Raw genomic sequence first — 288,358 nt, forward strand, 5'->3', positions numbered from 1 at the left:
ATCAGGCCGTGGCCCATCCCTCAGCCCTGTCCCTGCCTGTCCCACCCCATCTCCTCCTCCACAGGGCCAGAGGCCTTCCTTCTGCTTGGGAAGCGTGTCTTATCTCTGTCCTATCAGGGCAGCCAGCAGCTTTGGTACAGCAAAGCTAAGGTCTCATGCCGAGCAAAGATCCTGAGTCCCCTTCTCAGAGTGACCAGATGGGAGTCCCTGGAGAGGACACAGAGACACTTTAGAATTTCCACCCTTAAGGCATGGAACCGTGGCCCGTGAGGACCAGGCAAAAGTCAGGCTGCAGCGTACAGTTCCCTCGCTAGGACTTTCCTCTGCTACAGTGACTACCTGTGGGAATACATCACAGCCATCCTTACAGCAAGTGCTCCTCCTGATTTTCCCACTGAGATGTGACCAGTGGACCAGATCTTCGTCTACTTGTAGGTAGATAATCAATCGATGCCTTGAGACCCACTGCAGGCAGGGACTGTGCTGTGCTCGTCCTGGTCTCTCCCCTGCATTCTGCATACAATAGGTGCTCTATCATGCATCTACAGTGCACTGGGCTCCGTGTCAATGTACTTTACAGGAATTACCTCATTTCATCCTTTTGATGATCCCATCTTGCCTTGTGATTACATTTTATGGTAAGAAAAATCTTCCATAGGAAGAAAACCACATACTCTTTGTTCTGCTTGAGGCCATCCTGAATTTTATAAACTGTTTGTAGCAAATTTTGTAAACTGTTCTTTATCTGGGGATGTGGATACATAGAATTCAAATTGAGCACAGGATGCGAATGAGGAAGTGGGGAACTATTTTTCCATTATGTTCTTAAAATAGATGGGACACCGGCCAGGGTGCTCTGTCTCAGCCCGTCCCCTCGAGCACTGACAGTAAAAGGAGGCAAAGCCTCGGCTCCTCTGGGTTTTCAACTGCTCGGTGCTGTCTTAACGTAGAGAAATTTCCTGTGATTTTCACATGAAAAGGTCTTTAGAGCTTTAGTCGGCATAACAACCAACTTGACGAAATGTGTGTGCTATTTAAAAATTGGCAAATCGAAGACACAGAATGCTTTTAAAAGACACTGCCAAAAATATGTCAAGCATCTTCTCACAGCAGTAACAGAGATCTGAAACATCTGTGCTCAATTTCCGCTGTGGAGGACTGCGGCTGAGTGATTGATAGGGACGGTGCTTTGCTCATCGATGCAGTGATTCTTCAAGGGGAGAGCTGCATGAGCTAACTGGCATGGGAAACCGTGGAGGGGCATAGTGACTCCATACTCAAAACGCGCCCCCAGATGTACGGATGTGTGCCAACTGTCGCAGGCTGCCGAGGAACCAGCCCAGAGCTAAGGTCACCTGTGCAGTGCCAATGGCGAACAGCAGTGAAATCCAAACAGCGCAGAAGCCTCTGGCTCTGTTCTATAGGTTGTAGATGCTTAATCAATGACCATGAGCAAGGACCATGGGAAATGTGATTAACTGGCAGATGGGAGAAAAAAAGAATTCCTTCCCCAAATGGGACAATAAGCTGACCTGGCATCGTGAGTGAGTGACCTCCTCATCTTCAAGTCCTGATGTTACCTGTGGTTCTTCTGTAGGAAAACAGCGTGTCACGGGCCTCTGGGCCCACAACAAGTGGATGGAGCTACTCCAGCCTCCTCAGCTCTCCCAGAAAACAGGAGAGCTAAAGTGTGCTAAACACCAATACGCCTTCATAGTGTCTGTTCGTCTGGCGTACGCGCGTCCTGGAGGAAGTGGCATGGCAGGCAGCTCCCTAAGTTGTGGTCCTAACAAAATTTATTATAATAAAACCGAGAGTTCAATATGATGCCAAAAGGCAAATGCCTTCCTCTGTCGCCTGCTTGTATTTTCATTGCCTGATTGTTTTCCTATCATTTTTTAAAACATTCTTTTTTCTTGACATATAATTTACACATAAGATGCACAAATTTTGTGTGTGCACCAAACATGCAAGTACATGTACATGCAGAAATTCTACAGGTTTTGATAAATGTGTACATGCACATAACATAGGGTAACCGGCTCATACCAGTTTTAAAACTGAATATCCCACATCTTGGGAAGCCCCTTAATCCCAGGTAAATTGAGACAATTGGTCACCCTACATAACGACCACTTCACTGAAGATATGGGGCAACTCCATCACCCTCAAGATTTCCTCGTGCTCCTTTGCAGTCAATTACCACAGCTTAGTTTTTTCTGTTCTGGAAATTCATGTAAGTGGAGTCATTCAATATGTACAGTTTTATGTCTGGCTTCTTTCACTCAACATAATGTTTTTGAGATTCATTCACATTGTCGCCTGTGTTTGGGGTTTGTTTTATTGCTGAGTAGTACTGCAGCTGTAAGTACAAGGTAAACGTTTATTCATTACACCTGTTAATGGACATTGGGTTGTTTTCAGCTTTGGGCTATTCTGAATCAAGCTTCCAAACATTCTTGTACATGTATTTTTGTGAGCAAGTTCTCATTTCTCTTGGGTAAATACCTAGGAGTTGAATGACTGGATCATATGGGAGGTTATGCTTCTCAGAAATGCCCAGACGGCACTCTAAGCGGCACAATTTTACACTCCCACCAGCAATGTATGAGAGCTCCGATTGCTCCACGTCCACACCATCATTTGGGCTTGCCGCTCTTTCTAATTGTACACATTCTAATGGAGGTGAAATGGTATCTTATTGTGGTTTTATTTTGCATATTCCTGGTGATGAAGATGTTAAGCACCTCTTCGTGTACCTTTTGGCCATTCGTGTATCTCATACGAGGTGTCTGTTCAAGCCTTTAAGTCTTTTTCCCATGATCTAAAGGACTTGTTTATTTTTTCTTATTGGTTTGTAGGAAGTCTATATGTTCTGGATACAGGTGTTTTGTTACATCTGTGTGTTGTGGATGTTTCCTCCCAGTCTGTGGCTTGTGTTTGTATTTTCATAATGGAGATTTTAAGTGAGGAGAATTTTTTAATTTTGATGAAGTTCATCAAAATAGCATTTTATGATTCATACTTTTTGTATACTATCTAAAAAATTCCTGCCTACTCTAAGGTCTCGAAGATATTCTCTTACATTTTCTTCTAGAAATTTTATAGTTTTTAGCTTTTAAGTTTAAGTCTAAAATCTATTGTGACTTAGTTATTGTACATGGTGTGAGGTAAGGGTCAAGGCTAATTTTTTTTCCATACAGTTATCCAGTTGTTTCAGCTCCATTTATTAAAAAGGCTGTCTTGTCCCCATTGAATTATCTTGTCAAAAATCAGTTGACCACTGTGGCAGCCTGAATCCCTGAACTCTTTTTTTCCCTCTCTGTTCTTTACATTGGGTAATTTTATTGGCCATTCCTCACATTCACTTATCCTTTCTTCTACATTATCCAATCTGTTGTGAATGATATTCAATGTAATTTTCAGTTCTACAATTTCCTTTTGGTTCATTTTTAGAATTCCCAAATTTCTACCACAATGTCCTCTCTCTGCATCTGTTATACAACTTGTTATACAACTCGTCATACAACTCGTCTGCTAATTTCAACATCTCAGTCATGTATAAATTCGTTCCAATTGGCTGTTTTTCCTCTTGACTACGAGTCTCATATTGTGGATTCTTCTTGTCTGGTAATTCTTTGTCTGTCCTGGACATGGTGGGCAACACTTTGCTGAAGCCCTGGATTCTGTTGTCTTCTTTTAGAGAGTGGTGAACTTGGTTCTAGCAGGTGGTTAATGTACTTCAATCCTGCATATCACCTTGGTATTACTGAGACTTGGTTCTGGGCTTTGACATGGGGTGTCTATTTTAATTTTTCTGTCTATAGGTCCTAGTCCTGGAGTGTGGTCTTGCTATTAAGACACAGTCCTTCTGGGATTTCAATGAAAGGCTTAAGGTGTTTACCAAGTCTCCCTAAGTTGGTAGGACTTGACTTCTTAACTTTATCTCCCCAGCACTAGTCAGCCATTCAACTCTTTCAGGCTTGCAGCTGTTGCTTTCTGCTGGGTTTCCTGGAGTCTCAACCCATACATGCATAGTTAAGGACTCAGTCATAAATTCTGGATAAGTTAGTATGCAAATCTTGACGCTCGACCTGTATAAGTCCCCCTTTTCTGGGATTTCTCTGCTGAATTTCCAGCTGCACTTCTAGCCCCAGACACAGACATCTAACTCCTCAGTCCAATAAGTCTCGAGCCCTGCTGCCAGTGCACCTTGAAGACTAGGGTAAGTCCTTGAGGAAAGCAGATGTCACCTTGTTTACTTCCCTCTCTTCAAAGGTTGTGTCCACTCTAGTTTCTATCTGCACTGGATTGCTCCCCAGTCCCTTCAAGTGGCTATTTTATGTACTTCATTTGAGGCTTATAATTGCGGTTGGCAGGAGGGTTAGTTTGTTATAAGCTTCATCTACACTGCTAGAGGATGTTTTTAAACTAATTGAATTCATAGTTAATAAATCCCACGCTGGGGAAAAATCAATTCCATTGCAAATCAATAAGTGTAGGTAGCATCTCTTCCAAAGTATGAAGAAAACTGGTTTTCGTATCCTATTTTACGTAGCACTGTATAAAAGGGCTCTTCATTCAGTCAAGCCACAAACATTTTTCTAAGCACCCATGGGCCCATAACTCTGAACAAGGCTCTCTAGAGGATGAAAAGGCAATCTTAGTCTTAGGTCTCAGGAAGTTACCCTGAGAGAGCCACTCAAAGTTCCCTAAGGGGGTGGCTGAGGAAGTGGCACTGTGCACAGGAGAATAGCCATCCTCAGCAACTCTGCCCAAAGACACACACGGCATGTCATCACGCCAAGCACGACATCCTCCTGCCCAGGCACCTTGCTTTCGTAAAATTTCTCCCACTAGGCAGCACTCACTGAGGGTAAAATTTCATGAGAATAACACTTGAAGCAAATAATTTTTATAAACTTCACCATTTTAACTATCACTGGTCACAAATGAACAGTGAGACATTTCACACCTACTGAGACCCTCCAGACCAGCTGCAATAGCCACTATGGAGCCACTCTGAAGTTCTGAGTGTGCAACATGATAGAACTGTATTTTGGAAGATTATTCTGGCTTCTTAGGCAGAATGAATCAAATGGAGACTGAATAGAATGGGGGTTCAGATGAACTTCAACGCATCGTCCTCTAAAATCACACTCAACATTCATGTTCATACGGCCTCCCCCTCTCCTCCATAAGACAAATCCAGCTTACATCAGATTCTTAAAGGAATTCACAATACCCCAAAATTTAAGAATTCCTAATAATGGAAACAATCAGTAAATATTTTTAATCAGCCCCTACAAATATTTGTGTATGTATTTACATATACATGATACTCATAATCTATCATCATTAGTTAATATACCATGGCACAATATCCACTTAGAATGAGGTTTCTCATTAATGATAGAAAATATAAATTCATGTTTCAAATAGTTTTGATGATTACTAATTTTTATCATTATGTCTCACAGGCTTATATGGAGGCCAATGAAGAGCTCCTACCTGGAATAAGAAACGTGTCTCTCATTTTCTGGTTTGTGATATTGGGGGATTATCTTTTTTGGGAATCTCTTATATCTTTTGATGCCATTTGCCTCAGTCCATTTTCTGTTGCTGTAACTGAATATCTGAGAATGGGCGATTTATAAAGAAAAGAAATTAATTTCTTACAGTTCTGGAGGCTGGGGAGGCCAAGGTTGAGGGGCCACATCTGGCAGGGACATTCTTCCTGGTGGGGAACTCTCTGCAGTCTCAAGAGAGCACAGGGCGTCACATGATGAGGGGCAAGGGAGTGTCAACTCAGACCTCTCTCCCTCTTCTTATAAAGTCCCCAGTCTCATCATGGGGGCCCCTCCCTGATGACCTTATCTAATTCTAATTACCTCCCAAAGTCCCCACCTTTTAATACATGCACAGTTAAAGACTCAGTCATAAATTCTGAATAAGTTAGTATGCAAATCTTGACGCTCAGTCCTTTATGGGTCCCCCTTTTCTGAGATTGCCCCACTGAATCTCCTGCTACACGTTTTGAGGGGACATTCAAACCATAACATCATTTGTCTACTCTTTGAGTTTTAGTTTAAACTAGGCTATGTAATCCATAAATCCATTTAAACTGGTTCATGGAAATATGTCGAAATATGCTGATAATGATTTAATGAGAGAGATTGCCACTGCCAGCCCCTGGAAGTATCTCATGTGTCATTTTGACATGACATGGGACCACCCAAAGTGAGCTTATGTATCAAAAAATAACATTTAATTTCTTATTTTTAGCTTAAAAATATATATTCATAGAAGTTCTAGTACTGTCTTTCTGTGTCCTCATAGATGGTCTCATGCACCCCACCCTTGAGATCCCAAGTCCAGGAGATGATTTACTGCTAGTAACCTAGGGATGAGGGGATAAGGTGAACCAGGTACAGCCTGGTGTGGCGGAAGCAAACTGCAAAAAAGATAGAAACGTCAATGGAGATGAAGAAAAAGATAAATTTGGGCATCTGATCAGATTTAAGGGAGAAATAAGTCCAAGATGATTCCAGATGCTGATGCTCTGGGAGAGAAGAGGTATTTAGGATGGCAAAATTGAGTTGGGGAGGGAATTGATCCAATTTTCTGTTTTGGACATGTTGCATATGAGCTACTGAAAGAAGTCACTAAAAATGGCCAGAGGGCAAAGGAAACAAACCAGGAGCCTCCCAAGCATCATATAGATCCTGACCTCAGCCAGCACCCCAATTCTGGGCCTGGTTTTGGCTTCAAGTTCTACACATGAGAGGCTCTCTTCCATTGACCTTCAAGCCAGCCTTGTGAGGGGCTGTAATTCTCCGTCTTTCTCCAGCTGTAATGCAGGTGAGATCTCTCCTCTGTTATTGGTAGAGCAAGGCTGGCATGCCAGTGAAGGAGATTTGAAGGAGGTCCACATGGCTGACTCTCTCAGTGGACCCAGAGTCACCCTTGTGGCCCACATGACAGCTCAGATGGCCTTCTACCTGAGAAGCTCTGAGTCCTTATGCAAACTGGACACCCCCTGCACGGATGCTCATTAACTTCTTTCCCCAGCCAGCTCACAGGGCTTGCCCAGTGAACTCCTGAACAAAAGGGCCACTGTGCCAGGGACGGAAACTCCCCGTGGGTCCCACTGGGTGGAGCCCCTCACCAAGTGTGCCCTGGCTACCTCCACTTTCTCATGAACCTTCCTGAGGGTGGTATCTGTGTTTTTGTGAAGGGCCTTGGTGCCAGTCTTGGAGAAGAACAAATTGATTCTCTGGCCCTGGACAGAAGGTCTGCATTGCATGCTCTCTATTTCCTGCAATAACCCCTAGTGTGTAATATAATCATCTGGAATAGGAAGGGGGCTACATGGGAGGGGATTAGGTAGCATAGGTGGAGGGATACAGTCTTCTAGGTGGAAACTGGCTCATGGACTGTCATGCAGGAAGGCTGAGGGTCCCAGGAGGGGGAAAGCGGCTGCTTCTCTGTGAACATGATAGATGGGGTCTTGTAGGTTTTTCTCTCCCTCTAGGGGGCACCCCAAGCACAGAGGAAACCCACCATGCTGCCTAACCTCCCTGGCCACCTTCCCTCATGCCCAGGCAGGAACTGCTGTCCACATTCATTCCAGACACTGGCCTTGGAGGGCAGGAGCTAGAGAGACCATTTATTGATGGCCTGTGTCAGGCCCTGTAATGGCTCCTTACTGGACTGCCCCCACCCTGACAGGGTAGGTGTCATGGTCCGAATGTTGATGTCCCCCCAAAATGCATATATTGAAGCCTAACCCCCAATGCAATACTACCAAGAGGTGGGGCCAGTAAGAGGTGATTAGGTCACGAGAGCAGAGCCCTCATAAATGGAATTAGTGTCTTTACAAAAGAGCCTTTGGGGAGCCTGCCTGCCCCTTCTCCCATGGGAGGACACTTAGAAGGCGTCATCTGTGAGGAACAGGCCCTCACCAGACACTGAATATGCTGGAATCTTGACATTGGTCTTCCCAGCCGCCAAGACTGTGAGAAATAAATTTCTTTTGTTTTGTAAATTACCAGACCTAAGATTTTTAACTGTTACAGCAGCCCAGAGAAAACTGATTCAAAATGAGAACCAGCCCTGTCTGAGAGCACATGGCCAGAGGACAAGGACGCAGGAGGACTGTGGCCAAGGAGGTCATGACAGCACAGGACCAGCTGAGGACCAGCAAGATCGTGTCTGAGATTCCTGAAAGGTGGCTCTTCCCCGGAAGTGGGCGGGCAGCAGAATGTCCCCGCTGTCTGGGAACACTGTCCAGAGGCTGGAACTACTCAGACACACCTCCAGCCAGCCCCGGAGGCAGTGAGTCCCCTGTCTCTGGACAACAACCCAAGGGGGTGGATGGGGAGGGTGCAGGAGGGGGGACACTGGGCTTGTCCACGAGTTCAGCTGTGACGGCACATTCGACCCCAGTGAAGTGTAAAGCCGAGGACGACAGGTCAGCTCTGGCCCTCTGACCCTCAGCAGATGGTTATGGAAGAATGTGAGCGTTAGCACAGAAAGTGGCTCGAAGTGCTGATGACGAACAGGGAGGACAGACAGACAGGGCAGGCCTCGGGGCGTAGGGGAGACTTCCTCCAGGAAGGAGACCTCGGAACCAGGTCGCGGCTTTGGACAGGAGCTCCAGGCATCTCAAGCGGGGACTCCAGCACGCCCCGACGGGCACCAGCCTCGGCGAGGACAGGCGTCACTGCGGTGCACGTGGGCTGGGGACACGGCGGGCAGCCGCCGTCAAGGCCGGGGCAGGGCGAGGGATGACGGCTCCAGGTTTCCTCCAGCGAGGACTGCGCCACTGCAGGAGTCTGGGGTCCCGGGTGGAGTGACTGCGGCGTGGGGTCCCGTCAGCGCTACTCCTGGGTGCCTGCAATGCGTCAGGAGCGGCACGGGCAGTGGCAGTGCGGTAATGACAAGACCATGACAAAGACAGGCCCGCCCTGCCAACCCACCTGAGTCCGCTCAGGCGTCCCGAGCCCTGTCCCTGGCCCGCGTCCCCGCGCCCCCACCCCGTCCCTGCCCTCAGCTATACCGGATCTCCGCCCCCAGCGTCCCCCCGTCCCCGCGTCCCCGCGCCCCCCATCCCCGTCCCTGCCCTCAGTTGTGCCGGATCTCCGCCCCCAGCGTCCCCCTGTCCCTGCGTCCCCCCGTCCCCGCGTCCCCGCGCCCCCCACCCCGGTCCCTGCCCTCAGCTGTGCCGGATCTCCGCCCCCGGCGTCCCCCCGTCCCCTCGTCCCCGCGTCCCCGCGCCCCACATCCCCGTCCCTGCCCTCAGCTGTACCGGATCTCCGCCCCCGGCGTCCCCCCGTCCCCTCGTCCCCGCGTCCCCGCGTCCCCGCGCCCCCCATCCCCGTCCCTGCCCTCAGTTGTGCCGGATCTCCGTCCCCCGCGTCCCCCCGTCCCTGCGTCCCCCCGTCCCCGCGTCCCCGCGCCCCACATCCCCGTCCCTGCCCTCAGCTGTACCGGATCTCCGCCCCCAGCGTCCCCCCGTCCCCGCGTCCCCGCGTCCCCGCGCCCCCCACCCCGGTCCCTGCCCTCAGCTGTACCGGATCTCCGCCCCCGGCGTCCCCCCGTCCCCTCGTCCCCGCGTCCCCGCGCCCCACATCCCCGTCCCTGCCCTCAGCTGTACCGGATCTCCGCCCCCCGCGTCCCCCCGTCCCTGCGTCCCCCCGTCCCCGCGTCCCCGTGCCCCACATCCCCGTCTCTGCCCTCAGCTGTGCCGGATCTCCGCCCCCGGCGTCCCCGGCGTCCCCGCGGTCCCCGCGTCCCCGCGTCTTCAGCCCCGCGCCCGCTGACGCCATGACGCCGCGGCGGAGGGAGGGGCGGAGCGGGGCCGGGGCCGGAGCCGGGCGCAGGGACGGGACCCGCGCGGCAGCTGCGGGCGACGCGGCCGAGGGACATGGGCACCCAGGGCTCGGGGCGCAAGCGGCTCCCCACCCGGGAGCGGCTGACGGCGGAGGACGACGCGCTGAACCAGATCGCGCGCGAGGTGAGCGCCGGGGCGCACGGGTGGCCCGTTATGCGGGGCGGGGCGGGCGCGGTGGCCGCAGCAGCTGTCAGGCGTCCGTCCGGCCGTCTGTCCCGCCGCGCGTCCGGCCTCCGGCGGGGCAGGCCAGGCAGGGCGCGGACAGGGGCGCGTGTCCCGGGCACCCGTGCTCCGGCCCGGGGACAGGCCGGCGGCGCTGCACGCCCTCCACCCCAGCCCAGCCCCCTCGGCGAGAGCAGTCGGGGGCGTGCGAGCCGCACCAGGTGGCCTGGCCCGGTTGGGGGCGGGCGCCCCGCGTTGTTGTGCCGCATGGTGGGAGGAGGGTTAGGCCAGTGGACGGTTTTCGGAGGCCACATGGCCCTGCCAAAATGGCCCGGGTCCTGTGGGTGGCTGTGGTCGTCGATTGTCACTCAAGATGCAGCTTGGGGATGAACTTGGAGGTCCCTGTGAATCCTGTTTCTGGCTGAGCCTGGAAACGGGTCCGAGCACACGGAAAGGTTTTCATCAAAGTTTCCTGGGCAGAGTTTATTCTAAGCGAGATCACGTTTGGTAATGAACTTTCCATGTGCAAATTAAAGGCGCACTGGAGTGCATATCTGTACAAATGCCTTCTTTTCTCCCACGAGGATGCGACCTTAAGGCTAAACAATATACCTGAGGTAGGAAAAGAAAAGGTGTACAGCAGGTTGGGAGCAGCAGCTTTGGGGCAGGGGAGCCGATTGGTTGGGGCCCAGGGTGGACAAAGGAAGCTTACGGTTCATGGTGCACCCTTCGAATTGCACCAGGTGCGTGTGTGAACCAGAGTGTCTGCACAGGTGCAGGTGCACTGCAGCCTCCGTGCAGGTTTGCTTCTGTGCTGGAGCACGGTGCAGAGTTGTCCTACGCATCATTATTCTCACACGGAAAAGCTGTCAAGCAGTTTAGGCTGTGGGGTCTGGAAGCACCGTCAGATGTTTATTGAGGTCTACTCTAGCAGTTCTTAGGAGTTTGTAGTTATAAACACCTGATTTTTCTTTTATGAACATGTGGCAGCCTATCAGTATTTGCTGAGTATTGAATGACTGAAGGTTTTGTTTTTCTCTGTGTGACATGGAGAAGGGCTTTCCAGGCAAACTCCTATTCATCCCTTGAAGCCCGGCGAAGATGCCACGTCCTCCGAGACCTTCCCGTGCTTGGCTCTCTCACGTCACCCCAGGCATGAGTCTCCCTGTCTCCACTCGGCTCCCTCACTCCTGCCCTGCACCTGGTGTGGTAGTCAGGCTGTCACATCTTTTTTTGTTCACCTGTAGAAGGTGACACCCAGGCAAGCAATGTCTCGCTCACTTTTGTATCCCAAGAGCTCAACACAGAGCCAGGCATGTAGTACGAGGGTACTTCAAAAAGTTTATGAAAAGATTAGCCTTATATTGTAATTCTATTTTTCCACGAACATGCTTGTTAGTGTCTGTTGCATTAATTAATAAACAAAAAAAGCACAAGGCACTGAAAGGACCTTTGGCTAAATATAGACGTTTGCTAACTGTAATTGCTTGCATATAATTCCCCCTGTGAAGACAGTCATTTATGTATAGATTAGACCTTAACAGCAAACAAGTGTCCTCTGGGAGGGCCAGGAGGGAATTGTAGGCCTTGTCTTGGCCTGGGTGGTTACGGGACAAAGGAATGAGAAAAATGAGAGTCCCCAAAGTCCGCCTCTTATCTGCTGGTTTTTATAAAAATAGATTGATTGAAAGGAAGGCAGGGAATGTTTCCAGCTTGACAGCCCTGAGGTCCTGCCGCCCGTCCGAGGAGACGCAGGTGGCAGTTATAAAGATAGACTGGGAGTGAGACCTGGGTCTTGACACCACAGCTCCTCACCAGCTGTGCCGTCCGAGGAAAGCGAGCTCCCCCTCCTCCAAGCCCCTGTTGGCTCATCTCTAAAATGGGGGAAAGAAATCCCAAGGATGAACGAAAGTGGGCACTCAGAAAATATGAGCGCTCCCCACCCAGCCCCCGAATAAAAACCAACCACAGATGCGGTTGTGACAAGTACTGAGCACATACATCGGTAAGACTGGAGGGAGCAGGTGCGACATTTTATGTTTTACTACAGATTAAATTCTAATTACCAACTGTGAAAATTAAAATCACTATTCAAATGGCAAATATCTATTCATTGAGTTCTTAAGCATTCTTATGAAAATTAACACAATTGTCCTATGCTCGTGCATCCCTATTTACTCATTGATTCAACTGTACATGTCATGGTATTCAAATCGCTGTCCTGGGGGACTGGGGAGTCGGGGGAGGAAACTGGCAAGGATCCTCAGGTCAGGATCGTCAGGTCAGAAAGGGGTGGAGACTCGTAGATCAGTTATATTCAGAGAAGACAGGAAGTGATCTGATATAAAAAGCACGTGGATACAGTGCCCTGGAGGTCTGGAAATGAGAGAGAATTACAGCTAGCCAATTGGATCAGAAGTGACTTCCCAGAGGAAATGGCATTTGGAGTTGATGAAGGATGTATCTATCATCCAGGCTGCTCTGGCCACCAGGACAGAAACCCTGACCTGACAGACCGGGTGGCCTCAGCCTCAGTCTCACTTGCTAACTGGCCTCAGCTTTCCCAGGCCGCTCTCGGGAGCCCACACCCTGTCTCTTCTGTCTCCCTGGCCTGTCCTGTACCAAGCCTTGTGACCAGGATGGCTGACTCACAAGGACCCTGTGGCACGGGGGCTGGGTCTACCCTGTGGCCACTCAGGCCCATCCTGAAGCCCCTGGGGAGATGTAGGGGCCTGAATGGAAACTGCGATCCCTTAAGAAAGTAGCACAGAGCAGGGTGGACTTGGGTCAGGCATCCGAAAGTGTGCATTCTCGAGGATAAGTGGGGAATTCGAGGCTGAGGTCATCGGGAGGCCTGAGTCACAGGGCAGGGAGGGGGCCCAGTTGTGCGGGAGCTGGAGCTGGCCTCGGCTCCCCTGCAGAGGGCTCGTGCTTCCTGGGGCAGGGGCAGGAAGCAGCCCAGTGAAACCTTTGAAGCGATGAGTTTCTATTTTTGCAGTTACGTTAGGGCTTAAACTCCAGGCAAGTGTGTAGTAGGTAGACTGTCCCTTTAAAATACTGTAGATGCATAAGTGCAAGTCGGTTGTTCCTCCCTGTCCTGTCGAGGTGGCATTCGGACAAGACGTTGTCCAGAGGAGGTCCATTCAGTACTTGGAGGAGCTCACGTCACTGGAAGCAGCGGTCGAGCTTCTCACATCTGGGGAGAGGTGCTTCCAGAGCAGATAGATTCTTCTCTCCCACCACATTTAACTTTCTGCTGGTGAGTTTGGCAGCATCTCGCATTTCTCACTCAGCACTTTGCCACTGAGTAAAATGATCATTGCTCTTGCAACACCCACGGCAATTCAAAGTGTCCCTCCCCAGTAAAGAACGCCCTTCCCGAATCAAAGGAAGTAGCTTGTGCAGGCTGCCTTGGTAGCTAGCCCGTGGATCCTTTCGAGGTGGCAGAGAGTGTGTCATTCCAGCTGTGGCTGCATGAGTGTCCCCTTCCTCCCTCAGCAGGACAGAGTCCCCTGCCCACAGCTGTTCCCATAGCCTCATTTCCAAGGTGATCCAGCTGTGACCTGCATCCTCTGGGCATAGGGTCCTATGGTGGGTGCATCTGTGCCCGCAGCTCCTTCTCCTCCTGTCAGTGTTGGCTGTTCAGGGTTCACCCACCCCTTTCACTACAGAAGTGCCCGTGGCCATGCGGAAGTTATTTTGTGGACACCCTCAGGGAAGCCCCCAGAGCAGCTTGCAGCCAGTGACTGACGAATGCGAGGACATGAAATGTCGCCCCCCCCCCGCCCCCTGGTCTCAAGGTGGAGCCGCTCTGTGGCACATCCCTGCTCCAGAGCTCGCCACTGAGGGATCAGGCTGAGGGGAGACTCCAGCCAGGACCACCCTCCCCGAGCCCCTTCCCGTGTCCCACCTCCCTCACTCCAGGTCCATGCTCTGCCCTGCTTCTGGGGAACCTGACCTGAGCCCCCATCCATAATTTTGGTAGTCATGTAAACACAGGACATTTTCATCCCGAATCCCTCTTTCATTTGCTCTTCCCCCACCCCCATCCTTCCCAAATAGCCCACCTAGATCAGCTGTGCTGAGGCCCCGTCTGTCTCTCTTCTCACTGCCACTCGAGGGCCAGGCCAGGAATGGGTGCTTTTCAGAACAGCCTGGCAATCGGGTTCAGCGGAACCTTCCTTCACCGTCCTCCAGCACAAAACTGACCTGGCTGCTCTGGGACCAAGCAGTCCAGCAGGGAGCTCAGCTGCATGACGCGCTCGCCTGCTCTCTCGATGCAGTCCCCTGCCCTCCAGTGAGAGGATGCTGGGGCAGCATTTACCCGGACACGATCAAGGGGTGACACTTGTTGCTGCAGACTATGTCACTCTATTTCAGCTGTCACCTTCATGCCTTTTCTCTCTATGAATTTACTTTTCTGAGCATGGTCAGTGGATAAAAACCAACTGGACACTGACTGGATGGTGTCGTCCAGGGCCACCAGAGGTTTGCAATCGGGGTTGTGTCATGCCCCTCCTTCCAAAGGAGGTGGTGGGGGGTGGTGGTGAAGGTGTTAGATGCCTGGCAGAACCCAGGACCTCCCAGCGTGAATAGCTGTCCCACCTCACATTCCAACACAGCCACCACGGATGGGTGAGGGCCCTTTCTTGGCGGATCCGCCTAAGACAGACACATCCTGGCGGTCATCTACGAGGCATTAGGAATGTGACAAGACAGGCGTTCCAGACAGATTTTTATCACAAATTCTGAGCTGTTGGGGGAGCACAAACACTGTGCCTCTGAGCTTGGGCTCTGGATGTGATTTCAAAAAGATGCTTCTGGGTGGAGAAGGGATTCAAAATCTCAGCTGCGGACAGTCCTGCTGTCTCTGCTGGCCTGCAGGCCCCAGCCCACAGCCATTTCCATCAGAGAGCCAGCCACCTCCTTTCTGCCTTTCCTGGGTGAATCTGTATGACCCATTAGGGTTGGGATTTGTGGATGAAGGCAGTGAAGAAGCTGCGCTCATGATGGACAGCAGGGGACCTGGAGTCTAGCCATGCTGTCACCTGTGTGCCTGTTGGGTGTGGGACAGGAAAGGAGAGGGGTGGGAACGGAGGTTGCTTCTAAGGCCTACAGTGTGTCGGGTACTCTTGGAAGCTTCACTCCCACAATCATAGTAAATCCTATTGGAAGAGTTTTCAGTTTCTCTGTTTGACATGAAGAAAACAGGCTCAGGGATGCTAAGGGACTTGCCTGAGGTCATCCGGTTACCAAGAGGTTCTGGTTCATTGCCCAGCCTGTTTTCTAGATCAATTTCTTATTCTAGGTGGTGTCCTGTGGCCAAGCCAACTCTTTCCCATCCATGGGACTGTTGTCCCCAGCTGACGCCTGAGCCGTCGGGCATAACGTTTCACGAGCAAGTCCTGTATTTGCTGCCTTACGCTGTCTCTCATCTTTTTTTCCCATTCTTTAATCTTTAAAAAATTAAATTAGTCTTTATTTTATCAAAGAAATAACATATGTTTTTAGCCTTGCCCCATATTCTCAGGCCATTTTCCACACAGCAGCAGGTGGTCCTTTTAAAATACGTCAGATCATGTCACTTCTCTGATTAAAACTCTCCAATGGCTTCTCATGTCACTCAGTAAAAGCCAAGTCCTTAAATGGCCTTCAAGACCCTAAGTGAGCTAGTAATTATCTCCATGTCTATAAATAATATGCATGTATACTGTATACTGTGTATATCAATTTTACATGTGATCAGTTGGCTTCCTGGATTGAAGGGTGAGGCCTTGTTATCTGTGGGCCTGGCCCAGGCCCTCTCCCCACTTTTCTTTCTCCTTGTTGTTGCATTATGGTTTGGGGTTAAATAAATATTTACTGGCAGAATGACAGACTAGTTAAGAGTATGGGTGTTAGAGTCAACTTTCCTGGGTTCGAACCCTGATTCTGTCCCTTATTCCACAACCTACAGCAAGTTACTTAACCACTTTGTGCCTCAGTTTCCCCATAAGTAAGATTTTTAAGAGTACATTTCTCAAAAGGTGGTTATGAGGGTAAATGAGATACTTCATGAGAAGACCTCAGAACAGTGACTGGCACATAGTAAATACACAGTAATGCCAGTGATGATGATGATGGTGCAGGCTATGGAAATAGTGCTGATTGCAGAGTCAAGTAGTGTACTACAGCACTTCCCTCCTTACACAACTTTATACTTTCTGGAGTTAATTTTCCTTTTCCTTTTTTATTTATTTTTTTTCAGTTGCTCATCTCTATTATATCTAAGTCTTCACAATCTTTTCAACAGAACCCCTCACAATACTATTTTCTGTATGATTAATCAAATCAGATAATCAGATAACCAATTCCATTTTATCCTCCCCCCAAACCTGGAAATCTGCTCCTGAGAGACCTCTGTCTTCTACGTCCAGCTGCTCTGGATGCTCTGGGGTGTGCTGCAGCCATCATTGCCTTCGTCACCATCCTGAGGATTCTTTTGGCCACTTTTTCTTTTTTGTTTTTGTTTTTTTTTTTTTTTTGGTTGGATCTCTGTTTTCTGGATTATATATTGTCTACTTTCTTGAATCACTATCTCATTTTGCTGGAACACATCCTTCAGTAGCTTTCTGAGCAAGAATGCCTTTTCTAGGTATTTGCATGTCTGAAAATGTCTTTATTCTTCTCTCGCATTTGATTGATAGTTTGGTTATATGTAGAGTTCTAGGTTAAAAGTAATTTTCCAAAGAATGACAAAGATTTCTATGTATTCTTTGAAATGACTTCCGCATGTAATTGAAAAAAATCATTGTGCAGAAAATGAAAATAGTATGCTGTCCTTTGTGTGAGGAAGGCTGTAATTTACCTATATTTGCATAAAAAACTGGTGCAGCACACAGTAAAAGGATGCGGGGGAGCAGGTGGGAACAGACTTGTCAAGGGTACTTTTCATACTCTTTTGATGTCCATGTATCCATGTGACTGGATTACCTGTTCAATAAAATAAACTAATAAATATCAAAAAAGTAAGATTAGAAACAATTTTCTACCACAATTTTAAGGCATTTTTCCCATTTTATTCTAGCTTTCAGGATTGTTTTTTGTTTGTTTTGTTTTGTTTTGTTTCTGGAGAACTGATGGCCGCTGGTACCAACTCCAGGGGTGTTTTGAGAATTCTGATGCTGTGTATATTTTCAGTGTCTTGTATATCTGTTTATATTCTGTAGATGCTTTTGAGATCTTCTCTTTACCCTTTGTATTCTTTTTTTGTTTGTTTTAATTGAGCATTCATTGAGTTTATTCAATCTGGAAACTTATATCCTAAAGTCCTGGGATATTTTCTTGAATTTTTTCCCCCTCCTCATCATTTTCTGCTTTATGTTATAGGAACTCCTGTTGTTTGGGACAAAAGACACAGGTGTATTTCGTTTTCACTCTTATTTTCTGTTTTTTGTCTTCTGGTGATAATTTATGGAAGATTGCTCAACTTTATCTTCCTTTCTACTGAGTTTACCTGTGCTGTATTTAACCTCTAGGGTTTTTTTGGTGTTGGTTCTTTGTTCCTTTTTTATAGCATTCTTTCTTGATTCACTAATGAAGGACCTTTCCTCATCACTCTGAAGAAATTCACTTGGGGGTTTTTTTGTTTGTTTTTTCCTAAAATTTTCTCTTGTTCTCTGCATTTTATTTGTTTCTTTTTCTTTCTTTCTGTCCTTTGTCTGTGTTGGCCTCTGTCTTTGCTCTTGGAGTCTTTCCCAAATGTGTGGTGATCCCTGGCTGTCCATTCATATTTGAGCATGAGGCACTAAAAAATTGTGAGAATGATTTGAGCAAAGGCCAGGAGGGGAGATGTCACAGGACATGAGCAGGGCACACCAGCACAGTGGGGCAGCTGAAGCACTGGGATGAGATGGTGGTTCTTCAGGGCAGGGCACATGTCTTTGACTTGAACCCACGTCCCCATCTTCAAGGCCAGTGCCCTTGACCACCATGGCACTGCTGGGAGGAAATGTGGCTGAGTGATGACAAGCCACACTTCTCTAATTCAAAATCTATAGTATAGATAGAGTTTTGTATTTGATTAAAGGAGTGGTAGGGATTGAGAAACAAAGTTGAAAATTAATCTTAGACTTATACCAGGGAAGAACAGTTAACCTCTAGTGTCTATACAGCCTAAACAAGAGAACCAGTCATTATGGTATTCTTTTAATGAGAGTGAAATAAAATGTCAAATTAAGTGAGCAAACACAGTTATGAGAAATAAGATTTTCATAGCTTCTGGCATTGAGAGTAATTCACTTATTTGCTTGGAAAATTCTCTAAGATCTGAGGTATACTCTCCATAAAACAAATATAAAATACCTGGAGAGTTTAGGTAGGCAGAATGTGATATGGCCCTGGCAATGGGTAGCCCTTGGACCAGCAAGTACATACAGCTGGGTCTGTCCAGTGCCTGCCCTGGCATATCATGTCATACTGGGTCCACCTCCTGGCTTTGGGGAGTGACTGAAAAATCAGAGTGGCCATGACCATATCTGAACATAAAGACCTCAGTGGTCCTAAAGTTATTCATTACACTAGTAACCCTGACCATGTCAGTTTATCCATTTTGCCACTCTTATCCTTAATTTCTTTCATTTTTGTTTTTTGCCTTCTTTTCTGACGTCCCTTGAGGATCTGGAAGATGTGGGGCTTTCCAGCTTGACGCTCATAGAGATGGGATTTGCATGGCTGGACAGCTAGCACAACTCCACCCGGGATGCTGGATACCCCAGGATACCGCACTTAATGACCTCAGGCCTGTTTTTAAACCCCCCGGAGCAGTGCTGTCTAGAGAATGTCCCGTGATGATGGAAACACTCTGCATCTGTGTGGTGTGTTATGGCAGCCGTTAGCCCACTGTAGCTATTGCACACTTGAAATGTGGTTAGTGCAGCTGAAGAACTACATTTTAAATTTTATGTAATTTTAATTAATTTAAATTTAAACAGCTACATAGGGCTACTGGCTACTGTATTACACAGCGCAGCTCAAGAGCTATGATTTATTCCTTGTGGAAGTGTTTATTGAGTCCTATGGGGCTATACATCATTTGTGATCAGGCGTAATAGAGGAGTGACATGGTGATGCAGGTGGACAAGGCTGACCCACTGCAGGCCAGACCCATGGCAGGGCTGCAGCTTGAGTTCGGCCCAGGGAAAATGTACAGGTTGGTGGGAAGATCATGGCCAGCCTTCTTACGTTTTGTGACCATAGGCAAGTCAAGGTGTCCAGGTCTCCTTTTCTGTGTCTGTAAAGGAGGAATGACATCAGCCAGGGGGTATAGCCATGAGGCAACACTGTGAGCTGCAGGACCTGCTGCCTGCTGCCTGGTAGTGCTAACTGAGTGGTGGTGGTTTGCTACCTTCAGGTGGCCGTGCTCATCTCTACAAGAAGGCAGCAGCACAGCTGGACTGGTCAGGATGTACCCCAGGGCTGAGATAAGGGAGGTTGGCGGGGAGGGATGTGAGAAAAACACAGGAAAGACAATCTCCCATGCATAGGAGGGATACAGAGTCTCCAGGGACTGGTTGGTTAAGTGACCTCAGAATAAAAGCACTAGTGGCTGTCGCTTTAAATGCATGTGCGTCTTTAGTGTCTGTGTGTCTTTAGTGTTGGCATCTGTCCGTGGACTTCTTGTAAGCTCCGATCACATGTACCATTCCTCGCTTTGAGACAGAAGGACCCTCTGTGTTCAATATCATTTTTGTTTCTTGGTCTTGAGCTTAAGAATCAGCTGTAAGATGCTGTCAGACTTTTCCAGCTGCTTCACTCTTGGGCAGCCTGGCTTCGGTGCCCAGGGCTGGGGTCAGCTTCCTGGAGATAATGGGCCACTTCGCCCGGCCCTGTTCTGCACTGTTTATCTTTGGGCTTATCTGACCTCTTAGAAGCTACTAAATTACCTGCCTATTTTTAACCAGTGCCTAGAGCCAGCTCCACAGGAGTTGAGATGAGGTGATGGCCACATGGTCTTCCAGCTCTTCGTTTCAGTTTTCTGAAGTTTTTTCTCTCACTTTTGTTTTATGTTAGGGTCTGTCCACCTGGGCACTGTTGATATTTTGGGCCAGACCGTTCTCTGCTGTGGGGGGAATTCCTGTACATTGTAGATATTTAGCATCATCCCTGGCGTCTGCCAAGTAGATGCCAGGAGCTCCCCCCTCCACAGTGGTGACAACCAAACATGTTTCCTGACATTGTCCCATGCCCCTGGGTAGCAAAACATTCCATCATTGTTTTAGGCATTCCAGACCACCCTGCTGGGACTGCACCCTGAGCTCTGAACCGCTCGCCCCAGCTACAGAAACCTGGACCTCTGTCCAGCTCTGTCAGCAGGTATGACTGTTCTCCAGGAGGGGCAGGAAGCACTAGCTGACCAAACCACGTTCTCCTCGGCGTTTCCTCCATTCAGACCCCCTGGAGACAAGCATGGAGGGGCCCATGTACCCTGGAAGCTGCGGTGGAGCAGTTTCAGGAGTCAGCTGCAGACTCAGGAAACTGAGACATCAGCTGCAAAGCCGAGCACCCTCTGCTGTGTTCCAGAGCATGCTTGAGCTGGTGGAGGGGCTGCTGTAACAAGATGCCACAGACTGGCGGCTTTAGTACAGACATTTCTTTCTCATGGTTCTGAAGGCTAAGTCTGAGATGCCGGTGCCTTCCATGAGCACCCTTTGTCTGTATCCTCCACTCCCTTGAAATCCAAGTGTGGCTGTGGAGGGGAGACAGGGAAGACCCCTCACTTTGGTCTCACCCCTGAGGGCGGGGTTGGAGACCCATTAATTCTCTACCCCCAGGGAGTTTCCCAGATGAGAAGGGGGACCAGATGTTGGACAACAAAAAGATCAGTGACCACTACATTTCCATAGGATTAAAATTGTCCCCATATCTCCCACAAAGGCACGTAGCTAAACTGCTTAAAATAGATCGCTCGATCATTGCCTTGTGCCCGATCCCCTGCTGCGTAGCCTGGGTCTTTGCAGCCTTCAGCGTGACACTTTCCTTACACCGCTGGATTGTTCTCCAGAAAGCACCGTGCAGCCTCCTCTCTCCATTCTTCCTGTCCTCAGCGAGAGAACTCTGAAAGTCAAAGTTCCCTGTCCAAAGACTCCCCTTCCTCGCCCTGGCCCACTGTCCCCCTGGCCCAAAGGCTTGTGAGTCATCCCTCAGGCTGCTGGGATGGGACGGAAGGGACTATTGGCCATCTTAATGTTCTGGCATGGTCACCTCGCTGGTTTATAGCTCTTGCTTCTCTCTTTATGTACAATTTGCAAAGGGAAACACACACATACAATATCCCTCTCATTTATTGATAATTCAGCTTTAGTATTCTTTTTGGTTTAATTAATAGCATTCCTTTTAATTTAAAGTTTAATAAATCTTTTTTACTTAGATTTTTGTTTCTGTGAATAATGTCACCATTTTACTTCACTTTCTTTCCTGAATGTATTTTCCAATTTTCCAGTACAGAACACAATAGTTAATAGATTATGCTGAGTATTGTGTAGAGGAAGGACTGCCTTACAGTTCAACAGGTTATACTATCCAATAGCTTACTTTTTAAATATGATTTTTTAATATAGCAAAGTATATATAACAGGTTAAAATCATAACATATTATATACGTTGTATATATACAGTTTTGTATCTGCTTTTTAAAATTTTGAATTATCTCCAATAAGGATGCGCCTGACCTTAAGAGGACTCCACAGGCATCACTTTAGGTGGCTGTGATGCTTCTCCCCTTAGACCCTTGCAGGGTCCAGTGGCGAGTGATTCTTTTCTTCAGTAAACATGTAAGTGGAGCCCAGCTCTGCTACTGACCGTGTGTGTGACACATGTCCTGAACCAGCCCGACGCTGCAGTTTCCGCGTCTGTAGAATGAAGACACCACATTGCAGAGGGCTGGGAAGGTGCCGCATGCCGGTTCCAGGTCTGTGCCTTCTCAGCAGGTGCCAGGTTCCCCCAAACACCTGGCCGTGCTCCCCCCGCCCTGAGGCCTCACAAGATGCCACCGCCTTTAGGAAGCTTCATTGCCAGCTGTCTCCCACCCAGGCCTGGGACATGCCTCCTTCCCACACGTCCCCCACTCTTCTTGGTCACACACATCATCGGGGTGTCATTGCATCTCTTCTCCCTCCGTCACACCATGTGCTCTCTGGGGCTGCACCAGCCCTATTGCTGGTAGCCCCCAGTTCCTGGCACACGGGGGTCACTCAGGAACCACCCGTTGGATGAAGGAAGGTCATGCGCAGGAATTCCTGTGCAGTTTGCTGGTCATTAATATCTTGTTTTAAACTACCCCCGTCAAAGTGCACGCAGGAATCATAGGGAGGGGATTTCAATGATAACCCATTCTAAATCCTGACAAGCTCATCTGTTATCAGAATGGATCAGAAGGTAGAATTGTTCTGTCCTCAGACTGACAACCTCATCAGATTCACCAGCAGGAGGCCAGCATACCCAGAAGCCACAGTTGTCCCCAGAAGCCACACTGAAGTCCACGGCAAGACCAGACCTGCAGTCGTCGTGTTTTGGGTTTCTCTTGGTGTGAAAACTTTTCCCTGCTCCCGTGACTAGAGACCTTTCCCACACCCATGAGAGAGCACAGCACAGAGGTCAGGCCCTGCAGTCAGGAGACCTGGGGCACAGGCCCGGTGTCACTGCGTGCGTCCTGGCTCCCTCAGACAAGCGACAGGCATCTCTGAGCTTCTGCGTCCCTACTCATGTAAAGTAGAGGTGGTGATGGGCGGTGGGTGGCTGTGAGGAGAGTGTGAGGTGACGGAAGCACAGGCTCAGTACAAGCCACCCTCAGGCATGTGCACCAGCGGGAGAAGCTCCTCACACATGCCCTCTGGAACTGCAGGGGATCACCCTGGCCACAGACCACATGTGCTTCAGGCTCCGTGTTTCACTCTGACTCCAGGATCCAAGATCCAGGCTCCAGGCTTCATGCTTCAGGCTCCAGGTTTTAGGTTCCAGGCTCCAGGTTCCAGGCTCCAGGCTGTAGGTGCCAGACTCCTACCCTGGGGGAGGTGACAGTCCTCCTCAGCTTTGCCACCTCATCTATAAGGTGGGATAACATTGACTGCCTGCAGCTCAGAGTTCACAAGAGCTCCAAATGAGAAAACATTTGAGATAATGCCCATAAAGCCCAAAGGACTTTGCAAATGTAAGATGCTGGGGATACTATTGTCAGAAAGGTTTAAAATCAATTCCCAAACACCCAGATGTTTCAGGCTCTTTGTGGCTGCACTGAACACGGTGTGCTTGCTGGCCCCGACGGTGGGCGCCTCTCTTTGCACAGTGCACTCTTCAGTTACCTTCTTCTGCAGTTGGAGGAGGAGCCAGGTGCAAGCCTAAGTGTGTCCATCAGGAAAGGCCTAGAAGTGCAGGGGAGGTGCAGGAGCCATGGCCCAGAAGTTGTCCACTCACAGTCTTCTCTGGCCTTCGAAGTGCATTCAGGTCCATGTAGAGGTGGGGAAGAAATGGACTGAGTCACCGTTGCCATGACAAACACAGATGCCCAGGAGCCCAGGCTTGCCAGGGAGGGTCCTCAGAAGGCCAGCCTGGGGTCTTCCCCAACCTTCTCTTTATACCTCGGCTTTGCCTGTGGTCTGACCTGGGTGCAGTCTGCATGACATAGGAAGGAAGTACGTGCTGTAAGACCCCATCTCATGCATGAGAGCAGCGTCTGTTCTTTGCCTATAGCAGGGTCTTATCACCTACAAAAAGGCATTACTGTGTCAAGCCTTTTCTCAAGGTCAAAGGAAGGCCCCACTCTTTTTTTGTTTTTTATTTTTGACTTTGTAGACGATGGCATCTGTTTGCTCTGGAGCCTTCTCTTGCATCTTGCAGATGTCAGTCGTACAGCAAACCTGCAAAACCATCTGTCCCTCGTGGGGTGGTGTCTGGTCATCTGTCATCTAGATGGTTCTCCTCCCTTAGACATGGAAGTTCACAGAACTTCCCTGAAATAGAGCTTCCCTGTTAAGTTACCCAGACCAACTTTGAGGAAACAAAGCACATTGGGCTGGAATTGAGGGAGTTTGATTGTACCTCAGATGAGTGATTCTGAAAACGTGGCCTCCAGACACAGTATCAGCACCACGTGGAACTTGCTAGGGATGCTGGTTCTTGGGCCCCACCTCACTACTGTCTCAGAGCCTCTGGGGGTGGGCCCGGCCATCTGTGTTCTACCAAGCCCACCAGATGATTCTGGTGCACACTCAAGTCTGAGAAGCTCTGCCTTAGATAAACTGACGCCACTAGTGGAAGAATGGCATTTACCCATGGTTTTTTCCTGCTCAAATGACTGATGAGTGAATCATTTGTTTTGGTCATAACATCCACATTAGTGTAACCTTCAGGCTGGGTGAAGTGGCCTGTGGAGGACCCGCCCTTCCCACCGCCTCCCCGCCTCCTCCCGGGATAAGAGCCTGGCCATGGCCCCCGGCCCTGGGAGTCAGCCTCTGGGCACACGGCAGACACTGGGTTTCTAGGGTTTGATGGTGAATGAATGAATAAATGAACAAATGAATGAATGAATAATGGACTTAGCCCTATTTCACAGTAACACTTGAAAGCTCAGATTCTTTTTAAACTAGAACAAGATTTCCAAAGGTCTTCAGTGGTCACTTATGTGTAAATGAATATTTACATTAACCTGTGGCTAGCAGGGTTGAAGTTGGCACGGTGTTGATTCTCCGACATGTGCATTTTGATTCCACCTCACTTTGGCTGGGATAGATTGTGACCTTAACCGCCTTTCTCTGCTGGCTTTTTTTGTGATGTCTGCACTTGGAAAAAATCTTCTGAATGATCCTAGCGATGGGCTTTGGTTTATTGGGTGCCGTGGGGGCGACTGGGCTGCACCGCACATTGCAGAGCAATCAGATTATGCTCCCTAAAAAGACATTTACTGTGTACAGGAAAGCTCCCTACAGCTGGTGACGCACGCCCAGGGCCTGAAGTCACTTGGACCATATTCGTAGAACATTCTCCGGTGAGGCTTCCTGGTTGGGATGGAGGATTTGGACCAGACGAATTTAGGTGTATTAATATACCCTGCAGGTGCCATAAATAGCTGTCTTTGCCTGACCTTAACCTCACATAAGCGCTGCGCTTCAAAAAAGCCCCGTGCATCCAGGGACATTCAGATGGAAGCTGAAGAATAGGGTGATGGAGATGTGTATTATGAAACTGGAAAGAAGCTACGACAGCGTCCATATCTGTTCTCAGCGGTTTTTTCCAACTCTGCAGATTGCCCCAGTGTTTCCACTACAGTCTCCTCTTGTTCCAGGACCGGTTCCAGGATCCCACGCTGCATTTTGCCCTCACATCGTCTTTGTCTCCTCCAATCCATGACAGTCTCTCCGTCTTCCCTTGTGTTTCATGTCCTGGTGCGTTTGAGGAGTAGTGGTCAAGTATTTCGTAGAATATTCCTCACTTTGGATTTGTCGGCTTGTGCTGAGGTTGTGGGTCAAGGGGATGGATTCTGTGGAGGGGACGCTTTTCCTCACACGTGATACGAGCACAACTCGTTGCTGGGGATGTTGACCTGATCACTTGGCCAAGGTGGTGTCTGCTGGGCCTCTCCACTGTAAAGTCACTGTTTTCCCTCTTCCGCTCTGTTCACAGGAAGCAGGTCACTAAGTCCAGCCCAGACTCAGGAAGGGGACTTAGGCTGCACGTCCTGGAGACAATAGTATCAAGAATGTGTGGTCCTGAGGTCATAATGAGTAAATTTGGGGCAAGATGCGTGGAGCCTGTGCAGATGTCCTGTGCAGCCCTACAGTGTTCATCAGTGGATATGTCATCCTTTTTTAGTGTGAATATCACAAGTGGGTTGTTTGGTGTAACCAGTGAATTGAGAGCAGGGATTGGGAAGCCTTCGTGTTGCCGAGGCCCCTGACGTGGGCACTTTTTGGCCCATCCCTGTGGCTTTGGCCTTACTGATGTGTTGACTTCTTCACTTCTAATGGTCCTGTTTGTCAAGGGTCCTGGCAGTTACAGCTTTATTGTAAATCCACCTGCTACTTATTGTCACGTTTCCCTTTTCCTGGTTTGATTTGTTTCACTGAGTTCTCCTTTCTCTAATGTCAATATATGAAGCCCTTCGTGTCAGTCAGGATGGGCTTGGTCACAATGCGATGACAAACACAACTGTTTCCCTCCTGCACACACTGACGTCGCGATCCGTGGGGGCCTCTGCTCGGTGTGGCCTCTCAGTCCCTGCCTGATGCAACTTTGTCCTGCAGGGCTTCTGCTATCAGCACAGGCCCACTTGCTGCTCTTAACACTTGTGCCCAGACATGGCACATTTTTTCCCAGCACGGATGGTGGGAGGGTGCCAGGCGGGCTCCTCTCACTCACAGGAGGGCCTTTGTGCAAAGCAGAAAAAGTGAGGAGAAGCATCTTCCCACAGGCAGGGCTGGGAAAGGAGAGGGTGTCCTTCCCTCAGACTAGGGGATCAGGGGCTGGGTGACACCCGTGTCCCCGCAGCTGGGTGCTGCCCAGCCCGGCACAGTGGCCCTGGTTCTGAGCACACCCTGCTTCTGCCACGAGGTGAGGCCAGCTGGACTTCCTTCCTCTGAGTCCCACAGCTGGCTTTTCATGAGTGTCCTGTTCTCCCAGGTCCTGGCAGCAGGCCGTGGGACAGCTTGGTCTTCTTTATGCCTGCATGGGTATTTTCACAAGAAGGTGGGGCTGCTGGCAAGACTGCGTTTCAAAATGTTCTTGAAGTAGGCGCCACACCTGCCTGTTAACTTTTCCAGGATCTGGGGAAAGAACTTGCTCATCTTTTGATGTTCTGAAATAATGAACATAGCTTCAGACGATGGCAGTGTCTAAATCTAAAACAGAGACAGTGTGTAAGTGCACCGTTCTTTTTGTTCTGCTTTCTTTATTTGGGATCTAATATTTCGCTCATTTTGTTCATGTGCTAAAGTTGTGTCTCAGTGACTCGATGCTCCTCAGCCAGCTGGGGATCGAGGCATGCCTGGGTCAAGCGTGGCACTTGTATTTTAAGAATGCAGGAGACTAGAAATAACCACGGCTCCCAACCGTGTTTTCCCAGCAACTGTTGATTCTTTCCTGACACCCTAATGCTGCTCTTTCCCTATTTTCGGGATTGTTCTTTTCTGAAATTATGTGGCAGCACATCAAAGATGGGTTGTTGTACAAGTGTCCAGAGGCATCGTCGTAATCAGGTGTGACAGATGCCTTCAGTCCAGATCCTTGTTCTATGAACTTGGGCAAGTCACGTAACCTCAACTTTTCCTTGCCTCTCTTGCCTTCCTGGGATGAGCAACTGAAACTGTTTTTCTAGAAACTATCCCTCACCAGTCCCCAGCCCAGCCCATGCAGTCTAGACCTGGGAAGGAAACTGGAGCCTGAATCACCGTGTGGAGAGGGTCCCCGTCAAAGCAGGAAGTGATGACAGGGAGGGAGGAAAAAGCACTGAAATCAAGTGGCTTAATACGTTTTTACCTCATTTCCTCAAGGTCCCAAAAGACTCACCTCTTTTCAGGATTTCTTTCTCTCTTTCATTTCTGGGTGTGCTACTGCAGTGACAAGTGTCAGTCCCCTTATTCTTGCTGCCTTGATGGAAGTCTCAGCTAGACATGACTGACAGCGAAGAGGAGCTGAGAGGTGGGTGCATTCTGCAAATCTTCAACAAGAATTTGCATGTTTGTTTCATCTAGCTCTCTTTTTACACTAACAACAAACTATTTGAAAAAGAAATAAAAAAAACTATCCCATTTACAATTGCTACAAAAAACAAAATAAAATACTTAGGAATAAATTTAATCAAGGGGGTGAAAGATCTGTATGCTGAAAACATCAATAAAACATTGATGAAAGAAATTGAAGAAGACACAAATAAATGGAAAGATAACCCATGGTCGTGAATTGGAAGAATTAATATTGTTAAAATGTCCATACTACCCAAAGCAATCTACAGATTCAGTGCAATCCCTATCAAAATTCCACTGACATTTTTCTCAGAAATAGAAAAAAAAAATCCTAAAATTTGTACTGAACCACAAAAGACTCCAAAAAGCCAAGAGAGTCTTGAGCAAAAAGAACAAAACAGGAGATGTCATTCTACCTGATGTCAAAATCTACTACAATGCTATAGTAATCAAAACAGCATGGCACTGGCACAAAAACAGACACATAGGCCAATGGAACAGAAGAGAGAGCCCAGAAATAAGTCCACACATTTACAGTTGATTGACTTTCAACACAGATGCCAAGAACACACAATGGGGAAAGGACAGTTTCTTCAATAAATGGCGTTGGGAAAACTGGATATCCCCATGCAGAAGAATGAAACTAGACCCTCATCTCATGCCATATAGAAAAATCAACTCAAAATAGATTGAATACTTAAGTGTAAGCCCAGAGACTCTAAAACCACTAGAAGAAAGCATAGGAGAAAGCTCTGTGACATTGGTCTAGACAATGATTTTTTTTGGATATGACCACAAAAGCATGGACAACAAAAGCAAAAATAGACAAATGGGTTTACATCAACTAAAAAGCTTGTGCACAGCAAAGGAAACAGTCAACAGAGTAAAGAGACAACCCACAGAATGGCAGAAAATATTTGCAAACTATACATCCAATAAGAAATTAATATGTCAGTAGGAGGGTACTTCAAAAAATTCATGGAAAGATTCATATTCTCTTTCAATTCTATTTTTCCACAAACTTTTTGAAGTACCCTCATATATAAGGAACTCAAACAACTCAATAGTAAGAAAATACATTATCTGATTTTAAAAATGGGCAAAGGATCTGAATAGATATTTTTCAAAAGACATACAAATGGCCAACAGGTATACAAAAAAACTGCTCAACATCACTAATCATCAGGGAAATGCAAATTAAAACCACAATGAGATATTACCTCACCCTTGTTAGAATAGCTATTATCAAATAGGCAATAGATAAAAAGTGTTGGAGAGAATGTAGAGAAAAAGGAAGCCTGGTACACTGTTGGTGGGAAAGTAGATTAGTACAGCCATTATGGAAAACACTATGGAGGTTCCTCAGAAAAGTTAAAATAGAACCGCCATATGATCCAGCAAGCCCATTTCTGGGCATATTCCCAAAGGATATGAAATCAGTACATTGAAGAGATGTCTGCACTCCCATGTTTATTGCAGCATTATCACATTAGCCAAGATATGGAATCAACCTAAGTGTCCATCCACAGATGAATGTGGCATATATACACAATGCAATATATTCAGCTTTAAAAAAAGAATAAAATCCTGTCACCTGTGGCAACGTGAATGAACCTGGAGGACGTCATGCTGAGCAAAATAAGCCAGGCCCAGAAAGACGAATACCGCGTGCTCTCACGTGGAATGTAAAAACTTTGAACTCATAGAAGCAGAGAATAGAATGATGGTTACTGGAGATCAGGGGATGGGGGCATTGGGGACATGTTGGTCAAAGGATACAAAACTTTAGTTAGACAAGAGGACTAAGCTCAAGAGATCTATTGTAGGTCATGGTGACTACAGTCAATAACAACGTACTGTAAACCTGAAAGTCGCTGCGAGTAGATTTTACATGTTCTCACCTAAGTATGTGAAGTAATGCATGTGTTAATGACCTTGAGTTAGCCATTCCATAACGTGTATATATCAAAACATTTTGTATACTACAAATATATTACAATTTTTATTTGCCAATTGAAAACAAATAAATTCTTCCAGAGAAAATTGAAAGCAGGGTCTTGAAGAGTTATTTGTACACCAGTGTTCAAGGCATCGTTACTCCACTAGCCAAGAGGTGAAACAACCTAAATGCTCATCAGTGGATGACTGGATAAACAAAATGTGATACATACATACAATATTATTTGGCCTTAAAAAAGAGGGAAATTCTGGCACAGGCTACAACACAGATGAATCTTGAGGACATTCACTAAGTGAATTAAGCCAGTCACAAAAGGACAAATACCGTATGACTCCACTCACCTGAGGTCCCTAGAGGAGTCACATTCACAGAGACAGAGAGAAGAAAGGTGGGTGCCAGGGGCTGGGAAAAGGGGAGCTACGTTTAATGGGGACAGAGCTTCGGTTTGGGAAGACGAGAAAGTCCTAGAGATGGATGACAGTGACGGTTGTACCACAGTGTGAATGCGTTTAATGTACTGAACTGTACACTTCAAAATGGTTAAAATGGTCAGTTTTATGTTATGTATATTTTGCCATGTATATTTTTTGTTTTTTTTTTAAAGGGGACCTTAACCCTTGACTTGGTGTTGTCAGCACCACGCTCACCTCCTGAGCTAACCGGCCATCCCTATATGGGATCCGAACCCGTGGCCTTGGTGTTATCAGCACCACGCTCACCCAGGTGAGCCACGGGCCGGCCCCTTGCCACGGTTTTTTAAGAGGTGGGGGGGAAAGTGAGAAGCTGAGGTCTGGTGAACTTAGGGAAGCTGGGCAGCGGGGTGTGGCTGCTGGATGGGAGGTGGGGATGAGAACGTTGGGGCCAGAAAAAAATTTTAAAAGAGAGATTGGGGAGTCACGCTGTGAAGGGGTTTAGCTGTATAGCAGATCAAGGGCCATGCATGAGAAAATGTGAAGGAAAGACAGCAGTTGTTTTTGGCTACTTCTCCACTGTAAATTTGGAGGCTGCAAGAAATCCAGTGAACTCTTGATACAGTATAACTTTGAGGCAGGACTAAAAGTACTTCCAGGGAGTGGTGCTACAAAGCAGACCATACAGAACAGACCGTGTAAAACAGATATCTTTGGAGTGATGGAAATGTCCTAAAATTAGATTATGGTGATGTCTGCACTGCTCAGTAAAGTTACTAAACATTTTTGATTTATACACTTCAAGTGGATGAGTTTTATGGTATGCAAGTTATATTTCAGTAAAAGAGGTCACGCACGCACACACAGACACATGACCTACTTCTCTTTAATCCGTGCTTGTCCCTTACACAGAGGCACCTGCCCCCTGCCATTGTCCCCACTTCATCATGAAAGGAATGACTAAGTGTGGGGCTGTGGTCATGTGGAGGTGCAGCGTCTGTTCAGGTCCCTTCACAATTTTAGAACTGGAGAGCATTTTAATCTAGCCATGGTGACCTCATCAGGGACGGCTCCCTGAGCGGCCCAGTGTGTCTCTGCTGTCATGATGGGCATCGCCGCAATTGGGGGACATTGGAACGACCCCAGCAGATGATGGTCCAGCCGGCTTCCAGCCACAGCCATTCACTGTTGGGATGGGCAGCCCTCGAGGAGACATGGAGGGTGGCCTCATCTCCCCACACCCCGCCTGTCACTCAGGACCATCCAACTACTCACATTTCCCCAAGGCCAAGTCTTCTGCCAAAGAAGCAACAGCTGACGTTGTGCAAGCGCCAGTCAGAAGAAAGGAACTCAGCGGCGGGGGTCTGCACCCGGGGCTGGGCCTTTAGACGCCGTCTGTCCAGAAATAACTCTGAGCTAGGCTTTCTGTCTTAGGGTCGTTCATCACCTCTTCCTCTCGGTTTTGTCACTTGGCCCATGGCTGCCAGGAGGGTGTGCTGGACGTGGTGGCATTTGTTAGCGGGGCCCATTCTCAGGATAGGCGTGGCAGAGGCTGCCCCTCCATGTGGATGGCAGAGACACAGGGTCCGCTTGCACTGGATAGAGAGCAGCTGTCACCGCCGGGGTTTGACCCTAAAAAAGTGGCACATTAAAGCGTCACTCAGCTGTCTGCTCAGATCAAAGAGGGACGGTTGCTAAGTGCTTTCCTAGATTAATGACATTAGATAAAAGTCATTATAACTTAGAGCTGGAAGGAGTCTTAGAGTTTATTTGTCTCTACCCCTTTGTTTGAAAAATGAGATTCAGAGGGGCTTATGCCTTGCCTAAGCTTATACGACTGCTCGGTGTCAGGATTCAGACGAGCTCCCGAGAGCAAGCCAGAGCAGGGCTGACTTCATTCCAGCCGGGACCCAGCCCTCCTGTCCCCTTTCTTACTCTATTCAAATATTCCAGTGAGTAAGTTCTTACAATTTTGTTGCTCTTTAACTTCAACAAGCCCCATCTGTTCTTTGGGGGAGATGATTTACCCATTCATAATAAAAGCAACCTGACAATTTTAGGCAATTGATAGGTGACTGTGACTCACAGTGGAAGTAAAATCTTAATCTAGAATGAAATCAGTTGAGATAAAACTGTTTTGGCCCAAATAGTGGATTGTGGTTATCCACGTGATTCTAATGCTTTTAGGTATTCAGTTGGTTTTCAGTGTTGACAAGTAAACTTTTTAAATGTTAAGGGTATCTGGCACATAGAAAGCATTATAAAATGTTAGTCATTATTTCACAAGATGAGTCACTAATTTGAAAAGCAGCTCTGAGTGGCTTTGACATACGGCCCCTTGCCCGGTGCTCCTCAGCTTTGGAGGCTGGAGCTTTGCCTTCAGAGACGGCTTCCTAGGTCTGGTGGCTGCCTGGGCCTGGGCATCCAAACGACTGAAAAACGTATCTGAATGCACAGATCTCCTTAGTCAGCAGATAGAAACTTAGGGCATGACAATCAAAAATAATTTTTAAAATCACAATTGTATAACAAGAGGCTATAGATATTTTAGTTTGTTTTTCATTTAAGAAGTTTCAAGGCAAGCCTCACTTCTTCAGCGACACTCACCTTTTAATAGAGAGGATTTTAAGTTTAAAAGAAAGATTAATGTTTACAATTTTTCTAAGAAACCGAATTCGTGGTGGCAACATAGATGATCCTAAAATTTCGCATTGTCGAGTACTAAGTGACATTCTTGTTGGTTTGCAAGTTAGTGCAATTCTGTCATCTTTGGAATGAGTCAGGAAGTACACAGGGTTGACTGAGTAAATCTACTAAGTAAACTAAAACTGATTTGCTTGCTTGCTTTGTGATTGGATATAGAGAGGACACCTTAACTCCGGAACACGATATAACCAAAAACAGTCTGTGTGTTCACTGTAGAAAACAACACAACAGGTGTTGATTGGAACTTAATCATACGAACAAAAGGAAAAAGATCCAATGATGGAACCCCCAATTGAAATAATAAAAGACAAAACGTGTCTTTCTTCCCTATTATGTCGCTAATGAAAAAGACTAGGTTGTTTGACAAGAAAAGCTTCGGCCCAGAAGTCCAGTGAAAAAGCAGGGGCAGGACAGTATACTGCACTACATCCCTGTGAAGGAAAGTAAGGAAAAAGGGAGAAAAGCGTGCATTTTGAAGATTACACACACCACCTCCTTTGATAGGCAGCGTGAGGACACCCGCAGTTGCAGGACTCACTGCCGTCCCAGGCCAGGGAGGACAGAGGCGGGTGGATCTCCATGCTGCTCCTGTCCCTTCCTTCCTGCTGGACTTTCAGAAGGGATCTGGTGGTCACCTCTTTGCCTCCTCTTGTTGCAGACAGGAGATCCTGGCCCAGTGGGGTTAACTGGTTCAAGTTCACGTTGAAGAAAACTTCCACTTGCCCATAACATAAATCAAAATAGCTACTTTCTATGTCTTTTCCTGGGTACTTTTTTTGCATTAAGGTGATAGCCCTTTATCTATGAGATAATGTTCAAGCTGCGGTGGCTGGTCACCCTCACCCCTTCATGCACAGTGTTACGACACCCGTGTCTTCCCTGTTGGATTCCAGGGCAGAAGTCGCTCATCCTTCACCCGGGAATGCTTCCTGTGGATTTCTTATACGCCCACTTAAAGTTTGGACAAACATTGTTGGGCAGTGTTGTATCTTACAAGGAAACTTTTGATGTCAGTGTTTACTATTTTCTATGCATCCAGCTTCAACCTTAACCGTTGTGGACCCAGGAGCATGCCTGTCCTTTATCCTGTAACTGGCAGGAGGAGGAATGTAAAGCAGGTTGCAATATCTTGTGTTGATTGATTTGCTGTAGGTTAAAAGAAAACCCACTCACTTGCACACAGGAAAGCTTATTGGTATTAAACTGTGGGGTAAATGTCTAACTGTGGAAAAATATAGTGGGCACAGGAATTGCCCTCAGGTCAGGTGTGATGACAGTTTTATGGGATTTGTAGATAGCCTTTTGTAGATAGCCTTGCTGAAGTGATTGTTAATGGTCCCTAATTTGGATCATTCCTAACCCTTAGGTTGTTGGTTCTGATGTTAAATACAAGGGTGACCCACGCAGAGCCACTCGGGAGGGAGAACCCTGTGTCGTGCTCTGCAAAGCCAGACTCCCAGGTGCTGACCGTCGGGTTGGACCCTTTTTATGGTCCCCCCAGCCCACCCCAGGCCTTTTTTTCCCTGGGAAAAAGCAGAGTCAGCCTCTCAGGAGAACAGGCCGGGGTCAGCGCGGCAGGGAGTGTGGGCATGAGCATCGCGGCCCCTGCCCTGTGAGCGCTGGGGAGCAGTTCCTGGTTTTGTTCATTGCACTCCAGGCAAGCTCAGGTCATTTACCAGTAAACCCAGTACATCCTCCAGACCAGACCAAACCAACAGGGGACAAGACGGCGCTTGACCAGGAAGACACAGGGAAGCGCAGGACACCACTGCCACTGGCGAGTGTAGACGCTGGTGGGGAGGCTGGACGGGGCAGGTGGGAAGACGAAGTCCCTGTCCTGCGCCAGGGCCGCGGTGACGCCCTGGGCAGCACCATCCACAGCCAACGACGAGGGGCGGCCGCTTGGCATCCAGAGAGCACAAGAGCCTCGGAATGGCCGGTGCTTCTGGAAGCAAGTCTGGGGTGGGTGGAGGGCTTCCCCTGTGACAAAACAGAGGGTGGCAGGTGGGGTGGGGAACTGAGGGGGGATAGGTCCAGGTTCCAGAATTCCTCAAACCACGTCCCTTGTGAGGTCCCAAGGCTGGTGTAGGACTGTGCCCCAGTGGGTCTGTAGCTCCTGGCCTCACACACAAGTGACAAGGGCGTTGGACAGCTACCCACGGGAACATTTGCACAGACACTCTTAGAAGAACCAAGCCATGAATGTGCAAACACTTCCCGTAAAGAGGGGAAAGGCCGTCATAATTCCACAGGATGGACAGTGGTCTGAAAGAAAGCCAGAGGCTGGAACCCTCGCCCCTGCTACTGCCTCTTGTGAAAATGTGAAGTGTTAGCCCAGACTGGCTCCAATGCCAGGCAGCCCTGTGCCCCGGAGCCTGGCTTGTCCTCTTTCCGACAGCTTCCTGGGGTTGGGCCACTGCAGCTGGTGCCTCATCGGGGCTATGAACCGAAAGGGAAGGAAGTCTGGGGCCATATGACAGGACCTAGGGAGACCCTGGACAGAGCCCCTGAGGTAGCCCGGCTGATCACGGGGCTCTCTGATTATTCTCACTCTGCCTCAGGGGCTCAGCTGTCCCCAGCTGTCACTGATTCTGGGGACATGATGGTCTGGCTGCACAGTGGAGATAGGACTGTGTGTCCAGTCGTCCCCACTGTCACGTGTCCTCTAGCTCCCCTCCTCCTGAGAGCACAAGCTCTCTGACGCTCGAGGGTGGTGAAAGCTCTGGTTACCCAAAGTCCTTCAGCTGGCTGCGCTGCCTCCACAGCAACCTCTCTCCTTCCCGATCTGAGTAAATCTGGGACTCGACTGTCACTCTCTGGTCCTTATGCCCTGGGCCTTGCTCTGGACCCCTGGTCCACCTGCCATTCCTGCCCAGGGGAAATCGCTCTGTGTGCATCTCTGTCCTCATCCATGGGACAATCTTTGTCCTCACCGTGGATGGAATTTTTACTGACAGCTGACATCCGTTACAGAGCTAAGCAAGTTCAGAAAGTACATTCCAAGAAGAAGGTTGTGTTCCAGGCACAGCCCAGGAGTGGGCACATATTCACTGTGCTGTGCCCGGGACAGTTCCAGAAAGAAAGATGGCAACATTTAAGTCCACCACCAGTAGTCACATGGCCCAGCTGCATGGCAAAGGCTCTCCTGACCCAGGTACCTTTCCGCCCCCAGAATAGGAGTTGCCAAGATTCCTTTAGGCAAAATGCAAAATCTGGCTGAAGACTTAGCTGTTGTGTGCCAAGGGTGACATGTGATGGCATGCGTGTATTAGTTTGCTATGGCTGCTGTAACAAATTGCCACAAACTGGGTGACTTAAAATATCAGAAACTCATTGTCTCACAATTCCGGAGGCCAAAAGTCCAAAGTCAAGGCATCGGCAGGGCTGGTTCCTTCTGGAGGCTATGAGGGAGGATCTGTCCCAGGCCTCTCTCCAGCTTTTGGTGCTGCTGGCAGCCCAGGTGATTGCTGGCCTTCCTTGGCTTGTAGATGCATGCCTCCAGTCTCTGCCTCTGTCTTCACATGGTCTTCTCCCCGTGCATCTGTGTCTCAGTGTCCAAATTTCTCTTTTCTTATAAGGAAGTCATCGAATGAGGGCCCTCCCTAATCTAGTATGACTTCATCTTAACTAGGTTACATCTGCAAAGTGTCCAGTTCTAAAGGGTGTTCTTCAGGTGATGTGTGGGGTGATGTGTGCCATGTGCTCTTAACCCCTTGGATAAGATAAGGAAAACTATTTTTTTCAGGTCCAACTACTGAATGTATTTTTTTCCTTTTTCTTAGGATTTAAAGATGTATAACAATATATCATAAACTGACCTGAAATACTTGTTTGTTCTGCAGCAAAATCCATTAATAATACCTATAACCAGGACAGTTTTATGCTCCCATTCTTTATCTGGCTATTTATAGGGAAACCTATTTTCTCTGAATTAAAATGCATTGGTTAACATTAAAAACTGGAACTGGTTTAACTAAATGATTAGAATTTTTTATTTTAAAAAATGATTGACAAAGGTTATGAGCATTCTATGGGATGACGAGGGAAGGAGGTTGCCATAGTCTGAATGTTTGTGTTCCCCCAAAATTTATATGTTGAAGAGGTGACAGTATTAGGAGGTGGGGTCTTTTGGGAGGTGATTAGGTCATAAGGGCTTTTGCCCCCATGGGATTAGTGCCCTTATAAAATAGGCCCGAGGGAACTCATTTTCCCCCTCCCAACATGTGAGGACACAGTGAGAAGGCACAGCCAGGAAGCAGGCCCTCACCAGGCACCAAATCTGCCAGCACCTTGATCTTGGACTTCCCAGCCTCCAGAACTGTGAGAAATAAATTTCTGTTGTTTATAAGCTACCCAGTCTGTGGTATTTCATCCTAGCAGCCTGAATGGACTAAGACAGAGGTATACAGAATGACTTCCAGGCTTCCGATGAGGGTGCTTGGGAAAGGATGGTATAATGTCACAGTATCATTTGTAAAGACGGGGGTGACTACTGTGTTGGTGGGGTGGGGTGGGGAACAGGGATGAGTTAAATTCCACCCTGGAAGTGTTGCATTTGAAGAAGCTGAGGGCTGCCCAAATGGAAAGATCTAGCAAACGTTGAGACATGTTGGACTGGGGGGCCGGGGACATCTGCAATCAGGGTGGTCAAAGGCACATGGTTCCATGAGATCTTCTAAGGGAATTGGGAGAGCAGAGCACTGAAGATGGAGCCCTGGGGACCTCAGACAAGGAAAGGGCAATCAGAAGAAGAGTCGCCCTCAGAAGGGCTGGGAAGGAGGGGGGTGGGGGCAGAGGAGAATCAGCAGCGTTCATGCTACAGAGAGACCCAAAGAGATACAAGCAGAAGAATGTCACTTGCACCTTGCAGTAGGGAGGTCCCTGGTGGCCTCAGCCAGAACAGTTTCAGTGAAGTCAGGGAGGTAGAAGGACCACAGAGGACTGGGTCACAGTTGGACTTGCAGTGGGGTTGGGAGGGGAGGGGGCCCAAGTTACAGGGGTTGGGATCCCTTTAATGTGGTTCCACTTGTCACGTGCCTGCCATTTGGCCTGCCCAAGGCTTTTGCTGGTTACTGTTATTCAGTTCTTGATTCTACTGTGGATTGGACTGAGGTCCATGCTCAAATGACAGTGGTCTGGAGATGTGGCAGTGTGTTCAAATGCTGGAATGCCACCTTTGGAAGAAACTATTTATGTCGTGTGTAAGGTAGCAGCTCCAGGGGGCAGGGTTTCATTCTACATAAAGAGAACTTCCCAGAAAGGAATGCGCTCAAAGACTGAATAGACTTCCTTTTGAAGTACAAGGGTCTGGTCTCTGAAAGCGTGTTTTTGCTGCCTTGTTTGAACTCCTCTGTTTCAATTTTTCAATTTTGAGTGAATCATCTTTTACAATCATTCTAAATGTACTTTTGTACTTTTTCTATCCAATAGCTGTGTAGTATTCTATCTATATTCCCCACAACTTCATTTACTTAAGTCCCTGTCTTTCTCCGTTATAAATAATATCAGGATGAACCTCCACGCTTAATCGTTTTTGTATCCATCTTTGTTGCTAGAAGTGAAATTGCTGGGTTCAAAGGACTGACCACTCGTTAAGACTTTGGAGCTGCTGATCTGCATGCCTCCTTAATTTAGTTCTCCATTACATTGAGGACTGTAGTAACAGCCAAGAACTTCCATTCATAAAATTGAGTGTAGGGCTTTCCCGGGAAGCTAGTAAATGACTCTAGGCGTGTCATCAGACCATGGCCCTGTGCTGACTCAAGAATTTTTAAGTTTTTCTCTTAAAGAATACTTACACTCTTAATTACTCATGAATCATTTAAAGAAGCTTCTTACTGTTAAATAATGCGGCATTTCTTACTGTGGAATAAACCATTTACTTATGCTTTTTTAAATTAGTGAAATTAAAAGTCTAAAGGTTTCATGTAAATGTTAAGATAAAATACAATAGTGATTCAGTTTAAAAAAGGAGAAAAAATGCTAATTTTCGTATTTACTGGAGTGAATTGTTCTCCTGATGTTTTTATATTACATGTTAAAATAATTTAAATTTATGAGCCTGTGATTTTGAACAAAACATATTGAATTGAAGTAATCTGTAATCTACAAAACACTGGGATCCCAATTTTTCTCATAGGTTTTAGAGAGCCAGGGTTGGAATCCACTCTCACCTAAGACTGAGTTGGTTTCCAGAGCTACCAGTAAGCCAAAACATCTTAATGTGAAGACTCATCTCTTATCAGCACAATATTTAAAATTAGAGTTTTGTTCTAAGTAAATCATTTCGTACTATGTAATAGCTGAAAAGTACTACAAAAATGAAACAAAGATATACTCTTTATAAATGTATTAATATGAAAACTAAATACTGTGTAAAAGTGACATTGTGTGTATGTTGGTGGGGGAGTTTAAATTTGTTCGGCATGGCTGAGTTGGTTCACACAGAAAACAGAAAAGCCCCTGAAGTCTGGGTGTATGGTGCTGCTTTTCTGCAGCAAGAACAGACATTCTTTACTGTTCTGGAGAACCCCGAACTGCAGTCAACAGCAGGGTCCTCTGGCACGGTTCTTCCTTGCTGGCTTGAATTGGAGGAACATCTCTGAAGTCTTTGAATAGTAAATGCTGAGAGTTTCCATGGCAACATCCATCTTGCTTCAGTGATTCCTTAACCATGGGGTGTCCTTGGTTCAAAGCACCCAGGAGCCTGCAGCCTTCCCAGGAAGCGTCCCCGGGTCCTGGCCACAAGCACAGGCACTGGTGTGTACGACCCCACCCCAGCCTCACCACCAACTAGCCACGTGACCTTGGGCAGGCTATTCCACCTTTTTGCGCATCCATGTCCTTACTTGGAAAATGGCTCTAATTCATAGGCTTGTTGAAAGATTAAACAAGAGAGTCCACACAGAGCTCTCACCATGGTGCCTGGCACATGGCAAGCTCCAGAATCAGGCTCCTTTCCCCTAAATCGAGCACGTTTATTGTCTGTAAACAAGCAAACACATTGACAAATCCTGTGTTGCCAGGCAAGCATTGTGGAGTAGTGACTATTGCATTTAGATTTCTTTTAAAATTAGCAGCAGTCCCTGCTGATTGATATTTTATTCTTCTTGCCCCTCTGCCCAGGCACAGGGATTTTGCTCTGTTCCTGGAGACAGGGGAGGCCCTGGGGGTGCAGACCAGGTAAGCGATGCAAACCTGGATCGTGCTGCAGAGGCTGCACTGGGGGAAGAGGAGATGTCTTCCTGACACTATAAATTGGAGCACGTTTTCCTTCATTCATTGGACATCATCTGTTGTGCGGTTTCCACGGTATCCATTTCGGATGCTGAGATGGAATGACCTTGCCGGTGCCCAGGGGAAACCGTGTTTCCGGCACAGGACTGGCCGGGTGCCCCCAGCGTCCCTGACAGCACTCTGCCCTGGTTCCCTCAGCCTCTGTCCCTCGTTCCTAGTCTCCCCTACTTGCCTGTCAAGCTGTGTGCACCCTTGGGTGATGTTTTTTGCTCTGTAAGCTTTCTCCTTTGTCAGATTTACTGGACGTTCTTCATACAGTTTCAGCCACTCTCGGAGCTTTAACAATCACCCCTGCACTTCTCCATGTCCTGCCCTACGCCCTCATTTGAATGCCACCTGACAATTCGACAGTCCCCCTTAACCCCCACAACGAAGCGTCCTCATCTCCCAGCCAGCCCGCTGCCCCTCCTGTGTTTCTGTCGCCTCCACCTTGGAGCTGCCTGGACCAGACCCCCCTCCCCAACCCGTTTGTCTCCCTCCCTCTGTGGAATCGTGGGCACGTTTTGGCTGAGGTTCCTCACCTCACAGGGTTACTGCATAGCACGTATTTTTTAATTCTCTTTTTTTAAGGAAAGAAGTTAAGCATGCCCCTTGTGTCAAACATTCTGTAAAACCTTTTAATGGCCACGGAAGAAGGCTTTGATGGCGCCCCAGTCTGTCTTAATTTGCATATTGCTGGACACTTAGGTTGTTTACAGGTTTTCGTGTTTGCTTGCTGTTGTGAATAACATTGCAATGAACATCTTTAAGAGTAAATTTTTTTACTTCAATTATTTCCTTAAATTAGAATATTAGAAGTGCAATTATAAATTTAAAAAGTATAAACATGTTTCAGGAGCCTGACACTTGTTTCCAAATTGCTTTCCTGAAAGGTTGTATCACTTTACACTTGCATCTGTGTTGTCTGTACCTGTCTTTTTCATCACAGGATTAACTACTGTGATTATTCTTAGCCTTTGTTAATTCACTATCTGAAAACTGGTAGCTAATTGATTCTTAGTTATCTGAAGTTCTTTTCCAGATTGTCAAAACATGTCTTGGAGTGTTAGTACTTGTTTTCTTGTTAGTTTGTAGATTGCTTGTTAACCCCTTTCATAGTTGTTGCAAATATTTTTTTGTCCGTTTAGATTAGGAGCTAAACTGCTGCTTTGCATTGCTTTGCCCCCCACAGATTTGTCACCCCACTTCCCCTGGGTGATGGAGATGCAAAGGATTACTCAAAGCCTATCTCTACTGAGCAGTGAGAGGCCCCAAAGTGGTTAACTTCCCCGGGAACGCTCAAGCGAGAGGCAACCCTTGCATTTGGGAAATTAACACCGAATTGGGGTTCTCTTCCTGCATTTATTTTCCAGACTGGGAAGTTACAGGAAGAGAACAAAGGTGGGGTTATAGTTTAACAATATAGGCTGGTAACTTTCAGTGAAACAAGCCAGATGACAGTCCAGTAAGGCAATTAAGTGGTCCTATCAACAAAAGCTGGATCTTAGCAAACATTCCCTTCTTACAGCAATTTCTCAGTATCTTTACGTAACAATCAGTAACTAGTCTGTCCTTGAGCCAGCAACCTGCTGTGCCACAATTCTTATCTTACACCAGAGACGACGTATAGCCTGAGGAAAATTCCCTGTCCTTGCAATGTCAATATTTGAAAATGCAAGGCTTTGGAAAACCAGGCCCTGTGAAGTACATATGCTTTACAGTATATCCCACACTGAACAAAGATGTTCAGCTCATTGCCTTAAAGAAATATGTCTAACCAGGTACTTGGTAGCCCTAAATTAGATTTTTCTGCTGGGCTTTCTCTTACAAGATGTTGAACAGATGAATGAGAGCTGAAAGCTGGAGTTAAGTAGAACTGAAATGATGACTCCGCCTTGGGTAAATGCTTAAACACACTCCTCTCTAAAAATAACACTCTTTCGCTAAACATACCCTGGCTGTTCCATTACGTTGTTCCCTAGGAAACTTGCTGACAGCAGAGGCCTAACAGCTTCCTTCGTGTCCACCCACGTGTGAGACGTGTTCGCTGGACATCAAGCACTGCACATCTTGCGTGGAGAATTAGCTTGTGTCACCTTCTGGCAGAAGATCAGCACAGTCTTTGGACAAATTTTAATATTAGACACCAAATCGTTTCATGAAAACTAGCTGGGAGGAGTAGGTTTTCCTGTGTTCTTGGACATTTGACAAATGGTTATAATTTTAATAAGGAAAAAATAATGCATACTTGAAGGGTGAATTGTCAATTGGACTACTCACAGAGAGAAGTCTGAAATGTCCAAAATACAGCTGTGCGCTGTTGTTACAACACAGCTGGTGGGCAGAAAGCAGTATTGTTGGGATGGAAGTCACTCTGCATCAGGAAGCCTGCACCTGGCACTTCGGTGCTCCTGCTTGGCCATGTGGCCTTGGACAGTTCACTTGCCAAGACTGGGATGACATTGTCCTGCTGGGGAGCAGTAGCCCAGACCAGATCACATTTGGAGGTTTCTTCCAGATTTTAAGAAAGAGGGGAAACGTTTGTCCAGAGGAAGCCAGGGGTGGCTTGGGAAGACGTCAGAGCCACAGAGAGTCCCACACAACCGAGCTGCAGGTCCAGCTTCACCATCTTGAATCCATGTCACCTTGAGTGCCTCAGTTTCCACGGTGGTGCCCTGGAAATAATAATACCAACTTTTCAGGGCTGCTGAGGCTTCCACGAGAGGAAACATAAAGTGCCCATCACGACACCAGCACAGGCAGCATCCAGAGGATGTGTGAGGAGGGCTCTGTCACAGTATCCTGCAAACGGCGATTCTGCGTGCCTGGGTTTGGCTTCTGGCCCCACTGCCCACTAGCCATGGGACCATGGCCAGCTGCTTGCCCTTGGTGTCCCCATTTTAAGTTGGAGAGTGTGATCATTCCCCTTGCTAGGGCTGTTGTGAGAAACAACAGATTGAAGCACGTCGGGCATCTTGATAAAGTCTGGAGCAGTGTTAGCTTTGGGTCATTACCCTCATCCGCAGTTTCTTCTCCTCCTCCTCAAAGAGAAAGATTTTCTCTGAGAATCCAGTGGAGGTCACAGGACAGCCCCACGCCCTCACCTTTGAAGATTCTGTTCCACACCTCTTGTTTTATCTCAAGAGACCTGTAGTATCTCCTGGGAGATCCAGGCTGTTGCATCCAAAGAGTCTAGGGATTTGGAACCAGGGAACCCCCTCAGGTGCATAAGGCAGTTGTTGCTGGTAACCCCCGTGGTTCCCTGTTCAAGTGATGAGCCACAGACTTGTGTCGGCTTGCACTGTGACCATGGGCCTGTGTGACTATGCACACATCCCAGGAATGGCCGTAGGTGTTTATAAGCTGCCACAGCAGTGCAGATCTGAGAGCCAGAGGCTTTTCACATCATTTCAGGCTCTGAAACACTTCTCATCAACTTATGAAAACAAATCTGGGCACATCCCATGATCCCACAGAAGCTAATTTGTTTTTCACACGAGAAACCCAGCAAGGCACAGCATAGATTCTCTCTTGCTGGGTTACGGTCCTGTTGGGCACTTTTAAGCTGGACACTTAAATCAGAGATGAACCCATTACAATGATAAATCTTATGTTATTTGAGCCTTTTATGTTCTAGCAACGACTAAAGAGAACTGTGGTAGGAAGAGTTGGGGGCACTGGGCTGAGGAAGACAGGTCAGTTGGGGAGGGGGCACGAAGCCAGGGCAGAGCGGACCGAGGCCTTTGGTGAGGCTCAGGGCTTTCCCCGAGCAGTGGGCAGGCTCTGTGTCTGTGTCCCTTCTAGAGAAGCTGGCCAGGGCATGGCCCAACACTGGCTTTCGGGTCTCTTCAGTACTGACTTTACATGTCCATGTGTGTGTCTACATGTGCACGTGCCTACGTGTATGTGTACGTCTTCTTTTATGAGTACTAGACACCCTCTCTAAGTAAATCACATTTAAGTGATGTAACTGACCAGTCTGGCAACATTTTTCTTAGTGCTTTTTCTCTGTTCACCAGGTTGAGTTTCTTTTCCTTACTTTGGTTTTTGCCTCTTTTACTAAATTATATTACTTAATACAATATCGCTTCTCAAATTCAGGATTTTTTTTATTGGTTATGAATATTCATGGGGTACAAAGCTGATTGTCACCACTTGTGCCTAAGTTGTGATGGCCAGATCCATACTGGCAGCATGCCCATTACCACAAATTGTGATTATACCCTGTATCCCACACTCAGTTCTCCCCTCCCTCCCCACCCCCTTTCCCGCACTCCTGTGTATCCCTAGGTCTGCTCTCTCCCTCTGCAGGTCCAATGCACCACTGTGCTCTTTCTTTCCTTCCTTCTTTCTCTCTTAGCTCCCACTTATGAGTGAGCACATGTGGTATTTATCCCTCTGTGCTTTGCTTATTTCACTCAACAACATTATTTTCTCCAAGCTGATCCATGTTGTTGTGAATGGGAGAATTTCATTCTTTTTTATGGCAGAGTAGTATTCCATTGTGTTTATATATACCACATTTTCCTTATTCGATCATCCATCGATGGACATTTATGATGGTTCCATACCTTGGCTATTGTGAACAGAGCTGCGATAAACATGGGAGTGCAGGTACCCTTTTGACATGATGATTTCCATTCCTCTGGGTATATACCCAGAAGTGGGATTGCTGGATCGTATGGAAGATCTATCTATAGTTGTTTGAGAAACCTCCATAGTGATTGTACTAATTTACAGTCCCACCAACAGTGCAGGAGTGTTCCCTTCTCTCCACACCCTCACCAGCATTTGTTATTCTCTGTCTTTTTGATTATAGCCAGTCTAACTGGGGTGAGGTGATATCTCAATGTGGTTTTTTTGTTTGTTTGTTTGTTTGTTTGTTTGTTTGGTGACCGGTAAGGGGATCGCAACCCTTGGCTTGGTGTCACTCGCACTGCGCTCAGCCAGTGAGCGCACTGGCCATCCCTATGTAGGATCCGAACCCACGGCCTCGGCACTCCCAGCGCCGCTGCGCTCCCAGCACGGCACTCTCCTGAGTAAGCCACGATGTCGGCCCTCAATGTGGTTTTAATTTGCATTTTCCTGATGACTGGTGATGTTGAGCATTTTTTCATGTACCTGTTGACCATTTGTATGTATTCTTTTAAGAAATGTCTATTAGTTCCTTTGCCCATTTTTTAATTGGGTTATTTGGATTTTTTACTGTGTAGTTTCTTGAGTTCCTTGTATGTTACAGATATTAATCCCTTGTCCGATGCATAGTAAGCAAAAATTTTCTCCCACTCTGTAGGTTGTTGTTTCACTCTGTTGATTGCTTTTTAGTTTTATACAGTCCCATTTGTTTATTTTTTTCTTTTGCTGCTTGTGTTTTCAAGCTCATGTTCATAAATTCTATGCCTAGACCTAGTAAATAGCAAATAATTTTTTTTCAGTGGACAATTACTTAAGCAGAAGTAGTTTAATGTAGCATTTTTCTCTGAAAAAAATGCTTTTTAAAAAAATATCTAGATCCTTTAAAATATGTAATGTCATCCTTGGGCCTGTACCAAGTACTTGTATCCAGCAGAACCAAAAAAAAACTAACTTCCACTTGATTCAACAAAATATTAGAGAGGAATTCCTCACACATTTCAAATTAGCAGACTCCAAATGGGATTGTACTGTGATTATCAGTGGTTTCTCCTAACATGTCTGTTGTTAGGCTGATCAGATTATCCTCTTCATTCTAAAATTCACACTGTGATGCTTGAATTGCCTACATTTCAATGGTAGTTTTTGGTATTTGAGTAAGAAACACTTTTTAAAATAGGTATCCTTATAAAGACCTTTTAAGTGTAATCTTTGCCTCAGATCAGACAGTTTGGTTCGTATCTGTAATTGGGAGCCGTTAAAATACAGCCCAGCAGCTTCTGTTTGTCTTCACATCCACATTTGTGCTGATCTTTCGGATCTTACCTTAAGCTATTTTTAACTAAAGCATAACTATCCATGAGTTGAAATTATCTTTTTACCCTTAAAATGAGCCTATTCCAGGAGCTTACCCCTTCTGCACTGCAGCTTCGGTCAGCAAGCACCCAGGCTGGCCGTCCCCATCTTGGATTTCATCCCCCAAATCTGTTCATTGCCACAACTAGTGAGCTCGGCCTTTGAAAAATCTTCTAGACCCGTTCCCTCCTGCCCTGCCCTGCCTCGGGTCTCCGCACTGCTGCTTGGAGCACAGCAGAACCTCCCTGCCCACTTCCTCCCTCCAGCTCCTCCTCAGGGTCTCTAGAATTCTCTGACCTACCATCACTTCAGAGAGTAAGGATCAGTGCCCCCAATTTCTTGTTTTGTTACTGACTTTTTAAAAAAATAATAGACAACATATAGCTCTATAAGGACAATATACGTCTCTTAAGGTAGAGGTGGGAAATGTGGTTCTTATGCAAGAGTGTGGTGTAATCCTTCCCGACTACACCAATTTGTCATGCAGTGGCTGTGGCCTGGAATCCTCACAGCGCCAATTGTCCAGCTCTCTTAATCCTGTTTGTGACGCCAATTGTAAAGCTAGGTGACCACGCTAGTTGTTGGGCTCTTTTACCTACTGGTAATCCTGCATTGACTGGGCCGATTGTAAAGCTAGGGTTGGGTCTAGAGCTTCCAAGCCCCACAAGCCCATTCACAGACTGGGTCACAAACCCTTCACACACCAGGCTACATCACCAGACCCCCACACACCAGGCCAGGTCACCAGACCCCTCACACGCAGGTCTATGAGCTAGGTAACCGGCCAAAAGGTCCTTGGAGCCATAGGTTGGAAAGCATGGCTGTGCGGAGTGGATGCCCGAGGCCGACGCCCGCCTGCCTACTTTGCTAAAACTCTCTCTCTTTCCTCTCTCTTTCCCTCTCTCTCTCTCTCTCTCCTCTCTCTTTCCCTCTCTCTCTCTCAGAATACAAGAATAGCAACAAAACGAAAAAGAAACATTTGTGCACATGCGCACTAACTCCACACACACACACACACACTCACACTAACACTCACACTCACACACACAATTTGCTTACAAAGGATGCTGAACCACACCCAACTGGACCCGAGGTGAGGACCCTGACCAAACTATTCTATTTTCACAACAAAGAGGGTTAGTTTTGTGTTTAATGAGAATTTAATATATGAAAAATAAAAAATCGAGTATAAATAAAAGGTTAAAAATTCTTAAGTATTTGTTAAAGTACTTGTTTAAAACGGAAAGCAGAGAATTTTCTACACCCCACCAACACAAATTTTATCTTGTCCTTTAAAAAGTGTTGAACTGTGTGTTTTAAATTGGAGTCCTTCTGGTTAGTCTAAGGGAATATCTACTTTATCATATATTGAAATAAGCTCTTATGAGTATCTAAAAGTGGATTATATACATTTTTAAATATTTCCCTTAGATTGAAGCTCTAAACATAGTCTCTCAATTTGAGTCATCTTGTGTTTTCGACCGTTGTCATAGATAAGCCACACAATATCTACTTTTAGTGTCTTTAATAAAGAGTTGCAGTTTTTCAATTCTTCTTGAAGATGTGAAAGTTTTTATACGGTGGAAGTGTTCAAACCCTTTAGATTAAGGGTAGACTTACCAATGCATTGTATATTCATTCACTTGATGAGACAATAAAGGAGATCTTGTCTCTATATTAAATAAAACTGTGACATAGATAGATTAGTTTGTAAACTAAGTTCCTCAGCTGAGGGTTGGCCCTTCTTTTATTACAAACACTATTGAATTTGTATACATTGTTTTAGTGAAAAAGCGGGGGCGGGGGGGCATTTATTCTCCAAAGCTTTAGGTCACCACCAGGAGGCATAACAGCCTTTCGTGTCACTGGTCTAGAAGACCAGGGGACGAGTGTGGGAGAGCCCGTTGGCGGGATGCCCGGGCCCCTCAGGAAGAGCTGGGCAGGTATCAAGGAGAGTTTGGTCTTTAGCCCATTCTCAAGGTGAAGTCTTTCGAAGGTTTCACAAAGAGGGCTCAGGGCTGGAGTTTCACCTCCCCCGCCCACTCCCCTGTACTAACTTCTTGCCTCAGAAGGCACGAGTTCGTGTTTTCTGGCGTGGTGTGGGGAGATTTCTGCTTAATGACATGGCACTTATCACAATTATCATCAGTTATTTGTGCGACTCCCTCTGAAAGGCACGGTTGCCCCTGGTTCTTTGCTGTGTCCATAGTAAGTGTCATATCTGACGGGTGGTGGCCCTGGGTCTGCTGACTGAATGAATGAGACTACTTTGGCAGCAGTATGGCGGCGGCGGGGGTGGGGGGATCTTTGGGATTAGTCTCATCATCCTGGGGAGACAAGCCGAGGCCTGTATGAGACAGTAGCCGTGGGAGTGCACTGAAGTGGTAGCAAGAGAGGAAGCTGACTTGGTGGTGAATTGAGAGTGGGAAGTGAGGGGGAAGAGGTTACCTTGAGAATAGTGCCAACAGCTGGCACCTGTGGGCATCCACTGATAGTAAGGCTCTGTGCCACGCAGAGAGTGTTGTCTATGAGAATTTTCCACAAGTACCATCTCGTTTAATCCTTACAGCAACCAGCCCTATGAAATTCTTCCTATGATTGTCATAAGGCACAGAACTGTTCAGAAAAGCCTTCCTAGAACGCATGGTTGGTGGTGCCTCCATAGGACAGGAAATGCAGGGGCAAGAGGGATGACAGGAGTTCTGTTTTGGAAAAGCCATGTTTGAGATGCCTTTGGGACATCCAGGTCGAAGTGTCCAGCTGGCAAGGGCTGATGCTTGGAGAAGTCGGGATTAGACATAAAGATCTGGCCTATATCTCATCGACATCTAGGTCATGGTCAAAGAGGTGGGGCTGCTAGAGCCCAGGCAGTAAGAGGCGTCACAGGAAGGAGCTCTGCAGACCTCAGGTGGGTGGGAGCAAAGAGGTAAGTGCAGTCATGTGTTTTCTTTCTTTCTTTGCTGTGGCGTTCAGAAATAGGTATAATCTGAAAAATAAAGTGCAAAGTTACTAAATAATCACTTTGCAGGAGTGGTCATCAGTACCAGTTAAATGAGAGCCGTATAGAAAACCACGAATTTGCATTTCGTGTATGTGTGTATTTTGCTTTCAAAACGTTAAAAAAAAGAAAAAAACTCTGGTATCAATGATCAATCATGTGATTTTTTAAAAGCAAAAAGCACAGATTAAGGAAGACAAGAGAACTGTATTTGACACGAACAACCCAGAAGAATTCTTAACCTCAAGTTTCCAAATCCCCCGAGGGATTTCTAGAGATCCCTGAAGTTGGGTAGGAAAAAAAAAGAGTAGCATGACCCTCAATTATGATGGTAGGTGTGACCTCGGCACCAATAGAAATCACAGATATTTTTAGGTCACTTTGCAGTTGTGGCAGCTAGCTAGGGAGATCGTTTGCATGCATCACTCCATCAGTATCATCGCAGACATTAGCTCTGGTCACTTAGTGCATTAACAAGGAAGTGCACGTGTGTGCTGGTTAGTGAGCCTTTGTCTCTCCCTCCAAACCCTCCCTTCCGTGAGGGGCCAGAGCTCTGCGCCCCGGGCTCTGCTAGGGGACACTAGGGGGCGCCCGTGAGGCGGGGGAGGAGCCGCTCCTGCTGCTTCCTGTTTCTGGGAGCGTCGCCCAGCAACGCCTTCACCCTGGCAGCGGCTGCGGGTTCCGTTTCTGGTGGTTTTCACGCTCCCAGGACCACCCTCGTCAAGTCCTGTCTGAGCCTGCGTTCTGGGTCCCCCTCCAGCTTTGGGGGCGCACTCGCCCGGTCCTGTGCTCCCCAGCGCTGGCTGCCCCTGGAGTGACTGCCCCTTGCCCCTTTGTCCTTTTTAGCCACCCCCTCCTGATTAGCAGCCCTGGTATTAATCACTTCCATTGAAACAACTGCTGTAATGTCTTTTTTTCCTGCCTGGACTCCGATTGATACACTATGCCAGGATGTGAAAAGAAATTTTGATAATCTGAAGCATCGGTTTCCTTTGTAACCCCATGTTTTGTGCATTTAACAGCACTGTTCTGAGCGTGGCCCACAGGCCTCTGCAGCCTGCCTGGGGACCCATTACACAGAGAGCAGAGGGGCACCGAAGGGGTGGCCAGCCTAGTGAATTGCAGTTTCCTGGGCCAGGTTTAAAAGCCACTAGGAACACAAAACATAAAGGGTTTTTTTCCCCATTCTTTCTTTTCATGAAATGTTAGGGAGGAAAACAAGCATTATGTTCATTTCCCCCTTTTAAAAGTAGTACATGGCTCATCGAAAAAACGCCAGAAAATAGAAGGATTTAAAAAAAGTTATCTGTATTCTCATTACGACGGAAAGACAGCCATGGCTACGTTTTGGCGCATCTTCTCAGGGTCTTAGTTGTTGTCTGCGAGTGCGAGCACTGAACGTCCTCATAAGTGTTTCGCATCCTATTACACACTGTGGCAAACACCATTTTTAGAGCTGGACAGAATGCCGTAAAGTAGGAAGTCGACCAGACCACTTTCTTAAAATGTAGAACTTTTTACATAAATTGTTTTTATTTGTGGTCAAATACCTATAACTTAAAATTGACCATTTTGACCACTCTCAGGGGTACAGTTGTTAGTATTCAGTGCACTGTTGTGCAGCCATCCCCACCTTCCATCTCCAGAACTTTTTCATCTTCCAAAACTGATATTCTGTACATATTAAACACCAGCTCCCCAGTCACCCTGCCCCAACCCCTAGCCAACCCCCATCAACTTTCTGTCTCTATGAATTTAATTAACATACATTTTTACCACCATGCTTTGCTTTCCCCGTAAAAGTTCATGGTAAATGCATGTACTTAAAGCAAGCAGGATTGCATGATGCCTGCTGCCTTCTTTCCTCCTCTTTCGTTAAACAAGCGACTGTCAACACAGAATGCCGTCTTGCCCGTCCTGACAGTTATTTTTCTGGTGATACCTGAAAATTCACATAGGGTCATGGTGACTCCATATCCATGAATTTCAAATGTAGAGAGCTCATGGTAGGGAGATGATTTTAAGACAGAAATGTGCCTTAGTTGCATTATCTGAAGATTTCTCTCCACACAGATTTTCTAATTTGTGTGGCTGGTTTCATGTAAAGTCTGTCGGAGCCCACACCGTCTAGCTTCAGTTTTCTGGGAAAAATTCCACACTGGCTTTCATCTTCCTCCTTTTGTGATATTGCATAGAAAAAAAGAGTAAATTGTTCTTTTTAAAAAACATTACTATTTTAAAATCATGGTAAAACACAGGTAACATACAATCTACTGTCTTAACCGTTTGTTAGCGTGCAGCTCGGTGGCATTAAGCACATGCATGTTATTGCACAACCCTCACCTCCATCTACCTCCAGAACTTTTTCATTTGCAGAACCAAAGCTCTGCCCTCATTAAACACAAACTCCACATTCCCTCTCCCTCCCACCCCCTGGCAAGCATCATTCTACTCTCTCTCTATGAATTTGACTACTCTAGGTACCCCTTACAATTAGAATAATACAGTATATGTCCTTTTGTGACTGGTTTATTTCACTCAGCCTAATGTCCTCCAGGTTTATCCATGCTGTAGCATGTGACAGGATTTCCTATCTTTTTAGGTCTAAATAAGATTCCATTGTATGTACATACCACATTTTGTTTATCTGTTCATCTGTCAGTGGACATCTAGGTTGCTTCCACCCATGAAAGTGTAACTTAGTTTTTGCTTTTAATGTGGATTATTTGAAATTTTAATGTGGGTCCTTTTCCATCATTACATTATCTAGTATTACTAAGCCAACATGGAACCTCTAGCACTGCTTACCTGTGGCTACTGGGAGCCGCCCCTGAACTTGGACCACCCCTTGCAGCCGTGTCCATCTCTCCCTCCTTCCCGCTTTCTCACTGCCTGTGCCCCTTCAACTTCTCCCAGAGACGAAGATGCTAAAAGTTAGAGATGGACCTACGATATTTCATTCTAAATGGACATGTATCTTAAATAATCACAGAATATTAGAACTGCAAGGTTTGAACATTTTTATCTTTTTAATACTCTGAGTTAGTTGCGTCAGCGTGGGCAGATAATTTCCCCTTTTTCTAAAGCCTGTATGTTAGGAGAGACCCTTCACCCAAAAGAAGAAGTTCGTGAGCTTCTGTTGCCTAATACCGTTCTCTGGAGACACAGTCATAGCTCCTTATCTGTCTCATGAAGTTTAGTGGGTGCCTTACAAAAAATGACCATTGCCAAGTTCAGGTCTCCTGTTCTAGAAAAGTAATATGGTTACTCCTACTAAAGTCGCATGACTTAGAATTCCAGTTAATGTTGAGGTTCTGTGTGATTTACGAGCTTGTGTATTTCCCTGCACCAGGGTATATATAGAAGGCTGGGAGTTCTGAGCAGCACAGGAGGTGGAGGCCACACTGGGGTGTGGCAGGAAGGCGGGTAGGGAGGGGCAGCTTTGTCTGGGACAAATGTGAACTGCCACATCCCCTTGTAAATTGTGACTGGGTACATTAGAATTTTTTTTTTAATTTATATTGTTATTTTTTACATTCTAAGATGTTGTTACGGAGCAGTGTGGGGAGGGGGATAAGGGAAGGGGGAAGGAAATAGGGTGGGAGAAGGAGGAAGGAGGGGGGGCATGGTTGAGGCCCATGGCACCCCCCTCATTCCTGCAGAGAAGACCAGGGGGCTTCCAGTGGTAGGTCAGTGGTCGTCCCTGGGCTGGTTGCAGATGTCGGGGGGTGTGGCTGAAGCCCGCGGTCCCCCACCACCCTGGCTCAGGAGCCCGGGGCACTATCTGACTACCCGCATTAGCTTGGTGGTCATTTCTGGGCTGGTTGTGGATGTCAAGGAGCATGGCTCAGGCCCCTTGGCCGTCCCACCTCCCCGGCTTGGGAACCCAGGGGTCCTCCAGTCCTTCTAGGTTTTACAGGTGTTCTTTGGTGATGTGAGATCTTTACTAGTTAATATCAAACTTTGTCTCTGGTGTGTGGGTATTTTGTTTTTTCTTTCAGTTCTGTGTTGGATTGTTTGTTGTTCCCACCATTTAAACTCTGCACTGGAACTAATTTGTTTTCCTTTGCTTACTTCTAAAATGGGGGAACTTCCTGTGGGGACCAGAACTTGAGCCCTGTAGTTGAGCTAAATTGCTGCTTTGCTGCTGATTCTCTGGGGAAGGCTTTATGTGTAGCTCAGGTTTTAATGGTTGACCTTGTATGTACTTCCAGGTCTTGTGAGGTCCGGTGCACCTGGGTTGTGTGGAAACGCTGGTCTGGGCCTGAGTCTTTCCAGCAAACTGCACCCCCTGCAGTTCTATATTCCTGACCAGTCTCCACTGAGTGGTCCTGTGCTGATTAGAGGGCAGGTCAGCTGTCCATGCTGTGCCCCAGTGTTCCTCTGGTGGGCCTGTCTCCCCCACCACCCATGCTGCAAACACTTCCCATGGGACAGGCCATGTACCAGTCCCTTGTAATGACTCACCAGCCTCTGAGTGGCTCTTTTCAGTTGTGTGGCCCTTCACTCCTATGTGGGTCCACGGGAACCCTGTTAGTGGTCTTGCTGGCCTGAGGGCCACTAAGGCCTTTCTTTCCCCTGCCACCTCTGAGCAACCCCACACAAAGGGCACAGCAGTGGCTTTTGCCAGCTCTTACTCCATGTGCTCCCCAGGGCCAGCCTTGAAGTGGCCAGGGCTTGAAACTGTGGGAGTGGTCCTTTCTTTTTCTCATTATGGCTTCTCCCACCTTCATGCACTCCGTAGGTCTCTCCTCCTCTTCTCCTGAGCTCTAGTGGCCCCAGCTTGGCTGTCATTGCTTTTTAATAGCTGTAAATTAGCTGATTTGTACGAGAGAGTAACACTGTTCCATCTATTCCACTATCTTGACCGGAAGGGGTACATTAGATTTAAATGCTCCTTGAACTATGAGGGTACTTCAAAAAGTTCATGGAAAGATTCATATTACCTTTTAATTCTATTCTTTCATGAACTTTTCAAAGTAACCTCCTACTTTGTAGCTTGCATCATATAGACCAAACATCTTCACTACACTTATATTTAGCATTGTATTTATTTAAATAATGATTGTGAATAACAATCATTTAATCCTTATCAGCCCTGTGAACTAGATGCCATTATTACTCCCATTTTACAGATAAGGAAACTGAGATACAGAGAGAGGACTTGTAACTTGCCCAGAGCTGAAGATCCCCAGAAGGCAGTATTGGCTCTAGAATCTTCAGTGTCTCTCCCTGCAGAAAACAATTGCATTCTAACACCAACGATAATAACTTTTCACTGACTTGAGTATTCTATCTTCTCCAAGTTGCTTTGCCTATTTATCTTTTACTGGTCCAAATTAGAGTCTAACCTTTTGGCAAGAGTGTCTTGTAGTGAGACTTGTAATTTGTTTCCTTTCAGGTGCCTTGTCAGATGTCTTACAACACCACTCTCTGTTTACCTCGAAGGCAATTTTAAATGCTGTTTAATTCTGACAAGCCTCAAGTCCTGTTCTGTATCATTACAGTGCAAGCACTAACTCACAAAGCTGCCCTGTCCTTATTATTTCCCTGATTGTGGACTATCCAATTTTAGAAAAAAGGGATGGAGCAAGGCCCCTGGAAAGTCGTAATGATGACGGGAGCGCTGATCCTTAGACGGACAAAGAGATCAGCAATGACACCCCTGAAGGGGAGAGAGAAATTTTGTAAAACTGCTTGCAGATTATGTATATGTCAGCTCCAAACAGTTATTCTAAAACTGACAGTTCAGTAAAATAGTTGGTAATAATATAAAAAAAAATCCAAAGCATCCCTGTATCCTACCATAATGATTTTTAAAATAATGGATAAAAGGAAGGTCCCATTCAAAGTAATATATAGGAATAGAGAAATATGTGAGGCCTGTATGAAGAAAACTCTAATTTACTGAAGTACATATTAGATTGAAAAGTGGAGAGAGAGACGCTTGGTTTCTGAATGAGAAGACTCAGTGTTGAAAAGATGTTAATCCATCCCCAGATAAATTATAAATACTCTTATAACGCAACTCGAATAAAATCCCAGTTTAAGAGGGACTGGTATAAGGCTTAACAAGTAGACTGTAAAGTTAATCTGGAAGAATAAATGGTGAGACCAAACAGGAAATTTTTTTTAAAGAATAATGAAGGAGATTTTCAATTTTTTGTGTGTGTAGGCTACGGGTTCTTTGTTCAAACAAAATCTTACCTTTCCTGTTCACATACTTTCTGTGGGTCTTTTACTGCTTCCTCAATGAAGTTCAAGTTCCTTAACCTGAATATTATTAAAAGAACATTCTAACAATATCTAAGGGTATCTGAAAAGCAATAGAACTCCCACGGCTCTGCTACTTAAAATAGAGCAGCCCTTTCATTGATTCTGTGTTTCCTTCCAGTCTTTGTATGCATAAGCTTTTTACATAGTTGTATTCGTAACATACTTGCCTAAGAACCAAGAACACCTAAAGCTTGGCTTTGGGAATAGCAGTAAGGCCATGGCAAAATTCTGGGCTGGAGGCAGGCAGCTGCCTGATGGGCAGAAGCACCCTGTGTGCTCCAGAAAAGCTGATGAAGCTTTACATCCAGGCCAAGCTAAGTGACACTCGACTCCAACCACAACTTCTCTAACCTGTATGTAAATTGCCGTTCCAGAGTCCCTTGTCTTGCAGGACAAATCATCCATGCTCTGTAAAATGATGGACAGAATGAGCTGCATGTTGTCCATCGGGACACCTGTTCATGTCAGACTCGGCTCCCACTGTTATCTGCGTCCTCTGGGCAGTCCTGTCTGGTGGCTGCGTCTGTCCCCACTTTACACTAGAAGGTGGAAGAGGTCACGGGACTTGCTCGGAACTACAATCTAGTAAGCGGCAGAGCAGGGTTTCAGACCAGATTGCCTCCCAAACCTCTGCTTTGGAGGTGTGAGGGCTTGTGCGCAAGGCACTTGCATTCCGTGTAGGGTGCAGCGTTGCCTCCTCTCTGGTCAGCCTTCACTCTTCCATCCGGCCTTGCCAGAGGTGCCAGCAGTGAATCCCAGTTCTTTGACCCTGTCACTTGTGATATTCTTTCTTCCACCCACTTCCATGATCACACCCTGGCCTTGTCGTGCCTGCACCACCTCTGAGATCTCAGCTTCCTGCTCTGTGGCCCCACCTCCTGTCTCTTGGTGTTCCTGGTGCTGACATTCTTGCTGCTCCTGACCACCAGCCCTGATTTTGAGTTCTTCCTTGGTGAAGAAAGAGGGCAGCTGGTATTAGATGATCTGTTCACATATTTCCATCTTGACCATCATTTCTGTGCACATGCTGCTGTGGACTCGTCTGTGTCAGTGGACAAGTCAATGTGGTTCCACCCTGTTGGTGCCTTGGATGCAGGTACAAGTCCCTCTAGAACAGGGGTTCCCAACTGGGGGCCATTTGGCTATGTCTGCAAACACTTCTGGTTGTCACACTGGGGTGGAGAGAGTTACTGGCATCTGGTGGGTGGAGGCCAGGGATGCCGCTGACCATCTCGTGACACACAGGACAGCCACACAACAAAGAATTACTTGACCTGAAATGTCAGGAGTGCCAGGGTTGAGGAGTCCTGCTCTATGTTTGTACTAGAGTTTCCCCGTAAAGTCTAATACCACATTTAAGACGGACGCCACCACTGAAGTGGAGGAAAGGGTAAGGGGCTTCAATATAATCCGAGTAACTAAAATCAAACCCACTGGTCAGGAGAAGCAGTTGGAAGCCTCCGGTGGGGTTAGGGGATCACGCCCTTGCTGTGATGTGAAGGCAGCTGCCCCAGCAAGAGAGCAAGGTGCAGGGTAGAAAGGTGACGTGGTCAGGAGTGGCTATTTGATCTCCAGTTATTCCAGAATTTCCACTCCTGTGCCAAACATGTCTCTCCAGACTGCTGTTCTTTGCTGCTCCTTAAACTCCCCTTGAAGTTCATCTAAAATCTTCATTTCTCAAAGGTGAGGCTTTCATATTATATGTTAAATCTTCTCTAAAATACCCAGTCCATAGGAATTGATGCTGAAGAAGTTGCTCATAATCTGGCGCTTTGCTGTGGTCTGACTGTTGATGGCTTTGTTTGACTGTTTCTGGGGCTGGACTGCAAAGGGAAAACCCTTTGTATTGGACTGTGGGCATGTGTTTTCAGTATTATGCTGAAGTGTGTTTTAGTCTTTATATTCCTTCAGGGAAATTCATTTTCTTGGAAAGATTATTTTAGGGATACTGTTTTCAGAATTTCTCTGCCTTAGGTTGGAAGGTTACTCACTTTTCCTGATGTTTTTGTCTGTTCTTAAGTCAGGTAATCTGCAAGTCAAGCTGTTTGGCAGCAGGGCCTGACTTGTAAACACTGAATCCATCTCAAATATCCTTAAATTTCCCTATTTGCTATGGATACTGTTTAAACTCAGTTTAAAAATTCCTATGTCTCCAAACACTTCCTTTCTGTGAATGACATTTGTCAATCACTTTTGTAGCCTGATTGATTTTTGGATTTTTCAGCTAGTAGGATAAAGATTTATTTCATGGCTCTGATTATCGGGAACATTCCCTTTTCTAGGATGTTAAATTCATAGGCAGGATTATTGAGGCAAAGCCAAATACATGGGTGAGTATCTGAAAAATATATATATATAAATATATATTTTTTTTTAATTGCCATTTTCTATTCCCAACTATATATTGAATTATTTGATTTATTTCCTATCAGTGGGGCATTCTGTTACCTAGTGAATACAGTTGTTAAGAGTAAAGCTTAATTTTCCCATGTCACTATTCTGATTAATAGCATTTATAATGGACTATTCTGAGAGCATATATAGATTTTTTTTCTTTACATTAGAGTTGACTTGGGACTTTTTGGAGTTTGCTCCTACATGACTGTGGAAAACATGATGGATTTTAGTTGTCCTGTTTTAAATATTTGTAGAAAATAGTTGATATTGTAGTGTGTGTTGATGAAAAAAAGAATTGGTTGTCCTAAGAGATGCTCTATTGAAGGTGTTTGCGGCCACTTCCTTGGTGACCACATACAGAGGGTGTTTCCCCAACCAATCTGGTCTGGCCTTAAGGATCACCAGCGATGAGGAATGGATACATTTAGGATCGCTGTGGACTTACTACTGGACACTTTTGGAGATGAACTTAATTCCAGAGCAAAATAAATGATAAATTATTAAGTGTGGATCAGATTTTACCCCAAGGCAACATTATTGGGTTTGACGGAGCTCCGTGGAAGGGCTCTGTGCTCAGATTCTGGACACAGTGCCACTGGGCCGGTCAGATCCCACTCTGTGGCAGGTCCTCCCATTTCTGTCCCTCCTGCTCCTCATCCTCCCTCGACTCTCCTGTCCACTGTCCCTGCACTTCTTGTCACCTGCCCTCTCCTGGACACTTTGGTTCTTTCATCTCCATGTAGCTCAGAATCAGGTCAAATCCTGACTCAGTACAGGGTGCCAGTGCCTGGCGACTCCCCTCTCTCAGCACCCCCATCGCCTACTCGTCAGCCCCCCTCAGGCTTCCCACACACACACTCCATCTCTTCCCACTCTCCTTTCAGCCTCCTAACAGGCTCAAGTCTCTTCCCTCTTTAAAAACCAACAAAGTAAACAAATATCCCCCACCCAAAACCCTCCCCTTGGTCCTGCCTTCCTCCCAGGCTGCAATCTGCCATTTTTTATACATATGCAAATCATCGAAAATGTTTGATTGTAGAATTTTATCAATAGAATGCAATAACCATTGTTTTTCTTGTTGCAGTTTAAAGACTTTCCCCTGGCTTCCAGGAGATGCCTCTGTTTTCTGTTTCTCTCACTGCCCCTTCTCTGTGTTGGCTTGTTTCTTACACACCTCTTATCCACCAAATGCAGAGACCCACGATTCCCTCCTGCAATCTCTTTTATGTAATATTCATGCTACCAGTTTTTATCATTACCTTTAACTAATCAATACTTCTGTGCTAAAGTGCCTGTTGGACACCTCCACAGAGGTTTTCTGCCACCACTTCAAATTCAGTTCAACCAAAAATCGAACTTCTCACCTTACAAAATCTAAAGGGATTTTAAAAAAAAAAAAGAAAGAAAAAAGAAAACCTATTAGGTGAATAAGAAGTATTGTGAATTGCTGGATGACAAGTAGTTATGCAAAAAAAAAAAAAAAAAAAAATCCTAAAGACATGTCATTTTTTATTTTTATTTTTGCCAGCTGGCCAGTACAGGGATCTGAACCCTTGACCTTGGTGTTATAACTCTGCACTGTAAGCAATGCAGGCAACCAGCCAGCCCTAGACATGTCATTTTTTAAAGAGATTTTCTATTGCCAATTGCTACAAAAATATAAAACCAACTAAAGATCAATGAGAGTTAAAAATAACCTATCGAAGTCCTTCATTTTATTAGGAGAACCACCCATCCGTTCGTCTCCCCACCCATCATTTATGCAGTGCCTACCATGTTCCAAGCAGTGACAATATGCTCCCATTCCAGAAGAGCCCACTCATGGTCTCCTTCTCCCCGAGGGAGAGGGTTGGAGGAGATTAAGTTAGTACCCAAGTCACAGAGCAGCTGTGGGAATGAAGAGTGCTACTGTGTGTGAAGCCCAGCCAGGTGCTGTCGCGCTCTTGTTCCCGGTGCTTCTGTCCCCTGGAGGCAGTCAGGACCCTGGCCTGCAGGCCAAGTTCATTTTGGGCTTGAGCTGGACTGGCTGACCATGGGGTACTACTTTCTTTGCAGACAGCAGGCAGGGTCTGGGTCTCCTATTTGATGCTCCTACCAATGCCCCTGGTCTTAACGGGGGGATCCAGCCACCGACCTGGGTATGGGCATCGCTTTCCCAGTGCCCCCAGAGGGGGAGGTGAGATTACTGGTCCAGGCTGAGCTCGGGAAGACAGCTAAGGACACTCACTGAGCCTGTCTGATGAATGCCTGTTTCCAGTGAGGACCCCTGGGTGGCTGGGAGGGAGGCAGCATGGTGGGTCTTTCCATCATGATATGCTGAGGGCTCAGACTTTTGGTGGGGACTTGGGGTGAAAACCTGGCTTCACTCTCCTCACGTGCATCTGTGGACAAGCCGTGTGCATGTAACCTTTGTGAGCCTCAGTGTATGTATACAAGGCTTTGTGAATTGAAAGGTGCTGTGCAAATCCTGGGTGATCATTTCATGAACCACATTTATAATATAAAGTGTTTTTAGGTATCAGTCAGAAGGATCCAAATAAAATAATAACCTAAATGAAAGCTCATTGTTTGTACAAGCAATTTAGAGATGTTTATTCTGCTGTAATCAATATGACTGGTGATTCATGCTCATCAAAAACAGATGTTAGGGCTGGGATTTAGAAAAAACTTTTCATGCTAGTTATGTGACTAGTGCGGAGACTCACCCTGCCCTCCCCCGTCTGCCCTCTGCTTTGTGCTGTCACCCCTGTAAGGGTTTGTCTCTGTAGTCCTTGCACTTAGCACCAAACCACAGCGGAGGCAAAGCTAGTGAACCTAGCAACAAACCAATGACATGGAAACAAAGTAAACCATGTTTGGGTGTGGCCCCAGACTGTTTAAATGTCCTGGCATTTGCTGGTTAGCTATGATTCTGATGTTCCTAGACCAAAATTAGACCATTCTATTTACCTTTTGTTCTTTTCTCAGGAGTTCCTTATACTTCTGAGAACTGGTTTGTAGATTTCGGACATTTAATTTGCACTGAAAGGGTACAGAGGAAATAAATTATATCACAAACATTGTAACTTTTAAGAATGCCCGAGTCAGACCTTTCACAAAATCTAAAGTACCTTCTCAGTGCAGAGCTTCTGGGCTTAAATAATGTCCTCGCAGGTCAATTCTGTGTGTTTGCAGGTCACTCACTGGCTGGCAGATTGGAAAGGGCCAGAAGTTCAGAGTCAACTTGTTAGAAGTGGATGTTCATTGGTCGTTTTTACCAAAAGGAGAAAATGGAACCCTGCATCATTGACCTCACAGCTCTTTATGTAAAGACCCCGGGCCCCACACTGGCATGGTCCAGATGGACAATAACCCTCTCAGGGGCACAGCAGTGGCCACCCTCTTCCTGAGGACTCCCCCTCCCCCAATGCCACTCAGACCTTTCAAAGGGGCCCTCGGGTTTCTTCCACTAACCTTCCTGAGGATGGGAACCTGGGGTTTTTAGTCCGATTTTTTTCATACTCAGGTGGTTTTAGTTTTCTTTTCTTCAAGGTAAAGGATTTTATATTACTCTGCCAAGCTGCCTTGAGCCTTTAGAGCTATGAGTGTTGTAATGAAAATTTTGAGTACCTCCACCTTCCCATTCTACAAAATGTCACTCTTCATAGCCACACCCCTTACCTTGACTTCTGAGCCGGCTTTCCCAGCGTCAAGTTTGTAGGTTCCAGTCACCCATTCTCCACTCTCACAATTGACTTTGCTGTTAGTTTAAGAAGGCTGGGAGTGGGGTCTGCATTAGAAGGGGAAGCGTTATTTGTACCAAAATTAACAGAGGACAACTGTGACTCTACACTTTATTCCTGGGGCCCTCAGGTCTAAATAATAACACTAAGAAGGACATATTAAGTGAAAGAAAGAAAGTGAGTGGAGATGCCGGGTACCGTTCAAGCTTTATTAAAGGAAGAAAATCTGCAGGGCTGTGGTCAAAGTAGCAGGCAGCCCAGGGCTGCGCTGAAAAGGGGACAGCCCCAGGTGTGGGGGTGGTAGAGCTTATATAGTGCACCAAGGGCTGGCTGATACCATCAAGGAGGGGCATTATGCTAATGTGGATCGGGGTGGAGAACTGTGTCCTTGTGGAAGCAAAAGGGGTTTCTGTTTAAGTCAGGAGGCTTCTTGTAAGGGGAAAGGGGGAGGGGAGGGGAGGGGGTGGGCGGTGCCATTTTGTACTTGGGCTTGTCTAAAGTGGCCCTGGTTATGTTGCAGATCTATTATTAAGCATTCAACCTACAGTATAGACTTTGATATTTGCCCTAGAGCTGGGAATGGTTCTGAGATGGGCCACCTCACAGGTCTGGCTGGGCTGAGACATGAGTCAGAATGCAGCATCCTGCCATCTAGAAGGGTGTTAGGATGGTGGTTTCCTTTAATATACTCTCACTTAGAGGAATCAGCAATCTCTTGTGCATTTATTATTTTATTGCTAGTAGTGTTAGTTTGTTTCTGAGACTAAGAATCATAAGCTAGTTGCTTCTTACTCCATGAAAGTGTCCTGGCATGGTCCACCTCCCTGTCACCTATATTTTGTACAGCAACCCCCTCCCACAGTTTTTGTGAGCAGGGGTTCTCTAACCTGGGCTGCCCACAGTGTCTCTGGCTGGCTCATCCCAGTTCTCAGCCATTTTAACCTGTGGTCCAGCTTCCTACTTGCTGTGGAAGAGAAGGTGGCCTGGGTACCTTGAGTAGGGGCAACTACCATGGGAACTCTATCAGGCAGCAGAGGGCAAAAGAGGGGACTCAGGAGGCAGCAAGGCGGGTGTTGGTTTGATTTTTACTAGACTTCCTGCATGTCAGGCACTGGGCTAGCAGGGCAGCTCACCCCAACTGTGGTCAGCAGGCTCCATGTGGTAGGGCCTTTGGTCCTCATGTTTAGAGTGGGCGCTGTCATTATCACTGGCATGTTTTAGATGAGAGGAGATACAGAGGCTAAGTTTCATGCTCAAGATCCTATGTGAGTGGTGGAACCAGGAACTGAACCAAGTGGTTTAATTCCAGACCCCTTTTTCTTAACCCCTTCCCTATGTGGTTCCCCCAGAGGCCAACTAGCAATTCACTGGCCACCTTGGGGTTGAAAAAATGTTCCCTGTACCAGTTACAGGTGTCTTCAGGCATTGCCTTGGGAACAGGCAGAGCAAACGAAGCCTGTCCCAGCACCCTGCTCAGGAAGATGTGGTCACAGGGTTTGGGGTGGTGAGTAGCTGTAGAATCTAGATCAGAATATTCAAACTGATGTCTCAAAAGAAGGCTATTTTATTAACTGGCTATCAATCTCACCTGTGAAGTTGTTGCTACTAGTAAAATTATAATTGCTTTCCGTGATAAATTCCATCAATCCTATAGTTGCTTATGTAGAACAGTTTTAAAACATTTTCTCCAATTTATTGAACTTTATAGAATCAGGAATTGTTATACCAACATTTTTTAAAAGTGTTGTAGTGAGAACACAGCTGTTCAAGGGTAGGCATTTCATTCTCTTTGAAAGTTGTTTTGCGAGCCTTAGATCCTACCCATCAAAGCCTGGCGCTGGTGGGCTTCTCCACAGCAGCCCTTTGCCCAGCCTTTTCCTTCGCCCCTGTCCCTCCCAAATCAGGTCCTCCTGCCCCTCAGAACCCACCTGCCCCGCTGCCTGCCCACCCACAAATCCTTCCCTGGAGCCCGTCCCCTGGAGCCCGGTGCGACAGCGGAAAGGTGAGCGTACCCGAGTGGTGCGCTGACAAGTGACCTAGAGCTCGGTCAGAGTAGCAGAGAGAGGAATTGGGGGGCTGCAAATCTAAATGTGAATGTGTCGTCTCTCAGGACGCTTTCTGGAGCCGCCTTTGCAGAAAACCAGGCCAGGCGATTCTGCCGGAGATTCCCGTTTTGAAGGGGGGAGGTGGCCTTTCTGACAAGGGCCTGCGAAAACGCGTCCCCAGGGCATGGTCCGAAGGCGGGCCGCTTCGATGCAGTGTCCGACGAGGGGGCGCAGCAGGCAGCGGCCTTGGCCAGGACAGGCTGACCTGGTTAAAATCCGCGTCGTTTCCTTCCCGTCGCTTCTGCCCCCAGCCTGGCGAGGTCAGGAGCCGTTCTGTGCTTTGCCCGCAGGACTTTGGTTTTTTTTTTTTTGTCCTTTTTGTGACCGGTAAGGGGATCGCAACCCTTGGCCTGGTGTCGCCCACACCGCGCTCAGCCAGTGAGCGCACCGGCCATCCCTATATAGGACCCGAACCCGTGGCGGGAGCGCCGCTGCTCACCCAAGCGCTGCACTCTCCCGAGTGCGCCACGGGCCGCCCCAGGACTTTGGTTTTAAATGACGAGGGGCGCGTGCTCCGGGCCGCAGGAGGCGTGAGCGGGGCGTCCGGTCTGCGCGCAGCTCCGCGTCCGGAGGCCGGCGCCATCTCGGGGTGATGCGTCAGCGGGGCACCCCGGCAGGTGCTGCCAGGGTCGGGGGACGCTGGCCTGAGCCGGGAGGACACGGCGGGGACAGGGACGCAGCCGTCGCCCCGCCCCGGCTCCTCCCCCACGTGGCCCCGCCCCGCGGAGACCCCTGTTCCCCCCCCCCTTCCCCGGTGCCTCCGCAGCCCGAGCGCTCCTCCCGCCGCGCGGCGCGGGGTCCTCCCCGGAGCGCCCGCTTCCCGCAGCCTCGCGGCTCGCCCTGCTCCGCCTGCCGCGGGCCCCCAGGAGGGCGGCCGGGGCGGGGCGGGGGCGGGGCCGGCCGGCAGCTAGCGTCCCCGCCGCTTTTCCGGTGGCGGAGGGGCGCGCACGGGGCGGGACTCCGCGGACGGCGCGCGCAGGCGGCCCCGCCCCGCCCCCGCCAGCCCCAGCCCCGCCCCGCCCGCTCCACCTGCGTCCCGCCCCTGCGGCCGCGCCCAGCTCGGGAAGCGCGGGCCGCGCCGCTGAGCGAGAGGCGCCTCGGGCTGCGGGGGCGCCGGGTGCTCTTGGTGGCCAGTGGCTGCGTGTCGGCGGACCGTCGCCCCGCCGCCCGGGCATGTGGCTGCGCTGAGAGCCGGCCGCGCAGGGTCTGTCCCCGCCGCCTGAGAGGTCGGCTGTGCAGCCGGGCAGGATGACCAGCCCCACGGCCACGCAGAGCAAGGACATAGACTGTCTGAGTCCAGAAGCCCAGAAGCTGGTAAGAGGAAACGGCGCTTTCAGAACTTTTTCTGACCGCGAACGGCCCTGTGGAGTTGGGTTCCTGACTGTTCCCAGATCAAGGGCCGCCGGCACCTTCCGCCGCAGGCTGCACCTGAGGAGCCGCGGGTGGGCTCCGCCGGGCCGGGACCCCGTACGGGCGGGAGCAGGCTCTGCCCTGTTCGGTTAGTGGCTGGGCATGCGGTGTCCCCACTGCGTGGAGGGCACCTCTTACTGTGTGACGCCCCTGACGAGCACGTCTAACAGGAAGGCGGCCTCTCCCTCCGCCTGGGGTGATGGTCTCTTGACAGGCTCTGCCCAGCCGGTTGGCTTCGGCCGTGGATCCAGCGAGGCCTGAGATCTGCGCCTGGTCTAGAGTTTCACACGAAGCTGCCGGTTTGGTATTTTACAAGACACAGCCCCTAGGAACAGGTGGTGCCCGGAGCCCATGCCCTCACCTTGAGCCTGGGGTGGGTTGAAGCACTTATCCTGCTGTGGGCCTTAGGGCCACCGCTCTCGACGACCCTAGACCCCGAATGCATTTTGGCGGAGCCTCCCATCCCCAGCGCCTTCCTGGTCTGGATAGGATCCTCTGTCTGATTTCACCCTTATCTAGCTCAGTAGTGGGTCAATGGATGTCGGGGTAACTTGTCATTAAAATTGGGCTGTTGATCAAGAATGGGAATATATAAAAGTAAAAGGTGCACGTTGGAAAAGAAACATATTATGTAGTTAGTACTGCAGAGAGGGAGACCCTAGATTTCCACTTTATCAGGTCTTTGTGGAACCTTGATAAAAGTGTGAGCCCAAAACAATCACTCCTTCACCAGGTAGGAATTAATCATGTACTGACGTGTTTGTGGAAGATTCAGATGAATAGACTGCCCTGACCTTGGGAGGCTTACTAGGAAATGCCAGAGAGGTATAGAAATAGATTCTGATGAATACACATTTGAAAGTTAAGTTCCTTGCTGAGGACTGTCAGGTGGATTTTTTTTTTTTTTTTTTTTATGTACGTTTTAGTGTGCATTTTCTATGACCTCGCAGACTTTTGGAGATGGTTCCTACCCCTTAACCAAATTTGTTTTGAGGGGCAGGGAGACCCTCGAATCACCATCAGCGAAGGGTTCTTGAAAGAAGGAAGGATGGGAATGCTGCTGAGAAATGCTGGAGTTCCGAGAAGCAGCCTGGGCAAACCATAGATGGCAAGAACAGGGTGGACATTAAGAACCAACTGCTGGGCTGAGAGTCCCTGGAGAAGGGAAGAGTAAACATGAGATCAGGAAGTGGGGAAGGGAGGGACAGAGTGATCGGAGGAGTCCACAGCAGCAACACCTGCAGTGTGCTAAGGCACGGCTGTAATGTCTGTTCCTGGACACGGGGAGCCTCCGGGTCGGATCTGGGCTAACACGCCTACTTCATGGGGATGGCGGGAGGAAGAGAAGGACAGTGTGGAACTGGGTCGATGGAGTCGGTGCTGGATTGGCCCAGGCCCACCATCCCTCGCCCCCATTCCAGAATCCAGTAAGCTCTGAGAACCAAAATGTTTTGTTTTGATAAGTTTGTGGCAACTTAAGTTTGTCAGACCTACCCTAACCAGTGGGGCCTATTTTTAGTCTTTATTTCTCCCTCTTATTGAGAATATTCATACATTTCTCTTCAACCTTGTTAATGTATTTGTTAAAGGGCTGTTACAGGATATATAGTGTGTGCATCTTATTATCCTTCTAAAACCCAAAAATGTTGAATTCTGAAACACATTTGGCCCCAGGGGTTTCCAGTAGAAATTGTGAACCCATTGGAGCCTTTTTGAGTAAACAGCAGCAAAACTTTCCTAGAGTGGGACTTGGAGAACAGAAGTAAAACATGGTCCCTTTCTGTGAGGTTAGTGGTCCAGCTGGAAAGGAAATGTGTTCAGTGATGGGAATAGGGGATGGCTATTGGGGGGTGCTTTAGAAGGGGACTCACTCAACGGTGGTTGCCCTGGGTGATAGGTTGGGTATATCAGCTGGAGACTAGTAGTGGGTGTTTCAAACTGGTTTGTACCGGTTTATGCTCTGTATGAAGTGTCCCTGGGTCCTGGGAACAGGGATCTCCAGTGGAGAAGATGCTCTGGGCGTTGCATGGGTGTGAGAGGAGAGCTGGGTTGGTAGGCAGAAGCAGATTTGGCCAGCTCCACCTCATCTAGCAAAGACAAAAGCAGGATCTGAGCAGGAATCTGGGCTTCTTACACAAGTCAGCGCTGGCTCTGGAGCTATAGGAGAGGATCAGCTGCGAACAGTGTAGAAACTACATTTTTTTTAACTTTTGTAACTTCCCCATGTTTGCGACAGGTTGTGTCACCTCTGGTCTCTTTCCATGTAGTGATCAGATCTCAGCCATTATAAGTGACCAGTCCCATCCCAAGGGGAGGCTGTCAGGGTAGAACATGGACACACAGTCTCCCAAGTCCCATCTCATTGTCGGTATCTGTGCCAACATCCCCAGCCTCGGAGAGTGGGGGCATTGATTAATGTGGGGGGGCGAGGTCAGCGTAAAGGTAGCTGGCCCGGCTATAGGCTATAGCTTAGTCTGAGATGGTGAGCACAGGTATCGTATGGTTTGTTTCAAATACGTCATTTCCCCAAGCAGTTAGTATGTAAAATTAGTAAGTTAGGTCTTTTCTAATAGAATTAAGAGTGTTCTGCTGGGGCAAAGATGGAGACTAAATTTCCCTTTTTCTGTAAGAGTTAGTTTCTGTTCAGCCTGAACTAATATCACATAGCGGAAGCCTCCTTAGCAAATTTCAAAAAAGCCTGCAGTCGCAACTGCCTCTTAAACTGAGCACAGGAAATCAAGTTATTTATAGTTACAAAACTGTTTTTCAGCAAAGTTGATTGGAGTGTTACCTGATTAGAGTGAAGTTCTTATCCAGTCCATACAGAATTGTGAGACTGAATGTTGGTGCAGTGTGTTTGCTCCTCAAAAGGCAATGTTCAGGAAGAATTTCTTATCCCTGAAAAATCAGGGTATGTGACTCAACAAAGGAATTGTTTATGACTGGTTACTCATATGCCAGTGTTTCCAAAATATCTGTTCATATTTAAAAGATTAATCTTGGAGCCCCAGCGGCCATAATGTTCAGATTACTAACCGGTTATTCAGTCAGTAAGCCTGTTACATCTTCCTGCATGTTAGACATGGGCTGGCAAGAAGAGGAATTTTTATTACCTTACTGTTTTTACTGGAGGCCACTCAACTTTTAGTTTGTTTTTTAAATAAAGAAGCTCATTTTCATGGAATGGATTTACTAGAACTTTCATTGTTCAGACTGTCCAGGTAAAAATAAGTAAATTAGCTTCTTTCTCCCAAATTAAGCAAAGCATTTTTTTGCCTGCATCCAAGATTTAATAATTCAAAATTGCCATGTGTTTAATTGTAAACCATTACTGCAATCCGCCTCCTCCAGGCCAAATTTCAAAATAATAAACCAAAAAAAAAAAAAAAAAACCAACAACAAAAACAGAAAATCACCCAGCAACACAAATGTGTGTTCTGAGACTTATTCATCCATTTGGGGAGGGTCAGTATCTGAAGCAGTTTCTCCTTGGCACTGTAACTTGACAACTTTAAAATCAGAGAAGCAGTTTTCCTTTAAATCTAAAGTGCAACTGCTTTGTAGTAGAGAAGTAATTTATCTTAAGTTACCATAATGAAGATTTACTTCTAATTTTAACCAAAACGTTTTATTTATATGTTTGTGTGGTGGAGATTATCAAAGCAACACCTTTTTTTTTTTTTTTGGCGGCTGACCAGTATGGGGATCCGAACCTGTGACCTTTGTGTTAAAAGGCTTTGCTCTAACTGAGCTAACTGGCCAGCCAAATTTTTTTTTTTTAAGATTAAAATATTTTTAATGTTTCTACAAGACATGTACTTTGAATAGTATCATTTTATAATGCCTTAATTTCTACATTTGATCTATAGTATTGATATTACACTGTTGTAATATATCTCATACTGTTGTTCAAATGGAGAATTTCCATCTGGTGAGAATAAAAGGAGTGAAGCAAAGTATAATTTTAGATGTTCATTCATTTAGGTATTTTGCACTGTTTTGCTCTCAAAATATTACTAGTTAAGGGCTAGGAGAACCATCTGACATAAGAAATAGCAACACATATGATTAAACATAGATTATTCTTTTTTTGTTTTGTTTTGGGGGTTTTTTTTATCTTTCTTTTTGTATTTATTTGTTCATTTTATTTATTTGTTTATTAATTTATTGGGGGTTTTTTAGGCTACCACTTATGACTGAGGATATGTAATATTTCTTTTTCTGTGCCTGGCCTATTTCACTTAACATAATTTTCCCTAAGTTCATCCATGTTGCTGCAAATGGCAGGATTTCATTCTTGTGTATGGCAGAGTGGTATTACATTGTGTAAATATACCACATTTTCCTTATGCAGTCATCTAAAGATGGACATTTAGGTTGATTCCAAGTGTTGGCTATTGTAAATAGAGCTGCAATAAACATAGGAGTGCAGGTATCCTTTTGATGTCAGTTCCTTTGGGTATATACCCATTTCTTTGGCCAGCAGTGGAATTGCTGAATTATATGGCCGTTCTATCTGTAGTTGTTTGAGGAACCTCCATACAGTTTTCCATAATGGCTGTACCAATTTACAGTCCCACCAGCAGTGTAAGAGGGTTCTCCTTTCTCAACATCCCTGCCAGCATTTGTTATTCTGTCTTTTTGACAGTCATTCTAACTGGTGTGAGATAACTAAATGTGGTTTTGATATGCATTTCTCTGATGCTGAGTGATGTTGAGCATTTTTTCATTGTATTGTGGTTTTGATATGCATTTCTTCTGATGCCGAGTGATGTTGAGCATTTTTTCATTGTATTTTTTCATTGTTGGCTATTTGTATATATTCCTTTGAGAAATGCCTATTCAGCTCCTTTGCCCATTTAGCAACACCATTTCTGATCTGAGTGTCTTTTTTTTTTTTTTTTGTCTGTGGCAAGTGGATGTGTAATTTTCCTAGGGAAAGATAAATAAGCAGTGGGCTTTTGGTTTAGTCTGAGAATATCCACCTTCCTCCTCTGAAAGTTCCCGGTGGCACTCTTTCCTGCTGCACTGCTAGATGTGTGCTGTTAAGCGTAATCTGAACTGAGTTTCAAGTGCTAGATCAGTAGCTGTCATAGCAGACTGTGCAAGTAGTAAAGGTAGCTAACGTTTACCAAACCCCTGCTGAGTCAGCCTGTTAAGTGTTTTATGTAGACATCTTCCCTAACTCTTGCCATGACCTCGTGGGGAAGAGGATAGTTTTACTACCTCCATTTTACAGATAAAGAGGAAACTGAGGCTTAAAAGGTCAGGAGACTTCCAAGCCCCATAGCTAGCAGGCAGTGGAGCCAGTTCAGACCCAGGCCTGCTGAGTTGGACCTGCTGCTGCTAACTGCCTCCACTGTATACAGTGCTTCAGGCAAGGTCTGGCAGGCAGTAAACGTGCAGCTAGTAGCTACTGGTGCTGCTGCTGCTGCTGCTGTTGTTATCAGCTGCTCTTTGCAGCCCTGGGGTTTTTCAACTCCAATATCAGTGCTGAAGGATTCCCCACCCCCCCCCCCCCATTAAGGCAGCCTCCTAGGTCACGAGTCCTTGCTCCTGAATGCATGTGGTGAAGACTTCATCTTATCAAACTTTTCTTTCCTATAGCTGGGCCACTGTGTTTGAAGGCTTTTTTTTCTGTGTATATCGTGTAGCTCCTCCCTGACCCCCATCCAAATAGACAAGTTTATTGAGGATAGAACTGATGGCTTCTGTTTCTTTTATAGCTGGTTTCAGGAGTATCAATTGAGTATAGGAAAGGTTCTCAAAAGCTGCCTAAGGTGAGAAAAACCTGGTACTGCTGGAGTTTTCAGCCTTATTCTGAGAGAGAACAATTTAAATGTTTTGTGAAACCTTTAAAGTGTAGGGTTTGTAGGATGATCTTTAGTGGAGCTGGCAGAGGTGAAGGGAGTGCAGCCCAGAACCTGCCACCTGGAGAGGAGGTAGCACAGGTGAGGCCAAGCTGCTCTCACCTGGCAACCCCCACGTCGTTATTAGTGGTGGTCGTGGCTCTTGTTTGTATTTCCAGCATGTTGAGGCTATTGAAGGAAATACAAAGATTCACTCATCTTAGAAAAAAATTAATTTGTTAACAGCAAGAGTAGAAATTCATTTGCATGGATGATACTGTGCAGCATTTTTATTCTTCAGCACCAATATGGGTAGCTGCTAAGCCCAAGACTGTGTTGTGAAGTTTGAAGGTAAATGTATTAGTCATTGCACTCAATAAAATAACATCAGTCATTTTGTTCCTGATTAATATGTTTATTATTTTAGCATGTGAAGTACTTTAAAGAAGTTTATTATTCTGAAAACAAAGTCAGGAGGTTTCCAGTAGTGAAATGGGGAAAGAGAGCCTGAAGACAATCTCAGTGTACAAATAATTCACCTCTGGTATAGAGACAGAATCTCAGAGAACAAGGAAGCGCTTAGAGATTACGTAGCCTAGTTCTCCCGCCCCTCCTTCCATAATGAGGACTGACGTTCAAAAGTTAAGTAATTTATCTACACTCAGTTATCTGGTAAGCGGAAGAGCCCAAACTGGTGACTAGGTCTTGAGATTCTTTTCTGGACACTTTCCATCTGCAGGAACTCGGATTCCTACTGAGAACACAGCCACAGCCTAGAGACTGTCGGCTCCCAGCACTTCTTGGGTTTGTCCTCTAGTCCTCCAAGCATGGAGGACAGTGTGCCACCTCCTTGGGTCTGTGGACCCAGCCAGGAGCCGCCTTGCAAAGTAAAGGCTTCTTTGAAGGCTGCTGTTTTACTGTAAAATTTCATGATAGTTTTACATTCTCCCCCATTATTCATCTGAAATCATTTTGATGGAAACTTAGTGTTTTAAATAACCAGTTAAGCTTTAGTCTTTAAGTTTATGTCCTCTAAATCTCAAATGGATTTGATGAACATGTGCCCTGTTTATCCTGTGGTCTAAGCACTAGTACCCAGACCTGTGCTCTGAGCTGTGCTCGGGCTGGTTAGTGAATGTGGCCATGCCATCTGTGTGTGCAGAGAGGGAGACAGGACCCTATTCTGCTCAACACTTTTAGAGCTAGGGTTCTCAACCCTGTCAGGCCCAATGACACTTTTTTAAAACAAGTTTTTAACGTCTTTATTGCTAACCTGAAATGGAGCTCATAGGTGATAAAATCTACCGACAAACAAAATTTCAAGTCAGTGTAGTGTTTTACCTATAACATTAAAAAAAAAGAAGTTAATTATAAAAACATATACGAATTTCAATATAGAAATGTGCAAGCCCAGGTATACCAGAAGAAGAGTGCAGTAGTCAGACTGGAGCAACACAGCTGCATCACAGCCGCAGGTGCAGCCTGATACAGGCTTGTTGTATTGAGAAGGCCCTTGTGTTGCTGTCGGTGATTTGACATTCAGAATAGTGACTAACCGTTGGAAAGGTTCTGAACCAAAGCCAAGTATAATCCTCCCTCAGTTTCCATGTGATTGCATTCCTGGAACATTCAATGTATAGTTGGACTGTGTGAGACATATTTTGAGTTTACATGTAACTTGGAATCGGTTTGTAGATCCAAACATTACACAGCGGTCTTGCTATTTGCCTGAGTGGCCAATGGGAAAGTTCTTCACAGTGCAGGCCTGTCTGAATACAGGAGGATTGGTGTACCCGGTCTGTCCTCCTAAATGCCATTAGCTCTCCCCTGTAATCATTGTGACATCCCTCCAACATGTCCACTGTCATTGGCTCTCCTGCCATTGACAACTGTGATCACAAAGTGTCCTCCACTCTGTGGCTGTCATTACCACAGTCATGGCCATAAAAAGAGGCTACCTTGCGGTTATTGGAGGAACTTACCTGGATTGCCTAAATACTGGTTTTGGAAAGACAAGCTTTTCTTTTGAGACTGATAAAAATGCACGCCACAGCCCACGGATGCAGGGGCAGTGGGCACAGGGACAGAGGTGAGCCTCGGCCACTGTTTCGGAGCTGCTGACCTTGTCCTCCCCCTTTCCCGTTCACGTCTGTGCAGGAGGATGCGTCACCCATTCCACTCGGTTCCTTTGAATAGAAAACTATTTTTAGATTCTGCGGCATGTGAGGAGTGGGGGTGTCACACAGAAAACAAAAGTCGGTGGCCGTTGCCACTTCCTGTAGCAGAAGCAACTCAGGAGAGGGATTCTGTGTTTCAGCCTCAGCTGCACGACCACCATCCACTCCAGATGGAAACTGCAGCACTTGTAAGTCACGTTGACATGGCCTGTGTGCGTTCTCCAGCGAAGCCAAGATCTCAAAGCTGCGGCACTCAGAGCCTGAGTCCTTCTTTGTTTGGGGAGGAATCACACATGGACTGAGGCCCCTTGCTTGTTTCCAAACAAAACTGGTTCTTTGTCTGCACTTTAGGCTTCAGCTGCATAATATTCCTGTTACATTCACATGAGTGAACTTTAAATACATCCTTAAAACTTTTCCAAAAATGTTATAAACTGTAGTTGTAATGTGTCATGGGACCTGGAAAAAAATGCTGCTGGTTTTTCAATTCTGCTTGATTCTAAAACCTGGAGGCTAAAATGAATGTGCATAATTAACATGAAAACTTCCTCTATTTGTGGAATGCTTTACAGCTGAAAAAATTGCTTCTCTCTCTGAACAGCCCCATGGGGCATCATTTCATCTGAAGAAAGAGCCTGGGGACTTGGCAGAGTCCCTGGGGCCTTGCATCTGTGCTCCATGGCCCAGTCCTCTCTCCATTGGCCCATGCGGTGTTCCTACTGTGTGTACCAGGCCCTTTGCAAACAAGTGTTCTAGAATGTCAGCATCCCACCACCAGGAGCACTGCAATAACTGATTTGCACATCAGTAACATTCAGTAAGTCTCCACTGGGCTCTGCAGGGCAGAGGTGGGAGCAGCCTCCAGACCCCAGGCCTTTCTCTGCCTGGGTAGAGGAAGTAACATTAGAGCATCTCAGTCACATTTCTCAAGAACTGCCCCAGAGTTGTGGCTCATAAATCCCTTCCAGCGTCTCTGTAGAATCCTGGACCCCCTGGGTGTCACTGTGGAGTTTAAAGGTAGAATAAGAACTTTTTCTGTGACTGCAGGGTAAGAGGTCATAGGACATAGAATTCCACACTAGGCCTGAATCCCAGGAAAACTTCAGAGCTCAGAGAATTTGTGAGCAGACCCAAGATTCCCTGAAATAGCATGGGACTTTGAGGAAAGCTACCGAGTGTGCCTCCTGCAGTACTCCATCCTTCCCAAGCGGTCAGGCCTCTGCTTCCCCAGAGTTTACCAGGTTACTCTTCTCTGAAGAGCAGGCACTCTGTGGGCACCTCCAGGTGGGAGCCACAAGAAGAGTACAAATGCCAGGAGAGCTTTTAGAGCCCCAGACATCATTGGAATTGGGGTTCGGAGTGTTGGGGTACTGCCACCCTCGGCAGTAGTTCTTCCTGCTGCTGCTTACGAATGCTCCACCACAGGCAGGAGGACAGGGGTGGGAGCCGTTTGTGGCCGGGCCAGGAGGCCAGGCCTCGGGGAGGGCTCCGTTCCGCTGCCCCTCTCCGGGGCTTTCTTCTCCTGTCCTGGTAAATAACTTCTCTTTCTAGTTCTCTGTCGCCCCAAACCCCAGGCTGAGCGGGGCTGCCCCTGAGTTCCCCAGCCCTGAAGAAGGAGCAGCTGTTCTGTTTGGATGAGTGCTTTATTGCAGTCTGGAATCTCTGGTGCTCTGAGCCAGAGGCCCGTCGGGGGCACTAGAAGAACAGGCATGGGTTGGACTTTTTATCTCACTGCCTTCCACATCCTGCCCCATAGAATCCACTTCTGCCCTGTGGATCCCTCGAGAACAAGAGCCATCTCTGCATAGCAAGGGACCTAACACTAAAGTAACTTCTAATGCCACCCTTATCTGTGACCCAGGACAGTGACTTCCACACACATCTCTCTGAAGCTTTCTCCAGCCTGGTTACAGAGACATCACACATGGGTCTGTGCAGCCCAGAGAAGGCATTTCAGTGGGAAGTGTCACTGTGGTGTTCTGTCCCCCTAGGTGGCCTGTGGGTTTGTCTGGTGGGGCGCCTGTAGAGGTACCCCCGTCGCCTCAGACTCCACAGCAGGCTTCAGGGCCAGCATCAAGGATGGTGGCTGGGAGACCCTGGCTGTCTTCTTAGCCACTGATTTAGGAGGCCCTGGAGTCAGACTTGTGTGTCCTTGTGTATCTCTCATCACCATAGTATCAGCTCGGTACCACAGTGTTGTTATATTTGTATATGGTAAAACAGGATGTAAGAGTGGAACTCTGGAGTCAAAGTTATTATAATGAGGCAGCTTTGGTGATAAATGGAATGTTTTCTTCCAAACCATCCGCACCCTCAAAGAGTGTCTTGCTTTAAAGCCCAGTGCCCATAAACTCTGTTTATGGGATCCCAGGCTAGGGCCAGGCCCTGTCCCCTATAAGGAAAGATGGAACTCTGGCATCCAGACCAACAGTTGTGGGAATTTCTGTGAAGCCAGGGGGCCTGGATCTCATCAGTGGAGTCTGGATCTCTTCAGCGGAGCTGGGCCTTGGCACCTCCTGCCTCTGCCCTGCCCTGAGCCTGGGAGAGGAGCAGGACGGGACAACACTGCATGGGTTTCTAGCAAAAACCAACAGAAGCAGAGCCACAGCCGTCTTCCAGCAGCAGCAAGTGCGTCTTCTTTCCCTTCCTTTTTGTCTTTTTAAATGTTTGCTATTTATTATGAAAAATGTGAGACCTACCGAGACATGCTTGGACTACCAGAAAGCAGAGGTCCCCACACATGGGCGAGCGACAGCACCGCTGGAGGGCTGGCGGAAGCCCAGGGCTGGCCTACCCGGAGGTTCTGACTCAGCAGGGCTGGGCGGGGTTCAAGAGTCTGCATTCCAGCACATTCCCAGGTGAGACCGGGCTCTGCTGGGGGTGACATTTTGAGAGCCACTGGTTTGAGGAGGCCCATGTCCACCACCCAGCCTTAATTATCGTCAGGTTACAGCCATTTGTACCCTCCCTCTCCCCACCAGGTTATTTTAAGACAAATCAGAGAGAGATAATTTCCTCCTTGAGTATTTTAGTATGTATCTCAGGAAAGATAGTATCAAGCAGAGGAGTGGGGATTTGGGATCCAGAACACCACCTTTTCCAGAACCCCTCAAGTGGGGTGCCTGGACTGAGGGGGAGAGACAGAGGCTCTCTCCAGCACCTTTCCATTTTGGCTTCTGTAGGAAGGGGAGAGGGCAGACCCCAGGACCCCAGAGGGGGCCATGCCAAGAAGCTGCTGGGATCCAAGCTGTTACTGTACAGAGTGGAGTGCTCGGAGATCACAGAGGGAACGCTGATCTGATTCACTCATGAGGATGCAGCAACTGGGCGCTAAAGAATATTTAAACTGACAGGTCATTTGGGAGTATCCTCAGTCTGGTTTTCTATACTTTTTTTTTTGAAGCCCTGTGCAATTTATACTTTGTATCCAAAATTGCTTTAATCCGCCTATTTTTCTCCATCCCTTCCATCCTGCCAGCTTCACTTGGTCATTGTCATCTCCCTTGAGGCCGGGAGCTTGGATGGGGCCAACATGGGGGCATCCCGGACTCCTAAACCCACCAGGACCCTTGAGGTTTGCAGGCATCAGGAAGAGGACCATGGGGGGAGGAGGGGCGTTTGGTTTGGGGAAACTTCCTGAGTGCCACCAGCCTGTGAGTGGTGGCAGGGGTGGGGAGTTTTTTGTCAAGTTTCCTCTGGCTTCTGGGACCACACAGGCTGTCCATGGGACCCTTGGGCTCCGGACTGTCCCCCCGGTGTCCTCTCACCTCACCACTGGCCTTGCAGCCTTAGCCTCACTCAGAGCTTGGTCCTTTGCATGCAGTTCTGCAGCCCAGCCATTCGTGTCCTGTCCTCAGAAACAGCCTCTTAACTCACTTCCTTGGTTTCCTGTTGCCCTCTGCACCCCATACCTGCTCCCCACACTTCAGCCAGAGCAGTGTTTCTAAAGCAAAAGTCCCATCCTGCTGTGTTCATTCTTAAAACCCTTGAGAGGTTCCAAATTCCTTCAAGACAAGGTTCCAGACATGAGGCTGAGAGCGGGGGTCTGCCCCCCAGGCCTCTCACCACATGCCCCTCACTGCCACATCCTGGCCCTGGCTCTCTGCTCTTTGCTCTCCAGGGCTGGGCTCAGGGCCTGTGACTGCAGGCGCCTTCCCCAACCCCAGGACGGGGCTAAGTCCTCCTCCGGAGCAGACCTCTGGCTCTCTTTCCTCAGCCACCGTTGCACCCGCAACTTATACATCGTCACCCATTGTTCTGTCTGTGTCCCTGGAGACTGGGGACCCAGACTGCATTTTGAAAATCCTTCCTGGCAGCCTCAGATGGTGATGCTGCATGAGTTAGTGTGGTCCCTGCTGGTGATGGTCAGTAAGCCCTCACTGGTCCCTTACAAGCTAAGTACAGAAAGTGAAAGGAAGCGTTCGGAAACTCTTAGAGCAACCTGACATGGCTGTGAGCTCAAGGTGTGAGTTTGCAATTTACAAAAGTATCAGTTCCTGAAAGATTTGTCCTGCACCATCAAATCACCTGCCTGAGGCCCCCCAATCTCCGAGAACTCCTGCCTGGACAGCCAGTAATGTGATCACTAGATACTACGGGAAATGAATTCATGATTGTGCATTGCCAGAGTGGACCACAACTCTTTCGTACTTTTTGTTCATTTGATGACTTGATCCTATCAAGCGTTTCTCCTCGTGACTTCACAGTGATCATGTTAGTGATCATTCTGTGTCCTGCCTGTCAGGCTGTTCTGCTATTCTTAGCCCTGTCTCTGCTTTGGGATGAATTGTGTTGTTGAAACTATGGTTTCCCTTTCAGGCAATTCAAGCTAGTGTCGAGTTATACATACTGCTAATCCACGTATTGGTTTGTGCTCATGAAGATGGTCATGCATAGGTTTTGTACCTAAACTAATGTTGGCTCAGATATCCATCGGTTTTTAGAGTCCAAGAAGGAAGTGATTGTTACCGCTTCCTGTATTACAAGCACTTCGTCTTCCGCATATGAGTCATATGAGAGTCTTAAGAGATGTAGGTGCTTTAGAAGGTGGGGATTGCAAGAATTGAAATTGTATTGAATTACAAATCTATCTTCTTTTGAAATTCTAATCTCAGGTGAAAATCTCACATTAATCTGTCTTCGAAGTTGGCTGGCTTGTGTCCTTATTCTTTACCATGGTTCCTCCACGTGGTTTCTTTATCAGCCCAAACTCATGTACCTCAAAGCAAAGTTATTGGTTTTCAGTCTTTTAATATCATTATCCTCAAGGACAGGGCAGACATGTTAGGCTGAAGGTGGACCATGTGAGAACCTTTTCCTTGGTGCAGGGCAGGCCCCCAAGAGTAACTGGAGTCCCATGGGACATTATTTTGGAGGCCAGTCTGGTGGGTAGGCCACCTGAGGGGACCTCCAGATGGCAGGATTCCAGTTGCATGCTCAGGTAGATGATCTCTTCAAGGATCTGTGGCCCAGTTCCAAGCAGAGCTAAACTGGAGTAGGATGGGGGCTGGACAAGCAGGCTGGGAAGGGGGTGGGCTGCAGGTGCCCGGGACTTCCCTCAGCTCAGAGACACTCTCTCTGTGAGGGCAGGAGTCATCTCAGACATCACCTCCTTCTACAAGGGACTTCAGAAAGGTTGTAGAAAAATAGACTTAAAAGATAGTATAAATCTGCCCACAAACTCTTTGAAGTGCCCTCATATTAGTTATCTGGTGGCACATAGCAAAAGTCCACAAACATAGCGGTTTAGAATAACACACATTTATGATATCATGGTGTCTGTGTTCACGAGTCTGGGCAAAGCCTAGCTGGGTCCTCTGCTCAGGTCTCACCAAGTTACAGTCAAGGTATCCACCAGACTGGGGTCTTTCTGGAGCTCAGAGTCCTCTTCTGAGCTCACATGTTGTTGGCAGAATTCAGTTCCCTGTGGATTTAGGACTGAGGTCCCATGTTCCTGCTGGCTGTCAGCTGGGGGCTGTTTTCAGCTCTCTGAGGCTACGTGTCCTCTCACACACAGCAGCTTGCTTTCTCCAGGACAAGAGACTCTAACTTGTAGAGTCAAGAGAGCCTCTTTTAAAGGGCTTACCTAAGTAGGGCAGGCCCACCCAGTATAATCTGTTTTTTTATTAACTCAAAGGTAGCAGATGAGAGATCTTAATTATTTGTGCAACTTCTCTTTGCCATATAATGTAATGTAATCACAGGAGTGACATCCATTATATTCACAGTTCCACCCACACAGAGGAGAGGGTTATACAGGGCTTGTACACCAGGGGACCATCCTAGAATTCTGCCAACCACATTCCCTTTCTCCCTCTGTGGTGGCCCTTCCTTCTTCCAGCCCTTCTTTGCTACATTTTCATTCTTCTGCTCCCCTTTTCCCCCCATAACCTCCCTTCTCTTTTCCCAATCCCCCCTCTCTGCTCCTCCCCTGAGCTGATGGGTTAAGGCTGCTGTGAAAACTCTTGCCTGGTCTAACTAAGAGACCGAGCCAGCTGCACAGAGCCCCAAGGCTCCCCCAGGAAGGGCTGGGAAGGTGACTGCACCTGGTGTGAACTGGTCTGCTCATCCGTGGGACTGTAGGAGCTGAGTATGGCTGGATGTCAAAGTCAAAGGAGCCTTACCTCCCTTACCCCTCCAGCTTTGCCAGATCTTTTTATAGACCTGAGAGGCCCTTCCCACAGTGTAACATGGTCTTGGAAATTGAAAATGGCAAAGAAGTATCGAAATTCTGGTGCAGTTGTGATTTTTGACACCCCCTGATTTGAAAGACATGGGGTTGGTTTGATGAAGGAGCCTCATGAATGAACCAAGTTATAGAATGCATTCCTTATGGGGACACAAGCCAACCTCAAAGACAGATCAACTATGGCAATTTTCACCGTTGGTTAGAATTTAGAAGGCAGATAAAGTTGTAATACAAGTATGGGTGGCGGAGGGCACTGAGGAGGGTGCCCTTGGGGACCACACCGGCTTTCCAGACAGCTTTAGTCTTAAGATTATCTAGGAAACAGTGAGACGTCTGAAAATTGTGTTTATGGAACTGTTGGAAGAATTACAGGTGTATTCCCAAAACTTCTGTGGAAAGCAGGTGGGATTTACTTAACACCAGAAAACCTGAGCTCTGAAACACTTGTGCCCTTTCCCTTATTGGGCTGTTGTATCACATGAACTGATGAATAAACATTAGATTTGTACAACGTGAAACAGTGTTCAAATGCCAGGTTCGACAGCGTTGGTTGGCCCTAGGCAAGCATTTTAAATGCTCTCAAGTAGAATATGGCAAAACAGTGACAAGTTGGAAGAGTTAACAGAGGCAGATTTTTCCTGTAACAGAAGGAAGGACTCTAACAGCTGAAACCATTCTGCTCTGATCTTTGTGGTCTTGAGAAAAGATGCACTCCCCAGCCCTGCAGGGCTGAAGGGGAAGCTGAGGGCAGCAGGGTGTGCTGAGAAGTCCTGGAGAATGGGGTCAGAGTCCCAGCTCCACGCCAGCCAGCCCTGTGACGTTGGAAGGGTCTGGCAGCCTCTCCAGGCCTCTACTTCCTGCTCTGTAAAGGGAGGGGTTGAACTGGGGACTCTGCTCTGTGTGTCTTTCATTGCTCCGGAGGGAGAGTGCCCAGCCCTGCCACTTTTAGGCTGTGTGACCTTGGGCAAGTTACTTGCCCTCTCTTTGCCTTAGTTCCCTCATGTATAAAGTGGGGATAGGAGCAATATCCACCTAGTAAGGCTGATGCAAGGGGTATGTGGCATAAGATATACAAAGTGCTTAGAATCCTGCTCACCTGACATTTAGTAAGGGCTCAATCAATAAATGGTGGCAATTACCATTACCATACTACAAGTTGAGTATCCCTTATCCAAAATGCATGGGACCAGAAGTGTTTCAGATTTCAGATTTTTTCAGATTTTGGAATATTTGCTTATACATAACGAGCTATCCTGGGGGTGGGAATCAAGCCTAAACACAAAATCGGCTTATGTTTCATATGCACCTTACACACGTAGCCTGAAGGTAGTTTTATACAATATTTTTAATAATTTTGTGCCTGAAACACATGATCTGTCACATGAGGTCAAGTGTGGAATTTTCCACTTTGGCATCCTGTTGGTGCTCAAAAAGTTTCGAATTTTGAAGCATTTCAGATTTTTGGATTAGGGATGATCACCCTGTGTTACTGTCAGTCCTGACGACCCTTTTAACTTGTACAGGTCTGTGATTCATTGCTGTGTGTTTTCTAAACTCTGAACCAGATCTTCCTTCACCCTGAAGGGCTGGCCGGTCTGTGCTCTAACATGGTCTCCGGCTCTGTTTCAGGCGGAGGCCAGGCTTGCGGCGAAGCGGGCGGCCCGCGCCGAGGCCCGTGAGATCCGGATGAAGGAGCTGGAGCGGCAGCAGAAGGAGGTAACGCTCGGGGTTCTTCTTCAGCTCTTTGTCGATCCTTTTCACAGTAATGTTCATTTTCGGCACAGCCTGCAAATGCGGGGCACCTGCTGCTGCCGGCGCACCTGTGCACTTCACGTTGCCTCGGCTGGAATGCGTTTGCTCCTGGGACTGTGGCTCGAGGTCATGCCAGGAGTGCACCCAGCCCGCATGCCAGGCGTGCCCGCGCCAGGTGCTCCACCTTTGGGATCCTGCTTGACCTTCCCAGCCCAGCTTTCTGGCTGAGAGGAGCCGGAAGGTGTCAGGTCTGAACTCAAGGTCTGACTGTTGAACTAGAATCAGATCCTCCAAATTAAAAAGGGAAAGAACAGATTAATCTTTTTCTAAACTGAATAAATTGTTTTTTAAAAAATCTCATGGTTTCTACAGTGTTGAGTAGGTTTCAGGATATCTGAAGCCTGCATGTGATACAGAGAACAGAATCAACTTCCTGGAAGAAATCGTCCGCTGGGAAAATGGGTAGTAATGTATTCACACACTTGTTCATGCTGTTTGCTTCTTATTTCCATAATCTTGACCCGGAGCCAGTCATTTCTGACAGGTGAGGGCTCTTTAACTCTCAGTTAGGGTGGCGACCTTTTCCTCACCCTGGAAGGCATCTGGACCAAGAGGGACCATCCACGCCCCCCCCCCACCCCCTTCCAAGGGCTTTTCTTAAGAAGATTTGAACTTATCGTGTTGAACAGAGATACCCATCTGCTTTCATCAGGGCTGATTTTCATACACAAAGGTTCCAGTTTGACTCGCATAGCCAGATTTAAAAAGTTGAGCCAATTTCAGATAAAAATCTGGAATTCCAGTTTTTCTTAAGACTATTGCAGGTTCTATTACGTTCCCAAAAAGGAGCAAGGCGGTCACATTCCTTGTAGGGGTGAGGTCCCAGCCACCAACCCGAGGTGCTCACTGCCCTTCCCTGCCTATGGAGTTTGCCACTCCACGTGGAAATGTGTGAGCAGAGGAGGGCACTTGGCCAGGTTTGAATTTTGGGAAGAAAACTCTTCCACGTTGTATGAAGAATGGGTTGAAGGTCACTAAAAACTCCAGTCTGAGGCTAGTCAGGAGAGTCATGGCACAGTCCCAATGGGAGGGGAGGCGGGGACCACCAAGGCAGTCCCAGCAGTGAGGTGACAGGAGGAGACATTGTTCCTTAGAGAAAGGCCACACCACAGTCCAGCAGTTGCTGAGCAAAGGCGGAGCTTCAGCTGCCTTCCAGGTATCACTTGTCCTGCATTTACATGTGAACAAAGACTAACCAAGTATTTGGAAGTATCTCACCATGTCCTCCCTTATTGTTGTAAATACAGATACAATTGTAAATAAGTTCTAGTTTTTATGATGTTTTAGTTCTAGAATTTAGTATTTATTGTACTTTTTCCTTAATTTACTGAAAGAAGCACAGGGCTAGCATTTTTCCAGTACCTTCCCCCCGACCCTTGAATTCCCCTAGAATCACATTTGTCATTTTAAAATTGGAAAATAGATACTCCTGACTTTTCATGTTAATGTTAATTGTTTAGACTTTACAATTGAACTGAAGCTTTATAATGCTGGATGTTTAACATGAAGCACCTCCCCTCCCTCATCCTCTCCATTAAGAGTGAGGTTTGGGTCTCCTCGGGATTGGATCTGATGAACACCTGTCCATACACTCCAGGAGTGATTATTGAAGGCTGCTCGGGAAGCTGTTCAGGAAGATCCCCAGAGAGAAGTATTTGGACTGGGACGTGGAGAAAAGGAAAACATCTTGTTGTTTTGTAGGCCCCTGTCGCATAACTCCTGAAACAATGTCACCCATGCCTTGGGAACCGTCTTGACACCAAGCAGCTTCTGCACACTCAAACTCTGCAGGCCACCTAATGGAATAGTTCTTTTATTCTGAACTGGTTTTTAAAAGAGTATATTTTAAATGACAAAATCCCATTTGCTTTTTCAAACCGCCTGGTGTCAGTTTCTCTTTAGAATGTTTCTGTTCATTCAGAAGACACTTGCAACCTGTTGTGTGCAGGACACTGCTAGCCCCTTCCATCTGTTCTAGAAACCAAACAGCAGGCAGTAAGGTAGTTCATTCAGAGGGCACTGGGCTGCCGTTTCTTAGGATACAGCACAGTTTGCTGCAGGGCAGCTGCCTGGTTCTCCAGAGCGCTGGGAAAGCTGCCCCCTGTAGCTGCGGCCCGCACCCACCCTCTCCAGGGCTCTTCTGGCTTTAATCTGCTTCCCCCGGTTCTCCAGCAGTCCCCCAGTTTTGTTTTCATTAAGGTTGTAAAAGAGTTGTAAGAAGAATTTCCCAGAGAATTTTGTTACTCTGCCAGGTTTCGCCACAGTTGGTTGGATTTTAAGTCCCCATGCCCTGTTAATGCTACTCCTGGCCTGTGGTTGTCATCTCAGCTCTGTTGTCAGAGCTGAAGCAAGGACTCAGAGGGAACTCCTGCCTTAGTTTTGACAATGGGAGAAGCAGTCATTTTCTCATTTTCCTCACGTGTACTTTCACGAAAATTACAAATGTAAAATTTCTACAAAATCAAGGTGAAAATGAATTATATAGTATGTACATGCATATTATCTTCTGAATTGTACATTTGGTTAAAATATATTCTCTCCTTAATTATGGGTGGAAGTGATTTAAATATATAAATGATATAAGCAGCTTATTACAAAGTTCTTTGGCGAAAGTTCTTGATTTAGAAAATAAAAATTAAGATGAATTAAGCCAAGAAATCATCTATTTGAATGGCCTCCTTTAAAAGCAAAGCATCCCTTTCTTCCTTTGAGTGAAAGGAAGTCCTCTCCTGTTGCATTTTAATTGACAACATAACAGTAGTCTGTTGCTGAACTTTTGCTTTTCAGTTGCAGTATTGCAGGATGGGGAAAAAACAGTTGCTAAGTCTTAACCACTTAATTTTAGTATTGTAAAAACAGGGAGTGGATGTTGTGGATAGCGGGGCGACGTGAGGAAGGTACCAGGGCCTCGGCTGGCTTTCAGGACCCCTCTCAGTAGCCCCGTAAGGCCCATGGAAGTCCAGAGGGGTTCAATAACCCATCCAGGCTGCAGGGCGGCCAGGCTGGACTCCAACGTGGCTGTGACTTGTGGATCCCGCACCCCTGCAACGAACAGCCCTCCTGTGTCTGCTACCTGCTGATGAGCTCAGCCTTTACAGAGAAAATCTGATTAAATCCCAGGAAGTCTGATTCAAAACACCAGTTTGCCTTCCTCGGTCCCACACACATGTGTACCGTTTGGTGAGCAGATCACATTAGAATTGTGAAATTCTCCATCCTTACAGCATATTTCGCTTTTATCATAAAGACATTTAAGTGGTTCACAGGAATCAAAATGTTTTGTCATGATTTGAGTTCCAGGGACCATCTCCCACCACCACATTTTGGTGACTTGGGTCTGCGCTCTCAACATGGGAGCGCTTGGCAGCCCTTGTGAGAAAGCAGCTTCAGTAAATGTTCACCCTTTTTCTCTTGGTTCAAACCTCTGCTTTCTCAGCGTTGCCGGTGTCTGTGCTTACCCCCATCCTGGCTGTAATTTCACTGGCAGGTTGTAATAAAGTGAGGCCGCTGCTGTCTATTCAGCAGACTCCTGCTTGGGGTCAGGTCACATGACTGGTACCCCCATCCGCCCCTGTAACTCACCAGTGTGCGGAGCAGCAGGGAAGGTGGGGCAGGGAGTGGGGCGCAGAGAACCTAACGCTGACTGACACAGCACGTGGGGACACAGAGTGAAGGCAGCTTGAGGTGGAAATGGCCACTTTTTGTCAAAGCAGAGGACAGACCTGGCAGGCCAGAAGCCATCCTCGGGAGATGAGAGCCAGATCAGGGAGAGGAGGCTCAGGATAGGGGGAGGCGCCCTGGCTCTGCCACTAGTGTTTATATTGATCTGGTCAGCCCAGCAGCAGCACTCATTTACAAAAACGACAATTTTGCTATCTTTAATTTAGGATCTTTGAAATATGACAGTATTACCATTTAAAGTTTGTTTCTTCAAAAACAGGGATCTGAAAGATTTGAATTAAAATAGATGTATATTTTATTACTACTCAGAGAGGACTGGGGCTGGGTGAACATCACAGGGCCCTGCCATGTGGTAGCCCCTGGCTTGGGTACTGTCACTTATGTGAGGAGCATCTTCCCGAATTTTACAAGTGAGGAAAACAGGCCTTCAAGAGATTAGGCAGTTTTCCCTGAAGCTAAGAAAACGTCTGAGCCAAGATTCAAATTTAGATCTGACTGACAGCAAAGCTTGGGGTCTTCCTGGCACCCCTCTGCCTCGGAATCAATTCTGTGATCCACAGTAAAAGCAAACAAACACACAGGCTGGAGTGAACATGTCAGCCTGGGACTGAAGTCAGCTGTGAGCATGCTGGCAGTCACAGCAAAGGGGGAGGTAGGATAATCAACACAGTCCTAGTCATTTTCCAAGTGGAAGCATGCCTTGAAAAACAAGTTTCTCTTTGGTGCTGAATTTGAGGCACAGTATATGAAGCATAAAACAAGACAATTTTGTTAGCAAGAGTTTTACAGAAAACAGAAGCAGCACCTGTTCATCTCGCTGTCCCTTGATTTGACCCAAGTCCGGGGGGGTAGGGGAATGTACGTGTGTGTACACGAGCATCTGTGCACACGTCTAGAGAGTTGCATGAGTCAAGCTAATGGGGTCTGAGCTTGAGGCTTTAGGGAAATGCTTGAAGGTTCCTGGAAGGTGGTCTGACGACTCCTCCCTCAGACTCTCCTTTGCATATCACGTCTCTGGGCCTGGCTATTATTAGAACTAGCTAACACAATTTGAGGTTATACAATCCAAGAGCCTGGGGCACTAGCTATCAACTAAGTTGTTGATTAAGGGGAAATGAATATGCTTTGGAAGATCAGTGTTTAACCAGAAGGGTTGATATTTTGGTGTAACAATTGGGAAACATGAGCCCTGTTTTCATCTGGGTCTCAAGCCATCCCACCTGCGCAGTGTTGCTGAGCAGGGTCGAGGATTTCCTGGAGGAGGAGGTCAGGTCTGCTGAGGGCTCACAGGGAGCTCAGAGGAGCTGCGGAGGGCAGGAAGCTGGGTAGCCCAGGTTGGGATCCCCCAAGGGAGCGTGCAGAGAGGAGAGGTGAGCAAAGCCACCATTGTCCGGGTACAAAAGTATCATAAAGCCTCAGCATCAGTGAGCTGGCTGCCAACTTACCCAGACCCCAGGCCAGCCCCAGCCCACCCTACGCTTTCTTTAATTGTTCTTTTCAGCAGTGCAGATGGTGAGAACTGACTACAGCTTACTTAGTTGTGCTTTGGAGGTTGTTTAGAAGGATATGATTAAAAGTAAAAGACAGTTTACCTAAAGTTAAAGATAACTTAATCCTGGTTTTAAAGCTAGAAATTGGAACTAGAAAATCCCAAAAATTCAAGGTGTTTTGTTTAACATGATAGATAAATTGAGCTCATTTGATTATACTTAAAAGTTGATTACACAATGATTGAATCCCAGGATTATAGTATCTTTAAGTTTAGGTACTGTTTTTAAAGCATGTTTAATCAAGAACCTTTTGTTGGTGTTGGAAATATAAATCCTGACTCTGTTTTATTTTTTATAAAATGTTCTCTAAATGCAAAGAAAAAGTATGAGCTCCTTTTTAATTGACTTACTAGGGAAGGACAATATGTAGATACTCTTTGGGAAATCCAAGTAAATCTTGAACTTCATGGGAGAACCTGCATTAACAGGAAAAAAATGGTGATCAGGGTGTATCTTTTCATTGCTACTGACTTGACAAACATTTTGGTTGGAGGTACTATATATAACAGCAAGTTTCAAGTCTTACAGTTTTGGCAGTGCCTTGGACAATGTTGAATGAATGAATGAGTAGGTATCTCAGACTCACCTAGTGATTGCTACAAAATTAGGGGAAAACTGAAGCAAGCTAATATGTCAATGTATGATAATAACCTGTTTTTTAAAAAATGTTTTAGTTATATTCTAATGATCACTCTTTAGCTGGAATTTTCCTGGTATTCTGTTTGTATCTTCGTGAATCATAACATCAAAGCCTCTTTCTTCATTATTTGTGAATCTGAACAGTTGACTTTTGCACTTTTTGGTTAAACTTACAGTACTATGAAAAGAAATTTTGAATTAAAGATGAAGTACTTTTTCCCATTAATGGTAATTGGTGATACAAACTTCTTCATTAGAATAATAGCAGGATCCCATACTTCTAAAATAGATTGTAAAGTTAAGTGATCAAATTACTAATTCTTTCAATGGGACTTCAAACATGTTTTTATTCATATTTTACCAGTATTCACTGTTGTTGTTGTTGTTTTTTTCCCCAGTATGGCTTTTACTCGTGTTTCTGGTTATTTACAGAACCTTTCTTTCTGATGTTTCTGCTTCTTTAATTGGATTTTATACTTCTTTCCCTTTTTCTTTTGTCTTTCTCTATAGATCTATCAGGTTCAAAAGGTAGGCTCTTCCTTCTTGATTTTCTAATTTGCATGCACTTTTTTGTTGTTTTTTGCCAAGGGCCTGGTCACCTTTCAGAAATAACGCCTTGCGCAGAAGATACATTGAAGTTCTTACTGTTTATTTTACTGCTTTGTAAGTGTGTTTGAACAAGAATGCTTAGGTCCCCACGAAAGCAACGTCAGACACATTTCTGTGTACTGAATACTTTTCTTATCTCCATTTTCCTCAAGAAATTAGAAACTTTTTTCTTTAAGAAAAAAATTCTAATTCTAAAACAAAATAAAATCACATTTCAGAATTTAGGGAACCTTTTGAAATCATATATTGAAAGGAAAAGATCATTTTTCCAGTTAATTTTCTTAGAAAACTTTGAAAATATCAATGCAAATTACCATATATTAAGAGATTATTAGATATTGACTTAAAAATCTGAATGAAAAAGACAGTAATGATATAACAATAAAATCCACTAGCTTAAAACAAACCTGTCCTCCATCCCTAATAGTCAGTCAGTGTCATATACTAATGTGCATCTCTTTGGTAGTATTTTGTAGAAGCAGCCAAGGTTTAGAAAAAAATACAATGAGCAGGCCAGACACACAAAATAAAGATGAAGACAATCAACTCAGTAATTCATGATTTAGCAATAATGAAATAAGGAATGAGCTGTTTCCCGAGAATTTATAGAATTTGTGTGCAGTGAGTTTTTTCTATAAATGAATTTAGTTTGTTACTTATGACATCTATCATAGTTTCTTTTTGTAAATTTATTTAGTTTCTAGATAAAGAACAGCCATAAAAAAGTTCATGGAAAGATTCATAGTATCTTTTAATTCCAGCTTTTTCCATGAACCTTTTGAAGTACCCTCTTATTTTTCTCCTAGAGCAGCTAAGGAAATCAGAACAAGGTCACTTGGTTTCAGAGGTTAGAGCGTGCAGGCCCTTTAAACACACCGTCAGTACATTCAGGAGGCTGTTGTGTTGGATTCCTGTACTGGCCACACTCAGAATTGCTTTCCTTTCCTGCCCCTTCACTCCACATAACTACCGTCCCAAAGAGTGCAAAGAAATCAGTTAAGCAGACGCCAGAATCTATTTGCACTTTGTTAGTTTTTCTAGGCCGCAAGTACTGAAATGGATATTGAAGCTGGAGTTCCCAACCATCCCTAGAGAGTCTCAAGAAGAACTTGACAGAGAGCCCTCGCCATGACTGACGGAGCAAGACATCGCTGCCCACAGCTAGGAAAGGGCTCCGTCTGGTCATTTGCACTTGCATTTGTCCCTCTCTTGTTCTACATCATTGTCATCTTTTTACCAAGGGCCAGGGATACACTGTGAGAGCTGTGTTGGAATGTGAATTTGTATACAATGTGCAGCTCCAGGGAGCTCCAGAAGTGCTCAGTGAAAGAGCAGATGCATAGTTTTGCACTAAAGGTGTGTCCTTCCAAGAGAAGGAAAAGCTTTTCCTTATCACTAAAATTTATAAAGAGGAAAAGGAGATGATAAACATTCTCTCCCAGTCAAGTTGGCTATTTTACGTAATGGTTTCTCTTAAATCAGTTCTATTTCTGAAAGTCAAGTATGTTTTGCATTAGTTTGGCCCTTGCATTAGTTTGGCCTCTGCATGACTCACTGGCTAATTATAGTGGTTTACATTTGAAATACTTTGCCCTTTCTAGACTTTGCTGTGCTGGTGCTGCTAGCTAACATTGCAACTACTAGTTAATTGCACTTGCTGTCTCTAGGGGTGTTCCGCCCCCAGGAATGGCGTGGAAATGCAGCTAGAGTTACAGTAGCTATTTATAAGGCAGCCCATGAACCAGGTAAAACATTTTGAATACTGGTTCTTTTATCATGAAAAGAGCAATATATAGAGTGCAGTATTTGATATAGGTATAGAATGGCAAAAAGAAAAATAGGAAAATAGAAATAGCAATAATACAGATTTCTTTTGGAATTTAAATAAATTTATTGTGCATTTCTATGGCCCCCTCCCTTTTTAAAAAACGTTCTTCTATGTAATTAAGCCATGAGGATGGGTGATGACATCACATTTTACATGTGAAAAATCTGGAACTTGACAGTAACTGCGGAGCCAACGTTAATCGAATGCAAAATAGCTTTAAGCTGATGCATTTCACTGAAATTGAAGTTAAAACATGAATTTGGGGGGGGGGTTGCTTTTATTTCCTTTTGGAATTTATATTCTAAGGAAATAACTTACAGAAAAAGCTGTGGCTCATATACTTTTTGTATTAGAGTTCAGTTTTGTTGAATTTTTAAAAGCACTGTTAAATCCTCCCTCCTAATTTTTCATCTTCAATTTTCTACTTACCACCACCCCTAAGACAAGGGGGAGAGACCGTCTGAGAGTTGTGTATTTTTAAATCTGGCCACCCTTCAAAATGAAACTAACAGACATAGAACAGCATGTTTTGGTCATTGCAAAACAATTTCAAAAATTGTCTTATACTTGTAGCATCCCATTTTTTTCTTCTGGTTATAGGATTTCAAAGAGAAAACTCACATCTGTGTTACATGATACAGAGGCCAGGCTGGTTATTCCTTGATTTTCTTATTGGAAATTGAGGGAAAAGTAAAGAGAAAAGCAAAACCTCATTATTTGAGATTGTAACCTGGGTTCCCACCTAACTTTGGGGTTACTGTATTTAGTGACAGTAATCACCATTCTGAGTCTGCTTTCCTAACTCTAACTTGGACCGCTGTGCTGTGGTTTAGACTAGCGATGTGTAAACACATGGAGGTATCAGCTAAAGCAAACTCCAAACATAACTTGCATGCCTGCATATTTTTCTTACTGTACAATGACCTCTTCTGTAGGCTACCATCATCTTTCCATTGGCAGCATGCTATAAAGACATCCAAAATATCTGAATTCTCATGGGCTGAAATTCAACATAGATATCTGATAGCTGGAACACGTGCACTAGCAATCGAGGCACCAGTGCACATTCTCACCCTCTTTCTTTTCCTCTGGGTTTCCTCATTCCTGATGCAGCCACATGGGAGTGGCTCTCAGTCAGCTTTTGCTTCTCTTAAACAGTGTTTTATTTCATCAGTACATTTGCTTTGAAGGCATGAACGGCTTTACAGAGGGGCTTGAAATGCTGCTGGGCTAGTGTCCATTCCTGGTCTCTATGGCGGCCACCCTCCTCACGCCAGGAATGCTTTTGGCCTGGGCTCTCTTGGCTTGTGGGGGTGGAGGGAGCTGGAGGGTCTCCCTGCACAGGCTCACAACCTGCACGGACTGCATGGGCAGCGGCTTCCTCCATAGAAACCAGAGTGTTGCCGGCCGCTTTGCCTTGGCACATCACCCTCACTGTGTGGCTGGGGCAGCAATTGGGGAATGCATGTCACAACAGTTTCTTACGCAGTTAATAGTTCACTTGCCTAATTTTCTTTCCTTTCTATCTATAGAAATATTATGGGCTGGATACAAAATGGGGTGACATCGAGCAGTGGATGGTAGGCCTCGAATACAATTTTAAGACTTTAATGGTTTATAATTTAATTCTTATGCAGTTTAATTATGTAGATAGATTCCTATTGCACCATAATCTAATACTGAGAGATTTTCTTCCGGGGTTTTTGCATCTGGTCTCCGACTGTTTACATCCCTGTGGGAAGCCTGCTTACAGGCGGTCCTGGCCAGGCGTTTTTGTCTTGTCTGTTCAGTAGCTTCTAACTGCTGAAGTCTCCAGGCTGGCAGTTTGTGGGGGTCTCTACTACCGCAGCCTCCCCAATCTCCTGGGGCAGAGGGCTCTCCACTAGGGACTCAGGCTGGGCATGTGTCCCCTGCCATGCGAACTTTCCAGAGAGCTTTCCCATCGCCTCCACGCCTCGCCAGGGTCTAGTTGGCACCCGGAAGGTGCGTTATGCTCCGCTTCCTTCATTCATGATTGCCGCCAGCTGCCCCGTCACCCTCATTCTGACCTTTGTCTGCCTTTGCCGTTGGGTCCCCTCCTCATCTTGTCCACTCTGCCTGCCGAAACCACTGTTCTTTGGTAAGAAAATTCCTTTACCTTCTCCACCCATTTCCTAGAACAGCCCCTCTCCCTTCCTAAGTCAGCTGCGAGCTAGCTGACCCCTAATGATACCCCTGTCCTTCTGGCCCTTTCAGGAGGAGACAGTGCCCACATGGTGGGCTCTGGAGGAGGGAGCATCCCGTGTGCTTCCCGCTGGCCCCCCAGAGAGCCTGGCTGGGCTCCTTCTCATTGATTCGTCCACCTCTTCCTGTCCCTGTTGCTTTATTGACCAGCCTCATGGACATCCTCACATGCTTTTAGCATTTGACAACCTGGCCAGGATAGAAATGTCCTATTAAATGTTCATTATATGTAAAACCATCTAAGGGAAATGTAAAATGATCTCCTAACATCTTAGATACGTGTGTATTATATAACAGAACAGTTCCTCAAATAGAGAGAGCACACACTTCCTATATTGAAAAAAATGATTAAATGCAACTGGTGTAACCGTCATTTTAGGCTTAATTGGCACAGGCGGATGTATTTTTATCAGATCTTCAGACACAGGTAAAAGACATGTCATTGTTTTATATACCACTAAGAAAGAAAAAAATGCCACTAATTATAGTTGTGAGCAACTTTGATTATAAGATATATCCCAAGTTCAGAGATGTCTAAGTGTGAAAAACTGTGTGTGTCTTTGAATCCACAAAGTATAATAGATAGAGTGACATCTTTATTGGATCTTTTGTGGAAATGGTTTACTGTCTGATTTCCAAAGAAAGAGAGTTCAGAATGGGAGGGAAAAGCAGGTTGATTTAAATGGACGAGATTATAGGGGTTGGAAAACATGAAGACCCAGTTTTGCCCCAATGCCCACTGTTTTTTTAAAGCCAAAATGAAAAATGCCAATTATTTGTGTGCTTAAGAACCAGTGTGACTCCACCTTTAGAAGAAAGCATTTTTCCCCAGTGATTTAATTGAAACCTTTAAACGAAAGCAAAGAAAATATTTATTTGACATTTAGATCAGAAATACTGTATTATGTTGCAATAGGACTATCTAAGGCTTTTTTTAAAGCACTTCTATGTCTGTCTCTAACCTGTTTATACTGTTTCCTCCATTGCTTTGGTAGGAAGACAGTGAGCGCTACTCTCGTAGATCCAGAAGAAACACGTCGGTCAGTACCATGTTCATTTATTACTTAGGCATTTTGATTGAAGTCTAATTAGTACTTTCAGTAGCTGAAATAAATATATGTAAGTAAAATCATCTCTTAATCATGCTTATGAAAGAAAGTAACTGCTACTGATATAATACTGATGTTATTAGCTAAACAAAGACTATGAACTTAGCTTTTAGCATTTTGACCTAAATTTGGTGAGGAGCATGTATGTGAGAAATTTTTACATGTAACATACTCAGGACAGTTTTAGTCCTTTTTTTGCTATTGAATATCCATGAATAATTTGCATAGTAATGTACAATGAGGCTGTGTATTTATGAGCTGCCAGTGAGATAAGAAATACCACTTTAGTGAAATTAACTTAAATCCATATTAGCTGTAAACAGAGGCGCACAAAGCCGGTGTTGCTGAGGACTTCGGCTCGCAGCGCTGAGGTTTTCGGAGGCGGCTGGCCCACCGTACTGCTGTGGCGTTGGATCAGCTGCATGCCTCTGTACTTGTGCATCTGTTTCTTTATGTGTGTTATATTGTCGCTTCACGGCTGTTTTCATCCTTTCTTTTAATAGGCTTCTGAGGAAGACGAGCGCATGTCAGTGGGTAGTCGTGGAAGTCTGAGGGTCAGTACCAGAGTGATTGGGTTTCACGGTACAGCTGATGGTCGAAGTCCTTTGCTCTTTCATCCCTGGGTTCACGTTTCTCATCCGTTGTCCCTAGAGGCTGATAGTCAGTACCTAACTGACCTGATGTTCATTTAAAATCTAAAAACTAAGGGTGTTTACTTGTTATTGTGGAGAGGTTATTAATACACATGAGCACTTTGGTTACTGTCTTTCTCCCGAGAGTGGAAATCGTCATTTTTTAAATATTTGTCTGCATCACAAAACTACGAAACCTTGATTAACAGTTGTCGGCATTGTTGCTGTGATGAACAAAATGTGGAGGCACATTCAGTGCCTAAGTCAGTCTGCATTCCCACTTACATATATGCTCCCAGTGCAATTGGAGCCTCAGCTGAAGGAGCTGCATGTTAAAGTGATTATTATTCAGGGATGGTTTTGCATAGTTCCTATAGGCTGCCTGGTGAAAAGTGGACGGGGTTTGGTTCACAGGACCCGCATCTGCCTTCAGGAGCCTTTCCTTTTATCAACTCTAATGAAATTTCTTCATCACTGACAGCTTAATGGTTAATAAACACAGATAGATATTTTCCTTAAGCATTCCAAAAAACTTCCTAATTATACTTGGAAAAAATTGTATGCTTTGGGAAGTGAAATAGAGAAACCATGTCTTGCTTCGCACTTTAAGTCAATAAATTAATCTGAGCATGTCAATTTAGTTTACCACAGGGATGAAATTGCATCTCACTGCTAGTAATAATTAGGTCTCAGAGCAGCCACTCCATTTTACTTAAGGACTGTCTAGAGCTGAAGGCTTGTTTTTCATCACTGTGGCAATTAAATCATCATATCACTCCTTGACTACTTATATATGCACTAAGTGGGTATTTAATTTGGCTGTAACAATAAAATGTCAAGGTGATACACTGTCATTGTGCTGTTAAACGATTCTGCTGTTGTCACAGTCCTTGCAGTGCCAAAAGTAGATCCATAGTGATAGAAAGTTATGGTTCCAACGTGAAACCCATGAAAGTGACATCATGCTATTTGGAACTTTCTCCTGTATCTCCTTAGTGATACAGTTGTAACTCTCTCATGGAGACCCTCTGACGTGATTCACTCTAGAGGAAGGAAGATTTATGTCACCAAAATATTACAAATACAAAGCTCAGTGGACAAGACCCAGGCATTATGCTGCTGAGCAGGCCCAGGAGAAGGTTGAGTCCTTGAAACCAAGTGAGGAGAGTATTGTTTCAGGAAGGAAGGGGAGTGATCGAGTGAGGGTAGAACTAAGAACTGAGCATTGGACTTAGCATCGTGGAAGACATCGGTGACTTTGACATGAACTTTTGATGGAAATGGTGAGAGCAAAACCTGATTAATAGAGGAGAGAAATTGGGACAGAATCCAAATCCCTCTATCAAAATGTACCATCTTTAGATCTATAATCCTCCTACAATTGTAAGCAAGATTTTGTGTGCTTGCTCTTACATTTTTCTGGGAAAGGAATTTTCACTGAAGATTCTCAAAGGCTTCTGACTCCAAAAAGTGTGAAACTATTGCAATATTAGTGAGTATTATATATGGTGTTTGCTAGCATTTATTTCGCTTTCCATGATTTTAGCCAGAAATGAGTTAAATTTATTTGATGGACACCATTCTTTGCCAAGATAGCAAGTGTATTTGTTTTAAAGTACAAAATTTCATATAGGAGGTCCACAACAGGATGCTAAATAAGGTGTGGGGGGAGAAGTGGGTGGGATTTTCATTTTCAGCCAGATTTTGCTACACAACTCTTGATCTAAAGAAATGGACTCTCTTTAAAAACCACAGAACTTGAGAACTTGCATCCTAGAGATGAAACTTCAAACCTCCTAATTTTTATAGGTGCAGAAGAAGGCCAGCTCAGTTAGGAGGCCCACTCAGGGTCATAGTTCTTGGTGACAGTGCCCGTGCTGGCTGCCCAGACAGCCGTGTGCCCTCTGTGTGCTGAGCAGCCCAAAGCTCTGTCCTCTGCTGGTCAGTGCAGCTGAGCCAGGAAACCCAACTGCCTGCTGAAAGGAATCACATCTCAGTCCATCTCTAGGGAGGGTTGATTTGTGCTGTTTTTATGTATTTTAATATTCTGAAATCTTTGCTTCATAAAGTTCAGATATAAGATCGAATCTTTTATTTAACTCCCCAAACACAGGCCTTGTTCATTCAGCTGGCGATGATGATAAAAGAGGAATTTTACTGTGCTATCCTGGCACTTCTGTGGACGATCCCCTCAGAAAATCTAGATTTTGGATATCATAAGTTTTTAATTTTCCTTATTTAAAGATTGACAGTGATCTGTTTATTTTTTTCCTAATATAATTAGAATGTATTGTGTAGAGGAGGAAATCAGATTGCTCAAACTACTTCAGACTTCATGAATTATAGCAATCTTCGCCATAAACGTTTTATTTAATGTTATTGGATTTTATGGTATCTATAATTCTAACGTAATTCTTCTTGTAAATATACGTGAGATCCTAGAAGTCATAAAAAATGTGTTTGTGTTAAAATTTTAAAGATCGTTTTTTTGTTTTTATGTTTTACTAAGCTTTTTACTTTATTTCCGGCAACTCTCTTTGTGTTGTTTTCCTCTCCCACCCTTATTCTGACAGTCGCAGCCTGACCTGGAGTACAGGGGTCCCTACGCCTGGGTGAGATGGTCAGATAAGCCTTGCTGTGTGATCCTAACTGTGTGGTGTGACAGAAAATAACCTGTGGCATCTCCACTAATTTCACGGGTGATTTTCTAAAAAGCCAAGTACACCTTTGTCCATCTACCGGTCTTTTCCTGGGGAAATGTGGGGTCCAGAGGGCAGGTTCACACTCTGGAATGAGTGATCTTCCTCCCAGGAGCAGCCCTGATGCTGTGGGTGGGCTCAGGAACCCCAGCATCTGTGTATAAATACTCACCAGATGGCCTTTGAGCACCAGCTGTTTGCCACGCAGTGTGCTAGCTGCTGTGCATATCAAGATGAAAAAGATAATGTCTTGCTTTCAAGGAATTCAAATCAGATCAAGAATTCCCAAAGCCTCTAAATTTCCTATAAAAGATGAAATGTATAGTCATTTTACCTAATGAAGAATTCATTATTTTCCAACCTGTATCCATTCAAAATAAATGAACCATCTGGCTCTTTTGCCAGGAAGTACTCTTGGTGAAAGACCTCAGTTCCAGTTACCAAAACAAAGGCTTTTGATTTAAACTTGGAATTATCATTCCTACATTTATCTGTGAGAATTTCTGTGCCTTATGCTTTCTGAAAACTTGTAAACTTTATACTTAAAAGAAGAAAAATTTAATCTTACCAGAAAGCACAACTCAGCATTAAAGTGCTCAGGTACCAGGAAGTTGACCACTGACTTTTGCATTGTCACATGGGAAGTTCACTGATACTTTGATAACACTGCACGTAGTCTTAGCATTCTGACTAACCATAAGTTTGCATTAGAATAACTGGTTTTGGTAGGGCATTTACCCTTGTATCTTATTTATCTTCTACTAGAAAATGTTGATTTAAGAATGTCTTTTTTATTTTGTTCTTACAGCAGTGTTTCTCAGTGTTACTGTGTGTAAGATTCAGCTAAATTGCGAATGTCTAGGCCCCACCTCTAGGTGTTCTAAATTCCTAGGTCAGGGGCCCATGCTTCTAAGAAGCATGCCAGGTGACCACGATGCGGGTGGTCTGCAGACCCCCTTCTGACACACAGTAAAGAGTGTTGGAAAAAGAATGCTGTAGGTCAAAGCTAGTTGAGCATCAGAGACCTGCCTTGAGATGAAGTTAATACGCTGTCAATGGACTTTTTATTCTAATGTTGTTACAGTTCATTGTCAACTCTTCATACCCTCTTATGTCACATAAAACCAGCCCCACCCATCTGAATACAACACATAAAAGTAGTATCCAAAAGGAGAAAGTTGGTGGTGTTCTTTAAAAAGGTCAAAGTACTTTTCACTGTAGCAGTATTGTCAACAAGATCCTATAGATTTGAGAATACATCCTAGGAACATATTGTATTCTAGAAATATATTCCTTATGACAGAATTCTGTTACATCACAGCAGGGTGGATGTTCCACAAAGCCTGCAAAAGTTTTTCCTTCGTTTTCATGGATGGCTAGAAGAGAACGGTGACCAGGGAGAGCGTGACTGTCCCTCACTGTCCCTGCTTTCACTCCCCTCTGCCCTCCTGCTACAGGCTAAGGTAGAGAGCAAGACCAAAGGAAGAATTCCTCTAAAGCAGTATGGATTTTATAAGCTACAATGGAAAACCAGAGAGTTTATGTATGTAACACATTTTTCTTCCTCGTTTATTGGTAAAGTAAAAGCCATCTAAAATTGATTGATGTTAGCTTCAGTATTGTATTCATTTCTTCCAGAAACTAGTTTCTAAAGCGATAACAAGGGAATAAGATTGAGGTCTAAAATATACAAGTCCTTGACATGCATTTCCGTATCAAATAATCTTGTCAGTGAAGACATGAAAGGAAATTAGGCTAAGTAAAATTTCCACCAGTTTCCAAAGGCTTTTACTATTTATTTCAGTCTTAATGTTCCTCATAGAGTTTTCACATTTAATGTGGAAGGATTTCTACATACTCTTTTGTTTCGAAACTTCAAATCACTCTTTTATTTATTTATTTATTTATTTATTTTATTTTTTAAAGAAGATGACCGGTAAGGGGATCTCAGCCCTTAGCTTGGTGTTGTCAGCACCACACTCAACCAGTGAGCCAACCAGCCATCCCTATATAGGACCCGAACCTGGGGCCTTGGTGTTCTCAGCACCACACTCTCCCGAGTGAGCCACAGGCTGGCCCATCACTCATTTATTTTTTGAGTTATAGCAAAAGTAAATATGTAGTTTCATAGTCAAGGTTTCATGAATCTGGATTTATAATCTGTCCAGAAATTCAATTATTTATTCTGTGTTAATGTCATACCTGCAAAGTACGTGCTAAATAGTCTTCCCCGCTTGAATGAGGAGCCCTATTCTGCACCCCTCCTCACCTCCGCTCCATGTGCTTGTCACCTTCCGCATGTGTCACTTACCCCCTGGTGAGTACGTGCTTCAGGAGGGCACCATTAGTGCCAAGTTGGGACACATGTCCATGACCCGACAGCATCCCCTTCCATTTTCACCAGTTGTGTAGACCGCTCCTCCTTTCTCTATCTTGAAAGCCGGTTTTGTCTCAGATGTTTGACAGCCTTTATTTAGAATCAGCAGAAATTTCCATACAGATCAATTCGAACCTTTTTATTTTTATTTTTATTTTTTTTGTCTTTTTCGTGACCCGCACTCAGCCAGTGAGTGCACCGGCCAGTGCCGTATAGGATCCGAACCCATGGCGGGAGCGTCGCTGCACTCCCAGTGCTGCACTCTCCCGAGTGCGCCACGGGCTCGGCCCAATTCGAACCTTTTTAGAAAGCCCATGCTTTGGCTTAGGGGAACTTGGGCTGGGACCTGAAAAGAGAGGGAAGATAGACATACACCTAACATAATTGTTCTCTTTTTTTCTGGAGGACAGATTACGAAATCATTAAATATGTCCTCAGATTTCATTTTGAAAAATAAAGGAGGTAGGAAGACTGGATGAATGAAAAACTAATATAGAGGATATACCCACGATAAATAACTTTTCTATGATGAACTTTTGCATTTAATTACAGATTGAGTAGAAACTATTTCTGAATCTTCTGAATACAGCTTCATCATGGGTCATGATTTTCAAGGACTTACCCTGAACCTAGACTAGAAACTAATTGACTCAGGCCAAGTCTACACACTGGCCTGACATCCAGGCTTCTCACAAGCTAGAATTTCTGGAGCACTGCCATAAGACTGGCTACGAGACAACTGCCACAGGGAGCTGCACCAGGCCCATGTGCCTCGCTCTGCAGGAGGGACTCAGAGCGACCTTAAGACCCAAAGTGACATGTGACATTAAGAGAACTGATTTGGTCAGCTTGGCAGTGCTATTGCTCCCAAGCTGCAGTGGGATGGACAGGAGGCACGAAGGCAGTTTGGGGCTGCTGGGGTTTGTGCTGCCCTGGGCTCACCATTTCATCTGCTCCCTAGGAAAGCTCGGTTTATGCCCGGCTGATTCTTCCCTGCTGGTTTTTACCTGTGTCTTCATTTGTGTGCTCATGTCAGCTTTCCTCTTTCCTTCATTGAAACAGACAAATGGTTATGATGGAGAATTATATGGATCACAGTCCCTGAGTAGAAGATCTGGCAGGGTTAGTATAGCAAATTTGCATGGCAGAAAATTGAAACAGGTTTCCTCAAAGCTTCTAAGACACATTGCTAAATTTAGCATCTGTGCTTTTTTTATGTTATGATGGGTCTCTTTTTTATCTAGTGCATGATAGAATAACAGATAATGTTTTTCAACTAGGAAATATTCTCAGAATATTAGTCTTCAAACATTCTTAGAACGTTAACGTTCTGACTTTCCAAGTGCTAGTGCAAGAGAGATCGATATTGATAAGTTTCTCTAAGTATTAAAAGATCTAGATTCCCTAAGTTTAAAAAGATCTAGAATTAAAAGATTAGCTCTTTTCTTTATTTTATTGCCCTACATCTAGGTGTATGATATGTACATATATCAGCATATTCAGCTTTCAAATATACTTAAATCTGATGTTTTCACAATGCTCCACATCTCTCATTTGTAATGTTAATGCTTATCTTAAAGCCTGTGTTCTCCTGGTGAGGAAAAGGAAGAGAAGAGAACTGGATACTAATACGTGGAATGCTCACAGTTGAGGGGTGGGGGGCAGAAGAGGAGCTGCCTGGTGCCAGTAGCCGGGGAGTTAGAACAGGCAGTGGGTGAGGCCTTTGGATTTATTGAGGAGGAGGTCATTGGGGATTTCACAAGGTCAAACTGGATACATTTTAATTAAACTTCATGATCTGCTGCAGATCCGTTTTATGTTAAATGATCTAAAATCTTCTCACTGCTTCGGTTTTTTCTTTTGGTGATAAATTTTACTAATTGTGTAAAATAGTATTTCTTTTAATTTACCTTAATTATGTTAGTAAGATATTTTATATATATACTTAAATCATATTTTTCAGCTTCACATGGGTGATCCCACCCTTACCTCCCCCACCCCCTACCCTAACCCACCCTGAACTGGCTGACCAGGTTGTTTTTACCTTCTCATTCCTATTTAGGATTGGATGTACTTTTATTAGATTTTGTCTTCTAAGCTTTTCTCATTCCAGACTTAAACCTCTCAGTTTAAAGGCTGTGTCCTCCTACTTAATGTTGCTTTTTATATTGACATCCTTTGGACTTTCTCCAGCTCTGTTATGTTTTTCTTTAATACAGCACTCCAGGGATAGGAGCATACAGCACACCATTCTGTACACGCCAGATGGTAACAGTCTTGCTTACTGTGCCCGGCATTCTTGCAGACTGCTTAGTCCTGGCATTACAGGACAGGAGCTGCAGCACTTTCTGATGTCCCCTACATCGCTCACTGGAATTTTATCCACTGCTTTGCAACTTTTTTTCCCTAAGTGCATTGTTTTACCATAATTGATCACAAAAAATCATAGAATTGGAAGTTACTTAAGAAGTTCTTTAGTTCAACCCAATATTACATTCTCTAGAATGTCCCTAAGATGACATCAAGCTCCATGTTGTACGTATATCCGTATATTTTAACCTTTGATTTTTACGTTAAGACTGTAAAAGAATACTTTATGATTTAGTTAAGAATTCAATAATGCCTCTAGAAATCAAAAATACAAAAGGACCTGATTATAAACTGTTCACCACAGAATGAAATTGGATATAAAACTGATTTAATAAATAATAAGAAAGTATAATGATTGAAGAACAAAATAACCTACGTCTAAGGCAACATCATATATACAAAGATCCCAGAGCAGAAAACTCCAGGAACAGTGTAAGGAGGAGCCTGGAGATAAGATTGGATCAAATGAGAAATTCTGTACATGTAGGAAATACTTGTTTGTGGGAAGGAATAAAATGACCAGACTGATGCTAACAGTTCAGAAATTCCTGTTTCCTCTCTAAGGGAACTCAGAGTCTACATGGCAGGAAAACTGCGTGATCATCTTGATTGCCATTTCACACCTTCATTTGCAACTTTCACCGTGTTGCTTTCCCCTCTACATTCTTGGATGGATCTGATATTTTTAAAATTTTAAATATTTTTAAAGTATTCACTCAAGATACCATAAAGAGATCTGCAGGGCACTTTCCTTTTGTGGATAATGGTTTTCAGCTGGTGGTGGGAGTGGACTTGCTCCTACCCACCAGCCTTCCTGGAGCTACGGTTGGGCTGTAGCCCCCAGGTGTGCTGGGTGGAAGAAAAATGGAAAATTTTGCAATAAATGGAATTATGGTTACCTGAGAAGATATGTAATAAGGAAAGTTTAGACTAAGGTTAGAGAAGGTCCAGCATGAGATTTAGTAGTAATTGCAGTGTAATTACAGATGTGAAATTGGGAACAGCAGTAATAGTTAACCACACAGCATCACTGAGACATAATCACTGAAATATAAAAGATGGCTTAGACTCTCTAGTTGTTAAGAATTTGTGCTGTACCAGTTTTGTCTTGATTCTTTAGATAAATCAGCATTCCTGGGGTCCTAATATTGGTTTGTATTGTTTTATATTTGCCTTTTGAATGGGACAGACAGTGCTTTTGAAATAGTATGGAAGTACTCACCACTTAAAAATGTTTTCTTCTTTGGTGCTCAGAACTCCAGCTACAGCGGCGATGGCAGAGCCTCTTTTTCATCATCCAGGGAGGAGAAGTTGGTTGGTTTCCATTTAAATCTTTCACATCCTCTCTTCAGAAACTACAGGTTTTGTCGCATGCAATCTTGTATGTGTGAATTCAGCTCTCCTTTTCTCTTTTAATGTCTGTTACAAATTTTCATTTGGATAGGTGTTTTCTTAAACTGAATTTCTGAGCAGTAATTAACTTACTCTACTATCCTGCAGTTGAATATGACAGCTTGCACATGAATTGTGGTATTCAGCTGGCTGCAATGAATGGATGTGTGTTTTTGTATATATGTTTTAGTTAGAATTAATTAGAAGGAAAAAATAAGAAAAGGCACGCCTTGGGTTCTTTCCTTGAGAGTTTCTGAAAACAGAATTACTTTATAGGATACATGCAAACCTTGCAGCACTTTCTCAGGAATAGACTAGACTTGGAATCAAAATCAAATCCAATGCAGATAAAGAGCTCTACTCAACAGAGATCCTTCCCATACTTCAGGAACTTGCATCAATCTTGATGGACATAATTTCTAAACTATTTAAGAACCCTAATGGTTCATATTCACTCAGCAAAATAAGGGAACTAGTTTAGGTAAGAAGAAAATCGAATGAGGCCTGGGGTCACAAAGATACACGGTTAGATAGATAGGTGCTCTCGAAGCACTGGGTTCTAGAACAGAAGACAGCCCGGCGTTCCAGACACCAGTGCCGCAGTGAACAGATGAGTAAACAGGATGACAGGGAGGGACTAATTCTGCTGGGAAGTGTCATAATAAAGGATGTGAACTGAATAAATAGGAATAAATAGGAAGTAACCAGGTGGAACCCGGGAGAGGCTGTGTGGGGGGAGGGCAGGGTGGTGTCTGTAGACTTGGTGACCTCCCACCCGCAGCAACCACCCCACCTCAGAAATCAGAAAATCAGAGCAAGTCTGAAGTCCACAAATGCCTCTTCTGTTTCCTTAAATTCCGCACACACACACATCCATGCAGTCCTTGGCCTCGTTTAAATGCTTCTAGAAGCAGTAGCTGGGACCCCCTTCCCGCCCTCATTCCCCATTTTCCCTCCAGGCTTCCTTCCTTGTTAGGGGCCATTCCTCCTCCGCCTCAGTATTTAATTCTGTCCTCTCCTCTGTCAGGCCTCGTCCACCTCCCTCATGCCAAAAGGGGGGCTCCAGAAGGTGCGGGCAGCTCCATCGCCCCTTCAGCTTGCTTGCCCACTCTCCAACTCCTACCGCGGCCTCCCAGCCCCTACGATAATAAATACTCTGTCCCTCCCTCTAAGCTGATGGCCCTTCTGTCCCCTAATAGGTGAGTTTTGACTGAATATAAGATCAGCTGTAAGCACCAAAGTATTGGCGGGTTTTAACGCCTTGAAAAAGGGTTTGTGTGTTTTCTTAATTCAAGAAAAGGTTTTGCTGTTGCAGAGAGCACTTAGTCATTCCGAAATCTTTATTTCCTGCTTGCTTCGGATGAGCTGGATATCTGCTCCAAAACTGAAGCTGGTGGTAGACATCTAATACTCAGATGCGAGTTATTCACCCAAGTTCAGTCTGTATTGGACCCAGTTAAACTCATTTAAGAGAAATAACCCACATCCAAAGGGGTTGAAAGTCAAAATTAGAGCTGACCCATTGAACATAAAAAAAGAGACCAGAACTCCCTTTGAGGCCGTGTGTCCCCGGCTTGTGCTGCCTGACTTCTCCTTTCACTCACCCACCCTCCAAGTCTTCGGGTTATTATTATGCTCTGTAAGTATCTTATCTACATTGGCTTGTTTAATTGTATTTACATGTAGCAATGGAAACGTATCTATGTAGGATGTGATATTTACGACTCCTCAGAATAACTTTGAAGTCTTTAAGATTTGTCAGAAGCAAACCCTGGGCGTGACTGCACTGTATGCAGCTGTGGGCACTTTCTCCCACCTGGCTGCAAAGGCCTTCATGCTTTCTGTCTCCTGCAGAGGGGTGGACTAAGTGGCTTCTACACAGTGTTCTCTCCAACCACCAGAACAAATTCCAGTATTGGTGTTAAATACTGAGTTTCTCCCTGTGCCCCCCAGAATTCCACTTGCCTCTCTCTGAGGTGACTCTGGTGTGGCTTATTCAAGGCATAGGCATGAGAGGCACACGGTATGGGATGATGGAATATCTTAAGGTGCTGTCCAGTTAATTTAATGGAACTACTACTTCAAGGACTGTCCTGTTCCTGTATGACTAGTAGAGTACTGCCAACATAGAAATCTAAAGCAACTGGCTTCCTCTTCAAGAATCCTTTAATTTGGCTAAAACATTTTATTCAGGGAAACTCTAAATTTATATAGTAGTATTCCCAGAAATGCATAAATCGTTGGTCTCGAATTGTATCACTGAGTTTATCTTCTGTGATTCCTGAACATGTATTTATTATGTAAATGCCCAATTAAGAGGGCCAAGCAGATTATCTCCAGTGAAATATTCTATTACATCAACTAGAGGTTGATATCCCTTGATATCCCTCCAAATTCTTGGTTCTGAGTTTTTCCCACCATGCTTTAAAAATCAGAACTCAAATTACAAAGACCTTCCAAACCTTTTGGTCTTGCTAGCAATTAAAATTAAATCTATTTTTTTCTATGTGTAGACTCAAAAGTCCTAATTGGGTCTCATGTAATAGTTTTGTCCATTAACTAGTACACTTCTCTTTCTGTCTTTCTTTCCCCTCCCCAGAAGTGCATGCGCTTGATTGTTTTTGTTGTAAAAGGTAAATTTGTCTGAATTTACAATACTGAGTGCCTTTGAGATGACATGAAGGTGTCAGCCTTTCTCCGCTCCCCTCCCGCCTATTTTCTCCGATTACAGGGACTCTCCTGCTCCGACCTCGGGCCTCCCAGTGGTGGCCTTGCTGCCAGACCCCTGTCTGCCCAGAATGGAAACCGGGTCTGTCTCCTTTTCACGTCACCTTTCCCTGCTCCTCCTTCCTCTGTGTGTCACTTTAATTGCTGTTTAAACTTAGTGGATACTTCAACCTCTCCTATGTGAAGTCAAAAGAGCAAATCTCAGTAGGTGTTCTAATTGGCATGACTAATTTGCTAAGACTTTTCTCAATCTTTTTAAAAAATTGATCTAAAATAACTTATGACCTAATATAGAAAAAAGGAATTTAGGAAAAGGAGATTTCTATTGAACATATAGTTTCACAAACTCAAGTCCAGAAAATTGGTCTCTTGGGTCTCTCCTCCTTTTCCACCAATTGTTCCCCATTTGGGGTTTCATTTGTTTGTTTTTTGTTTTTAATATTTTTCTCTTGCAAATGTGTTCAGGAAGCAATTTGGAAAGTTTTTGTGCATAATCCGACGCCATCGTCTTTGAGGAGTGGAGGGAACAGTGTTATTTCTTTGGCTCCCTCTGTTTCCTGTTTTTACAAGGCCGGGCCCTGAGGTGCTTGGCCTGCTGGGCTATAGGTAGACAAGACTTACCCTAATACAAGGAAGTGGGTGTCAGAGGTCCAAGTACACATCGCGTCTTGGAGGTTGGATTGTCATCTCCCGCACACGTAGATGCCAGCTACTGAGCGACTCACTGCCTGGCCACGCACCTTGCCTGCCTCACCTTGTACTGTGCACCCTGTGCTGTGGGCCTGCGAATGGGTCACAATTCTATTCTGTAGCTGAGTCTGCATACCAGCAAGCTGCCTGATCTAGTGTGTCGCTCACGGGCACCGCTTCACCCACAGGTGTGGTCTAGGCCAGTACAGCCCTGACCAGCCGAAGCAGTCTGGGCTGCTACTGGGACCCTCTGATGGACATAAATGCATTATTTCTGCCCATCTTCACGTGGAGATTTATGTACTAAACACCCCAAGTGCATTATTAACCCAGGATTTTAGTCTTTGGTTCTTTTTTTTTTTTTTAAAGATGACCGGTAAGGGGACCTTAACCCTTGATTTGGTGTTGTCAGCACCACACTGTCCAAAGTGAGCCAACCGGCCATCCCTATATAGGGATCCGAACCCGTGGCCTTGGTGTTATCAGCACCACACTCTCCCGAGTGAGCCACGGGCCGGCCCCTAGTCTTTGGTTCTGTTGCTGTTTTGTTGTGGTAGTTCTGCTGTCAGTGATGTCGACCTTATTACCATCTTTCTCATCCCCCAACCATTTCTTCCAGGAATGCTTGAAAAGAAGGGACTGGGAAATAGTCATATTTCAAAGTTGCTGAGGAAGTTTGCTATTTTAAAATTAAACATCATCTCATATTTATCTTTCTTGTAAACTTTGGGTTTGCATCTAAAACTCAGAGCCTTAGTGAGCTTTTTTTCTTCCAACCGCTGTGCAATAATTTGGCTGTCATGATAACTGAAGCCATTGGATCACTATTGTTGCTGTTTTTTCAAGGCTTTTAAAACCTGCTGTTTGCTTTCATCCTCCAGCCCTCCTACCTGTACAGCGCTGCCTGGTCTGCAGGGAGTCGCAGGGTGTGTGTGCCCCTCCCCCGTCCCCTGCGCCCCCTCCCAAATCGCTGCTGTCCCTCCTCCCTGCCCCCGCACGCACTCTGGGAACATGGGGCTTGCTTGTTTCCAGCCCTGTTGTGGAGAATTGCACCTTTACATGGAGCTTACACGTGCCCATGGTGTTTGTCAGTCCCCTTTGGCCAGCTCTGAGATTGGTTTCTTTTGGTTTTTTATTTTGGTGGCTGGCCAGTATGGGGATCCGAACCCTTGACCTTGGTGTTGCAACACCACACTCTAACCAAATGAGCTAACCGGCCAGCTCCATCTGAGTTTTCTCTCTCCCAACTGCTGACAGTAGCTGTCACATGCTCCAGTCTCCAGGAGGATTCATGTTTGTATAGGATTGTTAGGCTGAAACAGAGCAACGGCACCATTTACCTGTTGGCAGAAAGATGATGTTTTAATGCGTTGGTGACCTTAACAGATCCTAATCCATTTACTGTGTTACTTTGGAAATTTCCAGTTTTAAATACAGGTACTTATGCTACGCAGGAAACTTTAAATATTCAAAGTAACCATGCTATTGTATTGCTAATAACTTTCAGGATTTTCGTAAGATTGCACACTTATGCATTAGGCATACAAGTGATTGAGCAAACCAGTATGTCCTCAAAGGGAACAGGGAAATTAAAGTTTCTTTAAACTGGGCAGAGTTTGACATCACCATTTTTGGTATTGTATGCTCCTGTTCACAGTGATTAATTACATAGCACTTTCAAATTAATCAAATATTCTGTTTTCTACTTACTAACTTTTAAAGAGTTATAAAATATTCAATGTTAGAACTATAATTAACATAATTTAATATTTTATTCCAAAGTCACTATGTTAATTTCTTAAACATCAAGTGTGTGGATGCTGTGACAAAATTCAGTATGTTTGAATTATTTGCTCATTTGAAGTCTGGATTAACAAGTTTTTCTTAGCATGGGATGTTTTTCAAAGAAAATAGATTTAACTGATCTATTAGAGATTAAACTGGATGCCAGTTGACAGCAACTAACACCTCTCTCTCTCTCTCTCTCTCTCTCTCTCTCTCTCTCTCTCTCTCTCTCTCTCTCTCTCTCTCTCTCTCGATTTTTGCATGTTTCTTGTTCTGCTCCACAGCTCTTTCTCTGGAAAAGAGCAGGAAATGGTGTTTTTAAGCCTGCATGCATGATGATTTTCAGGACAGATTCCTGGCATGTGTCAGTCTTTCCTAGCTTATGTTTTCAGGGTACCCTGGAGAAAGGAAAGGTGCCCCATGCTGACAGTCTGTTTCGGTTACAGGCATCGGTGTTTGATGAGAGCAGCCTTGGTGGGGCTCGGCGGGGCAGTGCCTGCGGTTCCCATGCTGTAAGGCGCTTTCTGGGTTTCCCAGTTTTTTTCCCTGTCTCCTGCATGATCCTAGGGGTGCTCACTGGGCAGGGGTCCAGCATGGGAGGTGACTGATCATCAAAGGGAGGAAACACTGTCTCATCTCAATTTTCTGTGGTGATAAAGGTCATGGGTAATGGTGAGGTCAAAGAGACTAACCTTAATTGAGTTTCATCTGCTCTCTTTCCCTGCCACATGCTGACAATACTAATAAGTAGTGAAGCATTCTTAAAATAAAAAAGGAGAAAAAAGGGGAATATGACAGACCACAAATTATTTTCATCTCTGAATAACTGAGGAAGATGAACAAATTTAAAGACTTGGAATATTACACATATTTAATTTCCTTTTTTTATTTTGTGTCTTTCCACCTCTTTCTTCGGACTTGGAGTGATAGGCTCAGCTATCAGAATAAAGGTGTACTAGGTGTACAGTAAATATTTGTGAATGAATGAATGAATGAGAAAGGTAATAAAATAAAAAAAACAAGGTGGAGTCCACAGAAGGGACGCAGCTAATTTGCCTGTCCTGAGGACCTGTTGAAATCAAGCATTCAGTCCTAACCAGCACTCCCCAGTGGTGGATGTTCCTACACTGGGAGGCTCCTCCACAAATTCTGTAAAAATGCATCCAGGCCTTACATGAAATACAATGGTTTTCTGAGAAATACGTGGAATGCTTTTGTAATTTTGCTTTTGAAATTAATCAGCTAATTAATTGGCTAAATCCAGCTCTTTGATTTATTAGGCTATTTGCCCAATCATTATAGATATTCACAAATTCTTATGAAGTAAGCCAATCTAACCTACAGTTTTCTTTAACAATAATTTTTATGAATATTAAATCTAATACTCAGTTGACATAGCATTAGTTTTTGTTGACATCTAATTAAACGTTTATCAATTTTTGTGTTGCATAAGTCGTTTAATGTAGTGGAGCCTACTGTATTAGACATTTTTCCCAGTTCTTAAACATTTTTGTAGGCCATTAGAAAGCTCATAAATCATGCCTAAAGGATGAAATAACCCTGGCCTATAGTATGATGGATAAAGTGCAACTAAATGATACTCTTTAATCAGAAAAAAGGGAGCCTACTAATTCTTTAAGAGAAAGAAACTTTACCCAAGTGCTAGATGGTTTTCTGGTGGCCTAAGTAGAACTTTTGATGTCTGGCAGGATGGAGGGTTCACAGATGTTTTTTACATATCACCTTGAAATGAACTTCTCCTGCCCTCGGCCCCTTGGCCCATTGGCCCCTTGGCTCTGAATGCAGTTACTGGGCATTGTTGGTTCTTCTTTTGTGAGCAGTCATTTCTGTGCTTTCGGCCTCCCTCAGGAATCACCTGGGAGTGATGGCTTTAGCAGAGTTAAGGAAACCAGAGGTCGTCTTGTGTTGGCAGCACAAATGTCTAAAACAGGGCCCCACATCCCTGGAACTGAGCCATGCACCTAGCACTGCACTCCCCTGCAGGAGGATCTCTGCAGGCAGTTATTGAATTAGAGTGGACACATCGAAGCCAGGGGAAAACACACGGCAGAGATCTCTGGGCCTGTCGTCTTGCCGGGAGAAGCAAATTAGCATCCTGAGAGAGGGAAGGAACAAGGAGTTACCGAGCTTCCGACCTCTCCCATCTCTTCCCTGTGCCTCAAGAGAGGGCCTCCCAGAGAGGGCCTCCCCAGCTCGGTCCGGCTCGTGGTTGTGGCCACTGACAAGTGCACAGCCTGTTGTGGGGAGGCTGCAGCTCGGACATCTCATCCTTAAGCCCAGAACAGAGTCTGAAGAGGACCCGGCTGTGTGTGAAGTGACCTGCTTAGTCATATTGACACCCCGGAAAGCAATCACCTGTGGCGTCATCTGATCCAGGAACTGGGAAAGTTGTTTCTAGCTAAAAGTGAAAGCAGAGAAAAAGCACACCATGTGCTCTCTCGCCTAATCCCCAGAACCTCTGGGGGGCCCTTGTCCTTTCTCCCGTGTCACAGATGACAGGTTAAGTAACTTTTACAGAGTCATGTGGCCAATGAGAGATGGAGCTGTGATTTAACTCAGCTTTCTGATTTATAACGTCAGCCCCACATGAGCCATATTACTCCTAAACAAGGTGGACTGTGGCTAAACAGACCAAGGTGGACTATGACTAAACTTACTCTTTTCTGGATGATCAAGTCAGGTTGGATGGTCTGAGAGCTGTTTCTGACTAAGGAAACTTGGGCTGGCAATAAGCTCTGTTAACAGCAATTCTTCCTGTCTTCATACCATAAACAGGGTGTGAATGACGTAGAATATAGTAGGATTTGTGTATGGGATAAAGTTTTCCTCTCTCTTGTGTCAGTAAATCCAAAGGCAAAATTCTTCTGCCTTAAAGTGCTGACATTAAGTGTTTTTCTTTCTTTTGAACAATAAAGCCTTAATGAGGCTAGCAATCCAGGTAAATTTCTTGTATATACCGTATGTGACAGTGATGTCTTACGCGTGGTACGTGCACAGCAGTATTTTTGGCACATCTTAAACAACATCTTGTGCCTAAGTGTAAGTATATAATAAATATTTATAAAATAAAGGAATGAGTGTAGGTGGGATGGGGCTGGGGAACCTGCCCGTCTTGATCACAGCCCTGTGAAACGTTTAATGCTTTCAATTAACATTTCATGCTGTTTGTAGTTTAAACTTGAAATTGTTCTTTCATTCAACAAGTATTTCTTGAGTGTGCCAGGCCTCATCTGGTCACTGGAGATTAATCAGTGATCAAAACAGATGTAGCTCCTGCCCTTGGGGGGATTGCATCCTGGTGGGAAACAGAAAAACTAGGGAATGGTATTTGAGATGAGAGTCTCAAGCACCCCTGAAGATCTAGGGTTCCGTACAATATGCAATAGGAGTGATGCCTGTAGGTCTCCCAGTGCATGCCTCAGCGTCCACAGACTTCAGATCAAGTGCCTGGCTCAGCGCCAGGCATCCAGGGGCTGGAGTGGAGGAGCCTTCAGCAGTGAGGCGCTGCCTGGGTCTCTCTCAAAGATACTCCTCAGTATGTGACAGGGTCAGTTCAGAGCTTGTGATCCTAAATAGTGTTCAAATCCTGCCTTCTGTACCCTGCCTTGCTCAAGAGGAAAATAAGAAATTTTTTTTAATGACATGAAAATTGTATCTAAGACCAGAACAAATATGAATACAAGTCAAAGTTAAGAGGACGTAGTTTCTAGATAATTTAGTTGCTGGTGTTTTCCTTTACAGAAGTGAGAAAGCTTAGCCAGACGCAGACATACAGCCACCCAGAGAGAAGGTGATCTGGCACTTTAAAAAGCCATACATAATTTCGTATTAACCCTAAATCTTGTTTTCCACTTGGAAAGACAGTAGAGAGGCAAACTTTTCCATTGCTGAAGCACCAACCGCTCTGTCCTAATCTTCAGTTTCTGTGCTGGAAGACAGCTTAAATTCTCAAAAACAGTTGTTTCCACATCCTTGAGGTGGTTTTCTGTGTATGAACTAGGTGTGACCACGCACCCAAGTTGAACAGATGCTCTATGTTATGTTACTTACTCTAAGAATTCTGTGTTCTTTTGACATTGTGATTAATTATTTTTATTCTTAGGGGCATGCATCTGAATGTGACGTATACACAGGCTTCTTTTCCAAGTGAAGTTTGCTCCCTAACCCTCCCCTGTCTCTTCCCTCTGCAACGCGCGCAGCTAAGCCCCGCAACTAACTGAAGCGCGGTTTCGTCGGCCTCTGCTCTCCTTGCCTCCTTGCTGACTCTGTTCCTTTGTTTCTGTCTGTGTGTCCTGGCGGCGGCTGTGTGGGCAGCCGTCGGAGTACAGCGGCCATCTCAACTCCAGCTCCCGCGCCTCCTCCAGGGCCAGCTCAGCCCGGGCCAGCCCAGTGGTAAGTCAGCCTCCTGGCCTCGCCTTCCTACCTCTGCATTCTCTCCTCTGTCCCTTTCTCCTGGTCTTCTCTGTGCTTTCAGAGTCACCCTCCATCTTCAAAAGCCAGCATAGGATGAAGTCAGAAGGCTTTTCCATGTTTTATTTCAGATCTAAGTAAAAATAGAATTGGGAAAAAATGGTTCCAAATTTAGATAGACGATTACTATTCGGTGATATTATTAGGATTGCATTACTAGACTTCTCAAGGACCATAAGAGAAATTGTTAACAGTGCTTAGAGGTGGGGGTCTTAGGGGAGGGAAATTTTGTACAGTGGGAGAACAGAAGTAGCCATGTGCCTGGATGTGTTATTTTTTATGATTTAAAACATTGAAGGATTAACTTTTAACTTTTTGTTTGAAATGTTATTTGTTATTGGACCCAATTTTTAAAGTAAAGTGTGGGGCTATAAATGCTGTGGTATTCCTAGTTCTGCTCCATTCCCCCATGACCCACCACTTTTCAAGTTGCTCAGGATGTGGAAGTCTGCACTCCTGTCTGTCACTCGGTGTCACCCCTCATTTTGCTTCAGAAAATAAGTGCCCTATTAGCTAGTCCCCATCCTTTAAGCCCCATTATTATGTATTCAGAATTTTAGACATGGTTTTACCTGATCGGATGCTTTGTTTGATGAGACTGTCATTTTCTTAACAAGGGTTTTGTGGGACAGCTTTGGTCTGGGGGACGTGTGGCCATGGGGGAGGGGAGCTGCAGGCTGTCCAGGGCAGAATTGCCACCTGCAGGGCCGGCAGTGCTCCTGCTGGTAACCCCAGTTGGAAAAAGCAAGATGGGCAAGGCCAATCTCTTTTTCTCCACTTTAGTTTTATGTTTAAAAGACAAGTTTTAAACATAGCTCTTAACTTAGTTACCCAACACCATACTTCAGTGTGTTGATGCTTAAAATTTAGAAACATTCCTAGTCATCCAGGAAGAGGTTGTACAGCAGAAATCATCAAAATCTGCTTGAGTAGGTATACCTCCTTTGGCCAGTGTTTCTTATTGTGCTGCTGGTGATTTATTTATTTATTTTTTAATTAGATAGTCTTTTAAAACGGTGAGGTTTCTCACCGAATGCAGGCCTTGGCTTCTTCTGGGGAAGAAACTGTGGGATCTGGCAACCCCGAGCCCACATCGCTGAGTCCCACATAACGACCCATTTACCACGACTCTGAGGCCAAGGCCTGGGTGCCGTTCATTACTGGGCTTACAGCTGGGCTTTTTCTGTGCTAAGGACACATTTCTATCCACCCTCCATCTGTGGAGAGTGAGATTAAGATAGATCAAGAGGGTCGGGTATTAAGATGCAAGAACCTACTTCTCTGTGGAAATGAAGACTGTCCCCTCTGTGCAAGGTACAGACGCACAGTCTCTTCACGCCTTTGACTGTGCCCACCTGGCCTCACAGACATTGGAGTTTCCCCCACCTCCATCCTGGAGACCAGCAGGGACAGGAGAGAAGATGCATGCTTGGACAAGTCAAGTATGTGTAGGGAGCGTCTGGCAGCAAACACCGGCAAATGCCTGGGATTTATTGCTCCTGAATAAAACTCTATCCCAGAACCTATCAAGCAGTAATAGTAAGATATTCAGCTGTTCAATGTCATATAACTTTCCTTTTTAAAATCTGGCAAGTTGCTTTTTATGCTATTAAGCAAATAACTGAAAGGCAGTAGTTGTGAACTAAGGAATTCCTGATCTCTGACATCAGTAAACCTGGCTGGCCCGCAAGGGTGTGTCTTTTAAGTTTGGATCTCTGTATTGATTGTCTCATACTCTGTGGTAGCACAGTAAACATTAATCTATGTGATCATTTAAGACTACAGGGAATAAAAATTTTCCATAATAAATTTAAGGTAGAATACTCGTCCTTGTGCATAATACTCTCTCACACTCACCTTTTGGAGAAAAAGACACATTTACAACTGACAGAAGGCAGCTGTGGCGTTACTTATAAAGAATCCTAAACACACTTAATCCCTCTGCCTGGTGTGGTTCAAGTGAAACATGGGATTGTAAATCCTGTGTCCATTTGATATCAGTAAACATTTTCTTTGGGTTTATTGAAGCATCATAATAAAGTCACACAATAGCAGGGCTCAGTATAGGGACTCGGACTGAAGAGATTGAAAGGACACAATTTTGTTTGTCATATGCTTTCTAAATTTGTGAGAAATTACATAAAATAGGTTTAGTAGATGACTGTCAACAGAGAGAAGGGCATTAAACGTTCTTGGGTGTCCTTGACCTGATGAGAGGAGACGGGTGATCTCTCTGTAACTGGGGGGCCTGGCAAGGCTGGGCCCCGGCAGGCCAGATCCGAAGCTCCCCATCATCACCCCTTGGGGTGAGGCCACCACTTTTTCTCCATGTGCCTTTCTGGGAAGAAAGCAACGAGTGGAGGAACTCTGGGCCCCGTTTCGATTCTAAAGCTCTCTGTTGTTGACTCTCTGTTTATATATCGCTTCATGCTGAATTATGGTCGGAAGGTGGACTTAAGAGTGTGAGTACAGGAGACTCTTAGGTATTTGAGCTGATTTTTCAAGTCATTACAGATAATCAGTTGATTGTTTTTTTTTTTCTTCTCTGGGTCAACTGCTCATTTAACAAAGGTCGATTGATAGAACCCCCTAAGTGTGTGGGACAGGGCTGTCCTGCCACCTCATCCTGGGTACCTCACATTGGTTGGGGACCTGAAAGCTGACAAAAGCTCTTTTGTGTGGTTCTTAGGGATGGCTCTGTAAAGTGCAGGGCAGTTCCCTAGGGGACACAGTTGCAGTGTCCCCTGATCCTGTTAAGGACAGAGGGCTGAGGAACACAGGCAGCGTTCCTGGTATCTGAAGAGAGCCCAAAGGGCAGAACCAAGCTAGCCTTCTTTTCCGTGATTTCCAAAACTCACTGTCCTCTTACACTGAACCAGCACCATTTCTGTTTTCTCAGTTGCTGGGGGCGGCGGGGTTTACACTGTCGGACGGAGGGTGGTTGGTTGTACTTGGGGCTTCCTAGACCCACAGAAAGTGTTAGTAGATATATTTGTCCTTGTTGATGGAAAGAAGCCAGGAAGGCTGGGCTCAGACTCCCCTGGTCCTTCTGGCTGGGAAAGAGGAGCAGAAGGTGGCAAGCAGTGCCAGGCAGGAGTAGTGTCGTGGCTTCCCTCAGAGGGATGTGGAGCAGGAAGCAGGCTGGCTGGGGAGTTGCAGGACCTAGTGCAGATGTCTCAGCTCTCCTGCCTTTCCTCCTTGGCAGGATTACCCCGGGGGAGTGCTGCAACTGTTGCCGACCACAGTGGCTCCTGGAAGATAGTCCCTGGCCTGGTACTTCGTCAGGAATATGCCCCCAGGGGCAGTATGAGTGAGGACAGAGGACAGCAGTCTCTGTGGGAAGGAAATAGGAAGTCAGGGCAGGGGGTGGGGGGCAGCCCTGCAAGGCTCTGCAGGAAGTCCCACTTGGTATGGAAGACAAATGCAGAGGCGAGCTTGTGTCGCATCCCTTGAAGGAAGACCGCCCCCAGGGTGTGGAAGGAAGCAGTGCTGATAAGGAGCAAAAGTGACAGAATGAGGGAAATGATAGCCTGGCCTACTTCAGAAAGTAAAAGTGCCTCTGCAGCCAAAGACTTTAGGTCAAGACCTACAGTTTGCTTCACCACCTCGGTCCTCCCAGGGCGACAGTCTTTGGGAAAGCAGAGAGGACGCCGGCCCCATCTCCGACAGACATATATACTGTTCACCTCATTCTCATTCTTTCCCAGACTGTAGCTGAGCTGTATTCGGTTCTCTCCAACACATCCAGGCTCTTCTCTTTGAGGAAGTGTGGTTCGCTCACTCATTCAGCCAGTGTTTACTGAGCACCTAGAATGTTCCAGGCACAGGGCTGCAGTGTGGGCAGATGCAGACCTGCCCCTGCCCTCACGGGACGCACAGATGGGGACAGACAGACAGTCTTCCAGCAATCACACATACAGTATGGACCTCAGCAGCGCAGGCTGCTTGGAGAAGTTGGAATTGGAGGTTTGATGGCTCAGGCTTGAATCACACCCAGCAGAGCGACTCCGCCTGGTGACGCCAGCACATCTGTGTCACCCAGGCTCAGAATCCCACTGGGAACACAGCAAAGCTGCCACAATTCTGAAACACCCATGGGGAATGTCCCGGGTGGAGCTCAGGTCTGTGTGTTACCTTGTGTACTCAGAGAAAACACGAGCAATGAACTCGAATCTCCACCTTCTTGAAATAGAAAAACAAGACTTTTGTGACTCATGTTTTATGTTGCATGAAGAAACAAGGGCAGGGACCAGGTGGGAAAATGGGTGTTGAACTATGAATACAAGTGCTCACGTAAGAGTCATTCAGGATAATGTAAATATTACTGGATTTAATTCCCACCCTAATGGTAGACTCTGCAGTCACTTAAATTTGGAAGAAAATTACCTTTAAAATGGGTGTTTTCTGAGTGGTGGTCTTTGTATATTATTTTCAGAGATAAAGTGTTGCACTTCATGTCAAAATTAAACACACCATCTGGCTTACTGACCCGTCCCTTTGTTTGGGGTACTTTCTTAAAGGGGCTCTTCATGCATGTGGGTGCCCAGCCCGCAGCTCCTCCTGGGACCTGAGCCCATGCCAATGTGACACACACCGCCACCTAGTGGGAGCTGGCAGGGCTGCGCATACATCTTTCAGGAAAGCTGGCACATACGTGTATCCCTTTTAATCAGAAGACAAAGTAGAATTAATCTCAATATGTAAAGTAGAGATTGGTTAAGCATACATTTGTATAACTTTCATTGAGAGCTTAATTTTTAATTTTTCTCTGCATGGTCTCTACTTAAAAACGTACCCCAAATTTTCACATTCCGAGTCCATTATGTATTCAGAACAAAGACCTTTTTTTGACTACAGAAGGAGCAAGATATGGTTTTAGGGTTTTTTTTTCCTTCATTATTCGATATTTTACAAATCACAAAAGCAATAAGTGTATGCAGTAACAAGTGAAACAATGCAGAAGAAAGATGGGCTAAACCGCCCACCCCCACCCCCCAAAACCAGTGTTTATTGGTCTGGTGTATATTCTTTCTCATCTTTCTTGCAAGTAATACTAAAAAATAAATTGTGTGGGTACTTCTTTTATGAACACAGTTATCTTTGTAGGTGGAAATATGGATACCTGAAGCTTCATTTATTTATGCAAAATATTTATCTATTGCTGACAAGCAGTCAGAAAACGTATGTATGTAAACTGTGGAGCCAAAAAACAGCAGGCTTCTCGGTGGTAACTTGACAGTTGGTTAAACTGGATCTTCATATCCCATAAATAAATAACCCTCCTTATTTTCGTCGCATTAATATTTGTTCTGCAAACCAACTTATTCTAAGGAATGAAGGCTTTGGGTCTAGGAGATTTAATGAATTGATTTCCCAGCAGACTCAGTGCTAGATAGTTCACTTTTCCTTCATTATTTGAAGTTTTAATTTGAAAAATATTCCAGGAATATTTTTATTCCCAAGTGGAGAGAAGAACCACTTGAAATGCTAAAATCGTCATCACACCTCAGAACATTGAGCAGGGCTCTCTGGGGCTGTGCCAGAGAAGATGAAATAGAACCATCTCATTTGGAGCCTGCCTCAGCACCCCAAACCGTGGAGTCGGGCCAAGGGGGTGTGCACATCTGGAAAAATAAATTTCTCAATGTGCATTTTCACACATACTGCACACATGTCAGCAAGTGGCAGGGGTGTGATCCCTAGCTGGAGAGGGAGGGAGCTGTCTTCACAGGTGTAACTGCACCACATTGAGGAGTGAGAAGGGACATCAGGACCACGACTGGGGAAGGCTCCTGTGAGACACATGCCCAGGGATTGGCCTTTAGAGCACAGCAGCTGTGGCTAAGTGGGAAGGAGATGCTCTGGGCAGAGGGACCACCAGAATCAGTGCCCCTGCCCAAGGGGTTTATTTAGCGAACTGAGGAGTGAGGCCAGCCTGCCCTCGGGTACATCCTGCTGGTCTGAGGGACACAGCATCTGCGTTCTGATTTCCTCTCCTGCTCTTGGGGATACTATGGAGACTAGTTGGATGAGGGTAGAAAGTTCACACTGAAGACCTGAGTGTGGGACGGGTGGATGAGACCACTGGTGGTCTCGGGAGCCAGACCTTGGTGTTAAACTTGGATCTGCTGAACAGGAGGCCCTTGTGCTTGGCCATCCTGAGCTACGAGCTGATTTCGGAATTTACCTTCTTTTGGATAAGTTGAATATTTTGTATGATTCCATTTGATACCTTGGTTGGCTGACTAGCTGTCACTCTCTGCTGTGTTACTTTAGTGATTTCTTCAGGTGTCTTATCCTTGGAAAGAAAGTTGAAGATTTGAGGAATTTGGAGGAGGGCAGGTGGTGGTTCGTGAGCCTTCAGGGTGAGGGATGGGATGGCGAGGGCATGGGCATCTGGCCCAGCGTGGACTCAGGGTGGGCCCCAGACAGGAAGTGGCCGTTTGGAGATCACTGTCCTTCCAGTGTCCTGACCATGTGCTTCGCATGAGCGCCTTGTGCTGAGCTGCTGTGGGTGGGCCTCCCTGCACCGTCGTCATCCTGAGCAGTTAGGTGTTCGTGAGCTTCAGCCTTGGACAGAGCTGGGTCGGGATTTCCGAGACTGCAGTCTGGACCATTTGCTGTGTGAGCACACAAGGATGTCTGCAGAGTCCCAGGTCTCCTTTCAGATGTGCTGAATCAAAGATGTGATCCGCATTTGCCACACACGTCTTTGGTTGATTCTCTGGCAATCAAGGTTAAGACCTTCTGAGCTACAGGAATTAGGGTGGAGACAGGATGGGGAAAAGCTTGATTAATTGACAGCTTTTCCCAGAGAGTCTGGAGAAAAACTTTGGAACCTTCCTAGTGGGCTTATGAAAAGGAACCCTCAGTGTGCCCAAAAAGGTAAAGAGAAAAAAAGAAACTCGGTCTTTTTTTGGATGTTGAGCAAAGAAAGAAGTAACATCATTGCCAGTCTCAGCCTCTTGTCCCTGAGATACCCTCACAGTCCAGAATGTCCCCTGGGGTTCAGTGCTAATGCTCACCCTCTTGTAGCTCTGTTGGCAGCTCTGGGCCCGCTGAGACTCTTCCCTGTGGTAGGGAAGAGGGGGCCTCAGAGAGACGACCAAACGGGAAAGATTTCATGAAAAGCCAAATTCCTGGAGTCCCACTTTTCAGCTTTATAATTACAAAGGAAGCTAATGTTTGTTTGTTTGTTTTTAATCATCTTACTCCCTAAATTTATGCCATCCATTTAATGCTTTTAAGTATTAAATATTTGTCCATTTTCCTCCACAGGTTGAAGAGAGACCAGAAAAAGATTTTACTGAGAAGGTGAGGACTTTTTGTAAGCTTTTATATTATGTCGTTCATAAACCTAGAGGGCCCCAAGATTAATGGATGAGACTGAAAAAAAAATACGTGGTTTGATCTTTAATAAAGATGCTCACTTTAATAAAGTGAGTGGACAGGACGAGTGAGTGGCTCACCAAGGCTGGAGTCACATCCCTTAGGGAGTTCCCTGGGTGCCACATCCAGTGTGTGTGTTAAATCCTGCAGAGCAGAAGTGAAGGCATTTACGATGGGCCCAACTGAGGAGCTTAAGGTTAATCCAGAGGAATACCACACCATCCATGAGGCACCTCAAAATGAACCTCTCTTTATTGCTTACCTTAAGCCCATTGAAGATTTCCCAATTTGGAGACTGAATTAAGTAAGGGCACTATAATATCAGACTCATACGTAATTTTGTTTTTTTCTGAAATCACTTTTCATCCTTACAACACTGCAGGGGTCTCGCAACATGCCCAGCTTGTCCGCAGCCACACTGGCCTCTCTGGGTGGGACTTCCTCTCGGAGAGGAAGCGGGGACACCTCCATCTCCATTGACACGGAGGCATCCATTAGGGAAATTAAGGTAAGATGCTTTACTTACTTATGACTTGAAAGACTTTTGTGAAAATCAGTCTTCAAGTATAAAAAGACTTAGTTTGTACATTTCTGGATCTTTCTTCTTGGTCCTGTCTTCTCTACCTCCCCTAAAACAGGGTGTTCTTGTAACACTAAGACTCAGTTCACACGGCATCTCCTGCAAAAAGCCAACCCTGACCTGTCCCCGCCCCAGCAGGGCATACCTTAGAGACAGCACTTGCCACATTGCAGTGTAATCGGTCACCTCTGTGTGCCCAGCATGTGTAGATGTTCAGTCTACGTTTTTTGGAATGTTTTGGATACTGGATTATTTACTGCTCCCAGACACACCAAGTCCTTTCACACAACCGTGACCTCTGAGTATTTTCTCCTTCTGCCTAGAGTGTGCCTTTCCTTCCTGTGTGTAATATGCCTTTAGTAGACCTCATTGTTGAATTGTAATGATTTTTCCTCCCACTAGCATGCAGGTATTATTCTGTTATATCGTTGGCATCCAGAATAGTGCCAGGTGAATGGTAACATTCTCTGCATGAAAGAGAGAAACAGTGTTGTTTGTTAAAGTAATTAGGGACCTTGCACCTAAGAAAGAGAGGACTCAAAGGAAAGGTTAAGTCACTGGAACTTTGTGTCCTCCAGAGGACAGAGCCATGCAGAGCGAGCTGGAAGCCAGACTTGGCTTCATTTGTGCAAGAGCTTTCTAACTATTAGAACTGGTGAAAAGGGGAACCAGCTCCCACTGGTGATGTCTGAGCAGCTGCATGGCTGTTTGCCTGGGAGGACAGAGAAGGGATTTAAGCATCGGCCTGAGGTTGGACTCGGTTACGTTGAAGACGCCTTTCAACTTCTATGTTTTTTGAGTGTATGAAACCCAAATAGCTTTTTGACTGTTCTTCCCAACATGCCCCCATGCTATCCCCTGGCCTCCTGCAGCTCCTCATTCATTCCTTTACTACAGCAAAGTGGAGTCCGTCACAATCTTAATTTTCTCTGCTCTTAGTTGTGAGCACCATTCGCTCTTTCAGCAGGTACTTATCGAGTCTGACTCACGCCAAGCGTGCCCCAGGCACCAGGAATTTGGTGATGAACAAGTCAGTCTGGGGACTAGGAGCTCTGTAGTGCAGGGACAAGGTTCTGCTGATTTCCAATTTGAGCATCTTCTGTGTCTCACACAGAGTAGGCGCTCAGGGTACTTGAGTAAATTACTGAGTATTAGTGACAACTTGTACCATTTCCAGAGCTCTTTTGCCTGTTTTATAAAACCGTAAAAAATCATACAAGATACACCTAACTTTTATAAAATTGCATAAAAAATCATATGAGATAAGGCCTAAATTTTAATCTTTGTAATACTTAAATTTATTTTATTTTCCTGTAACACTTAATAAAAGAGAAAGAGCGATACTCGGGTTACCCACATAATAGAAACTACAGGGAAGTATGAGAGATTTAGGTAATCTCCTCTCTCTCTCTGTGTGTGTGTGTGTGTGTGTGTGGGATCTCTGTCAGTCTTTTTTCTTGATATCATTTGCCTTTTTGCCATTTCCCCCAGGAACTCAATGAGTTAAAGGACCAGATTCAGGATGTAGAAGGCAAATACATGCAGGGATTGAAAGAGATGAAGGTACCAGTTTACGGAAGTGTGGGCGCTCACGACATTAACCCAACCTAACTTAAAAAATCCTAAAGAAGAAATGGAACGTGCATGCTTACTCTAACGAGGCAACAGGCTGTAGAACGCAGACTGGCAGGGATGCCAGCACGGTGGCACTCATCATTGTCCCGAAAGCAGTTTTTGAACCAAGACTCGGAAATATAGCTCCCCGGGAGAAAAGGTTACTAACGTACTCCCTGATGCATGTCTTGTGGTCACCGTCCCTCCCCCAGGCTGAAAACCAGTTTCTCAGGTCCTGTAGACACGTGCCAGACACTCAGAATGTTTTGGGTTTTCTTCACTTTCTGTGATAGTTGCATAAAAACATGCTTCACTTGACTTGCTTCTCAGAGTACCCAATGTCTGCCAATAAGGCAGTGCTAACGTGCTGAGCTTTTGAAACATCCAAATTGTCTGCATACTGTGAAATTTGAGTAACTAAGCGGTGTCTGAGTGCATGTCATCTTGGATTTATTTGAGTATATATGCACTACTTTTATTAGAGTGTGGACTTACTTCATCGTGCTGTCCAGGAAATTTAGTTGCCATATTACTTGATGGTAAGGTGAGTATAGTCAGTGACTGTCTTCGTCAGGCAGCTTGTGGCAGGCCCTGGATCTAGCATCAGATGGTAAATCTATTACTGCCTGTTCAGCCCCCCAGCAAGTACCTGCGATATAGTCTGAATTCATTTATCAGAGAGCACTCCACAGAGGAGGTGACATAAATCACATGACTATCATTTCCATATTGTCACTTCTCTATAAAGAGGGAAAAATTACAACTCTAGCTTTCAATTCATGTAAAAAGGGAGCCACTCAACCAACTCAGCTACCACTGGTCACACCTGAAGCTGTTGCCCTGGTTTGGGAGATGTAGGCGAGTCCAGTGCCCGACACACCTGACCAGGCAGCTCGAATCTCTCTCTTTAGCTGTGGATAGTTTGCACCCCAGTGATTCTGCTCTCTCTCTTCTCCTGGAGCTGCCTCCCCCTGATTCACCTTTGAGGGCATCACTGTGTGTATTTCACAGGGCTCTTTCTCTGGGATGTTGTTCCAAAAGAATGACCTTTGGCTTCCCAGGACCTACCCAGTGAGACCTGTGTACCTTGTTCAGATTTTCTATGAGTGGAAAATCTGAAATTACTACAAATCCTTTCCTGGTTCATAAGCCAGAACAGGGACAATCAATAGTCTCCTGTCGCTTGTGGCAGGTGTTTAGTTATACTGGCCGTCACACGCTGGCCCTTTCCCAGGTTCTGGTCACATGTCTCGATTGATTGCTTCAGAAACCTGTTAAACAGCCTAACACACTGCAGCGGGAAGATTCTCTGACTACTAAACCATGGAATCAAGGATTCTATTGCCTCTGTGGCCAAACACTCCTCGTACTGTGCGTCTCCTTTGTTCTAATGAGTAATAAATTGCTCTCCCCCCACGCAATAATAACCAGTTTTCTGAGTGATGAGAATTTGATCAAATTGAAAAGAGTGGATTTCTGTACATTTGAAATCGTCTGTGTTTCTTATTCTGATCCATTTGCTCTAAGAAAGTCTAAAATTAGGGCTGAGTTGTTTCTTTTTAAAAGAATACTGAACTAATCTTTGTTTGGGTTTTCTTAACTGCAGCAATTTCAAAAATATGATCTGGTTTCTGCAGGACTCACTAGCAGAAGTTGAAGAGAAATATAAGAAGGCTATGGTTTCCAACGCTCAGCTGGACAATGAAAAGACAAACTTCATGTACCAGGTTGATACCCTAAAAGACATGTTACTGGAGCTTGAAGAGCAACTGGCTGAATCTAGGCGGCAGTATGAAGAGAAAAACAAAGTAAGCTTTAGTGTTATAAAGAATACACGCACACACTCATATGTGGGGGGAGGTGTGTATGCTTATATGCATGTACATGGATTTGCTATATATATATTCAAAAAGTGGTTTTCCACTTGTCCATGAAACCCAAACGTCTGAGAATGAGAATACTGTGCTCTTTGCTGAGTAACCTGAAATATTGTTATGCACAATTACCACACATAAATTAGAGATAATTTTTCTAGGAGAACATTAGAGTTTTGCATGTAAGGTAAAATCATAATCATGAAAAATGCCTATGAAAGAACCAACATGCTTGGATAAGGCATGATTAGATGCTTCAAGATTTTCCTGTTAATATGCATTTTCTTGTTTTTATTTTGTTCTCTCTTAATACCATAGAGAAATAGTTACGAGTATCAAAAATTTTTTAAGAAAATTATATTCATTTATTTTCTGCTGTTGGGAAAACTCAATTTAAGAATGAAATACCTCATTAAGCTCAGAGAAGGGTAGAGTCTTATTTGTGCTTTCATTAAGAACTACTGGAATTAATTTGTTAATATATGACACTGGAAGAAAACATGAGTATATGATAAAATTAATGACAGGAGACTGACTTGGTTGAAGGCTAGGCTTAGACATCCATTGTGAGATATAGATCCAGGAATATTTGTTTTTCGTATTTTTAGGAATTAGTTGGCTTATCTAACCCTAGGCTGTTGTCCAATTTTTCAGAGGTTCTGAGATAAACAGAAAATTTAATGTGTGAGTGTCGTTGTCTTTTGTTTTTTTAACTGGCTGTCTCTGCTAAACCCCAAGGGTTAAATTAAACGAAGGTGCCATTAACAGCTCAGAGACCTCCTCCTTTGACTGCTACAGAATTGAGTTAGAAGCTGAAGAATTTTGTTCACAAAGTTCTTGACAGCTGAACTCTGAAGGAGGCAAAACCTTGTTGTGAGCCCCAGCGTCATGTTGGAGTATAGGTGCAGAGAGCGCGTTCTGAGCCCCACGTGGGTCAGAGGGTGCCATAATGTATTCAAACTACTCCTAGAATGCCATAATTTAGCCATCATTACATGGACCAAGAACCCCTAGGCCTAACCCTAGAGAAGCTGGGTGGTACCATAATGTTGTCCCAAGGTGGAGGCAAGGGCCAAGCAAAGCCCAACAAGAAGGCCCTTGTCACAGCTAGGAGGTATCAGCCGCCCCTAGGCTAACAAAAGTGGGTGAGCAGATGATGCTAGCATGAGCAGAAGGTAAGGTCAAGTCCCTTTTCAAATGACCTGCCTAACAGATCTAGGGAAGGGGAATTCTGCTGCCCCTAAGCTGTCAGCAGTTAGTTGGTACCAAACCATCATAAGGGATTGTGTCACTGTGACCCAGCTGGAGAAAAAGCCACATTGCGGGATTCCTGGAGTGGGCCTCATAGATGGGGAAGGTGGGACTTGGGGGAGCCTCGTTATACTGCCAGTTCTTTGCTTGCTTCCCCCAGTTTTTCCTGTTTTGTCCTTGAGCGGCAGCCCTAGAGTGCAGAGTTAGCACACTGCACTAAATGTTAACGAGAAGTGCTTACCAAAGCAGGCTGTATTATCTCCTTTTCGTCCCAAAGAGCATTCGTTATCATATATTAAGTCAGGGATAATTTTTTCGTGAGCGGTTTGCAGGGCTGCCTCACCCAGACTCTCAGAATAGTCGTGGACTCCAGCAAATACCCTGAAAAGGGACCCCTCCCAGGGCATTGCTTAACTGTGCAGAAATCAGACAGTGCTTGTCAATTGCATCAAGTCCTCAGGTTAATTTTACAGTAAATCATCGGGGCATCTTCTACAAAGTCCAGAGAAATGGATTTGCATTGTTAAAAAATGCCTGAAATTTTCTGATAACATAGTAACAGGTTATTTGTCCCAAGGGAAATGTAAATCATGAGAACATGAACTAAAATGACAGGAAAATGTGATTCCACTACAACTTTAGTGCTGTTTTCCTTCTTTACAGGAATTTGAAAGGGAAAAACATGCCCACAGTATACTGCAGTTTCAGTTTGCTGAAGTCAAAGAGGCCCTGAAGCAAAGAGAAGAAATGCTTGAGGTAGGTAACATTTTTCCTCTTTCTCTTGTTCTTTTTCGACTTTGTGACATACAGTTAGCTCGTTACCATCTCAGCTTAGGCTGCCGTAGCACAGTACCATAGACTGGGTGGCTTCAACAACAGAGATTTATTTTTTCACAGTTGTGGAGACTGAAGTCCCAGCTCCAGGTCAGGTTCTGGTGAGGCCTCTTTTCCTGGCTTGGAGACAGCCGCCTTCTTTCTGCATTCTCACGTGGTGGAGACAGCTTGATCTGTCTGGCATCTTATAAGGACACTAATCCCATCAGACCAGGGCCCCACTCTTATGACCTCATTTAACTTTAATTGCCTCCTAAAGACTCTATCTCCAAATACAGTTACATTTGGGGGTTAGGGCTCTACCATAGGAGTTTGGGGGGAAGACACAATTCAGTCCATAGCAATTACTAAAGTTCTTAGTTTTCTTAAAATTGAGAGTTTAGGCTAACTCTCCATACTTGCTTAAGGGAACAGTTCCTCTCATTGGTGAAGATTCTTGTTCTTTGGGGGTCTTGCATTTGTTTGGGGAGGTACGACACCCAAAATAATGGTCCCCCAAAGATGCCCACATCCTAATCACTGGAAATTGTAAATATGTTACCTTACATGGCCAAAGGGACGTTGCAGATGTGATTAAATTAAAGGCCTTGAGGGGGACATTATCCTGGATTATCCAGGTGGGCCTGACTTCATCACACGGTCCTCATAAGAGGAAGGCAAGTCAACAGCAGAAGTAGGAGATATGACAACAGGTAGTGGGTGGGTTCTAGAAGCTGGAGAGGATGATGAAACCGATTTCCCTGGAGCCTCCAGAAAGGAAGCCATGCCTCTCATGCCTTGATTTCAGCCAAAGGCTCATTTTGAGCTTATGACTTCCAGAACTGTAAGAGAGTAAATGTGTGATCTTTTAAACCTCTGAGTTTTTGTTAATTTGCTACAGTGGCAATGGGAAACTAATACAGAGTTGGTTTTTAATTTTTTAACTTAATCAGTACTTAGACTGGTGGCTTTTAAGTAAGAATTTCACCCAAGCAGGTTTTCTTCCTGCTCTTCTCAAGGCTGGGAGTAGGACAAGGAAAAATCCTGAAGGCAAAGGATGACTTCAGGGCTGATGAGGTGAAGGTGCTTGTTCGAGCTCTCAGGTTACCTGGCCCTGGGCTTTCTCTTCCTGTTTAACTCTGTATCTGCTTTCTTTCTATCTGTTCCTCTCCTCAGGAAATTCGACAGCTACAGCAGAAACAGGCGAGTTATATCAGGGAGATTTCTGATCTTCAGGAAACAATAGAGTGGAAAGACAAAAAGATAGGGGTAGGCCTCTCCAGTCTTTGAAATTCTACTCAAGCAGGTGGCTGTGTAGCACCTAGAGTCCTTCCAGAATCTTTGGTTTGCAGAAGTGCTTGCATGAGGATGCATGCAGCCCCGTGTGATACAAAGTTAGCGATGCTGTGAATGCGCTGACTCGGAATCGGAGCTTGACTTCTGGCGTGGAGGTTCTCGTCCATTGTGGCCACCTGAGCGGCTCCCCCGCCCCACCATGAGTGGGCAGGTGCACGCTGGAGTACGTGGACTGAGGGGGCACTCTGGGGCAGGTCCGATGTGTTGAGGGTCAGACTTAGAATTCCCTGTCCGGTGTTGCCTGGATCTTTTTCTCGAAGGGGTTTGAGGAAGCTGCAAGGTGGCGGGGCTGTGCCCCACATAGTCCCACCTTGAAATCTCCCCAGGAAAGGCCTCCTCAGACCCCTCTCCCTCCACAAGAAAAGAAGAGGGAACCCATCAATGTTTAGGAGTGAAGAACAGGAAGGAAGGAACCCACAAAGTACCCTCTATGATTTGTAATGACAAATGGTCTCCAGAAAATAGCAAGTCACACGACATAGGTCTGATGAAGCTCTAAAGAAGCTTGAGCCCATCATCGGCACATTTACATCATGAAGCTGCACCAAGTTTCCACTTTGATACATTCATCAACGCTTAGTTAGGATTGTGCATGTGCGTGCACGTGTGTGCACATGTATGCATTTGCTTTTGGACCACTTTATGTTTATCTGTGACAACAAATGCCAAGAATCAATGTATAAAAATAGTCTGAATTGCTAGCACGGTTGTCATTTGGGGGCTCCTAAGCACTCCTCCATGTTCTTCCTTTATCCCTCGTTTAAATGGGTGCGGCCTTCAGTAACTCTAACATGTGCTGTGAAACCACAATCTGACCTAGAAAATGATGCACATAAAGTGGCCTCCGGTGCCTTGTGCTGTGCTCGTGTGTTTCGAAGTGCCAATGTCTTTCAGGGAGCGTGACTGTGACATTTCTTGGGTTGCATAAACTAAGTACAAAGCTTCATACGTGCATTTTGTTTGTGTCTTTAAGCAGTCTCTCTAACAGTGCCTTAAGTCCGTCAGTGTTTTGCAAGTAGATAGAAGCCTACTTCTCATTTCTGCTTCTGAAGTAACCTGCTCACCTGTGCCTATCTCCTTTCTCTTTGCTCTGCCGCACACTCAGGCATTAGAGAGGCAGAAGGAGTTCTTTGATTCCATAAGGAGTGAACGAGATGATCTTAGAGAAGAAGTAGTCATGCTGAAAGAGGAATTGAAGGTATGAAGCCAGAGTACAGTTTTAAAAAAATGCAAACGACAACAGCAAATTATGGGATTCTATAAATATGTGTGTGTACTGGCGTTAATTAATTTCATGTCGTTGATTTTAGTTCTGTTAATAAATTCAAATTTTAGGTTAACTGACACTGATGAGACATATAGTAAATGTAGATTCAGTGGGTTATGTCCACACCTTTAGATGTTCACAAGTATAACTTATCATAGTAGCTCTGATGTCCAAGAGTTTTTGATATATATATATATATTTTTTTTTTTTTTATATATATTATCTAATTTTTTCTCACATTCATTAGTAAATTCTCTAGGACACAACTCAGAGTTAGACAATTTATTTGTTTCTTTCTATTAAAGCCTCAAATTTGAGGGGTTCTCTAGCTGAACAGTGTCTTGGGTGAGTAGTATGGGCAAGGCCCACACTAATTAGACTTTGAGACCCACTTGATTATAGAAGGAGGATAGTTCCATGTCCTCTGTGGGCCATGTCCAGGGGCCTTCAGCTGCTGGCTTGATCCAGAGTAAAAAACCAAGGGTGGCAACAGGCCATGCTCCGAATGCACTCTCAGGTAGTGTTGAGAAAGGTAGTGTTGAGAGAGGGTATGGCCACAGGCAAATTCCTGAATACTCGTGGAAACCTGTCTGTGTCTGAAGCTTGTATTCCGGAGTCAAAGGCCAAGCAGTAAGCCAGCAGGGTCAGGGTTAGAGCTAAGAGTCATCGTGGTGCTTCTCCCTAAGGCTGTGAGCACAGGGTGGCGGAATTCCTCGTGCACAAGAGAAAGCGTGGGCAGGAGCAGCCGCGGGTGAAGGAGGGGTCCTGGAGTTGTGAAGTGTAGCAGTTTTCACAGTGTCTCACTATGTAGCAGGCATGAGTTATATTTCTTTTCGAATATACCAAACCTTCTAGCCATCTCTTAATTCCTTCTATAACATAGTTTTGTTCTTTCCTTTCAGGACACATACATATTTCTTTCTTATATCAGTCTCTCCTTTTAAAGAATGCGACCAGGGTTTTAAATAAAAGGTCACTTTACAGGGATTTTCTTGATGCTCCACCTTATGGCAGCCCACAGGCCATTGCCTCTAGTTCAAAAGGTGCCTGCTGAAAGTATGTTGTCACCAGCAAATGAAGTCATAGATTGGAACACATGAGAAAGAAGTGGCCTTTGGAGGAAGGCATTGCAGATCTGTGTGTGTTGACAGGGTATTTACGAGTATGGTGCCCCGCACTGCCCTGTCTCTGTAGCATTATCCGCCATTCAGGAAAAATAGTTTCCTTTTTTATTGTTATTAATAAAACAGAATTTAACCTTATATCACTGAGTATTCTGATGAGCCTGTTTTTGTTCCCAGAAACATGGAATAATCCTAAATTCAGAAATAGCTACCAATGGAGAGACTTCAGACACTCTTAATAATGTTGGATACCAAGAAACTACCAAGATGACGAAAGAATTAAACACCTTCAGGTCGACCGGGGATGGGACACTAGGTAAGTATCTGTTCTCTTTTGGATCTTTCCACCTTTCAAATCAGCATCGATTCACTTTCCATGCACTGTTAGTATTGGAGTAGCCATCACTGATCAATTAACAGTCACGCAGCATGCCATCTGTCCTGTCACCTCGTGAGAATCTCCAGCCAAACGGCGTGGTCATGCACATGTGTTGTCTGGCACACATCTCTGTTCCATGCTCACCACCGATGGCTTGAGTGTGCGCGTCCCTGGCTTCTCAAAGCTCCCCGTGAGGCTGTGACTGCAAGGAAAACAGTCTCAAAATTCAGCACCAGTGCTGAGAGTGCTGTTTGGTTTTCCTCAGCTATGGACCAAGTGTATCTTTTTAACTTATTCTGTGTAGAAGCGTCAGAAGGTCAGGACAGCAGAGGCTGTCGAGACAGTTAGTGACGGTATTTGCATGCCAGCATGGCACACCCTGTCCACTATCCAGCGTTGTGAGGGAATGAGGTGTCCATGAGTGGCACGATGGCGCTTGTGACGTTGCCGTTCTCGATTGAGCTCCCGAGGTGGACAGTAGTGAGGAGGAGCCTCCCAGGGAGAGCTGGAATTCACCCGCCCTTGTCAGACGTGGTCCTCCTTTGGATGCCACAATTTTGCTTCTGAAAGAATATAAGATGGGGGAATCCAGTAGATTGTAGGAATATTTCATACAATTTTTAATGATCTGAAAAGACTCACTGATCTGTATCTGCGGTAAAAGTCGGCTGGGGATAAGCCTGCAGATTCCAGCGCGCAGCCCGCAGCTGCAGTCCGCCAGGGAGGCCTCGCCCATGGCCGGTGCCAGTGGCATTCCAGCTTTGCACAGGAGGCTGGAGCAAGGTCAGGGTCGCAAGGTCAGGGTCTGTGACTTTTCATTTCCATTTAGAAGGTTTCTTTTTTTTTTTTTTTTTTTTTTCTTTTTTTAATTTGTGGAGATGTGGGAACATGTAGGCCCCAGCTTCTCAGGACTTGCTTTCCATGGCTCATTGTCTTTATGACTATTAGAGAAACATGGCTCTTGGGATTGTATGAAAGTTGTTGAAAAAAGATAAATTAATTTCCATTGTACCTTTATATTAGCTACCTAAGCAGCTAGAAATTTGATCATGCTGCTCTTATTAGAATATACATTTTATAAATCTTTGATAACCATTGTGAAATGCTTAAAGAACCAGAAATACCAGTTTTGCAAATGGTGTCCAGATGTTGTTTTTGATTTCATATCCCATCAGTACAGAATTGTGGGAACTTCCCTATATATGTATATATGTTTATTTTTACTTTTATATGTATACTATTTTATTAATATAAAATGTACATTATAAAACAGGCAATAGTAGAAAAATTTTAAAGGGTGAAGTAAAACTAAGTAGAAATGCTAATATTTACCTTATTTTCCCTGGGTTAAGTACACTCCAATGTGTGGAGTCCACTGGGTTGTAAAATTATCAGGCTTTGACTTTCAATAACATGGTATCTAACTTGCTGGAGTTTGGTTTCTTTGGAGAATCCAAAATATAACTTTTCATTCCAAAGCAGTAGTATGTTTCTTCAACTGATGAATAATTTATCATCTGATTAAGCAGTCATCTTGATCTTAATCATTTGCCTCTGGCTGGAGATCTCTCCCTGTTCCCTTGGGGAATGGAGCAGAGGTATTTAGGGCCCAGAGTCAGGATATTTTCTCAGGAAGACAGTGGTTGGGTGGTGGAAGATGGATTTCTTTTTACCTTATGTGAGCTATTTCAAAAGTATCTTCCTTAACATTGCCCTTGAGGCTGAGTTTCTAAAAGTGAATTGAATGGGGTTTTGGGGGGGATTTTTGTTTGTTTGTTTGTTTTGTTTTTAATTATTTGAAGGCTGCTTTTAGGGTTGTGTGATATTTAGTGCAGTTTGAAGCTGAAAAAGTATGATTTGTTAAGATGTGCATTTAGAAATGAGAATGGGAGTAAATCCTTTCTTAAACCCATCACTTTGAATTGTTTGGCTGCCTGATCCAGAGCTCTTTCTACGTTTAAAAATGTGACTTCACCTTTAAAACACAGTTCACACAGGTGGCACCAGCAGCCCCTCTTGCCTCTGCAGTGGTGGCAGTGGCCTGTGCTGAGCATAAATTCACTAATGCAATCGCTGCTTTGCCGCACAGAACTGGCAAAGGCTTCTGTTTCATATGACTCTGATGACTCTCTCTCTCTTTTAGGAATAGGGTGGGGTGGTAATTACAATATGTGTTTACATTTTGATATATATTAAGTGGTCACCACATCATGGGGTCCCTTCAATTTTCTTAATGGTCTTTTAGGAAGAGCCACTGAAGTGGAGGTGAAAAATGAAATTGTGGAGAATGTGGGGAAAAAAGAAATCTTGCAGAATTCTGAGCAAGAACAGCACAAAGAGGACACAGTACAGGAGTGTGTGGACATAGAGGTATTACATCCTGGTGAAAATACCGAGGACCAGAAATCGCGCGAAGACAACGCCCCATCCCTAGGAACATTAGCGAGTGCTGAATATGAGGAACAGGTTGAAAGCCGGACTCTAGAGCACACTTCTTTCCCTGCAAGTACAGAGCAGGTTGAGTCACATGAGGTCGTAAACATGCCAGATGACAGGACTGGAGCCTCTCTTGAGCAGTCCAGCTGTCTGAGTGACTTAGATAGTGAAGTCCCAGGTCCTGTGAGTGGGCAGGACAGTTGTAATGCCTTGGATTTCCAAAACCAAGGTAAAGAATCTGTAGAAAAGCAGGAAAGAGAAATACAAGAGGTTAGCCAAAAACCACATCAGGAGTCTGTTCCTTTGCAAGTGTCTGAGGTTGAAAGGGTGAGCAGTACAGACACTGTGGGGCGAAGTGAAAACCAGACAGTGAATGTGGAAGAGGCAGGAGCAGCTAATGTCGGGCATCAGTTGGGCACAGTGGCCTCAAGTCCCCCACAGTACAGCAGCGACACAGCAAGTCATGATGAAAAATGTGTGGCAGATGCCCCTAAAGAGTTGGACCCAAGCACAGGGCACAGTTTAGAGAACGAAATCGCCAACCAGGAAGTAGCTGAGCCCAAGGAGGTCCCAATTCAGAGTGCAGGAGCAGGTAGGGAGAACCGTGAAGGAGAACACGAAGAATCAGGAGTGAGGGGTGAGAAGCCAGGCCCGGCAGAAGTCCAGACCTTTCCTGGTTGTCCAGCAGCCAAGAGCAGCCGCCAGGAGACAGCAGATATGAGGGCGGTAGATAGCGAAAGCGAACCCGTAGATAGGAAAGACCCTGACGAAGAAAAGTGCGACCAACAGGGAGAGGCATTGGACTCGTCACAGAAGAAGACAAAGAGCAAGAAAAAGAAAAACAAGAAGAAAAAGTCACCAGCAGCTGTAGGAACCGTTAACGATGTTAAGAAGGAGTTAACATACCAGGACACAGATTTAAGTGAAGTCAAGGAAGAACAGGTAAAATGTCCTGACAGGAAACCAGCAGAGGAAGCACAAAGAGAGGGGACCAAAAATCCAGAACAGGAAATTGGAGCAGAAAGCGGTGAAAATGTTAATTGTCCAGAAAATCCTAACGTTGAGCTGGATAGAAAGCTTAACCAAGACGATGATGACATAAAAACAAAGGTAGGGAAGGTAATAACCAATGGAGACACATTAAGTTTTGAAGCTGACACAATTCAGTCCTCAGGCACTAGTGCTAGTGATAAAGAGTTAGATGAACATCTTGTAGAGGACGGTGCTAACAAAGAGGGTGCCACGCGAAGCAGCCCCCTAGAGCCAGAGGATGAAGTGTACAGCAGCTCCCTGCTCGATCACACAAGTCCCTCAAAGGACATTGCTCATGCCTCTCAAACAGAAAGCACAGAGAGGCCTGTGACGCCCGAACATCCAAGTCAGGCAGTCAGGAAAGCTTTAGACAGCATTAGTCTAGAGAACGATGACTTGTCGGCAGCAGGAGAGGTGAAAGAGTCCAGCTCAGAAGGCAGAGAAGATGCAGGCAGAGGGGACGGGCAGGGCAAAGGCAAAGAAGACTGCACCATGTCCTAAACTGAGGCAGGCAGCAGAGTGTCAGGCCGGTCTTAGGGAGGAGCCGAGGGCTTCACACAGCAAGTCTGACCGGAAGAGACTGTCGTCCTTTATGTCCTCTAGTGATGTTCGTAAGATGTTCTAAATTGATGTAGATGCACCGAATGACAATCAGTCACCAAGTTATCTGCTACTGTAAGTTACAGACTGGTACTTGTAGGTTTACGTTAATCATTGAGAGTATCACCCAGATTAGAAAGACAACATGTGTTATCACTATAAGTTCTAATTGGGAGCATTCCAGTAGTATCAACAATAATGTATACTGTTTGTAGTCCAGCTTCAAGTAAAAATGAAAATATTTAAACATTTGCCTTAGGCTGATATGAATGTGGATATCCTTGATCAAATATATCAGCTTCTAATCTAAATGACCAAATAGCATTCTTACATTTCTGTATTATGAGTATAGTTGATATTTAAATTAATGTCTCCTTCACATATATGTATTTTCATATTTGATTTTAATATGTACATTATAACCTACAGGGTATTTTATTTAAAGAAGATAAATAGCCAAATAGCATATAGGTCACTGAGTGGTAAGATTTGCACCTTAGGATAATAATTAATCATTTTTAGGACAACAAATAAATGTCTGAAAGCTCTGGGGAGATCTTATTTGCCTTTATCTCATATGAGTATTTTATCTCAAACCAATGCTTTTGGATCTCGTTGTTGATACCTGAATTTACATTGTAGGAGATTTTTATTTCACTTCATGCTGGTAATGTACCAAATTCATTTATACACAGATATTTTTTTCTGGAAGTGACACGTTGAAATTGCCTTTCCTACTGCAGTATTTGGGTGGGGTCAGTCATTAAAAAAATGTTTTTAATTTTAAAATTCTCTTTCTGTTTGAATGTCTGATCATTTTTCAAAAGAGCAATGTAAAAGGTTACTTGTTTTTGTGCAAACTACTAATTAGACAATAATAGGATATTTTAAAGAGCTGAATCACTTTGGGTATTTTGGTATAAATATTTTAATTTTTTGTTTCTCAGTATATTCTTATTGGAAAATTCTTGTTTTGAGCTGCCTGAAGGAAATATATATTTTTTTCTACATAAAGAAGCATTTTTAAAAAAATAATTGTAAGGTTAAATTTAAAAATTGTAAAATATAAAATCACAGTGGAATGTACATTACGAATGCTGTTGAAACTTTATGAAATCATGTGAATTCGTATTACTGTTACAAGATATAATTGAGTACAAAAGGACCAAAAACCTCGATGAAATTTGAGGCAAACATAAGTGTTACTGTGTAATTGAAATAAAACATATCATAATTTTACGAGCCTGTGGTTCTCCTCTTTGGGCTACCTGAATTCTGACTCTGGCTACTCTTTTACATAATGCCACCTTTAAAGTAGTATCTGCTTCTGGGTTGCTAATTCCCACTGGGGTTCTTTGAAAGACCCACACCTAATGCCCTTTGTCATTAACAAGGGAACTTCTTTCCTGGCATCTCACCTGGTGCTAGTGTGGGGCCACCCTTGGGAGAAGTGAGAAGATCATCCCTCATATCATCTCTGATCTCTTGTTCTGATGAACCCCGCTGAGAAAGGTCTCCATTTGGTCACTCTGCTTAAATGTCCCAATACTTAGAATGTCTCGAAGAGTATGATGAAAATGGCAAATGGACTGTTTCTGCTTGAGTGTCTTGAAGTAGAGGACGATGGTGATGACAGGTCCTCTCCACGTGTGCTGTGTAAACGGAAGCATATGTGGCTTGCTAGAGAATCTAGTCTAAGGGCTCTGCAGGACTTAAGAGGGCTTTAGTTTATGTACTTAACTTTAGCAAAGCTGAGTTCATCCGGGAATACACGTTGGAAAACAGCTCTCATTCCTACTTTTAAAGGCCTCTTGGGAAGCGATTCAACAACCAAAGTCTTTAAATTTTGAAATCATCGAATGATTTTAAGCCCTTTCCTTCATTTCCCATGTTATTCAACAGCACATTTCAGGATATGAGGCATTGTTCACATCCCTCCACCCAGCCACCCATCAGTCTTAATTATTCACTCATTTGTTTAATTAACAAGCATTTTTTGATCACTTTGTATATAGAAGGTACTGTGCTGGCGATGAAGCAGGTAGGACCCAGCCCTCTAATGGAGAGCGGACAGCTGCGAATCAGGAAGTGGGCAAAAAAGAAGGAAAGGGCTCTGAGCAGTTGGTCCACATCTTGATACTTGAAGAGCCTTCACTGTGAACATCAATTACTCTGCCCTGAGGGTATAATGACACTGTAGCCCAGCAGTCATTGATATTCAAACTTAGGTATACTCAGTTTAAGGAGGCATGGAAGTATACATAAGGTAATTTAGAAAGATTTTAATGTCAAAAGATTCAAGCTTAGAAAAGAATTGAAAGGTTACCTGTCATCACATCCTCAGAGGAACGTAGACCATTGAGGTTTCACTATAATACAAAACAGTGATCATATATCTTAAATCAAAAAGCTTGGATATTTTTCAGCCCTAAATCAGAACATAGCTACCATATGTAAATATAAATCTTCTGTCAAAAGTATAGTTAAGTATAAAAGTATAATTAAGTATAATTAGGGGTGTTTATAGAAAATAGAGAACGGAAACATATTTTTGAATTATAGGTTGTTATACAAAGTTGGAAAGCAATGAAGTCTTTCAGAGAGTTTTTAAGAATGAGATGTGTTGACTACTTTCTATAATTTTTAGTATTTCTAGTTAGCATAAAAACTTACGACTTGAACATTTACGTTTCCACTATCACTAGGACCCTGGAATGCTACTTCTGGGAGTTTAGACGGTTTGGGGTTTCTGTTATCTGTTGATAGATTCTTTTCGTAGGGACCACATTACACAGCATGCCACCTTGGCCATCAAGCCAAGGGAACACAACAGTAAGTTTCGTTCCAAATGTCTGGACTGTAAAGGAAAGGGAGGTGTGTTTGTGTGTGTGTGTGTTATGCTCAGAATATTTACTTGTGTGGTCATTTATATAGAAAACTGTCTTTCAGGAGGAAAATCCTTTCATTCTCTCTTTCCATCTCCTGCCCCTCTTTCATATTTTTTGAGATTTGAGTGGCTGGTGGCTGATGTAGGGAAATATTTCCTACCTGTACAGACCCATTGGGCCCTGTAAACATGAGAAGAAAGAAACGTCTTTAGCAGGCTGCCCCCCTCTGCCTTGTGCAGGAAGAAGGTGCCATCCTGGCATGGGAGGCTGGCCTGGGGGAGATGAAAACCGACCACGTGTATTACAGTCAGATTAAGTCAGTGTGGGGAGAGAATGCAGAAAGAACCACCGTTAGTGCATTTCTCTAGAGACCTTTCCCCTTTTGTCATGTTTGCAAATACGGAGGGGAGGTAGCTTTCCCAGCAATGGAAGGGGAGGCCTGAGGCCCTTGATAGCTGAAACTAACCCGTAGAATGAAATATATACTCTTGAAAATATATTACTACAAGCAAGCTACTTAACTTCACTGTGCCTCATTTTGCTGTCTGAAATAGGGTGAGAACCTACCTCTTTAGAGTTGTGGTGAGGAACAGATCCAGGGAAAGCACTTTAAAAAGTACATGCTTACTGATCGTTGTCACCTTTGGTTGGCCTTGCTCCACCCACGACAGACAGCCGAGCTAATGACGAGAATGACTAAGGAGCACAGGAGTTCAGAGAATCCCAACATTTGTTAGGCTGCCCCTGTAATTTTCTACAAGGTCTTACCTCTTTGTTTTCCATCTCATGGGTCTCTAAAATGCATACCAGGAAGTTTGTTGGGATTTAATGTATAAAAACCAGATTTTAAAAAAATGTAATAGCTTTAATAGCCAACTAATTTTAACTTCCCAGTGCAGAAGAAAACCCTAAATTAGGGACAGTGTGACTTCATCTTTTTTGATGCCTCATGTTTAGAAACTGTAATTACTATCTTTAAGTAAATAGTTTGCATCTGTTTATTGAGAATTATAGACCAGTGATGAGCAGTGCTTTTTGCTGTGTAAATATAGGGTAACGATGGGTTTCCAGTACTCATTAAGTACTATATCACTGCATGTATCAGTGATGTGTCACTATTCAGTCACCAAACTAGAGTTGTTGATTTTTAAAGCTATATAAAGCAGTACTCTTGCTTTCTTCTATCAAATAATTTTGCTTCTTTCCTCTTTCTATTTTCTTAGAACTATTTAGTTTTCCTTTTCTTCTCCAATTCTCCTTTAAAATTTCTCTTGCTTAAAAGTTCCACCTTTCTCTCTGTTTTTCATATTCTTACCATAAGAGTAAATGTCAGATTACCTTTATTTTTTTGCTAGCACTATTATCACCTTTTAACACTTATTTTCTAATACTGATGTAGGATATTTGAAGCCTTGTAATAGAAAAAAATAAAATTTTACAATAGATATATGGGCTTCAATACCACCTTCTGATATATTCCATGTTTCTTATGATGCCTGTAGTCTTTGTGTGTGGGAGTATAAAATATGTAAGATAAAATGGAAAGTGATATTAGATAAAAGGGCCGGGTTTATAACCACGAAAAAACTTTGTGTCAGTGTTGGGTGGGTTTATGGAAGGGGAAAAATAAAACATCTGTCAGAAACATCTTGACTGTGTTTAAATTGAAATGGAACTCAAAAGGAACTTTAATTCATCTTATGCTTAACATTTTCCAGTTTCTTTTATTTTATTATTGTGCTTTTCAAGATAACAATTTAGAGTCTTTGGAGAAACAATTAGAGAAAGCATGTAGCTTGGGTTAGAATGTGGCTAGGTGGTTTTTTAAGTGAAAACAAAGATGCATTTTATATGAATTATTCTCTTTTCACATGGCTAATCACAGTTAATTCTTTATGAAGAGTCTGGAGCTAGGCAGTGCGAGAACAGTGTGCTCTCGGGAGGAAGAGCCCTCGGCCAGGAGTCAGGGTCCAACTCAGAAGCGTGAGTTTAGACCTGGGAAAACAGTGGGGTGCAGTGGGTAGGGTGCACCCCTGAGGCTGGGCTGTGAGGCCTTAGGAAGGTTGCTTAATCGTCCCGGGCCTCGGTCCTCATCAGTGGAAGAAGGATGGAAGGACAGCCCACCCATAGGGCTTCCTGGGCTGAAAGGAACCAGTGTCGTCGAAGCTGCTGCAACAGCCTATGTGTCACAGCATGAGCGCCCAGAAGGCATCGTCACATCCTCATCCCCTCATCCTGATGTTGCCTGTAAACTGGTGTGAGATTTCACCCAATCCCTCCCCTATACCCTCCCCAGGCATTGGTCCCCCCTCAAAAATCTGAAGATTGTAACACTTGACCCCCCATCAGGGAGACATTTGGGGAACTTATAGAGGTTACGTATACACATTCTTATAGATCTGGGGTGGGAGGAATTACAGAAACCTAAAACATTACTGCATTTTTCCTCAAAAGAATAACAGCTTTTGGTAGCTGGGCTAGAAGGTGTTGTCAGTGGGTTTATGATTCGTAAACATACAGCCAAAACTCTGACACTGATGAGTCCCTAAGAGGATAAGAAAGATAAATACTTCCGGGATGTGAACTTGGAAAGGCAGGGCTAATTGAAATGTTGGTGCTTTGAATCGTGATTACCGGTGTGTTTATCCATTGCTAACGATGTTAAACCATGAAGCCTGTGAGCCCTTGTGTTGCAGTGTGGTTTGGCCCTAGAGTTCTTGCATGCTAACCTAAGGTAGAAGATGAGCCTGTTTGCATGCAGCTGCTGCTGCTCCGGACGTGAAGCATGTGCTGCAGGGTTGTCACGACCCCCCTTGGCTGACTTCTCCCCAGTCCTGTCTGTGGCCTCACTCACCGTGGTACGTGTATAACTACCCTCATCATTCATTTCACTAACCTGAACGATCACCCTTCAGTTTAGCAGTGTGCTGAAAGGTGCCCTACAAGATTCACCGAAACCTGTCTCTTTCTGATTTCTTTAGATATTAGGTTGAAAAAGCTTGTTGATGAACGGGAATGCTTATTGGAACAGGTAACAATCTTTTTATTACTTTATGAGTTCTCAAACAGGGCACCTGAAACTTACGGAAAAAAAACCCCTAAATACATCACGCCTGAAAATAATTACCAAGCCAACTAGTGTTCTTAATATTTTTATCTAAATAGAACCTCATAAGTGATATGAGGTTTAGTGCAGATATCTCAGAGACTCAAAGCCAGGGAACTGAATTTGGTACATTCTATGTGACTTGCTGCTTAAAATAAATGTTCGTGTAACCATTCGGAGGCGAGGGCATTACTGAGTCATTCCAAACACCACTTCTCTTACTACTACCGGTCCACAGAAGTCAGTTTTGTACTCTCTCCTTGTAACCCGTCTCATGGCTTGGCACCCCTTTCTTTGTTATAGCTGATCAAAGTTGTCTTGACTATGGTTCTTCATCGCCCTCTCCTGCCTCAAGAAATACTAAACAGTTCCTTTATTTGATCTTTTTGTATGCAGGATAGTTATTAAATCATTCCATAACCACTTGCTAAGGAAACTCAGCAACTCTAGTTTTCCCTCATAAACCTCATCAAATGTATTTGCTTTATTTTTTTGCAATTCTGTTGAAGATTCTCTCAGAATTGGATAAAGCACTAAATGTAGTTGAAGTATTCTCTTGAAGTTCCTGTGGTCTTTTAAAAACATGTATCCATTATAATTCTATGGTTATTTTCTCAAAGCACCATGCACCAGTGGTTTGTATTTAGGGTCTGCCACACTTGGCGTGGGGGGTAGGGAGGCAAATGATCACCTACAACAGTCCCTCATAGACTGGAAGCTAAACATGAAAGGCACTGGGAGACTCTCCATTAGACACCAGAAAATTCTACAGTCATGGCGTTAACTGCAGTTCCGACTGTTTATGTTTCTGTCCCTCTTAGAAAGAGGAAAGCTGTTACAGGCCAACTCCCTGAAGGATGGCAGACGGCCTCTGAGCAAACCTGCAACTTGACCGGGTTCTGAGAGAAAGCGCATGGTTTTCTTGGGGATTTAGTTACAATCCTCTGTGCTTGGAAGGCCCCAAGTAGCCCTTTCTGGCTTGTTGGTGAATAAAGCAAAGATTAATCTAGAACGCTGACTTGCTAACTATTAGATAAATATTTAATGTATTTTCTGTACAATCTCCTGAGTCCAGAAGAATTTCTACTTTAGGAATAACTTTCCACCCACAGTTACAAAATAATTCATGCCTAATATTGTAAATATAATTCATTTTTCACTCATTGTACTACTTGTTACTTTCTGAAAAGAGTGCTAATTGGCAGAAGGTTTTTATTTATTTGGGTTGGTTTCTTTATTAAGGGGAGAGATTCCTTGTATCGCTGGTGACTGTGGAGTGGATTGTAACGTTTTCCTGCATTTCTGTCATGTTTAATCATGTAATCCCTGTCTCTTTGGCACCCTAGAGACACACTAAATAACTGTAGGGCAGTGGCCTATCGTGCTTCTGGGCTGTTGGTTTCTACATGCTGCTTCCTTTTATTATTATGTAATCCCTGTCAGTTCAGCTGTTAGAATCTAGAATAAAGAATAGAATAGAGTCTCATTTAGGACAGAAAAATTAACCGGTTTTACTGGTGGGTGTTTTCAGATTAAGAAACTCAAAGGGCAGCTGGAGGAGAGACGGAAGAACGGCAAGCTAGACAATCTGCCACCTGAGGACGATGTCTTAGAAAATGGGACAGACGTGCATGTAATGGATCTACAAAGTAAATGTCCATTCTTGTGTGGAAGTCAACTCTCACAAATGCTATTTTTCTGATTTTGGAGAACTCTCACGGCAAAGAATGCCCGGTATCCCCCCACATCCCGTATCTCCCCAGAAGCCCTTGCAAGCAAAAGCACAAAGGTGTCTGTTTGTGGGATAGAAGAGGGTGGGCAGGTGGGCAGAACAGAGGTGTTTCTGTTCAAGCCTATGAAATAGAACAGGTGCCCACAAACGTGTCCCAAGATGCCACCACATGGAGTACTGATAGAAACCACATTTACTTTGCTGGATACGGCAGTCTTTTGATCTGATTGTATGGGGAACCGAAAGGTATTTTTGTGCCAGTAAACTAGAAGCAGGCTTAAGGGAGATAAAGTGATGCCCAGTCTCTCTCCCACCTCCCCCTACCCCACCATTTCTTCATCTGCTTTACTCACAGGCGCTCTGTCGCCTGGGGTCTCGTGCCCTCGTGCACGGGGGCACAAGGCACGTTTCCAGCCTGGGTGCGTGGGGAGACAGCACCTTCTCTTCCCCTCAGCTCTGGCCAGTGTGCAGCCACGAGCCAGAACTTACAGGTTTGCCGCACGGTGTTAAAGTAAGGGTTCGGTTCCCAGTACCTACTGTATTAACATCACAAAAGCCCAAGAGCCTAACAAGTTCTCCTTCTCTTTCAACCCCTAGGGGATGCCAACAGACAGATCAGCGACCTCAAATTTAAACTTGCAAAATCTGAGCAAGAGATAACTGCACTAGAACAAAATGTACGTATACACTTTTTAAGCAATAACGGGCAGCTAAACTAATGATCAACTGAAGTTTTATTTGGTTAACTAAAATAGACCCTGAAAGGCTGAGAACAAAAGAAACAGATTTTTAGAACCAAAAAAAAGGTCCTGAGGAGGATAAATTAAGGCAGCAATTTTCTCAAGGTATTTCTTACAGAGAGAGCAAGTAGGGAAAGGAAGATTATTAGGACATGGGTTGTTACCATACATACTAATCCTTTATGAACAATGGTTAGTTACAGAAAATAGCTAATGTGGCTTAGGAGCTTTTAAAGTTTACTTTCTTTGAAAAGAATTTAGTTAATTAAAAAAACATTGCCTGCTGGGGTGTCCCTCCTCCCTGAATGTTCAGTCTTTCTCTCCAGCCAGGCCAGCTCTCCCTTGCAGGGCACTCCTGCCCCTCAGGTGTGGGTATACGTGGCTAGAATTTTTATAGAAACAGAAACAAGAATGGCACACGTAGAAAGTGGTGCGTTTTATGAAGCACGCTTTTGATCGCAGCAGAACGAAACTTCTCTGCTCCTGTCTTTCACCTGAGAACCTCGACTGGGGAACGCCATCTCGAGCCTCTCCTCCTCTTCCTCCTGCTCTGTCCTTTCCTGCCTCCCTCCCCACCTCCCCTGAGAGAGATCAGATGAGCTGAGGTCCCAGCGGAACCTGTGCCTCACCAGCATTGTCCTGCCTCAATACACTGTTTTCCAACAGAGCAGTCCCACACAGGGAAAAACGGAAGTAAGGGCAGTGGCATGCGGAAGCCACCTTGCAGGCCAGGGCCAGGGGTCAGGAGTCCCTAGCAGTGACAGGACTGGAGTGCTGGCTTGCTTGGCTAGAACTTAAATAATAGTATAAAATGCTATATCATAATTATTTGCATGTATTCTATTGTATTAAATCACACCCTTTGATCTCAAATATAATAAAGCAATTGGAGAAAGAAAACAGGCTATGAACTTATATATATGGTTTTTCCTGCCCTTTTAGGTAATAAGGTTAGAGAGTCAAGTATCACGTTATAAAACGGCTGCTGAAAATGCAGAAAAAATAGAAGATGAACTTAAGGCTGAAAAACGGAAACTCCAAAGAGAGGTAAATTTCCTAGGCTATTTGCAGGAAAAGAATGGAAAGTAAATGTCTCTCTAGTGGGGACAGTAGAGGGAGGATTTACTCTTGTTAAATTTGCTGCTGGGCTTCATCGTCAGGTCATCCCAAACCACTCTGAACTGCTGATGTTTTAGTAAAGGAAACCATAGTCCAGACAGTGGGGAGGGCTTAAGGAGAGAATCATTGCAGGAATCAACTAGTTCTACTGTAGGACACGTTCATAAACGTCACGTTAGTTAATGAGATAAAGGAGTAGCCAGGCCTCTTATGCTCCATATGGTTTGTGTCATGGGGGGTGGAGGAGCTGAAGAGACGTGGCCTGTGTGGTAGAAAGCCACGTGGTGGCAGCAGGGGTGGAGGCCAGGACTGTCTGAGGTCATCCAATAGAAAGTGTCCTTGAGAAGCTGAGCTGCTCTCAGGTCACCTGTGGTCCCACCCACAAATTACCATGCTTCCAACCTTTTTTTAAAAAATTATACATACTGTATTTTGTCTTACTGAAGACATTTGGTAAAGTGGTTCGTTCAACAAATATTTACAACATCTACTGAGTGCCAAGCCCGGGTCTGGATGCAGGCATTGCAGCCATGACCTGAACAGACAGGAGTCCTGCCTTCTTAGAGCCTGCCCGCTGGACTGGGAGGTCAACAATAGAAGTGGTCTTCTGTAGGAAAGGGGCTGCAGGGCTGTCATGGCTCCCCGGGGGCAGTTTTAAGTAGGTGGCCAAGGAAGACCTCCCTTCTCGTGACATTTAAGGACAGGCTTGAAACAGGCCAGGTGGAACTGGGAGAAAGGCCTTCCATGCAAATGGATCAGCAAGTGCAGAGAGAGACCCATGTGTGAATGCACATCCTCGTAAAGGGAGAGGTCCATGTGGCTAAGGCAGAGTGAGCAGACAGGAGAGGAAAAGGAGGGATGGTCAGACCGTCACTGGGGCAAGTGAGATAGGACCTCGGAGGCCACTGAAGGGACTTTGTCTTCTCCTGTGAGTAAAGTGGGGAGTTGCTGCAGGGTTTTGAGCAGAGGAGCGGCGTATGTTGATTTATGTTTCAGTAGGATCACTCTGGCTAGTTTTGCGGTAAGACTGTAGCAGAGAGCTGGCTGGTTAACTCACTTGGTTGGAGCATGGTGCTGATAACATCAAGGTCCAGGGTTCGATCCCTGTACTGGCCAGCTGCTAAAAGAGAGAGAGAAACTGTAGGAGAGGTCAGAGCAGGGAAATCAATTAGGAGGCGAGGGCGCTGCTCCAGGCAAGAAGGGATGGTCATCCTCATGTGGCAGGCGGTGGAAGAGCATCCAGAGGGGCAATATGTCTCTTCTTTGAGAATCTGTTTTCACCCACAGGCCCCTCCAGGGCCACCTCAATCCTTATTCCCTTTATAGCAAAGGAGTAACCCTTGGAAGAGCTGCCTATACTCAGAGTCTCTAGGTCTCCTCCCTGCTCCAAGGCCCCAAGCCCCTCACTCATTCTAGCAAGATCGCTTTCCTGAAGAGCACTAGTGATCGACACCGGATCTCCATCTGCCCTGCATCTCCATCCGCATGCACCTGACCTTTCCTGCACACACTCCAGCATGCCTTCCACTTCGCTGGCCTGCCCTCAAAATACCGCTTTTGCTACATCCCACACATTTTGGTATAGACAGTTTTAGTTATCATACATCTAAGTATTTCCACATTTCCATTATGGTTTATGTTTTGACCCATGAGTAATTTAGAAATGCAATTTTTTTAACGTGGGATTTTAAAAATCTAACCTTGGTGTTATTAACTTCCAACTTAATATTGTTATGGTCAGAGAACAGGGTCTCTATTACACCAGGTCTTTGAAATTTGTTAACACTTGCTTAATGGCCTGATACATGATTGACTTTTCTAAATGTCTTAAATATGCTTAAAAACAATGTACATTCATGGATGCAAAGTTCTATACACACCTATTGATCAAACTTACATAGGGTGTGTTCAGATCTGATTTCTTTTGTCTGCTTGAATTCTCAGTAACTGATAGAGATTTGTCAAAGTCTCCCAATAGATGATAGGGGATTTGGCTTATTCTGTTTTTCCATCAGGTTTTGCTTTATATATTTTGAAGCAATTAAAAATAAATATTTAAAATTCTTACATCTTCTTGAGGAGTTAAACCGTTTATCACTATGTAGTGACCCTCTCAGTCCCTGCTGCTGTTTATCTTTTGAGATATTAACGTTGCTGCACCAGCATTTATACTAACTTTTGGTTAGTGTTCATCTACTTTCAATTTTCTGTCCCTTTGCTTTCAGTCTTCCCCGTGTTGTTGTGCTTCAGGTTGTCTCTTTTAAGATGCAGATAGCCAGGTGGTGGTGGTTTTTAATCGAATATGAAATCTGTGTATTTTAATCAGAACCTTTAGTCCATTATTAGTGGTACACTTGGACTCGTTTCTACCATCCCACTGTGGATGTCCACTTATCCTCCCGTTTTTGTGTGTCCTTTTTCTCCCTCCAAATTTTAAATTTATATTTAATTTCTGTGTTTTTACTGATCACTCTTGGGATATTATTCATATGTAACTTAAAAAGCCTTAAAGTTGGGGCTGGCTCCGTGGCGCACTCGGGAGAGTGCGGCGCTTGGGAGCACAGTGGTGCTCCTGTGGCGGGTTCGGATCCTATATAGGAGTTGCTGGTGCGCTCGCTGGCTGAGCACGGTGCGGGCGACACCAAGCCAAGGGTTGCAATCCCCTTACCGGTCACAAAAAGACAAAAAAAAAAAAAAAAGCCTTAAAGTTGGATGGTATCTTTACTCCTGTCCTGTGCAATAAAAGGACTTTTGAACACTCCGGCTTCAGTCTCCTTACACACACACACACACACACACACACACACACACACACACGTGTGTATATATATATGTATACACACACACACATTTTTGACCTTTTTAAATCCCACATCATTATTATAATTATTAACAATTATTAATTAACAATTATTAATTATTAACAATTAATAATTATTGTTGCTGCTGCTGCCATTGTCATTTTTGTTGCTGTTATTTTATACAGAACATATTTGTTTTAACATATTTACGTATTTGCCATTTTATGTATCTTTCCTGTTAGTACAGGTTGAACATCCCTAATCTAAAAATCTGAAATCTGAAATGTACCAAAATCTGAAAGTTTTTGAGCACCAACATGATCTTCAAAGGAAATGTTCATTGGAGCATTTCAGGTTTCGGATTTTTGGGTTAGGGATGCTCAACTGGTATGTATTCTGCAAATGTTCCCCAAAAAACCCAAAAAAACAACATGAAACTCGAAACACTTCTAGTCCCAAACATTTGAGATAAGGGATACTCAACCTGTGTCTCAGACTGTACTTCTGGGACTATTTTCCTCCTTCCTGAAATATGTACTTTTTAGAAGTTCTTTTAGAGCAGAATTCTTGGTAGTAAATTCCCCCACTTTTGGTTTATGTGCTTTTATTTCACCCTTGTTCTTGGACAGTAGTTTTGAGGGGTATGTAATTCTGGGATGGCAGTGCTTTTTTCTCAGTGATTGTGGCTATTTTGCTACCATCTTCTGGCTTCCATTGAGTCTGTTGAGAAATCCGTTGTTCTAACTGTGGGTCCTTTTTAAATATCCTTATTTTTTTCTCTCTTGCTTCTTTCAAGTTCTTTTTGTCTTTGATTTTCTACTCTAATGTGATAGATGTGGATTTATTGCTATTTATTCTGCTTGGGATGTATAATAGCATTTCTTGGATCTATGAAATGTTTTTTAAAATCAATTTTGGAAAATATTCGATCATTATCTCCTTAAATAATTCCTCTTCTCTCATCTTTCCATGTTCCCCTCTGGACTCTAATAGGAGGCTATTAGATCTCATTGCAACCTCCACATTTCTTAACCGTCTCTCTTATATTTTCCATCTCTTTACCTCTCATCTGTTTCATAACACATGAAGCTTTTGCATAGGTTTTCCAGTTGACCTCCTTTTTAAAGAAAGTATATTCATCCCTGATGGTTTCTTGTTGTATGTTCATGTATGCTGTCTCTGTGAATTGTGTTCTTATTTCTTTAAATATTTCATACACAGCTGTTCTGTTTTCCATATCTGACAACTGAAACAAGTTCAGTCTTTAGGGGTCTAATTCCATTGTTTGCTTCTGCTGACTTTAACTCAGATGGTTTTCCCCTTCCTGAGTTTGGTGTTTTCTGAGGTTATGCTTTAATTTGTAGGAATACTCCGGGCCTGACTTGGGGAAATGTCCTGCAGAGGGTTTGCTTCTGCCTCTGCTGGTGAAGCAGGAGAGGTAGTTCTGTCTGAGAAACCCAACCATCCTCCTTGGAGGTTTTAGGTCAGAAATAGAGCAGTAGACTGTTCTAATGGTCCATATCTCCACAACCACGTGGCTGTTGTAATCTCACCTAGGGCACCTCCAATCTTCCCTGCTGCCTGCTGGTCCAGGTGACTCCCTGCTAATGTCGCTTCTGCTGCTGGTCTTCCTGCCCTGACTCCCAGGCTCTGTGGCCTTGGCTCCCAGTTGTGACCATCTTGGCCTTAGGCATTCCTGCTTTGGTTTCTGGCACAGAAACCTTGCTCCTGGCTGCCCAGAGCTGCAGAGAGCACCTCCTCCAACTGGTGCAGGCTGAACTCTTGTATGTTTCTATTGGTTGGTTTGTTTGCTTCACTTGCATTTTGTGAGATTATCAGGATCCCCAGGAGTGTGCCATGTCTAGGTCTCGTTGTTTCAGAGAAGGAAAGTTCCCTAGTTCCTCGATGCCAGAATCATGTGCCTCATACTACTTTTTAAATTAAGAAATGCACACACACATAGGTATGTGTTTTTAGGATTCCAGTGGGTCTGAGTTATAACTGTATTTTCGGTGGTATTGGAATCTGGGCCACACAGAACCCTGTTACATTTGGAGGAAGCAAGCTGCTCAGAGCTCACTGTCTGTCTGCTTGGTTTCCAGCTTCGCTCTGCATTGGATAAAACAGAAGAGCTTGAGGTGAGCAACGGCCACTTAGTGAAGCGTCTGGAAAAAATGAAAGCAAATAGGAGCGCGCTCTTGTCCCAGCAGTGAGTACCAGCTCTGAACAGGCAACGAGTTGGGGACCGCGAGTGCTGTGTCATAGGCTTTTCTCTGTACCATCTGGGAGAGCTGCCTCTCCCCTGCCTTCTGAGAACAACACCGGGTGAGCACTGGGCTCGTAGGTGCTCCCATGCCAAGACTCACCCAAGGGAGCCCCCGCAGCCACCAGATGCCACTGTCTGCAGACCCCTCGTCCAGGCGGGCCAGCGCTCAGAAGCTGCAGGTTACTGCATAAGCACACCAGGCCTCGCGGGAGCACAGCATCTGACGGCACAGCAGCCTCTTAATGCCATTACAGATGGTGATCAAAGTAAAGATTAAGGTGGGACTTGAGTTTTTGTGTGTCTTGCTGAAGATTAAGGGGAAATTTTACAGTGTTGGGATTTCCTTTCGTGGCAAATTCTACAATTTGAGCGACGTCAGTAGTATCTCTTAGTCTATGCTTTTCATACACAAAACACTGTGGAACCACAAAAGCCATTACCAAGCAAAACTTTCACTGGAAACAAGGGGATGATCTAGAAGTAAAAGTGACCTTAAGAAGACTCTTTACAGGCAACAAATGAAGCTTTTCTAAGGGATTTTTGCATCAGTTCAGTCATAAGAATACTTTTTTCCAGGGTAATTAGGCAATAGCTCCACTGAAAATGACAGCTTTTCATTTGCATTATTTAATCCTTATATTTGGAATTGAAGTTGTTAACTTCTTTTAAAGAATGTACTATTAGAAAAATAAAAAATGAAATGTTAAAATACGTTGGCAATGTGGTTTTAATTTTTTTTCCCACTGAATATCTTTAACTGATTTTATATTAATTGTTCTGTATATTTGGGGTCATCTTTTTGGTTTACAAGGATATCAAATCAATTCATTTTTCTTTCTCTGTTTTATTTTTGCTGTTGTTAAAAAAAAAAAAAGTATATTCACAGAATTAGTATACTTAGAATAAAAAAGTAGACCGAAGAAGTAGGAGACTAGAGTAGAGACAAGTATGATATCGGTGTCACCAAGGACCAAAGTCAGGAAAGTTTGACTACTTGCTGATTTTCAGTTAGGCTTTGTATATGTTGTGTTTCAAATACGGCTGATTAAGCAGCCAGCTTTTCAGGATATTAGCAAATGCAAACCAAGACAGTATTATCCGAAACCATACTTAGTGTTAACCCCGGGAGAATGCTGGAGTGAGGACATGAGTTTGGGGTATATAATTATGAAAACACTCCCAACATGTAGTGCTAGAGGTGACAAGGGTCTGTCCCCCAGAACCGTATGGACCCAGGATATGCAAGGCTGCATTTCATTCGGTATAAGGTATCTCCTTGTGCAGAGGATATCTGCCACTGCCCACTGGGGGGCAGACCAGTTACAGGTGCTGCGGGGCTGACACTGGCAAGAAGGAAACCAAAGGTCAGGACAGGCAAGCAAACTTTGCTGGAGGGTGGGCACCACTGGGTGACCCGCACTGCACACCAGGGGCAACATGTGAACCGGAAGGAGAAAGGAGCCATGGCAGAAGTCCCTCCAAGACCCTTTCTTGACTGTATCAGGCAGCCAGCAGAGGAGAGATGTTCAGTTCTTTGTCTCCCTAAGGTTTCCTTCACAACATCTTAATACATGTTTAACCAGTACAGTATCTATATAGTGCACAAGTAATACTCATAACAGAAAACACATATATAGCACTTTGATGTGCCTAGCAGTATTCTGACACTTTTGCATATTTTTACTCATTTAATTTGCGCAAAAACCTTATGAAGGAAATGCTATTATTAAATCCATATTACAGATGAGAAAACTGGAGCCAAGGGAGGTTAAGAGCCTGAGGTCTCACAGCTGGTAAGTAGAGGACTCCAGAGTAAGATTCACAGTTGGCTCAGTTACCTAAAATGATGACATGTTCCAAATTAGTGGTTCTAAATAAGTCGAGCCTTTAGTCACTACCTCTCACATCAGACTTCAGAGAAGTAGCAAATCAATGTTATGCACACTTCCTAATCCGGAGGAGGCCAGAATGTAATTTTCAGATTTATAGAATAAAACTTTTCTTTCAGATGTAGCTACCGGAGATTTGTGGCTGGCCTTTTTCATCCCTGTAACCCTGTGTTTCTCAGCCTCAGCATCACCAACATACTGGGCCAATCGTTCTTGGTTGCTGGGGGTGGTTGTCCCATGCACTGCAGGAAATTGAGCAGCATCACTGGACTCTAGCCACCAGATGCCAGCAGGCGCCACCCCCAGTCATGACAAACAAAAATATCTCCAGACATTGCCCAATGTCTGCTGAGGGGTGCAAAACTCCCCCCACCCCGCTGTCGACAGCCAGTGCTCTAACCGGAATCCACAGATTGGGAAAAGAGAAGAGATGGTTGAAAACCTGAACCAGGATGTCTACTATGTGTTTCCTACAAATTGTTTTCATTTTTAGAAACAAGATAGCATTTAGGACATAAAGCAACCAACTCAAAAATCATCATAAATGGATAACAAATCAAATGCAGTTCAGAATTGCAATGAAATATTATTCTCCATTGTGTTATGGAGTTCCTGTTCTAAGAGTCAAAATATCAAATAAAGAATCAAAGTTACTTTGATATTTTTGAAAATTTATGTTACTAATTAGCAAATATGGATTTCTGGTTTGTACAGTGCTGAGCTCTTGGGGAATACCAGATGAATGCCCACCTTAAGGAGGCTGTGATCTTGAGGGAGAGAACAGCCATGCACACAGATGGTCATAGCAGAAGGTGGGGGGTATTAGCTGGGTGGTGCCACCCAGTTTCACTTTTCAATCTGGGCACAAGCATCTGTTGTTTCTCTGAATGGCCCAGGCCAGATGTGACACGTGTTCATGTGCCTGTCTGGGTATTTGAAGGTGACAGAGCTGTTGTCTATTGACTTATCTGCACCATATACCTGCAGCCACACTTAGGGAGTACCTCATTCCCTATGTGGAGGTTGCTTGGGGATTTAGAGGATGCCAGCCCAGTGGTCAGGGCCCCTGTGCCCAAAAGCCTCCAGGACTATGTTCCCATGCTGCTCCAAATTGCTCAGGCTACCTAGGTGGTTGTCCCTGAACCCCAACCCCGTACTTGCTGCCACCCCCTTGATGCTTTTTCAAGTGTGAGTTTGTGTCTGGCAGGCTCTCCAGCTCTCCCTTGCTTGCCTCTTCCCCCTCTTCTAGAACAGCCCAGACCACAGCTTGTTACACCACTTGTTACCTGGTCCCCAGGCGCACTAAATGCTCAGCAGGCCCCACTGGCCCTAACTGCGGTTGCTCTGACCGTGGCTGGGTCTGTCTCCCTTTGCAGTTGCCCATCCCCATGGGTGGCATGGAAACAAGAACACCGCAGCCTTGGGGAAAGAGTGTTGAATTAGAAATAGCTGAAGGTTTATATTAGCACTTCCTACATCTCAAGAGGTTCCTCTTCTGTACAAGATGTGGGAGGCAGCAATAATGAAGGAGGAGAGTTCTTTGGTTTGCATTTATCCTTCACTTCTAGCCTCCTGGGCCCACTGCCACCACCGTGGGCACTCAGGGGTCCCATGGAGCTCTGTGTTCTGAAGACAGCGCCTGTGTCTGACTCTCTGTGGCTTTGAACAAATCATAGCCCCACCCTCAGTTCAGGTGCGCTGAGTTTTCCCCTGCTTGAGCCTCCCTCGTTTTAGTTTCCCCCAACTACCAGCATGTTGGCCCTAGGGAAAGGCCGCCTCTGCTTCAGCACTCTGGCCCACTTGGATTTTTCTTAACCTGCTTCAGCCAGGCTGGAACTTTGTAGCCACTAAGAGCAGTAGTTCTTCACCTACCATGGGTTCACTAAATGTTGTTTTAAGATAATGTGGCTTAATATTTCCACATCAAAACTTTTAAATCCACTATCTTTCAAAAATCTGGGTCTAATGTGAAACAATAAATAATTGTTTCTAATAAAGAATCTTTTTTTTTTCCCTTCCTCTCATGGACGATTTGGCCTGTCTGTGGGGTAATGTAAAAAGAGAAGCCATCTGATTTCTATTATACCAAATACAAGGGGTTTTCAAAAAGTTCATGGAAGGATTCATATTATAATTCAATTTTTCCACGAACTTTTGAAGTACCCTCATATATTAAAAAAAAAAAAAAAAAAAAAAAAGGACCCAGAAAAAATTGCCCTGAGTACCAAGATTTAGCACAGTTGAGATTTAGCAAAGTAAAACATGGGAGAATGCAAGTGTATGCACATTAATATTACAACAGTAAAGGCAAGGTTGAAAATAAAATATGTGAGAAAATCTGATTTAGATTTGCTAAATCTCATCTCAGAAAAGGCAGTTGCCCCAACATGAACAACTGAAAGAGCTGAGTCAAGGAAAGATATAATTGCCAGAACAGGTTTTTAATAATCAGGAATTCCTTGTGTCAGAAGTATATGTCTTTACTGTGATTTTTAAAATATACTTAATATTTTTGGTTTTACGCTAAACATCTATGTGAGTGTGTGTATGTGTGTTTCCATGATTTTACCAAGAATGACTTTGCACATTTTCTGGAAGATGGCCTTTCTGGAATTTATCATAATTCACTAAATACTAATCAAGTACTTATTCAAGCACTAGGGATACGATAGTTTTATTCCGGAGGGGAATGAAGACAACAAGAATGTAAATAGTAAGTAAGATTTCAGATCATGAAAAGTGCTATGAAAAAAGATGGAAAGCAGGTAGTGGGTGGTGGGATTCTAAATCAGTGCAGCCATTATGGAGAATAGTATGGAGATTCCTCAGACAACTTTAGATAGAACTGCCATGTGATCCAGCAATCCCACTGCTGGGTGTATACCCAAAGGAAAGGAGATCATCATGTTGAAGGGACACCTACACACTCATGTTTATCAAAGCTCTCTTTACAATAGCCATGAGTTGGAACCAACCTTAATGTCCACCGACAGACTGGATAGGAAAATGTGGCATATATACACAATGAAATACTACTCTGCCAATAAAAAAGAATGGAATTCTGCCATTCACAGCAAAATGAATGAACTTGGAGAACATTATGTTAAGTGAAATAAGCCAGGCACATAAAGAGAAATACCACATGTCCTCACTTATAAGTGGGAGCTAAAAAAGTAAAGATACTATAATCACAATAATATGTTGAACTTTCAAAAGGAGAGAACAGAACTGAGGTTACCAGAGGTGGGAAAGGGAGAGGGTAAGGGGAGTTAGTGAGAAATTGGTAAAGGGTCACAAAGAATGATTATATTGTGTAATGATGAATATACTAATTATCCTGATTTGATCACCACATATTGGACACAAGTATTGATATTCAGCTCTGTACCCCACAAATATGTATAATCAATTACATTTCAATAAAAGAAAAAAAGAAAGCAGGTCATGGGATGGAGAGTGAGCTAGTGTGTGTGTGTGGTCGGGAGTGTGGGGAGGTTGCTGCTGTAACTGTCTGGTCAGGGAAGGCTTTATGGAGTAGGTAACAAACCTGAGGATAAAAAAGTCCTGGCCATTTGGATGTGTACAGCAACACTGTCCAATAGAAACATAATATGAGCCACATATGTATTTTAAAATTTTCTAGTAGTTAAATTTTTTAAAAAACAGGTGAAATTCATTTTAACATATTTAACCCAGTATATCCAAATTATTATTTAACCACGTAATAAACATTTTCAAATTATTAATGAGTTATTGAACATTCTATAGCAAATTTTCAAATCATTATATATTTTATATTTACAGCACATTTCAATTCAAGTGCTAAGTTTTCATCATAAATACTTGACCCATGTTTAGATTTTATAAGATTTACAGTTGAAAAAGTAGATTCATATACCTGAGTTCTTCCAAGCATATTTAAAAGTTTTCCAATAATTAAAGTGAATGCTAAAAAATCATTTTCCTTTTTTGGGGGGAAAAATTGACTTCAATGCAAAAGCATATCAGTTTCAAAACAGCATCCAACTCAAGTAAATTTATCAACTCAAGTTGATTCAGGATTATGAACATCAAATTCAAAGAGGTATTGCATAAATTGAAAAGCAACTCTAAATTTATCAATATAAACAGTGTTCTTCAATTTTTTCTTATAGTTTTACAACTAATTTACATAATCTATCGATTACAATTAAAATGCCTTACCCATATTGATTCATGTGTTAGTCATTATTATTGACTTGCAATTTTAAAAGTTTCCATTTCAACATAAATCCTCCTACCTATTTAGATCAATAATATATAAGCATCTTCTTGGAGCATCAAATTTAGCTCATTCACAGTAATATAACATTAGTGAGAAAACAAATATCACTGCCAATTTTTTATTTTAAGTATTGAATGTTTAGCAAGCAGTCCTTTTGTTTCAGGAAAATCTTGAACTGAAGTTAACAGAAAGTAAATCTCTATAAAACTCTTTCATAACTCAACCAATGAGCATTGGCAAAGAGCACAAGATCATTAAATTCATTGTCTTCTATTTCAACAATTTCATAAATTCGTGATTCATTTCATTTGCATGTGTACACAAATGAGTTTACAACTGTATCCATGAGTCTTTTTATAAAGACTGTCTCAGAAAACTGAGCACAAATATTTTCAATATGAATCATACAGTAAAATGAAGCAATAAAGGAAACATTAGCCTTTCATTTTAAAATTTTCACCAGAAAATATGGAGTTTTGACCTATCCAGAATACCATCCATCATGTTTTCAAACCTAATTTCATATCTAGCTGAAATTCTTCTTTAACAAATATAAAAAGATTTTAAAATATCCACAACACGATTTCAATTTTTTAGGCCACAAATTAACATCTCTTTATAAGTTTGGAAGAACTTAGAAACAAAATAAACTGGAAGTATCAATTGGGTTGTCTTTCTTATATTAAATGACTCATATAAAACCAAAGAAAAGTATTTGCAATTTTTAAAACTTTGAATCAATTGATCTTTGGTATTGTTAAAAAGTTATTGTATTATATAGGCAGTTGTTTGGTGGCTTAACTGAAGATTTTTTCACTTTTCATGAAATACTTTTTAGTCTTTTTCTCATAATTTTCTAACAAAATTTCCGTAAGTAAAATAATTTCTTTTATTATCTCTATCTAAAAATGATTTTCTTTTTTGTGCAAGGATCCAAGCCATTTTATTGTTGGCCGAAGTTACAAACTCAGATCCTGTAAAATATTACTTAAAAAAATTTTTGGACATTTAATTCTGAACGCAGATGACTAATTTTTTCAATTCTACTGACTTATGAAGAAACTTCTCATTAAATTCACTGCATATTAGTTATTTATTGCTCTGTAACAAATTAACCCAAAACTTAGCAGTTTAAAACAACCAATATTATCTCACATAGCTTCCTTGGGTCAGGAATTTGGGAGTAATTTAGCTGGGTGGTTCTGGCTCAAGGTCTCTGAGCAATAAAGATGTCAGCCAGGGAAACAGTCATCTGAAGGCTCAGCTGGGACTGGCGAATCTTTTCCAAACTCGTTCATATGGTTGTTACTGGGCCTCATTTATTCATTGACAGTTGGCTGGTGGCCTCAGTTCTTCACCACATGGACCTCTCCATATAGCTGTTGTGACATGCCAGCTTGCTTCCTCCAGAGGAGAAATCTGAGAGAGACAGAGAGAGAGAGAGACAGAGTGTGAGAGAGAGAAAACCCAACACAGAAGCCACAGTCTTTTTAAACCTAATCTTGAAAATGACATTACATCACTTCTAACATTCAAGGGGAGGGAAATTAGCTCCATATGTATTTGCTGAAAACTAAACAATATGTATTGTCTACTTTATTATGTTTAAACAGTTTTTATACAACAGACCAACCACATTTTTATTTTGCTCTTCCCAGAAAACTGTAATTGCTGTTCATCACAAAACCTGCAATATCCCTTCTCCCAGGATCTTTTTCTCTTTACTGTTCAAGTCATAGCATGAGCTTCTGTATCTCTACTTGATTCTACATCAGTAGCATGTCTTTGTTTTAAATCTAAAAGATTATACATATTTATTTTTGAACCAGAAAAAAATTTAAATACCTAAGCATTTCTATTTAATTACCAAATATGATTTAATATGTATCACTGTAACTTGTGCTGTCTGCATGAAATATTCTAATAAACACATTGCGATGTGTTTGGTACATAGAAAAAAAATCGTTTGAGCTGAATCAGTCTGTTGACATCAACTAGATAGGTTTATGTATAATAACAGAAATGACAGACATGCCTGACTGGCACGCTGCAATGCAACAGTAAAATCTTATGTGATGCAAGAATGAAATTGAAATGTAGTCCGACATAAACAGTAAAGTCAAGGGGGAGGGCTACAGAGCTGTTTAGGCTATATCAAGTTTGAGAAGATTATGAAACATCAAAACAGCTGTACCACTAAGCAGTGAGTGCTTCCCTAATGGTCTTATTTAAAATTGCCAATTCTTCGATAATTCCTGTTCCCCTTTCCTGCTGCATTTTCTTAACTTACTACTGTCTGACATACCAATGTTGTCTTAGTCTGTTTGGTGTTGCTGACAGAATACCTGGGACTGGGTAATTTATAAAGAACAGAAGTTTATTTGGCTCACGAATCTGCAGGCTGGTAAGTCCACGATTGGGCAGCTGCATTTGGTGAGGGCCTCAGGCTGCTTCCCCTCATGGCAGAAAGCTAAAGAGGAGTGTGTGCAAAGAGATCACATGGCAGGAGAGGAAGGAAGAGAGAGAAACAGAGGAGTCGGACTGTTTTTAATAAGAAGCTCTTGCTGGAACTAATGGAGAACTCACCACAAAGGGAGGGCATTAATCTATTCATGAGGGATTCACCCTCATAACTCAAATATATACAGCCCACTAGGACCCCCTCCCAACACTGCCATATTGGGGATCAAATTTCAACATGAGTTTTGGAGGGAACAAACATCCAAACCATAGCAAATGTCTAACATTTTCCTTCACTGTCTTTTGCTCCCACTGGAAGGTAAGCTCCACAATGGTAGAGAACTGACTGTGTGACTCGGGGAAGAGATCCAGGTTGAAGATGTACATTTAGGAATCATCAGAGAATACGTGATTTTCGAATCTTGTGACTGGACTTGCCTGGGGGGGTGCATAACTAATTAGAGGGCACAGGAAGGGCCTAGAACAATCTAACAAGGATTCTGTAGAGGAGGAGGGGGCAGCAAAGGGCATTGAGAAGGATCAGAAAGTGGTTATTTACTAAGAGATGGCAAAGGCAATAGACAGATTGCAAAAATATAAGAAGCAGTTCAGCTTACAAAGCCAAGGTTTCTGGTATAAACTCAACTCCTTGTCTCCCTCCCTCCCTGCCCCCAATAGTATACTCCTCTTCCCAATATCCTTATTAATACAATCGCACTATCATCCATGCCACCACTCTCATCAGAACTTCAATGTTATTTTGGACCTTCTCCTCCCTCGTTCCCTCCACACTCATCTCAAGCACACAGCCATCTCAAGTGCACCTTCAAAAGACCTCACAAGTCCATCCTATTTCCCATCATTACTCTTCTGGTCCAAGCCTTCCCTGGTCTTCCTGGTCCAGTCTTCTTCACACTTCCAATCAATGAAACTTAACTTTAAAAAAAAAATCTAATTATGTCATTACCGCCTCTACATCTATAATCATATTTAAACTTTGTAATAACCCATTGAAGAGGGTACTGTTACTACCTCCATTTTGTAAGTAAAGAAACCGAGGTCCAGAAAAATTAGTCAATTTACCTAAAGGGATACAACTGCTAAATTGAGGGTGCTAGAGTCATACAATTCTGGCGTCTTCTCAGATCCACTCTGCTCCACTGTGAGGTCAGGGGGCATGTCTGTCTTGCTCAGCACCAGGGACAGTGCTTAGTTCACTGTCTGGTACATGACACTCAAGAAATGATAGCTTGTGCTGCTTCTTTGTGGTTGAGTCTACTATTACTGTGGGTCAAGTGTTTCCCAAAGTGTTTTCATGAACCACTAAGTATAGAGCTCTACAAACAAATACCCTTTGATAATTCAGTTAAATAGTTGATGTGTGTGCTTGTTGAGGAGCATTTAAATGTGAATTCCATTGGGATTCCTTAAGAGGGAAATGGACTAGGTATCATTTCCTAAGCTGTTTTGTCAGGGAGCCCATTTCTTCACAGAGTCTTCTGGGATCAGGGCTCTGCAGAGCACATGTTAGGAAATACTGTTCTAGCCGCAAGGCCCAGGCACAAGTGTGTGGGCTCCTAGCTGGAGTCCCTGCTCCCGAGCCTGACTCCAGATGCACTCCAGCATCCCTCCCCACAATGCTCTTCAGTATCTTGACCCCTCATGGTCCAGAGAGCAAGATTCCATTCTTCTTCCACTACAGAGCCCTGTATTCTACTCTCTCAGGGATTAGTTGTCCAAATATATGAAGATAGCAGCAAAAGGACTGATCCTCAATCTACTGAAAGTGAGAATAATATACTTGTGCTATTGATTTGATCATAGCCTTCAGAATGTTTTTGACAAAACTTATTCAAATGTTTATGAGGATAGGGAGCAGGGTGAAGAATATGAACAGTTTTCATGGTCCACTCTCTACTAAAGCTCAAAGAGTTAACAGTATAGATGGGAAACCATAAATACTATTAAAAAGTCAGATTCTACAACATAGTAAAAGACTAATTCACCAATGAAAATACATCTTCTTACTCAGCAACAATCACATTCACAGAAGATCAACTTCTGTGACCCAAAATGTGTGGGTATTTCTCCCCATTAGCAAACAAGCAAGCAGTTCTCTAGCAGACACCAGCTGGGTGTCCTCTAATTGAATTCAATCCCAACACTATCTACCTGGTGATAGTGTCAAACCCCATAGGTTAAGGGCTCAGTCCCCAAGACTGGTCGCTACTTCAGATTCCAATCACAAGTCCAGGCCTCTGGAACTGCTAACCAGCTATAAATCAGGGTTCCCACAAACCCTTCCTTGGGTTTGATGAGTTTGCTTGACCAGCTCACAGAACTCAGGGAAACACATACTTAAGTTTACTGGTTTATTTTAAAGGATATTACAAAGGTTACAGATGAAGAGATGTATAGGGCAAGATCTGGGGGAAGGGATATGGAACTTCCATGCCCTCCCCGGGCAAACCACCCTCTAGGAAACTCCATGTGTTCAGCTTTCCAAAAGCTCTCTCTGAACCCTGAGCTCTAGGGTTTTTATGGAAGCTTCATTAAATAGGCATGATTCAAGCATGGACAACCATGTAGAAATGTGATTGGACAAAAAGGGTATGATCTAACACTAACAGCCTGGATTGGGAAACCCAGCAAGGACTGTTTGTTCAGATTTTTCTTGGCCTCTCTATGCAATATTCCTTCCTCCCGGGTATGGGGCAGGAACCCTTCTCAAATGGGGGTCTTATGACCTACAATCAGATGAGGAAGGTAAGAGAATTTCTTTATGGCCAGCTCCAAGGTAGAAAGGCAGGGGAAGGTTAGAACAAACCATAAACTATGGATGAAAACCAGATATATATATCATGATATCACAACCACAATAAATGCAGAATTTTTAGATAATTTAATCTTAGAAAAGCTATTAATAGATCAATTAAGAAAAACCATATAATAATCTTCTCTTTAGATCCTGAAAAGATTTCAAAAAGATAAAATGGACTGAGGAATAGAAGGATAATTCTGCAACATTGTTAAAAATACTATCTCAAAAAGTTAAGATCACATTTGATAGTAAAACAGCAAATACAAGCATTTTAATTTAACTCAAGAAGAAAATAAAGATGCCTAAAAACACCATAATTTAACAAAAAGTAAATTTTCACTGTTGTGAAAGTTTTAGACAATACAATAAAACATGAAATAATAATAAGAAATAAATATTAGAAAGGAGGCAAAGTAAGCATCGTTGCAAAATTGCAAAATTGCAAAACTATAGAATTTAATGATAGTTCCTTAAAATATTAGGATATGTGATCAATGTACAGAAATCATTAACTTTCCTCTATATCAAAACTGACCAGTTAGATTTGGAAAATATAATGGATCTCATAATAGCAAAAACAACCAACCAAAAACCCTCCCCGCTAAATCACAAGAGTAGCAATAACCTTAAATAGAAGAACCTATATTAGGAAAACTATACATTCTGATGAGAGAAACCAAACATGAAAAACTATCCAAAGATGTATAGTAAGAATAAATAACATAAAGATGAAACTTTCTTCCAAATTTATAGATTTAATACATTCTTATGAAAACCACTTTTGAGATATTTTGGGAAGTAATCTCACAAAATTATTCCAATAGTCATTTGGAAGTTAAAAACAACATTGAAACTAGCATAGATAATTTTGAAAAAAAGACAGTTAAGGGGTCAATGAGTAGCCTCCACCAGGTGATAGGGATGTTACAAAGGTGTGAGGACAGATAGGTCCCAACAGTAAGACAGCCCAGCCTTGCTCACAAGGGTGCCTCGATGCTTTGCTCTCCATATTCCAGTGCATTCCCTGAGGTTTCCCAGGGTGTAGCTTCCATGGAAGAAAACTACTATGTATGATGTCTGCTATACAAATGTGTCACCCTTTTCTGCATCCTGTCTGTTCCACACATTTCAGCCCCCAATTAGTTCTCTGCTATTAGACTGTACATTCTTTGAGAAGAAATGCCTTAAGCTTTGCACTCCGTGGCCTTCCTGATACATAGTAAGGCCACAGTAGGTGTTTGTGGACTAAAAAATTTTAATAGCTCCTAAACAGAGAGGTTAACTATATATTAGGGCATCGCAGTCCATGTGGGAGAAGACCTCAACGGTTTCTCTCTAAATATAGCTCCATCTAAAGAGAGGCTCTGTGAGAAGAAGGATTATAGAGGATTTCTATTTTCTTTATATTTTTCTGCATGTTCTACATTAAACACATGTGATTTTAATAATGTTAAAATATTTAAAAGTTACAAGCAAAAAAATGCAAAAAATCAAATCATATAAGGCAAGTAAAAACTATTGTATGAGTATAATTTTCTGAACTCAGAATGGGGTAAAACCTTTGCTAAAATCACTGAAATAAATCACAGAGTAATTGATAGATTTCATAAAAATGTAAAACTTCATATAAAACTATATAAACCCCAAATCAATTACATAAGTCTGGACATGGCAGAGCTGCCTGACAGAAAAGACACAGCACAGGGAACTCAGACTAAGAGAATCAAGGGTCCTACTACTGCTCCCAGGGCTGGTGGGGAATATCTGGAGAGTGTCTAATAAACATCAAAGGGGGGCAGAGGAAGGCATGAGAGTGCTGGAGCCCATAGCTACATAAAAGTCACTGTGCTTATTAACTGGGATGTTTCTTTCACCTGCAGTAACACAAGATTTAGTGTTTCCTGTGCAAACATTTTCGACCTGTCTCCCTGCCAGCCGCTGCCCTCCCCCGTCACCTGCCTCCCAGCCCTTCCTGCCACTGACAAAGAAAATAGCATAGTCTAGTTAAGGCACCAAAAACGGAGCCAAGAGGCCACCTCAGCTTGAGCTTCAAGCATGTCTTAACTGGGACCACCCTGAAACAAGCTTGGCCTAAAGCTGCCTCCATTCATACTTTGAGTTTGTACTAAAAGTTTCTCCGGACATACTGAAATGTAACCCAATTTGATGTGTAAACAGGAAGTATACTCTTGTAAGGAATAGCTGAGTCTCAGCCAATCAGAGGCTGAAAGCTCCCAAGACATGACCACAGAAAGCAAATGCCACCTGCAGCCAATCGGGTTGTTTCTGTACGTCACTTCCTTTTCTCTAGCTATAAATATGACCTGCACATGTGGTAGGGTGGAGCACATTTTCAAGGCTTCTTGAATTTGTTTCCTGGGCTGCAGTCTTTAAGCGTTCTCAAATAAACCCTCTCGTTTTATATCTCAACCAGTTGGTTAATTTACTTTGGTTGACTCCACCTGCTTGGCAGCTTGCCCATAAGCAAGAGCATTACTGTCCAGCACAGCTCATCTTTTCAGTAGCCTGGTGACACAGGTGATATCTGTGCTCAGCCCGTCAGAGGCCCTGTTCCCTCATGATACAACATTCTATCTCTACTCCTTGAATTCTAGTAATCCTTCATAAGGGTGGCCATGATTACTGTCTTCAGTAGTTTCAAACGTAGACATATGAAAGAAAGATTTGATGCTTTCCCATAAGATAGAGAGAGGACCAACACTGGCATAAGCATTTGACAAATTTTTGCTCAGCATGGGAAAGAAATTTATAAAAACTCTGTGTTGGTGCAGTCAAGGGAGAAGTGCAGGGGCTTAGAGTAGAAGGTGGTTTCCAGCTGTCCAGAGCCACCTCTTCCAGGGTCAGCATGTCTCAGAAGTAGAAGTCCTATTTCAGATGCCATCTGTCCTGCCCAGTGGATAGCGTCTAGTCTAACATGACCCTCAACCTGAACCCATTTTGATAACAGGGGCCAGACTCATGACATGCTACTACCTTGGCCACCCTCTTCATCCACTAGCATTAACTTTAAATAATATAGTGATTTCTAAAAGTAAATCCACCACAAAAGGACAAGACTTACCACTTTAACAGGCACTCTGAGGCTCCTTACATAATGATGTGTATTTTGTAATAAGGGTATTAAGTCACCCCAAAATGTCTTTGTATAAGTCCATGCTCATTGTGCACTGCTCACCGCAGTGTCCTCAGCCCCCAGTGCCTGGTCCCTACTAGGCCAATATAAATCTGTTGAATGAATGAAGTGCATTACAGAGGCAACAACCACCTTTGAGGGGACAATTTTGGCACAGGCACAGCTTTACAGCCCCCCTCCCCCCTCTGCCACTTATCCAAAGAGCCCTCCATTACTCTTAACAATCAAGCACATTTTCAGACAAATAAACCAATAAAGCCATTTGTAGCTCTACACTGTCAGCATCCCTTCAGGATTGTTTCATTTCATGCAGGTTTAAATTCTCCATCAGGGCTGGGACTAAGCACAAAATATGAGAGGATGCAAAAAACACTCAGTAATCAAATAATATTTTAAGGCAATTGTTTAAAAAATCAAAATTAATGCAAAAAAATCCATGATGAACAAAATATCCAAATTTTAAATAAAGGCAGGATCTGTAACAGTGTGCCCCGTGGAGCCATTTTAGAGCCTGAGGCATAAGGAAAAATTAAGAGTACTGATTTGGATATTTTGTTCATCTAGGATTTTTTTTCATTACTTTTGAAGCGACTAATTTTTTAAACAATTGCACTAAAACATTATCTTGATTTCTGGAGTTCTTTGTCGTCCCCTTAAATTATCCACCCGAGGCAAATAAATCCCTCACTCGCTTCACCCTAGTGGGCACGGCCCTGCGAACGGTGTTTCTGGAAGACTGTGGCAAAGGACAATCCTGCTAAATACGAGCAGGGCCCACACAGCAGTGAAAACAGCCTGACGAGGAGGCCGGCCCGCTGTCCAGCCGCGGGGCGCCGGCGGACTCTGGCCAGCAATGGGCCCAAACGAGGGGACAGTTTGGCTCTGCCGGCAGGCGCAGCGCCTCCCGGTATTTTCATACGGTGGCTGTGCACAGCCGCACGGTCCCGACAAGGGTCTCAGGCGGCAAAGCAGGAAGTCTTCGCGGATGTCTCTGTGCGCCAAACCCGCGGCCGCAAAACTCTCTCCTCCCATCTGAGGCCTCCTTCCCGCGCTTTCGCGTCCGCACGCCGGACCAATCACGGCGCCGCCCTGTTCGTTCCGACCAATAGGAGCGCGCTCCGTCAGGTGGTGGGTGGGCCGCCGGCGACCGTTACCGACAGGCGCCGCGGCTGCACTCCGAGCGCCACTAACTCTCAGGCGGCGGGCGGCTGCGACGAGTCTCCTCATGCGTGGCGGCGACGGTGGCTACAGTGCGGCTCCGAGGTGCGACGGACGTGGACTCAAGCTTCCAGGCTGGGCATCGGGCGGGCGGCTGTGGGCGGAGGAAAGATACGCGGCTGGGCTGGGGCGGAGGGGCTCGGTGAATCCCAGTTGTGGCCGGGTCTGGAGGCGAGGCCTGTCCGGCTGAGGGAGGCGGCGGCGACTCCACCAAACGGCGTGAACGAGGCCGGTGAGCGGGGCGGAGGGGCCGCGGGGGCCAAAGGGTTGCGCGTTCCAGGGGCGGCCTCGGAGTTCTGGTACCTTTCCACCCGATTCCGAGCGGGCTCACCCAGCCTCACTTCTCAGGCACCGAGCAACTGGCACCCCAAAAGCTTGTGTCGAGTTAGGTCGCAGGAGCTGCCCCGAGAAAAGATAGAAATTCGCTCGTGTGTTTATTCTCACAACAAAAGTTGATGGAGCAGCTACAGCAGCGGGCACAGGATGCAGCAGGGTCCCTGGCTGGAGGGAGAAGTGGACATTAATTCCCCCAACGTGTCCACCGTACGACCGAAGTATGGGGTGTTCTGGAGACTGACAAAGGCTCCTGATGTAGTGTAAAGGGCCAGGAAGGTTCCTCTAAAAAGTGCATATTTGAGACGAGATCTGAAGGTTGAGCAGGAATTAAGGGTGGGGTGCGCGGTGCTAGCACAAAGAGAAGGCCCATGGCCCGACTCGTTTAAGGGAATGAAAAGGCCGCGGTATCTGGAATACACACAGTGCTAAGGTTAATGCACAACCCAGACCATTGCGTAGGATCTTACAGGATTTGCCCAGGTGTTGATCTTTCTGAAAACAATGACGGTCCGTCGCTGATTTATAAGCAGTAGGGTGAACTGATAGGATTTGCAGTTTGGAAAGATTCTTGGCAGATGGGAGGTTATTGCTGTGATAACTGTGAGAGTTAAAATTGACAAGACCTGGTGGGTTGAGGGAGGTATCAAGGGAGAATCCTATGATTTCTGGCTGGGTTTGCAAGATACCACTCACTGGGATTGAAAACACTGGAGGAAATAGTTTGCTAAGTGAGAATTCAAAGAACAGAATAAAAATGGGTGTATATACCCAGAGTGGAATTGCTGAGTCATAACGGTCATTCTTTTTTGTATGTGTGACCGGTAAGGGGATCGCAACCCTTGGCTTGGTGTCGTCCGCACCGCGCTCAGCCAGTGAACGCACCGGCCATCCCTATATAGGATCCGAACCTGTGGCGGAGCGCCCGCTGCGCTCCCAGCGCCACACTCTCCCCACACGGGGTCGGCCCTGGTCATTCTGTATTTAGCTTTCTGAGGAACTGCCAGACTGTTTTTCAAAGTGGCTGCACCATTTTATTTTCCCACTGGCAATCAGTGAGGGTTCCAGTTTCTCCATATCCTTGCCAACACTTATTTTCCATTGTTATTATTATTGCCCTCCTCATGAGTGTGAAGTGGAATCTCATTGTGGTTTGTTTTGTTTTGTTTTTGTTTTGTGGCTGGATGGTTTTGTTGTGGTTTTGTCTTTCCCTCATGAGTAAAGATATACTGAGCATCTTTTCATGTGTTTATTATCCATTTGTATGTATACCTTCTTTGGAGAAATGTTTATTCAAGTCCTTTGCTCATTTTTTAAACTGGGTTGTTTGTCTTTTGCTGTTGTAAGAGTTCTTTCCATGTTCTGGGTAACAGACTTTTATGAGATATATGATTTGCAAGTATTTTTGTCATACTAGGATTTTTCATAAAAGTTTTTAACTTCGGGTTAAAAACTTCATTTTAAGAATGAAGTTTGCAGCACATTGCATATTTGAGTGCAGAATCAGATATGAATGAGAATCTAGCTTAACACAGATATTAAAGAGATTTGCAAAACATTAAACAGCAGCTCTTCTCACCAATTTTTTGAAATTACATGTTTTAAATTTAAAATGTTATTTGTTAAGCAATGAGCTTACTGTTGCTTATGAACAAGTAAATATTTGAAAGTTTTGTTTTAATTTCTAATATGGTAATATTGATAGATATTACCTGCATAAACAAATACTCCTCTTAAGAATATGAAGAGTTCCTGAGTCCAAAAAATAAGAAAACCACTGATCTATCCAAATGTCAATTATTTTTCCCTTACTGGCCAACTGCCAAAAACAACCAACCAAATATCAATTATTTTGATAAACTAGTTTTCTTTTCATCTTAATTTATATTTTAAATATTTAGTAGTCCATAAGTCCTTTGAATTATGTGTGTGCATGTGCATTTTCTTAGAGAAGTGACTAACATTTATCAGATCTTCAGAGTCTATAACCCCAAAGTTTAAGAACCATGAACCAGTCTTATGGCAGTAAAAATGTTAAGAACCTATTAAGCTCTTGGCATTAGGACAATTTTTTCAGTTATTACTAAGAAGAATTTCTGAAATATTAAATTGGAGGTTGAATACTTTCAGTTCAGCTAATTCCTAAGCTTCGTTCATATCTGTGTATCTTTTCCATTTGCACGTTATAGGTACCTAGAACTTATTATGTATAAAATCGAACTTGTTTCCATTGCTCCCCACCCAAAAGCAAAATAATGTAAAACAAAACTGTTCCTCCACCTGGGTTCCTAGTTCAGTAAGTATACCATCAATGATAATGATTTCACTTTTATACATAAGACATCTAGTTGTCCTAAATCCTTTTTCTCCTTACACTTATATTACTTTGCTTTGGGGTGGGGAGCAATGGACATAATGAGTTCATTTTTATACGTAACAACTCTAGTTATCCTATCTCCTCTTCATCCTTCTCTCATCTTGGGCCATCCCATACTCATATTAGTCCTCTTAACTTGGGATGCACTATTTTCTTCGCTGCACCTCTTTAGCCTAGCGAGCCCCTGCATTATCATCATGATTTAGTCTAGATGTCACTTTCTTTATAAGTTTTTTCATCACCTTTATCATTGCCACCATGCTGGAATATTGTTGTCTACTTAATTGTGTTTGAACCCCAAATAGGTACAGGTTATATATTTTTTTACTCAGTCAGAATTTTAGTTTCTAATTGCTTTTTAAATACAGCTCTCAGTTTTTAAAAACTCCAAATGCATTTTTTTGTGTGTGGCATATCCTTTCTATCAAAATCAGTATTAAAAGAGGCCTTCCTCCTGTGGCTAACTCCAGCTTGCTCATCTTTCAGATCTCAGGTTAAATGACATTCAGGAAGGCATTCCCTAATCCTTAAACTAGGTTAGGTCTTACATATTTCCTATAGCACTTTGTGTTTCCCCAAATCTCTAGATTATAGAAATTTCCTCGGGCATTATTTCTGGGCCCCAAAATAGGCTGTTGAATCTGTATTTTTAATGAGTGCCTCAAGTGATTCTTATATCAGGCAAGTTTGAGACAAGGTATTCTGTAATAAGTTTATGTGCTCCCTCAGCCTCCTCCCACCCTACTTTTGGAAATTGTGTGCCTATTATGCTTTTTATAGGGACTGGGACTGAGTACCTCTGTGTCCACAATTCACTTAACATAAGATTTAGCAAATAGAGGTGAAGTCATTATTGAATAATGTATTAAAGAATGATTTGCTCAAGAAGGGTATTTACTCATTCTTGAAATGGAAATGGTTTTAACAATTTGTATTCCTTCTGGCCATGTATAAAATATAAAAGTTCCAGTTTGACAACTTCCTCACCAACATCTGGTGTTATCAGCCTTTTTTTAAAGCCATTCTAATGAATGTGAAGTGGTATCTTGGTGGTTTAAATTTGCATTTGCCTGATGAGTAATGATGAGGATTTTTTCATCCACTTAAGAGCAGTTCATATGTTGTGTGTGTGTGTGCACTCGTGCGTGCACCACATACATGTGTGTGTAGTAAATGTCCACGTTTTTACCCCTTTTGTATAAGGTTTTTTAAAAATTCTATTTGTACAAGTTCCTTATGTGAATTGGATAAGAGTCTTCTGTTGGATTGTGAATATTTTCTCCCAGTCTTTGGCTTGCGTTTTCATTTCTTTAGTAATGTCTTTTGATGAGCAGAAATTTTTAAATTTTGCTTAATCCAAATTAGCAACTTTTTTATTAACACCTTTTGTGTTCTTGCTAAGAAATTTTCGCCTGTCCCAAAGTCATAGATGTATTCTGTGTTTTGAGAAGTTTTATTGGCTTGGTTTTCACATTCAGAAATATGATCCAGCTCACTTTTATTACTGTATGTGGTGTGAGGTACAGGTCCAGGCAAGTTTCTTTTTCTCTAGAAAAAAGCTAGATTGCAGAAATTTAGTTGTGCCAGTACCATTTATTTAATATTCCTTACACCGTCTTTTCCACATTGTATTGAGATAGTGACTTTCCCAAAAATCAAGTGACTACATACCTGTGATTCTCTTTTTGGACTCTCATAATTTGTTCCATTAATCTATTATTCTAGCATACTATACTATCAATAGTTTTGGCTTTATAATAATTCTTGAAATATATGTCATCCAACTTCTAGATCTCGTTATTCTGTATTTATTGCATTTCCATATAAACTTACAGTCAACCTGTCAACTTCTACCAAAAAAAAAAAATCCTTCTGCAATTTTGAATGGATTGTCTTAAATTTCTATAGCTCCCTTTATGGAGAATAGATCTTAACAGTATTGAGTGTCTTGACTCATGAACATGTTATACATCTCCATTTATTTTAGTTCCTAAAGTTCAGCAATGTTTTGTGGTTTTTGATTTAGAAGTCTCGCACGCATTTTATTACATTTAATCACTAAATATTTTGTTTTTGTAAGTACTACTATTTTTCATTTTTCAATTGTTTGTTATTAGAATATAGAAATATGCTTGATTTTTATATATATTGACCTTTATATCCTTCCACCTTACTAAACTTACTTATTCTAATAATTTCTTTGGGTATCTTTTTCGTTTTTCTCTGCAGATTACTATGTGATCTTTGAATAAAGACAATTTTACCTCTTTTCCTTTATTGTACTGGCACTATGACCTCTAGTATAATGTGTTTGTTTGTTTTATAGATAGCTATTATTGGATTGAGAAAGTTTCCTATTTCTGGTTTACTGAGAGCTTTTTACCCTGAATAGTTTTAACAAATGTTATCAAAATCTTTTTCTGCATCTGTTGAAATGATCACATGGTTTTCCTCTTTTATTGTCCTCAATTACATTGATTTGCAAATTTCAAACTAACCTTGCATTCCTGGGATAAACTCCACTTGATCAGGATGTATTATCCTTTGTCCTTTTCTTTTTTGCAAAACATATAATTTACCGTATGAGTCCATGTGTATGAAAGGTATTGGTCTTTTTTCTTTTTTAATCTTTCTTTTTCTTGGAATATCCTCAGGTTTTGGTGTCAAGATTATGCTGGCCCTATAAAAGATATTGGGAAATCTTCCCTCTTCCTCACTTCAGTAAAGGAGTTGGTTAAGACTGAATTCTGGCTTTATTTCTACCTTAGTTGATTGATAGAATTCATTAGTGAAACCCTCTACATGTGGCATTTTCTTTGAGGGGAAGTTTTTAGTTACAGATTTAATTTCCTTAAGAGATATGGGTCTGTTCAGATTGTTTACTTCTTCTTGTATCCATTTCAGAAAGTTGTGGTTTTCAAGAAAGTATGTTCATATGAGTTGTGGAATTTATCAGATAAAGTTGTTTTTTATATCCCCTATTGTTATTGTACAGCTAGGGCTAGGGCTCACAGACCCCTCGAGTCTGTTGCACAGACTGGGTCACAAACCCTCCACATGCAGGTCTGTGAGTTAGGTGATAGGAAAAGGGTCCTGGGAGCTGTGGGTAAAAAATTAACAGGCTTCATTCAGAGCTAGGAGCAGCCATCCTAGCGGCTTCTCCGAGAGTTTTGAGAAGCACGGTGGATCAGAGCTGTTAGTCCTTTATACTCAAGTCCACAACCCAGGACACCTGGGTGCCCATATGCAATTACATTAAACAGTAACAAGGAACACCTGAGGATATTTACAGCAAATGCTAGGCAAGATTCTGAACATCTGAGGGGCCCCGACCATTTTCCTGTATTTTCCCAACAATCATTTTAATGTCTGCAGTTTCTGTAATAATGCTTTATTATTCATGATAATTTATGTTTTCTCTTTCTTAGATAAATCTTGTGAAGGGCTCATAAATTTTGTTAACCTTTTTAAAGAAACAACTTTTGGTTTTGTTCATTTTGATCTATTCATTTATTTTTGTTTTGTTTACTTCTCTTTATTATTTTCATCCTATTTTCTTTGGGTTTAATTTATTCTGCTTTTTCTAGTTTCTTAAGATAGAACCTTAGATCATTGACTTTAAATCTTTCTTTTCTAATATAAGTATTTAAAGCTACAAATTTCTCTCTAAGCACTTTTTTTTTAGCTCCATGTGGTAGTTTCATGATCATTTATTTCAAAATGTCTTCTAATTTTCATTGTGATATATTATTTCACCCATGGATTATTTACATGTGTTGTGTAATTTCCAAATATTGGAGTTATTATCTTTTATTATTATTGTTGTTGTTATTAATTGTACTATAGTTCAAGAACATACTTATCTTCTTAAAAGCATCTAAGAAGTAATCAGATGAGGAATTACCAGGCTACAATTTGGAAAAGGATGGGAACCCAAGAAGTAAGCCTAGCATTAGGAAACAAATTTGCCCCAAACATATTTGCTCATTTAGAAGAAATGACTGAGAAAGTAGGCTGTGCTTTTACATTCTCCTAGCAGTAAAGGGACGAAAGCCAGAGTCCTTGGCCCATCAAAGGTGGGAGCTAGGTAAACTATTTCTTCCAACATGCTTAGGATCCCAAAGGGCTGTATCCTAAAATTAAAGTAAACCAGCCCTCGCACAGATTATAGTTACCTGGGCAGCCTAGAAAATCTCAAATTTTGGTTAAAGGGCTTTCAGATTACTATTTACCTATGGCATCTGGCAGTGTGGGAAAAAAAACTCTCCAAGGGAAGAAAATATCATCCTTAGGTTCAAATTATTTATATACACAACTTATCAAATATATTATCTAGAACATAATCAAGACATAACCAGACACCCAAAATGACAGGACATTATCAATCAGAAGCAATAGACGATACAGACAGATCCACAGGGATTCCAGTTACTAGAATTATCAAATACAGACTGTGAAACAACTATATTTACTATCTTTCAGGAAAGAATAGACAATGTTAAAAATTTTACCACAAACTACACAACATTAAAAATGACAGACTTGCAAAAAAACTGGGTAAAAATTCTAGAACTGAAAATTTCAGGTAAGAAAACTTAAGAACTCAGTAGATGGGTTTCACATTGATTACAACTGTAGAAAGAATTCGTGAAATAGAAGGTAGGTTAAAAGGAACTATCCAGACTGAAGCATGGGGGGACCAAAGTATGGAAAAATATGGAAGCATGGTAAGAGGTGTAAAGGATATAGTGAAAAGGTCTGACAGATTCAATCAGAGTCCCATAAAGGAAATTACTTCTGAAAACCCACCGTATTTTATAAACATTTTCCATGTCAGTACGTAAAGATCTACATCTTTTGTTTTTATAAGCTGCTTAACAGGCATTCCATTATAGAAAAAGGCCATGCTTTAGTTAAAAAAAAATTCCCTAATGATGGATATCCTGTTTTAGAACTTATTACTAAAAAGTAATTCTTCAGTAAACGTAATTATGCATATCTTCAAATATATGTAACAGCTTTTTCATAGGAATATTCCCAGAAAAAGCATTTCTAGGTCAGAGAATATGTATGCTTTGAATTTCTTATTGTCAAATCATCCTTCCGGAGGTTGGGAGAATTTAAATTCTGTCTATGAATGTCCATTTCATCACCCTTAATACAGCATATGATCAATCTTTCTGATTCAGGCAAAAATCCATTCATTTAATTTATATTTTTATAGTAATGAAATTATACCTCTTTTAATATATTTGATTCTTATGAGTCTTATGAATTGTCCAGTGATAAATTTTTAAGATATAATTTTCTTTGGTATATTATTATTTTGCAGGAGTACTTTATGCATTACGTGTATTAACCCCTTGTCTGAAATAATTTTATTTAATCTTGTTCTAGTTTTAATTTTTAAAAAAATTTTCCTAAGTGCCTATCTCATTTCTTTGTTTTCCTTTACAGCAAAAAATTTTGAATAAATTGTATGAACTTACTGTTGCTAGTTCTTTTTCTTTTGAGTCTATTCCAAACAGGCATTGATCCCCATCATTTGACCAAATCAGTTTTTGTAGGTTATAAATAACCTCTGTTGCCAAATTCACTGATGAGTTTCATTCCTCATCTCATTCTCAGCTAATCACCTCCTCCTCCGTTAAAGATCCTCTTCACTTGTCTTCCAGTGTGCCATAGCTGCATCTACTGGTCTTTCTCTTACCACGCATACTGTTCCTTCTCAGTCTCCTTTGTTAGTTCCTCTTTATCTTTTCAATCTTTTTCAATTTTGGAATACCTCAGCCACCTGAAATCCTTGAGTGTCTTCTGTTTCTACATTCAAACATTCAACTTGATTATATTCAAGTTTACAGATTTAAATCTCTATTTTGATGATTCCCAAATTTATATCACTGACTAAGTCAGTGCTATCCAGTAGAAATGTATTGCATGCAATATATATGATTTAAAATTTTTCTGGTAGCCGTATTAAAAGAGGCAAAAAGATACAGGTGAAATTAGTTTTTACCATGTTTTATTTAGCCTAGAATATCAGAAATATTATTGTTTTAACATGTAATCAAATAAAGGTATGTTAATAAGATTTTATATTTTTTTGCATTTTCTTCTAAATCTGGTGTGTATTTAACACAGCATATCTCAGTTAAGATCAGCCACATGTCAAGTACTCAATAGCTGCTTGCAGCTACTGGACAATACAGCTCTAGGTAACTTCACTGCTCTCCGGACCTCTGTACCTCCATTTGAATGTCTAATAGATATCTCAGAATTAACATCATTCTTTTTATTTTCTCTCACAGTTCACATCTATTCCAATAAAAAACAAATTCTCTCAATTCTAACCTCAGTAGATCCAGGATCCAATCACTTTTTGCCTCCTCTGCTGCAGTCACTGTGGCCCCAGCCATCACCATCTTTTGCCTAGACTATTACAGTAGTCTCCTGACTGGCTAAGTATCTTCATGGCTCTTCCCCTTTCCTTCTTCAGTTTTTCCAAGTCATCTTATCAGAGAATTGTTCCTTGAGTAACTTATTTAAAGTACAAACCTCTCCTCCTCACACATATAAATACATACCCATGTAAATCAGTATTCCCTTATCGCTTTCATGCTTTATTTTTCTCCGTTACATTTTCATTTTGTACATTTTGTACATTTTATTTATTTCTTCATTTCTTACATCCTACCTCAAGAATATGAGTATCATAAGAGCAAAATTTATTTCTTTCACTGTTCACTAGTTCAGCCTGGCACATGTTAGGCATTTAGTAAATATTGACAATAAGAGATTGTTGTTGCTGCTACTGTTTTATTATTATTTCTTGTGTTAGGTTTTAAGGTTGCCTGTCACCATTTCTCTTTCCTGCAAGAAAGTTTGATAGGAATTGATATAGGGTATATATTTTATGGCCTTTTCAGTTTCTGCCATTGTTGGTTCTCTGTTGACCTATTTCTGAGTATTTTTTAAAAACTGTTTTCCTAGAAAATTGCCTGTTTTTGTTAAGTTTTCAAGTTATCCATCAGAGGGGTATATGGCAATCTCAATTTTTAAAAGTACTTTTTCATTTCTTATTAAAATGCTCCTTTCTTCATTGCTAATTTCTGTTTCAGTTGTCTTAGTTAGATTTGTCTAATATTTATCTACTTTTATTAGTCTTTTTAGAGAATAGTTCTTGATTTTAGTTACCGTTTTTAGTTTTTAAATTGGTCACTTACACTTTTGTCTTAACTAATTCTATCCTCAACTTTTTTGGCTTATTTTAAGTTCTTTTCTAGATTCTTGAGTTGACTGCTTAATGCATTTATTTTTAGTTTTATTTAACAACAGGCATCTAAAGCTGTGACTTCTTTTGGTTATAACTCTGCCATGTTCCATAAATTTTGGTAGTCTGTGTTCTTGTCATTAACTTTTTTTTGAATTGTCAAGATCCTCACTGCTTATTAAGTGGCAAAGTCAGGATTCAAAGCTAGACAGCCTATCTCCATGGAATGAAATTTTGCTTTTGCTTTATAATATCTTCTCATTGTAGAACAGGAAGAGTGAACTTAATGATTTTTTTCAGGATCATTGATCAAAATAAGTTCATTGAGAATTAGAACAAAATTCATTTTTTTTCAAACTCATCAGGAACCTTTGTAACACCTGATCACCAGAATTTCATTGAAGACCTCAGCTTTTATGGGTATGAACAGTAAAGGTAAGTAGGGGCTAGAGGTGGAAAATGATTTTTTTGAGTTGGCTAGACATTTCTTCTGTTGGTCTCTTCTGGGATTACTCATGTGTCCATTGGAGTATCTTGGTTTTCCTGCTAGTGATTAGCTTGGGCTTCCTTGTGGCAGCTAGGTTCAAAGACTCATTGTCTTTACTTTTTTTTTTAACAGGTTTGTTAAGGTATATTGTACTCATTTCAATGATTTTTCATAACTTTATCAAGTGGTGCAAATATCACACCATACATCAGTTTTAGAACATTTTTATGACCCCAATAAGATCTCTCATGTCCCTTTATAGTTAATCCCTCTGTCTACCCCCTATCCCAGGCAGCTACTGATCTACTTTCTGTCTCCGTTAAGTTTACTTTTTCTGGATATTTCATTTAAATGGAATCATACAGTATGTGGTCTCTTTTGTCTGGTTTCTTTCATTCAGCATAATGTTTTTGAGATTAATCCATGAGGTAACAGGTGTTGGTATTTTGCTCCTTTTTATTGCTAAAAGATATTCCATTGTCTGGATATACCATGTCATTGGTTTTTAATAAGTGTATAATTTGTTTTGGAAACATTTTTAATCCGGGTTTGACTTAAATAGGGGTCACAATATAGTCTTTAAGACTCCAGTTTTTGGAACATGACTTTTTTTGGTGACCTGACACATTGGGTTGTTTTTTTTAATGTTCCTTGGAAATTTTAAAAGAATATGTTTTGTCTGTGCTTTATGTAGCTGTCAGTTCATGCTTTTAAAAAAGTGACTCAAATGTTCTGCCGGTTTTATTGTTTATTAGCCTTCTGATATTAAAATCTTTGACTATAGCTGCGACTTTGTCAAATTCTTCTTGTTTCTAATTTTTAAATGAGATAATGCCAAATGTAATAATAGTTCAATATTTATACATTTTCTAGAACATACATCCTTGAATGATGCAGGCCCCTGCATTGGTGGAGACAGCTTCTGGTAAATGCAACCACAGTAATGGAGGAAACTTCCTAAAAGGTGAGGGTCCCAGCCAGTTGCCTTTATTCTGGGTGGGGAGGGGTGCTAAATGTAATTGTGCCAGATAGTTCCCCCTCCAGTGTTGCTACTTTTTAAGCCTTCCTCTCAATAAGGTGGTAAGATTCAGCATGTTTTTATTTATTTATTTTTTTTAAAGATGACTGGTAAGGGGATCTTAACCCTTGACTTGCTGTTGTTAACACCACACTCTCCCATGTGAGCTAACTGGCCATCATTATATAGGGATCCAAACTATGACCTTGGTGTCATCAGCACCACACTCTCCCAAGTGAGCCACAGGCTGGCCCCTCAGCATGTTTTTAACTTGGCAAATTCACTCAGGTAATTTTTGGTGGGTATGGGCAGGAACTTTCAGGGAAGTGGAAGATTTACGGAAGAGAAGGAGGGCAGGAAGAGAGGGTTTCTGTCCAGCCAGGCTTTCAGGAACTGCTGACTCATACAGTTGTCTTCAGGGTATAATAAGTGACAAGTGGATAGGTTGATTTCTTCTGCTCAACAAGTTGTATATGTTTTGTCTTCCTAAAAATCTGAAATTCCTTTTTCAGTGGTAATGGTAGGAGAGAAAATAAGAAATAATAAGAGCATAAAAAGCAAGATGACTAAACCTTATGTGCTTATGAATGTATGTGGCTTAAACTATTAACAGATATTCTAGATTAAAACAAAAATCGTATCCTACGTTTTCATGAGAAACATTTAAAACAAGAGAAAGGTTTAAAATAAAAGGATGGGCAAGTTAAGAAACAAGTGAAATGCAAAATTTGGGGTGATAGTATTAATAGAGTATAATTGTTGCATTATAAGAAGATTAAAAAGTGTCATTTTAAAGTGATAAAGTTATACAGGGACAAATAGTGTACTTTCTATTCATACATTAACTGTGGATATCTAGGGAAAGGCTGCTGGAGATTGGACATGATAATGGTTTACCTGTCTTTCTCAGTAAATCCCAATAGGATTTTTTTCATGCAATTTAAAATGCTCCTTCCCAAAAAATTAACTTAAAAAAATTTAATGTGGAGGAGAAAATATAAAGGAAATTTTAAAATAAAGGAAGAAATTTAGCCTACCAGATATAAAATATCATTTGAAGCTATAATAATCAAAACAGTATGGTACTATTGTACAAAAAGATAAGAAGTTATGAAACAAAATAGACTCTTAGAAAATTATGAAATGGAAACAGGAAGAGGAAAATAATGGATTTATTCAGCAAATGTTCGGACAATTGACCATCCATTTTGGAAGAAATTAAGTTAAATTCCTACTTTATGCTACAGAAAGAAAAAAATTATACCTAGTGTACAAAAGCTAAGTGTTAATTAAACACACGCACACAGAGAATTAGAATAAATTATAGGAGAATATTTTTATAATTATGTGGTACGGAAGGCCAAAGACACAAAACTCAGAAGTCATAGAAGAAAAGACTGATCCATTTAACTAAATAATCTTAAAAACTGGTATAAGATACTATAGAAAGTTGAAAGATAAGCAATAAATTAGGCCAAAAAAAGTATCCAGAATGTATAAACAGCTCCTAAATAAATCTCTTATCTCCAACCCCATGTATATAACAGTTTACAGGACATTTGCATCTGGGTGTTTTATCACAAACCACAAACCCACTTGCCTGGAATGAACTCACTGTCTTTCCCCTCCTCCTCCTTGCTTTTCCTCTTCATCCTCTATATTTGCTCTTCTAAAGTCCCTATCTCTTTAGTTCTACATATCCCACTTCAACCATAGCGCTAAGTCGTAAACCGTAGCATTATCTAAGGGTGATATTTAAGCAGGTAGTAGTCAGTTGGTGAGTCATAAAATCAGTTTACCTGATTGTGATCACCTTTTTAAAAAAAAAAAAAAAGAAATGAAATGAAATGGAAAACACCAGAATTCATGGAGTAATTGCTGTCTTGTAAAGTGTTTGTTTTAATTATACACATACATACTCATATATGTCTGTGTGTACTGGGTCATGATATAAAATGTGTTTCTGATTGTGGTCTTAGTTAAAAAAAAAATTTGAAAACCACTATTTCTTCTCTCTTTCTCTCACCACCATTTCTAATCAGCCACCAAGTCTTGTTGTTTCTGGAACTTTTATGCCGGTCTCTTTTCTAGTCCCACTTCTGCACTCTTGGTCTACCCTGTGTTGACTCTCCTTCTTCAAACCTTCATTCTTACTGTTGCCAGAGCTGTCTACAACTCAATTTCAATCACATGACTACCCCTTTAAGAAGCTTCCAATGGTCTTTCATTGCCTTAGAATAAGTCAAACTCCCTTAAGACATCATAAAAGCCTCTTTCTGTTCACAATTCCTGTCACACCCGTAGAACTCTTTCACTCCAGACAAACTGGCTTACAATTTCATGCAAATGCCATGTTCTTTCATACAGCTAACTGTCCTTGCTGTTGGATTTGCCTAAATTAATTTTGTCTATTTTGTTTAAAAACACTTTTAAATGTAAGATTTTCTCTGAAATTCATTTCTCCTTTTTGCAAGCTCTGTCAGCACTTTTCTTTAACTGTATTGCATTTTTGAGTGCTTGTCTTGTCTGTGAAACTTATGAAAGCCATAAGAATTGGGGAAGCATCCATATCTTCTTTTCCTTTATTTTTACAATGCCTAGAGCATGTACAAGGAGGTGCCCAAAATTTTATTAATAATTTTATTAGAAAAAACTTACTAGACCTATCTACAAACATAGTGGCTGCCCTATACATAGTAAACTGCTTGCTATTGAAAGAATTCAAGAAGAATCTTGGTTAATGTCTTAGCTCAGGCTGTCATAACAAAATACCACATAGTCTGAGTGGCTTAAATGACAGAAATTTATTTTCTCATAGTTGTTGAGGCTGGAAGTTCGAGATCAAGGTGTCAGCATGGTCAGGGTTTGGTGAGGGATCTCTTTCCGGCTTATAGAAGGCTGCCTTCTTTCTGTGTGCTTACATGATGTATAAGGGCTCTAATCCCATCATGAGGGTCCTGCCCATATGACTTTACCTAAACCTACTTATCCCGCCAAAGGCCCTATCTCCAAATACCATCACATTGGGGGTTAATACCTCAACATATGAATTTTGAGGGGACATAGTTCAGTTGTAGCAGCTACCATAAAGGATATTTGTTATGGATAATGTAAAAAGTATTCATGCATTGGAAAGAGCTTAGACCAGATTATGTCTTTTCTAGTGTTTAGACTCTAATGTTGCTATTGTTAACATTTTATTCTTTTTTTTTTTAATCAGATAAACCTAATACCAAGAAAGAAAATTTATCTTCCAATGGTTGTAATGAAGTCATATTGACTTTTCCTGATGATGACTATGATTCCTTGGCACTAGAACAAAGATCTAATGATAAAGAAGTCAGCAATATTGACAAATTAAATTTATTGGAGCCATCTTTTTCAACGAGTCAAGATACTAATATAGAAAGTACTCACTCTCAGTCAAGTGAATTTGAAGACAGTATTGACTATGTTTTCTTGAATGAAACATACTCTATACATTATTCAGAGTCAAAACTAAAGAAGGAAAATCTTACTGATTTAAAATCAGAATTTGATCCTGAAATGCAGAAAAGAGAGGAGGTGTTTCTTGATGTTTTGGAACATCAAGATAATAAGACTGTTGGCTTAGAAACAATCTATGAGATTTCAGATGCTGATTATAAAGAAACTACTGAAGATATGCAAAAGCACGATACAGATGAAGATTCACAGCAGGAATATCATAGTGTGGAAGAACAAGAATATATAAGTAACCATTTATCTCTTGGCCAAACAAAAACGTTAAGTTTATCTAATCTGGAAGTTGTTGAATTAAGAAAGTCAGGTTATGAAGTTAAATGTCCTAGCAGCCTAGAAGGTAATCATGTTAAGTTGGAAAGTGGTTCTGTCATCTCTTTAGATTCACTTGATGTTTCTGGACAAGAAGATTCACTTCATGTCTCCAAATTTCAGAATTCTGTTATGTTAAGAGAATATGAAAAGTGTGAGGAACAAGAGACTAATTTAATGTATCACACAATATCTGATGACATTGTACCAAGAAGCAGTTCTTTGGGACACCAGGAATCTCAATCCAAGAGTAGTTTCTTGAACCTTAAAAAAGTGTTAAAAAGTAAAGTTTATACTGAAAAAATGAAATCTCGAATAACTGAAAGTAGAGATTTTTGTGGAAATACAAGTGTTGGGAACAAAATATTACAGCACTTTGAAAATCCTAGCACATTACCACGGGACAAAGCTTTAGAGACATTACTCCAACCTTGTAAAGATTGTCAGACTTCATGGACCTCTATTTTTGATGATTCAGTAATTTCTGCTTATGGACATTCACATTATAAAAGCCTACAAAACACCCCTGACCCAACCTTAGATTTTTCTGTTACACTACCAAAGACTGCAGTCAAAGATGATAAAGCAATAGAAGAAGTAAACTCCCTAAAAGTTGCTAATGGCAATGCCACAAATAAAACATGCATTCATGATACGGAAGGAAAATGTCCTCAATCAGTGACAGGTGCTGCAAGTTGCACAGTCACAATTAATCAGTCAGTGGATGTTAGCACTGATTTTAGGGCTTGTTTCACAACCAGCAGGGCAACAAGTGCAATATCTTCTGTAGTATCTACATCAAGTAACACAGAGATAACAATGATGAATAAAAAACAGCCCAGTAAATGGCAAAGTGAGAAACAAAGAAGTGTGGCTTGTAATACAGATTGGTCATACAGTCAAGATTGTGTAGATACACAGATGGCTGTGACAGAAGGATCAGGAAAATCTCTCTCAGTTGACAGCTTGAAACCTTGTGGAAGTTTCCTAAATAAGGTAAAATCAATATTATTAATAAAATCTTATTTGACGTTACAAAGAGGCAGTGTGTGCTATTATAAATGTTATTGATTATTGGATTATATTGAGGCTTTTGTGAGAAAAATGCTGGATGAGGGGAAAAGGTGTATAGATTTCCACTAGCTCTATCTTTCTCTGGTGGCAGCTGTTGCCCCAAAATCCATTAGAAATTGAGTTTTACATTTTATCAGTTGGAAATACAGATGTAACATGTTGTCATATATTTATAATTTAATTTTAATCATATTTTCAGAATTCCCTGGAATTAAAACCATTTGATATCACAGACTTAAAGAAACATCCTGAGAGGTATGTCAGACGTGTAAGTTTGTAGATACACATGGGAAAAATCAAATAGTATTTGCTTTCTTTGTAGCATACTTAACTATATAGAATAATAGCCAAAAAGAACTTTAAGAAATCATCTGCTTTAGTCATTTGCCTCAAACAAATATTAAAACAATACAGAATGTTAAAGCTCTTCACTTATTGAGACTTCAGTCTCAATAATTCCTTCAGGAACTTACGGCATCTTATCTTTACTTATGTAGCCTAAATCCATTCTGATTTAATTGTCCTTTTGCTTTCACTTGATTCCCCTATAGACCAAAACAATAGCAGTACCTTTGGAAAATGTCATATACGGAGTATTTCAAAAGGTTTGTGGGAAAATGGAATTAAAAGACAATACAAATTTTTTCATGAACTTTTTAAACTACCCTTGTATTTGAAAAAGTAAATAGCTACTTTCACTGGAGTCTTTTAATTTTGACTTTATTTCATTGCATAATTTTCTTTTCTTTAATTAGATATCCTTATAATTCAGAATGCAACAGAGAACCAGGAAGTGGGAGGGGAGAAAAGTGGGAAAGGGTCTAAAATGCCAAATTATTATACTCTGAGGTCATTTACTTTTTAGTTCATTCTTTATTCTAATGAGTTTAATTTGGTGTCCCAATTCTATAAGATTAAATAGAAGAGTTGGTTTCTAGAAACAGGAGTATTGCAAATAGCTGGAAGTGGCAACTGGTAAAAAGGGAAGACCTCCAAAAACTATTAACACTCAAAAGACATAATGACTTGGGCCTTTTTGGTATATAATAGCACAACAAAGTATTTGCTTGCATTAATAAGCCCTAATTGCTATGAAAAATGTAAATTCTTTTCTATTAAAAATATATTACATTTAAGAATGATTTTAATCCAGAATGCTTATAACTTTATAAAATCTTGGCCAAAGCTTAATTTAGGTTGAAAAAAATCATTGATTCTGGATAAATGAAGTCATTAACTTAGTTTAGAATCCTTTTTGGTAAAAAAAGTATGAATTTGAGAATTGTTTACTTCCTTGACTTCTGGAAAGAATATATTTAGATTTGACTTTTGCTGTTCTTTTCTGAAGCTGTTATGTGTTCTTACAGCCTCTTCATCTTTAGTAGGAATTGATTTAAGCTTGACAAAGAAATGTAAGAAATCTAAAAGCTTTTTAGAGGCATGTCATTACCATAGAAAAATGTTTGGAATCTTACCTAATTCAATCTTTTATTTTAAAGGGAATTTCAACTTTCTCAAGAGTCGGAAAAGAATTTGCCGTCAATGTGCTGTCAGGAAATAATGCAGAGAGCCATGAAAGCAGAGCTGCACCTTTTAAATGTTCACTATCAGATGTGTCATCGCCATTGTTGTGATATTTATAAACTTGTGATGGGAAACAGGGAAGGATTAAATAGGTGTCTTGTTAATTTTAAATCTGTATTTTCTTAGAATTTTATCACTAGCTTGAAGTTTATTCTAGAAAATTTCTTTAATTTTCATTTTTGAAAGGCATAATGAAGGATTGATTGTAACTGGGTTTGTTAGCTGGGTAATGGACTTTAAAAAGTAATACATTTGGATTCCATGGAGGGACAATAGTGCATGATTGGGATGATGAATCCAGTGAAAAGATAGGTTTGATTTTTTTTTTTTTTAATCTAAGTGAAGATGAAGTCAGGATTTGCATGACATTTTTCCACAGTCTCTCTGGCTTATACATCAAGGGTTCCTTGTACTGTCCCTAGAAAAACAGAACTACAGTGATTTCTTTTACTCAGCATCTAGAAGAAAAAATGTAAAGCTCTGGTAGAGTTAAAACTAAGTGTATAATATAATATTAGTGTTAAATGGATGACTTGGGCCTAAATGATTTAATTTTGTTAACTTCTGAACAGGAATTTATCAAGTAATTCTGCTAAGAAGGAATTAGGATCAGCACTACTGTCTGTTTTGGGAGACTTAAAAGTTAGATACGTGAGTTTGAAAGAAAAGATACACAAAGGCATGCAACTGGAAGAGCTGCCCCCACTATCAATAGAATCAAAAGTATTATCTACCTTCTCTACTTTTGTTTCCAGGGTATGTATGTATGTTCTAGGAATAAAAATTTTACTTCATTTAGAAGGAAAACATTTTAAATAAAGATTTTTCTTTTCTCTCTTTACAGCTAATGAAGGAAGAATTGCATGTGTAAGTTATGATTTTTATCTAATTTGGAATTCATTAGACCTTAAAAATTGCTTAATTCAGGTAACTCTAAATTTTCTGATTTTCCCCTGTTCATAATATTGATAAATTCTTTAATGAAATGTTTATCTGTTTAGCTTTTCAGGAGCAGATTCTGAACTAGATAATCAAAGTGCGCCTGATGTTGATGTTTCTCCAAGCCTAAAAGAGACACTCTCTCAAGTGAGATTTTTGAAAAGTTCATCAGAGTAGACCTTTAAGGGCTTAAGTAAACTATAATTTTCAGAAACTCTCATGTCCTTCTTTTTACTCAACCGGCTTACTTTGTGTACTACCATTTGAGAGATATAATTGATTAGAAGGAATGTAGTGGTATATTTATGTAAAGTCCTGATCAAGCAGATGTCAGCAGTATATGTTGAGTAGGGTGACCATATAATTTGTCACCAAACCAGGAGACTTTGAGGGTGAAAGGGAGTAATGTTAAGAATTTTCCATGGCAATAGATACAAACTTGGATCGTCTTTGGTAAACCGTAATATATTGCAACCGTCATGTTGAGCCAGTGCAGTTAAAACTAGTATCTTGCATCTCTATCTCATGAGGTAGAATAAAGTAATATTCTATTTTTTTAGACAGGGCAAAGTTTTAATTCCTCCTTTATTAAAATGGCCAAAATAGTTTTTAAGTACCTGTCATAGGTTTTCTCATTCTTTTGTTCCCCAAGGAAATGTTTGTCAGGTGACAGCCAAGAAAGATGGTTTAATCTGTATATGAACACTCTGCAAATTGCGAAGTGATATAGAAACATAAGTTATATTCCGTTAGCAAGTGAGGAGGCAATGGGGTAGGAAAGCTGAAGTTTATTTCTACTTTTCTTACTTTGGTCTTAACCCTGAGGTTTCATTATTTGAGTGGTCTTAAATAATCTACCAAGATGAATTCCAAAGTCAAAAGTGAAATGTTTGGCTAATATGTATTCCTTTCTACTAACAGAAATGATTAAAGGTAAATTACCTTAGCAGATTATCTGTTCTAACAGAAATGATTAAAGGTAAATTACCTTAGCAAATTATCTATTCCATTATTAAAATTTAAAAAATATATATTAATTATCCATGAGGAATTAACAGATCCAAAACTAGAGTTTTATGTACTCAAGTTTCTTACATAGTTTACTTAAACAGTTTGTGCGTTTAATGGTATATAATTTCAAGAGTTTTTTTTTCTTCATTGTAGTGGTAGCAATGGTATAAGCTGCTTATTTAGGGAAAGCAGTAAATTATTTTCAAAAATGCAAGATACAGATATAACAATTTTTATAATATTAGATTTGGTATAAAGCAATATCTACATTAAGTTGGGATTACATTTTAATATTGTAATGTACATATACTATTAATAGTGTTTCTAAATTTCAGCTGCTCATGTACCATCTTCACAATTTACCATAGCCATATATGACTTATAATGTTCGTTATTTTGTATTTTTCATTAAGTGATTCTCCTTTTTAAATAAATTTAAGTGTAAAGAATAACTCACTATTACATTTGGGAAAGAAATATTACTTTCCATAAATATGATATACATTACATACACTAAATTAAATGTGTAACTGTTAAAGGTTAATATGATAAATATTTATATGTATACCTTCAAAAATCATCTCAAGTACTTCTAGCGTGTGTGTGTCACACTTTGCCAAATAATAGTAGTGTTAGTAAATAGTCACTGTACAGAATGGGTTCAAATCCTAATTCTTGTTGACTATGTGACACGAAGCCCCAAGTTACTTAAATTTAGTTTTCTCGCCTATAAAGAAATGTCGATAATGATTTTGCTCTCATAGTCTTCATTATTGTGAAGGCTAAATAATGCCAGTGAAGAGTGCCTGTCACATAGTAAGAATATAATAATTGTTAGTCCTTATTGATTATTGTTGTTTTTATTATCTTAATCCTCAGATGTCTTTATTATCTGACAATAGTCACCCTAAACAAGATACATCACCCAAGAAAGATGGTTTAAAAAGTGGTGATATAAACGAAGACTTTAGTCAACTGAAACTTGATGATAAAGGTTAGTATAAAAATGTATTGTATAGTTGCCAGAAGACAAATAATAAGGTTTATAATATCCCTAGTGTTTGTTTATTCTTTAAATCAAAATAAATATTTTTAATTGACTGAATACCATCATTCTGATTACGAATGTTAAGTATGTTCTTGTTACTTCTGCTTGATGTCTTTAAGGTCACCTAATATATCTGATAATGCCAAATAATAATATGGACTGTTATTCTTTAGGTTCATGTTTCCAAACCGAAAATTCTTTCTTGTGTCTAATTTTTATCTTTGTAAATTGTGTATGTTTTTTTTTTTTTTTTTTTACTGGGTAAAGGGATCGTGACCCTCGGCACGGCGTCGTCTGCACCACACTCAGCCAGTGAGCCACTGGCCATCCCTGTATAGGATCCGAACCCGTGGCCTCAGCGCTACTAGCGCCACACTCTCCCGAGTGAGCCACGGGGCTGGCCCGTGTAGGGTTTTTTTTTGTTTGTTTGTTTTTTTAGTTTTTTCCTCTACAAAAAGAGGTTGTGATCATTCCAAAATGATTATTAATTTTCATGAAATAAAGTTACAGTACTGCTTAATCCCTTTATGTTTACTGTTATTCTGTGTATAAAGATAATATCGTCTTTTATTCAGTAAAGGACAATTCAAAAATCAGAGAAATAAGGTTTTTAATGTGCTCTGAATCAGTGTTAATTAAAGGAAAACTAGGAAAACTCACTCAGACCCAAAATAACATTTTATTCAGGGCTGCTGAAAAATCCCTTCTCAGAGAATCTTTATGCTTGATTGTTTTATTTTCCTAATGTTTATCTTTAGATATATATGCAAAACTACTAGTAGTTGTCATCCTACTGATTCATCCATGTTTTTGTTTTTTGCATAACTTTTCAGTTAAACATTGTACATAATTCATAGCTCATTGTGTTCAATTTCTTAGACTGCGGAAATTACCAAGAAGTAAATGAAGGCTGGTTTGATGCTAAAGAGAACCTGACAGGAGGTGACTTCTCAGGAATACAAGAAAGTCAAGTAGAACAAGACAGATGGAATCCAAATTTTACACTAGGTTAGTTCTTAAGAATTTACTGAGAAATCCTAACCTAGCTTATTTGTAAAGTAGTGCTTACCTGCTTCTGTGTTGTCTTGGGGTCTGAGCTGTTCTAATGTTTTATTTCTTTGTTACTTTTATTTATAAATATAAAAAATGGGAAAATTGGCCAGTTGGAGGTCAATTTTTTAAAGAGCAGAAAATTGCTAAAAGTTTAAGTCCAAGATCTAGTTAGAGGTAGATGCCCAGCATTTTCTCCCTCCTACTTGAGACCAACATCGTACTCCTCAGGGCTTTTCCTCTGAACTCTCATCAGGACTCTCCACGTGCAGGTACATGATGAACAAAACCGGCGTCCCAGTTTCTATCAGGCAGTCAGTACCAATCTATCAAACTGGCTGTAGAGATGAAAACTATTTGCTTTCCCTCGCTTCTATACTTTCTTCTTTTTCAGGAATGTTTCCATCTTTAGGTAGTCCTTTAATTGCTTACAGTAGTTAGAATTTTCTCTAGTGTCTGTGATTATTGCCCTTCTATAATTTCTAATGATATTTAAACTACTTTCCTGTATTTTTTCTTGTATATTTCTGTGGATTTCTCTTTTATTTTCCATAATAGCAGTGGTCTTATTGCCTTTTTTCTGCTTGTATAAATAATGCTTGTTAAGCTTTTAAAATAAAATATAAAAGTATAAAAAAATTAAAATTGCTTGAAGTTTCTCCAACCTGCAGTAACCACTATGAATATTTTAGTAACCTTTCCTTTATGCACTTATTCGTGCATATATTTAATACACATATACAACTTGAAGTAAATGACATTATGTCATCTAGTTTTATCATAACTTTTTTCTTTCCTTGCATAATTTTTTCCATATTCCTTATCACATACCATATGTTTGATTACTTGATATATTGCCTGCATTCCCACGCTCACATAGTAGTAACTGAGGGAAATCAAGGATTTTTTGTTTGTTTTGTTCACTATCTATCTCCAGTGCCAGGTACAGCATTCAGCCCATGGGCTATTGAGTAAATATTTTGTATTGAACTAGTGAAAGATGAGTTGATGGGTAGAATGTATGTCTTCTGATTCTTATTCACTGCCCTTTCTTACTATACTGTAGCTCTTTATTCCCTCCTCACACCAATGTAAAAATATAAATTATAAAGGTAAATAGTTTTACTATTTTCTTTATAGAGTACATTATAGTCCAAAGAGATTAAAAAATTAAATGAAGTAAGTTAATGAAGAAAGTTAGGTATTACTAAGTAGCAGTGAAGGACTCTGCCTGAATTCCAGCACCACCACTTACTAGATTTATGACCTAAACTCGTCAGACATCAGAATCCTCATCTGTAAAGTGGAAATAACAATAGCTACCTGACAGGATTGTTGTGAGAATTAGAAAAGATGATGTGTATAAAGTGCTTGGCATATTGTCTGGAGCATGAGAAGCATTCAATAGTGTTAGGTTTTTGCTCCTCCTATTATTATTATTATTTAATGAAAAAAATTTTACAAATCTTTCATTATTATGTAAAAATTATGAATACATCTAAATCAAAGCTACTCTAAGCATTTATTCAACAAATAATTTGTGTACCCTCCTGTGTCAGTTATGGGATCTTCTGGTAATTTACATCTTAATTCAGTGAATTCTTTTTTATTAATATATAAGCTACAATGAAAATGCAATTTTGGAATTTGGAATTTTTTTATCAAACAAGAAAAAAATATATTTAAAATCCTAGTATTTGTGGTTTCCAAAATCATGTTGTCTAACTCAAGTTATCGCCCCCTTTTTTTTTTATGTGCCCTTACCATTCTCACAAACTATGTAGTAGCTGCTATTGATATTTGTCTGATTTAAAGGTTTTCTTAGTGTGATGTTTCCCCAGTGAAGGAATGTGCGTAAAGAAAGCTCTCAGATCACTAGCTCTAGCCAGCATTAACACTAGGAAATTAAAATCCTGTGTGCATTCGGCATTCTATATAGCACTTCTATGAACCAGAGTCAAATGGAAGACACTTTTCATAGGTATGATGTAATTGATTACTCTGTTTAGATGTGATCAATCCATTTTTGAGGTACAAGAGACTTAATATAAACTAATGCAGCCTTTTTATTGTTAAGATGGTACGATTAAGACCTAGAAATCTTAAAACTATATTCCAGGCTATTGGTCTTGAATCTAGTGCTGGTATTTGCTGATAAGCTTTTTTTTTTTTTTTTTTTTTTTTTTTTTGTCTTTTTCGTGACTGGCACTCAGCCAGTGAGTGCACCGGCCATTCCCATATAGGATCCAAACCTGCGGCGGGAGCGTCACTGCGCTCCCAGCGCCGCACTCTCCCGAGTGCGCCACCGGCTCGGCCCATTGATAAGCTTTTTGATAGTGAAAAAAACCCAAAAATATATGTAATGTTTAACATTTTTCACATTTCCTCTTAAAACTATCAATAAAACAATGGTCATTTCTGTTGTATGTTTTTCTACAAACAGAAGTTAAGAATGTTGAACCCTTACGAAGAGATAAAGGTTATTTGATACATGTTGGTGGTCTCTGTCCTACAGTATCAGAGGTATGCCAGGATTTCTTTTTTGAGCTTCATTTTCAGATTTATTAAGTACGCAATTTATTATTTGTTTGCTTTTTTCTACTTTTCACAAACTTTTATTTCTCTTCTTTTAGGATGATTTAAGGTCTCATTTCCAGAAATACCAAGTTTCTGAAATTTCAATTTATGATTCTTCTACTAATTACAGGTGTGTTTCCCAAATTCAGTCAATGTACATTATTGTGTGTCTGTGGTGCTCCTATACTAGCCATCAGTCACAGTGGTGATAAAGGCAAAGGCCTTTCCATCGGCAGTTTCCTAGGCTAGTAGGAGACACACAGACAAATAGCTGCAGTCATTGATTGGTGCCGTTCTTAATCAGATCTTTCTTTCATTATACTTTTTAACTTGTTAGTGGTATACGGGAGAGTTATTGATTTTTGTATACTCTATCTTGTTACATACCATTTATAGGGGAAGTAGAGTACGTTACTTAAGAGAATGGGCTCTAGAAATAGATAACCTTGGTTCAATTCCTAGCTCTGTCAACTTGGTAAATAAACTTGGGCAAGTTATTTAACCTTTTTGTACCTCAGCCTCTTTGTAAAGTGAGGATAAAAATACTTTCATAGCATTGCTGTAAAACTATCATAAGTTAAATATGTAAAGCACTGGGAATAAAGCCTGATATATAGTAGGTGCTCAGAAAATTGTATTCAGATTATATTTGGATTTTAAGTACTTTTAGTTGACACTTTTGTGTTTTTTGGGACAATAGGAACATCATCTACATATTATCACTTTCAGTATGTATGTTGCTATTTTCTGTTTTGTAACATTGCCAGATCATTCAAAAGTATCAATAACAAAGGTGATAGCTTAATGGAAATGCCTTTAATGTTTTATCATTAAAAATGATAGCTGTTTATTTTAGATATAAAAATCTTTATCAATTAAAGAAGGATCTTATTTGTAGTTTGGGTTAAAATTGATTAGAATATTAATATTGACAAATAAATTTAATTTTATTTGTCTTAGAGTCACTTAAGATCATATGCTTTTGTTTAATTTGACCTATTGATATGGTGTTAATATACTTCATTCTATTAAAATAGTATTGTAATCCTAGGAGAATTACTTAATATGAAAGATTCTTTCATTATCTTGTTGAATCCTTTAAAAAAATTGTTTTTTTCTCACTTGAAGTATTATACATTCTGTGTTGAAATTTAGAATGTAGAGTTAAATACAAAATAAAAGGAAGTCATAAAAATTTATCCATAGTCCCATCATTCGAAAACAACTGCTCTTCAGATCTGGTATATATCTTCCATTGACTCTATTAGGGCTGGTGCTTTTATAGGAATAACTCTTGCCCTACTTTCTCAGTTATATGCTTAAAAGTCTGATTAGATTTTGCAACTTTTATTTATTTATTTATTTATTTTTGGAGGGGATCTATATATTTCCCCATTATAAGGCCATAAAGACATTCTGTTATATATTCTGCTAATTTTTAAATTTTACCTTTCACATTTCAGCTTTTTTTGCCATCCAGAGTTTATGTTTGTACTGTTTATAAGCCTTTTAATATTAACTTTTTATTATGGATAACCAGTTGTCTCTAGACCACTAATCTGTGTGCAACTCTATCATATATAAACTTTGCAAATGTTTTACATTAAATTTTAGTATAAAATTAATAGGAGATAATTCATAAAAAACACTTTTATTTCCCATCTTAATTTGTTTTTTGTTTAATTATCTTAAATAAATATCCTTCCTAATCCCAAGGCAAGTGCAGAAACATTTTATTTTTAAGAGCAAATATTCTTGTGAAAGATGTTCTAGCCAGTACTTACAAAATTAAATTTGAGGTAATTTGAAGTCATTAACAAAGAACCTTTTGGTTTTCTGCTTTTATATTTTAGATATGCATCTCTTACTTTTAAAAACAACAGTGATGCAAAAATGGCTGTGAAAGAAATGAATGGTATAGAAATAAATGGAAAGTCAGTAAATGTGCGCCTTGTTAAAACTCCTGGAGAATATCCATCACCACTTTCCTCCAAAAATGGGAGTAGAGTAAGTTTGAATAATCTGGAGAAAAGCACCAGCAAAGAAATCAACTCAGCCTCCTCTGTTTCTAGATTGCCCAGAACTAGGCCAAGGCAGCTGGGATCTGAGCAAGACAGTGAGTTTTTCCCTTTTGGCCAGAAGGTTAGTTTTCTTGATTGATCTCATAAGTGGTGTTTGTACTTGTCATATTACTGTAAGTGCCTTTGCAGAATAAGTAACTCCAGTATTGGTGATCTTGAAGTGGGAATGAGAGCATTAATCTGAACTGTTTTTAACATTAGGAATACCCTAACCCACTTTTGTACAAATCCAGTTGTTCCTGCGGGGAAATCTAGATCTTTGTAGATCTAGCTAAAGAGAAGCTCTTTTTTTTTTTTTTTTTTTTAAACTTTACATGGGCTTTTTAATTCTTAGACAGTACTTCTCCATTAAAAAAAGTGTAACTAATTACACTTTGCCATTCTTTTTTTTCATAGCTAATCTTATAACTGTTAAAAATCATAAAATGTAGTCATTATGTTTTCGTACACCCTCATCTTCACCTCACTGAGGTTTTAAACACCGCTGGAAAGTGATTAAGTTTGCCTTGATAACTCTTAACTCTCCACTGCTAAGCAAAATGCCTGGTATCCTGTAGGCATTCCACCGTTATTTTTTTTATAATTTACGTACAGTAAATTCATTTCTTTGTTGTTGTCTGTTACTTTAGACAAATGCATCTAGGCAAGTAACCACCACTATAAACAAGATATGGAACAGTTCTAGCATTCCAAAAAGTTCTCCTGTGCTCTGAGATCTGTTTCCTATTATAATTTCACCTTTTTAACAATGTCATATAAATGGAATCACACTATGTAGCCTTCTTAGTCTGGCTTCTTTCACTTAGCTTAATGCATTTGAAATTGATCCATATTGTGTGTATTAGCATTTTGTTCCTGTTCATATTTTGCCCATTTTTATTTATTTATTTTCTATTATTCAGTTTTGAGAGTTTGTTATGTTTTGATTATAAGTACTTTATCAGATAGATATGTGATTTGCAAGTAATTTTTCTCAGCCTGTGCTTTCTCTTTTTCATTCTCTTAACAGTGTCTTAGTGCAGTTTTTAATTTTGATGAAGTATGATTTATCAATTTTTTCTTTTATAACATGCTTTTCATGCTGTAGCTAAGAAATCTTTTTATAATCCAAGGTCATTTCGAGTTGGTTTTTATATATTGGGTCAAGTATGAGTTAAGGTACTTTTTTGTATGTTTGTTTCTGTTTTGCGTATGGAATTGTTCCAGCATCTTTTGTTGAAAAGACTGTCCTATTTCTATTGAATTACCTTTGCACCTTGGTCAAAAATCAATTGACCACATTTGTAGTCTGTTTCTAGACTAGTTCCATTGATCTATTTGTCTGTCCTTCTACCCATTGCACACTATCCTGATAAATGTAGCTTTATAGTAAGTCTTGAAATCAGGTAGAGTGAGCCTTCTAACTTTATTCTTTTGATATTTTAGTCTTTTTGCCTTTCTGTATAAATTTTATAATTCAACCTGTCTACAGAAAAAAAATCTGCCTGGATTTTTTTGGGATTACTTTAAACGTACAGATCAGCACAAATCCCTTTTTAATAAATGGATGAAAGAATAAATATTTGTTGAATAAATGAATCTAAATTCTCCCCTTAATGAGAGAAAGGGATCTCTTCTTATGTCATTAATTCAATCCTTCCCTAATTCTTAGAGTTATCTCATTTCTTTCCTGTACCATTAGTGACTGCATTTTCCAGACCTTTCTCTTGACTGGCAGTCATGCACCGTCCTTCCTAATCCTGACAGGATTTTCACTTGACTTAGCATTCCTTTGAAGTTACCGTTCTTATTTGTCCTGTGTTTTTACTGCCAAACTTCTCAATCAAATAGTTTGTATCCTATGTCTCAAGTTTCTTTGATTACTTCTCTTCTTTGTACTGATAATCTGACTTCAGTTGCTAAAATTTTACTTAAACTGCTCTTTTCATTGTCACTAGTGACCTTTTTTTTGGTCTTTTCCCAGTCTGCCTTTTTCTTGACCCCTTGGCCTCATTGGCACTGGTCATCTCCTTCTTGAAACTTTTTCTTTCATGTCAGTGACACTTCATGTTTAGGATGGATTTTTTGGTACTTAGCCTCAATCCACAGCAGGAAGAACAGGAACAAAGTACAGTTGAGCTACATGGGCACCCGATTGGGAACTGTGGCTCCCCTCCCCTCTGACGTGGTACTGGACATGTGGTTTCCTGCCTCTGCCTTCCTGGGCACCCGATTGGGAACTGTGGCTCCCCTCCCCTCTGACGTGGTACTGGACATGTGGTTTCCGGCCTCTGCCTTCCTGGGCACCCGATTGGGAACTGTGGCTCCCCTCCCCTCTGACGTGGTACTGGACATGTGGTTTCCTGCCTCTGCCTTCCTGGGCGCCCGATTGGGAACTGTGGCTCCCCTCCCCTCTGACGTGGTACTGGACATGTGGTTTCCTGCCTCTGCCTTCATGGGCGCCCGATTGGGAACTGTGGCTCCCCTCCCCTCTGACGTGGTACTGGACATGTGGTTTCCGGCCTCTGCCTTCCTGGGCACCCGATTGGGAACTGTGGCTCCCCTCCCCTCTGACGTGGTACTGGACATGTGGTTTCCGGCCTCTGCCTTCCTGGGCGCCCGATTGGGAACTGTGGCTCCCCTCCCCTCTGACGTGGTACTGGACATGTGGTTTCCGGCCTCTGCCTTCCTGGGCACCCGATTGGGAACTGTGGCTCCCCTCCCCTCTGACGTGGTACTGGACATGTGGTTTCCGGCCTCTGCATTCCTGGGTGCTGGTTCTCCTGCTTCTCTCTGCATACTGCTTTTCTCTGCTCATGACTGCTTTCTTCCCCTGTGTGGCTTTGTTTTGCTTAATTCTACCTCTACAGTATTTTCAGTTCAAGTCCCTCTGATCATTTGACTAATTCATTTGCTCTGTGTTTCAATTCCATGTTCTCTATGCAGGAAATCTAATTGATCCGGCCTGTGATTCTGGTGTTTATTAGTTCAGGAGAAAACACTCTTGGTCTAGTCAGCAGTGGCAGTTGGCCACGGAGTTGGCAGAGGGAAAGTATAAATAGGGCCCTGTGGGCAATGGGTAGGAGTATGTTGTCTTAAAGTATGTGGATAGGGAAGCTCCTATTACCATCTTTGTTAAGCCATACTCCAAGTTCTCTTACCTTTCTAACAATTTCTTTTTCCCTTTTTCTTTTCCTCAGATGCTCAAGATTTATTTATTCTATTTGTTTATTTTCTAAAGCAAATATTTATTGTTTACAATGAGAGGCAAAATAATGATTAATAAGAACAGCTCTTATATTCATAACCTAGCTCTGCCACCTATCATCATGTGACTCTGGGCAAGTTACCTAACTTCTCTGTGTCTTAGCTTCCTTATCTTAAAATGGGGAATAATAGCTCTTACTTCACAAATGTTGAGAGGTTTAAGTACATTTAATACAGAAAAATTCCCATAACAGTGCCTGGCACAGAGAATGTACCCAATAAATATTAGCTATTGTTGCTATTGTTATTTACCAGTAATTTGGCTTTTTCTTAGAGAGCTCATCCTTTCTGTGGTTTCAACTATCACTTAAACTATTATATCCCAACTTTTTGTTTATTTATTTAACAGTTATTTGCATACCAACTGTGTACACTATTCTAGGCTCTGTGAAAATGACAATGAACAAAACAGACAAATATCTGTGCTCTCATGGAGCTTAAATCTAGTGGGGGAGATAAGGCAATAAGCAAATAAGTATATAATATTCTGATGTGATCTATTTAGTATTTTATGTATCTCACCCTGCCTTTTCATCTAGGCTTTAAAATATGAATAGGTTTGAAAAGTTTTGTTGAACTTTTGTAGGATTTACAGTGGTTTCCTATAATTAGTAGTCTCCTTGCATGGTTAATAGTGAGTAATTGATCATTTTGTCTCTTCAGTTGGATTATAAGATCCCTAAGTGGAGAGGGCTCTATTTTAAATGCTGGTTTTTCCCCTACAGCATGTGGTACAGTTCTGGATATACAGTTTGTGTTCATTACATATTTAGTAAGATGTAGAATTTCTATAATTACCATGTAGACCAGCCTTTCTTAGTCAGGTTGGTTAAGAGAATTAACCCTTGATGTCCTATGCCTAAGACATTCATTTTAGTTAATGAATTCATCTCTTTCTTGTGCATCTAGAATAGATGTTCTATCTAGTGCATCTAGTGATGTTCTATCTTTGGTAAAATGAGAAAATAAGTTACATCATTTTCTGCATCCTGTGTTCACGTGAGGAATCGCGATTGAAAAAGGCTGATTTAGACATAGCTCATATACTTCTCACTTCTATAAGAAAACATGTCAGGCATATTTTCTAATACATGGCCCTGAACACAGCTCAAGTAAATCTACTTGGTATAAATAATCCCAAATTAGTTTTTTGAGGAATTTTGATTTTATTTCTAATCTTAAAGTTTATTTTAATTGAGTAAGCTGAATTGTCTCTATATAATGGTCCTTATTTACTGGTTTTTAAGAAAACTTTAAAATGCTTATTTAGGGTATAAAGAAGAATTGTAAACAGATTGAATCTGCTAAATTGTTACCTGATACATCTACTCAATTCATACCTCCTAATACGCTAAACCTGCGTAGCTTTACCAAGATCATGAATAGACTGGCAGAACTGCATCCAGAAGTCAGCAGGTAATAACTAAAATTGTATTTTAACTGTTTTCAAACTTTTTATGTAAAAATATAGTTCAATTAAATAATTTAGCCATATTCAGCATGTGTTACTTTGGAAAGGACAAATGCTTATATATTTCTTGTGCATTTTTTTGCATAGAGACCGTATTATAGATGCTCTTCAGGAAGTGAGAATAAATCATAAAGGTTTTCTGAATGGCTTAGCTATTAATACTATTGTGAAAATGACTTCATCTGTTCTGAAAAACTCAGCTTCCAGTTAGGAATAAAAGACACAATAAAGAGGTAAAGCAATCATATTCTTTTATATTTAAATACTACTTTAAAATTTTCAGCTATTGATTCCATTTTTCTCACACAGAATACTATTAAATTAAAAATGTAATAAAATGAGAGTATAAAATTTAAAAACAAACATACTGTATGAATTAACTGTTAATGCAAAACCAATTACCCCCAGAATTGATTGGCTTAAACAACATATGTAATCTCACAGTTTGCAGATCAGGATTTCAGGAATGACTTAGCTGCCTAGTATTAGCTCAGGGTCTCATATTGCAGTCAGGATGTTGGCCTGTACTATAGTCATCTAGAAGCTTGACTGAGACTGGAGGATCTGCTTCTATATGAGGCCTCAATTCCTCACCACCAAGGCCTTTCCATAGGGCTCCTTGAAAATCTTGACATCGTGGCAGCCAGCTTCCCCTGAGCAAGAGAAAGAGCAAGATATAAGCTGTATTGTCTTTTGTGACCTACCCTCAAGAGTCACAATCCATCATTTTGCCACATTCTATTAGATGAGAGTCAGTGCTGTAACTCACACTCAAGGGGAGGGGAATTAAGCTCCACCTCTTTAAGAAAGGCATATCAAAGAATTTGTATATATGTTTTTTAATTACCACAAATTAACATAGAATCCCTTTTAACAAAAGAGTAGAAAGCTTCTATTTCTACTTATAGGTTTCTAGGTGACTCAAGCCAACTCTCTCCCCTGAGAACAACTAGAAAAGCTGAATAAATATAAAAAATATCTGCTTGAAGCACTGAAGAGTGATCAAGATAATGATGAATTACTGGGCCAGGGTACAGAGATGAGTCTCAGAGAAATATGCCCAATGTTTGGGGCCACTTTCCCCCTATTATTTGCAGAGGGCAGCTAGGAGTTTGAGGGACCCTTCTGATAGCATTGCATCTGGGGGCGGTGGGATCTTGGTGAACTCTCAGCAGTGGGAATGGGACCCCAAAGGGCTGTACCCTAGGAGTTAAGTTTGAGCCAGAAATAGATGGTTCATTAGAAGGGCTATAACTCAGCTTTAGAATTTATTACCCAAATTGAATTGAGATGATCTGGAGTTACTAGTTGTGATAGGCATCTGTATAAAATGGAAGAATTCTCTGGAAGAAAGTAATATGATTTTAGGCCTCAAATTATTTATGCCAACAACTTTGTATGTACTAGTGTGCTTTGCAAATAATAATTAATCATAAAGAAAATAAGACCATATGAATGAAAACTAGCCTAAGCACTAGGTAATAGATACTACCCACAGGGACTTCAGATGTTTATCAGGCACACTTTAAAAAAAACACATGCTTATACATGATAAATTGTTTGAAAAACAATTAGTTTCCTCTCTGTATCTATGCCCCTTTGCAATGTGACTTTGAACCTCCTCCCATCAAGAAGTAGAGTCTATTTTCCTACCCCTTCAATTTGGGATGGCCTTACAACCGACTTTGACAAGGTATGCCATTTCCAAGCCAAGTCCTCAAAAGGCCATAATCACTCTGCTCTTTCTCAGAAATTTGCTGTAGCCATGTAACAAAGCCCAGACAGCCTGCTACAGGACAAGAGACTATGTGGAAGATAGCCAAGGCATTCCAGCTACAGTTGGTCTTCCCCAAACATGCAGGAGAACCTAGCATAGACCAACAGATCAACCTACCCAACCTGGCAGCTGTTCATAGATGCATGAGTGAGCCCATCCAAGATGAGAAGAGTCACCAAATGAATCAACCTCTTACAAACTGGCAGAATTATAGCCTAAATAGATAGCTGTTGTTTTAAGCTATCGTTTCGTAGGTGGTTTGTTACACAGTAAAAGCTAACTGATTCAGATGTATTATGTTCAAGGACACAAAAAACTGGATTGGGAATTTCAGTAGAGAACTGGAAATATTTTTAAAATAGAAATTTCATTAGTGAAAAATAAAATAACTGAAAGTAATAACTCAGTTCATAGGTTCTACAGCAAATTAGACAAATAGTTGAAGTGAGAGAAAGGTAAGAAAAAACTATGGAAATGAAGCAGAGAGATAAAAGGATGGAAAACGAGAAGGTAAGAGATATAAAGATATAATAAATAGTTCTAACATTTGTGTAGCTGGAGTTTTGACAAAGAGAGGAGAGAGAAAATAGAGCAGACACGATAAAATTTGGAAAAAATAATGAAATGTTTTGAAGATGGTGAAAAACATCAAGACATATGATTCAAGAAAGCCTTTTTAAATCCCAAGCAGGAAAAATAGAAGACCTCAGTACATCAGAGAAACACTGCTTTAAAAGTTAAAGCCAAAAAGAAAATCTATGAAACAGATGAAGGGAAAAAAGTTTACCTTAAGAGTGCAGCTATTAGACTGACATCTGATTCTCAACAGAAGCCATCAAATAAGTCCACAAACCTAAGATTCTATAACCAGGAAAAGAGCCTTTAAGAATAATTGTAAAATAAATATATTTTCACACAAAAAAACTAAGATAATTTGTTACTTTAGAAGAAGACCCACTCTAAAGAAAATACTAAAGAGTGTGCTCTAGGAAGAAGGAAAGTGATATTGAATGAAAGGTCAGAGGTGCAGGAGAAAGGACGATCAAAAAAGAGTAATTATGTGGTATATTTCACTCAACATTGTCTAAAACAAGAATAATGGTGTTTTATAGGGTCTAATATAATTAAAATATATGACAATTCTAGCATACAAGTTGAGAGGGGATTAAGTACTCTTACTATTCTAAGCACCTTGTAGTTTGGGAAGAGGGTGAAATGTCCTATATTGCGGGTCCCCAAGACAGCCCCCAGTCTTGGTTATTTGCTACAGGAGTCACATGACTCAATATATAGTTGTACTTATTGGTATGATTTATTACAACAGGATACAAAGCAAAATCAAGAAAGGGAAGAGGGAAATATGGGATAAAGTCTGGAGGAAACCAGGCACAAGCTTCCAAGATTCCTCTCCCAGTGAAGTCAAGGATGTACTTAATTCCTTCAGTAATGAATTATGACAATACCTGTGAAATGTCTACAAGGGAAGTTCATTAGAGACACTGCTCAAGGATATTATTGGGAGTTGGTCATGTACGTACTCTCCGCCTAGCATATACTAAAAGTTCTAGACTCTCAGAAGGAAAGCTACTGTTCAGCATAAACCACATTGTTTGTACAAACAGTTTTAGCACAGTGGGGCACTCATGACTTCTGGGAATGGTGGAAACCCTCCCAAAATCCAACTTCTCAGACACTGGTCAAGGGTCAACCTTGCAAGCAGATCTTTCTAAGGATAGCAGTCTCAGGATTGCCGCATTAACTCTCTTTTCTACACATGTGCCAGTTGATGTCAGACTTTGATAACTAGAGAACTCATGATCTAATCTTTGGGGCAACCATTAAAATAATTTTTAAAAGCATACAAAAAAGTGAAGTTGTACCTTTACCTTACATCATATCCAAAAATTAATTCAAAATGGATCAAAGATTTAAATATAAGAAGTAAAACTATAAAACTCTTAGAAGAAAACATAGTGGAAAGTCTTCAACGTTGGATTTGGCAATGACTTCTTGGATATGACACAAAACACAGGCAACAAAAGAAAAGATCAATAAGTTAGACTTCATCAAAATTTAAAGCTTTTGAACATCAAAGGACACTATCTAAAGAATGAAAAGGCAACCCCCAGAATGAGAGAAAATACTTGTAAATCATATATCTGATAAAGGGCTAATATCCAGAATATACAAGAGAACTCCTACAACTCAGCAACAGAAAAACAACCCAATTAAAAATTGGCAAAGGATTTGAATAGACATTTCTGCAAAGACATGCAAATGAAAAAGATGTTCAACATTATAATTGTTAGGGAAACAATCAAAACCACAATGGAATACCACTTCATACCCATCAGGATGGCTGTTATCCAAAAAAACAGAAAACAATTGTTTGCAAGGATGTGGAGAAATTTGAAGCTTTGTTTATTGCTGGTGGGAATGTAAAATAGTGCCACCACTGTGGAAAATGGGGCAATAACTCAAAACATTAAACATAGAATTATCATATAATCTAGCAATTCCACTTCCAGGTATACTCATACTCAAAAGAAATGAAAGCAGGAACTTGAACAGGTATTCATGCACCCTTGTTCATAGTAGCATTATTCACAATAGCTAAAGAGTGGAAGCAACCCAAGTGTTCATTGACAGATGAGTGGATCAACAAAATGTGGTATATACATATAATGGAATATTTAACTTTGAAAAGGAATGAAGTTCTGACCCATGCTACAACATGGATGACCCTTGAAGACATTAGGCTAAGTAAAACAAGCCAGTCACAAAGGACAAATACTGTATGATTTTATTTATATGAGATACCAAAAGGAATCAGATTCATAGAGACAAAGTAGAATGGTGCTAGTCAAGAGCTGGGAGAAGGGGAGAATGGAGAATTAGTGTGTAATGGGTACAGACTTTCAGTTTGGGAAGATGAAAAAGTTCTGGAGATTGATGGTAAGGGTTGCACAGCAATGTGAGTGTATTTAAATGCCACTGCACTGTGTATTTAAAAATGGTAAATTTTACTTTACCTGTATTTTACCACAATAAGAAAAAGCATACAATTCCCATCCTAGTATAGGAGGAAGGAGTATGGAGTAAAAAAAATTATTACAAAAGTAGGTAATAAAGGAAAGTAAAAGGACACACAGGATAGTCAAGATAAATAGGAAGTACTTAGTAAGATGATGAAAACCTAGTTATGTCAGTAAATATAAATGTAAATGAACTGAATATTACTATAAAAGACTAAGATTGTCAGATTGGATTTTCAAAAATCAACTATATAGTGTCTCTAGAGACGCATCTAAAAAATATTAAGATATCAAAAGATAAAAACAGGGGAAAAGAAATAACCGTGCTATATTACCACTAGGCAAAATAGACTTGATAGCAATAAAATTATTGAAAGAGAAATATTCATTTTTCCAGGAAGAAATAACAATTCCAAACTTGTATGCATCTAGTAAAACACTTTCAAAATATACAAAGCAAGTATTTTCAGAACTGCTAGGAAAAATGGCCAAGTCTACAATTATACTGGGAAATTTTTAACATACCTCTCTGATAGAAAAAGCAGACCGAAAAAATTAGTAATGATACAGAACATTTGAGCTATCCAAGTAACCATCTTGACTTATTGGACATATGTACAACATAATGCACAAGAAAAATCCCTGCAAAATAGTCTTCAGGTCACCTGAAATATTTACAAAGTTTGACCACATGCAGGACCAAGGAGTGTGTTCTATGACTACAGTGCAAATAACCTAAAAATCAATAATGAAAAGATACATAGGAAATCCCCATGTTTGGAAATATAGGTCTAAACCAGTGAGCAGAAGTAGAAGTCATAATAAAAATTAGAACATATGTTTTAATAGATGATAATGAAGATATTCCACATCAAAACTTGTGGGATGCAGTTAGAGCTTTGCTAACTGAAGTGGATAGCTTTCAATCCCGTGTCATCAAAAAAAGTTACTGAAAATTAATGAGCTAAGTATATAACTTAACAAGTTGGGGAAAAAACAAGAAAAATAATAACCCAAAGGAAATATTAAAGCATGGAAACTAATGAAATCAGACCAAACATACAATAAAAAGGATCAACAAAGCCAAAAGTTGATTTTTGAAGAGATATTATAAAATTGATTTTTATATAAATTTTGATAAATATAAATTAAATGGACAACTTCCTGGAAAAATTCAACTTAACAAAAACGACACCAGGAGATATAAAAAAACATTACTAGTCCTGTATTTATTAAATAAATTGAATCATAAATAAAACCCCACAAAATAAAATCCGGGCTCAGATGGCTGTATTAGTGAGTTCTGCCAAACATTTAAGGAAGAAAGAATATCAGTCTTAAAGTCTTCCAGAGAAATCAGCAGTCTTGACACCAACACTGGACAAAGACATTACAAGAATGGAAAATTACAGGCCAGTTTGTTGAACATGGATGCAAGAATTCCTAAACAAAATATTAGCAAACTGAATCCAATAGTTTGTGAAAACCAAAATACATTATAGCCAAATTGACTTTACTCCAGGAATGCACAAGTTAATCTAACACTTGAAAATAAATGTAATTTACCATATGGATAGAATAAAGAAGAAAAATCAACTGATTATTTCAATAGATGTAGAAGAAATTGTTGATAAAATTCATGTCTCATACATGATAAAATTTTTAACCAACTGGAAATGGAAGTGTCCTTAGTTTGACAATGAGAAATCTCAGGGTTTGTCCTGAAACTATAAAACTCCTAAAAGAAAATATAGGGGAACAGCTTCATGATATTAGTCTTGGCAATGATTTCTTGCATTTGACCCCAAACGTGATGCCCACACATACAGGGTTGCATTGCCAGAGAGGAACCCCAAGTTTAGGGAATGAAAATATTTTATAATGGGCTGCAAGAAAACCTGCCAGACCTTTGTCATGGAGGGAGGCAGTCATTATCTTTATTTTACTGGGCAGTAAATAAATCTGCCCATTATTCCAGAGAGAAACACTTTATCTTCCAAGGCTGTTTACTACATACTCTTGAAAGAATGGTACAGAACAAATGCTATCAGTGCCTCTGCTAGCAAAATGTGCAGAAATTCAAAAGACCTATGGAGAATTGTTTACTAAAAGAACCTTCATACATTATAGTGAAATGTAGGAAGTGTTCTCTTATAGAATGGGAACTGGGCATGGGTGTGTCTACCATCATCTTTTCATTATTGTACTAGAGATTCTAGCCAGCGCAATAAGGGAGAGAAATAAAAGTTATACATATTTGAATGGAAGAAATACAACTTTCATCCCTAAGTTAACTAATTCTATACATGGAAAATCCCAAAGATTCTATACATACCTATTAGAATTTAAAAGGATTGCTGGATACAAAGACAGTACACAAAAATTAATTGCAATTTTCTACACACTATCCATAATGTTAGAAAAATTAATTTAAAAATATATATTGATGTACCATTAAAAATATTGCATACCTAGGAATATGTACAACAAAAGATATTCAAGACCTCTATTTGAAAACTAAAATGTTGAGAGAAATTAAAGAAATTCTAAATAAATAGAGGAATATACCCTATATATGGATTAAAAGGCTCAATAGTGTAAAGCTGTCTGTTCTCATCCTATACAAAATTCAGTGCCATTTAAATAAAATCCCAATAGGATATTTTTGTGGAACTTGGCGAGTAGATTCTCAAAGCTGTGTGAAATATAAAAGGTCAGGAAGAGCCAAGACAGTTTTTAGGAAAAATAAAGTAGACTGACTTTATTACGTTAAGATTTGTTATAAAGTGACAGAAAGATAGTATGATATCATTGCAAGAATAGACAAACATCAACAGAATAGAAAAGAGAACCCAAAAATAATTCCGTGAATGTGTATTCACTTGATTAGAATACATGTGGCATTTCAGAGCAATAGAGAGTAGAAAGTCTTTTCAATAAATGATGCTCAGTTAAGTAGATACTGATATAAAAAAGTAGTTCTCACCTATCAGATTGTCAGGCATTCTGATACATTGCTATTGGTACAACCAATGTAAATGGAAGGAAATTCATCAGTGTTTATAAAAATTAGGTATGCATTTAACTCTTTGACCTGGAAATCTCACTTCACCAGTGTATCTCAGAAATACATTGGCAAATATAAAATGTCTTATGCACAAGGTTTTGTGCCATTGTCTCATTACAAAAGACTGAGAACATTTACACGTTGGCTACTATGCTGTCATTAAAAAAAAAAGCTGTATGCTGATGGAACAAAACTTCAGTAAATATTGTTGGGTGACAAAAGCAGAGGAGATAATATATGTAATCTGCTATATTTGTGTGAGATGGGGATCCACGAACACACACACACACACACACACACACACACACACACACACACACACACAAAAGCAGAGGAGATAATATATGTAATCTGCTATATTTGTGTGAGATGGGGATACACACACGCACGCACGCACACACGCGTTGAGCATCCCTATCCAAAATCTGAAATGCTCCAAAATCTGAGCCACCTACGTGATGTTCAAAGGAAATGCTCATTGGAACATTTTGGATTTTGGATTTTTGGATTAGGTATGCTCTACCTGTTAAGTATCTGGAAATATTGCAAAATCCAGAAACATCTGAAGTCCAAAACACTTCTGGTTCCAAGCGTTTTTTTTTTTTTTTTTTTTTGTCTTTTTGTGACCGGCCATACCGCACTCAGCCAGTGAGCGCACCGGCCATCCCCATATAGGATCCAAACCCGCGGCGGGAGCACCGCTGCGCTCCCAGCACCGCACTCTCCCGAGTGCGCCACGGGATCAGCCCTGGTTCCAAGCGTTTTGGATAAGGGATGCTCAACCTATACACACACGTTTGCTTATACAGTTAGCCTTCTGTCCACAGGTTCCGCACTCATGGATTCAACCAACTGGATTTAAAATATTTGAAAAAACAAAGAAATAATACAAAAATTTAGAAATGATATAACAACTATTTACACAGTACTTATATTGTATTAGGTATAAGTAATCTAGAGGTGATTTAAAGTATACGGGGAGGATGTGTGTAGATTATATGCAAATACTGCACAATTTTATATAAGAGACTTGAGCATTCACAAATTTTGATATCTGCAGGGGTCTTGGAACCAATTCCCCCACAGATACTGAAGAACGACTGTATTTGATAATTGCGTCTGAAGAAACTCTGGAAAGAAAAACTGATAAAATGATTATGGGGGAGAGAGAAGGGATAGGGACGGAAGCAAAATGTGTCTGAATATAATGTACTTAGTTTTGGTTTTGGAAAAAAATGCTTTGCATGTGCAAATATAAAATTAGATCAAAAAGGAAAGAGGAAGTCTTAAAACATGAAAAAACTAAAATGAATGAAATACTGTATATTAAATCGGTCACATTACTCAAAAGAATTATTTCAATTACATTAGTACAGCATTTTAACTCTACATCTTAGTATCACTTATTCTAAGAACAACTACAGCTGCAAAGATTATCATAAACTATATTTAGTTGTCTAATAGCAAAAATAGTATTATTTTGAAACTATTACATAGAGAGGATAATTATGTTAATGTTGTTAGGAACCAAGATGTTTGGTGTACAAGGAAAAAGATACAGATATAAATTCAAAAGTTGAATTAAAAAGTCTTGTACCATTACATTTGAATTGAAAGTAATATAAGGTCATGATTCTGTATTTCAAAAATATGTATTTTAGCTCTATCCACCAAAAACACTTAGAAGCAGTGACAACCGAGTGACCATTGAGCACAGCTACATCCAGATTGTTAACCTTTACCACATACCATTTCCTGCTTCTTTTATTCCTCTTTGCATCTTTGCAGCTACACATTTAAATAGACAGATTTGTATTTACTTTCTTAACTATCTTCTTAGCTATCATCTTCTACCCACAGTAATCTATTCAGCCTAATTTTGATAATTTCCAAGTTCTCAAATAATCAGCTAAGTGCTTTTTCTCATTCTTCATACTCCTAAGCCATTTTGTTATATTTGGTACTCTAGGTCTACTCCCTCTATGATTACTTTAAGATATAATATACTTACAATAAAGTATACTAATCCTAACTACAGCTTAATGAATTATGTACATGTCTGCGCACAGGTCTAAATACGAGGTCAAGGTGTAGAAAGGTTCTATGTGCTGCTTCTCAGTTACTACCCACACACACCACCCTGCAGAGGTAACCTTACTCTGACTTCTCCGTGCTCAGAATGCAGCAACGAAAAGATAAAATTCCTGCCTTCAAGAAACTTACATTCTAGAGAGAAGGAAATAAAATCAACAAGATAATTTTGAATAGTGATAAATAGTACAAAGCAAAGTAGTGGGCTAGGCTACAAAATAACTGGGGGAGGGGGTTATACCAAAACTGGGGTAGCTTCAGTACTTCATAGCTAATGAAGTAGATGTAACACCTGACTTATAGTGATTTTCTGTTCAAAACATTGCAGCATTTTTACCTTTATGGCAATTTGGTTTTTTGGCTAAAACAGTCTGAATAATTCTCTGTATATGTATATATCTTGTGGCCTGTTCTAGTTACCAATCTAGTAATAGAGTTCTGTGATATGACTAAGGCATAGTTTTTGGTGATAAATGAGTATATGTGACTGACGTTCATGTGCATGATAAATGAGTTTTATGAAAACAGTTGGTTTAGCAGTACAGTATTATACTGATAATTTTGTACTTTTCTGAAATATTAAATATAGTATAATCAACACATTTTATTGATTTCTCCCTTCTCTTCTTGACCCCATAGAATTTCCTTGGAAAGCATGAGTGCCCTCCTTCAGAGAATGTTCTACAGCACTTAAGGTTATGGTAATAGCAAGATGACGTAATTAAATAAGTCCCTAAATGGACTTAGCTTTTAATATATTATACTTTATAGCCGTCCTTTAAAGTCTAACAACAGCTGTCTCTATAATATTAAGATCTTCTCTATATAAAATTAAGATCCAATTTTATTAAGTTGATAAACTTTTTATTTCAAACTTTTTACTTGAGGTTTCAAGCTGCATATTTTGTACCAGAAAAAAAAAAAAGGTCATGTTCGTTTAAAAAACCTTTGTTAAGTCAGTCATTAAAAATACTGACTGATTTATTGTTACCTTTTCAGAGTTCATTAAATGATTTCCATACATAAAAAACATAACTTACATGAAGTTTGTCTTAGCTCCCATTTCAGTTGTCTTAAGACTCTTAAATTGGACCATAGGATAACAGATAAATAAACTGAATCTATAGATACACAACATTTTGGAACATGTATATTTTTAAGCTTCCAAGATAATTAAATTACTGCTGTAATACATTTAATGCATTTTATGACCTTAGTATAAAACATTCAGGTGTATTTTCCCTGTTTTCACTGGGAAGAGTGAACCCATGTATCCTTTGAAGAATTTAACTTTAAATGGTCACTTATTGTTTGCATTCGTTTTGTGGTAAGTCCCCCATCTCAATTATATTCCGAATGACACCACTGCTTAATCCCTATATCATCCCAACTACCGCCACCCTATCCATTTTAACAGGAGGTTGAGGAGGACTCAACCAGAGACAACTATGAAAAATCATAGCCTACTCATCAATCTCACACATAGGCTGGACAACAGCCATCCTTATCTACAACCCCTCCATCATAATCCTCAGCCTACTAATTTATATTCTACTTACACTTACCACCTTTAGTATATTAAATCTAAACACCAATCACACAACCTCCTCCCTAACACTCCTATGAAACAAACACCACTAATAGCCCTCGCGATCCCTCTTACCCTATTATCATTAGGAGGACTCCCCCCACTAACAGGATTCCTACCTAAATGAACCATTATTCAAGAAATGATAAAAAACGGCAACACCATCTTACCCACATTCATAGCCATCGCGGCATTACTTCACCTATACTTCTACATACGACTAATCTACTCTGCAGCCCCCACCATATTCCCAACAACCAATAATACAAAGACAAAATGACAGTTCAAAAGCACAAAACAAATACTCCTCTTACCAACACTAACAATTTTATCAACACTCCTCCTTCCCCTCGCCCCTATACCCCCCCATCCTAAACTAGAAATTTCGGTTAGAACAGACCAAGAACCTTCAAAGCCCTAAGCAAGTATTCCCACTTAATTTCTGACCTTAAGGGCTGCAAGACCTTACTCCTACATCGACTGAATGCAAATCAGCCACTTTAATTAAGCTAAACCCTCACTAGACTGGCGGGCTCCAACCCCACGAAAAATTAGTTAACAGCTAATCGCCCTAAACAACTGGCTTCAGTCTACTTCTCCCGCCTCCAGGAAAAAAAAGGCGGGAGAAGCCCCAGCAGGATTGAAGCTGCTCTTCTGAATTTGCAATTCACGGTGATAAATCACCTCAGGACTTGATGAAGAGGGGGCTTGACCCCTATGCTTAGATTTACAGCCTAACGCCTACTCAGCCACTTCACCCCGTACCCATGTTCATCAGCCTTTGGCTGTTCTCAACAAACCACAAAGACATCGGCACACTTTACCTCCTATTCGGTGCCTGAGCCGGAATAGTAGGCATGGCCCTGAGCCTCCTTATTCGAGCTGAACTTGGCCAGCCCGGAGCCCTCCTAGGTGATGATCAGCTCTATAACGTTATCGTGACCGCCCATGCATTCGTGATAAAGTTTTTCATGGTCATGCCCATAATAATTGGAGGCTTCGGCAACTGACTAGTCCCCCTCATAATTGGAGACCCCGGCAGAGCATTCCCCCAGATAAACGACATGAGCTTCTGACTCCTCCCCGCGTCGTTCCTGCTCCTACTCGCCTCCTCAACAGTGGAAGCCGGTGCTGGAACAGGCTGAACAGTCTACCCGCCCCTAGCCAGACATGTGGCCCAGCCGGAGCTTCCGTAGACCTTACAATCTTTTCCCTACACCTGGCAGGCGTCTCCTGCATCCTAGGGGCAACTGACTTCATCACTACCGTTATTAATATAAAAGCACCGGCAATATCCCAGGACCAAACCCCTCTATGCGTGTGATCAGCACTAACCACAGCCGTCCTCTTACTCCTCTCACTCCCTGTCCTGGCCGCCGGCATCACCATACTGCTAACAGACTGAAACTTCAACACCACATTCTTCGACCCTACAGGAGGAGGAGACCCCATCCTATACCAACACCTATTCTGATTCTTCAGAATCCCGAAGTCTATATCCTCATCCTCCCCGGCTTTGGAATAATCTCACACATCGTAACCTAGTATTCGGGTAAAAAAGAACCATTCGGATATATAGGAATAGTCTGGGCTATAATATCCATTGGCTTTCTGGGCTTTATCGTCTGAGCCCACCACATATTTACAGTAGGAATAGACGTAGACACTCGAGCATATTTCACATCAGCCACAATAACCATCGTGATTCCCGCAGGCGTAAAGGTATTCAGCTGACTAGCCATGCTGCACGGAGGAAATATCAAGTGATCTCCTGCTATACTGAGCCCTGGGCTTCATTTTCCTATTTACCATCGGAGGTCTGACAGGAATTGTCCTAGCCAACTCATCACTAGACATGGTACTCCATGACACATACTACGTAGTAGCACATTTCCACTACGTATGATCCATAGGAGCAGCATTCGCTATCATCGGAGGCTTCGTCCACTGATTCCCTCTACTTGAGCTAAAATTCACTTCACGGTCATGTTTGCAGGTGTAAACCTAACATTCTTTCCACAACACTTTCTAGGCCTATCAGGAATGCCACGATGATACTCCGACTACCCAGATGCGTACACCATATGAAATACAGTCTCATCCATGGGGTCATTCATCTCCTTAACAGCAGTCATATTAATAGTTTTCATAACATGAGAAGCCTTCGCCTCAAAACAAGAGGTCTCAACGGTAGAACTCCTCACCACAAATCTGGAATGACTACACGGCTGCCCCCCTGCTTACCACATATTTGAGGAACCAGTATACGTAAAAACCCAACGAGAAAGGAAGGAATCGAACCTCCTGAGAATGGCTTCAGGCCAACCCCATAGCCCCTATGACTTTCCCGACAGATGAGATATTAGTAAAAACATTACATGACTTCGTCAGAATCAACTTATAGGACTAAATCCTTTATATCTCCGTGTCACACCCATTACAACTGGGACTTCAAGACGCCTCCTCCCCCATCATAGAGGAACTGTTATACTTTCACGACCACACCCTCATAATCATATTCCTAATCAGTTCCTTAGCCCTTTATATTATTTCCCTAATACTAACTACAAAACTCACGCACACAAGTACTACAAACACCCAAATGGTAGAAACCATATGAACTATTTTACCCGCCGTTATCCTAACTTCGATTGCCCTTCCATCACTACGAATCCTCTACATAACAGATGAAATTAACAACCCCCTCCTAACCGTCAAGGCCATAGGCCATCAAAAGTTATGAGTACACAGATTACGCAGATATAAGCTTTGATTCGTATATGACTCCCATCCCCGACCTAAAACCAGGAGAGTTTCGACTCCTAGAAGTTGACAACCAAATGGTGCTCCCAATAGAAACCCCTATCCGCATACTAATTTCATCCAAGGACGTACTACACTCGTGAACCATACCCTCGCTAGGCCTAAAAACGGACACAATTCCAGGACGCCTAAACCAAACAACCCTATCAGCGACACGGCCAGGCCTATTCTATGGACAGTGTTCGGAGATCTGCGGCTCAAATCACAGCTTCATGCCCATCGTGCTCGAACTCGTCCCACTCAAACATTTTGAAGCTTGATCAACCCTAACATCATAAGCACATAGTGAAGCTAAATAGCATTAACCTTTTAAGTTAAAGAATGGAAGCGCTAATCTTCCCACGATGGAATGCCACAACTGGATACCTCAACATGATTCACCTCTATCATATCCATAACCCTAACACACTTCATCACATTCCAGCTAAAGCTCTCAAAATTTATCTACCCCTCCCACCCCATAGAAAAATTTACTAAAATACCAAAACACACAAGTCTATGAGAAAAAAATGAACGAAAACTCATTCGCTTCTTTTACCACCCCCTACACTAACAGGCATACCCATCGTAGCCCTCATCCTCCTACCCAGCGCAATGTATCCTCTTCCCCTCCCGTCTCATCAACAACCGCCTAACGTCTCTACAAATGTGACTAATCCAACTTATTCTAAAACAACTGATGACAGCCCGCAACACCAAGGGACAGTCATGGTCCCTAATATTAACCTCACTAGTCCTATTTATTGGCTCAACAAATCTACTAGGCCTGTTACCCCACTCGTTCACACCTACCTGCCAACTATCCCTAAACTTAGGCATGGCAATCCCCCTGTGAGCCGGAACAGTAATCTTAGGTTTTCGCCACAAAACAAAAGAATCTCTAGCTCACCTTCTACCCCAAGGCACACCCACCCCCCTCATCCCAATACTTGTAATTATTGAAACCATCAGCCTCTTCATCCAACTCCTAGCCCTAGCCATATGGTCAACAGCCAACATCACAGCTGGCCACCTGCTCATGCACCTTATCGGAAACGCCACATTAGTATTGACAACCCTAAGCCCTCCAACAGCTCCGCTACTTTCACCCTCCTCGCTCTGTTCACCATCCTCGAACTTACTGTAGCCCTAATCCAAGCTTACGTATTTACCCTCCTAGTAAGCCTTTATCTACATGATAGTACCTAATGACCCACCAAACCCACGCCTACCACATAGTTAATCCCAGCCCCTGGCCACTCACTGGAGCCCTATCTGCCTTACTTATAACATCCGGCCTAACAATGTGATTTCACTTTAACTCCAACACCCTACTAGCCTTAGGATTACTAACCTACCTACTGACCATATACCAATGATGACAAGATGTAGTACGAGAAAGCACCTTCCAAGGCCACCATACAACTGTCGTCCAGACAGGACTACAATATGGAATAATCCTGTTTATTATATCCGAAGCTTTCTTTTTCGTTGGGTTCTTCTGAGCCTTTTACCATTCAAGCCTAGCCCCTACCCCCGGCCTAGGGGGTTGCTGACCACCAACGGGCATCAACCCTCTTAACCCCATAGAAGTTCCACTACTTAACACACTAGTACTGCTAGCCTCCTGAGTATCCATTACCTGAGCCCACCACAGCCTCATAGAAGGAAACCGCAAACACACACTCCAAGCCTTTCTCATCACAATCTCCCTAGGCACTTACTTTACACTCCTCCGAATCTCAGAATACCTCGAAACCCCCTTTACCATTTCTAAAGGTGTGTACGAATCAACATTCTTCGTAGCAACAGGCTTTCACGGCCTCCACGTAATGATTGGATCCACCTTCCTCACCATCTGTCTTCTGCGCCAACTAAAATTTCACTTCACATCCAAACACCATTTTGGCTTTGAAGCCACAGCCTGATACTGACGCTTCGTAGATGTAATCTGACAGTTCCTATACATTTCCATTTACTGATGAGGATCCTATTCTTTCAGTATCAGTTAGTACAATTGACTTCCAATCAACGAGATCTGGCCACAACCCAGAAAAGAATAATTAGCCTAGCATTAACCTCTTAATTAACTCAATACCAGCGCTCCTACCCATCACCATTGCCCTCTGACTCCCTCAAACATATACCTATGCAGAAAAATCAAGTCCATACGAATGTGGATTCGACCCTGTGGGATCTGCCCGCCTACCATTCTCCATGAAATTTTTCCTGGTAGCCATCACATTCCTACTATTCGACCTAGAAATTACTCTCCTATTACCACTCCCATGAGCCACCCAAACTAATAACCTTAAACTGATACCATGGCACTTATCCTAATCCTCACACTAGTACTAAGCCTGGCCTACGAATGATCCCAAAAAGGCCTAGAATGAGCCGAATATAGTAGTTAGTTTAATTAAAACGACTGGTTTCGACCCATTAAATTACGACATTTCTAACTACTAAATGCTTCCAATTTATATTAATATCATCCTAGCATATACTGCATCCCTCGTAGGGATGCTAATATATCGGTCCCACTTCATATCCTCCCTATTATGCTTGGAAGGCATAGTACTGTCCCTATTCGTCCTAGCCACCCTCCTGTTCCTAAACCTACCCTGTACCCTATCCCACACCCTCCCCATCATCCCCCTAATCTTTGCAGGCTGCGAAACCGCTGTGGGCCTGGCACTTCTAGTGATGATCCCCGACACTGACGGCCTGGACCACGTACAAAACAACCTCCTACAGTGCTAAAACTCATTATCCCCACAATTATACCCATCCCCACTACATGATACTCCAATAATAACATAATCTGAATTAGCTCAACAACCCACAGCCTACTAATTAGCCTCGTCACCCTTCTCTTCTTAAACCACAACAATGAAAACAGCACAACCACATCACTAAACTCCTTCTCAGACCCCCTCTCATCCCCCCTCCTAGTACTAACAACCTGAGTCCTCCCCCTAATAATTATGGCAAGCCAACACCACCTCTCCAAAGGAACACTCACTCGAAAAACTATATCACCACATTAACCTCATTACAGATCTTCTTAATCGTAACATTTACTGCCACAGAACTAACCATATTTTACATCCTATTTGAAGCAACACTAATCCCAACCCTAATCATCATCACCCGGTGAGGCAACCAGCCGGAACGACTAAATGCAGGACTCTACTTCCTATTCTATACCCTCTTCGGCTCCATACCACTGCTAATTGCACTAATCTACATCCACAACTCTGCTGGCTCTTTAAACCTACTGCTAGTTCAACACTGGACCCAAACACCCCTGCCCCCATGGTCCAACACCCTCCTATGAAGAGCATGTGTAATGACATTTATAGTAAAAATACCACTCTACGGACTTCACCTTTGACTACCAAAGGCACATGTAGAAGCCCCCATCACCGGATCCATAGTCCTCGCAGCCATCCTCCTGAAGTTAGGAGGATATGGAATAATACGAATTACCATCATTCTAAACCCCCCTACAAACTCTACAGCCTACCCCTTCCTTATCCTCTCCCTATGAGGAATAGTCATAACAAGCTCCATCTGCCTACGTCAAACAGACCTAAAATCCCTCATTGCATACTCATCCATCAGTCATGTGGCCCTAGTAATTGTAGCCATCCTAATCCAAACACCTTGAGGATTCACGGGGGCCACAGCCCTGATAATTGCCCACGGACTTACGTCATCCCTGCTCTTCTGTCTTGCAAACTCCAACTACGAACGCACCCACAGTCGAACTATAATCCTGGCCCACGGACTGCAAACACTCCTCCCCCTAGTGGCAACATGATGACTGCTGGCCTCCCTGACAAACCTAGCCCTCCCACCAACCATCAACCTAATGGGGGAACTACTCGTAATAGTAACAACATTCTCATGATCAAACATCACAATCATCCTCATAGGACTCAATATGCTAATCACAGCCCTATACACCCTGTTTATATTAATCACAACGCAACGAGGCGCCCTCACACACCACATCAACAGCATCAAACCATCCCTCACACGAGAAAATTCCCTAATACTTATACATATCATCCCACTCCTACTCCTATCCCTCAACCCCAAAACAGCTCTAGGGCCCCTTTACTGTAAATATAGTTTAAACAAAACATCAGGCTGTGAACCTGACAACAGAGACTCAAAACCCCTTATTTACCAAGAAAGACCCCGAGAACTGCTAATTCTTATGACCATACCTAAAACTATGGCTTTCTTACTTTTGAAGGATAGGAGCTATCCATTGGCCTTAGGAACCAAAAATTTGGTGCAACTCCAAGTAAAAGTAATAAATCTAACCCTACCCCTAACAATAATCTCACTTGTCATTCTCATCCCCACCCTTACCAGCACACACAAACACTACCCCCATCATGTGAAAACCTCAACCCAACTTGCTTTCCTAGCCAGCCTCACACCAGCCCTCACATTCATTTACTCCGGACAGGACATAATCACCTCCAACTAACACTGAATTACCATCCAAACACTAAAATTATCCCTCAGCTTCAAACTGGACTATTTCTCCATAATTTTTATCCCAGTAGCTCTCTTCGTTCCATGATCCATTATAGAATTTTCCCTATGATATATACAATCAGACCCCAACATCAATAAGTTCTTTAAATACCTGCTCATCTTCCGTATCGCAATAATAATCCTGGTCTCTGCCAACAACCTATTCCAACTCCTCATCGGATGAGAAGGAGTGGGCATCATATCCTTTCTCCTAATTGGGTGATGACATGGCCGAACAGATGCAAACACAGAAGCCCTGCAAGCAATCATCTACAATCGCATCGGTGACATCGGCTTCATCCTGGCTATAGCATGGTTTCTCGTACATTCAAACTCATGAAATCTCCAACAACTATTCATTCTCAACACGAACCCAAGCTCCCTCCCATTAATAGGCCTCCTCCTCGCTGCAACAGGTAAGTCCGCCCAGTTCGGCCTACACCCATGACTACCCTCTGCAATAGAAGGCCCTACACCCGTTTCAGCCCTACTCCATTCTAGCACAATAGTCGTAGCAGGAATCTTCCTACTAATCCGATTCCACCCCCTAATAGAAAACAATAAAACAATCCAAACACTAGTACTATGCCTAGGTGCCCTCACCACACTATTTACAGCAATCTGCGCCCTGATGCAAAATGACATTAAAAAAAATCATCTCATTCTCCACCTCAAGCCAACTGGGCCTGATAACAGTAATAACTGGCATCAACCAACCACATCTGGCATTCCTCCACATCTGTATGCACGCATTCTTCAAGGCCATACTATTTATATGCTCCAGCTCTATTATCCACAACCTAAACAACGAACAAGACATCCGAAAAATAGGAGGCCTACACAAAACTATACCCCTTACGTCAACCTCTCTACTTATCGGAAACCTCGCCCTCACAGGCATACCATTCCTAACAGGTTTTTACTCCAAAGACCTAATCATCGAGACCATGAACACATCGTATACCAACGCCTGAGCCCTCACAATCACACTCATCGCCACCACCCTCACAGATGCCTACGGTACCCGAACCATTTTTCTTACACTATTAGGACAACCCCGCTTCCCAACCCTAATAGACATCAACGAAAACAACCCTGACCTCACCAATCCAACCAAACATCTGATGATCGGCAGCATCTTCGCCGGTTTCATCATCTCCAACAGTATTCCCCCAATAAATATTCCCCAGATGACTATGCCCCTCTACCTTAGACTGTCCACCCTCCTCATCATATTAGGTTTCACCCTGGCACTAGAACTATGCCTAAACGCACTCAACCTAACCCCTGAACTATCCTCACCCTCACATAGCTTCTCCACTCTCCTGGGATTTTTCCCAACCCTCACTCACTGCACAGTACCCTATTTAAGCCTAACCACGAGCCAGAATAGGGCCTCCCAAACACTAGACCTAACCTGACTAGAAAAAATAGCCCCCAAAAACATCGCCCACTTCCGAGTGCTAGCTGCAACGACCATCTCCAATCCAAAGGGACTAATCAAACTTCACTTCCTCTCTTTTCTCATTACAGTCCTAACAACCACCCCGAGTGATTTCAATAACAATAACAACACCTATAAACAAAGACCACCCAGCCACCACCACCAATCAACACCCATAACTATACAATGCAGCTACACCCGTAGAATCCCCATGAAAATAACCTGTCCCCTCCCCCTCAAAAATTACCCAATCACCCATGCTCTTAAAACTAACAACAACCTCCACCTCATCATAACACACCATCCACAAAACCACAAACAACTCTATTATTAACCCCAACAGTAAAGCCCCCCCAAACCACAACACTCGACCCCCAAGCTTCAGGATACTCCTCACTGGCCATAGCAGTGGTGTACCCAAACACCACCGTCATACCCCCCAGATAAACCAAGAACACCACCAACCCCAAAAACCCCCCAAGACTAACTGCAATACCACAACCAATCCCCCCACTAACAAGCAACCCCATCCCACCATAAATAGGAGAAGGCTTTGAAGAAAACCCCATAAAACCAACAACAAAAACAACACTTAAAAAGAAAGTGACATACATCATAATTCTTGCACGGATTGTAACCATGACCAATGATATGAAGAACCACCATTGTACTTCAACTACAAGAATCTAATGACCTACATCCGAAAATCCCACCACCTCCTAAAAATTATTAATCACTCATTCATTGACCTTCCCACACCATCAAACATCTCAGTGTGATGAAATTTCGGCTCACTATTAGGCACGTGCCTGATACTCCAAATCACCACAGGACTTTTTCTAGCCAAGCACTACACAGCAGACACAACAACAGCATTTTCCTCCGTCGCCCATATCTGCTGAGATGTAAACTACGGCTGAACCATTCGACATGCCCATGCCAACGGAGCATCCGTATTCTTCATCTGCCTCTTCATCCACATCGGCCGAAGCCTCTACTACGGATCCTACACTTACTCAGAAACCTGAAACATTGGCATCGTCCTACTCCTTACAACCATGGCCACAGCATTCATAGGCTACATCCTACCCTGAGGACAAATATCATTCTGAGGGGCGACAGTGATCACAAACCTACGATCCGCCATCCCATGCATCATACAGACATGGTAGAGTGGATCTGAGGCGGATTCTCAGTAGACAAAGCCACCCTCACACGCTTCTTTGCCCTCCACTTTATTCTCCCCTTTGCTACCCTAGCTTTAGCTATCGTGCATCTCCTATTCCTGCATGAGACAGGATCTAACAACCCCTCGGGAATCCCATCAAACTCAGACAAAATCCCACTCCACCCTTAGTACACAATCAAAGATACACCAGGAGTCCTCTCACTCATCCTACTCCTCCTCACCCTCACCCTCTTCTACCCCGACCTTCTAGGAGACCCCGACATCTACACCCCAGCCAACCCCTGAGCACACCACCCCACATCAAACCAGAGTGATACTTCCTATTCGCCTACACAATCCTATGCTCCGTCCCCAACAAACTAGGAGGAGTCCTCGCCCTCATTACCTCCATCCTAATCCTAGCACTCATCCCCGCCCTGCGACTATCTAAACAACGCAGCATGACATTTCAACCAGCTAGCCAGTGTCTGTTCTGAGCCCTAGCCTCCGACCTCCTCACGCTCACCTGAATCGGAAGCCAGCCAATAGAATCCCCCTTCACCTCCGTCGGCCGAGCAGCATCCCTCCCACATTTCTCCACCATCCTAATCCTCATACCCCTAGCCAACCTCCTCGAAAACAAGCTTCTCAAATGAAGAAGTCCCTGTAGTATAAAAATTATTCTGGTCTTGTAAACCAGAGATGAAGGAAGTACCCTCCCTAGGACGATCAAGGAGAGAACTTCCCGTCCTACCATTGGCACCCAAGGCCAAAACTCTACTTAAACTACTCCCTGCCCACACTAAAAATATACCCTCCAAGTACCTCGTCAGTATTGAAAGAACCAACAAAAATTGCAAGTACCCTATGTACATCGTGCATTAAGTGAATTGCCCCATGAGTAATATGCTAGTACTATAGATTCTGTAAGGTACATAGTACATATATGTATTATCGTACATAAGATTATTTACCCCATGCATATAAGCAAGTACAGGATAGGGTTTATCGTACATAAGACATAGAGTGGTTTGTCGTGCATAAGACTGAACCAAACATGAATATCCACAATAACCCTAATACCGTAATCAAATGTAGCGCATTTAAGTCAAACTCCTTCTAGACAACATGCGTATCACCCCCAACGTTAGTCCCTTAACTACCAAGCTTCAAGAAATCAGCAACCCGCTCAGGAAGTGTCCCCCTCCTCGCTCCGGACCCATAAACCTTGGGGGTTTCTAGCCTGAAACTATATCTGGCATCTGGTTCTTACCGCAGGGCCATGCCACTAAGATCGCCCACTCGTTCCCCTTAAATAAGACATCTTGATGGACTAATGACTAATCAGCCCATGATCACACATAACTGTGTTGTCATGTATTTGGTATCTTTTTTTTGCGGGGGGGAGTGCCGGGGTTCAGCATTGGCCTAGGGAGGCCCTGACACAGTCAAATAGGCTGTAGCTGGACTTGAATCTATGCTTGGATCGTGCACACCAACCATAAGGTGTTAACTCATTCATGCTTGTAGGACATAATATACAAAAGATATACACAACCCACGTATGCGCAACCCACGTATACACAACCCACGTATACGCAACCCTTACAACCTAGTTTTGGTTAAATCCACAAGCCCCCCTCCCCACTTCCGCAATCTCAACAAGCCACGGGTGCTTACACTCTCTTGCCAAACCCCAAAAACAAGAGACACACCCCGCCCATCAATTGGAGACACTCACAACAACCTCAACCAAAACAAATTCCACAATTTAATTATAAGCTCATCTAGAAACGGGTCTCAGTCCAGCCCTCAAGTAAAGCAACTTAAAATTTGCCCAAAATTTTGCCAAAATTCAGGCTTAACGGGCTGAAACCCATCCTTTTTCTTATAAGGGTTTTTACTCTTATAAGAGTAAACACTCTCCCAATATTTACATAGCACCCAATTTTTGAATTTTGGCCTCCAGCCAAAAATCAGTAGAGTTGATGTAGTTTAAACCATTAAAGCAAGGTACTGAAAATACCAGGATGAGTTTCCAAACTCCATAGACAAACAGGTTTGGTCCTAGCCTTTTTATTAGTTATCAGCGAAATTACACATGCAAGCATCCGCACACCCGTGAAAACGCCCTTTAAGTTAACAACAACTAAAAGGAGCGGGCATCAAGTGCACCAACCAGGTAGCTCATGACGCCTCGCCCAGACACACCCCCACGGGATACAGCAGTGATAAAAATTTAGCAATGAACAAAAGTTTGACTAAGTCACGCTAATCTAGGATTGGTAAATTTCATGCCAGCCAGCGTGTCACACGATTAATCCAAACAAATAAAACTCGGCGTAAAGCGTGTTTAAGAACACAAGCAACAAATAAAGTTAAACCCCATCCAAACCATAAAAAGCCATGGCCAAGGGTAAAATAAACCATGAAAGTAACTTTACAATGACCTGAACACACGACAGCTGGGGCCAAAACTGGGATTAGACACCCCATTATGCCCAGCCGTAAACCCAGACGGCTAACCAAATGAAGCCACTCGCCAGAGTACTACCAGCAATGGCCCAAAACTCAAAGGACTTGGCAGTGCTTCACATCCCCCTAGAGGAGTCTGTTCTATAATTGATAAAGCCCGATATACCTCATCATCTCTTGCCAACTCAGCCTGCATACCGCCATCTTCAGCAAACCCTTCCAAGGCACAAAAAGTAAGCCCAAGAATCCACATAGAAACGTTAGGTCAAGGTGCAGCCCATGAGATGGAAGAAATGGACTACATTTTCTAACCTAGAACAACCCACCCACGACAGTCCTCTTGAAAACTGAAGACCAAAGGAGGATTTAGCAGTAAATCAAGAATAGAGAGCTCAATTGAAAAAGGCCATGAAGCACGCACACACCACCGGTTACCCTCCTCAAACACCACCGCAGACAAATCCCTACCAATACTGCAACTAACAAACCTAGAGGAGACAAGTTGTAACAAGGTAAGTGTCCTAGAAAGTGTACTTGGACACACCAAAGTGTAGCTTAACCCAAAGCATCCGGCCTACACCCGGAAGATTTCACACTAACTGACCACTTTGAACCGGCCCTAACACAAATGACCCAAACATGAAAAAATAACCTGACCCTTAAACTAAACCATTTAATTACCCTTAAAAGTATAGGAGATAGAAATTACCCACCGGCACTATAGAGATAGTACCGTAAGGGAAAGATGAAAGAATAGGCCCTAGTACCAAAAAGCAAAGCTTCCCCCTTGTACCTTTTGCATAATGAGCTAACTAGAATAACCTTGACAAAGAGAACTTCAGCCAAAAACCCCGAAACCAGACAAGCTACTCAAAGGTAGTCACAAGGACAAACTCATCTATGTAGCAAAATAGTGAGAAGACCTATGATTAGAGGTGAAATGCCAATCGAGCCTGGTGATAGCTGGTTGTCCAGCACAGAATCTCAGTTCAACTTTAAATTTACCTAAAGAACACGCCACTCTAAATGTAATTTTAAATGCTAGTCCAAAGGAGTACAGCCCTTTAGACATGGGACTCAACCCCTAGTAGAGAGTAAGCCACAAGCCATCCATTGTTGGCCTAAAAGCAGCCACCAATTAAGAAAGCATTCAAGCTCAACAACCAATAAAACTTAATCTCTACCATCTACATCAAACTCCTAATACTCAGCTGGACCAATCTATATCCATATAGAAGCAATACTGTTAGTATGAGTAACAAGAACTTCGTTCTCCCCGCATAAGCCTATATCAGACCGAATGCCCACTGATAATTAACAATACAATAAAAACTGCCCAACCAGAATCCACTTATACCCCCAATTGTTGACCCAACACAGGCATGCACAAAGGAAAGATTAAAAGAAGCAGAAGGAACCCGGCAACCATAAACCCCGCCTGTTTACCAAAAACATCACCTCTAGCATTACAAGTATTAGAGGCACTGCCTGCCCAGTGACACAGTTCAACGGCTGCGGTATCCTGACAGTGCAAAGGTAGCATAATCATTTGTTTCTTAATTAGGGGTCTGTATGAAAGGCTACACGAGGGTTTTACTGTCTCCTGCTTCCAACCCCTGAAATTGACCTCCCCGTGAAGAGGCGGGGATACAAAAATAAGACTGAGAAGACGCTATGGAGCTTTAATTAACTAGCCCAAGCAAAACCAACGCAAACCTAACCCAGGCACCAACAACATAAGCCTTCTGAGCTAGAAATTTTGGTTGGGGTGACCTCGGAGTAAAAGAAAACCTCCGAATGACCATGGCTTAAACTAACCAGTTAAAGCAATATATTCATCAATTGATCCAAAATAATTTGATCAACGGAACAAGTTACCCTAGGGATAACAGCGCAATTCTATTATCGAGTCCCTATCGACAATAGTGTCTATGACCTCGATGTTGGATCAGGACACCCCAATGGTGCAGCAGCTATTAAAGGTTCGTTTGTTCAACGATTAAAGTCCTACATGATCTGAGTTCAGACCGGAGCAATCCAGGTCGGTTTCCATCTATTACTGCATTTCTCCCAGTACGAAAGGACAAGAGAAATAAGGCCCACCTTCCAAAAAGTGCCTTCGACCCCGATGGGTGATTTAATCTCAACCCAGCCCACTCCCCCCACTCCCCGCCCGAGAGCAGGGCTTGTTAGGATGGCAGAGCCCGGTAACTGCACAAAGCTTAAGACTTTATAACCAGAGGTTCAACTCCTCTTCCTAGCAACATGCACACCATCAACACACTTTCACTCATCATAACCATCATACTTGCCATAGCATTCCTCACCCTCGTGGAATGAAAAACACTCGGCTACATACAACTTCGCAAAGGACCCAATGTCGTCGGCCCCTTCAGCCTCCTCCAACCCTTCGCCAATGCAATAAAATTATTCACCAAGGAACCACTTCGACCACTAACATCAACCACTTTCCTATTCACCATCGCACCCACGCTAGCCCTTGCCCTAGCACTCACCATATGAATTCCACTACCAATGCTCTACCCCCTAACCGACCGAAACACGGGAATAATATTTATCCTCACCACCTCAAGCCTATCCATCCACTCAATCCTGATCGGAATGAGCCTCAAACTCAAAATAGGCCCTAATTGGAGCCCTATGAGCAGTGGCCCAAACAATTTCATACGAAGTAACCCTAGTCATGATCCTTGTAGCAGTCCTACTTATAAACGGATCCTGCACCCTAACAGCCCTCATCATCACTCAGGAATTCATATGACTAATCATCCCATCATGACCACGAGCCATAACATGATTCGTCTCAACACTAGCAGAAACCAACCGAGCCCCATTCGACCTGACAGAAGGCAAGTCAGAACTTGTATCTGTATTCAACGTTGAGTACACCGCAGGCTCCTTCGCTCTATTCTTCATAGCCGAATACACTAACATCATCATAATAAATGCCCTCACCGTTATCATCTTCCTAGGAACATTCTACGACACCTCCACACCAGAGATCTTCATGTCCTAACAGCCCTGTTCCTGTGAATCCGAGCTTCCTACCCACGGTTCCAATACGACCAACTAATACACCTCCTATGAAAGTTTCCTCCCACTAACACTAGCCCTGTGCATATGACACGTTTCAATACCCATCCTACGATCAGGCATCCCCCCCCCAAACCTAGGAAACATGTCTGATAAAAGAGTTACTTTGATAGAGTAAATAATAGAGGTCCAAATCCCCTTGTTTCTAGAATGATGGGAATCGAACCCACTCCTAAGAGCCAAAAACTCCCCGTGCTACCCATTACACCACATCCTACAGTAAGGTCAGCTAAACAAGCTATCAGGCCCATGCCCCGAAAATCTTGGCTCATACCCTTCCCGTGCTAATCAAGGCCACAACCTTCTCTACTGTCCTCGCAACCTTATTCACAGGCACCACACTCACAACACTGAGCTCCCACTGACTACTAGCCTGAGCCGGCCTAGAAATAAGCACACTCGCCCTCATCCCCATTTTACCAAAACAACCAACCCACGATCAACAGAAGCGGCCACCAAATATCTCCTCCCACAAGCAACAGCGTCCAGACTCCTAATAATAGCCATCCTAATTAACAGAACAAACTCAGGACAATGAACAATCACAAGCACAGATAATCCGCTAGCTGTCTCGCTACTCACACTAGCACGGACCCTAAAACTAGGCCTATCCCCTTCCACTTCTGAGTCCCAGAAGTCACACAAGGGACGGTGAGAGTAGAGTGAAGCTTCACTGCCCTGGCGAGGACAGGGTAGAGTAAAGCTTTCACCACAGTATTTGTCACAATGTGAGAACGTTCGAGCAAGGTCTGCTGCTGCCGCTAGCGCTGTCATCTAGCAGGTGTGTAGTGATGCATCTTTTTTGTGCAGGAACTTTACCCTGACTTTGTTGTAATCATCTGTTTTACTTCATTCTACTTTCCTATTTTTGTGTCTCCATATGAGTGTCTGTAACCTGCCTCAGTATTTTTTAGAATAAGATAGCCGTAGGTTAGTATGTCAGTCCGGTGACACTTTGTTTACAAAGGACAGAAACATAAACTAGCCAAAGCACAAAAAAATAAAATTAACCTGCATAATTGAAAACTCCAGAAATGAATTTCTATATAGCTGGATCAAAAGGCTTCTGCTGTTCTCGGAGTTGGTCTACACGTGAGGGCAAAGATGGCCGCCAGCCGTTCTAGCTAGGTTTATATAATTTATGTAATTCTTAGAGTTAACAATCCTGGAAAAAAAGGTGCCCCCTTTTTTATCATTCTAGCAAAACCACAGGGAGGACTCTGATTAGGCAAACTTAGATTACATGTCTGGGCTCTGAGCATCCATGAAGCAAAGGGATGCCAGAAGACAGGGAAAAGGTGATTCTCCAGGCAGAAGCTAAATAAGTAGGAGGAATTTTTTCTTCACTTAATAATACAAGCACTTTATTATACAGACTTTGTATACATAAACATACATAGATATACATATACACACAAAATATAGAAACATGCTCACAGTAAGGTTACTAGCATTGACTTTCTAAAATGCTTCCAACACTGTCGTGTGCTTCAGATTTGAAGGATTCACTTATGCCTCTCTCTCTTTTTCAAACACACACATTATCCTGAATAATTAGGAATGGTTACAGTGTTTACTAAGAAAGAACTACTGGGAAATAGGCACACAGGCAGTGTTAATTAGTGTTGGGTATATAACTGGCAATAATTTTAGACTAACAGAAAAGTTGCAGAAATACTATGGAGTTCATGTATGCCCTTCCCTTTGCCTAACAACTTACATAACCATGGTAAAATTATTTGAAACCAGGAAATTATCGTTGGTGTGATACTATTAACCACAGACTTTATTCAGTTTCACCAGTTTTCCTCCTACTGTTCTTTTTTTGTTCCAGGACCCAACCATTGTCCCACATTGCGTTTAGTTTTTGTGTTTTCTTCATCCCCTCCAATCTATGACAGTTCCTTATATTTTCTTGTTTCATGACCTTGACACTTGATGAGTATTGATTGGTTATTTTGTAGAATTCCTCTTAATTTGGATGTATCTGATGTTTTCTCCTGATTAGATTGAGGTTATGCATTTTTTTTTGATAAGAGTATCACAGAAGCAATGTGTCCTCAGTACATTGTATCCAGGGATATGTGATATGTCTGTTTCAGCTGATGTGATCCTTGATCTGTTGGTTAAGGTGGCTTCTGCCAGGTGTTTCTACTGTAAAGCTTTTTTGGTTTTTTTCCTTTGTAATTGAGAGCTCTTGGAGGGTATACAAATATCTGTTTCTCCTAAAAATTTTACTCATTGGTTTTAGTATCCATCAGCATATCTTGCCTGAAATAGTTATTCTTGTGATGGTTGCTTAATGATGATTTTGTGTGTCTCTCATTCCTTCTACATTTACTACTTGGAATTTTCCTGTAAGGAAAAACTGTCCCTTCCCCCCTATTTTTTCAGTTATTCATATCAGCATGGACTTGATGGGTTTTTTGTTCTGATAGTATTGTACTTGTTTTGTTGCTCATGATATTCCAGCCTTAGCCGTTAGGAACTTCTTCAGGTTGCATTCCGTGTCCTCTTCAAAAAGTCATTCTTTTTCAGGTACTTATTATCTGGCACCATGGGATATGCCCATCTTGTGCATTCCGTGCCCCAGAACTGGAATCAACCACTTCTCCAACAAGCTGTTTCTTTTATTGGTATTTACTGGATGGTATTTAGAAACCAAGATCTGGTTCATAAGTGTGCTCATTGCTGTTGGAATTGGTCTTAGGCTCTCAGTAGGTAAAGCTAAGAAATATTTGTGTGTCTGGTAATCCATGCATACAGACATACTGATATTTGTTTCTGTGTTTATAGCTAGTGATCAGTATATATTTATGTGTTCATGGTGATACTTTGAATTCCTGTCCCTCTCCTTATTTCTAGCTTCTTTCACTACTAATGAGAAATCTGGCTCACATCATTCATAATACATTTATTTATTTACTTGTTCAATCCCAGCATACACAGAAAGTCTTTACAGAGTTGCTAAACCAGAGAGCCCTGTGAGAAGATTTACTAACTGGAGTACAGCTTAGCAGCTGTCTGGTGTGGGGATCCAAACCATTGACCTTAGGGTCAGATCCAAACCCTTGACCTTGCTGTTATGACATCATGCTCTAACCAACTGGGTTAACCAGCCAACCCCAGTACAGCACTTGTAAACAGTTCTTTTAGCTTTACAGTATGTAGTCAAAATATTTTCTAAATCTAATTAGGTTATGTCTTTTATTACTGATCCCCTCCCTCGCTGTGGTTATGATATACATTTGTAATAGAATCTCTTGGAGGATGGTGGGTTTCTTCTGTTTATATGTGTGAAATTTCATCTCCTGGTTTTCTGCAGTATCTCTCGATGGACCTGACTTTTCTCTTGTTCATTTTTATGGTATTGGGGTATATTTTTATTTCATATCTAGGGTGTTAAGATTAGTCTTTCTGATGACTGTTGCACTTCATCTTTAGGCACCTTCTCCAGCCTCCCTCTCTGTCTCCCCCGCCGCCCCAGTTTTTCTGCTGCCTTTGCTCAGCACTAAGCTTGTGGCTGGCTGAGGGGTACGGCAGGAGTGTGAAGTTACTCACTGGATTTGGTGATTTTTTCTCTCTCTCTTTTACTCATTTTGCAGCTCTAAAATTCTTCAAGTGATGCTGAGGGCATAGTTTTATGTAGAATTTACTTTTCACTTCTTGTTTTCTGTTCTGTTTCATTTGGGGAGGGAATTTTGGGGAATAGGAAGATATGCAACTGCTGTTCTCAGCTACTTGCAAGTCCTGAGTGTTTTGGTTTTAACAGCAGGACTCCCGTGGGGGATTTGATGAAGCTGGGTGCCCCTGAAATACTGCTGTTTTTGTTAATGTTTATCTAACAATTGTATTATTTAAACAACTCTCAGAACTAAGTTGTTACTGCTTATAAACATGTTATCTTTGGGGCCACTAATTCATCATTGATGATAACTGAAGGTTATCCTCTCAATTGCCAGCCTGATAGTGATGACACCAGCAAAATTTTCCCGTCCTTATCAGCAAATTATTGGAAAACTTGCTCTAGAATATTTGATGCTTTTCTCCATTCAGGAAAGATGTTCCATTGTTTTTTGGTTTGCATCGCTTCCCACTCTTTTGTCACCCTCACCTGTGTTGTTCTGTGCAGAATTCCTTTCCTCTGGCTGCTTTTAAGGTTTTCTCTTTATTACTGGCTTTAAGCAATTTGATCGTGATGTGTACTGTTGTTCATGATTCTTATGCTTGGATTTATAGGTTCATAGAATTTGTTTCATGTAGCAGTTCTTCCCATATTTCCCACTCCCCTTCCTCCAAGACTCCAATTACACCCTCTTTTTCGGCCACTTGAACTTGTCTCATGGGTCTCTGGTGCTTTGTTGTTGTTGTTTTATGTCTGTTCTGGGATGTAGTAGTTACTTGGAAACCACTTGATCTTGCTAGTTCTTGCTTTTAAGTTTTGTTAGACAGCACCAAAATAGCCTTGGTAATTTTTCCCAACTACTGAGGCATCACCCTTCTAATCATTTTTTCTGACGTTCTGTGTATTTCAAGGTTTTTCCGCTGTGATTGGTGGAAACTGGAACTATTCCCAGCCAGGTGTGAGCTCTTAGGTTCTTTTCCCTACCTCAGGTAATGTCCTTATATGCTTGTGCTGAGACTCAAGGGGGATACTCTGCAGATCTCCTGAGCACATTCTCTGTGCAGCTCTCTCCTCTCTAGCACTCCACCCTGGCAACTCTAGCAGCTTGGCTTCCTTGGACACTGGGTTTCCTCTCCCTAACTGTGGTCTGGAAACTCCAGGCAGCGAGCAGTCCTAGGGCTCACCTCACTTGTTTTCCTGCTGTCAGGGCTCCAAAGTTTTCCTCTGTCTTCTTACACTTACACTGCAGCTGAGGCAGGTGTCCCTCATTCCATATGTGTATTAGCCGGGGTTCTCCGGAGAGACAGAACCAATAGGATATGTTTATAAATATATGAGAGATTTATTAGGGGGAATTGGCTGATGTGATTGTGAAGAGGAGTCCAACAATACACCGTCTGCAAACCGGATGCCAGTAGTGTGACTCAGTCCAAGTCTAAAGGCCTCAGAACCCGGGAAGCCAATGATGTCGTTGCTGTAAGTCCTGGAACCCAAAAGCTCGAGCTCTGATGTTCACAGACAGGAGAGAAGAGTGTATCCCAGCTCCAATGGACAGAGCATGCGATTCACCTTTTTTCTCTGTTTATGTTCTCTTGGGGTCCCCACCCAATCCAATCAGGCACTCATGCTAATCTCTTCCGAAAACACCCTCATGGACACCTAAAAAGATAGCTTTACCAGGTTTCTTCGTTTTCCTTAATCTAATCAAGCTGACACCTATAATTAGCCATCACGATATGGTTCCTGTATCATGGCACTCATGTTATCATTGAGATTTTTGCAGGTTACCCCCTAGATTCACCAATTGAGGGCAGGACTTGATTGTTTATTTAGTACTGTCTTGCACATAGTAGGGACTCAAATGTCTGTTAAATGAATAAAGTGGGGGTGTATCTTCCAATGGTTCAAGGGGCTAATCAAGTCATGAGAATGTGTGCCTTTCCCCACCATCATATCCACACCCCTTGCTCTCAGGGCACTTGGGGTCCCCGGGTCATAGGCATGCTGGCCCCAGTGCCTTCCCAGCCTGTGTTGAGAAGAATGCAAGGATGACCACTGTGCTGCCAGCTGCCGCCTCTTCTCAGAGCTTACAGCAGGTGGCAGCAGCCTCTTAGCCACAGGCTCCGTTCCCTTTCATTCCCTTTCATGTGAAGAAATGTCGGTCGCTCAGCAATATCCTGTGCTAGGCACTGTGCTAAGTGCACGAAGCTTCTGCCACAAAGGAGACAGATGTGGCCATTGTGCCAGGGTGGTGATTCTTCCCCCTCCATGGGCAGTGGTGCACTCCTTAGCATGAACACAAATCTACTCAGTTGCCAAGCATTCTTGGAACAGGATGTTATAAGAAGGAACCACTGTGAGTTAAAACCCAGCTACCAGTGAAGCCTTGAGAGCCCTAACCAAACTTGCCTCCCAAGTTTATATCTCCAGGTCAGGCCTATGCCTCCAGGAACCTGCTCCTTCCCCAGCAGCTCTCACCCGTCACTCCAGGGAGCCCATGTCTTCTCACTTTATACAGACAAATATGCCCAAGATTCCCCTCCTCCCTTCATTTGTCAGTCACCAGAGTGTCATCTTTCTACTTAGAAGCTGCTCCTTCTCAAGTTCAGGGTCAGGACTCTGTCCAGGTCCTCACAGCCCCCTGCCAGCTTCCCCTCACCTCTCACCACCCATCCTTAACAGCAAGTCCACCCAGGCCACCTTCAGTCCCTCCAAAGAGCCCTGTCCCCTCCAGCCCCCATAGCCGTTGTGTGTGCCAGTTGAGCTGGCCTCCCCTTGGCCCACCCCACTCCTCATCCTGCACAGCTCAGCATCTATCACCCAGTTCCTCTTTGTCGTGGGTCCTTTTTGATTGGGGTTGATTTTGCACCCCATGGGCTCCCCTGTGCCCGCACCTGGAGGAGAGATGGGTGCAGAAGGGAGATTTTGGCTTTTTGCAAAGCAGACCCTCAAGACAGGAGTGGCCAGAACCTAGACAGAGGAGGGAAAAATGCTCGGGTCGAGACCAAGCGCCTCCCACTTGGAGTTGACCCTCCCTAGTTAAAAACTGTCCATTTGTTCTGCGGACATTTCAGGAGGCCTCCTTAGGAGCCCCAGTGTGCTGCCCGCGGGAGGGGCCTGAGACCCCCGCGCGGCTCCCCCTCGGCCGCAGCGTCTTTCCGGCTCCGGGCGCGCCCGGCCCGGCAGGTGGTGGCCGGCCCAGCTCCCCCTCGGTCCTATCGGCCCTGGCTGCCCAGCCCCAGCACCCACCCTCCGGGCCCCGGGAGCCGCAGTGGGCCGGGCCGCGCGGCCGCCGCCTCCCGCCCGCTCCCGCTCCCGCTCCCGCCCCCCGGCGCGTCTCCTCGGGCCGGCGCCGCGGCGGGCTCAGTCCTCGGCGGGGCGCGCGGCGGGCGGACTTGGCTCGGCTGCGCGCCATGGCCCGGGGCCTGCGCGCTCTCCCGCGGCGTGGCCTCTGGCTGCTCCTGGGTGAGTACGACAAGGGTCCCGGCCGAGCCCCGACCCCCGCCGCGGCTCCGCCCGCCCGGCGTCCTCGAGGGGAATGCAGGGGACCGCGGCGCCGCGAACGCACCGGCTCGGCGTCCCGGACCGCGACAGGTCGCCTCTCCAGCGCGGGGTCCGCGGCGAGGACGGCTCTCAGCGGCGGCCGGGAGGCGGGGGCACGGACGAGAGGCCGTGCGGGGATGCGCCTCCCACTGGGGGAAGGGGACAGCTTTGGGGACGTCGGGGGAGCACGGGGCAACTTCGCCCAGCGCACCGGGGAACTTGTTTTCAGGTGGAACGATGGGGCGCCTCTTGCCCCGCGGCTGTTCCAGCTGCGGTACCGCAGCGCGGGCTTCCGGAGGCCATGGTGTGCGGGCGGAATCTGGAAGCAGGCACCTTGCAGATTTAGCACAGCATTGGGGAACCAGAACCACAGCTGATTTATCTCGAAATTAGTTAAAACTGGACATCTGACTCCGCGCATGCAGCAGTTGCTTATTTGCAGATGTCCTTTGCAGAAATGAGGCCAACCACGTTCCTTTTCAGGAACATTTTCATAGCTTTTTTTGATTGCTCGTTAACTTGGCAGTTCTGACTAATAGAAATTCAGAGAGGGACGGGGACCCTTGGTGAGGTGGCAGAATAGGCTCAGATTTGTGCTTTGAGAGAAATTACAAACTGATAGCCAGTGGCCACAGGACCCAGCAGAAGATTTAGCAAAAAATTGTCCCCTTCACTTCCCTTGTTTGTAATGTTTTCTTAAAATGCTAAGACCCTTTCTAAACTGTTTAGCTATCAGGTTTATTTTATAGATTAACCACCTTATAATGAAAACTATGTAGGTTTATTTAAGTGGGAGAATCCAGTGCCCCTAGGAAGGGCCCTGCAGTTATGCCTGGTATTTGTGGCCTTTCCCAGAAGGCTGATGTTGGTCAGAGGCACCTGCTGCACAGGTCGCCCTCAGTGTCAGTGCTGGTGAAGGGCTATCCGCTGGCACTGTTTTTGTAACTGGGGATGCAGCGTATGCCAATGCAGCTTGTCGGTGGAGGCTGCCCAGGCACCAGGAAGAGAGGTCCAGGGGCTTCACGGGAGCCGTGCTATTCCTGGTCCCTGTTTGTAAGGACCGAGGAGTCACTTGCCAAGGAGTGTCAGATCTGCTTAAAAACCTCAGAGTATGTTTCAATTTTTATATTTTATAATATAATCTGAAACAGAACTTGGCTAAAGTTATGTGAAAAGCAAAATCTTATAATATTGTTATTCCCTTCTGTTGCGTTAGGATCCATTTGGCTTGACAGGGAATTTGCTGCTTTAAGTTTCCTAAGAAACAAACATTTCTCTGTTAGCAAGAGAGGGCTGGGTTGTGTAATATTTTTTTACATAAATAAACAAATAAATATATGTTCTTTAGTGGTGTCCAGAGGCTGCACCCTCTAAAGCTTGTATAAATAAGACTCTTTGTCATGATTACGTATAAAGACCTTCCTTGTTTACCAAGAAAACGATTTGTGTTCTGCTGAAAGTCCAGAGTCCTGTAATCTTAACATTATTCTGAGTGGTCTGGCTAATGTTATATCTTGGGAGAACAAACACAACTTTATGAGGTTATCAGTAAATTAATGTCCTTGGAGCCCAGCTGTAATTAGTGGAATTACTGAGCACACAATGTTTTTTTTTTTTTTTTTTTTCTCCAAGCTGCAGCACTAGCCAGATCTCCTTGGTGATGAAGATTTTGCTATCCAGAATGGCAATGTGGAATTTTTTTTTTTAAAGTATGCTTGTCTACAGGTTTAAGAACTTACCTATGACAATTTTATAATCAAGTTATTTTTATACGATCTCAATTTCTGTTTGCAGGTATTAAAATCACACTATACGTATATAGTTCTTTTTCCTCTGAGCATCCTGTATATGTTTCTGTTTACACAAGACCCTGATATGACCACATACATTTTTAAAGTTTTGTGTCCACTGAAAAGTTTTTCATCAACCAGAAAAGCAGGTTTCCAGAGGAGCCTGGGTTATTCTATGATGACTGCACTGCAAGCTCCTGTTTTTGCAAGCCCATCTGCACATGAGCAGCGCTGGCTGTCCTGGTACCAACTCGGTTTTCTGTCCTTGGTTGTCATGCTGGGGGGGGTTGGGGTTTTTTTGGAACAGTTGCAATATTTATTGTAATATGACTTTATGTAAATACAAGTATAACTAACTGGAAATGACTAGGACATCACAGGAAATGCAGTATGTATGACTCCTTCAGATTGTAAAGTGTATGCAGTTCTAATCCTAGAGTCCAAATCTGAAGGATTCTTCTTTGCTAATCAGCTCAGTGTGTTTGTTTGCTCTGTGTGTGTGTTTAGCTGCAGGGAGAATTTCTGGATTTTTGTCTTCCTTCCACAGGCGCATGCCAGTCCATGTGCGTATTATCAGTCCAAGCCAGGGCTGTTGAGACACGTTTATATCCACGGTAGAAGTGGTGTTAAGCAGCACAAGGAAATGTTTTACTTAAGGCGAATGTCTAGTTGGGAAAGTCTGTTTCTTCTGATTCCCATCCTCCCCACACACCCGATGAACCAATTTCATAGCTTCTAATCAGTTAAAACTGGTATCTGGCAGAGTGTGTGATGTGGGTGCGACATGTAGTGTGAATTCCAGTGAAAATGTGGAGCCCCGAGGGCTTGCCTGCCAGTGTCCCCTCCTTCAGGCCCAGGGCCAACTTTCCTGCAGGTCAATGTGGCACGGTGGGCTGTCCCCTCAGTGGGCCCTGACCCAGGCCTGGCCATTGTGATTGTCCCAGGGAGGAGACAGGAACCAGGCTGAACAGGTGGTTAGTTTTCTGCTGAGCCGTGAGGAAAACTGTCCCTTCCTCTAGGCTGGTTCTGAGTGTCGGGCTGCAGAGTGTCCTGCGAGCTACAGGGAGTGCCGCCTATCCAGACACAGAGCACTCCTGACACCTTCTGAGCCTCTAGATTGAGCCTGTGGGGTGCACTGAGTGTCTCTTTCAGGGACTGTGCCTAGTACACGGCAGGTGTCAGGGGCTCCAGTAAGGGCTCACCTGGGGGGCTGTGAGACTCCTGCCCAAAAGCCTCTTACTCCACTGGGGACTCAGGGAGACCTCTTGAAGGAGACGATGCTGCGGCCGAGAAACGAGTAGGAGCTGGCAGGCAAGAAGGGCAGACGGGCTGAGGTGCCCCTGTGGCTGCAGCACCTACACTAGACCTCAGTGTCCACCCTGCCCTGTGCTTCAGTTTCTCTGTGGCAGATGAGGAGACGAGGATGATGCTGACAGGGCTCTGCCCCATCCCCGGCCACCACCCCAGAGGTGCCCTGGGCCCTCTACTGGCCTGCTCCCTCCCTCCCCCACACTCCCCCACCATGTACACACGTGAACGCACATGCACAGATACAGAGCCCCTGCAGGGCGTCCTCATCACCAGCCCTCCTGCACTGCAGGACAGGATGAACTCAGGCTGGGGAATGTTTTTAGAGGACTGGTTTCTCCTTGGTGAGAGTTACGTCAACACAACAGATATAGGAGGGCTCCCATCCTAAACAGGACTTAACATAATGAAGTTATTGTTGTTCAGGGAAAAGATTTTTTTTCCTTAGATGGTTTTATTTCAGTATTTTCCTTAACATCTAAAAGACATCCCTGTAATCACCATTTAAATCCCAGATTCTAAACAACTTTGTTAGAGCAGGGTCCACAGAGACATGCTGGTGGCCGGGGTGAAGGGCTGGGGCCTGAGTGCACGCCAGCTTTATTTTACATCCTCATGGGGTCTCGCTGTGACTCATTATTTTGCTGCAAGATCACTCCCTCCCTCCAGAGTGCAGTTCCCACAGTGGGTTCTCTGGGACCAAAGACCAGAAGCCCGGCTGTCCACACGTCCCACCTTGCCCTCCATTTTTCCTGAGCCGGATTCTAGCTGGGAAGGGAAAATTCATCGATTTGCCCAACTAAATAATTGTTTGTGTAATAATGCCAGCTACAGCGTCATGTACTCTTGCAGTCATCAGCTGGAATAAAAGCAGTTCCTGTATCATAGCAAAGCCCACGTCATAGGGGAAGAGGTCCAGAAAGTATTGTCCCTTAAATAGAAACTTGGTGACTACCGCCATGGTTGGCTCTTACTGCCTGTGCCTTGTCACTTGTAGAAGGGACGTTGTAAGAGGAAAGGTAGGTAGATGAACGGATGAGGGGCCCCTGGGAAAAGCATGAAACGATTCCTCCTGGTAACTGCAGCTGTCACATGACAGGTGGGTCATGTAGTGTCATGACTGGGAGGAGTGGAACCCAGGGATGTTGCTCAGCAGCCTACTGCTTTGTGCTGTCCCCTACAGCACAGGTGCCCCCACAACAGAGGATGATCCCGCACAGAATGTCCACAGTGCCAAGGTGGGGCATCCCTGCTGCATAAAAGTGGTATACATAAACGGAGCTGTTTATGCAGAAGGAAATAAACAAGAGACCGTGGGAGTGGAGCCTGGAGGTGGGAGTGGGGCTGGAGCACTAAGGAGTTTGAGAAGTGCACTCTGGAGTGCAAGCACCCTTGTGCAAAGGCCCTGGTTCTTGGAACTTTCTGGAAGCCTTTTTGACTGAAGCCTGGTGGGAAAGAGGGCTGTGAGTCAAGGCTGGTGCTAGGGGAGGCCTGATCCTCCATTCAAACAGGAAATTAAACAGGGTGACGGGATGGAACCTACAGTTTAAAAGGATCCTTGGCATGGCGCCCAACATGGGCTGGAGGTGCTAGAGTGGAGGCAGGAGACCAGATGAGGACAGAGGTGTGAGGAGGGTCCAGAGAGCCAGAGGTGAAAGTGAAAGACTCCAGGCCATGGCCTTGGATGTGGGCAGCAGGGCCCTGGCAGAGCACGCGGGGAAGCGCAGGGGGTGGGGAGGTGGAGCTCCCGGCCAGGGCTGCCAGAAAACATAGGAGCCCCAGGGAAATTGGAATTTCAGATCAACAACTAATTGTGTTTGTATAAGCACATCTCATGCAATATTTAGAACATGCTTATACTAAAAAAAATTGTTTCTCTGAAATTCAAGTTAAACAGGGCATCCTGTCATTTTATTCATTGCATTTCACCACCCATCCACAGCAGCCACGTGGGGTTAGTTCCCTTGGGACACTCAGGGGCGATGGCAGGTAGACAGGTGTCTGTGCAAATTAAGGACTCAGAAGAGAGGAATGACCAGGAAAGGCGTTTCGGACATCATCAGTGTCTGGATGGTGTCAAAGCCTCTGATGGAAGGGACAGCCCATGAGAGTGGATGGAGACTGGCCCAGGCCGGCAGTGAGAGGCTGGGTAGGGGAAGCCAAGTCCACGGTAAAAAGGAAATGGCCTGGAGGCAGGTGGAGGTCCCAGAGAGCGTCTCCACAAGCCATGTCTTTACTCCAACAGGCAAGGGGGACAGAGATGGAGACGGGCCCCAGGTTCCCCTGGGCACTTGGCCGTGGCTGGTAGGGAGCCAAGACAGATTGCAGAGTCATTTGTGGAAGAGGCAGCCGCAAATGCATCCCGCAGGGGGCAGAGGGCATGCTGTTCGCAGTGTCCTCTAGTGCCTTAGGGTTTTAAATATGCAAACTTTCAATTCATCCGGAATTCTGATTCTCTAGCACTTTTTATCAATTGCTAAATATCTTTTGGGATTTAAATGGTGTTCTCACTGAATTTACTAACTGGTCAGTGAGGATTGATATCAAGACCACTTGCTTGTGAGATATTGGCTGTTCCTGCACCCCCATGTCTTCATCCAGGCCCTTCCACGGGGATTTCGTTTCTCCTGCAGATTACTTATGCGATGTCTAGGAATCTTGTGTTTTTTGGCTGCTATTACGAATGGGGTATTTTCCCCCAGTTTATTTTCGAACTGGTCACTGCTGGACTATAAGAACACTCCTTTTTTGTTTGTTTATTTTGTGACTGGTCATCCCCTTGCATGCTTTTTGTTTCCAGTAGTGCTTGCTTCTTGTTTTGTATTAGCATTTCTCCCCCTTGGCTTTTCAGACAGGGCATTATATCATTTAACCAAGGGCAGTCTTGCCACCTCCTCCCAGTTTTGATGCTTTCTGTTTTGCTGGGTCTAACTGTGTTGGAGAGCAACTCACCCCCTGAGCAGGGCTGACAGCAGCTGCCTTCCTTTGCTACAGGCCGATGGCAGTAATACCTTAAACCTCCTGTCTGTCTCCTTTGGGCCAGATACTTTTTAATTTTGTTTTGTTTTATTTTATTTTGGTGGGGGTGGGGGTGGAAGAGGGATGGAGAATGCATCTTCTTTCTTTGTGTAAAATATATTTGTATCGTGAAGAATATATTTGTAAGGAAGAATCATTTACTATCACACACAGCAACTTGCCAAGTTGTGTGTTCCCTCCGTGGCTGGCAGGTGATTGTGACACACGTGGAGAGGAGGTGTTTGTGGCTAAGACTCTTCCTGCATTTCTGGGAAGAATGGAGTGCTTTTGAGGCCCCTGTGCAACCTTTCAGCAGACTCAGGAGTCTGTTTATTTTGAGTTTAGCTTTGATATTCCCAAGTGAGATTGCTTTGTACTTTCTTTTGTGGGTTTTATTAAGCATATTGGGTTTTCTTCCCAAAGGAGTTGTATGGACATTTATTCTTTCCCTCTGTGCTAGGACAGTCCAGATGGTGGGAATGAACAGTTCCTTGAAGATCTAAAGGGTCTTAATTTTCACCTACAAGACCATCGGGGCTGGGCCCTTTCTGGCAGTAAAGATAATTGGCAACCTTTTCAGTGTCTTTCATGGCTATTGGTCCACTTGGGTTTTCTATATCTTCTTATAGCAATGATGATGTTTTATATTTTCACATGAACTTATCCATTTTATCCAACATAACATTATATAGACAATTATCTTATTTTTCTAATTCCCTCTGTACCTGTGGACATCTGCCCCTTTTCAACTCAATTTTGTGAATTTTTTTAATGTAATTTTTTGATCAGAATGGACAGTAGTTAATCTCTGTTATCAGTCTCCCCAACCCCAAAGAACTGGCTCTTGAGTTTACTTACTCTGCTTCTTTCCTCAAATGCCGAATCCATTTGTTTTTGTTCTTTATTGTTTAGGAAAGAAAAGTGCTGTCAGTCCTCTGCTCAGCACCTTGGCTGTGTCCCATGAGTTTTTGTCCATCTTGTGTCCACTGTTGATATTTTATGGATTTTCTGTGTTTGTGGTTTCTGTTTCCTTTTAACACATGAATTTTTTGGAAGGAAGTTTTTAAAATTCCAGTGGCTCAGGCTTTCTGGTTTCTCTCCCAATACTCATTGCTACTTTTATTACACTGTGGTCAGGGAACAGATCATGGACTATTAACATGTATTGAGGGTTCTTTCATGACCCTGCAGATTTTTCCTTTTGAACATGGCCCATAAGTCCATGGGAAGAGTGTGAAGTTTTTATGGGTCAGTTCTACTCATCACAGTAAAGTGTAATACTTGGGTCTTCTGTATCCTCGTCTGTGTTCGTCTTCCAGATCTGTGAGAGTTGTGTTAAAACCTCACGCTGCTTCTGAGGCTGTCAGTCTTCCCTGCGTCTGTGCTGCTGCACGCCCTGTGCAGGAGAGTCGGTGGGGAATTCATGCATGAGATTCCCGCCAGTCACAGCTTCATGCCGACTTCTTAGAGCATAACCCTCTCTGTCCCATTCATTTCTTTTTAAATTTAATTTTAATTTTTAATTGTGGTAAAGTACACATAATATAAAAATTTAGCATCTTGACCATTTTTAAGTGTATAGCTCTGTCCCATCTAGTACACTCACATTGCTGTGCAGTCACCGCCCCCTCCATCTCCAGAGCTCTTTTCATCCTGTGAAATTGAAACTCTGTCCCATTAAACACCCGCTCCCCGTGCTCCCTTCCCACCTCCCTGGCAACCACCATTTCACTGTCTCTTTGATTTTGACCATTTCCAGGTACCTCGTATGAGGAAAATCACCCAGGATTTGTCCTTTTGTGACTGGCTTATTTCACTCAGCACAGTGTTATCAAGGTTCACCATGTTGTAGCACGTGTCAGGATTTCCTTCCTTCCGAAGGCTGAAGGATATTCCACTGTGTGTGTGCACTATGTGTGTTTATCCACTCATCCATCGATGGACACTTGGGTTGCTTCCACTTTGGGCTATTGTGAATAAATGCTGTGAACAGGGGTGTACAAATATCTCCTATGAACATGGGTGTGCAAAGACCCCACTTTCAATTCTTTTGGAAATATGCCTAGAGATAGAATTGCTAGATCAAATGGTCATTCTATTTTTAGTTTTTTGAGGAACTGCTACACTGTTTCCATAACAGCTGCACCATTTTACATTCGCACCAACTGTGCACAAGAGTGCCAGTTTCCCCCCATCCCCACCAACACTTATTATTATCTGGTTTTGATTTTTTGTTTGTTTGTTTGTTTTGTTAGTAGCCACCCTGATGGATGTGAGGCACCATTCATTACTTTGTAGGTAGAATTTAACTTTGTCAGGGACAGTCTTGTGGTTTGTCATTTCTCAGCCTTCTCTTTGCCTGACATTCCACTGCCCACCTTTTGGATGTTACTCTGAGTCCCTTAGTTTTTTGACCTGGCTTAGCATCCAGTTTTCCTGTGGATTCCGGGGGTCCCCTGCCCTGATGGCCTGGTGACCTTGGGTGAGCCACTTCCCATCTCTGAGCCGTTCCCTGTCTGTGGGTTAGAAGGTGGCATTAGAGCGTTCATCTCCCGGATGGTCTGAGGACACTCGAGGCCTGGGTGCAGGAGGCGCGTGGGCAGGGCCTGGCGACAGCAGTGCTCTGCTGGCGATTGTTAGCCTTTCTGGTTTGGAGAAATAGGCTTGTGGTTTACTCTGACATCTTATTTTTTACTACTTCCAGGGGGCTTCCTGTTTTTACTCCTGGTCTGTATTTTCCTTGTTCCTCTTGTAATTTGGAAGGTAGACAGTCTGTTTTTAGTTCAACTTGTGTTTTATTTTATGACTTAAAAAAACATGATTATTTCTTGGCTTATCAATTTCAGAAGTGAATAGTGTCTGTTGACAATGGGTAGAATTTTGGTGAATGACAGTCATGGGCAGGACCAAGACTGGGGAAGAAGATGAGGCAAGTAGTGGGGGACCCCTGTGAATAGTGGGGGGTCTGTCACCGGGTTGCCAAAGTGGGCAGGAGGGGGAGGCCAGGGTAGAGGCCGCCATGCTGACCTGAGTGAGGTCTTAGAAGGGCCGGGGCATTTCCAGTGGGGATGGGAGGACAAGGACATAAGATGGGTCCAGAGAACTGTGTGCAGCGCCCGCCACATCCAGCACAGAGCAGACACTTTGCGGGCGGCACACAGCTTCTCTGGACACAGGTGAGGGGTCCACGGGCTGGAACACTGAGCCTCACTGTCTGTTAGGTGACCACGAGGTCAGAGTCAGGTGACAGTCGGAAGGAGCATCTGCTTGGCGAAGGCTTCACTGGGCAAGCAGCTGTCTGAGTAGGAAGTGAGTGGCCCACAGGCCCAGGAGGACCTTTCCTCCTCCCTCTCAACTGCCTTCAACTTGCTGCTCAGAGGGTGTTGGCGGATGGGTGGGAATTTCTCAGCCTGGGCTGGAGAAGTTGGGAGGCAGAAGCAGGCCCTCTGGGCTGGGGAGCTCCAGGGTCCTCCACTGCCACCCTCGGGCCCTGGGCACTTTGGTCCTCTGGAAGAGTCGTCCCCAGACTCTCAGTCCTGCAGCCGCCAGTAAAATATCTGGACACAGACCTCCAGGAGCTGTGCACTGAGTTATTTATAAAGTATACACCAGCACTGCTGCACTGTGTTACAAAATGTATGCAAAAATAGGCTTTTTTAAAAGGTGGGTGCTAAAATTAGTTTACTAAAATCATAGAAACCCTTTTGTCCCCCTCTGATAGTATCATTTATGTCTTAAGGATATCAGTGATTTTTAGTGACATCCGTGGGATTGAGTCTTCCATGCCACTCAGAGGGACACTGCCTGAAACAAAGAGAAGGGGCAGCTCCATGGAATGTTCTGGGCTGACCTTGTGTTGTGGGGCACCTCATGTTCTCCTCAGGCCACGCTCCTTTGCAGGAGTTGTCCACTCGGGGAGAGTGGCGGAGTCTGCATACCTGCTGTCCCAGTGCCCACACACTGCTGGGCATCGGTGTGAGGGGGCCAGCGGCCATCCATCTGTGGGACTCCTGCCCCTCCAGTGAGACCCCTCAAGACCACTCGTCGGGAAGGCACATGGGCCCTGAGGAAGCCAACCTGTGGCAGTGCCTCCGGCCTGAGGGTCTTAGAGCCTGGACATTGGCTATCCACAGCCTTTGGGAGCTGCCGTCAGGGTCTCTGGTGTTGAGGTAGCTGACCTTGTAGCATCACCCATGTGTCCTGAGATGAGTGTGCCAGGGATCGCGTCCCAGCTCCACCACTCCTGGGCGGTGTGACTCTGGGCAGGTTACTTAATCTCTCTGGGCCCCTCTCCCATCTGGACAGTGAGAGAATAATAATGCCTGCTGTACTGGTTATTTGCAAGGTTGAATAGGAGTTTGGCTCCTGGGCAGATGCCATTTTTGTTTTTTCAGTTTGTTGTTTTTTGTTTTCTTTTTTCAGAGCCGGCTGAGGAAGGCTGAGGGTGACATGTTCAAACCAAGGCACGTAGCTTCTAGGGAATGTGGCTGCTGAGTGGCTGTAGCCAGGGGAGTCCTGGGAGTGGGTGGCTTTCACCCTGTGGGCCTCGGCTGCCGCAGGAACGGGCAGGGCGTAGGCGTCCGGGTGGCTGTTAGGAGAAGGTCGGGGTGGAGCCCAGAGAGTGTTTTACAAATTACGGAGGGGATTTTAACCTGCGGAAAATTCAGAAAAGCATGAGGCAGAAAATGAAGAGAGTCCATAATCACCACCCAGAGCTGACCCACGCTTGACATGTCCTTCCTACTTCTTCTCTTTAAACAGATTGATTGAGGTATAACTGACACAATAAACTGAATGTATTCAAAGCGTACAATTTAAAAGTTTCCAACATATGCATACACCCCTGACACCGTGACCACACCTGAGACCGTGAACGTACCCATCTACATCCATCACCTCCAAAAGTGTCCTGTGCCCTGGTCTTCTCCACTGCTGGCCACCAGGCCACCGTCTCAGAGGTCAGGGCCTGAGTGTCCTGAGAGTTGCTAAGGGCAGCTCACATTGCAAATCCCACAGGAATGAGCTGCCCATTTTGAAGTGGGGTCACTCCATCAATGCATCCTCTGGAAACCGGTCCTTAGACTGCCCCGGCCTGGGAGGTTCCCATTTCACAGCTAAACTGCTGCCCCAGTGGTGAAGAGACCTCGTCTGGTCAGGGAGAGGGTCCTGGGGTCACCTGCAGGTGGTTGTGGGCTGTGCCTCCCCAGCCCATAGGCTCTGGGCGCAGGCGGCACAGCAGGGAGGCTCTATTTTTAGCTCCCAACCCTGCATTGTTCCAGAGGACTGAGCACAGGACCCATAAGCTGCCCACTGTTCCAGCTGGGAGGATGTCAGTGGCGGGGTCTGCGATTCCCTCACTGCAGACATGAGATACATAACAGCAGGATGGGCTGCTCCTGCTGGATGTGCAAGCACAGACCAGAGACAGGCATAAAATACATTCGCTGAGTTTGAGACCTGTCAGCTTAGCACCTCGGGACTCCTCCTCTCCTTCGAAAATCCAAATACCTGGCTGGCAGTGCCCAGGAGTTCCCCATGGCAAGCCTGGCTGCCCGGCAGACATAGCCCTTGTCTTTCTGTCCCCCGCCCCCATTACCTTGCTGGAGGGTCCCTCACTGCCTTTGCTGTGGCTGCTATTTATGCCTATTTCAGGGGCGTTTTCCTGCTGTGGAGAGAAGAGCCTTTTCTCTGAACTCTTCCCCAAGCAACACTAAATTCCTAAATTATGCACGATGCAAGGGCAGGTTCCTGTCTTAACGTGCTGAGAGGGGAATGCTGCCTTTTGCTCCACAACTTCAACACATGGCTTTGTACAGATATGATTGTGAATGATTAAATTTGCAGTCACAGAAGGATGGAACCTATTTGGTGCCAAAGAACTAGTTTAAAAACTTTGGACAATTTCACTCAGCTTTAAAACCGTGATGATGCCCCTCCAGTGAGAGAAACCACATCAGGCTCATTTAAGAAAAATGTAAGCGTTCTTCTGTACCTAGAAAAGGAAACTGATTTCCAGATTTGCCTGAACAGCTGGCTCGGCCTCATCCCATTTCAGGACTCTGGGCTGCCCCAGGGCAGGAAAGAAAGGACAGCATGTGTGTTGGGGGTGGGAGTGGGTGGGCTTCTGTCCCCAAAGAGCAGGGGCCTATATGGGGCTGGGCATGACAAATCCCACCCCTTGGGAGGCAGAGGGTGGTTTGGAGAGAGGTGGGAGATGCCCCTTCCAGGGGGACCAGCCCAGAGCCAGACCAGGTTGAGGCCACAGAGCAGGCCCTGCAACCAGACCGAGGCAGGGGATGCACAGACAGTGGGAACTAGAGCTGGCCAGGTGTGATCCTGGAGGCTCACAGCAGGATAGGACAGCTACTGAGCACCAAGGTGGTGGGGTGTAGGGCAGGCCCAGAGGACAGCAGGAAGAGATTGGCCTACAGGTGACAGAGAGGGACACCATGACAGGGAGAATTGTGGACTGGGGATTTCCCCCTTGGTGCACATTGCAACAAAGTGGAGGAGACAGTGTCATTCTTTCTGGCCCCCAGCAAGTGCACTGCTTCACCCGTTGGGGACCCCCACCAGAGGAGGAGAGCGCAGCCTCCCCCTGTGGACTGGCTCTGCAGGACAGTGTGCAGCCCCTGCTTCCCTTACCCTCCCAGGGACTTGGGAGCCACCAGAGTTCTTGTCACAAATTCCTCGCATGATCATGTCAGCCCAAGCTGGTCTCTGTTGCGTGCAGCTGAGAACCCTGCTTGTGGCACAGATTGCACGTGCATCTTCATCCACCCTAAAGCTGACTCTTCCAGGGCTGGAGGGGCCCCCAGTGATTCCTGAACCTCTGGCACCCAACCTGTCCGTTTCACTGGGGACAGCCCAGCACACCCCTAGTTCACTGCCCCTGCAGGACGTCCACTGACAGAGCTGGGCATGGCCGTCTCGTTACTTGTAGGTTACTCTGACAAACATTAACATGCAAAGCTGCTCAGTGCCAGGAGGATGTGCGCATGAGTCAGAAGGAGTGGGAGAGGAGAGGGTGGCAAAGTGGTTCTGAGAAAAGAAAGAAATGTTCCACTCACCCTAAATGGGCACTGAGGATGTGGGCTGAGGGTGCAGGGTGGGCTGAAGGAGGCTTCCATAGGTGGGGACAGCTGGGGGGGCCTCGTGGAGGACAGGTCGGATTGGGATCTGGGGTTGGCCAGGTAAAGTCATTCCAGGTGGGGAGCGCAGGTTGGAGTTGAGGTGCCAGGGGCAGGGAGTGGTGGGGACAAACAGGGATGACCCTTGACCTTCTGAATGAGGCTGGACAGGTGGCTTGGAGTTCCTTTGATGGGACAGTGTCTGAGTCACCTGTGAGCCCCGGGCACCTCACCTGCCCACAGCAGGTGTTGGAAGTAGCCCCTTCCCCAAGCCTGCACTATGGGTGGAAAAAGCCCCCACAGCTGGCCCTACTGGTCCCCAGGGTACACTCAGTGCTGGTGTGGACACTGAGGGACACACCTGTTCTCCAGGGAAATGGCATGAAATCAGGTGGGTCCGGAGGCTCCTAAGGGCCTCCTGGAGGGCCGGGAGGGAGGCTGCTCCACCCACAGTGTAGCCCGGGGGGTAGGGGTCAGCAGCCCACCTGGCAGCCCCCTCCCACGGTCGCAGACTTCAGTGCGGGGAGCTCACACCGAGGGTGAGTGACTCTCGCTGGGGTCGAGGGATCGCCGTGAGTCCTCTCCTCTGGAGCTCCTCCAGGGAGCTTTTCCCATTTACCAGACTTTCACTTAGGCCCCCTACTCGCCGTTTCTCTCCAGTCTCGGGCTAAAGGTCCCCATAGTCTTCCCTGTTCTCAGGAACCCTGGTGTGTCCCCAGCCTCCAGTATCCTCCCTGATCAGCCCCCGTTCTGGCAATGACTCATCGCCCAGCCTACCATCCAGGCACATTCCCATGGCTTTCTTCTGAAGACGGTGCCCCCAAGTGGGACCCCAGCTTCCAGGGTGCCTTGCCCCACCCTGCCCAGACCTGGAGGACAGCTGGGTCCACAGGATGCCCACCAGGGCAGGGGCACAGGAAGGCTACCACTCCACCTGTAGTCAGGGAAAACCCTCAGGTTTCTCCAGAGTTCTGCTGCCCGGCAGAGCTACCTACATATGCCACACGGTGCTTGTGTGCTGTTTTGGTTTTTACTTCTTAAACACAGGGTTTTGTTTTTATTGCTATGAAATTCTGCTGTGAGCTTCGGCCTGCGCTGTCGGATGTGTGCAGCCTGGAAACTGTCATCTATACCCGAGGTGGCCTTCCCATGCCCGCCTCACTTCTAGGGGAACTCATGGGCCTCAGTATACTCCCATAAATCCTTGACAAGAATGTGGAACAGGAAGGGCCCAACAAGCCCCTCGCGGCCACTTGGGCGCCCACACTGTGTTTCCTCATCTTACCCCCCAGGGTATCAGAGAAGCCCTCATCCAGCACCTCTCCAGAAACTATTCCCTCTGAGCACAATTCTCCCCTAAGGTTGGGTGCCGGAGAGTCAGGGCCCTAAGTCCCTGGCCCTGCCCCCAAAGGCAATGGGCACAGTCTCTGGTTGCATGTGTGGCCTCGGGCCACCTGCCCCCTTCCTATGGTCCCCCGTTGCCTTGGGGACCACTCGTGCCTACTGTGTGCCATCCTGGTCCTGGCTTCCAGAAGCACAGGCCCTGGCCAGGGGTGGCCCCTGCCCAGGTTTGGTCAGTCCCGTGCCAGCTCCCTCTCCTAGGACCCTGGGGGGGCAGGGGCAGAGCACACATGGGGTGACTTCAGGGGTGCCACCAGTGCTTCTGGCTTCCTGCACATGGTCCCTGTGCCTGGCCGGGCCCCCAGCCCTCTGTGCCAGTCTGTCCTTCCCTTTTGTTTAAAGCAGCTGGGCAATTCTGTCACCTGCAACCAGGATCCATTCTCCACCTGCACCTCTGCCCCATTCAGGGCTTCAGCCTCTCCCATTCTGACTCTGTTCCAGCTCGTGGCTATGGGCTGGGCCAGTGCTCTGGTCTGTGGCTTGTGGAATCTGTCCATCGATCCGTCCGCCTCCTCGCTATGACCCCTGCTCGGCCCTTCCTGACCTTTGCAGCTCTTCCCAGCTTCCTGCCTGGTCCTGAGCCTCCAGCTCAGGAGCTGGCCAAGTGCTGGGCCTTGGGAGGCCAGGCCTGAGTTCGAGCCAACATCACTTCCAGCAGTGGGACCTTGGCCTGTTTCTGAATCCCAAAGCCTCAGTTTCCCCATCTGTAAAGTGGCAATCACAACAGGCCCCACCTCTGAAGAGCTGTGCATGTGAAGAGCTTCAGGAGAGCCGGCTCCTTGAAGGGGCTCGCGTGCCAGCTCCCCCGCATTTTACTCAGGGATCCAAGGGCCCAATGGAATTCCAGAGACTGGGACCTCAGAACCCCAACCCATCTACCTGCCAGGGGAGTGGGCTTCAGGGGCTGGGATTGGACCCCCAGGATCTGGTGAGGACCAACGAGGAGCCCAAGAATTCCCATTGCAGCTCTGGCCTCCAGGCTCCAAGCTCCTCCAGGAATTTGGAAGGGCCAGGCTGGTCAGGGTGGGGCTGGGGTGCCATGAGTGCAGGGCTGCCCAGCACAGCCTGGGGACAAGGAGGTGGCCAGCAGCCAGACCCTGAGCGGGGAGTGCAAAGACCCCACCCCAGCTGCACCACAGAGAGGCTGAGAAAGTGGACATTCAGGCTGAGGAGGAAGACAAGGCCTGGGGGATGGGGTGGGTGGGGTCCAGGGGAAAAGCTCTCCCTGCCCACGCGTCCCCCAGAGCCAGCAGCGAGCTCTGGGGGTGGGTGAGTGCTGGTTCTGTGCAGTGCCCTGCTTGACAAGTCATTCTTGATCTGGCACACTTGCCAAGGTGGGAGGGTACAACACCGTTCATGTTTCAGTTTGCCTGCTTGGCTTATAACCAGTAAATATCCAGACCCATGCATGGGATGTGCTGGGGCTCCCAGGCTGGTGGCGCAGCCCAGCCCCCATGTACCCTCAGGAACAAGGTGGACAGGGGACTGTCTGCAGGACCCTCGTACTGCCCCTGCCTGGGGAGGGAGGATTCCTCCTCCTTACTCACGGGGGTCTACGCACAGGCTTGGGGCCAACAGTCCTGGGCTCAGACCTGGCGAGTTGTTCTTCCTGCCTCAGTTTCCACGTCTGTGAAGTAGAGATGCTAGGAGAACCCGGTCAGGGTGCATGTGAAGATGAGATTGTGCAGAAGTGACACCTGGTAAGGGCCGAGCCCGTGGCGCACTTGGTAGAGTGCTGCGCTGGGAGCGCGGCGACGCTCCCGCCGCGGGTTCGGATCCTATATAGGACTGACCAGTGCACTCACTGGCTGAGTGCCGGTCACGAAAAAAAAAAAAACGACAAAAAAAAAAAAAAAGAAGTGACACCTGGTGCCGACACCCATTGCGATCTGGGGCAAGTGGCGGTCATCACCAGCCACAGGAAGGGCGACCCTCTTTCCGTCACTCTGGTTCACACGGAGCATCGAGGGCGTCATCGGTTGCCTTTAGCACGCAGGGCCTTTGTGAGGACACAAAGCGATCAATGAAGAAAGATCGTAGATCACTCAGAAACCCCGTCCTAAGGAGCTCTGGGGAGGGCCCCGGGATGGGTGCCCCGGCACGGGCGTGCTGAGGGAGAGGCCGTGGTGACAGTGCCTGCCTCCGTCTGTTGCAGCACACCACGTCTTCATGGTCACCGCCTGCCAGGACGCGGACTACAGCGCCCTCCTCCAGGAGCTCTGCCTCACACAGTTCAAGGACGACATGGAGGCCATGGGGAAGACACTGTGGTGTGACTGGGGCAAGACCATTGGGTGAGTCCTGTGTGTCCTGGTGGGCGGGCTGTGGCTGCAGACTGCATGGGGGAGGGTGAAAATGAAGGTGGGGAGGCCGTGTCCTCAACGACCCAGGTCGAGGTAGACGGTGGGGCCCTGTGGCAGCAGGACTCAGGGAAGCTGAGTCTCTGTTACAAGAGCCCAGCTTGCAGGGACGTCCCTGCTGGTTCCCTTGGTCCCCATGGTCAGGCCAAAACTGTCCTTCCCACTCCACCTCCAGCCCAAGGCCCCACCCTGTCCAGGGCTCAGAGCCATCCGGAACAACAGGGCAGGCTGTCACTGGAGTGGCAGCCCTCTGCCCTTGCTGAGGATGGCTGGCGTGGGCCCTTCCCCTGTGTGGCCCAGTCCTCCTGCCAAATGGCCCTTCTTCTCACTGCACCAGGCTCACTCGCTGCCTCCCAGGGCCTCTTGGGCCCAGGCTCCCCTACCTTCGGGAGCAGGGATTGGACTTGGCGTGCCAGTGATCAATTTTCTAGTCTTTGTTTCTGCTTCAGTGTTTGGTGTGCTGGGGGCGCCCTGGGGTTCGAGTCGATGAGTTGCAGGGTCAGCAGTATGTGCGTTTGCACAAGGCTGTGGGCTGCCCCCTCCCAGCCCTGGCATCTGCATGCAGAGATCTGTGCATGGGTTTACAGCACAGCGCACAACACACAGTAGGGGTGCAAGTCCCAGTGCCCCACAAACGACGGGCACTTTTCTCTAGTGACTGAGATGTGAGACAGAAGAGGGAGCCCTGGGGAGGGGGTCCTGAGAAGGGTCTCCAAGGAGGAAAGTTCTAGCCAGGATCACACACAAAGAATACATTTGGCTCTGTTGTCTCCTGAGGGTCCAGGACATACCTGGGCTCCTGGCAGGTGCTGGGCAAGTCCCCGAGGGATTGAAAAATCCCTTCTCTAGGCTCACAGCGCCTCTAGAGTGGGTTGCAGGCTGGACCCAGCACAGGTGAAAGCCCATGGCCATGTCTTCTGTCACGAAGTCCAAGAGGATGGGGAGTACAATTTACCCTCTGAACCGGCTTCAGGCCTCTCCCCAACCAGCAGAGTCTGCCTGGCTGTGTCCTCTTGTCTCTTACTGAGCCGGATGGACAACTGGCCTCCCGTCTTTCTCCTCCCACCAGCCACATGCTCCTGAGCCCTCCCCTTCATCCCTAGGGGCTCCAGCAGGCCCAGCAAAGAGTCTGTGCTCAGTGCATAGTTGTTGGAGTGAATCTCCCTGAAATAAACAAAACAAAGGAGTAGTAGTAGGAAGGCACGGGGTGTATGCAAGCGTGCAGTACTGGGATTTAAAACAACAAACTCCACACCCTCTGCTCAAGTTCAGGTGTGGAGAGTTGCCACCATCCAAGGTGAAATGGCCAGAGCCGAGATTCCGTGGTTCCAGGACAGCCCCTGACAGGACACAGTTAACCAGGGAGCCTCCACCCCAGCCCCTGCAGCAAGTGTCTGGGGGACCCAGCAGCATCCTCAGCGGGGTCTCCTGATCCCCATCTTAATCTGCCATATCCAGGGCCTCTTGGGGACTTCAGGGTCTCATTTTCTAAGCTGAGAAATGAATCAGGAGTTAGAAATTGAGGGGGGAGGAGGTTGTTAAAAATCAGAACAGACTGTTCTTTAGCCTAATTGGCCTTCTGCCTCAGCTGAGTAATTTGTATCTAAATTAAAGATCGCATTTTATTAGGATCCAGGGAAGACACAGCAGGGGAGGGGGGGTTGGAGAAAACACTCTCCCTGCCTGCTTCGTATAAGTGATCGCTGATTTGTGTGGATTGATTACAATCCAAGGCCTAGCAGAAGACGGCAGGGCAACAGCAACGTTCTAAAAGCAGCAGCAGTGGTGACATGTTACTAGAAATGGAAGCCACCACAGATGGCTTCTGACAGTGTTCAGAGTGCAGATAGGAATAATGAGGCTCTCGGGCCAGAGAGAGCTGGGTGGTTGTACAGCTGGAAATAGAGGGGGGTGGGGGTGCTAGGGAATTACTTTTATTTAAAAAGAAAATCAGAATAATTTAGGAACCCACATCACAACAGCACCTCTGCAGATCAGCTCAGGCCTGCCAGTGCTGGGGGTCTGTGGTTGACAGAATGGCCCCCCAGAGATGTCCGTGTGCTAATCCCTGGAACCTGTGAATATGTTACATTACACAGCAAAGGGGAATTAAGGTTGCAGATGGAACTGAAGATGCTAAGCAGATGACCCTGAGAGGAGAGGTTATTATGGATTATCTGGATGGGTCCAATGTAACCACAGGCTCCTTAAATCGGTCCCAGCTATGGGCATTAGAGTGTCTTCATATTGGCTTTTGTGTTCTTTCGACATGACCCTGTCCATTTTTGAGCACTTTTTTACTTTCTGGTACAATGAGATATTCCAGGCTTATCTTGTACATTTTCTGCCCCAACCCTGGAATTGGCCATTTCTCCAAGGAGTTCTGGTTCCTTTTATTAGAGAATGGAATTTAGAAACCAACACACACGCACACGCACACATACATGCGTACACACCAGGGATTTAGATGTAACCAGTGGAACCAGGTAAGTGCTAGAAGAAAACGTGGGTAAATCCCTCTTTCAACACTGGTGTAGAGAAAGGCTGTATAGAACAATATTTGCTTCAGGGAATTGGCTTAGGCTCTTGTGGTGTCTGGCAGGTCCAAGCTCTGCAGGGCAGGCCAGCAGGCTGCAGACTGGCAAGCAGGAGCAGATGTGGCAAGGTCCAGGCAGAATTTCTTAACATGCTCCGAAGGCCTTTCAGTTGACTGGGTGAGGCCCCACCCACATCATCAAGGATAATCTCCTTTTGCTTAAAGTGCCAAGACTGTCCGTGTTAACCACATCCCCAGAATACTTCCACAGCAACACCCAGATTAGTGTTTCAATGAATAACTGGTCCCGTAGCCTGGCCCAGGTGACACATAAAACTGACCGTCACACGGTGGGTCTGGAGTCAGAGCTCTACTCAAAGCGTGTTCAGAGAACTGTCACCACCCCTCATCCAAGCCACGCTTACCCCATTTCTCCCCTTCTTTTCACCCCATTCCCGCCCACTTCCTGTGGGCAACCAACCTTGTTAGTTTCTGGCGTTGCCTTCCCGTATCTCTTTTGCACAAATGAACAGATGTCCATTCTTTCATTTTATCCCCTTCTCTCTTACATGAAGAGTAGCATACTGATGATTCTCTTTTGCACTTTTTTGTTTTGTTTTTTTCACTTAATATATCCTGGAAATCACTCCTCATCGGTGCATACGGAGCTTTCTCATTCATTTTTACAGCTGCAGAGCACTCCCCACGCAGAATTTTAAAACTGTTTTCCCATGAAGAGGCATTTAGGTTGTTCCAATATTTTTCAGTTTCACATAGTGCTAAAGTGAATGGCCTTGTGCCGTTCGTGTGTGTTTTCATACTGTTGTGCTGTATCTTCTGGGTAGATACCTGAGTGGAACGGCTGGGTCAAAAGGTAAGGACATGTAGTTTCCTTGGATATTGCTGGTTTCCCTCCAGAAGGTTTATACCAGTTTGCATTCGCACTAGATTTTGGGGTGACTGTGTCCCCACAGTCTCGCCAACGGGCTGTCATACATTAGATTTTGACTGTCTCCTAAGGGAGAAATGGTGTCTCGGTGGTGTGTTAATTTGCATTTCTCTAACTACGAGTGAACCTGAACATTTTTCATATGTTCAAGGGCTGTTATCTCTTTTAGTGAATTGTTCATGTCTTTTCCCATTTCCTATCAGGTTTCTGGTCCCTTTTAAGAGTTCTTTGTATGCTAAATGAGACATTAGGCTTTTGTCTGTAACATATTTTAGATATTTTCTCCCAGTTGGTCAGTTGTCTTCCAATTTTGTTTTTGGTATTTTTGTTGCTATGCAAATTTTTTTTTTTTTTTAATGTAGTCAAATGCGCCAGTCTTTTATCATCCCTGGATTTGAGTCATAGTTGGAAAGCCTTTCCCCACACCAAGGTAAAGAGGGACTTGCCATGTTTTCTTCCAGCTTGTACTGGTCACATCCAAATTCCTGGTCTGTCTAGAGTTTATTCTTATGTATGGTGTGAACTGTGAATGAAATTTTGTCTTTTTCCAGGTGGGCTACCCACTTGCCCTGCTGATTACAAAGCCCATCTTTGGCCCTAGTGATTTGAGATGCCCCCTTTGTCACATACTCATGTCCCCACTCTCTCTCCACACCTTTATAACCTGCCTCACCTACCTGGATCTGTAGTATTAATTTCTTCTCCAGACCCTCAATGGGTCCTCACCACTTACTGAATGTTTACGATTATTCCTTACTTCATTCCAAGAAAATAGTTTATTATAGCTAGCACTTATTGAGCACTTACTGTGTGCTAGGCTTTGTGCTAAGCACTTAACATGTGTTTTCTCATTTAAACAAGCCACAATTTGAGGAGGAGGCAGAACTATTGTCATCCCTGTTTTATCTGTCCAGAGTCACACACACAGCTAGGGGCAGAGGAGCCAGGCTGCATGTAGGCAGAAGGCTGTCACCAGGTGTAGGGCGTCACCAGGTGTAGGCAGGTAGCACAATGTCTGACAGTGGTAAACAAGGCCCCATGGGGAGGGCCCGACTGGCAGCCAGCCGGGCAGCCAGCTGGCCTCAGGTAATTCTCCCAGCCCGAGCAGGATCCCCAGCCAGGCAGGAGAACTGCAAACCAGGCAGATAATCTGATGAAGGACTCAGGCCCTGGGAAAGACCCCTCTCCAATGCAAGTGCAACTGAGACTTGTGAGCTGGGGCACAGGCAGAAGTCCAGTGAGCAGAGCTGGGCAGTTGTTGGGGTCTGGTGTGTCCAGGACCAGGCTGACACTGAGGGTGAGGGATTCCAAAGGCAGGAAACTGCCCAGATGCCTGCCATCTGAGGTCCTGGGTGCCTGGGCTGGGCCTGCAGGTAGCTCTGCATATGGCAGAGGGAAGCTTCCAGACTCTCCTCTGAACTCAAGAAGACTCCAGTTGACAACAGCTGCGTGTCAAAGGGAACTCACCTTCCCACAAATGACACAAACTAATGTGAGCCAGCCAGCTTTTTGTAGGCTACTCACTCAAGAATAAAGGGGAACCGTTGAGACACATTCACACCAGCTAGCTCCCTGGGTGCAAGCATGACAGTTTGGCCTTCTGTGTCAATACAGACAAAAAGGAGGGCCCTCGTCAGCCCTGCTGCACTTGAGACATTGGATGGAAGTCTTGGATTATTTTAAATGGACTTAGCAAAAGACCTTGAATAGCCAAAGCAATCCTGAGCAAAAAAATAAAGCTGGAGGCATTACACTTCCTGACTTCAAATTATACTACAAAGCTATAGTAACCAAAACAGCATGGTACTGGCATAAAAATATACTCTCAGACCAATGGAACAGGATAGAGAACCCAGAAATCAATCCATATACCTACAGCAAACTGATATTTGACAAGGGCAACAGGAACACACATTGGCGAAAGGACGGCCTCTTCAGTAAGTGGTGCTGGGAAAACTGGATATTCCTATGTAGAAGAATGAAACGACCTGTACCTCTCAAACTCAAAATGGATTAAAGACATATATAAGACCTGAAACAATAAAACTACTAAAAGAAAACATAGGGGAAACACTTCAGGAAGTAGGAGTGGGCAAAGACTTTCTGAACAAAACCCCAAAAGCACAGACAGCAAAAGAAAAATAAACAAATGGGATTATATCAAACTAAAAAGGTTCTGCACAGCAAGTGAAACAGTTAACAGTGTGAAAAGACAACCTACAGAATGGGAGAAAATATTTGCACATTTTGCATCTGACAGGGGAATTAATATCCAGAATATACAAGGAACTCAAATAACTTAACAGTAAAGACATAAGTAACCTGATTAAAAAATAGGCAAAGGAGTTCAATAGGCATTTCTCAAAGGAACATACACAAATGGGCAACAGACGTGAAAAAATACTCAACATCACTAAGCCTCAGGGAAGTGCAAACCACATTGAGATATCATTTCATGCGAGTTAGACTGGCTATTATCAAAAAGACAGAGAATAACAAATGCTGGCAAGGATGTGGAGAAAGGGGAACTGTCCTACACTGTTTGTGGGAATGTAAATTAGTGCAGCCATTATGGAAAGCTGTATGGGGGTTCCTCAGACAACCACAGGTAGAACTGCTGGGTGTGTACCCAAAGGAGTGGAAATCATCATGTTGAAGGGAAACCTGCACCTCCATGTTTATCACAGCTCTATTTACAATGGCCAAGAATTGGAACCAACCTAAGTGTTCACTGATGGACGACTGGATAAGGAAAATGTGGTATATCTACACAATGGAATACTACTCTGCCATGAAAAAGAATGAAATTCCGCCATTTGCAGCAACAAGGATGAACTTAGAGAAATTTATATTAAGTGAAAGAAACCAGGTACAGAAAGAGAAATATCACATGTCCTCACTCGTAAGTGGGAGCCGAACAAAAAAAAAAAAGAAAGATGCAACAATCACAATAATTCTTTGAACTCTCAAAAGGAGAGAATGGAACTGAGGCCACCAGAGGTGGGTAAGGGGAGAAGAGGTTTAGGGAGAAATTGGTAAAGGGACACAAAAAATATTTACATTGTGTAATGATTAAAAAAAATTATTGGCAGACTGATAGTTTTGTTCATTAAAGCAGATAAACTAAAACAAAACAGAAACTTAGCCGCACTGTGCAGCACTGCTCAGAGATAGAAGTTTCCCAAGTAGAAGCAAAGGGTTGACGTGAGCACACAGGCCGCCTTCCCAGATGAGGACAGTGGACGTTCTGAGTGGCCTGCCACGGACCGCGGGCCTGCTGTTTCTGCACTGTCACAATTTGTAATGGTAAAAGCTTGCCCTGTGGCCCCAGCTGCCCAGCGTGGGTGCAGGGCTCGCCCCTTCACCATGACACCCACACTCCTCCACTCATCCCTTGCTTGGTCACCTGGTCGGGTAATATGAGAGTGGCTTGGGCGTTGCTCCCACATGGGCATCTTGGATTCAGCAGCACAGAATGGGCCCCTGCAAAGCCCAGCGAGGCGGGGCTGCCCGGCCGCAGGGTGAGCTCGTCAGTTACCAGGGGTGATCGATTCAGCTGCAGCCCCGGTTTGCTAATGTACGTGTAACGTCATTTAGTGTATCAGTGGGAATTTAATCTAATTTGGGAAGGTACAGAGAACATGGAAGAATGTATCATCAGGAGCCCTCATTCCAGAGACCTTCCTATGGGTGCTGGGGAGGGAGAGGAAGAGCAGGACAGAGAAGAATCTTGAACATGCCGGACTCAGCCAGAAAATGGTTGCTTTTAAAGTGACCACACACAGGATTTTCTCACCATGACGAAAAATGCTGGGTTGATTTAAGAGAGGAGGGACACCTCTGCTCCTCCACTCCCTGCACAGCTTCAGGGTCTGGGGTGTCACCTTCGGCAAGGGAAGAGATCAGGGGAGTGGGGCCACCACGTGCAGGACCCAGTCATCAGAGTTCAGCAGCCCCAGAGAACCCGACTTTACCTTCATGCCAGTCGGGGCACCTCCCTCTTTGCCCTCGAGCTTCCTCATTTACAGATGCTGACCATGAGTGCCTGAGCTCACAGTGGCTTCGGCTACACAGTCCTGGGGTCCAGGGGCCTGGGGACCTGAGGCTGCCTCCTGGGGCCTCCGCTGTGCCGTGCTGACCCTGTGCTGGGCGATGAAGGGCCCTCTAGCCTGGCCCACGGAGCTACCTGATTATGGGGCGGGGTCTCGGGGTTGGAGGGGGTGGTCAGCAGCACAGCATGTTAAGGACACAGGACAGATGTTTAGCGTGCAGGCTACAGTGCTGTCACTCAAAATCACAAGCCCCAAATGTGAAGCTCCAGTTCCAGATCATGTGGACTCGGGCAGCATGTGCTGACCCACTGTGGGGTCTTTCCTGTGGCGCATTTCCCACCCTGTTTTCGGAACAAAGAGCCTTCTTTGTGTGTCCGCATTAAAAGAGTCAAGTCAGGAAATTCTTCAGAACTCAGCAGCAACATTGCAACAGCTGCTTTTGTTTTGAATTTCAACAGGAACTAAGAGGGAGGCGTCTTCTGAAATCTTGGAGGGCTCTAGGGGCAGCGAGAGTGTCATTCTCCGTGGGGTTCCTGCTGAGCGTGGCCAACACCATCAGGAGCTTTCAGAGCAGGGTCTGGGGCTGCCTTCACTGCCCCAGTGGGTTTGTTCATTCATCAAGGCATCTTCCCTGGAACTTGGTCTGTGCCCATGAGCACCCAGGTCACACTTGTGCTCAGCCTGGTGGCTATGAGGCTGTATCCTTGTGTGTGCTGGTGGGAGAGCATGGGTCCCATGAACGGCCCCCAGGTACTAGGCAGGACCATGGCAGGGTGCCTGGTCTCATGGGACCTGAAGGGGGCACTGCCTGGGCTCCCCATCCTGTCCACTGTCTCTCCTCTCTGTGGGTCTGCATGGGGCCTGAGGCCAGTTCTTATTGGGGAGGACCTGGCACAGATGCCCACCTGGGTGGGAAGAATCCTTCCATGTGTCTCTAGAGCACATGCCCAGGTACACAGAAACCAGGCTGCTGATCCTGACCTCTCAGGGTCTCAGGCTGGCTGCCTGCCCAGCAGATAGGCAGGAGGAGCAGGAAGAGCCCTCGGGCCCTGGTCCTCACAGATGCTAGGCCATGGCCCAGTGGGGAGGAGGGAGACAAGGCGGGAGCCATGCCAGGGAAACCATCCGACTCGCCTGGTCACACCAGGCTGGCTCTGCTGGGGTTATCATTCCTGCTGCCTGTCACAAGCCTTGTCTGGGGTGCCCCATCCCTGCAGGGAAGGGCTGTAGACAGCTCTCCAGCTCCTGGGGCAGCGGGTGCGGGTGGATGGGGTACCTGCCAAGGCCCTTCCCAGAGCCTCCTCTCGGCCGTTTCATTTACCTTCTGCTCCAGTCTCCTGGTGTGTGCGAATGTGGAGAGGCAGGAGCAGCTTCTGTTGCTGGTTTTCAGCAGTCGGGGAGTAAAATCCGAGCTCCGCCCAGAGCCCCCAGCAGCCACGTCTGGAATTGGTTAGGGTGGGTGATGCTGAGCAAGCTGGTGAAGCCCCCTCTCCAGGCCGTGGGCAGGGAAGAGGGCAGAGGCCTAGGCTGTGACAAGGAGGCACCTTGGGTCTCAGTGTTGCTGGGTGGCCAGAGGAAAGGAGGGCAGGAGACCCCTGTCCCCCTCAAAGACACCTTCCTAAAGTCCCCACCTACACAGTCTCTTGGCAGAGCCCGTGGAAACCCCAGCTGCTGGCTGTGGTGAGGGGTACTGCCTCTACCTGCACCGCCACGGCCCCGCTGACCCAGCCTCTGGGCCTGTCTGCGAGCGGCTGTCTCGGCAGAGCAGGGCAGGGAAGGGCAGGGCAGCACAGGCCTGCCAGGCCCCTTGCCCTCCAGGAACAGACCCAGGGCTGGGGCAACGGGATCAATGATCCAAGGGCAGGGCAGGCTGGAGGAGGGAGCAAGGCAGAGTCTGGGGCTTTGTGGGGAGACTCCGAGGCCAAGTGGAGTTCCTTGGATCCTGGCTCACAGTCCCACCCCTCAAAGCTGCACTGTTGCCTGGCCAGCCAGAGGAACTGTCTTCACTTGGGGGACTGGGAGGCCCCCCACCATGAACCTGGAGACTGAGAGCTGTCGCGGGCGACAGTGGCATTCCAGTGGGGCTTGCCTTGCTTCACACTCCCATGCCCTCTCCTTGGGGGGTTCTGATGTGACCCGGGTCTGCTGGTGCCCACCTGCTGGCTGGAGGGGACCCCATTCCCCTTCTCAGAAAGCTCCCATCTGTGGGGCAAAGCAGCCCTTGCAGTGAGGGGAGGCTGCAGGCTGGGGACAGGGACCCTGGCCCTTCCACCAACACGCCAGGGTCCCTGACTTATCCTCGGCTCCCCTTATCTCAAGGGCTTGGCAACTTTCTGGCCCAGGGGAGACGCTCCCCCAGACAAGGAAGTAACTTAGCACCGGCCTGTGGCCCTGCGACTGCTGTGACGTATTTTCCATCAGGTGATTAACTGCCGTGTTTCGCAACCTCCTCAGTTTGGGGATGAAATGAGGCTTGCAGGTCAGGATGTAAAAGGTCACTAATGGGGCGACACTAAGCAGATCCCAGCCACAAGCGGAAGGGCGAGCAGGTGGGACGTGTCCCAGTGACAGCAATGGGGCTTGCTGCAGCTTGTCGTCCGCCCCCGCCTCCTCCTTGGACACACTGTTTCAGCACCCACCCCCACCCGCAGTACATGGGGTCTGGAGAGCCCCGAGCTGCCCAGGCCGTGCACACGCGCCTTCCCTGTCCCGGGATGTGGGCCAGGCCTCCCCTCGCTGGGCTTCTCGGCGCCTCTAGGCAAGGCCAGGTGGGGTCGGCCCAGCCAGTTGGCAGGAAGGTCAAGTTAACATGCCATGATCTTCTTGATCTCGCTCCTGTGGAGCCAGTTCCAGGTTTTTGCTGTTATAAATGACGCCACTGTAAGAACTTTTGCACATATACCCTTACTTCTTTGTTTGACTGGTTGCTTTGTTAAAAATTCCTGGGAGACACAAGAATTCTTGCAAGTGGGCTGACTGCAGCAGATGCCACCAACACTCTGTGGTTCATGATAGATTCTGCCCAATTGCCCTTCTAAAGAATCCTACTAATTCTTACTCTTGGAAATGCTTACTTCCTCATAGGTTCATGAGTATTGGTTTGGTAGAGATTTTATTTTTGCAGATTTAAACGAAATTTCCTTTTTTATTTTAACTTGCACATCTTACGTTATTAACTGGTCTGTTCCAGTCATTTGCAGCTTGTTTTTTCTCAAGTGCAAATTACCTCACCACGACCTTTTCTATTTGTTATTTGTGTCATTAGGTTTGGGTTTTGTTTTCTTTTAAGACTTTCTTTTTCAGAGCAGTTTTATGTTCACAGCAAAATTGAGAGGAATGTACAAGATTTTCTCACATACCCGTTGGAGGTATTTTCAATCTTCTTTTACAAATTCTTGTATATTGTGGATATTAACTATTGGTCTTTGTGCTCTAAATATTTTATCTTCTTGATTCATTTGTGCTTATTTTGATGATGTTTATTTTCCATGTTTTATTAATCAGTTAACACATGTATTCTCTGGCTCTCTCCTGGGAGTCTGTGACTGCTTGATCTGGGCACAGTCCTAACCACAAACTCAGTTGTCTCAGTTGCAAGAGAGTTATGTGACACAATATTATGTTTTGGTTCTTTTTAGTTGTTCTGGCTTTTGAAATAATATTTATCTTCTTAACACAGTGGGTAGTTTCATTAAGGCATGAATTAAAATTTATTTCCTTCCTACCTAGATTATCCTAACGTAACTTGTTAAATGTTTCCTGCCTGCATTGTTTGGTTATGCTGATTTAACACACAATACCTTCTTGTGTGCGTTAGTCTATTTTGATTAATTTTTACTTATGTTGTGGGGTCATACCACATAATTTAAATGACCGAGGCTTTATAATATTTTCTACAGTTTAAAGGCCTCTCTTGGCCTGTTTCATTTTCATTGAATTTTGCATTATGTTTTGCTTTCTTTGTTATATTTCCTGCCTATTTTTCCAAAAGAATTTAGGAACCATTTTGCCAAATCCTGTAAAAAGTCATTGAGATTCTAATTGAGATGGCCAATCTTCAGTCGGTCAACTTGGGAAGCGCAGCCTTCTCAGGAGTCCTTCCCCGGGGAGCACAGAGAGGGCCCCCATTTACCTTGAGGGTTGGCAGCTGGCCTAGTTTGATTGATTAGTTACCTTCAGATACTGCCTTTCTGCAATTAGCAGAAAAACCATCATGAGCCAAGTATTACTGGACTCAATGAGTCCATTTCTCTGTGAGCACAAACAACTAATGCTGCCAAGACCAGGTCTGGAGAGGAAGGCCTATGACTTGTTTCAAGCAAGGAGAACACCGGGATTGCACCCAAAGCAGTGCCTCCCAGAAGGGAGGGTTACAGCTTTTCTGACTGAGGATGCCATGAATATGCATGAGCTTTATTGAGGTCATCACATGCAGAGTCAGAGCTCATCACCAGGCCTGCTCCTGCACACCATGTTATGCCGATTAGTAATTACCTGCGCCCGGGTGGAAGAAAGGAGCAAAGTTCGGAGGAAAATTGGTGGGTCTGGTCTTAACTGGTTTCTGCTGGTCTTGGGGTCACGAACTTCTCTTCTCAGGTTCCTGGAACTGGCTGTTCTTATGATTAACCCTTATCACTCCCTTGATGCTTTCAGCCAACACAAGCATGGAGCTCCGGCAGGACCCACCTGGGCACAAATCCTGGTGACCCGTGGCTGCCTAAACGCTGTATAAAAGTATTTGCTTCATTAGCAGTTCCTGATTTTCCTATTTATGTGTTTCCTTAATCAGAGTTTAGGATTAGAATCACACTTGCCTAATAGGATATATATATATGTTAGCTGACCGCTGGAGTCAAGCGTGGGAAATAGTTTGTGATGTGAGAATTACCTCTTTCCAGGGGCTTGCTGGTTGCTCACTTGGTTAGAACATGGTGCTGGTAACACCAAGGTCAAGGGTTTCAGATCCCCGTATGGGCCAGCCGCCAATATAAGTAAATGAATAAAGTCTGCCAGGATTCTCACTGTCTTAAGAAAGGGGGAAAAAAGAGAGAATTACTTCTTCCTTAGAAATTTGAATGAATTCATCACTAAAGCCTAAAACCATCAGATCTGGGTGGTCTTGGGGATTCCCTTCGCCAGTTTCTTCCTCTACTATTGATTTATTTTGACCTTTTAGTCTCATTTTAATGCTGTATTTCATCTATGTTTATATGGTCCATATTCAGATTTCTCAGTTCACTAAAATGTAATGATGCCTAGTATTCCTTTAAGTGTTTAATATCCTATACATATTCAAGTTTATGCCCCCATTTTTATTCTACCTGTGTTTTTGTTCTTTTTTGTTTTGTTGCCACTTCATTAATCAAAAGGAAACAAGAAGGCCCACTTTTTCATTAATTGAGTGAGCCCTTTTCTGTAGTCTTAGAGATCAGGCTAGGTTTACAAAGCAACGGCTTTTCTAAAAATTTTGCCTTCACTTTTATCATTTTTCCCTCTTTGTTCCTTTTTTTTTAAAAAAATTGCCTCTTTCCTAAGATGTAATTTAGATGCTTAGTTCATCATTTTTCTCACTTTTTTTTTTAACATAATTAAGGCATTTAAAGCTTCTATGTTTTTCTCTACGGACCTCTGCTGTAGGTTTTGATATGTCAGTTTTTTCATTGTATTTTCTCAACAGACAGTTACTGTCTTGACTTTCTTCTTACAACAGTTTTTTCCTTAGGCAAGTATATTTTAATTCTCACAGATTCTGTTTGTTCTTAATTTCTTTATATAGGGAGAGAACGTAGCGAGAATAATTTCTGCTTTTGTATTTTTATTGAGGTTTTCTTTGAGACCGCGTATATGATGACCTTTTGTGAACATACTGTGAATACTTGAAAATGAAATATGTTCTCTGTTCGTTAATTCCCACCAAAACAACCACTGATTCTACACGGTTGTGTTAATTCAGCTCCTTTATGTGTTTCTGAATTTTTTGTATACTTGATAATGGGGTATTAGATTCTTCAATTCTAATCATATTTTTATCATTTCTACTTTATTTTTCTAGCAGATTTTGCATATATATTTTGCTCTGTTCGTATAGCATTTAGATTCAATGTAATTATGCTATCAACCAAGCCTCTTACCATAGCTCTCCTTATCACATTTAATACTTTTTGCATTAAATTAGTTTTTGGCTCATATTAACATTGAAATCCCAGCATTTCAACTACTTGAAATTTACTTACAACTCTTTTTACTCTTCCTATATATTTCTTTTTTAATTATCTCGCAAACAGTGTATTGCTGGATTTTATTTTTTCATCTGGAGAGTGGAGCCTTTTAATAAAGGAAATTACATCAAATTTGTCCTTTTTGGTCTATCTTCAGTCTTTCCATTTTTTGTCTACTTGATTTTCATCTTTTTGTATTGATTATTTTTCTTTTTTCCCTATCGTTGAAATATGATGTGTTTTCTCTTTTAAATGAGATTGAAATATTGGCAAGTTATTTTTTGCTCAACCAGCACGAAATGTGAAAAACCAGACGTTCTTATTCCTGTTATTTCCTTGCATTGTCAGACCACTCTCTCTCCCCTTCCCCATCTCTTCTCATTGACAGCAGTTAATGTTCTAAAACCTACTTCTTCCTTTGTGTCCTCTATTTAATTTGGTTTTTATTTTTTACACTGAGTTTTTCTGACATTCATACTATTTGCATACTTTTATAAGTAATAACCCTTGCTCTGCAAGGGCCCATGTTTACTTATCTTTGCAAATAGGTTATTAATTTAAGCATGTCTTATAATTTTTAACATCATCATTCCCTTTTACATGAATCTTTTAAATTCAGATGATTATTTGAAGTATATCCTAGAAATAAGCCCTGTGATGAATACATTCTCAGAATTCAAAAATTTCTAAGGTGCTTTCTGCTGCCTTTGTACCTGAGTGACAGCTTGGCAGGATAATAAATCCGCAAAGTGCAACCTCGTTCTCCGAAGTTTCGGTAGCTGTTGTTCCATTGTCTCTGGGTTTTTATTGTGTCATCAGAAAAGGCAGAAGTGATTTTGATTTATAAAGATATTTTAAATATGACTTCCCTCTTTCTGGAGTGGTTGCTTGCAGTATTCGTTTCAGTTTAACATTTTTATGAGAACTAGTGTTGATGATGTTTTTGTTAACTTGTGGGTCTTTAGCATGTGCTGTGGCTCCCACCTCTGGTCTTTTATGGGACCAGACATTTTTATCACTCCATTAGCTAAGGACTTGGGACCTGGTTCCTGGGCACCTTGCATGAGTCCCTTGGTCCCCCGTTGTAATTCTGCATGCCCTTTACATTCCTCTGTCATATCTTGCACTGTTTCCACCTCTAGTTGTTACATCCTCTTTCTGGTTATGTTTTTCCAGATAATGTGTTTATTTTCTGCAGTACAAATTCTGCTTTTTACTCTTTCCAAAGCAGTTCCTAATTAGGATATTGCAATTTCTACTAAACATGTACAGCGAGTTAAGGTTTCCTTTACCCCCTAGCCTAATGCACATATTAACCTCTTTACTGGGAGGCCAGATTTCAGTGTGCAGAGTCAGTGGGAGGAGCGGGTGGCAGTGTTGGGGTGGGATCTCGGGCAGGGGTGGGCAGGGAGCCTCAAGGGCTGAGGGCTTGCACGGCAAGCAAGCTCCTCCCTTGGGGACATTGCTGGGGAGGACAGTGAGCAGCAGCCACGGAATGGACCGACAGCATCCAGGAGGAAAAGCTGCACAGCCAAGGCCAGGACCCCCTCACCAGGTGCAGCAGAGCCAGCTAGACCCAGGGACCCGTAAGGACGGCAGGCAGGACATGGGCACAGAGCCCCAGCGACTGCATGGGGGCCGCCTGTTCAGGGGCCCTTTGGGCGGCTGACAGGCAGCACCAGTGCCTGGACCCCCTCCCTAGATGGAAACTGGGCAGGGATGAGTCCCCCTATGCCACCTTTCCTCCCAGAAGCCAGGCGGGTCTGAAGCTCCTCTCTTGTTGGGGTGACGGTGGCTCCTGTCATCTGCAGGTGCACTGAGCAGATAGACATGTGTTCACAGGAGGCAGCACAAATGTTGCTAGGCCCAGGCAGTGGGGGTGGCTTGTTCCCACCCATGTTTGGTTGGGGTTCTCCTTTAACAAGGCAGGTGAGGGCACCTTGGTACCACAGAGGGCTTCCGAATCCAGAGATTTGACTGAGCTCAGCACCTGTTTGCTGAGGCCTTAGCAGGCATGTGGCCGATGGTGCTGGCCACTGAGGACTCAGAGGACAGGGCCATGTCCTCCCACCTGGAGCCACAGCCCCCAGCACGGTGGCCTCTTGGGGAGCCCCTCACCGTCCCTCAGGGACTGACCTCTTCAGCTCCAATCCAGTGCCACGGCCACCCTGCCAGCTGGCGTGGCCTTCTGCCCAGTGTGAGGACAGAACAGGAAGCTGTAAAGACACAGAGAAACCACGGCCACTGTCCCCTGTCCTGTTGGCTTTAACCTCAAGTCACTCCCTCCCTCTCCCAGCCCTCCCTTGTGCCCCTCCTCCCCCAGCCAGGCCTCAGCTGCCCGGGGGAGAGGGGGTCCCTACAGCAAGTGGGCTTCACCCCAGGCCAAGTTCAGGGTTTCTGCAGGGACAGTAGGCACCAGCGGGGCTTCTGCGTTGGTTTCCCCATTGTCGCTTCAGGCCCTTGGCAGCCTCTGCTCTACATCCCATCCTCGCGTAGAATGCTCTGGGCTCCCTGGTTGGGTTAACATCTTAAAGCAGGGCCAAGTGGGTCGTTTCTTTGTGTTCCCCTCATGCCAGCCTGGTATCCTGCACATCTCACGACACAAGCACAGCTGTTTCTAGCCTTTCTGGCAGCCTGTCTTGTGCCGGCTCGTGCTGAGCTCCAGGTGTAAATGGTCTTACCTGCTGGCAGGTCTCAGCAGCTCCACTGGGTCAGCGAGAGATGGTGACAGGTACCTGACTGCGTGGGGCTTCTATCCAGAGGTGGAGGCAGGCAGGGTCCGGTGCTCACCCAGCCGTGTGCAGCCAGCAATGGCCAGGTGCCCTGGCAGAGGTGCAGGGGGCTCCCATCATAGGGCATGTTTTGGGCGCCCCTCAGATGGGGTTCTCATTCCACCCTTGCTGTGAGCCAAGGACCACTGTACCCACTTGAAAGGTGAGAACACTGAGGCTAGGTGAATACCAACTTGCTCAACGTTCTCCCACCAGTGGTGAGTGTTCTCTGGTGTGGAAAGTTCCATGGCCTTGCCCTTTCCCCCATACTTGGTGTTGCCTCTGAGCTCCAAGCAAGGGAGGGTAGGGGCAGGCAGGGCTGCCATGGCATGGGGGCCGCCTGGACTTGGCCACGAGTTGGTAGAACGTGGGGGTGGGGGTGGGGGTGGGGCCAGCCCAGCGCAGGGGACTCCTGCAGGGAGAGGGCAGAGGTGGATCATTCAGGGCCTGGGGAAGCCTGGCGAGGGTCCCCGTGGAGGCCAGTGGCATCAAGGAGACAAAGGGCTCCTTTGTCTCCTGGGCGGGGAGGGTGGAGAGAGCTGTTCTTGGAGCTGGCTGGCCAGATGCTGGGACCAAGGGTGGATAGAGGGAAAATCCCCTTCCTATTAGCATTGCTTCAAAAGGACAATGTTCCCAGGGTATTAGCATCCAAATATAGCATCTCGGTTGTCGTGGCTAATCCTGGGACTGGACATGTGTCACACCCATGTCCTCGTGAGTGTGGGAGCCCCTGGGTCCAGGCAGGCTTGGGTACAGTCTTGGCCCCACCACTCAGGGCTGTTCGGCCGGACTCAACTTCGTTTCCCTAGACCTGGGTGTCTGCACGGGGGGTTCCCAGGAGGTCTCTAGGGGATGCAGCAAGGCCACAGGAGGCCACATGTGCCTGGCCCACAGTGGGCACAGTTCAGTGATCAGCATTCTCAGACCCCAGGGGCCAAGTCACTGCAGGCACAGAGCATCCCCCCCCCGTCCATGCCCAGATGCTGGCACCAGCTCAGGACAATCTGTGACTTTGCCTCGATGCCCACTGAATTTTAAAACCGCACTTCATCTTGCAGCCCCAGGAGCTGGGTTCCTGTCCGGGCCTACTCAGAACAGGCATTATGCTCACTGCCGGGCTTAGCAGCTCCTGGCTGTGCCTGGTGCCAGATCTGGCTGCACGAGGGGCCAGGGATGGATTTAGAAACCTCGCGCTTCTTCCGAGCATGGGCAGAGGCGCCCAGGTTCCTCCCGGGGCTGGAGCTGTCAGAGCAGGAGTTAGGGGAGGTGGAGGAAGCCAGGCCCGGGGAGGAGACAAGGTGCCCAGCATGCCCCTTCCTGGGGGTGGCTTCTCGGGGGCAGGGAGGCAGCAGCATGAGTGGAGGAGGCCTAGCAGACCCCAGGTCAGACCCCTGGCCAATCCCGGCTCTGCACAGCCATCTCAGGAACCTCCCAGGGGCCACCTCACCGAGCTCCCTGGTCTGAAAGAAAGGGATAAGAACACCTGCTCTAGGGCCGTTGGGAGGAGTAAACTTGCCCCTGTAAACAGGTCTTAGTACTTTTAGCAGAGGGGCCAGGCCTTTGTCCCTATTGGGAGTGTGGTGTGTTGTCCTCAGAGGACACAGCCAGCCGTGGGACATGTGGGGCGTCTACCCCAGCCTAATCCCCTGCTTTACATGCCCACAGCTGGCTGGATGGCTCCCATGTGGCACTTAGTTATCACAGGGTATCTGTAAGTCCATGGGGCTGGGACTGGGTCTGGCCATCCCCGGAGCCCAGCCTGCATCCCCCGGCCCTGTCTGGGCTTCAGCCTCCCTCCCAGGTCCTGGGCATTCCCCTCCCTCTACATCTTTGTGGCCTTGGGTCCCTAGAATCTGGTATACCTGTGTGGCACCCTGTGAAGGCCTCACTGGTCTCCCGCTGGGGGTGTTTCTCTGCAGGCTAGGCCCAGCTGGGAGCCTGGGACACTGGGTGAGGAGTTGCAGGACCCCCCACCCCCACCCCAGGAGGAGCGGATGTGAGAACCACACCCTCACTGGGCCTGGCCAGTGCAAAGCTGGGGAGACCCAGCCTGGGTGAAGAGCAGCTGGTGTGGTCACAGAGCTCTGCAGTGTCCACCAAACTGGTAATGTGAGAAAAAGTTTGCGTCCCCTCATCTGATGACAGCCACCTCAGTTGGGTGTCTCTCTGTAAGGGGTGGGCTGGGGGCTGTCATCTTGGTGCATTAGCTCAGCTGGTCTCCATCTCAGCCCTGGAGTGGTCTCAGATGGAGATGCCAGAGCCCAGATCACGTCCCCTACCCAAGGGCACACAGCAGCTCAGCAGTTGTGTCCTGCACAGGGCTGCTGGCCAAGGTGGGACCGGCTTGTTCTCCGCTCACCAAGCCGTGCATGCTGCCTATGCCCTTCCCCAGTCTGCACAGGTCCCTGCATGGCCCCCACACAGCCTGCCGCAGAGATTGCAGGTGGCCAGATGGGTTGGCTGCTGAGCTGGGGAATCTGCCTCAGGGCATCCTCCGCTGCTCCCCCAAAATGTGGCTCCTGGTTCCAATATCTGATGGGGCAGGGTTGTGTGGGGCTGGCACAGGGACACTTATAGCTCTGAACGTACAGACTGCAGCCCTTCTGTACCCTTGCAGGGATGGGGGCACCCAGGATGTAGCAGGGAACGGAGAGGGCCTGCCCTGCCCTACCAAGGTCACCATCTGGGGAGGAAGATGGACAGGGAACAGCTGCAGTAGGGCAAGAGGGATAGGGTGGGGGCACCATGGAAGCCTGGAGGACTCAGTCGGGGGATGTATCTCAGAAGTGCGGGGCACAGATCGGCACCCGGGAACTGAGTTGGCAGAAGCAGCGTGTCCGAAGGCCTGGGGCTGGTTCCACGCGGCTGGAGCCTGCTGGGGCTGCCGTGCACAGCAGACGGGGAGGGTATGGAGAGAAGGCTACTGGGCCACCCCACTGTCAGAGCGGAGGGCGGAGGAAGCAGCTGCTGCTCCCCGGAAAGGAGACGGGGGCAGGTTGCTCTGGCCGGATCTTGCAGATGGAAATGAGGACATGTGAGAGGAGGCAGGTTGAGCCCGGGGCATGTCCAGAGTGTGAATCAGCTCTAGGGGACATAAGCACTGGACCTCAAGTGCCTTTGGGAGCACTGCGTTCCTGGGGACCTTTAGGGCCTTTCCTGTGCTGTGTGGGTGGGGGTGCCCCATGGGCAGAGTTTCCCAAAGGAGCCTATTTTAAAGTTTTCCTTTGTGGAATGTTCCAGGGATGGGAGAACCAGGTTCACTTCAGGCCAGGAGAGAGGCTGAAAAGACTCAAGAGGGGACAGAAAGAAGCCAGAGGCCAACAGGGTGGTGAGAGGGAGGAGTTGTGAAAACAGGCTGCAGAGGCGCTGGCCGTGTCTGCTGTCCGGTCCCCAGTGCAGAGGGCGGCGGCGTCTTCACGGGTCCTTCCCGCACCGTGGCGTGACCCCTGCGTGTCAGCGTGTTCTGCCTGGGTTGCGCGTTGTCGCCTCCCATGCAGTGGGAGAAAACCGGGCCCACTTCCTCTGTCTTCCTTTTGCTACCTTGAGCCCTCCCAAGGTTCTTTCTTCCATGCATTATTCATATTCTTTGTTTTCCTGAAAAAGAGAGGCTTTTGTCCTCTTTGCTCAGCAAGTGCCCCATGGGGGTCAGGGAAGTAACAGTATTTATCTGGTGAGGAAGATGTGAGATGGAATCGACTTCCATGATTCCGAGGTGGTGTTTTTTGTTGTTATGGGCTCACGACTGTCAGTGGTAAGCTCAGCAGTGTGTGCTCATGAACGCTGTGATTCCTTGGACAGGCATGGAGCTGGCATTTCCCCTCATGATCCCTGGGAAAACAGGTTTGCTAAGATTCCAAAAGTCCCTGTTATACAACAGAAGCAGATAAACTGTCTTGAGAACCTTGGAAAAAATCATCTTAAAGTATTCATTTGCATGCAGGGATGACACTGATTTCAGGCCATTCCCATCTCAGCGGTGCGGTGGGCCCAGTGCTGACATCCCCGGGCCTCTCACACTGCTCTCCTTGGGCCCTTCCCTAGTTTGACCAGATTTCTCTCTGACCAGCCTGATTTAGGGAGGGTTTGATTGTACAATATCCGTCTTTCCCACGCCCCCGCAGCAAGTCCCGGGGTGCAGGAGCAGCTTGGTGTGAGCCCCAGGTGTGCACAGCCGCACAGGTCCTGCCAGCCCAGCACACATTTCCCAGGCTGAGGACAGGGTGCTCAAGTGAAGTGTGTTCCTTATACGTTCCCCAGCATCGAAAACATGAAAAGGTGTCCTGTTCCTTGCTGCCTCCAGCAGCATTTCTGGGCAGGAAGCGACCTGCCTAGCTCACTGTGCTCATGTCTGTGGGAGAGGACATTGCATGGGCTGCGCTGTCCCTGCGCTGGGCTGAGGCCCTCGGTCTAGATGAGCTGGCCCTGGCAGACTCACTTGGTGCCTAACACGCAGGCCCTGCGACGTGGTGGCTCTCCATCAGCAGCGGGAGCAGCGCTGTCAGCGGCCGGTCTCTCCCGGCTTTGGAAAGCTTCCCCTGTGGCTATTTACGGAATCTTGGGTGGGAGCCCTGACATCAGAGGCAGAAACCACACGAGAAGACAGACCTGACCACGCCAAAATGAAATAAACCTGTTCCTGTGATGAAAATGCACCTGGTGTTCCAATCACAGATGTGAGGCTCACTCTTGGCTTGAGGGAGAGGTTTCTATCACATTAAGAAAAGAGCCTCTTTGTGGTTTACAAGGTTGTGTGTGTGTTTTTAAATCAGAAATGAATGTTGAATTTTATCAAACGCCTTCTCAATATGTATTGAAATGACATTATGTGTTTTCCTTTTGACATATTGAGGTGTGACTTTATAGTAACAGGTTAAAGGCATTTCTGAACTAAGTCCTCCTTTAAAGTGTTCTCTATTACAGCTAGATGAAGTCTGCTAGCGTTTTGCAGAGGACTTTTGTGTCTATTTATAGGTGGAAGTGGAGGACATCTGTCCCCTTTGTGTGTACGTAGCCGCTGAGGCACGTGGCATGACTTCTTTAAGAGATTTGGGGTTGGTGTCTAACTTTTTTTAAAGAACTGGGAAGCTTGACATCTTTTTCTATGATCACAAGAATTTGAAAGAACTGGGTCAGATGCCTTTTGTGAAATAGTTTCATAATATTTTCTTTAATTAAATTTTCCACTTTTTTTCTCAGGCTTCCTACTTTTTAAGTCAATATTTGATAGTTTATAATTTCCCAAAAACCATCCCAATTCATCAAGGATTTTCCAATTTTTAACCCATTTTTTACACATCAATCTCATACTTTTTCTAATCTTCTCCTTGTGGTTTTTTGTGTTGGTGTTTTCTCTGCTTTTTTTCTAGATTAGACCGTCCAGAAATGTGTCTATTTTGTTGTAGCTACTTTTCTAAAGAATTAGCTTTGGATTTACTTATTCATTTTATTGCTTTTTAGTATATCAATAAATATTAGTTTTTAATAATTATTAATAAATTTAAATTATTTACCCTTTGGAGAGGTTTGTTTTGTTGTTCTTTTTTAAATGTCATGATTGGAATACTTAATTATTTTAATTTCTGTTTTGTTTAATAATAAAATAATTTACATTTATGATTTTTTTCTCAGAATTCAGTTTGGCCCTGTTCCATTAATTTTTATATGTAGTATTACTGTTATTGTTTTCTTTGCCTATAATTGGACTTTTAAACTTCTATGTCACTTCAAAATTATATGTGATCTTTCATTTCTATGGATTCAATTTTTTTAAAAATTCACCTTTTTTTTTTTTTTTTTTTACTATTCTCTAGTTTTTAATATTGTAGTCAAAGAATATTGGCTTGTGATTTCTACTTTGGGAATTGGTTGAGTTTTTCTCTGCTGCCTCATATGGATCTGGAATTTTTTGAAAAATTGTTGATACTCTGTAGAATAGAACCTTCACCACATAGTCACTGAATCAAGTTTATTAATTTTATGTTTCATGTTCATTGTATAATACTTTTTTAACCTTGAGAGGTGTGTCAAAGGTTTTGTTGGTTCTGCCTCGTATGACAGCTGTCGGCTGACTGTGTACTATGGTGCTTTGGGAAGACTTCGCTCTGTCCCTGTGCTGCTTTTTGCACAGGGTTGTGCTATGACTGCTAGGAAGACTGCGTTCGTCTGTCCCCATGTGCCAGGCACACGCCTCTCCTGTCTGAATGCTCCAGGCTCACCTGTCTGGCTGCTCCTTTAGCTTTTATTTCACTTTGCCTTTGAGGCTACTGCTATGAACAGGGTAAGTGGGATTTTTTCTGCTCACTGTCCCTGTCCTTGTGGTGTTTACAGTCTGGTTGTTGAGAGCAACGGTGAGTGAATAATCGCATGAATGAAAGTAGAGGCACAAGGTAAGACACATCGATGAAGGGAAACCCACTTTACAGGGGGGCCAAATATGATTGAAGCTTCTAGAAAGGCGCATTTGAGGAAGTGACGTGTACGTGAGGGATGAGCAGAGGCTGGCCTCCTGCAGGTGGGGTTAAGGGCTTTCCACGTAGAAAAGCAGCCTGCACAAAGGCCCGGAGGTAGGAACATTGGCCGTGCGTGGCTACGGTGTGGCTGGAGTGTGGCCGGTGACAGGGAGGGGATCTAGTTGAGGGTGGAGAGCTGGGGGCCACATGAAGGCCTTTGAACCCAGCACTGGTGCAGCAGGGAGCGTTGAGGGTGTGAGAACGTTGGAAAAGTGTTCACAGCCTGCTGGGGGAGGGGGCGGGCTGTGGCCTGAAGAGCCCACCGTGGACTGAGCCCGGCTGTGCAGGCGAGTAGGCAGGGAAGGGGTTTGCTGGCTGTCGGGGCAGAGCAGGGGTCCAGAGATGCCAGGCCCCGTCCTAGTTCGTAAAAGTAGAAGCTGGTGTGTGAGTTTAATGAGTGACTTCTCCTGGGCACAGTGATGGGGCCCCAGGAGGAGAGGGGACCCATGGGCAGAGAGGAGCCCGTGACAGCTCAGGGGGCGGGCAAGGCTGGGGTCCCTCAGTCCGACGTGGTGACAGCCCGAAGTGGACGGGGCCCAGGCTTCAGGTGGGGGGTGGGAGCGTCACAGGTGTCGGACGTCGCAGCCCAGGGCCGAGAGGGAAGGAGCGTGGGTGCCCCTCCTGGGGCGGGGAAGGCCGGGGGGCAGCTCGGGAGCCCGCAGCCAGCGAGGGCCGAGGCGGGCAGGAGGGGGACGGCGGCGGGGGTGCCACCGGGAGTGGGCGGGGAGAGGGTCCTGCCCTCGAAGCCACCGGGGCACGCGGGGCTCCCATTCCTCCCGCGCAGGACGCCTCCGGGACCCGAGGGGTCCCCGCCCCAGAGCCCCGGGGACCTCCGGAAGCAGGGACACCTGCCAGCGTGAGGTGCGGCCCCGGGTCCCCTCGTCAGACGCCCCTGCTGTCGCAGAAACGGGGCTCGTGCCACAGGCGCCGGGACAGCCACGTCCAGGTTTCTGTTTAGGGGCTTCTTCCTAAAATAAGCCTTTTTACATAATTATGAAAATACCGCGTGCTCGCTGTGACAGTTGAGACAAGGGAAGGGAAGTCGGCACGTGGCTTCCAGGCTGGCGGGGTGAGCCTTAAGGTCCCCTCCTGCAGAAGCCGCGCTGTCGATGCAATTGATCTCACCTGCATCTTCTCGAGTGCAGCTTTGCAACATAAATATTTTCCCACATCTTAAAACTTTTTTCTAAATATAATTCTAATAGCCGCACAATAGAGCCTCTCAGAATAAACAGCCCCTTTTGCCGCGGTCCCATCGTTTGCTTGTTTGGTGATGATGAGCGTGCCAAGGCCGCAGCCTTACCTTCCTGCTTTCTGCATTTAGTTATTGACTTAGGACAATTCCCAAAAGTGGAATTAGTGGGTAGGAATGTGTCCGTGATTTTGAGGTTATTGCTGCATATTGTGAGATTGCTTTTCAGAAGAACTGTGCCAGTCAGCAGCCATCCGAGTGCCCGCCTCGGTGGACCACGACTTCCTCACTGAGTAGTCTCACCTTTTAGATGAGTGCAGTTTGAATGTTTGCTTTCCTTTTTCTTATTAGCGAGGTTGAACACTGTTTTCAGAGGTTATTAGTCATTTGTGTTTCCAGAAGAAATAGCCAAACACCTTATGGGGACCCCTCTCTGTGTCCCGCAGCCACCGCACACCTCCCTAGATGACTGACCCCCTCCCCCATGCCAGCTGGCATTTTAACAGGCACCTGGGGCCAGCCTCCAGGCGGTCACCTTGAGGTGGGTGCCCTCTTGCTGCCAGGATGCCAGGTGGTGGCATCTCACCCACCCCTACCCCGCAGCTGGTACTGAAAGCAGCTCAAGACACCAGGCTGTGAATTGTCCAGGGTAGAGGGAGGCAAATACAGCCGCTGCCTTCCCTGGGTTCCCCACCCCCAGGGATGGGGATTCAACCAACCACGATCAAAAATATTTGGGAAAAAAACTGCACCCAGACTGAACGCATACTGACTTTTTTCCTTGTCATTATTCCCTAAGTAATACAGTACAACTGTTTGCATTTACGTTGTGTAGCTCTTATAAGTAATCTAGAGGTGATTTAAAGTATACAGGAGGATCTGGAGGTTATATGCAAGTAACATGCCATTTTATATCAGAGACTTGAGCATCCGTGAATTTTGGTGTCTGCAGGAGGTCCTGGAAACAATCCCCCAGGGACACAGAGGGACCACTGTACTGGTGCACAAAAAGTGAATCAAAATCCAAAAGTGGTTTCTCCTCAGATTTTCTGAAGATTTAGATACACGTTGCCTGGTCAAATTTTGCTTGAGTTTATAGGACAAGAACCATATACTCTCTGAGCCACATACTAGTTGTTGAAGAAGAGTCAATGAGAAAACTTCCATGTATTGGGCACCTACTGCAAGTCGGGCCCTTTAACTTAATTGGACCTGCCCGGTAACCCTGCCGGGCGGGTACCTGCCACTTCATTTTTATATGAGGAGACCAAGACTTGAATAGGTGAGATGAGGTCCCCAGGATCACTTGGGATAAGAGATGGAGCTGGGACTTGAATCTGGGTCTGGGGGGTGCTAGGGCCCAGGTTCAGATATTCCATATGAGGGCCAGTTGGGGATAGGTGGGGGACAACTGCAACCATGGGATGTCCCCAGAGCAGATGACTCCCCTGTGGGCATCAGTGGGCATCTTTTCTTGTCAACAAGTAAACGACTGTAAGTCATGGTGCCCAGAGCCTTGACTCGGGACCCAGATATTTTGGAAACTCCCACCATGGTATTCAGGAACATTCCAAGCAAAGTTTGCTTAGGGGCCCAGAATAGAAAGTCCTAGCCAAAAAAGGATAATTATTCAGTTACATGAGAACTGAAAATTTAGAGAATTAAGCCAGACTACTTTTTCATGACTATTTTGGGTCCTTCAGTCACTACTGTGTTCTGAGCAGAAGAATGTCTGCATTCCAAGGGGAGTTCTCTCGTCCTTGCTGACAGAGTGCACAACATGTATTGAAAGTTTCAGCTGTCACTTCTGTATAAATAAACAGGATGAAGCGGGCAGCCGACTGCACATTAGAGGTATTTTTAGATGTGGGCAGCTTTGCAATCTAGAAGGCTAACGTATCAAGGAGAGAGTGCCTGGTCCCAGAATAGCCCAGCACATGCTCGGCCTCAGCGTGGCCTTGGCATGGGGTCTGTGATGTTGCAGCTTCCCGGGCCAGAGCTCCCTGTTCTGGTCGGCCAGCCCAGAGACGGCAACACCTTCTAAAGACAGCCCAGCTCAGCTCCTCGGGCCACAGAGGAGGGGGGACAGTGTTCAGGATCTTTGCTGCTGGATCTCGGAACACCACAAGCCACCCTCCGCTGAGGTCAGGGACAGGACAGTCTTTCAAACCAGTGTTCGTACCTTGTCTCCTTGTACGTGATCAACAACCAGCTCAAAGGTTGGGACTTTGACTTTCAACAATTCCTGGCACATTTAACACTTAGCACGTGCGGGCCGCTGTTAGGCACTAATTCGCTTTCCCCTCACGACGAGACCCAGCCAGTCATGACTTTTTCCACTTCTGTTTCCCACTCAAAACATGAATCCCATTCACTTGGGAAGACCACGTACCCAGTGCCAGCGAGCAGTGGGGATGGGTCCTGCACACCTCCACTACCTCGACCCACCCTCCATCCCGTACCTTTCCTCCCTGGCCATTGATGTGGGAGGCTGTGCACTTGGGGTAGTGCCTGGAGGGCAGCCAGGGAGAAGAAACAGTGACCCAATGATTTAGAGACCTGTGACTGGGGCCGGGGTAGAGGGGTACTGGGATGCTGGAGAAGCCCCCACTTTTTCCTTAGGGCCTATTAAAGCCCCCTCAGGGTCTCCAGTTGACTTATGACCTCTGATTCATTTACTCACTTTCTAGATTAAAAATGAGGAAAAGTGTCTTAATTGTGTTCATTTTTACTGTTTCTGGAGCTCTTCATTTCTTTGTGTGCATCCAAAATTCCTTCTGGTATATTCTTTTTATTGAAGAACTTTCTCTAACATTCCTTGTAGCACAGGTCTGCTAGCAATGAATTCTCTGACCTGTTTTTTTTTTTTCCTGAAAAGGTTTTTATTTCAGCCTCATATTTGGAAGGTATTTTTGCTGGGTATAGAATTCCAGGCTAACAGCAGTGTGTTTCCCCGCACACCCCTAGTACTTTAAAAATGTCTGTGGCTTGCTGGGCTCTGATGAGGAGTCTGATGTAATTCATACCATTGCTCCTCTGTGTGTGCCCTTTTTTCTCTGAATGACTTCAGGCTTTCTTTCTTTACCTTTGGTTCTCAGCACATGACTTGGATTTGTCTATGTGGCTATTTGTTGTTGCCATTGCTTTGTGTTTTTGTCCTGTTTGGTGTTCTCTGAGCTTCTTAGATTTGTGATTTGATGTCTTTCATTAGTTTTGGAGAAGTCTCAGCCACTATCTCTTCAAATATTCCTTCTATTCCATTCTCTCTCCTCTTTCTGAGACTCAAACTACAAGTTGGAGTTGATAATATTTATGGAGTTGTTATTTTAGCACAGCTCATACATGCCCTGTTGCCGTTCTTCCCACATCCCTCCTTTTTTCTCTTTGTGTTTCAGTTTGGGTAATTACTACTGACCTATCTTTAGTTTCACCAACTCTTTCCCCAGTGGTCCTGTCAGCTGATGAGCTCATCAAAGGAATTCTCTCTGATACCATGTTTTCTATTTCTAGCAATTGTCTGACTTTCTTATAGTTTCCATCTCTCTGCTGAAGTCCTCCATCTATTCTTGGGTATTGTCTACCTTTTCTGCTGAACTGTTTCTCATACTCAATCATTTTAAAGTTCCTGTCTGATGGTTACAACATCTGGGTCATCTCTGAGTCTGATTCTGTTGATTGCTTTGCCTCTTGACAATGGGGTGGTTGTTTTTTGTTGCTTTTGAACAAAAGATTCATACTTTTTTATTGAATGCTGAACATTCATGTGCAGAACAGAAGAGACTGAGGTAAATAGTATTTACTTCTGGAAGAGGGTAAGGCTCTTCTGTCAGGCTGTTAGTGTGGGATTTGAATCAGTCTTGTCAGGAGTTGAGCTAGGTTTGGGATTTGTTATTGCTATGGTTACCTTCAATGCACTGCAGACCTCAAGTACCTCTAACAATGGGCTGTGCTCAGGGTGGGTCTCCCCAACCTTTTCCCAGTGGTCATTCTATGCCAGGGTCGTATTGGGGGCATGCAGAGGAGTTCTCTGTGTCCAGATCCAGCCACAGTTTAGACAGGCCTTGTACCCTCGGCCTCAGCATTCCTGCCCACTCCCTGTGGCAGCCAAACTCTGCCTTGTATGTGGGGGGCTCCTGGGAGGGAGTACCCTGTCCCTTCCCCAGTGGTAGGAGACCTCCATTTGGTATCGTGCAGGATCCTGGGCCCAGGATGGATTCCTGCTGCCTTCCCAAGGGAAACAAGTTTTTTCCTATCTTTCCCCCAGCCACAGCTTGTCTTTGCCTCTGCCCTGGGGGTGACAGGCCTTGCTGTCCCTCCTTCAACAGGTTAAGGCATTTGCTTCCCAGGAGAAAGGGTCTGGGACAGTGGGGAGGGCTTTGGGCCTGGTCCCACCCCTGTTGCAACCGCTGATCTTCCTCTTTGAGGTTGTAGCCAAAAGGTTTACAGCTGTCCCTCCAGGGGCCCCCAAGGCTTTTGCTTCTTACCAAAGAAGGATTTGGGAAAAGCGTGGTGTTTTGTGCCTGCCCCAATCCCTCTCAGGAGCACGCGGTGGAGCCTCGTGGGAGAGAGCATCCACTCTCGGGCACTGCTGGTCCGCCCGGGCCCCCACAATTCCAGACTGACATTTCAGCCCCCACTGGGCCTTTGGCAGTTTGCTGATATTTAGGTGGTTTCCTCTTACCTCTGGATGGTGTCTGCATCTCTTTGTCCCGGCTTTGCCACAAGGACTGTCCTTGAAACTCAGGTTACTTCATTGTCTCGCAGCCTCAGCTCTCTGATGGACTCCAGAAAATGTATGATTCTGTAGTTCCTCCAGCTTTTTTGTTGATGTTCAGGTGGGAGCAATACCACCTCCTACATCGCAGAAGCAGTGCTGACTCACTCTCTTGAAACTGCATTTCAATTTGCTCTAATTAGCAGTGAAACAGTATAGTGGAGCTGAGCACTCTCACGGATGCTTAGGGCTCTGCACGCCCCGGGGCACAGAGGCCACACAGCAGATTTGCCCCTTCAGGGTCTGTTGTGTTCAGGGAAGTGGTGTGGTTGCTGCATGGCCTGGCACCCACACTGGCCACATGACTCACGCCCACCCCCAGCTTCATGACATGTGCTCAGGCTCATGCCTCCATGGTTGCACAGGATCTCAGGGCAGGGCCACCTCATCTGGGGCACCCCAGGTCTCCAGAATCGAGACACGATGGCCATGACCTCCAGGGCTCTGCTGTGCTACTGTGCAGAGCTTGCTTTTCCTGGATGCACACATCTAGTGTGAGATTTAAATCACAGACACTGATGCACACCCACCACCACGTGCCAGGTGCCGCACCCGCATCCTGGATGCAGAGGGAAGGGAGACTCAGTGCCTGCCCAAGGGAGCTCAGGCCATCCTGTGGGGCTAGCCCCATGGCTCGCTGTCACCCACTGTGGCCTCTACCCCCAGTGAGCTGGACTTGGACCCAGACACAAGGAGGTGTCTGAGTTGCTTCCAGATGTGGCCACTGAGGTGGGACAGTGAGTGGCAAGTCACCTGCAGTCGGCTGGCAGCTATTGCACCTTCTTAAGCCTCCTCCCTTCTGTACAGTATCCCAAGCGGGGCCCGGGAGTAGGTGAGGTCACACACAGAACGGTCTGTGTGCAGCAGCACCCGGTGCATGAGGATGTTGGTGATGCCAGTAGTTGTCATGGAGAAGGTGACAATGATGAAGTGCCACCAAGACCCCTGAGAGACCAACCATCCCTGAGAACAGCCTCTGAGCTCCACCCAGCCCCAAAGGGTCTTTCCTGCTACATCACCTGGCTGTTTCATCAAGTAAGAGATCCAGGGGAAGAATATGGGTTTTGAAGCCTCATGGAGTGGGCACGGTCTGGGCTCCACCCTCTGAGCTGGTGCAACCTCTGGCCTCAGTTTCCTCTACTGTAAGAGGGCGCTTGGCTTCCATGTCCCAGGTTGGAAGATGACATGGAAAAGCACCAATGGCAGATCTTCATTTCAAAGCAGGTTTCGTGGCCAACAAACCCATGTCTGGAGGAAAGGTTATGCAGAAACGAGGGGACAGCGTTACTCTTTCCCCAGAGAGCCCTGCCTCCCCACGTTCAGTGTTAGAGGAAACAGCCCTGGGGACGAGGGGAGCCGTGAGTCCTCAAACAGACCCCAGAGGGGCGGGGTTACAATGAGCTTGTTTTTGCTTCCAGGGTCAGAATTGCTCCGGCAGAGGTGACTGTGATGGGCTCTTTCCCAGCCATGCCCAGGAGCACCCCAGCACACAACTCTCTTCCTGCACCACGTCGGCCACCTCCTTTGGCACAGCCACCACTTCTCCCTTCCCTCTAGCCTGGCTGGTGGCTGGGTGAGGCCACGCCTTTGGGCAAAAGCACCTGCAGCCATGGTTCCAGGATAGGGTCAGCAGCACTGTGGTTAAGTCATACGCAGAGTCACCCCCACACCCAGGGTCACCCCCCACACACACACAGTCACACACAGAGCCCCCCACACACACTCTCACACACACACACACACACACACACACACACACACACACACACACACACACACTCTCCCACCCCCTGGTAAGTGGAGCCTCCCCTCGTTCAGGGCTGCACTTGGGTCAAAGACTCAATGGCTCCTCTTGTCTCCTACAGAAGCCATAAGACTGCCTGGAAGGGCGTGGTCTCTCTGCCGGGTGTAACAGGTCCTGACTCCTGCCTTCATGTCCGGGCTGGCAGGCCCATGGGATTGGGCGGAAAGGAGCAGCAGCCGGGCTTTCCCATGCCACCACTGCAGCTGCAGGCCTGGACGCTCAGTGAAAGAGGCCCTGGTGGGCTGATGCCATCGGGGACATGAACGGGCCCAGGGTGCAAAGGGCAGCTCAGCTTGGCTCCTGACCCTCGGGGGTGGGGGTGAGGGTGGGGGTGGGTCCTGCCCATGCTGGCTGGGGCGCTCCCAGCACCTCTCGCCTTCAGCCTCTCCCTGGCTCCAAAGGGACAGGGACAGCCCCACCTATGATCTTGGCCGGTGGTTGCTGAGGTGGGGGTGTTATTGGCAGCCCAGCCTCACACGGCCAGTAGTCACCGGCAGGTTTCATGGCTGAGCAGAGTCTGGGGCCGGCGACCCCACTGCTCCACTGGGAGGACCCCCAAAGTCACGCAGCAGAGGGTGGAGATTGGGGGGCCGTGGGGGTGAAGAGTCGGCGCTGTTACTTCAGTGTATCCCAGAGGCGGTTCTCCCTGCAGACTCGCCCATCAGGGGCCACTTAACATATGCTCCAGGGGCTCCATCCTCACCTGGAAGGACAGACACATCTGGGTGGGGGAAGGAGCACTCCCCAACACTGTAGCTTCATTTATTTACTAAAAAACAGTTTACTCAAAAAATTAAACGTAGACTGCCACGTGATCCAGCCATTCCTCTTCTGGGTATATTCCCCAAAGAACTGGAAGCAGAGACTGGAAGACGGTGTGCACGTGCTCACAGCAGCAGCGCCACAGCAGCCAGGAGGTGGAAGCAGCCCGAGGCCATTGACCGCTCAGCGGCAAACACGGTGCGGTCTGTTCATACAAGGCGCTAGTACTCAGCCTCAGAAAGGAAGGAAACCTGACACGTGCTACAACACGGATGACCCTGGAGGACATCGTGCTGAGTGAAATAAGCCAGACACAAAAAGCAAATACTGCACGATTCCACCTATGTGCGGTCCCTAAAGTGGTCAAATTCATGGAGACATAAGGGCGGGGTGCCGGGACTGGGAGAGCGGATTGGGGAGTCAGTGTTTAATGGGGACAGTTTCAGTTTCACAAGATGAAAAGGGCTCTGGAGATGGAGGAGGTGACGGCTGCGTAATGATGTGAGTGTACTTAATGCCACCGAACTGTACATTTGAAAATGGGTGAGATGGCAAACTTTACGTTATGTATGATTTACCACAATTTAAAAAGGAAATAAAACCAGTTTTTCTGGTGCCTGCTATGTGCCAAGTACCCCTGTAGGCAGTGGGATTACAGAGGTGAACAAAATCCCTGTCCTCATGGTGCTGACATCCAAAATAAATCTGTAACACGGTGCGATGAAGAGTGGTCAGTGCTGCAGGAGGCAGGGAGGGGTGGCCTCACAGGGAGTCCTGTGGCCACCTGAGGGAGCGTGCCAGCCTGCGGCGGGTGTGCATGGGGTGATGGGACAGCAAGGGGCTCGAGAGGCTGAGGATGGGCCCCAGGCTGCGGTCCGAAGACACTGGCTGGTGCACCTTCTAGTCCTGCCCTTGCAAGTGGCATCACAGCCCCTGGGCTGTGCAGGAACAGGTGCATGGAGGGACGTCCCTGAGCCTCAACTTGCCTTCTGGGGTGTGGGCATGTACAGGACATCTGGGAGTCCCCGTGCAGCTGTCCAGCACCCTCACCTCCTAGAGCCAGGGCCAGTGCCTCGGGCCTGGGCTTCAGGGGTGCTATGCCATGTGAGGGGACAGGACAAGGAACCCCCAGCTTAAGTCCCGCCCGGGTTCTCCTGCCTGCCCAGGGACTGACGACCTTCTCTCTGCAGGAGCTACAGAGCGCTGACTGACTGCACCAGACACGTGGCGGAGAGGCTGGACTGCTTCTGGCCCAACGCGGTGGTGGACAAGGTCTTCGTCGCTGTCCACCAGCGCTACTTCAGAAACTGCCCCGCCTCCGGCAGGGCCGTGCGGGACCCGCCCAGCAGCATCCTCTGCCCCTTCATCGTGGTTCCCATCTTGGTGACCCTGCTCGTGACGGCGCTGGTGGTCTGGAGGAGCAAGCGCACAGAAGGCATCGTGTAGGCCGGCGGCCGGGGCTGCCCGCCCGCCGCACAGAGGCTGCAGGACGGGGCTGGGAGGGCCGGGGGCCGGGGAGCGTGGGCCTGGCCCGGTGACAGCTTCAGGGGCCTAGTGGCGCAGCAGCCCCAAACCCCCCACTTCTTCTGAGAAGAGGTAACAGGATTGCAGAGTAGTCACAGCTCAGGCGTTACTTGAGGCCCTCTGGCTGGAGGTGGAAGGCACCTTAGGAAGGGCAGTGGGACAGAACTCGGAGTCACCTCTGGAAGATTCCCAGCTCTGCCTCCCGGGGCGTTTGTAACCCACCCGCGGCTCTGTCCTGACCTCCAGCCCAGACTGCTTACCCCAGGAGGGGCGTTTGTGATTAAAAGGATGTTCTTGGACTTGGGAAGTGTCATTATTGGGGGGTAGCTGTCATTGGGAGTGGAAGGGTGGGGGAAACACGAGCACCTGCAGATGGCATGCGGGGCGTGACGGTGCTCCCCGCGCGATTCCGACTGCCACACGTCTCACTGCCACCAGTCTGGAGCCTGGGCTCAGGGCGCTGACATTCAGACAGGAAAAGGCCAGGTCATGCCATTTTCTCTGAGGTGCTTCCCCAAGGACACCTCACCATTCCTTGGGTCTAGACACTGTCCCCTGTCTACCCCCGAGGGTTTCACAGGCTCGTCCCCTGTACCTGACCTCCCTCTCCCCCAGGCTGCTGCGCCCCATTCACACTTCCTCAAAAGCCCCAAAGGGACCTCCCGGATGTCCTCTGAGTTCAGACCTCTCAGGACCCAGCAGCCCCAGCCTGCCCTGGGACCTGTCCCTTCTCCGGATAACGGACTGGGGTGTCCACTCCCCCATCACCCTCTGAGTTTGGCCTGTCCTCTGCCCCAGGGGACAGCCTCGTCCTACCACGGCAGTCCAGTGCCATTACCTTCTAACTCTTCAGCTTTCACACACCACAGCCACAGAGGGCCGCCCACTTTGCCAGCCAGACCCAGGTGCCACCAATGTCCCTGCTCCTCAGCTCCCCAGCAGCTGCCCCACAAGGCTGTGCCCATCACATGGACCCCAACCCATGCCTGGCCCAGCCGAATCCAGAGAGTCAGCAGAGGCCTAAAGAGACCAGAATGATCCCCCTGAAGTGGCTTTTCCAGCTGAGCTGTGTCTATGGTGTGAGCCAGTTTCCCCAAGACAAGCAGGTGTGGCCGAGCCTCACGCAGGGTCAGGGCCCAGGGTTTCCTAACAGTGGGGTGATGCCCTCAGGGGTAAATCCTGGTCTCTGTCTCACTTGGAACCACAGGGATTCCAGTGTCCACGTCCAGGTCTCAGCCTCGGGCCCGCGGTGAGGACCCAGCTCCCTCCCCTTCTGCGGATGGGACCACCCGTGAGTGCAGAAGCAAGGACCCCACAGGCTGGGGGCTTTCAGCCATTTGGAGATGATAATAAGTACAACCCCAGCAGGAGTCACCACAGCCCTGGCCACGGCCTGGCCCTGCACTATGAACTTGTGCCCCTGAACACCCAGAGCAGCCCGGGGGGAGGTTCAGTCATTGTCCCCATTTTGCAAAGAGGAAAAGAAATCAGTGTGGCAAAACGTGACAGAAAAGACCTTAAGAACTGAGACTCCAGCTTCCTCACTGTCCCCCCTCCGCCTGATCCCCATCTCTCCGTGACTCCATCTCCTCATCCGTAAAATGCGGATAGAAATAGTATCTTCCTCAAAGGATATTATGGTGGTTAAATGTTAGTCTGGGTTTTCCAAGAATTAGATGCCAAGATGAGATTCCAGGTGCAGGCCAGTGACTAGGGCAAACTCCTGGGCAAGTGAGGGGAGGAAGCCTGGGGGACTGTCCTAGGCTGCCGGGCATCCAAGAAGGTTCGGCAAAGCTACGGGGGAGTCCTTGCATCAAAGCCAGGAGTCCTGGCGGGAGCAGGCCTTCCTTCATCCCACCCCACCCTAGCCTCGGGAACAGCCCATGTGATGTGTGGCCTCGCCGCAAAGCCACGGCGGGTTTCAGAGCCAGCAGCTGGGACCTCGGTCATCTCCGCTTCCTGTGGTTGAACCTCAGAATGTAGCCTCATTTGGAAAAAGTGTTTCTGCAGAGGTAATTAGTTAAATTAAATGAGATCACACTGGATCACACTCCATTTATTATGACTAGTGTCCTCATAAGAGAAGACACCAGGACACACAGAAGACAGCTGAGATGGGAGTGGTGCAGCCACCAGCCAAGGTGCGCCAAGGAGTGCGGGCAACCGCCAGGAGCTGCAGGAGGCAGGAAGCATCCTGGCCTGGAGCCTCCGGAGGGAGTACAGCGTCCTCACGGCCAAACTCATGACTCGTAGCACATGCTACATGCTTGGTGGGTGTCAGTATTACTATTAAAAAGCTTTACACACAGAACAGCGCACAATGTCATTACTTTATCCAAGCTAATGGACAAGGTCAGGGTGATCGATAATTTTTAAATATTTAGATTTGACTTTGGAAAGTCTGTAAGGACATTTGAGTACGTGGGTATCTCATCTGGAAATTTTCTTCGAGTGAAATAGTTCTGCTGTGAAGGTTTAGAAAGGGCAGGAGTGCTTTCAGGGTCATGATGGTCAACAGGTAAGGTCATCGGGCCAGGCGAGTCATGGCTGGGACATCGGCAAAGCTATGGCTCTCCAGGGCGCTCCGTCCAGTCTGGGTTCGAGGTCCAGTATCTGTGCGTCACGGGTGGAGGGCAAAGAACCAAATGCCAGCAAAGAAGGTACTTGACGAGAATTAATAAACCGAAGCAGATTTCTGGTATTGTTAGCATGACTGAGCCTTTATTATAAATAAGCATATACATTTTTAAACAGTAAAAATGACTGTCTGAGATAACGGATTAGTTTCTTAGAGCTGTCGTAACAAATCCCCACGGACTAGGTGGCTTAGAACAACAGAACTTATTGTCTCACAGTCCTGGAGGCCAGAAGTCCAAGATCAAGGTGTGGCAGGGCTGCGCTCCCTCTGAAGGCTCCAGTGGAGGACGCTTCCTGCCTCCTCCTGCTCCTGGTGGCTGTCGCACTCCTCGGCACTCCGGGCCGTGGCTGCATGGCTTCTGTCAGGGCCGTCTTCTCCCTCCATGTCTTGCTGTCTTCCCCTTTCTTCTACACCCTGGGGTGCGGGGGCCTCTCCTGCACTTTCTCACTGAGCGTTGTCAAGTGGGTGGTTGACTTTTAAAGGAAAATGAATTTCTGAGATGACTTGAGAAGAATTCCTGGAATTGCTGTTCTGCGTCATTCATCCTCTGGAAACCAGCGGGCAGGGAGCAAGGGAGGCGTACGGAGTCTGACAATGTGCAGCCACAGAATGAGCTGAGCACCTGCCAAGGGCACACAGAATGACACCAGATGTCCCGGGCCACCTCAGACCTCACAAAGTGAGACCGTGGTCGGCTGAGGCTCTCCAGGGGTCCAAGGTGGGGCTGGGGGAGAAGGTGGGAGCTTCGAGCACTCCTGACCTGAGGCCCGCTCAGGCTGGGTGAGCTGGAGAGGCGGGGCACGGCGTCCACACCCGGCAGCACCAGGCCAGGTGCCAGCCTCCTCCTCTGCCCACCCTGTTCCCTCCTTTTCTCATGAGTCGTTCCCAGGGGCTGCCTGGAACGTGAAAGAAGGAAGTGGTGGCCGGCTGGCCATGAGTGACCACCGTCTGTGCTGCCACAGCACGTGACAGCACGGCTCTGCAGCCTCTCCCACCAGGAGCGCTGAGCCTGTGCAGCCGGCCACCCTGCTGGGCTGCATAGAAACCATCCTTCTTTGGCCTTCTCTGACAGGCCGGGGACAGGGAGGACCCCAGGGACAGCCCAGGTTTCCACTAAGCTGACTGGGGAGAGCAATGACAGTTTTAATTTGAAAAATAAGACAGAGTAGCCTTAACTGTGTCCCAGACTGGGGAAATGGCACCTTGTCCAAAGCTTTGCCATAGAAATCCATAGGGAAAAAGTTAGAAGTCAAAGAAGCCAAAAAACAGCCAGGGAAATAGCGAATTTAGTGCTTAGGAAATAGAATTGGCCAAGTATGTTATTGTTCCCAAAGTTGCTCACATTAATGAGCACCCAGGGATAGAAGTGCTCTAGAGACAGGGTTTCCTGTAAGCCAAGAAGTGGCTCTGGACTGAAATCATCTTTAAAGAAAGGACGTCCCTGTTGGATACACAGCTAAGGAGGTTGCAGGCAGCCTGGGAACTGAGGGCTGGAGGGAGCCAGCGCCGAACGCAGAGCGAGCCTGAGCCTGGGAGCACATCATTGCTCCCGGAAAAAAACCCGGAGTCCCCAGGAAATGAAATCTGCCTCTGGTTCGTCAAAAATGAACATCGGTATTGTCTTCCTGGAGGGCAAGTTAGGGATATGTACCAAAAGCCTGAAGATGTTTATTCCCGGTAATTTCCCTTCTAGGAACTTATCCCAAGGACATAATTAGAGATGTGCTAAAGGACTTGTCGGGAATGATCTTCACCCAGGGATATTTATAAGAGCAAATGAGTAGAAACATCCTCAGTTTCCACTCAGCCTGACACTAGAGGACTGTTCAATCAGATTAAATCCAGATGACAGGAAAGAAAGTTTCCTAAAATTAAGTACATGTGAAATTTTTGTCGTAGTCTAGAGTTAATTGGAAAAGGCAGATTACGAAACAGGAAAGCGAGATGATCTCAGTTGGGGGGGGGCAGTAAACACATTCCCCAGGCCACATCAAACCAGGGCAAGACCACATAATGTGACTCGTAGAAACAATAATGACACAGGATGGTTCGGATCTAGCTGCCACATCCCAATTGCTGGGACGTTGCTTCCCGGTAACAGGAGACCATCACATACCATGGTTAGGCAACCCAGTGTTAGACTCAGACTTACCAGGTTCTGAATCCTGACTCGCCCCTTTCCATCTCTCTGATAATCCTGTGTGGATGGAAAAGGTGACCTCCTGTCGGTCACCAGCTCCATCACGGGGGATGGTGTTTAAGCTTCAGAGAGCAGACTACTTGCCAGAAGATCCATGTTTGGGGGGTGGGGTTGGGGATGGGATGTGGGGGTAGGGGAGTTTGGGACGTCTGAGGGAGTGAAAGAGGTTTTAAGACACTTTTCTCTATGTTGTGAACATAACTGCCCTTTGATTCCTCTTAGAACAGATTTAAGAAAGACCTACAGTACTTTTCAAGGCTATTTTTGGAGGTGCACTTGGTTGTGACTGTTTTTTTCCTTCTTGAGACTGCTGAGATGGGCCATGAGGTTGCTCGTCTTTCCTAGGGTCACATAAATGGGCCACGGGTAGAAAGAGGGCAGCTCAGGGAAGTTTGCTTTGTGGCCTCAAATTCATCCTTCCATGCCATCCCCACCCCAGCCACGACACGGAGGCCTGGGGACAGACGTGCAGGTGCTCTTCCCTCCAGGTGAGCCCCTTCCCAACAGACACCCTGGGGTGTCTGGAGGCCCATGTTGACGGCAGGTGGCAACTGCTTTTGATCTCAGTGCAGCCTGTCATGATGGCACTTGTATCCCAACACCTGCCTACAGCACCCAAGGTCCCTTGAAGGTGCCACGGAGACCCTCACCTTGGCCCCTCTTCGTCCAAGAGGCAATTCCACATTTAAAAAACAAAGCTGTAGCCTAGAGGTGATGGCACCAAACTTCCCCAGGCTCCCATCCAGTGTTAGCCCTGACAATTAAAAATGGTGAGGCAAGCCACCCAACCCCTCTGGGCCTCAGTTTCCCCACTGTAGAGGGATGACCATAGATACTGCAGGGGGTCATTGTGAGGAGAGCCCTTGGCACCATGCTCAGTCAACAAATGCTCGGTTAATACTGGCCCCAGTGGCTCATTTTCTCAGAAGGGCCTGGGCCTGGCAGTGGCACATGTGCGTGAGCGTACGCACACGGGGGAACACGTGTCGCTCAGAGTGTTCCCGGCTCCACTGCACAGAGGACAGCGGGCAAGCCAAGGGTAGCGTGATCACTGATGACAATAGGGAATATTCAAGTGGTGACATCTGCAGATTCTCTCCTCCTCCAGGGGCCCAGCCCATTCAGCGTGGGGCGGTGCTACATTAGTCAGCTCGAGCTGCCAGAACAGAGTACCACGGACCGGGGTCTTAGACGACAGGAATTCATTTTCTCACAGCTCTGGAGACTGGAAGTCCAAGATCAAGGTGTCGGCAGGGTTGGCTTCTCCTGAGGCCTCTCTCCTTGGCTTGTAGATGGTGTCTTCTCCCTGTGTCTTTCCTCTGTGCGTGTCTGTGTCCTAATCTCTTCTTGTAAGGGCACCAGTCCTGCTGGGTCAGGGCCCACCCTAATGACCTCATTTAACCTTAGTAAATTCTTTAAAGACTGTCTCCAAATACAGTTACAATTGAAATAATAGGAGGTTAGACTTCAACATACAAATTTGGAAGGGACATAACTCAGCCCATAAGAAGGGCCCACCTCCCCCAACCTCGAACTGCCACTCAGGTGGCAGGTGGCTTTTCCAGCTGGCCCATTGCAGCCCATTTGAGCTGCAGTGGAACTAATGTATAATTTACCATGAGAATGCATCTAATGTATAATTTACCATGAGAACGCATGCAGGACAGCGCTGCAGCAAGGCAGTTATCAGATGTTTACAGAAACATCACAAGATGCACAAAACCCTGCTGTTCCTCGATGTGCACCACTGCACATTCTGGCTGAGGGAGAAGCAGGGCTTAGGTAGGGAGGAAGAGGAGGCGGCAGAAGAGCTCAGGGGAGACTCCTTGGAGTATTCCTGAGCTGCTGCGTTCAAGGGCATGGGCAGCATGGGCTATTCATCTTGTCTCGTTTTCTGGAAAAAGGACCGCTCTCCTCTCCTATGATGCCTTTGTTTCCCGTGGGATGGTTTTTATTTTTTCTTTCCCCTTTTTTTTTCTTGGTCCAGAAATGGAACAAAGAACTGAAGGACTGAAGAATAGAGAAAAAAAAAGAGAAGCAGATATTTTTTCTAGCATTAACTGGGTCAACCATCAGAAGCGCAGGGAAGAGAGGATGAATTTTGAAGAACGTCAGAGAGAGATGCCTGCAGTATCAGCTGCTGCCAGCAGTGGAGCGGAGGGCGAGGGGAGGGGCCGCAGCCTGGGCCTGCCTCCGAGGGCAAGGGACGTCCCTCGGCCAGCCACCCGCAGCGGGCCAGGCCAGGGAGAAAGCAACCAAAGCTACTGAGCTGCTGTGAGGGGCGCACACTACACTCACCTCTGCCGTCCTGGTCTTCATCAGTTCAGCGGTCATGTCCATTTTGCAGGTGAGGAGACTGAGGCACAGAGAGGTGACAACACATGCCCAGGTGTCCCCGAGCATGGGTGCTGGAGCCAGGACTTGAAGCCAGGTCCCTCTAACTCCGAGGCCCCTGATCTCTCACAAACCTGTGCTGCCTGCCTTGCTGTAGGACAGTGGAGAACAGGCAGGAGCGGCGTGCATTCAGGTTGTTCACAACTGGGTGTTTGCCACTCCAGCTACCATAAGTCCAAGCAGGCTGCCCTCTGCAGGACTCGTGCCCCTTCCCATCCAAGCTCTCCTGGGGCCACCTCTGCCCCAGGGGTGCCCAACACAGCAGCTCTCACAACCAATCCCTTGGGGAAATCATCAGTCAGAGCCCAACGCAGGGAGATGCTCTGGTTCCCCTGGGCAGCTCTTTGGTCCATCAGGCTCTGAGTCTTCCCTGGGAGAAGAAGCTGGGGTGGCCTCCTGACTGTCGCACTCTGCCTCTCAGCAGAGCGTCTGGATGGGGAGCAGCGTTTGCAAGTCTGATCCCTGTTTGGTAAGCCTCACCTGCGCTCGCTGGGAACCCACTCCTGGGCCCCATGAAAGCTGAATTGCTCGGCCCCCAACCAGGACAAGCTGCGGATAAACGCTGGGAACATACGGCGACCTGGCTGAGGGAGGAACCTGTGTGTGTCCCCAGGAACACAGCTCAGTCCCTGCCAACGCTGAGGGGCGTGGTAGGTGGGTCAGCCATGCTGACCCCAGGGGTGTCCCCCCACCGCCCCCTGCTCCCCTTGCTGTCGTCCTCCGCAGCCACTCATCCCAATCCAAGGCTGCCAACCCAACCGTCCTTTCCATCGCCCTTTTCTTCCCAACCTCCCAATTTTTTAATTTCTTAAAAATGATTTCCAAAACTGGTACCAACAGAACAGTG

At 44.6% G+C, this 288,358-nt stretch overlaps 3 protein-coding genes across 12 annotated transcripts; all 3 read left to right on the forward strand.

Moving 5' to 3' along the window:
* The first annotated feature begins 9,836 nt into the window (after nt 1-9,836).
* Nucleotides 9,837-149,421, forward strand: LRRFIP1 (LRR binding FLII interacting protein 1). 9 transcript variants are annotated; one of them, XM_063080710.1, is made up of 26 exons: nt 9,847-10,018; nt 81,359-81,445; nt 87,922-87,939; nt 91,381-91,428; nt 93,067-93,111; nt 93,684-93,734; nt 96,386-96,424; nt 99,951-100,010; nt 102,513-102,572; nt 105,382-105,459; nt 106,949-106,993; nt 108,299-108,364; nt 112,188-112,265; nt 119,622-119,657; nt 120,115-120,240; nt 121,804-121,875; nt 123,564-123,734; nt 125,715-125,807; nt 127,041-127,133; nt 128,326-128,418; nt 129,789-129,927; nt 139,928-139,977; nt 141,584-141,701; nt 142,382-142,461; nt 143,467-143,571; nt 148,547-149,421. In XM_063080710.1, exons 1-26 carry the CDS (start codon nt 9,929-9,931, stop codon nt 148,655-148,657), a joined length of 2,052 nt encoding a protein of 683 aa, XP_062936780.1. In that variant the 5' UTR covers nt 9,847-9,928; the 3' UTR covers nt 148,658-149,421. The 9 variants fall into 9 exon arrangements, with proteins under 9 accessions (XP_062936723.1, XP_062936737.1, XP_062936755.1 ...); XM_063080720.1 differs by lacking the exon at nt 106,949-106,993; XM_063080702.1 differs by lacking the exons at nt 9,847-10,018; nt 139,928-139,977; nt 141,584-141,701; ... (1 more) ...; nt 143,467-143,571; nt 148,547-149,421 and adding exons at nt 25,166-25,473; nt 25,712-27,724; nt 132,236-135,297.
* A 26,453-nt stretch (nt 149,422-175,874) lies between these two features.
* Nucleotides 175,875-196,106, forward strand: RBM44 (RNA binding motif protein 44). Its single transcript, XM_063079866.1, has 14 exons — nt 175,875-175,947; nt 179,222-180,810; nt 181,088-181,143; nt 182,388-182,564; nt 183,045-183,228; nt 183,317-183,339; nt 183,474-183,558; nt 185,302-185,416; nt 186,350-186,478; nt 188,964-189,043; nt 189,154-189,227; nt 190,951-191,239; nt 195,695-195,840; nt 195,983-196,106. The coding sequence occupies exons 1-14, from the start codon at nt 175,875-175,877 to the stop codon at nt 196,104-196,106; spliced, it is 3,144 nt and encodes a 1,047-aa protein (XP_062935936.1).
* A 33,889-nt stretch (nt 196,107-229,995) lies between these two features.
* RAMP1 (receptor activity modifying protein 1) lies at nt 229,996-280,578 on the forward strand. Of its 2 annotated transcripts, none has more exons than XM_063111118.1 (3): nt 229,996-230,103; nt 246,984-247,122; nt 279,946-280,578. In XM_063111118.1, exons 1-3 carry the CDS (start codon nt 230,052-230,054, stop codon nt 280,199-280,201), a joined length of 447 nt encoding a protein of 148 aa, XP_062967188.1. In that variant the 5' UTR covers nt 229,996-230,051; the 3' UTR covers nt 280,202-280,578. The 2 variants fall into 2 exon arrangements, with proteins under 2 accessions (XP_062967188.1, XP_062967196.1); XM_063111126.1 differs by lacking the exon at nt 229,996-230,103 and adding an exon at nt 234,241-234,298.
* The last annotated feature ends 7,780 nt before the right edge of the window (nt 280,579-288,358 follow it).

The sequence above is a fragment of the Cynocephalus volans genome, chromosome 1 (genome assembly GCF_027409185.1).
Source record: "Cynocephalus volans isolate mCynVol1 chromosome 1, mCynVol1.pri, whole genome shotgun sequence".
Lineage (NCBI taxonomy): Eukaryota > Metazoa > Chordata > Mammalia > Dermoptera > Cynocephalidae > Cynocephalus > Cynocephalus volans.

What these genes read in the sequence shown, in the direction of transcription:
- RAMP1 (XM_063111118.1), top strand. Translation starts at nt 230,052, where the DNA reads ATGGCCCGGGGCCTGCGCGCTCTCCCGCGGCGTGGCCTCTGGCTGCTC. An exon ending in TGGCCTCTGGCTGCTCCTGG is followed by an intron (nt 230,104 to 246,983) that starts GTGAGTACGACA and finishes CGTCTGTTGCAG; the next exon opens with CACACCACGTCTTCATGGTC. An exon ending in GACTGGGGCAAGACCATTGG is followed by an intron (nt 247,123 to 279,945) that starts GTGAGTCCTGTG and finishes TTCTCTCTGCAG; the next exon opens with GAGCTACAGAGCGCTGACTG.
- LRRFIP1 (XM_063080653.1), top strand. Translation starts at nt 9,929, where the DNA reads ATGGGCACCCAGGGCTCGGGGCGCAAGCGGCTCCCCACCCGGGAGCGG. An exon ending in GTAGTCGTGGAAGTCTGAGG is followed by an intron (nt 93,735 to 96,385) that starts GTCAGTACCAGA and finishes TTATTCTGACAG; the next exon opens with TCGCAGCCTGACCTGGAGTA. An exon ending in GACCGGGGATGGGACACTAG is followed by an intron (nt 129,928 to 132,235) that starts GTAAGTATCTGT and finishes ATGGTCTTTTAG; the next exon opens with GAAGAGCCACTGAAGTGGAG.
- RBM44 (XM_063079866.1), top strand. Translation starts at nt 175,875, where the DNA reads ATGCAGGCCCCTGCATTGGTGGAGACAGCTTCTGGTAAATGCAACCAC. An exon ending in TTAAAGAAACATCCTGAGAG is followed by an intron (nt 181,144 to 182,387) that starts GTATGTCAGACG and finishes TTTATTTTAAAG; the next exon opens with GGAATTTCAACTTTCTCAAG. An exon ending in GAATCCAAATTTTACACTAG is followed by an intron (nt 186,479 to 188,963) that starts GTTAGTTCTTAA and finishes TTCTACAAACAG; the next exon opens with AAGTTAAGAATGTTGAACCC.